This window comes from Marmota monax, unplaced genomic scaffold (genome assembly GCF_021218885.2).
Source record: "Marmota monax isolate L192 unplaced genomic scaffold, Marmota_monax_Labrador192_F-V1.1 WCK01_AAM20220418_F8-fsc00230, whole genome shotgun sequence".
NCBI lineage: Eukaryota > Metazoa > Chordata > Mammalia > Rodentia > Sciuridae > Marmota > Marmota monax.
The window spans coordinates 1,547,482-1,832,345 of NW_026693365.1; the positions used below are offsets into that span (position 1 = coordinate 1,547,482).

Below are 284,864 nucleotides of genomic sequence, written 5' to 3' on the forward strand. Positions count from 1 at the left end.
CTGAGTTACTGGGATTATAGGTAGTGCCACTGCACCTGGCTCCTTTTTATTTAATATTTTTTTTGTAGTTGGACACAATATCTTTATTTATTTTTATGTGGTGCTGAGGATTGAACCCAGGGCCTCTCTCATAAGAGCAAGTGCTCTACCACTGAGCCACAACCCCAGCCCTCTTTTTCTTGCTTGTGAATTTGGTGTCATATTAAGAAACCATGGCCTGATCCAAGGTCATGACAATGTCAACCTATGTTTCCTTCCTGAAGTTTTGTTCAAGCCTCTGGTCCACCGTGCGTGATTTTTCCGGGTGGGGTGAGGTAGAGCCCCAGCTTCGTTCTCCGGCATGTGTAGCCAGTTGTCCAAGCAACATTGGTTGAAAGACTGTTATTTCCCCATGGAATGGTCTTGGCACCTTGGTTGAAATCAGCTGACTGTTGATGTTGGGGTCTATGTCTGGACTCTCAACTCTATTGATCCGTGTGTACCAGGGGCCCACATTATGCTTTGAAGGTAGCCCTTGCTGCTCTGTCACTGAACTGGTTTTTAAAATGGACGTGTTTCTTCCTCCTCTCTCCCCTTTCTTCTCTAATCTCTCTCCCTCCCAGATCTCAGGAGAAGCAGGATTACCCCACCCTAGGCACAGATTTATCTTGTCCTTGAGTACACGCCCCCCCCTCCCCTATAGGAAGGAAGCATTCCAGACTTTGGGGGATGGCACCAAAGATCTCAGAAATGACATCTCCTAAGTTAACTCCAGAATCACAATGGAGAACATCACCTCTGTAAAAGCCCCCTCTTCCTGCTGATACCCAGAATCACAGACTCTGGGGGCAGGAGTCCCGTGTTTCTCCTCTGCCAGCAAAGCAATAAACCTTCTTTTTCCTTTTCCTCAAAACCATGTCCTCGTTATTGGATTGGCCCTGGGGATGAGGACCGAGCTTTCTGGCATTGGTGCACACATACCAGTTCCACACTGCCTTGGTCACTGTAGCTCTCTAGCTACATTTGAAATCAGGAAGTATGAGTCCTCCAGATTTGGTCTTCCTCTTTCAGGATCATTGTGGCTACTTGAGGTCCCTTCCATATACATTTTAGGGTCAATTTGTCCATTTCTTTCATTTTTGGCAGGGTCCTGGAGAGCAAACCCAGGGCCTCACCCATGCAAGGCAGGTTCTCCACTGAGCTCTGTTCCTAACCCTCAGCTTGTCCAGTTCTGGGGGAAAAGGGGGGCATTTGGAATTCTGATACTGATTACTTTGAATCAGAGTTCAATCTGGGAAGTATGGCCATCTTGACAATATTAAGTCTTCCCATCCATGGACATGAGCCGTCTTTCCATTTTTTCAGGTCTTTAATCTCTTTCAATAATTTTGTTTGTTTGTTTTTAGTGTACAAGTGTTAGAAATTTTGGTTACATGTTTCCTAAGTATTTAAAATATTTTTTTAGTTATAGGTGAACACAATATCTTTATTTTATTTTTATGTGGTGCTGAGGATCGAACCCAGTGCCTCACACACTCTAAGTGAGCGATCTACCTCTGAGCCACAACCCCAGCCCCTATTCCTAAGTATTTTATTCTTTGGTAAGCTATTACAAATGGATTTTTAAAAATTTCATTTCTAAATTGTTCATAACTAATGTAGATAAAGTATAACTGATTTTATGTGTTGATCTTTGTCCTTCAACTTTTATGACCTCATTTATCCTAATAGCTTTGTGTCTATGTTCTTTAAAAGTTCCCATGTATCATGTCATCTCCAAATAGAGATGGTTTTACTTCTGCCTTTCCAGTGTGAACCCTTTATTTAATTGTTTTGTGTAACCACCCCAGCCAGGTCTTACAGTCCAACTCGAGTGACAGTGGTGGGGAGAGATTCCACCTTCACCGCGGAGCGGGTGGAAGCCACGGGAGTTCTGCACGTTCCCTTTATCAAGGGGAAGATGTTCCTCCCTCCCTGGCTTCCTTCTTGCAGTAGGGATGGAACCCAGGGCTCTGCACGTGCCAGGCAATGCTCTCTCACCAATCTACACCCACCCCCGACCTTTGTGTTTGTGTTGACACAGGGTCTCACTAAATTGCCAGGCTGACCTCCAACGTATCATCCTCCTGACTCAGCCTTCTGAGTACTTGGGTTTACAGGTGTGGGGCAGGCATGTGCCACCACATCTGGCTTCCTTTCTATTTCTTTAGTGATAATTGATGTATAGATTTTTCTTCTCAAGTTTATTTCAGTAAATCACAATTTACACAAAACGAAATTAAGATGGAATGATTTTCCCTCAGAAAAAAGGTAGAGTATCAAAATAACTGAGGAAACGTAGAAAACTGAATATATCAATAAACATGAAGACTCAAAAAGGAATGCTATTTAAAATAGGTATTCTCCAACATGTTCATGAGTGTGACCCCCCAAGTTCCTAGAATTATGTAATTTTATTCTATTACTTAAATTTTTGATAGAAAGAACACATTTTCACTATGAAGCCTCCATCAGTGAGGCCCCTGGTGCCGGCTGTGGACTGGGCGCTGCCTGTTTCTGCTCTCCGGTTTGACGTTGCTGTTTCTGTGTGTTCTTCTAGGCTGCTCCCATGTGTAAGCATGTCCGCGTGGACAGCCATCCCTGAGTAGCTAGGGGGACTAACATCCACAGAGGCTCAAGATCCTTATATAAAATGGTGTGTTTTGTTAAAACCTATGCCCATTCTTCTGTGTGCTTGAAATCAGCTCCACATTACTTACCTAACAGTGTAAATGCTGTGTAAATGGGTGTTGGACTGAGCTTCTAGGGAATAACAACAAGAAAAATAATCTGAACATGTTCAGTACAGATGCAATTTTTCCCAGATATTTTGAATCGGAGTTGGTTGGATTCACAGGTACAGGGCCCGCAGAAATGCAGGACTGACTACGTCCTTCTGCGTTGTCCTGCGGACACTGCCACTTCACGTGGACATCTTCCTACATGAGGGCGCACAGAAGGCCTCCTTATGTTTTCTTGGCAATATGCTCCCCTTATGCAGCTGTGAAGAACTGTTCTCTGTGAAGGTGGGTTATTTCCAGTTGTTCTCTATTCCGGTCCATGCTGCAATGAACATCACTAGAGTTTTTCCTCACAATGATTTATTTATGTAGGATAGAGTCCCAGAAGGGACAAGGCTGGGTGACAAGGAATGTGGATTGAAAGTCTCCCGGGTTCCACTCATTTGGCCTCCCATAGGCTGCTATTCTTTGCGTTTCCATTAATGTCAGTGGATTTCATCATCCCAAATTTTGCTAACATAATTTACAAGAATCAATATCTCATTATTGTTTTAATGTTCGATTTCCTGATCACCTGAGGCACAGCATCTTTTCAGGTATTGATCAAGAATTTCTATTTTCCTTCTCTGCATTTCTTATGTGCTATGAACCATTCCAGAGCATAAAATAAGACGGAAGCTTTTCAGTCCATTGTCTCAAAGGACACAAGCTTGAGAGCTTGCAAAATCCTTATAAAAAGAGAAATTTTGAAAAAACTACAGGCTCACTTATGACATCCATGGGAAAATACGAAAGAAAGCAGAAGTATTAGAGCGTGAATATGTGTGTGCAGTGGGTATGGCGTCAACTTGCAGGGCAGAACATTACTGTGTCCCTGCTTCTCTGCGGACATCTTCCCAGAGCTGAGAGCCGCATTATGTGATGGGCACAGCACTGAGGACTTCTTTTCCTTATGCAAATGTCAGCATTGTTTTCTCTTTTAAAGAGAAGAAATAACACTCAGTACCGGTTCTGGCAAAGGTGTGAATAAGAAGAAACTCTCCTTGATGCTGCTGGGTGGGGGGATACAAATGTGTCATGGATCCTGGCAACTGATACAAAGCTTAAGGATCCCCTGACCCGGGTATTGTCTCTCTAAGCACTTAAGTAAGAAAAAAGGAACTGTACACCAGAGCCTTATTTATAAATAGAGATAGATAAAACAGACAACACCCTGCCATTAAAAACTTATAAAACCCGTGTAGTCATTAAAAAAAAAAAAAGACTCACTGAGTTGCCCAGGCTGGCCTCAGACTGGCGTACTCTGGCCTCAGCCTCTCCAGTCAACCGGGATCACAAGCATGCACCATAGCACCTGACCTTCGTTTTTTTTTTTTTAAATAATATTTTTAGTGGAAAAATTCTTTAGAAGACAATATGAGGCCGTTTTTGTGTTTTAGGCCATCTCTATGTATGTATATATCTATTGATGTATCATTTATGTAGCTAAGTATAAAGTTTGGGAGATTTAAAAATTGTCTGAGTGGTAGGAAGTAAAACCTTTTGTTTCATGTTCCTGTATTTTCTACAATTTATAGGATACTTCTATGATAAAAGAAATTGTTTTTATGCAGAATTTTGAAGGCAACAAGAAATTAAATGTCTGACAAGGGAGGATTCACTGACCAAGTTGTGGGTCTCTGACTTATTAATTACAATTGATGAATCCAGTAAGTGCTTTTCTGAATCCATACGACGTGCTGAGCGCCGTTTTAAGCATGAGAAGTTCTTTGGCCATTCTGTGTTGTATCTAAATATGCCTTCAGTAAGGAAAAAGAAGAAGATCGAAGGGAAGAGAAAGGAAAGGGAGAAAGGAGGGCGGAGGTAAGCGAGCGCGGAGCGAGGGCGCCCTGGGGCAGCAGAGGGCAGGGCTGCAGCGCAGCTGACCCTCTGCTCCGCACGGTGGCGCCTCCGGCTCGCGTGCGCCCCTAGTGGAAGCCGAGTGCCCTGCGCGGCGTGTCTCCCCTGACCGCACCCACTGTCCTGCAGAGGGGGCTGCACCCCAGTTTTTGTTCTAGGCTCCTCTGAACTCCAGGCCGACGCCCCACTCAGGCCCAGGGAACTGTCTGGGCCAGCCTGGGTCTGATCTGCGTCCTGATCTGGAAAATCATGTCCAGCTGCATGTGACCAGAAAGGACTTGAGAGCTAGAAAGCAGGTCTCCCTAAAACCACGGCCCTTCCAACAGGAAGCCAAGCCCCGCGCCAGGAATTCGTGGTTCCATTTGTATCAGTTTTGAAAGTCTGCTTTAAATAAATAAATTGGAGGGTTGGGGAGATGGAAGGGGATGGAAGGGACCACTGGGTGGGCAGCCTTGGGTTAAGAGAGGGTCTGCAGGAGTGGAAGGCCAGGGGCCTGGGGGCTACTGCAGCCAGCATGGTGTTGGCCTGAGAGGATCCTAGCTGGGGACACCCACAGACCCCGCCCTAAGCTGCCTGTGCTTGTATTCCCCAAGTTCAGTCACCAGTTGTCTTGTTGGCTGCAGGGTCATCAGCCCTCGGGGACTTCCAGCAAGGACAGGCAAGGCTTCTGCACAGGTGTGAGGCTGCACAGTGCTCCCTTCTCAGTGAGCTCTGCTGAGAGTGGGGGGAAAGCAGGAGACTGCCACATTCTTCAGCGCTTCCCCCAGGGATGGGCACCCCTGGACAGGGTGGCCCCTGGGCAGAGTGGGCACAGCTGCTGTACAGGCCAGCCCGCTTGGACTTACAGTTCCCAGAGTTGCAGACACTGAAGGCACACACAGCAGGAGGCGGCCGGCCTCCCTGCCCTTACTCCATGGTCCTATGCCAGGGAGGCAGCCAGGCTTGGAGAGAGAACTGGGACTCAGGGCTTCAGCTCTGTACTCGTGCCCAGGGACACCTGGAATGTGCTGGTGACTCTCTGTGCCTCAGTCTCCCTACCTGCAAAACAGACATGGCCTCCGCACCGAGGACAGCTAGGAGAGCAGCTGTGAAGAATGCCACCCTTGGTGGTGGCTCCCTGGTCCTGCGTAGCCTTCTCTTTGCCTAGCCTCTGCGTGTCTGACCAAGGACAGCTCATGCCCTGGGAACAGGCCAGCTGCCGCCTGCCCTCCCGTTCTGCTGCCTGCAGCAGGCTGACCCCACGGGCCCCTCTCACATGCCTGAACAGTCTTCCTCTCTCCCAGGGCTGCCCGGTTCACTCAAGAAAAATACTTTTCTTCCTCTTCCCTCAGCCCTCATCTCTTTGTTCCTTTCTAGGATGGAGGGGGGCACTATCCTGTCTGGAGCATGGCATCGGAGAGTTCTCCATTTCCTGGGATGAGCTGCAGAGCGCCTCTGGGCCCTCACCCCCACCCTGGCCCATCAGGCCTCCCACTTCCCAGCCAGAGCGCGGCTGGTGCACTTTGGGGAGAAGCAGGTTTTTACCCCACCGTGCGGTGTTTCTGGAGCACCTCTGGCCACAGTGCTGTTCTCCACAGCGAGTTGGGACACTCTAGTCCCACAACAGCTTCAGGTGGCTGCAGTTTCGAGCTGGACACCGCCAAAGTAGCCTTGGTGGGTGGGGGAGGCGGGCTATGTTATGGGCCAAGTCCTCTCTGAATTCATGGGTGAAATCTGAAGCTCTGGTACCGTAGAATTCTTTTTTTTGTTTTTTAAATAATTTTTTTTTTAGTTTTACGTGGACACAATACCTTTATTTTATTTTTTTGAGGTGCTGAGGATTGAACCCAGGGCCTCGAAAGCTTGCAAGGCAAGCTCTCTACCAGTGAGCCCATGTCCCCAGCCCTTTTTAAATTTTTTTCTTAATTTTATTTATTTTTATGTGGTGCTAAGGATCAAATGCAGGTCTTCACATGTGCTAGGCGAGCACTCTACTGCTGAATCACAACCCCAGCCTCCTTTTTAAATTTTTTGAGACAGGGTCTCACTAAGTTGCTAAGGCTGGCCTCAAACTCTCAATCCTCCTGCCTCAGCCTTCCGAGTTGCTGGGATTACAGGTGTGTCCACTGTACCCAGTGGTTCATATTTCTTCTGCTCCTTTATGTTTCTGTCTGAAAGCCTTACCTTCCTATCCACCTCCTTGGGCTGCTATTAGCTGTTTGGGGATCTTCTTGCCACCCTTGTGGCTGGACCTGGTACCTGCCGCTGCTTCCTCAGACCATGTTTCTAATCCAGAAATGGAGTTCCTGGCCCTATCCCCTCCTCCTACCCCTTGAAGCGGCCCACGGATGACTCCTGCCAGTTTGTCTCTCAGGAGGGGCTCAGATGGGTGGGGGACGGGCACCTGCCTGGCCGTCCCCAGGCCCAGCGAGAAGGGTGAGTTGCGAGAAGGATGACTTGCAGGCTGAACAGCAAACAGCTCCTTAGGCTGCTCCTTGCGCATTCCTCTGCCGGGCACATGTGTAACCAGAGCAAAGACCGGCCTCGCGGTGTCCCAGGAAGGAAAACCAAAGTCAGGTCCCAGGTCACCTCCCCGGACAGCCTTGGAAAATGCTGAATTGTACGTTTTCCTTACCTTTGTTCTAAGGGGAACCAAAGGGCAATTATGTCCCCCACACAGAGAACAGCACCTACGGCCTCACCTGCCCGGGCCCCGGGCTCTGCTCCCCCACCCTCTCCCTGCTCCCGCCCAAGCATGTGGCTCCTCTGGCGGTGGCCAGCTCTTGAAGGAGCTTAGACGCCGTCCCTGGGGTAGGGTGGACGACCTGGGTGAGGCCACCTCTCCCCATGCACAGGGAGCCAGAGTGATCAAGAGGTTGCTCAAAGTCACACAGCTGGGAAGGAGTCTTCAGTGTTCAGGGCCTGCTCTGCCACGGGCTTCCCGATGCCTCCAGGAGCCATCTGTCACCAGAAAGTGACGTTCAGCAATCAGGATGGGGACTAGATCCAGACTCCCCCACCCACCAAGGCATGCTGTTACCATCTCTCGGGTCACGTCAGGCCATTCTCCCCCAGGGTGACGTGGCATGGGACTGTGTAACACACAACACGGAGACCATCTCACCTCCCTGTTTGGAAATGTCTTTTCCAGTGACCTCCGGACCACAGGAAAATTCCCCATGTGCTCCACTTCAGGAAACTGGTCATCTGGAGTTCATCTAAGCAGCTGTCCTCAGCGGGGGCCGAGGATGTCTCCCCACAGATCGGCCCCCCACCCCGTGTCCTTTGCACATCTCTGATTATGTCTTTGGGACACATTTCTAGAAGGGAAGTGACTGGGCAGAAGCACCGGGAGACTTTCGGGTCCGTATTTCTCTAACTTGTCCTTCAGGACAACGGTGCGGATTTTCTTTTTTCAAGACAAGAGGCAGATTTCACAGCTGGGCCCAGGGCTGCTCTGAGAGGAGGGAAGTGCTCTGGGTCCCAGCTCCTCTGCAGGCCCAGGCTGTTCCTGGCCCGCCTGGGGACATCTTTTCTTTGAAGATTATCTCAATCCAGAGCTGCTTCTGGCTTCCAGGAAAGCCTGAGCATTCCATCCCCAGAGCTTGTTAATGAGCAGCGCTGGGAGCCACAGCAGACGCCAGCTTCATGTCCCAGGCTGAGTCCCTGCTCCCGGGCTGGTCTGGGATCCTTAGACTTCCAGCCAACTTTCCCCCTAAGATTTCCATAATGAAGCTGGGGAGAAGGGGTCATTTATTCAGCTCAGGACACAGATAAAGCAAGTCAATCTTCTCCTTCAAATTAAAACTCTCATTGCACCGGGCACAGTGGCACACGCCTGTAATCCCAGTGGCTCGGGAGACCGAGGCAGGGGGATCACGTGTTCAAAGCCAGCCTCAGCAACAGTGAGGCACTAAGCAACTCAGTGAGACCCTGTCTCTAAATGAAATGCAAAATAGGGCTGTGGACAGGGCTCGGTGGTCGAGTGCCTCTGAGTTCCTGGGTACCAAAACCAACAAACAGACAAACAAAAAACCTCACAAAAACTCTCTTTGCTTTCCCAGGCCTCCCAGTGTGGCCAGGTGGGTGGGGAGTTCAAGGTGAGGTCAGAAGCTGGGGGGGCACCACTTCGGGGCCCCTCTTGGCCTTCATCTGCCCTGCATGGTGGGGTTTCTCGGGGACTTTTGAGAAAAGGATCCCTTGGGTAAGTCAGGCAACAACTTCAACTCTTCCTCTTCTGTGGAATGGGACGAAGACAAGCCGTCGCCACGGCTGCTCCGAGGAGTTTGTGAACACAGCTCCCTCGCCTGCTCCTGGCTCACGCACACACTATTCTATTCCTGTTGTTGTGTTTATTATTTCCAATGCTAAAAGCAGGGGCTGTGGGGTGGTGTCCACATGGCACCGTCACCGCCACTGGAGCCTCAGACACCGTCTCCGTGACGAGCCCCTGAAGACCCCACCTGTCAGAGGAGACGCCTCTGCCCAGAGTGACTGCCTCATGCTCTCATCCCAGGGACAGGTCACTTCTGTCCAGAAATAAGGACACTCTTTCAGTTCAGAAGATCCTTTTAATCAGAAGCTACACATGTACACAAACACAGCTAAGGGGGGGACCTGGAATGCAGGCGGGGACATTGTGGGTTGCATGCATGCTAGAGACCCAAGCGTGGCACTTCCCAGGGACAAGTCAGTCCTGTCCCTTCTTCCCTCCCGGAGGCTCGAGGTCAATCACCAGCACGATTACTCTCAAGTCCTGTGGGCACCTCTTTTTTTATCTTTATTTTGTTTATTTACTTTTATGAGGTGCTGAGGGTGGAACCCAGGACCTTGCATGTGCTAGGCGAGCGCTGTACCGCTGAGCCGCAGCCCAGCCCTGTGGGCTCCTCTTGTGCAAGGAGGTCACCCCGAGCTCCCCTCCCTCCCCAGCCTCCCACGCTTGGCAGGCAGCCCAGGCCGCCTACACGATGCCCTCGGTGCGCTTGCTCCTCCAGACCACCAGCGCCGTCATAAGCAGGGTCACCAAGATGGGGAGCACGATGAAGGGACAGAGGATGCCCCTGGCTGGGTCCTGCACGGACCTGCCGGAGATGGCGCAGAGCCTGAAGTAGTGGCGGTGGACCGCCACGAAGAACCTGTCCACCTCTGTGTTGGGCCAGAAGCAATCCAGGTTCGCGGCCACGGCCTTGGTGCACTCAGTGAGCTCCCCGTAGCTCCTGTGGAGGCAAAAGGAGGCCATCAGGGCACCCAGCTGGGCTCAGTCCCGAAGCCCAGGCTCTGAGGCAGTGGCCCTGGCTTTAGGAGGTGAGGGTCCTGCACCAGCAGACTGCTGGGCACACCACCAGAGGACACGAGCCGCCCGCCGCACCCGGGGCTGTGGGCTCTGTGCCGTGGTAGGACCCGTTCACACCCTGACGTGGCCGCCTGCCAGGTCCCTGCTGAGTCACTCACCCACCAGTGCAGTGACGGTGGGTAACTGAGCCAGTTTCTTCCTGTCAGGATCTGGGTGCCCACAAGGATTTGAGGCCCATGGTGCAGCGAAGTTAACCGCAGCAACAGAACCCCAAACCCAGCATGGCTCCAGGGGAGATGGACTCCAATCCCACACCACCAGCCCACCAGAAGGGGTGTGCCCATCTCCAGATGCCAGTGACATCTGCCTGTCCCTTCTGTTCCACAGGTGGCGCTCAGCATTCAAGTGGAAATTACTCAGGGTTTTGTTCAGGAGCAAAGAAAAACCAACGTGTTGCCAAGAGAAAAAATGATCAACAGAATCAGACTTGGAGATGACCCGGGGGGCAAGTGTCAGACAATGCTTGGTTTGGATATGATCTGTCCCCAGGGGCCACTGGCCTGGTCCCTAGTGCGGTGGTGTTGGAGACAGGCAGAGCCTGGCAGGAGGTCTTGAGGTCATGATGGGCTGTCCTCGGGAGTGAGTGATGTGGTCCTCGCCAGGTGGTGGCTACAGAAGCCCGCTCCGTTCTGGCCAGCCTCCAGCTTCCTGCCTGGGGATGGGATCTCTTGCATCTGGACATGCCCCTGTGGTTGCCATTTGTCATGAGGGCCTCATCAGAGGCCATGCCACGCTATTTGGACTTTTAGCCTCCAAAATGTGGGCTAAATAAACCTGTTTTATTCATGAGTAGCTTGCTTCAGGTGTTTTGTTATAGTAATGACAACAGATTAATGTAGGCAGGAAATTTAAAATGATTAGTATGCTAAAGAGTCTAGCAGAAAGGTAGACAATTGCGTGAATGGGTGGGGAATTTCAGCAGAGATGGAAACTCTAAGACAAGTAAAAGAAAATCACTAGAAACAGAAAGCAGGATATCAGAGATGCTTCCTTCTTATGGGCTCATCAGCAGAAGGAGTCAGTGAAATTGAAGATAGATTGGTAGAAATTACCCAAACGGAAACACAGAGAAGAAGAAGGGCTGGAAACCAAAGCAGAGCATCCAAGAACCTTGGCAACGTCATACCACCACACATGATGCCGACTCTGCTGCAGATCTGTCCCAGAGGGAGGAGCGATGGAGTACAAGAAATATCTGGTGAGACAACAGCTGAGACTATCCCCCAAATAAGGAAAAACATCACATCATACCCCCAAGAAGTTTAGGGAAGCACAAACAGGCCCGAAAAACAGCACAGCAACACCAGACATTATCAAAGTCACATGGCCTGTACCAGAGAAAGAAGTCTGGGAGTTGTTGGTGGGGGTCCTCCAAACGGGTCAGAGCCGACTTCTTCTCAGAGGCTGGGCAAGCCGGGAGACTTCCTTAAACAGAATCCTATACTCAGCAAAATACCTTCCAAATAGGAGGTTGAAATAAAGACTTTTTCAGAAGAAACTGAGTTTATTGATAGGAATGTTAAAGAAAACGCAGAACTCAGTCAAAAGAATGTACCAGAAAGTTTCAGATTCATTCAAAGAAGTGAAGGGCTCTGGAAGTGGCAAACATGGAAGGTAAGTCAAGTCACTTCTTCTGATTTTTAACCTAGAAATGTTTGTGACTGGAGCAAGGCCGTGCAGCAAATACGGGGAGGCCCCAGGGGCGCTTTAGGGGGCCATCTGAGGAAAGTGGGGGCCTCGCAGCATCCAAGCCCCTCTACCCCGCCCATCACGTGGCCTCTGAGCTGCGGGGCTTCTCTCTCACCCCAGTGGCCTCCTGGTGCAACTCTGGTGCACGGGCCTCCTGCAGCCCCTGAGTGGCCACATGGAGGGAGGGACTAGGCAGACAGTGGGGACTGGTCCCATCCCCTCTGCTCGCTGGCATTGGGGTGCCTGGTCTTTCCCAGAGAGCGAGGACTCATGCTTCAAGTAGAAAACAGAAGTGGAAGAAGCCACAGAAGTTGTGACAGGCTGGGTCTCGTGAGGAAGCAGTGACTCAGTGCGTGCCCAGTGCCTGGACACCACAAGCTCCAGAGTGTAGGTGCTGCTGCTGGAGCCCAGTCCACCCTGGGAGCTGGCTGTCAGACTGACGCACACACTGGTCTGAATGACTGTCCTCTGTCCCCACCTGGGATCCACAAACCCACAGGCAGTTTCTGGTGACATGACCGAGAACACTGAGCCCGTCCTCTGTGGCCTGAGGAGTGGAGCTGGGATACCTCCACAGGAGGGGGCGCCTCTGGGCTGGCCAACCTGAGCAGGAAGGAGCCCCGACTCTGGAAGCCACCTCGCCATGCATGGCTCCACAGCTGAGCCTGTGGCAGGCTATTCCGGGACCAGGCGCTCTCTCCTGGATGGGTTGGTGTAGAGTGAAGCCATCTACCGCTAAAAATATCTCCAGTCTGCGGGTGGCTGCCCACTTCATCCTGTTTATTTATACTAAAGTGACAGCTGAGGCTTTCAATACTGTTGTGAGTTCTGTCAGTAAAGATGAGATGAAAGAATTCCACCCCCCCGCCCCCAGGGCGGAAATTCTGCTCTAAAGCACACAGCCTGGACGAGACCCAAAATAGTCCTGAAAAGTCCTCTGGCTTTGACTCTGCATCTTCAGTTCTCGTGTCACTGAATAATTACCCTTTTTTGGCTAGGATTGTTATTCTGGGCCACAAAGCAAATTCAGCTTGGAATGTTCCTGAATTCTATGGTGGGAGTTTCCCAAGCCTCCAGGTCCCAGCGCAAGGCTCCAGAACCATGGTGCATGGCTGCGGACTTGTTGACAAGATGGTACCCACTCACGTCCACAGGTGCGCCACCTGCTCTGGGGAAACCCAAGGCTGCCGCTGTGCCCACAACCCCCCGCTGGCCCTCATACCGAGTGTGTGGGCCTGGGCCCTGCTGCCCACGGCCTAGGTTCAAGTCCCGCTCCATCTCTCATCCTGAGGGACCCGGGGACCCATCTCACCTGTTCCCACCTTGGTCTGCTTACATTAAGAGGCAGGCCTGGGACCCACTTCCAGGTGACCCACTTGAGGATGGCCGAGGAGCCTGTCAGAATGCCAACTAACGGGGGCATTTGGATGGGGAGGGCATGGAGGGAATTTGGGAAACAGAGTGAGGCCTGTGGGGTGTCTGGCTGGGTCTCTCTCTGGAAATAGAAATGGCTAATGATCATCTGAAAAAATATTTAGCTCCGTTAATAAGAAAAAAATTAAAAAGCAAACATTAGTATGATGCTTCTCTCAAAAACAAGAAGTATGGCTCTTTCTGGGAATTATCCTAAGTGAAACATTTGAAATGTAGACAAAAGTAAAGAAAGAAGGTGCTCTCTGCAGGGGTATGTTATGCAAAACTGCAAACAAGGCAGTGGCCAAGCAGGCTGAGGCTCTCTTGGGTAGCTAGCATAGGAGAAATTCCAGATGTGGGCAAATATTTATGTTATGATGCTGAACAAAGCAGCAACTGATTAGCCCAATTACACAAGCCCAGGTGGCCTTGTGGGAGGAGGGGACATGCCCTTCAGTATATGTCGAACCACCAGAATGACAGTGATATATAGGGCTGAGGTTCTCTTACGTACTTTTTTGGATTTTCCAAGTTCTCTACAGTAAGCGTACATCATTTTTTTTCACATGTTTACTGGTGAATCATAGTTGTACATATTGAGGGGATTTGTGTCACCTACTCATACATGCGTGCAATAAGACAGCATCATTTGGCCAATGTCACTCCCCCCACGTCCCCTCTCCTTCCCTCCTCCGGCCCTACTGATCTCCCTTTGATTCTTAGGAGATCCACCCCCCCTTTCTTTCCTTTTTTTCCTCTCTAGCTTTTGCCTAAGAGAGAAAACATATGACCCTTGACCTTCTGAGTTTGACTTATTTCACTGAACATGATGGTGTCTAGTTTCATCGGTTTTCCTGCAAACGCCATGATTTCATTTTTCTTACGGCTGAATAAAACTCTACGTGTATATATACCACATTTTCTTTATCCACTTATCTGCTGATGGACACTGGGGCTGAGTCCCGAGTTTGGCTCTTGGGAATCGAGCTGCTACAGACACGGTGTGCGTGTGTCGCTGCATTGTGATCACTGTAGTTCTTCAGGGTAAACACTGAGGAGTGATCCAGCTGGGTCCCGGGTGGTTCCTTGCCTATTTTGAGGGATCTCCTTACTGATATCCATGGGGCTGTGTAAAGAGTATTCTTTTCCTCCACGCCCTCTCCAGCGTTTAGCACGATTTGTATCTTGATGGCTGCCATGCTGACTGGTGTGAGATGAAATCTCAGTGCAGTTTTGATTTGCATTTCCTTAATTGCTAATGAGCACACATTATTTTTAATATATAATTCTATAAAAGAGCTTATTTTAGGAAGAATGACTACAGAAAACTGAATGATGAGGTCACTGGTTTTGCAGCCACATGCTTCATTTCTGTGATAGCAGGAAGCAGTGGTGGCACACGGGCAGCCCCTCCCACTGGGAGGTGGCCGCCTCCTTTCCAGAGGTCCTTGAGGTCTCAGTTGCCTCCTGAAAGGAATGGGGTGCCCGCAGTGCCCTGGGCAGGATGCTGTGGGTGAGCTTACAACAGCAAGCCTGGTGCCCCCGCTGTGTCAGGGCCAGGCCACTAGGTGGCGTTACCTCCCTGGGGGCCTCCTCATTCCCCTCCCTGTCCCTCCCTCCTCCTGCTGCCGTAGCTCCCCTTCTCCCTAGGCTCTTGCTCTTGCAGATTCCTTCCCTCTTTGGCCTGGGCTGTGACACCCACCACCAGTGACCCTCACCCTCCGCTGGAGCCTTGGCCCAGCCACTGCAGACCCAGGGAAGCCCCACCCATCCCAACTGTCTCGGCACCCTTGCCCCAGGGCCCCTCCCCTCCTGAGGGCCCCTCCCTGGGCCAGGTTGGGGGCTGTGCTGTGTTGGGGGTTAGTGTAACTCACTGCCACTTCATCTGCTCTGCGCGGGGAGCTGGCATCTCTGTGCCCTCTCCCCACAGCAGCAGCCGGTGGCCGTGGAACATCAGCCTGTTTGCGGCCCACTCTGCTGTGCTCAGCCTGCTCACACTTTTCCACCTGCCTCTCACCGTCAGTGCTCCTGCTGCAGCCCACCTGCGAGGGACTGAAAACCTCCGTCGCAGGGGGCCTCCCTCTCTCTGGCCACATTCCACCACGGGGCCCTGGTCCTGTGCGGGGCCTCCGCACATGCCCTTAACCTTGTCTCCACCAGGCAACCTCTGCTCAAGAAGGCTTTCCTGAAGTTCCGTCGTATCTGGCTTCCTCTGTAAGGTGGGGTTTTCCCTCCTAGCCGTGTCCTGCTCTGGGCCTGCACTTTGCTGGTCTCAGCAACCAGACAGTGTGTTCCTAGCAGCCACCTCAAAGGCATAGTGACACCCACGCCAGAGGGGCCCAGCTGGCCGGCCTGACAGAGCCAGCGGGGGCAGGGACAGCTGTCCACCTTCCTAGTAGTCGCACAAGGCAGTACAGGAAGCAGAACGGACACAGGGACACCACCTGAGAAGGTCTCACGACAGCTCTGACACGCAACAGCTGACAGCTGAGAGTCCCAGGACGGCGTAGAGTCCGGGCTCTGGGGGAGCTTGACATGCCCCCAACGCCAAGAGCAAGCGTCACATAAAATAAACACAGAACATAAAGTGAACAGACCTAGTTAATTCAACGGTGCAGTTCTATTCTGCCGAGAATAAACAATCATATATATATATATATATATATATATATATATATATATATATATATATATAATTTTATTTATCAAATACACCTCCTTTAAAGCTGGGAGAAAGATAAAAAGTCAACGCATATACTTATAGAACACCTAAATCCCTTTTACTTAGAAATAAGTGGAAAAAAAATGGAGGAGAATCAACAATCTTTTTAAAAGCCTCCAGATCCATATTTGGCAACAAAGAGAAAGCCACTATTCCCAAAGCAGAAGTCACAAGGCAATATTCTTTATGATGATGTCAAAAAGTAAAAAATTAGTAAGAAAAGGATAAATTAAAAAAAAAAATAGAGCCGGGTGTGGAGATGCACACCCGTAATCCCAGTGGCTTGGGAGGCTGAGTCAGGAGGATCACAACCTTGTTCACCCGAGGCTCCCTCCTCCTGGCGGTGAGACTCTCTTGCACCTGGTGCAGGTATGCAAGGTGGTTCATAAAGAACAGGCACCCGGACAGACGTCCAGTCGCACCCGGAAAGTCCAAAGAGAGGCGTATTAGAAGCCTTCTGCATCTGTGCCAGCCAGGGGCGCCTGGGCCTTCCCCCCACGTCTCCTTCCTGGGGAGCAGCCACGGTCCCCCCTGCCTGGGCCTCCTGATCTGACAGCAGGATGGTGGGAGAGGCTGGACGGGGCATTCCTTGCTCCTTTTCCTCTAGACCCTCCTGCCTGCTGCCCAGCAGGCTCCAGTGAGCAGAACCAGCCTGGGGCCTGGGGACACACTGCCTCCTTCACCTCAGTTCTTCAGGCCTCACTCTGCTCACTTTTGGGATATATCCACTGGCTCCGTCCTCTGGCCCTCTCAGTGACCCACCCTGTCCCTCTTCACATGAATGCAGCTGCTTTGGGCTGTCCATCTTACTCCGTGGGTGGTGCCCTTTGAGAAGTCAGGGCAGGTCAGGCTTCTGTGGTCCCTGCTAGACCACAGTCACCCCAATTCCTGCAAGCCTACAGTAAGGCTGGTGATGAGATTCACGTGCCTGAGACTCCAGTGCCCACTGAGGGCACCTCTCGGGGCCTTGCTCCCCAAGCCTGGGGAGGGAGGGGTGGTGGTCTTGCACGAAGGAGCCCTGGGAACAGGTGGGGTTTCTGCCCGGACACAGGATGTGCAGTGAGGTAACCCAAGGCCCCCCACACATCTCTCAGAAGTACATCCCACGGCCTGTGCATTCGGGTCCCCCACCAGCCCCATCCAACTCTGTTCCTAGCATCCCAGAAGGAGGCACACTTTTGGGAAGAAGGAGGGGACACCAGAGGCAGAGCCCTCAACTTGGCAATGGGACCCACCGTGGCCAGCTGCCAGCCAGGCAAACTAGCCCCGTGGAGCGAGGAAGGGTACGTCTCCCCCCAGACGGGGTGTGTGGCCTGGCCAGCAGAGCAGAATCGGAATGCCAGCCTCCGCCTCAGCTGGGCCTGTACAGGACACTCCCTTCCTAGCCACTGTGTGTCCTGGGTCACAGCATATCCATCTGGGAAGATGGCAACGGGGCCAAGAGGAGACCAACCAGCCAACTGGCTGAGGTGATGGCTCCATCCACCCCCTTTACAGGAGGCACCCTCCCTAGGTGATTGCTACCAACTGAGGGGACACAAGTTTTTTCTTATCTTCTGGATATTGAAACATTGCTTGGTGGACAGTATAGGGCTCTGATGCCACAAGGGCTGCTCCTGACCCAGCCTGGTTGCCCTAGGCTGAGCACCGGTTGGGCTCAGTGAGGGCCTGGCTCAAACACTGCTCCCCACCTGGGGGTGGTAAGTCCCCGACAGCACCCCAGACTTCCTCAGCTGGGCCAGCCAGCAGAGAAACCCCCTTGGTGTAGGAGATGTGAGAGGGGTTAAAAGAGTAGCCAGGGGCTTCTCAGGGCTTCAAGGTGGCAGAGATGTGGAATGAGGTAGGACCTCGGACCCAGGAGGGAGGCTGAGGCCCAGACCGGCCAGTGAATGTATGCTGGGCTCTGGGGACAGGACAGGACTAGTCTTGGCCTCCTGACAGACTGACGGACACCCGATGATAACTAAGGGCATGTAAAATGGGGAGCTCATTCAGTCTGGGGTGGACGCTCCTCCTGCCCCTTTGCTGGCTTGTCCTCCGAGGACCACATTTGCCTCCCAAAGGGCAGGAGACACCGAGACCTGCTGACACTGGTCGGCCCTGTCCCCTACAGACAAGAGAGCCTGGAGAGGTGACCTGGGAGGACCCAGGGGTCAGTGCACAGCAGGACTGGCCCAGGTTTCAGTCCACCTCTAGGCAGGCCACACTTCCCTTGTTCCAGAGAACCCCCTCCCACTGAGGGCATCCTGGCACCTTGCTCTCCCTTCCCCCGACTCCAGGCCGGGCTTCTGTCACCTCCCTCCACCACTCCTGCTCGGACAGCTCCAAGCTGGGAAGGCGTCTGGGTGCCTCTACCCAGGAGGGCGGAAGCAGGAGGTTTCTAAGTCCATCCCTGGCTCCACATGCAGCTGGCTCTGGCACAGTCAGGCTCCAGAGCTGCCAAGGCAGGCTCCCTGCGGAGAGGCCCCTGGGAGGGCGGGCACGATGCCACCTCTGAGAACAGGCCCAGGCAGAACCTGGCTCCTGGGGCTACAAGATGAAGTGCAGTTTTAAAATTCAGGGGGCATCTGAGCAAAGTCACAGGCTGTCCAGTGCTGGCCCCGCATCCAGGCCCAGGCGGGGGGCTGCTCCGTACCCAGTGATCGTGGTCTGAGAACACAGGACTTGGTGGATGATCACTGAGCTGTCTATTGAAGGCCAGGTACATGTGACCCCTGTGCCCTCTGTAACCCCCAAGAGGTCTCCTGGGGCTCCAGTGGGGATTCCAGGTCTAGGGGTGCAGCCAACCCTGGGCCCAGCTGCAGGGCTGGGTGTGGGGCTGCGACTGTACTCAGGCCTGTCTGGGCCCGGCCTGGGCCCAGGGCTGCTACACTTCTGGGGGCTGACGTGTGCACAAGTCCCAGGATCAGGCCTGACAGCCGGGATGCTATATTTGGACACTATCACCCTGGCGACAATGTCCTTGTGAAGCAACACTGGCGGCTGGAAAGGGCTTTTCCCTCCTGTCTTCCCTCAGGCCCGGCATCCAGCTGGTCGTCCCAGAGCTTGGCTCTCTGCTCCCTGCCTCTCTGAAGCTGAGGGACTCACAGCGACCCTCTGCTGGGCTTCTGGAGGCCTTGAGTGACACACCCTGTTCTCTGCTAGTTGGGTCCTCTGCACTGGGCTGGCCCCACCACAGGTCTCATCAACTCGCTGCCCCATCTAGGTGGCCCCAGTGCCACCCCTGCCCCTCTGCTCCAATCCAACCTTGTTTGGAGCTGGGACAACACTGAGTGCTGGGGGAAGGGAAGGCCTTAGAACATTCTACACCACAGAACACCTGGTATCACGGGACTCTGAATCTCTGTGTTTTCATCTTAAATGGGCAGCTGTCTCTGGCTCACAGCCATGGTGTGAGGAGAACCCCGGGGCTACCTGCCTCCCCTCCTAGCATATCTTTTTTTTTAAATTTTTTTTAGTTGTAGATGAACACACAGTATCTTTATTTATTTCTATGTGGATCCAACCCAGTGCCTCACACATGCAAAGCAGGTGCTTTACCACTGAGCTACAGCCCCGCCCCCTCTCCTAGCATATCTTGCTGTTGCTGGTCTTGCCACCGACTCTGGCGGCCTCTGCCTCTGGACGGAAGCCCACATGGCAGCCAATGCTCGGCCTCCCATTTCCCCCTCAGTGGACAGGCAGAGAGAGGCCATTAACATATGGGACTCAGCACAGGGCCCGGCCCCGAGTGAGCCGTCAAAGAGGCCCAGGATAGAAATGCTAGAAATGAGCAGGACGCCACACAGACGTGAGGGGCACACTAAGTGGCCTACCTGGCCCTGCTCCAAGGACAGAAACCAGTCAGGGAGCTGGACTACCCCCCCAGGGACAGGGTGTGGGGCAGGAGCTGCCAAAGGCCTGAGGGGGCAACTGGGAAACTGAGGCCAGCACCCACGGGTGCCCACTGCCCTGCTTGCTGAGGACCCCCCCTTGGCTGAGGCCAGCTGAGGGATCAAGGGCAGAGGGAGAGCTGGGAGAGGCAGGAAGTGACTCAAGGTTAAAGCCACCAGAGGTGGGGGCAGTGGCTGTGGCTTCTTGGTGCCCTGATGGCTTCCTGTCCTGTCCTCACTCCAGGCAGGAGGCCACCCCAGTAGGCAGGGCAGGCTGACACCAGTCACAGCTGGAGAGGCCGATCTCCACCTGCTGCTGGGGTGGGCCCCGAGGAGGTGAGGGGTTCTGCTACGGTATTCAGGAGAGCAGACAGTCTTGTTCTGCTGGGTCCTGGGGGGCCAGCACCACTGGCCATGTCTGCCAAGTTCCCAACAAGTAACTGCTGAGCTAGATCTTGGTTCTGAAGCCCCAGTGACCTCACTTAACTTGTCAAAGGAGAACCACAGTCATACAGGAGTGGGACAGGCCACCCCTGTTCCCAGGACTGGCAGCACTTTGTCTCACCTCCTGTGAACAAACGTCTATTGGTTCAGACTCTGAATATGCTGACACAGCAAGGACCCCAACACCCTAGCAAGAGAGAAGCTTCTAGCCAACCTAGGGGCTTCTCCACCATTCAAAGGCCTCCTGGACACAGGCCTGGGCCACGGCAGCCCAGTGGACGAGGACACTTGGTCATAAATGTGGTACAGGCACTGGTACTGCCCTCAACTATATTCCCCAGTGGCCCTGGGAGCTGCCTAAGGGCCTTGCACAGGTACTCCCCACCCCACGGGTGCTGGGCTCCATGCCCTGTCCTGCTATTGTCCCTTTTGGGTCCCTGTTTCTGGCCTGGATCTCCTGTGCCCTGGCTGAGGGCCTGCTTCTAGGCGGCAGCTCCCTGTCCTCTCTGGGTGGAGCGGGCTGCAGCGCTCCCTCCTCCCAGGCCTGCCAACCTGGCCCCCAGGCCACTCAGCCATCATACTCATGAAGATCCCTGCCCAAGCCCCCATCCCAACGCTGCCCCTGCCTCTCCCACCTTCTCCTGTGTAACCACCCTGGGTTTCAGGAGACCCGGCCTCTTGGGAAAGAGGTTAATATGTGCATGAGGCTTGGAGTAAAGGAAATGTAATTCACCACAGAATGATTAGTGCCAATGTCCATTGCAACACCCTAACCAGGAAGTGCTTTAGAAAGAGGAGAAGGCCAGGGGCAAAAATCAGATTATCCAGGGAGTTAAAATACAGACAATGTATCCAGGGAGAAGATGCTCCTTCCAGGTAACAGTGTGGGAAATGATAGCACTAAATAAGGTGTAGAGTCACCTCCCACACCTAGGTGGGGAGGGAGGAAGGTATGGAGGGACCAGAAGCAGTGTCCTGGGCTGGAACCACGACGAGAATCTGTGGTCCCACTGAGGACCAAAGCTGGGAACTCCATGCATGCTAAGTCCCCCTGGGTTTACTGAAGCCACAGTGGAATGAGTCATGTGAACATTTTAAACAGAAAACCATACTGGCAAGCATGTCAGAAAGAAAAGGAGGTCACATTTTTAAAAGATTTGTATTTCTATATAAAAACATATGCTCCTGGAATCATTGTGGCATGGTGGAGCACAGCTGTGGCCCCAGCTGTTTGGCCACTGAGGCAGGAAGATCACTTGAGCCCGAGTTTGAGATTAACCTGGGCAACAAAATGAGATATCTCCTCAAAAAGCAAAACCCAGAGACAAGGGAATGCAGGCGCTCCAGAGAACAGGGCTGCTCCCTGGAGGCCCATCACCCACCCAGCTGTCCCTCCGTACCAAGGCAGCAGAGCTCATGAGAAATCTGAGCTCCGTGGAGGCATTAATCATGCGGCTTATTTCTAGGACCTACTTCATATAATGGCCTGAATTTAAAAGATTCATGGAAAAGGGAGTGATGATGTTAAAAAGAAACGCGAACACACGGCTGAGCTCACGACCTATTTGTGAAGACGAGTGAACAAAAGCCCTTTCAGAGCCAGGTGGTCACTGTGAAAGTGTGCAAATAGTGTGACTTGGAGACACACACACAGCGTGAGACCAGACTGAAGCGAGGGCAGAGAGAAGGAGGCAGGCTCTAGAACATTACCCATAATTGTGAGGAGAGGGCAGTGGAGGGAGCCCAGACCCAGAGACTCCTTCTAGAGGGGCCAGTGCTTGTGGTTTGTCACGAGGGAGAGCCAGGCCTGAGAAACACCACTTGTTCCCACTGCAGCTGGAGGGTGGAAACAGCTCGCCAATATTTCAATCTCGCTTAAAAGAAAAACCACCTCATCGTGTTTCAACAATGGGGAGGGAAAAAAATCAGCACAGAAAGAAAAATCAAGACAAAAAATAGAGTGGCTGAAGATAACAGAAAATGGACACGTATACTGGAATTTCACTGTTAAAAGGCTCATCACTCTACAGACGGAAAAAAATCCAGCAAAAACTGCCCGCAAGAGAGATGATGAAAACAAATATCCAGGAACACGAAAAAGAGTCAGCCAACGCCAAGCATTGGAATGCCAGAATCTCAATGTTTGTTGACTCTAAATGCTATAAAAACAGGGCGAAATATGTATGTAAATACCTGCTAGGAAAATAAATGATTAAAAAATGGTTAGAATTGAAGACTATCAAATGCAGCCAAAATCTCAGACACATAAAGGAGTTAATACTGGTTGTTTTGGTGGGAATTAAATAGAACAGAGAATGGATTTCATTTTCAAGTATTCATTGTGTTCACAAAAGATCATACTAGGTTATAAAGGATATGTCCACAAAAATACAAAAGCTGAAATGATCTGTTCTGCATTCTCTCCCTTGGTCAGGGGAATAGAATTCAGGCTGAACCTGTGAGAATAAAATATAGCTGCAAAGGGAGCAGATGATCCCCAGAAGAAAGACAAGAGCATGGAAAGAAGATTGTTCAGAGAAGTGTGAAAAAAGCTGACATATCAGAATCCACAGAAAATGATGAGGTCTTTAGAGAACGCATCACGGCTTTAAATGCTTTTATTACGTGTTCTAAAGAGCGAGGAAAAGCCAGGCGCAGTGGCACAAGCCTGTAATCCCAGTGTCTCGGGAGGCTGAGGCTGGAGGATCCAGAGTTCAAAGCCAGCCTCAGCGTTGGCAAGATGCTGAGCAACTCAGTGAGACCCTGTCTCTAATTAAAATACAAAATAGGGCTGGGGATGTGCTCAGTGGCTGAGTGCCCTGGAGTTTAATCCCTGGTACCAAAAAAAAAAAAGTGAGGAAAAATAAACAAAGCATACCATTAAATCTTAGGAAAGAAGGGATTTTTTTTTAAAGGGAAAAAGAGGGAAGGTCAAATGATAATTTTAAAAATGAAACATTTTAAAAGACATGGCTATGGAAATCCTAGCCTATTCTCTAAAGTCTCTAAAAATGTGCATATTAGGTTAATGAAAGAGTCGGCCTCCTCATTTCCTTTTGATGAATGAGGTGGCATCTAAACAGAGAAAAAAGGGAAAAAAGAAGAAAAACCTGGATAAGACAAAAACCGAAGCATAAACTTGCGTATACAGGATATTGAATATTTAAAGGAATACCATGTACCACTGTTTTAGTAAACTAGAAATCTGAAGGCTACAGACCAAATAAACATAGATGAAGTACAAACATTAAAACAAGAAACAATCAAAACAAACAGCAGAGAAACAAATGGGAGAAGGAATCTTCAAACCACCTGGATCGGATGGTTGTAGTGATTAATCCATTCAAATGTCTAAGGAGTAAGTTCTGCCTACACCCCAAGTTGCTTCCCCTGCTGACTCGAGAGCCAAGGTCAGCTAGCATGCATGCTCCATCAGGCAGAAGTGATGCTCATCCTAGAACCTTGTTAAGGAATCACCCAGGAAGAAAATGCCGTGTACCTTTCCCTGGGAAGGGCAGAGGCCTCGAGAGCATAAGCAGTGACGGAGCCAGCAGGACTCACGCCCGGGGTCCCACGCGGAACTCCAGGCTTGGCCCACAGCAGTTTTCCTCTCAATTGCTAAAGGCAGCATCTTAGGGTAATAATGGGTAACAGAAGAACTGTGAGATGCTTGAACTTGAGATGGGAGGTTCGTCAGCTCTGCCACCTATGGGCTGAGAACAGACTTCACATTCTTGGTTTTCTTTTGGTACCGGGGATTGAACCCAGGGGCATTCAACCACTGACCCATATCCCCAGCCTTTTAAAAATGTATTTATTCAGAGACAGGGCCTTGCCCAGTTGCTTAGGACCTCGTTAAATTGCTGAGGCTGGCTTGGAACCTGTGATCCTCCTGCCTCAGCTTCCCAAGTGGCTGGGATTACAGGCGTGTGCTACTGCACCTGGCAAGACATCACACTCTTGAACCTTAATGCAAAGCCCACTAGCATCATTGGCTCCTCAGGTGGAGGCCACTGCACCCTGCCTGCAAGCCAAAAATCCAGAAGCAGCACTCACTCCTTAGGACCACCTTCCCATGCCCAAACTCTCTGCTTGCTCAACGCTGGCCCTCTTCCCTGCAGCTGACACAGGTTCCATGAGCAGCACTGCCTTCCTTCCCTGAAGGCTCCTTGGAACACGTGCTCGCTCTCAGCTGGTCTCCTGGGTGTCTTCAAGGCCACTCAGCCCTGCTACTGGTAGGTTCGGGAGCTTGTCCCAAGATAGTCTTTCCCTTCTGGTCAGCATCTGCACGGGCTCAATGAACTCCATCATTTAATTTTAATTTTTTTTTTATTTTAGTTGTTGATGGATCTTTATTTTACTCATTTAGTTGTATGTGGTGCTGAGGATCGAACCCAGTGCCTCACACATGGCTAGGCGAGCGCTCTATTTTTCTGAGCCACAGCCCCAGACCAACTCCATCCTTTTAAAGATCTCAATCTCAAAAGTGTTGGGTGCACATAGCTGATCAATCAAACTGGGCCACGGCCAACTCTCAGGATAATTGGGGGCTCCCTCTGCTTGCAGGGAAAGGATTCTCAAAAATGTGGTGCTTCCCAAATCAACTGCCTGATGACTGGCCATCTCAATGACCTTTCGCAGAATTTGACAAAGCGGAGACATTTTTTTTAAAAATCCTATTGTTGAACCAGTAACTTTTTAATTGTGCTGACGGGTCAGAGAAAGAAATGTTTTTAAAAACTTCACTCCAGTCACCCACAGTCAGCTCCGAAGCCTCTGCCATCCCCCCTCTCTGGCAAACTGGTGCTTAATTTCTTTTGGGAAAATAGGCAGAAACTATATCAAGGAAAGCAAAACACAATTCAAATATAATGAAAGTGGAACAGCTCAGAGAGGTCTTCTAATCTGTAGAAAATATTATAAAGTCATGGTGACTTAAGTGGTATGGTATGGTCCCAACCGTAAGTAAAAATTAATTGAAATAGATTCTAATGTGCATAGGAAGGTAAAATGTGTTCAACGGAGCACAGCAGAACAATGGACGTGGGGAACACTGGGCATCAAATTACAAGACAATCAAGGGAGGAACAAAATAATATTGACTTCCTTCTCCAGGAATATGCAACAAGAAAACCAGTCAAAGAAATAAGCAGAGTCAGGATCTGCAGTGGCATCTTCGTAACAGCAGCAGGAGCAGGCTAAGACAGCCAGGGCCATGTCAATTGGTCACCCTGCTGGGCTGCTGTCCAGTTCCCCAGTGCAGGCAAACTCCTTCCCTGACCACCCTAAAGGAGCACAGTCTTAAGAATGTGGATGCTCCATTTTTTGCCAACACAAGAAGCTGGGAGAAGAGGGAGCTCAGAGAAAAGGCTGTCCCTGAGTAAGTCCCACCAGCACCGTACTGGAAAGACACTTGGGGAGAAAGGTGCCCCCAAACATGCACAGGAATCTGGCTGCTGTGTCGTGCTACCGGGTGACCCACTCAGGGTGGCCCTCTCACAGTGGACTTAGAACATCTCTGGCCCTGTGTGTGCCCGGACATGTCTACCAATTGAATGATGAGTGGATGGGTCCTGGGGATTCCCATAACCTGGTCGAGGAGAGCTGGGTGAAGGTCAGCATCAGGAAGGGACCCTGGCCACCCCCTACCCTGCCACACGACACTCACAGCACCCAGCTGATGCACTGAACAGCCTCTTTTCCTCATCTTTCCCACCATGCACCTGCCTCGTCCCCTGCCACGTGGATAGCCCCAGGAGGCTGCTTGGGGCAGGGCTATCTGGACTGGGCTTGGTGAAGCACAGGGCGAACAAGTTTAGCCTGTCTCCAGGGACTGTCAAGTCCTGTCTGCACAGCCTGGATGGCTCTGGAACTTTCTGGGCCAAGAGGAGGGGGAGGGTGGTTGTCACAGCAGCATATCCAAGGGGGACGGAAGATGATCTTAAGCCCCCAGCACTGGACATGCTCCACCTGCTTGCCCTTCCGCTCCTGACCGGAATCTGCTTAGTGTCATCCCATGACTAACCTTTTACATCTGACACAGCCTAGTTTCATTCCCAACCTAAGAAAATTCCCAAACAGGGGATTCATCGCCTGATAGAAAAGACGTCATGGCGTGGGGGGCTCTGTGCCATCACTGGGGCTAAGGGCCGCTGTGGTCCGGAGTGCTTGGGATGAAGGGGAGCCGAGGGCGGTGCAGGGGCCCTGGGCATGGAGTAGAGGCCAGCAGTCCTCCTCCCAGTCTCTCCCACAAGGGCCCTCTGCTGATGGCCTCTACAGGTGCACTTCTCTGAGAGCTTTCTGAGAAAGAAGGTGGGATTCTTCTTCTCCTACCCCCAGAGCCCCCCAGTCCAGCAGTTGGGCATCCACAGAGCCTCTAGGGATCCCCATTAGAACCCATCTTGGAGCAGGCATCCAGTATTCAGTGAGGCAACTGTGACCGAAATGCCACTGTTGCCTGTGAGGGTCTCCCACTGCAAGACGTGCCGCCAGCTGGTGGCACATAGCAGGGGGAGGGGTGCCTGCTGGCAGGTGACAAGGCAGCTGTGGGGGGGGACTGTGAGCCACACCCTGTCCTCCCAGTCTCCTACAGCCCCTCTTCTCCCCCACATGCCCCTGCAGGCTGCACCTGGCAAGTGGTGGGGAAGGTGGGTTCCAGGCCCTCCTCTGCAAGCCGGACCTGGGCACGGGAAGCTCCCACGGTACCTTCCTTCCTCCTCAGCACATCCTGCCCTCCAAACTTGGTCCTGTGGCTCCAAGATCTGGATCTGGACCCTAGGTCAGCTGCAATGGAGCTCGGAGGGGACGGTGTTTGGCAACCAGCTGTGCTGCCCTGGCTGAGGGACTGTCACTGTGGACAGGCTCAAGGCTGGTACAGGAGAGCTGTGGCAGTACTCATGGGCACTTTAGGGACACATTTTTGAGAGGGTGGGGAAAGGATCTTCTGCCCACCTTTCCACTGCCACAGAGTGGGATAAAGCCTGAAAGACAATGTGGCAGTGGGCAGGTGTGGTCTAGACCCAGGCGCTTGCCTTCAGATCCTGTGACACATGACCATGCTGGGCACCCTTCCATGGAAACTATACACGTGGATATCAGCCTCCCAACCCTTGCCATGAGGCTGAGCACAAATGTGACCCAAATGCCCATGGCACCTGGAAAGTTCCAGAGCAGATGCCTCCACGGACGGTCTCATTGGGGAAGTGAAGCAGCCCCAGCCCCTGCTTTGAAGACTCCAGGCAGGTGGAAGGGATGCAGGCCAATAGGCATCCTGTGTGAGACCTTTGGCAGATGGCTGCTTGCTAAGCACCCTGGGATAGGCACCCCGGGACACCTTGGGGAGGTAAGTGAGGCTGGGCAGGAGCACAGGGATTGTGGCATGCCCACCACCCCAGAGCTCTTGGTGATCTGCAAAGAAGCCTCCTCTCAGTTCCTGTTGGATTCAAAACAAAAGCAGCTGTTGCAACTTTGCTGCTGAGTTTTGAAGAATTTCCTGACTTGAATCTTTTAACTGGGACACACAAAGGAGGCTCTGCGTTCCAACATCAGAAAGGGGGATGTGGCAAGCCCAGGAGAAGCCCACAGTAGGTTAATGCACCCTGCCCAGGTTGGCAGTCATCTGGATGCTGGGCCTCCTACCTAAACTGACATCCCGAGAAACAGTCGCAGCAGGAACCTAAACCCTTGCCCTGCATCCTCCAGGGAACCTGCTGTGCAGCCAATTGCCTGCTGGGGCCCCGACACCCTTGCCCATAACTGGGCAGCTCTAGGGCCAGGCCAGAGGGCTCTTCATCACCCAGCGTGGGGTCAGTGCAGAGGGATCCTCCGGAGGCAGCCTCGAGTCCTCCACCTCTCAGACTCTGGCCAGGGCCACAGAGACCTGGGCCCCTGGATGTAATAAGACACAAACAGAGTGGTCAGTGTTCAGCCATGCAGAAGCTTTAGGGCAGAGGGAGCAGGTGCTTGGTCCTGTGAAGGTGAAGTTGGGCTCTCTGGGTCACAGCAGACAGTGGCCTGTCTCCCAGAGCTCCTGCCTTTGGCAGGACACCTTGAGCCCTGAAGTTGTCCAGAAGGGGAGGAGCCGAGAGGCCCTTTCTGTCATGGCCAATCTAGCATTGCTTGCCTAGGTAGGAAACCTCAAGTGGGGTCATTTTAAAACCAACCACTTTTCTAGAAATTTGAAGACAGAAGTACCATATGGCCTAGAAATCCCATCTCTGATTTCACCAGAAATGCAACTGGTATGTCAAAGAGATGCCTGCACTCCAAGTTCACTGCAGCATAGTTCACAACAGCCAAGAACGGAAGCCACCGCAGCCCCCATCGATGCCTGAATGGGCAAAGGAAATGCGGTGCAGACGCATAACGGGGAGCAGTTCACCCCAAAAGGAGGAGGAGATGCTGTCCTCTGCCCCAGCGTGGGTGGAAGAGCAGATCACATTAAGGGAGATGAGCCAGGCAGAGCCGACCACAGAAAGACAAGTAGAGTCTGCTCTCACTCACGTGTGGAATCTAAGGGTTGGTCTCCCAGAGCCTGGGAGAGTGGGAGGGGGAGATGGAGGGTGACTGGTGGGGACCAAGCTACAGAGAGTAGGAGCAAGAGGTGGGGGTGTTGCACCGCAGCGTGGCTATAGATGAGGAGTCTGTTCTCACCGTGAATAAAATAGACGTCAGAGATGGAGGTCTGCCCTGATTGAAACACTGCATAATGTATACACACGTCTCAAAACACCACATTGTACCCCTCTGATATGTACGATTTTTATGTTGTTATGTACCAGTTGAAAATATCTTAAGTTTAAAAACAAAGAAGCCACCCACTTTCTAGTTGAGTCCTGGCATGTTCGAGATTCTTCTACATTGTTTTGCTTTCCCTTCCTTCCAACACTCACACCAAGGTCTCTGGAAATGAGAGTTCCTGATGACACATTTTCCCATGTTCTCCCCAATTAGATTATATTCCCAGCAAATACACTAAATGACATTACATTTCTCCTCGCAGACGAGGGGTGCGGTTTAATGAGAGCCTCCTGCCATTCCTCGTCAAATGACAGCTGGCAAGGTGCACAGAGGGGGGCTTGGCCTGTGAGCTCACCAGCTTTGCAGAGACCTGTTTGGTACTGAACCATCTGTCCACACTGGCATCAGTGGCCACAGGCCAAGCCTTAGTTGTTACATACCTGGAACAGGCAGAAGCAGAGCAGCCCACAGTTCCAGGAGGGCCGCCCGAGAAGGTCTGGTGCTGGAGGTGGCCCGAGTGCTCCTGTCAGTCCTGGGACTGCACTCAGGCGTTTCTCCCTCTGAGCAGTGGTGCACAGGGGGGCTAAGGCACCCTAGAACCCTCCAGTGCCTGTGAGGTGGGCCGATGAGGGTCCTCCTTTCTGTCTGCTTTGACACAGGAGGCGGCTGTTGGACTGGGCCTGGGCAGCTGGCTGGAGAGCTGTCCCCATGCTCCCTGTATATTTGCATATATCCCACAGAAGGCCAGCTGCTCACCCTCGGCCTCTCTGATGTACACCCAGAGTCTTCTCCCATCTCTGAGTCTGAAGTGTCCTTACATTTCCAGAGCCACCTGCAGGCCCAGCTCAGGCCCCCAGGACAACTAGGACCTCAGGCAGGTAGGGGGTGCCTCTGTCCCCAGGGCTTTTGCCTTTAGAGTCCCCTGCCCTCAGTGTCAGCCCGGTCCTAGACACCCGGGCCCACAGCTGCCCTGCTCTGTTTGCCCCAGTGACAAGCCTCAGTTGCACTTGGCCCAGAAAGGCTCCTTTCCCTATGCCTAAGACCCCCACCCAATCACCTGCCTGGCTCAGCCACGGACCCTGCTCAGGACGGGAGAATCTGAGTGTCTGCTGATCGGGCCCTCATCTCAGAGCCACTGCTGCCTGCCGACACCTGCTGACAGCCAGCCCTGGCTTCCTGCCTGCACCGTGTGGCTCCTCTCCTCCTCCTCTCTTCTGCTGCTGGGTCCTTTAGACAAGCTTGTCTACCCTGGACCTCCTCTGCTAAGAAGACCCCAGAAAGGCTGCCTTTAGCCCAAGCACCATGCTTGGTCTCTCTCTCTCTCTCTTTTTAATACCTTTACTTTATTTATTTATTTTACGTGGTGCTGAGGGTCGAGCCCAGGGCCTCACACGTGCTAGGCGAGCGCTCTACTGCTGAGCCCCAGCCCCAGCCGCCAGCTTGGTCTCTTGATGCACATGGACTCCGCCAGGCCCGCTGGACGCTGGCAGGAGCTGAGATGGCTGCTGAAGCCCAGTCTTACTCCTCTGTGGTGGAAGGGCATCCCTGCACCTCCTCTGGGGACCAGGAGAGTGCCTTCTGTCACTGGCTGTGTGGCCCTGGGCATACAAAGTGGGGATACAAGGATCCTGTGTCTCGGCAGACCATTGCTTACTTGAATGAGGCCACATGTCGAGTGGCCAGCACAAAGCCTGACGCACAGAGGCGCTCACTGATGCTGGTTGCCATGGTAAGTTCCTGCTCCCAACCCGCGAACAAAGGGATGATGGGGCACACTCAGCATGAGGCAGAGACGTTGGTTCTGGAGGACAGATTACCAGTATGGACTCAGGCAAATCCACATAAATACAGTTATTTCATACTAGATAAAGGTGCTGAAATCATACATTGGAGAAAAGATAGCCTTTTCAACAAATGGTGCTGGGAAAACTGGAAATTCATATGCAGCAAAATGAAATTAAACCCCTATCTCTCATCATGCACAAAACTCAACTCAAAGCGGATCAAGGACCTAGGAATTAGACCAGAGACCCTGTGCCTAACAGAAGAAAAAGTAGGCCCAAATCTTCATCATGTTGGATTAGGTCTTATGTTCTTAACAAGACTCCTAAGAGATAAAATTGAGAATCAATAAATGGGATGGAGTCAAACTAAAAAGCTTCTTCTCAGCAAAAGGAACAATCAATTATGTGAAGAGAGAGCCTACAGAGTGGGAGAAAAATCTTTTCCACATGCATACCAGATACAGCACTAATCTCCAGGATATATAAAGAACTCACAAATCTTAACACCAAGAAAACAAATTACCCAATCAATAAATGGGCTAAGGAACAGAACAGACACTTCTCAGAAGAAGATATACAATCGACCAATAAATATATGAAAAAATGTTCAACATCTTTAGTAATTAGAGAAATGCAAATCAAAACTGCTCTAAGATTTCATCTCACCCCAATCAGAATGGTAACCATCAAGAATATAAACAATAAATGTTGGTGAGGATGTGGGGGAAAAAGGCACACTCATACATTGCTGGTGGGTATGCAAATTGGTGCATCCACTCTGGAAAACAGTATGAAAATTCCTTAGAAAACTTGGAATGGAACCACCATTTGACCCAGCTATCCCACTCCTCAGTCTATACCCAAAGGACTAGAAATTTTAGCATACTACAGGGACACAGCCACCTCAATGTTTACAGGAGCTCAATTCACAATAGCTAAACTGTGGAACCAACCTAGATGCCCTTCAACAGATGAATGGATAAAGAGACTGTGGTATATATACACAATGGAATATTAGTCAGCTTTAAAAGAGAATAAAATTATGGCATTTGCAGGTAAATGGGCAGAGATGGAGAATATCATGCAAAGCAAAGTTAGCTAATCCTAAAAAACCAAAGGCCAAGTATTTTCTCTGATAGTGGATGCTGATCCAAATTGGGAAGTGAGGGTTATGGGAAGAATGGAGGAATTTTGGGTAGGGCAAAGGGGAGTATGGGGAGAGTAGGGGACAAGGGGGTAGGAAAGATGGTGGAATGAGATGCACATCATTACCCTAGGCACATGTACAATGGCACGAATGGTGTGATTCTACTTCATGTACAACCAGAGAAGAGAAAGCTATATCCATCTGTGTACAATGAATTGAAATTCATTCTACTGTCATGTATAACTAATTAGAACAAATTAAAAAAAAAAAAGAAGAGGGAGATTATTTAAAGGGCTGGGCAAACTGCACTGGATACTCAAGTACATGACCAAAGTGGCATTTCAAGTCACTGGGCAAAGACGGACATTTTTCTTTTTTCTTTTTTTTTAATGTGGTGCCAGGGATCAAACCCAGTGCCTCACACGTGCTAGGCAAGTGCTCTACCACTGAGCCACACCCTGACCCATTTTGTGTGTGTGTGTGTGTGTGTGTGGTGCTGGGGATTGAACCCAGAGCCTTGTGCATGGGAGGCAAACACTTTACCAACTGAGCTATGTCCCCAGCCCTGCAAAGATGGACTTTTTGATAAATGAGACAACTGGGTGGCCCATCCAGAAGACGAAATTTGGTTCATACTTCACACTGCATGCAAGAGTAAACTCCAGACAGACCACGGGTTTGGGAGTAGGCAGAGGAAAGCATGGTGAGCCGGGGAAGGCTCTCTGCCACACCCCCAGACGTGTGAAGCAGACGCCTCTGACTATGGTGAACACCCTTCACAGCAATGAAAGCAAAGGAGAAAGGCCACAACCAGTTGGGAGACTCGGGGCTCTTTAAAAGGCCCAGAGGGCTGCGGTGCAGCTCAGCGATGGAGCTCTTGCCTGGCACGTGTAAGGCCTGAGCTCCACCCCCACATGGCAGAGAAATGAAACGAAATGAAATGAAAAGGACCAGAATATGATAAAAATGGGAAGAGACATGATCAAACCCATCACAAAAGGTACAAGGATGGGCCTTCAACATATGAGTGGTGTTGGACTCACTCATAATTAGAGAAGCGTAAAAGAACACACCTCTGAGACATCATTTCCCCCTTATCAGCCAGTGGCAGTCCTCACATGACAACGTGGCGTTGGCAGGCTGTGGGAAGCAGGCAGACCTGGGGCTGCTGGCGGGATGCAAACTGAGGGCAAACAGTAATCCCTAACAACGCTACAAATGCCCTCCCTTTGGACTCAGCAATTCTACTTCCAGGTGTCTGCCCTGAAGGTGCAGTTCCTACGATATGAAAACACACAGGCAGGGCCATCTGTGAGTCCTGTTTGAAGTTGGAAGACACTGAAACCAATTTCATAAGAAAATGGTAGAGAATCTGCTCTGTGGAGTACTATGCAACCATGAAAATGAATAGTAAGCTCTCTGCCCTGATAAAGAGGAATTTCCAGGATAAAGTGAAAACAAAACAATTGCAAAGCAACCCAAGTACACCAAAGTACAAGGGGAGATGCTTAGTAGACGACCCTTGATGTAAGAAAGAGGATGTAAGAAAAAGTGCACACATTTGCTTAGATGTGCAAAAGAAATACAGGAAGGAAACACCAGGAACGAATGAGCTGCTTGCCCACAGGAAGTGGTAAGGATAGAGAAATGGAAGGGGTAGTAGTGGGGAGGAGGGACAGTTCTCTAAACACTCGCTTCAGTAGAGCTGACCTCAGCCACAATGTGAGGGTCAGTCTTATAAGTCAACTTGGCCAGGCTCTAGGACCCAGGCACTCAAACACTAGCCGAGGCACGGCAGTGGGGTCATTTTGAGATGTGGCGGACATCTGCAATCAGGGGACTCAGCCAAGGTTCATGCTCACCCGCCAGCTGAAGGGTCTAGGGCAGGTTTAGGGATTCTGCCTGGAGATGCGGTGTCGGCCTCCTCAGGAGTTCCCACCTGCGCATCTGCTCCATCTGTGGGCCTGCAGAGCCCGCGAACCGTGAGGGGGTCCGGGAGGCACCTTGTTCTGCCTAGCCACCTGCCACCCCAGGTGGAAGGGGGTCGCCCCGCTGCCTTCTGCACTTGTAAGTTCCACTGGTTCCACCCAAACTGGCCCCTAAATTCCATTCTCCAATAAAATCGCAGGCTCCTGGGAGGAGGGTGTGATTCCAGGGCTGAGGCAGGGAGAGGAAGAGGTCAGCCCAGGACATTTCCTGGTACCAGGAAGAGGAAGTGCTCAAAGGAGGCCTGGCTGAAAGGGCACAAAGTCAACATGAAGGTCCTGAAGTGGCCCAAGCTGGGACCCCTTAAGGGGCCTTTTGATTTCCATGGACCCACCTGGGTAGTCCATGATCTGCCATGTCAGGGTCACCTGACCGACCAGCATTCTGGATTACACCCTGTGGTGTGTGACGCGACAGACTCACAGGTCCCAGCATCCGGAGGTGGACATCTCAGAGGAACATCATGATTTGCCACAGGCCCCGGGACTGACAGGGCAGAGCTGACTTGCTGAGGAGCAACTGTGGAGTGGATTTTTGCTGCTTGGTTCCTAAATTGTCTTTATTTTCTTTGCAAATAAAGTAAATTTTGCAATAGCTGTGCCCTCTTTTGTGCCCAGGTGTGCACCGCCAGGCTCCAGTGTGGGTGTGCTCTGCTGGCCTGAGTGCGGCTTTTCCCTCTGTGTCCAAGCACCGTCCGAGACCACCTGTGGCAGCCTCTGTGTGCAATGACCTAGCACTGCCACTTCTTACAGGATGATGCTGGCGTCCCCTGCCGTCTCCGCGAGGCTCCGGTTTGTAAGCCTGCACAGATCAATGACTGCTGCACAGAGCAGGCAGTGTGTGTCTCTCTGGGGCTCCTCGTGGGTCACCCCGGATAGTGATAAATACCATCTTTAACTTAAATACAAAGTACTTGGCTGAGGCAGAAAGCCAACTGGCCAGGAGACAGGCTGTGCTGTCGTTTTTAACGACCTCTCTCCTCTCAGCTTCCAACTCCTAATTCATTCCTCAGCTTAGAAAATGAAACCCAAAGTCTCCAAGGGGCCTGGAGAATGCAGTTTAAGGTGAGGTGAGGAGCCCGGCTGCTCTGGCCACTCTGCGCTGGCGGCAGCACTCTCTACACCTGAGTTCCAGCAGAGGCCTGGAGCGTGAGTCTGCAGCTCTGAGGCCCACGCTGCTCTCCTGTGTCCACCTCGTGCATCCTGACTGCTTTCTTTCCTGCTTCTGAGGTCCAGACTCACTCCAACAGGTGAGAACTGAGTACAGACTCTGCTGGGCTCAGTGAAGGCCCCCAGGGGTGAAGGAGATGGCTCTGTCCTTGGACAGCTGGGAGAGGGAAAGATGGGGGCCACTCTGCCTGACTTCATAAGAGAAAGAGGCTGACGGGCTCCATGACAGGGAGAGGCCGGAATCTCAGCTCAGAGGAGCAACACAGCCCCCACCTCCTGGCCTCTGCGGACGGAAGACGCGCCCTGGGTGTTCACCCCCTGCTCACTCCAGCCTGTGCCCCCACCCCTGAGGAGTTGTCAGCTCGGGTGAAGGACTTCCAATCTCCTGGACTTGCCCAGTGCCCACCAGGAATCCCAGGGTGTCCTGGGTCCTTAGAAACCAACCACATGTGCTCCTTCTGGATGACACCGGCTCCACCTCCCTTCCACAAAGACTCTCCTAGGCCTCCGCTCTGAGCTTCTGGCCTCAATGGCGGGTCCCCAGCTTCCTGGTTTCTCTCATACCTCAGGGGCTGGCGGAAAGTGTCCATCATCTGAGAGGCCTTGGGAGGCAGCGACGAACAAGAGTCTTTTGGTAGGAGGGCCAGGCCACAAAGAGGAAGACCTCAGCGAGAGCCGCCCTCTAGTGATGGTCTGACCCAGCCTTCAGGAAAGCTCTGAGCCTGAACAGGATGCTGTCCCAGGGGGCGGGCGGGAAGGACAGACTTGGGCTGATGACAGGGACCGAAGGAACCAGTGGAAGTCCCTGCAAGACTCGCTCCTACCACAAGACTCAGTCACTCAGGGCCCAGGCCCTGAACTAGGCTCAGCTGTGCCTGGACCCCTGTACTCAGATGGCCACAAGCATCCCCAGCCTGATCTGAACACTGCATCTCCCACTGCCCCAGCACCCGCAGCCTCCCTAGCACCCACAGCCTCTTCCCACCCTCACTGTTCATGCCCACCCTCCCCCAGGGCCCCCCTTTGTCCTTAATGCCGTCATCCCATATGCTGGGGAGGAACCACTCACTTCTCCCCAGCCCCTGTGGCCTGCAGAGGAACCTCCACCGGGTTCTGCAGCAAGAGGGTAGGTACCTGCCCCAGCCACAACTCCAGCACCCGCAGTGCAGGACTCACCGGACGGTCTTGTCCCAGTCGCACCACAGATCCTTCCCGAGGGCCTCCATGTCCTCCTGGAAGCGGGTCAGGCAGCGCTTCTGGATGAGGGCGCTAAAGTTGGCATCCTGGCAGGCGGAGACCAGGAGGACCTGGTGCACTGTAACACAGGGAGCCAGGATGTCATGGCCAGCCTCCCGCCTGCCCGCAACAGCCCCTCCCACCACATGCTCACCCCAGGCTACCCGAGCCCCGCCCACCAGTGTGCCCTTGGATGTGGAGTGATCATGCAGAGTGCTCCCTGGAGGGGGCTATGGCTTTCATTGGGTTCTCTCCTCAATTCCTTTGTGTCCCTGCAGAGGCCCTGCCTACTAACAGCATGGCCCCATGATGCCCTCAGTGGCACTTACTGCTGCTGGTGACAACTGCCACTTGTCCCAAGAAGGCCACAGTGCTGATGCCAGGCTATGGGTACTGGTGTGTCACACTAGACAATTCCACCCTTAAACCCGTGGAAACTGAGGCAGTGAGAACTCACAGGGACTGGACCCAGGCCTGCTGGCTCATGTGCCACCGCGCGGATCTGCAATGCCACCAGGTAGCTCCCCAGGCAGAAGAGGAAGGAGCCAGTCCTGCTCCCTGGAGAGGCCATAGGAGAGCTGACCCTGTCCAGACTGGTGCCTGGGGTCGTGCTGAACTACCCAGCTGAGGCCCTGGACATCCCGTGTCTGCTGTTTGCTGACCGCAGACCACGGAGGCAAGCTGAGTGAACTGTGCTTTACCCGCACCTTAGAACCTGGCACCCATGCTCACCTGTCAAGAGAGACACTGAATACAATCAAAACTCACCCGCCTCCCAGAGCTCACCATTGGCTCTGGTGAGCAAGGGGTTTTTCTCTGTGGCCCCCATCTGCCCATCCACCAGGCTGGACATCCATTCTCTTGGCCTCTCTAAGGGGCAGCTGGGTGGGATCCCTGCATTCCCTGTCCGGCATCTGGCTGCTGGAAGGCCGCAGCTGCGAGCTAGAAGGGAGTGCTGATGGGATGGAGAAGCCTGGGCACAGCAGGGTTTGGGGGCAGCTCCCGAGGAGCGGGGCCGAGGGTCTGGAGAGGCCATGTGCCCCTGCCTGACAGAAGGGAAGGAGACAAGCTGGGGAGCTCAGGGCATCCATGTGGGCTGGAAGCCCGCTGGGCACAGTGGCCACGACAGGAAACTGGGAGTGCCATCCTGAAGCCACCCTCACATGTGCTTTGCCTGGCTCCTCAGGGTCTCAGGAGAGGGGTCTGGCAGGGACCAGTGAGCCTGGCCAGTAACGTATCACAGTGGCTTTCATAGCAACAAAAAGGAAACCCTGTCTCTAATTAAAAATAAAAACCCAACACAAAATGCAAGCCCCACAAAACAGTATGTGGAGGTGGTGGGAAGCCTGGGGTGACCCCGGGTGTGGTCATGCCAGTCTCTGCTTCGCTGGGACGTCCTCATGGGCATCGATGTCCAACAGGCCTGGGTGGGGGCAGGACACCCTGGTTTCCCTTGGGGGCACTGTTTTAGGGAAGGATACACGGGAATATGCTTGGACAGTGGGCTGGACAGGTGGGGAGACTGGGTGCCTCAAGAGCAGAGGGCACCCTGGTCAGAAGGAGGGTTGGAGTCTGGAGACCAGGTTTCTGAGAGCCGGGAGACTCCAGGGACTTTGGAGAGCAGCTGTGGAGAACTGGGGGGAGGGACGTCCCAAGGAAAGGCTGGCTCGCACATCCGAGAGGCCCCTGGAGGAGCTCCAGGGGAAAGGCTCCAGTGTCCAGTCCTGGACACCAGGGAGACCTGCCTACTCTCAGCACAAGACCCCCCACTAGAAGGTGGGGTTATGGAAGAAGACTGCCGGGGGGCCGCTAGCCCCTCACCCCAGGTGGCACCTGCCCTACGAAAGCTCAGAGGGCAGAGCAGCCTCTCCCCCAGCTTCTCTGAAAGCCTCTCTGCCCACCTAAGCTCATGCCAGCAGGTATGTCCCCAGTGTCCGCACCAACACACTGAGCACACCTGGGGACTAGCTGGGCCAGCTGTGAACACACCTACTATCCTAGGGACTCCTAATTATGCCCAGAGTCAGGGCAGACTTGGGGCAGGGGCTGCTTCCCACACCTGTCCCATCAGGACCCCCTGTGGGCTATAGAGAGGTGAGCACAGGGACATACAGAGGGCTCAAACAGGGCTCATTGAGGAATTCCATGTCTCCCATCCAATCTCATGCAAGGGTTGAGGCTCCTCCCCATTTGTCCCCACCCCTGCCTGTGCTGCCACCTGGAACACCGTTCCCTGGTAAACCTTGTGCCCCAATCTGACCTGTTCCTCCAGGGCTCCTCTAACTGCCCCCAGTTGCAGGAAGCCCCCCTCCCTGTGCCCCAGCCACTTCCTGGGCACTCAGGTGGAACGTGCAGAGCAGTTGTTCCCTCTGAGAACCACTTTCACGGCCCTCGCCTCCCACTCCTTTCTGACTCACGCAGACGTCATCCTCCTGGCACCCAGCAGATTGTCAAATGAACCAACAAGTGCCCGAGACAGCCACACCCGGCTGTCAGCGGGGGTGCTTCGTGGGGCGAAGCCAGGGTGCCAAGTTCAAGGGACAGGCTGGGCATGGGAGGGTCACAGGTTGCTATGGTCTCCTCTCCTGTTCTGGAAGAGTGGCTGTTGGGACCAGGGAAGGTAAACGTGCATGGATGATGTGGCCCAGGCAGGGCTCTGGGTGACATGGCAGAAACCAGCATGGGCTGACACTAGCTGTGGAGGACCTGTTTTAGGAATCCTGGTGGTTGCACAAGTGTCCTGCAAAGCCAGTCCCCAGGGGGAGGCGGTGATGCCTCCTCTGTGGGGGAGGGGGGTCCCCAGCAGGTAAAGGGAAGGCACATGCTGGGGGACGGGACTGACACTGTCCTCTCAGCCTGGTTGGGATGCATTCTCGGGGGCGTGTCCTCCTTCTGCAATTCTCCCTGTCACAGTGTCCCTCTCTGTCATTTTCAGGTCGTCTCCACTGCTGTCCTCTGGGCTGCAGAGCATGGCCATCTGGCCCCACATCACCCTCTCCTGCAGCCTCCAGGGTGGCACAGCCAGCTCCAGCTCCCACCATGTGTGCAAACCCCACCCTGGTCTGGCTGCAAGGTCAACCCTGCTTCTGCCCTGTCTCCAACCGGTTCTTTGCTTCTCAAGGGTGGGATCTGCAGGGCCCAGCTCCATCCATGCCCCTGCTCTTTGGGAATGGAGACCCCACCCCCCCACACACTGCCCTTTCTTTCCTGTCCTGGGGGAGCCCAGAGCCTTCAACTGGAATGAGGCCTGGGCAGCTACGCAGGCAAATCTGGAAGCAGTTTCAGTTTTCAGGTACCAGGCAACAGCGCTTGGGTTTTTCTTAAAAGTTCCTTTCACTGGAGGGAGGGGCAACATTATGGTTTTAAAGGAGAACAATTTTAAATTAGCTGTTGGGGCTGAATGGGTTCTTTCTTCTTTCTGACTACAAATGTAACCTTCATGATTCACATCCAAAGTCCCTGGTGCTGAGGCTTCCCCAAAGGTGGCCTTCCTCCCCCACAGCACAAGACAGGAAAGTCCTTTAGGTGGTGCATGATTTAGGAAGTGGAGTCTGGCTCTGTCTCTCTGTAGCAGGAAAGGCTCCTTCAATGAGCACAAATAGCAGCCACACCAACAGGCTGGGGGGATCCCCAAGCCCAGCCCAGGAGTGGCAGAGCAGCTGCAATCCCCCACAACTGCCTCAGAACACACGGGAGACATGAGGTGGCAGCTTCAGCATCACAGATCCCCACAGTGGCTCTCAGTCTATGGCGATCCATGTCTGTACAGGGCTGAGCCTGCAGGAGATGGGTGAAGCGAGGGTCACTGACACCCGGATACCTGGAAAGTCATCCTCAGGCTGAGTCATCCCAGGCTCAGAGCCACTGGACACCAGGGGAGTGGCCTGAGGGGGTGAGTAGGCGACTCCTGCCAAGGAGCCTTGCTTGAAGAACACAGGGCTGCACCCCCTCCGGCACCAGGCCCTCCAGGGAGCACCTTCTCTCCAGGTTGGTGCAGCCCCAGGTCCACAGCTCCCACTGGAGGCCGCGGTACCCTAAGGAGTCCCTGCCCCTCTCCTAGAGGGCAGGTGTCTCTGCAGTGGGCTGGGCTGCCCGTCTTTTAGAGAAGCTTGTTTGTACACACATTTTATAGGCCACAGTGCAGAGGACCAGGTGTGTAATTAATTTATAATAATCAACCTGCTGCCCCAGGAGGAGCAGGTCCAGAGATTTTGCTGGAGGTTGCAGGACCCACTGAGCCTGGGGATGACTCTTCCAGGATTAAAGTGCCTAGGGCCCAAAGGGGTTGGTGGAGGGCCCTAGAGCTCCCAGCCCATCTGAGCAGGAAAGTGCCCCCCCCCCCCAAGAGGCTCTTTGTGTGTGTGTATGTGTGCACATGCAATGTGGTGGGTGTGTCTGTGGCGTGTGCAGAGGGTTCCTTAGGCCCACGATCTTCCTCGGTGGCCTCAGGGTCTCTGCACCAGCCCACATCTTAATCACATACCCTGCTGTCCCTCCACCATGTGGCTGCTGGAGTACTCCGGGCCGACGAAACCTGGAATACGTGGGAAGTGCTCAGTCACCCTGGTGCTCCTTGCCAGGCTTCTGCTGTCATGCTTCTTCCACTTGGAATTTAACATCCTCTACAGCAACCCCCCCTCAACCTCTGAGCTTCCCTCTCACTGTCTCAGTCTGGTCAAAGCCCTCCCTCTCCAAGAGGTCAGCTGGCCCCTGCCCCCAGGTGTTCTCTTCCGGCAAGAATCTCCTGGGCTGAGACCCTCCACCCACCCTCCAACACACTCTGAGCAGCCTGGGAGGGGCAATGGAGGGAGGAGGGAACAGGCCCTCCTGGGCCCAGGTCCTTTTCTTTCTGATCTAGTAGCTGCTAGTCCTCAGGATGCCAAGCAGATTCATCTCCTGTCACTTTTTTTTTTTTTTTTAAATATTATTTTAGTTGTAGATGGACATAATACCTTTATTTTTAAATTTTTTTATGTGGTGTTGAGGATCAAACCCAGTGCTTCACACATGCGAGTCGAGCGTCTACTACTGAGCCCCAGCCCCAGCCCATCCTGTCACTGGTTTTGACCCTCTGGTTCCAGCCCATTGTCCCACTGCCACCCTTCCCCACTTAAGTGCCTGCTCTGTGCTGGATGTGGGGTTCCTGTGCACATTTGTTGGCTCTGTGTTATGTCCTTGACCCCCACCCGCTCCCGCTGGACTGCATTGGCCCTTCTAAATCCTGTTTGGATTAGTGTGGAGGCCTCTACTACTGGCAACCTGGTGACAGGCACAGCCACACACACAAGCCCCGCCCCCCTCCTGCTGCCAGCCTTGGTCCTGCCCACAACCACCTCTCACTACATTCTACCCACTCAACAGCTGCTGTTCACCTCTGAATTTGACGAGACAAGAAATAGTCATATTTAAGGCATAAAACACAAGTTTAAACAGACTGTCTACACAAGGAACAAGAAAATATAGACCTCAGAAAAAAGATAGGAATCCCCCTGGAAGTATTTGAGAACAGAAAATAGAAAAGATGTCAGAATAAACTCCACCAATATTCCTCAAAGCCAGAAGGCCAGTGATCAACCACCAAGTGCCAGCTGTGTGCCAGACTCAGGAATCCCAGGACTAGGGGATGGCGATCTCAGGCCTCTTCATCCCACAGAGGAGCAGCAGCTGGGAGACAGGGAGTGGCCTGCCCAAGATCACCGGCCCTGAGGGCAGGCACAGGGATGCAGGCAAATGACTTTAAGTGTGCTCTGAATCCTCCAGAAAACCAGAGGTCAGGCTAGGGCAAAGAGCCAGGTACTCAGCACAACATACAAAAGGCAGTCAAGGGAGACGTCAGACAAACAGGAGACCAAGGACCCTAAGGCCCAATATTGTCCCTGACAAAGTTAAATCCCACTACAGAGCAGCTAATGGTACCTCACACTGGTCAGGATGGCTGCTGTGAAAAACAAAAACAAAAAGAAATCCAGAAAATAGCCACTGTTGGACAGGATATGGAGAAACTAGAAGCCTTGTGTGCTGCTGATGGGAATGTCAACAGCTGGCTGTGGTGGAAAACAATATGGTGGTCCCTCAAAAAATTAAACACAGAACTACCACAAGCCCAGCAGTCTCACTTCTGGATAAATACCAGGAAGAACTGAAAGCAGGACACTCCAGTGTTCACTGGCAGACAAACAGTTAAACAAAATGTGGTCTTCCCATACAACAGAATACCATTTGACCTTCAAAAAAGGAAATTCTGACACATGCTACAACATGGATGAATCAAGGACATTTTGCTAGTGTAATAAGCTAATCGCTGAAGGTCAAATGCTATATGATTCTGCTTGATGAGGTACCAAGTAGCTGAAGGCACAGAGAAGAAAAGGAGAATGGTGGTTGCCAGGGATGGTGGGGGACAGGGAACTACTGTTTAATGGGAACAGTTCCACTTCTGCAAGATGAGAAGAGTTCTGGTGAAGGATGGGTGACTGTGCGACATCAGGAATGGATCTGATACCACTTCACTGTATACTCAAAAATGGCAAGTCTTTGGGATGTGTATACTGGTACAAGTAAATACAAAATGACATTTAAAAAACAATGAGTGGGACAGAGACAGCTACTTTGTAAGAAGTCCCATGCAGTTGTGACTGGCAGTGCTTAGTGCATGGGTTCCCCACGTGTCCCCTGCACACAGGGGCACAGCCAAAGGGAAACCAGATTCCAGAGGGAGGAGTCTCAGCATGACTCACAGATCTGGATGAGGAAAGTAAATAGGGTGTAGAGGACTGGAGTCCTCCAATTTAACACAAGGACTGGAACCAACATAGACAAATGCCATCTAGGCCAAAGGAACCCTCAGTACCTGCTGAGCAGTGGTCCTAATCCACGATCTGTTCCCTGACCACAGTACAATAAACCCAGCAATGATTGCTGGGGTGTGGGGGGATCCCAAAAGCCTGAGCCAATGGGATTTCTAAAAACCCAATACCAAAAAGTCCAGAAACCGCAAACACAGAAATTCCAGAAAATATCCACAATTAGCACAAGACAGACAGACAGACTCAGGGGTTCAGCCAAAATACCAAGCAAAGGACTGAGCACACTCCCTCCTAGACCAGAAAGCACAGGATGAGGGGAACAGGGAAAAGCAGAGTAAGTAAACTTAAGAACTTGTTCCTTTGAGGGGAGGGATATTAATGATATTAACCACTGTTCATTCTGATCAAGAAATAACATCAAAATACCAATTTGCAGAATTGGATTGAAAAAACGCAGATAGCCACAAAGTAGAGGGAATTAGAAAATAAGGACGTCATCTTGAGAGGCTCCTCAACTTGCAATGGGGCCACATCCTGACGACCTCATCCAAGCTAAAATGACTCCAGGTGGAAAGACACACAACGCTCCTGCCTGTGGAATGGCCTGGCGAAGCCATAAGGCATACCTGATGGTGACAACTGTTCCCACTATTGATCATGAGCTGCCTGAGAGCTGTGCTTGCTGCTGCCGCCCAGCACTGCAGAAGCCGGGGCTGCTCATCTAGCCTGGGAAAGGCCCAAATGCAAAATTCGAAGTGTTGTCTAGGAAATGCAGATCACTTCTGCATCATTGTAAAATGGAAAAATTTTAAACCATAAGTCAGGAACCGCTAGACAATGATATGTTCAATAAAATGGACAAGTTCATAGGCAAGCAAAACATAAAGCAACCTCAATGCATAAGAACATACAGATATCCTAAGCAGACCTAAGGCCATGAAAGATGGCCATATTCTTTAAATCATCTCTAGATGACTCATTACCTAATGCAGAGTAGACGCTGTGTAAATAATTGTTACACCATACTGATTAGGGAATAATGATGAGAAAAAGCCTGCAAATGTTTGGTACAGATGCAATTAAAAACACCATGAGGTTAGTTGTGGCAGAAGCAGAGCGAGGATGCGGAGGGCTGTTTATGTGGCGCAGGTTTCACTGGGTGGGCACTGTGGACGTCTGATGCCAATCACCTTGTTGCAGAGTGCTGTCCTGTGCTCTGTAGGGCAGCCTCAATAGGTTGCTTAGCAGCACCCAGGGCTTCTAGCCTTCCCTGCCATGACACAGTGTAACTACCTGTGCAGTGTGACAGGTGGAAGGTACCAGAAGTTTGGCTCTTTTCCTGTCACTCCCTCCTCCAGCTGCCTAGCCGGCAGCCATTTTCATTCAGCAATGACTCATCATCTGGTAGCAGTGAGACTCATGCCTCACACACCAACCTGGAGCCTTAGTCACCAAATTGCTGTTTAAGGGACTGTGCGTTCTGGGTCTCTTCCCCCACCACTGGGGGCTTTGCTCTGTGAAAACAAGAGCTGCTTTTAATCCTCACAGTACCATAGGCATGATTATGCAAATATGTATCTGGTTGGGTAAATTGCTGACCTCCCCTTCCCAGAATCTGGCTCAGGATAACCCTCCCAACAGTGTGTGTGTGTGCGTGCGTGCATGCGTGCGTGCGTGTGTAGGGGAGGGGGGGGTCTGGGTCAGCACTGCCCAGGTCAGCTGTACTCCAGTGTCTGAGGGAGGGAGGGAGGGAGGGAAGGAGGCAGGCAGCCCCAGGCCATGGCTAGGCTACTCTGCCTCCCTGCCCCACTGGTTTCACAAACTCTCCACTAACTTGCTGACCTGAGAGTCCAGGTGAAGGGGGTTCAAGCTGGCATACATTGGGGGGCAGTGCCCGTATGGCCTGATGAGGTCTTTGGCAGGTGTGCAGGGGTCAGAGAAGTGGGCTACCCTTTCTAGCAGTGGAGGGTAGGGAAGGGGGAGAGAGGTGCTGTTGGAGCAAAATGAGCAGCCCTGTGATTCCTAATGGGGACTGCACTGACAATGAAGCTCAGGCTTGCAGGGTCCTGTGTGGTCCTTAATGTGTCTCCTTGGCTCCTGCTCTGGCAAAGTGGCTCTGAAGCTGTGACTTACATGATGGTAAAAGTGACATCTTTTGGATGTCTAAGAAACACTGAAATAAAATCACCGTTAAGAAAAAAACCCTAACCTCTGAAAAAGAAGTTCATTGTGTTAATAAGGTCTTGTTAGGGTCAGTAACCTGAATATGGTTGCTGTGTGGACATGACCTTCACCCAGGGGCAACAGTACCAGCCCCAGTGCATCCTGTCCTGGAGTAGGGAGGGCTGTGACCAGGGCGTCCCTCCAGAGGCTCTCTGTGTGTGTATGTGTGCACATGCAATGTGGCGTGTGTGCCTCTGGCGTGTGCAGTGTGTGTTAGGATGCGGGCTGTATGCGTAGTGTGTGGTATATGAGATTGTGAGGTGTGTGATGTGTGCGGTATGTATGTGAGTGAGGTGGTGTGTGTGAGATGCATGTAGATGCGTGTATATGGTGTGGCTGTGTTGTGTGTATGGCATGAGGCATGTGTGTGCTATGTGTGTTTGGAGGAGGTGGTGGAGTGAGCAGCCCAAGAGCTGCTCTGGATTATGTGCTGAAAACTAGGCAGAGCCCTGTCACCTTCATCCTCTTCACTTGCCACTAAGAGATTGAAGGGCAGGGCTGAGGCACAGCTGGAGTCAGTACAGTGGATGGTCTCCGACAGGTCTCCCCTCCCCCTCTTTCCCTTTGCTAGTCATCTTGGTTGGAATCTCCTTTTTTCAGGAGGTCAATCAGAGTCCCTGGTGGGGTAAGAAGCTCTGACAGGGTTCTTCCAGTTCCTCAGGAGTCCCCTGAGCCCTTCCATCCACAGGTGCCATCCCTACAAGGGGCAGACACCCAGCTCAAACATGATGGGTTCATGTGATTGCTAAGTATACCCCATGAGTTCCATTTAGGGGCTCAAAAGGTGTCAGGAGTGTGATGAAGGTGTTCTCCATGACCTGTAGGTTTGTCTCTGGAAGCCAAATATTTCCAGACAAGAGGAAAAGTTTCACTTTTCCTCATGTGCCAGCAGGAAAGTGACTATCCATCCTGGGACAATTCTCGTGGCTAGGTCTAGGCCAGGGTTCACTGAGGGCACGGCTCAGAATGCTACATAGAGCCTCAAGAAGAATTGTGCTCTGGGCTGGGTGTGGTGGCACATACCTGTAATCCCAGTAGCTTGGGAAGCTGAGGCAGGAGGATCTCTAGTTCAAAGCCAGCCTCAGCAACTTAGTAAGGCCTTAAGCAACTCAGTGAGGCCCTGTCTATAAACAAAATATAAAAAGGAGATGTGGTTCAGTGCTTAAAGCACCCCTGAGTTCAATCCCTGGCACCAAAAATAAATACTGTGCTTGGGGCCTCAGGGAGGAGGTGCTGGCAGGCAAGCCCAGGGCTCCACTCCCAGACGCAGCATTTTCATTGAAATTGACACACATGTGGCACCCATGTCACACACTGCCAGATGCCAGTTTTAATTGATCAGAAGTTATGAAATTGGTTCATTATAGGGGGAGAAGGAATCAGAAGAGATTATCCAGTGAGCTCTTTGCCTGCAGTGAGGATTCCACTTGAAACATTTCCCTGTGACGCTGCGTCTTCACCATCCTGGCCTGGACTGACACTATGCATACTGAGTGGCATGCACCCATGGAAGGAAGACAAAACCCCAGGAATTTCTTCCTGCAGCTAACCACACAGTGCTGGTAAACAAACACTGAATTGATCAGCAAGTATGAACCCCGCAGATCTGGATTCTGGGATTAGAACCTTCCAGGTTTAAAGCAGCACCATACCTATTGCTATACATTTCTATGATGTCCCTGTATTTATGTGAAGTTCTATATTTCAACAAATATTCAGCTATTCAAAAGCTCCCCTGGAGTCCTTAGCATGACAGTGAGGAAGGCATGTTTGCTTCCCAGGATTGAGAACTGAGCAGCTTCACTGCGGCAGTGGTGGGCGGCAAACCTAAGTGAATTCTGCAAAAACAGAAGCTTGCAATGCAGTCATCAAAAGAATCATTAAAAAAAAAAAGTCATCAAAATAATGTCCTTTTTTTCTGATCAATGAATAGGTTTTTGGTGGTTATACAAGAAATTTAAAAAATGCATGCAGTGACATATCAGGTTCTTGTATAAAGACAATAGTAGACAGGATTCTCAGAGGAAAAACAACCTATAATGGGACTTCAGTAACTGCAAACAGCAAGTGATCAGGTTGAGTATCTTGCCTGATTGTACAGCTGTCACAGATAAATTCTTAAACCTGTGGACTAGCAGACTTAAAAAAAATTCCATATTGCCATTCTGCATAGCAGACTCAACATCAACATGGAGATCTGGCTGGCACTGAGGCTCAGGAAGAAAACATTGTGTGCTCGTCATTCTGCTCTTCACAGCTGGTCCCCAAGGACATCAATTTACTGATAACCTCATGAATTTGTGTTTGTTCTTCCAAAGATATAACATTAGCTAGACCACTCAGAAAATTGTTAGGATTACAGAACTTGGACTTCCCAGCAGAACATGAATCGTTTTCTTGGTAAACAAGGAAGGTCTTTATATGTGACCATGACATGGAGCTTTATTTACACAAGCTTTAGAGGGTGCAGGCTCTGGGCACCAGTAAAGAACATTTATTTATTTATTTATGTAAAAAATATTACACAACCCAGCTCTCTGCCTTGCTAACAGAAAAATGTTAGTTTCTTAGGAAACTGAAACAGTAAATTCCATGTCAAATCAAATAGATTCTTAAAACAACAGGAGAGGAGATGATTATAAGATTTTGCTTTTCACATAAATTTGGTCAAGGCACGTTAAGTGGTAAGATTTATCTTCAGATTATATTACGTTGAAGCAGACTCAGATTTCTATACAGATCTGATGCTCCTTGGTAAGGTTTACAAATAGAAGCCAGGAATTACATAGCTCCTGGGAAGTCCTGGGTCCCCTCTCCTCACGGTGTCTGAGCAGTCTCCATAGACAGGCCCCATTTCCATAAGATGTTTTCCTGGCTATAAAAATGATGCCAATGATCACTCCTTCACCAGTACCAGAATGGAGTGAACCTCCTTGTAGCAGGCACTTCTGACCAACACCCAGTTTGAGGAGAGACCACAAGAATCAATAATAATAACTGCAGGAGGCTTCCCGGGGCACTTGATTCCTCAAACCAAATAATTTAATTTTCATTAAAAAAGGTGGGTACACCATATACATGAAACAAATCCAATAGCTATAATGGTTCATTTTATGGGAACATCACCAAGGAGGTTGAAATATATAATTTCTTACAGGATTTATTGCAAGTTGCTGTTGCCCCTGGGTTTCAGTTGTAATCTGAAAGACAAAAGCCCAGCAAGGTCTGCCATCACACCAATGGTCCCTGCCTCTCTTTGAATTTCTATTCGAGAGCCAAGATAACAAATGTCCTCAAGAAGGAAGAGAGTTGTCCACATTTCTGCAAAAAAAACATCATTTAGCAAAGAAGCACCAAGTGCTGTATGTGACAAGAATCAGATTTCCAGTTTCAGTTGATATCCGGAAAAATGGGCTGTGGTTCCAATTCCCGAGTTCAGAACCGCAAGGTGCTTGCTTCTGGAGCTGGGCAACATATTTTGGCCTTGGGAAGCCTGCGCTGGCGCCAACCGGAGCTTGAAGCTCCAGATTGGAGGTGGGGGGCAGTGGACCCTGCATCCTAGGTAACCACGATCCCCTAAAGGTATCCCCTTGGCATGTGGGGCAAAATTGCCGCGCCTCCGAATCCCTGGCTCCGCCACACCCAAAAGCCGCTCTTCCCCAGCGGACCTGTTTGCCGCATTGCGTCTGCAGCACTGGTACCCGGTGGGCGAGCCGCGTAGAACCCTGTGGCCACGGAGCCCATGCCGGAAAGACACGGCCCAGGTTGTGGGCCTCATCGTGCCATACTCACCAAGGAACAGCCAGAGACAGCACCAAGGGAGGCCTCGCAAGCTGGGAGCCATGGTGCGCGGCAAACCAGCCGACCTGCGGATCGCGTTTGCTGCAGACTGCGCCAGCCTGAGAGGCGCGCCACCGCGGGCGGAGGCGGGGGGCGGAGGCGGGGGCGGGAGGAGGCTGCGGCAGCGAAGCCCTGCCCACTGCAGCTCCTGGGCTGCTGGGCCAGCACCTGCCGCGCCGGGCCGCCAGGGGACCCTCAGGGTTAGCACGATCAGGCTCTCAGACGGACATCCCTAAATGCTAGCAGGACAAATGCAGTTCTTTCACTAGGGAGGGCCTCATAGACTCAAGCATCTTTCCCTCTTCCTTTGCCTGGCTCCTGGCCACTCCTGCTTCTGGGTCTGCGGTAAAAGGCCCGGATTTCATTTCCGCATCTACCTCTTCCCGAGATGCCCACACTGGGAAGCCCCTGGGAACAAAACCAGCCTGCCTTTGGGAGGACACAAGGATCATATAAAAAACTGAACAAATGCGGCTGTCTGCAGGATGTAAGAACGGCCCCAGGTCCTGGGACTGGACGGAACTGAGCTCTTTAGATGGTCAGGTGGCCGCTCTGGTGGACTGGCTCCTAGGAGGCTAGGAGGGTATCCTGGCAGGAAGCTACAAGAGCCTCCAACAAAATTCTGACCCTGAACTTAGTGGGGAGGAGTTTCTAAACAGGTGATAGATCTGTATTGGGGCTGCTCACTTTGGCAACTGGAGAACTGGTTATGTTGGCACGTGTGTATATAGGGGCATAAAGGGATGAGAGAAGGGCTCCTGGAGCGACAGAGCTGCTGTGAAACCCAGGGGATGAGCAGATTTCAGAAGGCACAGGCCTGTGCTGCAGGTAGAAGCTGGAGTTATCAGCTCAGGGCAGCTGAGTTAGCCTGAGCTTGCAAGGTTTTCCTGGTGTCTGGATTTTACCTTGCAGTAACAGCCTGTTCCAAGAAGCCCTAGTAGTGGAGTAGATTTATGTTCATTTTGAGGAATGAACCACTGCCCTTGGAGGGGTACAAACCACTGGCCTGGTACAGTGCCACATCTGTTGTAGCAGAAGCTTCACTCATTGCCGTGCTCAGCATGAAATATCTCTGGATGGTTAATATTCCTCATATGAAGAGGGGATATAGGGGCTGGGGTTGTGGCTCAGCAGTACAGCACTTGCCTAGCATGTGCAAGGGGCTGGGTTCAGTCCTCACAGCAAAAAATAAATAAAATGAAGGCATTGTGTCCAACTACAACATATATATATATATGAAAATAAAAGGGAACACAGCCAGTGGCAAAGACACTGCTGCCACCTGCTGGCTATGAGCTCAGAAGTGTCAGTTGCCAGGAAGCTGTGGTCATCCATCTTTCTGAACACAGGCTGGTAGGACATGCAGAGCTTGCATGCCTTCAACATGGTAGCCTCAAGTGTTCTGTGAGGTGTATGGGTTAGATGATGGGGGAGGGCATTCATTCTCTTGACCTAGCACTTCTTTTTCAACCCCAGGAGGACACACCTTCAAGGGTGGCTTGGTTCCCCATTGATTCATTGAGTCTCCAATATGTGCAAGACAGTGTTAGGTAAACAGGTCCTGCCCTTCAGTTGGTGACTATAGTGGATGACTTAAAAAACCCTCAATGGTAATAGGAATTCTATGATGCAGGAACTACAAAAACAAAGGACAAATGCATCAGCTGCAGACTAAGTGCAAAGGAAGATCTTAGACAGCAGTGGGGTATACACATACGGGGGTGAGAGGAAGACACAGGCCTATCAACAATCCCCAAACAAAAGAATCATGAAGAAAAGCAAAGGAATATTACAAATTGCTTTTAAATCCAGTAATAAAGAGAAACCCTTAAAAGCAGCCAGAGGGGGAAATAAGACATTATATACTATATGAACACAGATCAGGGTGACAAGCATTCTCATGAAAAATGCAAACCAGAAAACAAGGGAACATCTTTAAGCGCAGAAAGGAACAAAGCTTCAACTGTTCGACAGTTTTCCATTAGTTGCTGATGCAGAGGAGAAGGCTGACCTGGTGTCCTCACTCTCCATGGGCAACTAAGAGGCCAAACTCCAGCCACCATCAGTTTGAATTAGTGATTCTCAAGATATCACGTTTCTAAGCAGTAACACCTTATAGCCCTATAAGTTTACAATATAATATAGTTGTTAGAAAAGCATTAACAAACCAAGCATTATCTTGGAAACACTTAGCTTCATCAAGCATCAGATATTCAAATCTCCCAAGGGATTCTTCCTGTTAAAACCAGAATATTGGAGACTTGAAAGTAGCTGAGAAGATGTTATATGTCTTCCTATTTCCCCAAAAGATCTCCCCAAATGAGAAACAATTTTCTAAGGAGTGAAAATAAGAAAATTGTGTGCTCAGCATCACATGGAGAATTTTGGCACTGCAAAATAGCTGAGTAAAAGAGGTTTAGTCACTACCACCAGAGTATAGTTGCACACTCATGCTCTACCCTCAGCCAGCCACACCTTAGTAGAGGGCAAGGGTGGACTGAGACAAAGTTTGGGAGACAGACAGGGACAAGGGCAGAGAGATTACATTATAACACACTAGAAATGAAAATAGTATTCTAGCACCATCAAGGTGAACAAGAGAAAGTCAACTTTATCTAAAATTACTGCTGAAAACGAGATGAAATTTTACACATATAAACCAGAAGACCCCTGCCCCCAGAGATGCTATCATAAATGTGTAACATAACCACACCAATGGGGACCAGGGATAAGAGACCCAACCTAAGTCAAGGTCAAAAATAACATTTGACTGTGTAATATAGGCTAAAACCAAAAAAGAACTGTTTACAAACGCTGTACTCCAGTTAGTAAATCAGTCTCTCATAGGGTTACGATTTAAAAGCTGTAATGTCCATATGTGTATACCAGGAATGGACAAATAAGTATATTGAGAATAACAGGATCCAGTTTAGTTTTGGTACTAGGGATTCAACCCAGGTCACTTTACCACTGAGCTACATACCCAGTCCTTTTTATTGTATTTTTTTTTTTTTTTTTTTTGAGATGGGGGGTCTCACTAAATTGTTGCTGAGGCTGGACTTGAATCCTTCTGTCTCAGCCTCCCAAGTCACTTGGATTATAGGCATGTGCCACTGTACCTGGCAGTTTTCTCACTATTGGTGAAAGAAGGTAGAAATAAGGAAGGGAATAGAAATTTAAAGCATCAGTATGAACAAGTATATATAGCCAATGGACCAAATATAGAAACAAATATAGGTGTGTCTGTGCAAGGCTTAATTTTCTCTCTCTCTCTCTCTCTCTCTCACACACACACACACACACACACTTCTTACCTGTATCAATTGAGCCTGAGACCAACTCCGACAGCAATGAGCATACCTTACTGACAAGATCTTGGTTTCTAAATACCACTCTCCATACAAGGACAGCTTGTTTAAGTCATTCATTCCCGTGCTGGAGCAGGGAATGTTCAAGATGGGACTAAAATAGTCTGCAGTGCCAGAAAATAAGTACTTGGAAAAGGACAGCATTTTCAAAAGAACACAGAACCCAACCTAAAAATAGCCCCTGTTAGAGCTGCAATGATCTGAGGAGCAAAGTAAGTAATGACAGTATTGTAATGTAACTCACAGTATTGTAATGTAACTCACAGAACAAAATAAACATCTATGAGTCCCAACTGCTATAAATAAATAAACAAACAAACAAATAAACAAACAAGGAGGAGGAGGAACAGCTTTTCCTTATAGGAACATTCCACATAATACATGTAGAATTAACAAGAAACCTGTGAAACCCCTTAACAAACATCACAAGGTAACTATTTCAGGCTAGATCTGTTGATGGATGCTGAAACCAGTGGGCAAAATTTTTTAGGAAATATATTTGTAAACCTTCAAAGAACTCCCTTAATTACAAAGGAAAGATGATAACTTTAAACACTGGAGAAACTGGCAGAAGCCTCTCTAACTTGTTGATCAAGGATAGTATATCCTGCAGAGGATATCCTTGAGTACTCCTATCAAAAATGCATAATCTCAATCTAATCAGGAGAAAACATCAGAAAGGCTCAAGCTAAAGAAGCATTCTGCAAAATAACCAATCAATACTCATCAAATGTCAAGGCCATGAAACTCAAGAAAATGCTGTGGAACTGTCATTTGCTGGAGGGGATTAAAAAAAAACCACAATAATCAAATGAAATGTGGGCTACCGGATTGATCCTGGAATAGAAAGAGAAATTCAGAGAGAAAACAAGAAACTGAATATTGTCTGTATTTAATAGTATTGTGTCAATGTTAATTTCCTGGTTTTTGATTATCTTATACTATATAAAATTGTGTTGTTAAGTAAAAACATTAAAGTAAGCTGGGTGAAAGGCATACATAACCTATCTGCAGCATTTTGGCAACTGTTCTGTAAGCCTAAAATTATTGTCAAATTAAAAAACAGTTGTATACTCAACACTGAATTAACACTGCTCATGAGCCTATTTCTTAGCAGTTCTTTTAACCACTCCTAATTACTCAGGATGTTGCATGTGCATGTGTGTGAGGAAGAATCCTTTAACTCTGAAACTAATGATAGTTTGTTGAAAGCATTTTAGAGTCAAGCTAGTGACCTTACTGTGAATGTATTTCTAAGTTTTGGATATACATCATATGTTTATGAATACTAATGCAGTTACAGTCTGCAAAGTCTTTGTATTATCAAATGAGGGGAAAATGTCCCCTAGTTATTTGTTTTTTTCCTAGGAAAATCACCTATCCTGTTTCCGGGCATCCTTTCATTTCAGACATTCACAGAGCATGTAATCTAAGTCTGCTTCATCATGTCTTTCCTGGGGCTTAAATAGTGAGAAAAGGACACTTTTCCCCTCAGGATTGTCATTTATTTAATTTTGGGCATTGAGGATTGTACTCAGGGGCACTTGACCACTGACCCACATCCCAGCCCTATTTTGTATTTTTTATTTAGAGACAGGGTCTCACTGAGTTGCTTAACACCTTGTTTTTGCTGAGGTTGGCTTTGAGCTTGTAATCCTTCTGATCTTCTCAATCTCCCAAACCTCTGAGATTACAGGCGTGTGCCACCGCGCCTGGCTTCAGGATTGTTATTTTTAAGAACAGAATGATTATACATATCTAGCTAGAACTACTGCTGGTAATCTTTGCCCTCATGTATAGAGACTCTGATACCAATCCAGAAAAAAATCAAAATCCTCTAGACCCAGCTATACCTGAATTCATTTCTCAAGTTTTCAATTATGTAAATTCATTTTCATTTTTTGTGCTTTGGCTAATGAGTTATGTTTCTACCATTTGTAATCAAGTTATCTCCTGACTTACACACTGATCTATGACCTTCCTTAATACTGAAGCAGGTTACAAACATTCCATAGAACAAAAGTAAAAATAAATTAAATAAAATGAAGTAATTTAAATCAAAGTGAAGGTATGACCCTAAAAGATGCATTACACACTGGCAGATGATAGCATTCGCAGCTACAGCACACCTTGACTGAATGCTTTTATGTTATAACAAACACTGTGGCTAATGCATTACTCTATCTCCCTAGGAAGACAGATACTTCTCTTATCTCTGTTTTACAGAGCAGGCAACTGAAGTACAGAGAGATTATGAACAAGGCAGGAGCAGAAATCTGAACTTAGAAAATGCTTCAGAGGCTGCATTCTTAAATAGTACACTATTAAAGATGAACCAGTTTGGCTCCCAGTTTTCTAGCAGTAAAAGCAAAAATAATTTATAACAGTCAATGTTCCTAATACATACGATAAAGATATTCTCTGATCTGTCAATCCCATCTGTCGTGTTATTAGGGCAGAAGTTCTACATCCATACTACTAGCTGGGAATTCATACAATATTCATAGATCAGGTATATCCCCCACCCTCAGACTAAAAATTCAGGCAAAGATACATAGAACCTGTAATATTCCTGATAGTTTTCTAGGAACAATTAAAACTATTAGCTTTATAAAGCTTATCTCACATATTACCATAAACTTGGTGGCATAGACAATGCAGATTTATTTTACTTCTGGAGGTCAGAAGTCTGACACTGGCCTCACTGGGCTAAACTCAAAGGCTACAATTCTTCTGGTGGCTGTAGGGGAACATCTGTTTCCTTGATTTTTTCCTGCTCCTGGCGGCCAACCACATTCCTTGGCTCCTGGACCCTTCAGTCTTCAAAGTCGGCAGGAATGGGTGAAGTTCTTGCAAATGCCATTTTCTCCAAGTCTCTTTTCTGCCTCTTCTACCACTTTTAAGGACTCATGTAATTAGATTAAGACTACCCAGATAATCTAGGGTAAGCTTCCCAACTCAAGGTGAACTACTGATTAGCAATATTAATTTTTGTCACATAAGACACATTCACAGGTTCTGGGAATGACAACAGGACACTTCAGAACGCCATTCTTCTGCCCAAGTTAGTACTTAAAAGTCAATATAGATAGAATGCTGGCAAAAAAACTATTTCTTTAATAAGAAATTACTTGTATACTAAGCTTTTTAATCACACATTATTTCCCTTGACCAGAATTCAGACTGGCATCAGACAGAGCCATTGTAGAATTTTTAGTCCCACTTTTTTGTATGATACTTATAACATTTCAGAGTTCTAGTTACCTCAAAACAATTATCTACCTATTCTAGTTGACACAGGTAAATGCTCTTTATTATTCTAATATTATAGTATATGTAAGAAACAATGAACAACAATATAAGTATACTAAAATTTGAAATTCTGCTTGTGAAGATACATGGAAACTTGGGACAATCTGACTGCCTTTTAAAATTCTAAATGAATTTATAAAATTATCTAATATCAAATTAGACTGTAGACCAAAAGATAAACACTGAGGCTCCAAAAGATTCATGAAGAATAATTTTGAGTTTCTGATTTAACTTGGGAAGTGTAGTAATAGTTATCAATTTACTGGTCATGCTGAAAGGCTACAGTTCTTCTGGTGGCTGTAGGGCAACATCTGTTTCCTTGATAATATAAATAACACTTAACAAAAGCTGTTTGATTCTTAACTTTGTTCTCAGAATTATAAATTTAAAAAACCTCAGATTAAAAATGACCTTTTCTATATCTTCCCCAAATCAAACATAGTAATTTTGTTTCTCTGTATTCTAAGAGAGAATTCCACTTCATCATTCCTTTCAGAAATAACTAACTAGAGGTATTTGTCTTATTCCTACTATGTTAAAAATAATGTCTATTCCATGTTGCAGAGTGGTCCTGTGCTAACTCTGAATGTAGCATTTTAATATAAACAACTATATCATTATTTAACATTTAGGAAAAAAATCCCTTAATTTTAGTGTTCTACTAATTTGATAAATGGAAAAAGCCTATTATCCTCAAGTTTCATTTAAGAGGGTCCTTTCAAAATCTTTTTTTTTTTTTTAAAACATTTTGAAATTCAGTTCTTGGTAGACATATGGGGTAGATACAGTAATATCTGGAGATACAATGTAATTTATGAAATAAAACCTTATTCTTAAAACTCTCATAAAGGGCTGGGATTGTGGCTCAGTGGCACAACACTTGCCTTGCACGTGCGAGGCCCTGGGTTCGAGTCTCAGCACCACATAAAAATAAATAAATAAAATGAAGGTATTGTGTTCAACTACAACTGAAAAATAAATATTTAAAAAAATCTCATAAAAGAGGAAAAATATGAAATCTAGCAGTTTAATATTTGGTCTTACCGCCCTATGTAGTCCACATAACACTGGGAGGTTAATTCACACTTGGACAATCCCATTGCACTTCCAGAAAGTATTAGATTTACAGTGGAATTATAGATTAGCTGCCTTTATTAAATTTAAGTACATCAAATATAAATGTTAAGTGGGAAATTTGTAATCAAGTAACACCAACTATACACTGGATGCTCTAAACATTTAAACACTTATTATTATTAAACATGTAACTTTAAGAAGTACATATTTGGTACTTTAAAAAAGCAAGCAATTAAAGAAGTTTATATCCTATATTCCTATCAGATAGGGAACCAAATTAGCCTTTGAAAAGTGTTCCACTTTATACACTAATACAAAAGAACTTATCACAGAACAGGTGCAAGCAATATGATAACCATTTAAATTTCAGTACTAGACCAAAGCACACATGGGTCACCCTTCTCTGTGAAAACAGGAAAACTACAATTGAATGTTTCATACTGAAGTTGGAAATATGCATTAAGTATATCACAGCAGTGACTTACTTGTCTTTGAGCTTAAAAATAAATGTGACAATATTTTCTATTTCTATAAATTCAAACTATCTATTATCTTATGGTCCAATTTAAGGGTCTTTTAGACATTTAAAAACTGCAGCTAATATATGAACTTAAGGTAAATTACAGTTTTATGTATGGATATCAGTTAATGAACTATGAAACGATATCAATAAACCTTTTCTAGGTCAGTTTTTTTTTTTAAATTGACTTATCAAAGGTTTTTTAAAAATGGACATGACCTTTTTTCTGATCCAAAATATGCAGTTTTAAGTCTCTAAGTAACAAGTTTGAAATAAAGTTTAAAAAGATAAAATTATGGAGGGATATGAAGTAAAATATTTTAACAGCTAAGGCTAGTTACTGAGGTTATTTAATTGTATCTTGCTATTACCATAACTTTTTTCTAAGTGCTGCAGAACATTCTCTGAAGAAGGGCACTCTGATTTCCATGGAAATCCTATAGGGTTAAGAACAGAAGGGAAAAATCAACAATGAAATATATTGATTTTGCTAAACCTAATATTCTAGGAAAGCATATATTTAGTTATTAGTATACACTACTACTAAACTTATCAAGACTCACTTATACATGAATATCGTATGTGTTAATTCACAATTAAATTCTATTACTTGATTTATTATATCAATAAGCTCTATTATTAGATTGAAGGATGCCAGATATTATACACAGAAAACTTTTCAGACATTGTTTACAGAAAAAAACCAATTATTAACAGTGTTTTAACAGAAAATCCAATTCGGTCAGGTGTCATCTTCTATCATTGTAAAGCACCTAAGCTACCTTAGTAGACATACATCCTGTCCCTCATTATTTTGTAGCCCATGATTCTACTTTGTAGAATGTATCATTATTTGAAAATATATTTTTATTTCCTTTTCCTTTCTAGAATTCAGGTTCCTGGAAGGCAGGAAATTTTATTTCAGCTGACTTCTCAGCATCCAAAAGTCAAAAAAAGGTTAATAGTGGTATACAGGGTAATAATTGAGAAGGGGCACATAGAAGCCTTCTGGGGTGCGGGAAACCTTATATATCGTGACCTGGTATATAGACTTTTGCACACATATGTGAAAATATGTACATTTTTGATTGCTTTAAATTTTACAATGATTTTAAGAGTGGAATGGGTCATAAAGAGTAACAAATGTAACAAAATGATTATCTGGGAATTTGTAAATGATCAAGACTAGACTTAACAGATTACTGGAGATAAAAGCAAGATGATAGTTAAGATAGAAAGTAAATATAAAGCACTATTTAAATGTGTGGCTGGAAAGATCAAAGACAAAAGTAGTAGGAAATGGTATTCAGAGAAACAATCTAGATGTTAGTTGTGCTCAATGTCGCTGGGTTCTCATTGGCTTTGGAGTGTTTTCAATAGATAAAACTACAATCAGGTAATTCTGAAATTCAGAATCATGACTTAATATTATTTTCAATTCAAGTTTAATAATACAGAAATTTAAATTTAGCTTTTGATTTTTATACCTTTCTTCTTGTATACCAAAGATATCAGTTTCTAACATAATTATGTTTTCTATATAAAGTTCCAAAGTGTTGGGGCTGGGGTTGTGGCTCAGTGGTAGAGTACTTGCCTAGCACACGCGAGGCCCTGGGTTCGATCCTCAGCACCACATAAAGATAAATAAATAAAGGTATTGTGTCCAACTACAACTAAAAAATAAATATATTTTTAAAAAGTTCCAAAGTGTTGTTACTATTATGATTTATGATTCTTTACAGCTCTAGTTGTACTTAGAATATGTGATATATCTAGAAGAATAGTTAAAATGTAATAAACATGTAAATGCAATAATTAGGGGCTGGGATTGTGGCTCAGCAGTAGAGCGCTCTCCTAACACGGGCGGGACCCGGGTTCGATCCTCAGCACCACATAAAAATAAAGGCATTGTGTTGTGTCCATCTACACCTAAAAAATAAATGCAATAATTATTTTCTTTTATATGGTTATACAAGTAGTTTCATTCATTTTAGTTTTGTTTTCATTTAAAATTATTTTCTCTTTCCTTTTATATTAGCAAATGGAAAACATTTAGGTTTCCAAAACCAAGAATGTATATGAGACCTTTTGTTTCTATCACTATATCATCCTCTCCCTGCAATCATTTTATCAGGTTTTCCTTCCAGTTTCTTCTTACAAACAAAAGTAAATATGTGTACCTATACTCATATTTCTCCCTTTTAAAATGTAGATTGCATATATTTCTCTTGATTTAGTTACATAAACAAAATTGACAGAAGTTTACTCCATTAGTGTTCAGACCTTTTCTTATTTTTGTCTAACAGTCAATATGTAGATGTTTCTAATCTTCTGCCAAAGAACCTTGTGCATGAGACATTATATCTGCCAATTTATTTCTGACAGAATGGTGAAGTGAGATTTTTAGGTCAAAAAGTAAATACATGTATGACTTTTAAAGGCACTGATGATTTTCCTTTCATTTGCACTGACTGTCCCAACAGCAGAATGTCTACCAATCTGATTGGTGAAAATTTCTTGTCAGATGGAGAAAATCATTTATTAAAAAGACTGTTCTATTCCCTATTATTCTGTGATGCCACCTTCATGCTAATCAAGTGATTACATATTTATGTCATTGTTTTAAAGTTCTCTTTTCTGTTCAGTTGATCTATTTGTCTTTCCTTGCACAAAAATAATATTATCATTTCATAACATCAACATATGATAAAACCAGTCCACTTTATTTTTCTCAAAAACCATTTGGCTATACTTGACCTTTTGTATTTTCATAATTTTGAGAATCTGCTTGCTATTTAGTTCCACAAAAATACATGATTAGGATTTTATCAGGATAGCACTAAATGCATTGGACAGGATGAAGAGAACAGGTATCTTTACACTATTGAGTCTTCTAATCCAGACAGAAGATACAACCCTCAATTTGTTTAGAATTTCTTTAATTTCTCTGTTTATAGTTTTCAAATAGAGGTCTTGAGTCTTTTGTTAAATACATTCCTGGTAGTTGATAGTTTTAATGGTACTATGATTATCTTTTTTAAAAATCCATTTTTCCGACATTATATGGTATGTGGAATTGCAACTGACTTTTTTGTGTACTGTCTTTGCATCCAGCAATCCTTTTTAATTCTGATAGTCTATGTGTAGAATTCATGGGATTTCCTATGTATAGAATTAGCTGTACATACAGATGATGAGTTTAATTTCTTCCTTTCTTATACTTTTTCTTTTTTCTCCAAATTTTTGAATTGCACACTTTACTCATTAATTTTCAGTTATTTATTTTATGACATAGGCATTTAAAGCTATCCATTTCAGTTATAGCACAGCTCTGTGTCCCACAAACTTTGATATGGAGCATTTTCATCATCATTCACTAAAACATATAGTCCAGTTTTAATTATGAATTCCTTCATTTATTGGTTAGACATGTATTTCAAAACATGGGGTTTTCCTATTTTTATTCTCATTAATGATTTCTAGGTTATTTGTATTATGGTCAGAAATATACTTTTTTCATTCTTTTAGCATTTTTTGAGACTTATTTTATGGTCTAGTATATAGTCAAATTTTGTAAACATTTCAGGTGACTCGAAGACACTTTATTTATTTTTTCATTTTAGGGAATACTGTGTTCTAAATATGACCAGTTAAGTCCAGTGATTATTTTTTAGTAGTTCAGATGTTCTGTATCATTACTGATATATTTTTTGCTTGCTTTTTAAAAAATATTTCTTAGTTTTAGGTGGACACAATATCTTTTTTATTTTTATGTGGTGCTGAGGATTGAACCCAGTGCTTCATGCATGCTAGACGAGCACTCCACCACTAAGCCACAATCCAGCCCATTTTGCTTGCTTCTATAAGAGAAATATGTTAAAAACTTCCTATTATTATCACAGACTTACAATCATTTTTCCTGGCAATTTTGGAAATATCTGTCTTATATATTTTGAAGGTATTTTAGATGTACACAAACTTAGAATTATTATTTATTCCTGGTAAATGGAACATCTCTCTTGATAATTTTATTGCTTTGTTTTTGTGTTAATATAGTTATTTCTTTTTCCAGACTCTTACCTTTTCATATCCTAATACTTCTAGGTGGTATCTAGAAATACTATGTATTTGTAGTTGACATTTTAAAATCTAACCTGTTGATCTATCAAGTCTTTTAGTTCATCTACAATTGTATTTACTGAAATAAATGCATTTTCATCATCTAAGTTCCTCCTATTTATCCTGACTGCTCTGTGTCTTTTTATTCTATTTTTTTAAAAAACTACTTTTGTACTATTTTTAATACTTCAAATTCCTCACCCGTATCATCATGGGAGTTATATATTTTTTCTTTTTGTAGTAAAATACACATAAAATTTACTACTTTCAAATGTACAGTTCAGCAGGTTCACACTCATGAAGTATGTTAACACTGCTGTATGGCCATTATCACCATCAATCTCCAGAGCTCTTTCCTCTTCCCGATCTGAAACTCTGTACTCATTTCTTCTATGAACAGTTTTAGTTTTTGATCCACTCTGAGTTAATATTTGGATATGGTATAGGTAAAAGACCCAACTCTATATTTGCATGCTTTTAAGATTTGTTCTTTTAAGTGTTACTCCAAAGATTACTGTTGCAGGGCCTAACCCTGGACCTACACGGAGGAATGCTTATCTTGCTCATTATACAGCAGGGAAGTCCTAACATAGAACGCTGTGTTTTGGGGCAAAGTGCTGTCAAAACACTGGCAAGTGCCATTTCCTTGCTCCCCTGACAAGAAGTTATTCCCGTGCTGTTGCAAGGCTGGCCTACATGGCCGTTTCTGGACTCTTGGTGTCTTGATTCCCTTAAGAGGTGTGTCACCTCTGGCCTATCATGACTGTTATATGTAAATTGAGACATACCCTCTGTAAAAGCTATTTCTGCTGTGCAATAAAGCAGACACTGTTCTCTGAAACTATCTCCAGAGGGGTTTCTCCACACCCTCAAGTTCCCCAGTCAATACTGGAAGGGCAGGCCCCTCAGCAGAATACAACATGCATTCGCTAGTTTATCAAAGTCTCATATCAAACAGCATGTGTAGAAAAGAGAGTTAACACAGCAAGAGAGACCCAAGAGTGCCGTCTTTAGAAAATTCTACTTACAAGGTAGGCCCTTGGCTAGTGTCTGGAAATCTGGATTTCAAGAGGTTCCTCCCCTTTCCAGAAGTTATGACTGCCTCACTGTGTTGAAACTGTTTATATAAACATCTGTTTATGCTAAACAGCTGCTTTCTTTCTGAGTGTAGACTATGGTATGTAGGCAGAGTACCTACATGACCAATCCCCAATAAAATCCTTGGGCCCTGAGTCATTAATGAGTTTCCCTAGTAGATGGAGAAATCAAACACACCCTGTGTGGCTCCCTAGAAGTTTGCATCTGGTTTCCTCCAGACTCACCACAGGTGTCTTTTCCCTTTGTTGATTTTGCTCTGTATCATGTTATAATAAGTTACAGCTATGTGTACACCTATACACTGTTTCATGCTGAGTCCTTCTAGCCTGGGGGAATGGTTGGGAACCTAACATAGACATTTTATCCTCTCTTCCCCAACTGCAAGGTGCTTAAAACAGTAAGAATACTTATTTCCCTCTCAACTTATATATACTAGTATTGTCATATATTTTAATCATATAGACTCTATAAAATACCACTATTCTTGTTTTATACAGTCAGTATGGACATAATTGTTCTTTTTTGACATTCATTTCTCCTGCACTTCTGAACCTTCATTTAAAATCACTTTCCTTCTTTCTTGAACACTCTTTAGTATTTTTATTTTTTAAGAGTGTCTCTCCTTCTAAAGCAACAAGTTATTTCAGATTTTTTTTTTTTGCAGTACTGAGGATTAAACCCAGGATCTTGCACATGCTAGGCAAGTGCTCTGCCATTGAGCTACATCCCTACCCCTTTTTTATTTTTCTTTGAGACAGGGTCTCTATAAGTTCCCCAATCTGGCCTCCAACTTCTGCCTCAGCTTCCTGAGGAGCTGGGATTATAGGCATATGCCAACATGCCCACTATAGTTTTATTTTCATGAAAATATTTTACTGTTATTCTTGATGGTTCTTTTCCTGTATGTACAATCTTATGTTTGTAAAATTTTTTGATGGTGTCTCAGGAGAATGAGCTATTATTTATTTATTTATTTTGAGACAGGATGTTGCTAAGTTGCTGAGGCTGGCCTTGAGCATGAACCATCACTCTCAGCAAGCACGTGTTTTTGTTTTTGCAGTGCTGGGGATTGATCTCAGGGCCTCACACATGCTAGGCAAGTGATCTATCATACTAAGCTACATCCCTAGTCCCAGGCATTTTTTTTTTAAAGTGGTTCTGACAAATATCTAGAATCTCTCTGGTTAGTTTCTATTATCTAGTACTTAAGGTAACTTTAAAAAAAATTATTTATTCTTTTTATAGTTATAAATGACGGCAGAAGGTATTGTGACAAACTATGCATACATGGAGTATGACTTCCCATTCTTGTGATTGTACATGATGTAGAGTGTTTCACTGGTCATGTATTCATATATGAACATAGGAAAGGTATCCATTCATTCTACTGTCTTTCCTATTCCCATCCCTTCTTCCTTCCCTTCATTCCCCTTTGTCTAATCCAATGAACTTTTATTCTTCCCTTCTCCCCCACCTTTATTGGGTGTTAGCATCCGCATATCAGAGAGAACATTTGGCCTTTGGTGTTTTGGGATTGGCTTATTTTACTTAGCATGATAGTCTCCAGATCCTTTCATTTACTGCAAATGCCATAATTTCATTCTTTTTTATGGCTGAATAATATTCTACTATGTATATATACCACATTTTAAAGTTATTTTTCATTCACATGAGCTTATTTCTTTATGATTATTTTTTATAGTACACTCTTATTCACAAAATAAACTATTACGTATCAAATTCTGGCATAAATAATTTGAGAACTAAAATGGTATTACTTTATTACAAAGAATTCTTATTTTAATTTCTCTTAGTTATCTGGCAAAAGCAATAACTGTAGATCATTTCAATCCTACCTAGGGAATAAATTCTAAATCTGAGTTACAGCCCCTCTGAGAAACAAATTAGTTCTAGTTCAAATTTACTCCTAGAGCACAGCCTTTTGGAATCCCAACCCCCTACAAAGTCTACCAAGTTTCCATTCCTCTAGCTGTAACGTTACAAAAAGGGTCCCTTTAGCTGCTCCTTAGCAAATACCAGGGAGAAACTGGTTCCAAACATTGAGCATATTTCTCTGAGAATATTTTTTCTGTACATTAGCCACGTAATTGATCATTATATTGATAGCTCTTCAATGTCTTCAAACAAAAATTGTTTTAAAAAATATATATATTGAGCTTCTAGCTGTTCTCAGTAGAAAGTTGGCTTGAATTACCTGGATACCTTATGCTGGAAACAAAAGACCTGATCCACTAGTTTGCAAAAGAAATTCTACGTTAATCTGTAGAAATTCAGAAAATATACACAAACTCTTTGTTGCCTTTGTTCAAGAGGTGGAGCTTAATTCTCCTCCCCTTGAGTGTGGATTAGATTTAGTGATCCCCATTTAATAGTGTGGCAAAATGACAGACTGCAACTCCTAAGGGCAGTCCACAAAAGACAATGCTGCTTCCATTGTGCTCTCACTTTCCCAAGGGAAGCCAGCTGCCACATGTAAGGACATCCAACGAGTCTAATGGAAAGGCAGGTCCATGTGATGAGCAACTGAAGCCTCCCATGTGAATGGACCCTCTTAGAAGCTGAGCTTTCAATCTCAGCCAGCCTCTGGATTACCACAGTCAGATCAACATCTTGAATGCAACATGGTGAGACTCTGAGCTAAAACCACCCAGCTAAGAATCCCAATCTGCAAATTGTGAGATGATAAATGTTTAAGTTAATTAATTTTAAGGCTTTGAATTAATAGTTATTTAATGCAATACTGGTTTTTAAATTTAGTATTTTATGTTACTATTTTAATTTAAAATTATTCTTTTTATTTCTAAAGAAAATGAAATCAATAACTTAAAATGCTTTAGTAATACTTAAATATCAAAGAAAATGGTTACTTTACCTCTTTATTGCTTTGTTTATTCCTAACTGGAAGCAGAGTTTTTCAGAACAGATGAAGTCATTTCCACAATAGTACTAATAGATAAGCCATTCAGGAAACCATTACGATTTACTCTTACTTCCTGAAGAGCATCTATAATATGGTCTCTATGCAAAAAGAAAACATTCATGGGCATTTTTTTCCCAAAGTAATGCATTCTGAATATGACTAAGTTATAGAACTTAACTATTTTTTACTTATATTGTCTGTTAAAATATAATTTTAGTTACTACCTGCTGACATCTGGATGCAGTTCAGCCAGTCTCTTCATGATCTTGGTAAAACTACGAAGGTTCAATGTATTTGGAGGTATAAATTGAATAGGTGTCTCAGGTAATAAATGAGCAGATTCAATCTGTTTACAATTCTTCTTAACACCCTAAATTAATGAATAGAATGAATAAATGTTGAAAATATGATAAAAAGCAAAAAGGGCCAAGAAACTGCTTAGAAAGATAAAGAAGAAAAAAAACTTATTATAGTCTAACAAAGATGGTAAAAGGAACTTCACTATACACATACTCCTACCCACAGCCAACCCCATGGCCTAGCTCACTGGACCAAGACTGTAGTCTCTCCTGAACTAATGAACACCAAAATCACAGGCTGGGTCAGTGGAATTATCTGTCTAAAAAACATAAAACTGGAACATGAAACAAACAAATTAGTCAAATAATCACAGGTGCCTGAATGAAAATACTGCAGTTAAAATTAAGCAAAACAAAGCCAAGTGGGAAAAAAAAAAGCAGTCATGAGCAGAGAAAACATCATGCACAGAGAAGGAGAAGGAGCCCAGATTCCCTGGAAAGATATGGACCAAAGGAGAGAGGAGGGCAAGAGTCACAGTCCCAATATAACCCAGGTTTACTTTCCTTCCTGCTATGGATTGAAACTATGTACCCCCAAATCCATCCTAACCAGGAGGTGTGAGATGAAAGGAAAGGTGTTTTAAAAAGTGATGACCAGAGGCCAAGTGCTCAAGAAGGCATATTAGGAAAGATCAGTAAAAAGGTTGTTGGTGACAATGGAAAGAACAGTTCAAGTAAAATTTCTGAGATTGAATTTAGAGTATTAGGATAAAGGAGATAGGCAATCAAATAAATGGAGGCAAAAAACTACTTCATTGAGAAGTCTAGCAATGAAAACTGCACAAATAAGGATGGTAAATTCAAAGAAATGCAGTCAAGTGAAAATCCTATCAGGATTAGGAATGGTTTTAGGTGACTACAAGTGGAAAGAAAAGGTTTCAGTGAAAATGAGAATCACTAATGGTATAGAGAAGGAATGGGAGAATTTTAAGAATCAGGAAAGGACAGAATAAAGGACACAGCTGAGCAAAGCAAACAAATCAGAAAATGAAAGAATTGTTTTTGAATGATGGGAATGTTTGTTATTTTGATTATGGTGGTGGATATTTATTGATATGCATTTGTCTAAAGTCATGGACAAGAAAAAGTAAATTTTACTGTAATTAGGGCACCAGGAATTTTGCTGGGCAGTGGAGAGATGAAAGCGAACAAGCAAACTTTGTCACTTTCCATGTGGTGTTTGAGACCTTGATGAAGTAAAAGTGAGGGCATATGATTATAAAATGACTACATTTTATGGTTTTAAGAATTGTGAGATAAGTCTAGCTGTGGAAAAAAAAGGATGATAAAAGTGTAATTAGTTACTTGTAAATTAGTACTATTTAGAAATAGGGAGATAAGATCTGCAAAGGACTGTCCAAGAGCCTAGTTAAAAAGAATGAGTTTTTTCTTTGGTTAGATCTATAAACCACTCCACTCCTGCTCCACCCCCACAGAGCAACTGGAGCTGTATAAAAACAGGTTAGGTGGAGTCAAGATTTAAAACAATTTAGTTTGATGATGCTCTCCTTCCAACAATTCCAGATTGTCAATACTGTAATTGTTTATTGTACAAAGGTATTTACAGCAATAAGGCATGTATGAGACCATTTGTGGGCCAATTAATAACTAACCTTCTGGTCCGAAGGGGAAAACTCACTGTCTTGCTCAGATCCCAGCTGCCGTGGCCTAGTTCTGGGCAATTTAGAAATGCAGGAGGCATTCATTTCTTTGTTGGTGTTTTTCTCCAAATTATTCAAACCAACTTTATTCCCATTTTTGGAGGCAAGTGGTGATGTATATTCTCCAGGAGTTTTAACAAGCCTCACATTTACTGATTTTCCATTTATTTCCATTCCATTCATTTCTTTCACAGCCATCTTTGCATCACTGTTTTTTTTAAAAGCAAGAGACGCATATCTAAAATATAAAAGTAGAAGATGAAAAAGTTCTTTGTTAATGAATTTACCTCAAACTCAATTCTGTAACTACTGACTAAAATATCTGCTCTTAAAAGTAAAAAGGTCATATACTATACCTGGTACAAGAATATTTATTCAGAATAATTAAATATAAAACAAATTAAAAAGAAAAAATAAAAGTAAGGTTTTTATGACTTACCTATTTATTTTATATTAAAATATAATGTTCTAAATATGCAAAGTTGACGTATAAAAGAATTACAGATTCCTGGTTTAAAGGCAACTGAATAGCCACACTAAAAAAATTAAAATTAATTCTTATATATAGGCACAAACTCCAGACGGTTCAAAAGGTGCAAAGCACAATTTAAGGGGAGGAACTAGTGAATACAACTGATCAAATTATATTGTTGGATTTTGTGCACATACAAATAGACAACAATAAATCCCACTATTATGTATATTTATAATACACAGCAATGCTATGAAGGTACCATTATTCTCCCTTTACAAAGAGGCTAAAGTACAGCAAAGATAAGTAACTTGCCCAAATTCAAGCATGGAATTACTGATGGAGCTGGGAGATGAATCACAGTCATCTATTTCTAGAGCTCATTCTCTTCAATAATGCACTGTTTCCCCTGGTAAATAGTATGTTCAAGATAAACTACACAAAAATCAAGAACTATTCTGTATACCACAAATGACAAGTTGAAGAGTACACAGAAAGAGCTGATAAAGAACAGCACCATTTAATGACTGCAGCTATTTGTCTATGTATCTCCTTCCACTTCTCTGGGAATCTCCTGCGGGAGTAGCCCTTGATATTCTCAACAATGTGGTTCACATCTAGTTCAGAATCTCTGGTGCATAGTAGACAAATGGTAATGAAAACTCAGTGAATTTGGGAAACACACCTGTAATTAGTAGAAGAATCATAAATTGAAATTTCAAAAACTCGGTACTTCTGGAAATGAGACCTTAAATCAGCCTAAAATAAGAAAAATAAAAGTTGTTGAAAGGTAGAGAAACAAAATAATCATAATATGAGTAACCGATAAACTTAAAAATGAAGCCTCAAAGAGAAATCCTGGCATACCTCAGACACCGAAGGGCAGAGACCACCAACATGTATCAGAAAACATTTATCTCTTCGTAAGGGTTCAACATTCTTCATTTCTGCTTATATAAAGACATAATATGCAACAGAAATGACACTGACATTTTAAAATATTTCATGTTCCCCTCCCCAATCACAAAGCTTATTTTAAATTTAGGAGCAAATATCAGCACTCGCTTGAAGACAAGAGCCTTATGAAGTATAACTTTTAAGATTTCTGGGCCTTAATCACATCATCTTAGAGATTGGATTAACTGATTACGTCCTCTGGAACTCAAAAATGTATCAGTTATATCACAACTAAGAAAAATATCATTTATCTCTTGATTCACAAGTTACTTCTAGAATAGTCCTTTGCTGGAGGGACAGCACACCAAAAATACTTTTATATATCAGGTAAGTATCAACAGCAGATACTTGTGATAATGGCAAGGGCCCACAAGAAAAGAAAGAAAGAAATAACTTGAGCTACATAGCACGATTGTGGAAATAACAAAACTAGGGTTAAATTTCAGATGTTTTCTTGTTTGATAAAAATACTCCAAATTCTTAGACTATGGTCTCTTGTTAAGAGAATCTGGTTTGAAATAAAAAAGGCCTCCATGAATTCAGATTCAAGTGACTATCAACTCCCAAACCTGGCACACATCATTTCACGTAATTCTCACAATTACCTTGTGAGGTAGTTATTGCTATGTTAATTTTACAGATGAGGATACTGAGGTCTCAAGAGTACTGATCACAAATCTAATAAGTTGTGGTGTTGAATTCAGGCATAGTTCCTCATCTCTGGGTAATAACCTTTTCTTTAACTTACTTCTTTTATTAATCTGAGTGTATAACAATGTATTCTAAAGAAAAACAGTGATAACATTTATTTTTATAATTTAGATTTTTGCAGTGGAGTGAGAAAAGTAAAAAGCTATGGCATAATAAAGAAAGTCTGAGCATGAGACTCAGAAGATGTACATTCTACCTACCACCTCACTTTCCACTAGTCCAATAAAAATATTTACTGAAGTTCCTGTGGGTTGAACACTGAATTTTACACTGGAGATAGGCAGTAAGCTAAACAAAAATTCCTGGTATTAGAGAGCTAATATATGAATACAGAAAGGCAGTTAATATGCCAAAGAACCAAAACACGCAGTATATGATAAATGATAATGGAGAAAAATAATGCAAAGACAAAAAATGGTTACAATAAAACTGAATAATATGATGCCCTTTATTTTAAGTTGTAGGTGTGTTAAATACATGTACAATAAGCACATTAAAAAATGGTCACTAAAATATTCAGAGTGGTTATTACAGATTTGAGAAACTCAAGTGAAAGTAATTATTTTGGTACTGGGGATTGAATCCAGAGGCATTCTACCACCAAGACTCTTTTTGAGATAGGTTCTCCCTAAGTTGTCAAAGCCAGCCTTGAACTTGAGATCCTATTGCCTTAGCCTCTCAATTGCTGGGATAAGAAGTGTGTGTACCACCATACCTGGTGAATTTTCTTACACTTTCATATTTTATTAAAAATCTTAGAGCTGGACTGTAGCTCAGTGGTGGAGCGCTTGCCTCCCAGGTGAGAGGCCCTGGGTTCGATACTCAGCACCACATAAAAATAAAGATTTTGTGTCCATCTACAACTAAAAAAAGAATATTAAAAAAATCTTAATAAGCATTATTTCTAAAAGTAGGGAAAAAAACCAATAAAACCATACTGTTATGGAAAAAAAAAACACCAAAGAAGTAGATAGGAAAAATAAAGGAAGGTAGCATAAACATCATCAGAATGACAGAAGGCAATAATCATGGATACTAAAGAAAAGCCAATTATAAGCAATTAAGGACTATATAAAGATGAAAACATCCCTTAAGTAGTTATTATTAAAGTAAGGAAAAGCAATGGTGTTCATCTCTAATTTGATAGACTGGTACTGGTTGACTGATGGAAACTGGGAAGCTGGTTTGATTCACCAGGTATCCTCCCCTGGAAGACACCTGCCAAAGGTTCAGAAGAAAAGGATGCCCTGAAGGAGTACTGATGGGTGGCCTTCAGTAGGAGGGGGCAAATGGCATACTTCTACCTGCTAACTAAATTCTTGATTTAAACTTTAAGTAGTTCTCTGAAAAAGGAGTGCCCTTTTTTGTTTGGTACTGCAACTGAACCCTTGGGGGCTTCACCACTGAGCCACATTCCAAGCCCTTTCAAAAAAATAGTTTTAGTTGTAGACAAACACAATACCTGTATTTTATTTATTTTTATGTGGTGCTGAGGATTAAACGCAGTGCCTCACACATGCTGGGCAAGCGCTCTACCACTGACCTACAGCCCCAGCTCTCCTAGCTCTTTTTATTTTGAGATAGAGTCTTGTGAAGTTGCTTAGGGCTTTTCTAAGTTGCTGAGTCTGGCCTTGAAACAGATAACTCCTGCCTTACCTCCAGAATTGCAGGGATATAGGTGTAAACCATCATGCCTGGCAGAAAGGAACATTTAATACTGATTTAATCTTTTGAAAAAATGATCTCCAACTGGCTACTTTTCTTTTATATAAGAAAAGCCACCAAATGAAACAAAATATTATTTCAGTCTCCCAATAAAACAAAATAGGTAAGCACTATTTTCAAACAAACTAGTTTAGAATTTCTCAGTCAACTATTAAGAACAAACCTTGTGTAAACTTTGGATTCCATTTGTCGTGTTCAATTTGGTTTTCTTGTATTCCTGAGAAGTCAGCTCCTGTCAGATTCTCTTTAGCATCAAACCAGTCTTCACTGATTTCACGGTAATTTCTGTACTCTTAAGATATTAAATATAATGAACTATGAATTATGAATAATGTTTAACCCTATGAAAAGTTATCTAAAAATATAAATCAGAATGTTGATGACTAACAGTTTTATGTATAAATCCAATGGTTAAAATTAGTAAAATAAGAGAACCAAGCACAAATATTTTGAGAAAGGCTTTCAGCAGTCCTGAATAACATTCTTCTTAATCTGATTTGCTTCCTAAATTTTCTTTAACACTGATTCATAGCTTATTAAAAGCCTTACTTTTTTGAGTTGTCCTTTACTGAAGAAAAGATGATCTTATATAATAGAATGAAAGTAACATCAGGCTGGGGTTGTGGGTCAGTGTAGAGAGCTCACCTAGCACGTGTGAGGCCCTGGGTTCGATCCTCAGCACCACATACAATAAATAAAATAAAAGTATTGTGTCCAACTACAACTAAAAACTAAATATTTAAAAAAACATTTCTAAAGGAAGTAAGAATGCTGCAACTCTTTATTTCATTAAAATTAATGATCTTTTTGGAAGATCAAAATCTTTTAGAGGAAAAAAGTAATGAATAGTAAGAATATTTTAAACATTATTGTTTTCTGGCAACAAGACAATACATTATTATACTGACCTTTATCATCAAGTTTCAGTTGACTAAAGTCTACATTTATATCACCATTTTTAAAACTGTCTTTCTCAGGTGTTGGATCTTGTGCAGGATGACTACTTTCAGATAATAAAGACATCTGAGGATTAAGATAATAAAAATAATATGGATTAACAATTATTATTCTCTTAGTATACGATAGGCACTCTGCATAAGCATTATTTATCCCTCCCAATAATGAAGGTTACAAGAGAAAAAAATCATTATCAATCTGACTTACAGAAGAGAAAACTGAATCTAAGTTGTTGGTTTATGTCAGACATTTAACAAGAATTAGTATTTGAAGCCAGTCTATATACAGTGACTATGTGCCAATATGACTATTATTGGGCAATGATGGCATAGACACACAAGAAGCATTTGACATGATTTTTGAAAAAAATATATATAAATATTTATTATGTTAACTTTATATATTTAATTTAGAGTATGTGCTTATGTATACCTTCCATTTATGAGAAGTAAAATTTCTTTCCCATTATGTAATAGTGAAATTGTTTTTATACTTACTTAAAGAGAGAGTAATCAAAGTAACTAACATAGGTAAAATATGGCTATGGTAAATTGTGAAAATAGTACATTAACAGTTAAAATTTGGAAACAATACACTACACCGGCTTTCACAAATAACCAGTTAAAATGGAATTCCAACTTAAAAGACATATTGCTTTAAAATCAAAACCACGATTATAAAAATAATGTTACATTTTTTTTTTGCATATTGTACTTTTTTTGTGTGTGTGCCGTGCTAGGGACTGCTGAATCCTAAAGGGATCATGTTTTTCCTGAGATAGTCTAGGTTTGTATCTATCATCACACTCAGTTATTAACATTATTTTCTTTTAACCCCAAAGGTTCCAGGTTTGAAGCCAGGTATAGTGGCAGATGCCTGAAATTCAAGCTACTCAGGACGCAGTTAGATCAAAGTTCAAGACCAGCCCAGGCAATTATACTGTCTCAAAATAAAACAGAAAGGGCTAGGGATGTAGCTCAATGGTAGAGCATTTGTCTAGCAATTGCGAGGCCCTGGGTTCAATCCCCAGTATTGCCTTAAAAAATAAAACCCCAGGTTTGGTAATCACATGGTCACTCTACTCATCATGCTGACATCTTGATCAGGACTGGACCTAAATACAACATTATTTTCCTTCCAATTGGTTATATGACTCAAATGGTAATACACAAAGTAAGCCAGTTGAATAAAAAGTAGAATGTGAGGGTTTCTGAAAGTTACAATTTACTTAGGACATAAAATTAAAATATTTATCTTGATGAACTTTAAATAATCTCACTTGAGAGAGTGTCTTTTTTAGGGCTGGAGAAACATCAACATCAGGTGCACTTTGATTATCTAGTTCCGAATCTGCTCCTGAAAAGCTAAACAGATAGGCATCATTAAAGGATTTATCCATGTTCCAAAAGGGGACCAAAACAGAGAAGCCCAAGTTAACTGAATTAAGCAGTTGTAAGATCAAAGAAATTCTAAATTAGATGAATTATAACTTACTCATGTGATTCTTCTTTTACCAACTGGAAACAGGAAAAAGGAGAGAAAAAAACTTTGTTTAAATGTATTCCGTCTAAATAAAGTATAATTTTTATTCTTAAAACATATATACATACCCTGGAAGCAAAAGTAGAGAAGGCAGACAATAATTTTGATTCTACTGACAGTGGGGGCAGCTCTTCCAGTAGTATGCCCTTGTGTATTTTTTCTTTCAAATTCATATATCTAACTTTTAAGTCTTCCAAAACAGATAGTAGTGCTGACCCTAATTCTTTCTTAGCAGAATTACTTGGCAAATTCCTGTTGAAAGGTAAGTTCACAAAAATAAATTGTTTAGGCCCAAATCATCCATTTAACACTAATATTATTCACTTAGTTCTAACTCTACTAGATTTTAAAATTTTAACTGTTGATTAAAAAAAAAATGAACCACAATAGATGTGTTTTTTCTTTTTTCTACTAGGGATTAAACCCAGGGGCACTTAACCATGGAGCCACATCCCTAACCCTTTTTATTTTTTGAAAACAGGATGTTGTTAAGTTTCTTAGAGCCTTGCTAAGTTGCAGAGGCTGGCTCTGAACTTGTGATCCTCCTGCCTCAGCCTCCTGAGCTGCTGGGATTACAGGAGTGTACTACCATGCCTGGCTAGACCAGATGTGTTTTTTTCTCCCTAGGATCAGTACAAGCAACCCTTCCCTTAATAATCTAGAGAATGTGGTAGAATGTCACACAAAACCCTCTCAATGACTGCATCCTTACTTGGAGTTCATAAAGAAAAACTGAACCTATCTTTTCCCTGGATTCAGCATTCCAACAGTGCACTTGTTACCCATCCATAAAACTCATAAGTATTATTTTTAAATTCTTATTACCCCAAGACAGCTAATAAACCCAGTTACAATCTACCTCTTATTTTGCCCTTCAAAAATGAAAAATAAATTTTCTAAAATAAATTTAAAGCTAGTGATAAATTTCTAAGAAAATACAGACTTAAAATTAATAAACACCTATTTAATCCTTCTCTGTTTTCCATTATAAATTTGTAAATATCACAACAATGGTGATGACACATCTGATAGTGAACATTTAAAAGGTGCATCTCTGCTTTTATGGCTCTCTGCATTATATTCTGACAGCACTTTGATGGCAAATTCTTCTCCATCTCTTTAGAAAGTTGAAATTCCCTTTAAAATAAAAGACAGAATCAGATAAGATTCCATTTCTCTACAGTAATTATATGCCTCTAAAAAAAGATTTAAAATTTCTTACATTTCCTTGTCAAGTTTTAGATAATTCCTACTAAAGACAGAGAGGCTACAGGGACAAAAACAAGAACATCAAGAGTCAAAGCTAATCATATTCTAAGAGTCAAGGAAGTAAACAATTTGCAAATTTTTACTTTCTTTTACTAAAAAAAGATTCCAACCTAAGACCAGGACTTCACTTATCCAGAATCAATGGATTGCCTCCCCCCCCCCCCCCAGCTTAAATCAAATTTTGGCCAAGATTTTTTAAAAGCTAATGAGCATTCTGGATTGAAATTGTTCTTAAATATATTACTTTAATAGAAAATAAACACAATGTATATTTTTCTTAGCAATTAAGGATCCTTAATATAAGCAAATTGTCTACTGTGATATCAAACCAAAAAGTTCCAAGTAACTAAACTACACTTTTTTTCAATGCTGACAGTTTTCAGACATTTTGTTACTAGTTGCCACTTCCAGCTGTCCTCGAAGCCAATTCTTGTATTTACTTTAGTTGAGATACCAAATTCAACTCATTAGAAGAATGAAAAATTAAATGACTTCAGAGCATAGTAATTAACTTGGCCTTTCTCTCTTTCCCATCCCACTTCCTGGTTCTCCACTGTGTTAAGTAGTAAGTGCAAAGTAATTATATGATGAATTAAGATTAAAATACTTTAGTGAGTGTAGCTATTAACTCCTTTAAATTTATGACATTTGATTCAAAAGGTGCTATTTTGTTTTGGTTTATAGGGGAATAATAAGAAAAACCAGAAAATTAAATCACTGTGGATTTAGTCTGAATAAGGAAACATAAATATGAGTTTTGGAAGGAACTATCAAGACTAAATTCTCATTAAGTAAAGAGTTTTAATATCTCATACTGTTTCAATATTATTCATTAGCAGACAAATGGCTAAGATAGGTAATTTATTAAAAGTTCCTATTAGATATAATTCTATATGGCTAAGTATGATACACAGAAAGCAAATACTACTTTAGACTTTTTTCACGTTTAAGACTACAAGTTATACATCTGACCTACCTCTCAGGATGTTTCTTTAAGTCTATGATATCCAATGTTTTTCTTACTTCCATGGAATCCTAAAAACATAATTTAAAATTAAATTATAAAGATATGACAAACAAATCATGTTATATCTGGAGTTTCAAACTGATAAAATGTAAAACTAAACTTCAAAAGGTCTTTGTGGCAATAGCTACCCCCAAATAACAGGGCTGGAGGCAATTTACCTACTCATTCCCTTCACATTTTTTCACAAAGGCCTCAATATGACATAATGAACCACCAACATTTATATTAGCATGTGCTTTATAAGGTAAAATTTATACAGTAAAATAAAATTTTATTATCATACTGATTTTACCTTATTTAGGAAATTTCCGTCTGGCTTTAAACCATCAACTGAGAGAGATCTTCCTGATCCTTTTGTCAAAACCACCTGTGTGTCTGCACAATCTTGACTGCATGACCAGTCTGTATTACAAGCCACACTTGTTTGTTTTCCACTCTGCCATCCGCCAGGCCGTTGTTTATTCATCATTGTTATCTCTGTGTTGCTTGATGTAGATACTACAGGAGATCTTGCACTTGTTGCCCTGCTGGTTGTGAAACAAGCCCTAAAATCAGTGCTAACATCCACTGTCTGATTAACTGTGACTGTACAACTTGCTGCATCTGACACTGATTTAGGACATGTTCCTTTCCTATCAGGAGAGCATATTTTATTTGTAGTACTGTTGCTAACAACTTTTAGGGAACTATCCTTTTCCACTGCCTGATTATCTTTGACTGCAATTCTTGGTAGTGTAACAGAGAAACCCAAGGCTGGGTCAAGGTTGCTTTGTAGGCTTTTATAACATGAATACCCACAGGCAGAAATGACTGAGTCATCAAAAACAGAGGCCCAGGGAGTCTGGCAACCTTTACAGGATTGGAGTAAAGACTCCAAAGCTTTGTTCTGAGGTAACTTGGTAGGATTTTCAAGATGCTGTGATACTTTGTTTTCAACAATTGTATTTCCACAAAGATCTTTACTTTCAGGTATTTGAGATTTCGTTTTCTCAGTATAAATCTTAGTTTTGAGTGTTTTTTGAGGATTCAAGAAACCACTCTTAGGTTGAGATTCTTGGTTTCCAAGAGAATTGTTTCTTTGTAAAAGATGATCAAATACCGTGTGGTACATTAAACTAGTCTCTTGTTCCTTCCACTTTTCATGCTTTGATTCATGATTTTCTTTTATCATGACAGAATTCTGAAATTGAGAGACATGAGGCGAATATTCTTGTGCAAAAACATTAAGTGAATCCAAAGAAATAATAGAACTACTTTCCAACTTAACATGATTATCTTCTATATTGCTAACACATTTAACTTCATAACCTGAATTTCTTAATTCAACAACTTCCAGATTAGATATACTTAATGTTTTGGCTCCATCAAAAGATAAATGGTTACTTATATATTCTTGTTCTTCTGCACTGTGATATTCCTGCTGTGAGTCTTCATCTATATCATACTTTTGCATATCTTCAGCGGTTTCTTTATAGTCATCATCTGAAATCTTGGAGATTTTTTCCAAGCCAACAGTCTTCTTACCTTGACGCTCCAAAATATCAAAAAATATCTCTTCTCTTTTTTGCTTTTCAGGATCTAATTCTGAATTTAAAAGAGCAAGATTTTCATTTAGCTTTGACTCTGAATAATGTATAGAGTATGTCTCATTCAAAAAAGCATAGTCAATACTGTCTTCAAACTCACTTGACTGGGAGTGAGTACTCCCTACATTGGTATCTTGACTTGCTGAAAAATATGACTCCAATAAATCTGTTTTTTCAATACTGTTGATTTCTTTGTTGGCTCCTTGCTTTAGCGTATTCCACTCATCAACAGGAAGAATAGATTTGACTTTATTACAACCGTTGGAATAAAATAATAAATTTTCTTTCTTAGAAGATATACCTGTCAAATAAAGAACAAAATGTAAACATTTTGAATTCAACATTACTGAATCTAAACACTAGAAAAAACCTTAGACATGATTTGGTCCAAGCTCTTCCCAAAGTAGGAATGTTTTATATTATCCATGACAAATAACCCTGTGGTAGTTGATACAAACTGAACTCCAATCCCCAATGTGGTGGTATTTTGAAGATGAGACCTTTGGAGGTAACGAGATTTAATCAGTACCCTCATGATAGGATTAATGCCCCTTTAAGAGACAGAGAGTTTACTTCCTCTTTCTTTCATGTGAGAACACACATCATGTGAGGACACCATAGAATACTGTCTTCAAGCCAGGAAGAGATGCCTCATCAGACCCTGACCATGGTGACACCTTCATTTCAGATTTCTAGCACTCAGAACTATGAGAAAATACATTTCTGTCACACTTCTCAGATTAAAAATTTTTATGATGTTAGGACAATTCAAGCCAACAGAGAAACCACAATTCTCCTTGAATTCTTTAAGGGGCAAGGAGTTTTCTATTTATAGGGCAGCCACTGTTTGTTAAAAACTTTTTTCTCATAAATTTATTTAATACATTTTTGGGTACCTCCTGGTGCCAGTCCCGAGCACCTTATTGCTGCAGTCTGGCTGGGCGCAAATCACGAGCCATTCAAGCAGGAACAAACTTTATTTCCGAACTCCTGTGAATGCCATGCATGCAACCTTCTCCTGGGACACACCACACACCAACCGGAAAATCCCTCCTCCGGCACTTCCCCAACCAACACGAACTCCCCAGGAATCCCTGAGAGAACTCCAAAGTAGAGCGAGTCCAAAGTAGCCGGCACCTGAGGTGGACAGTAGGGGTCTAATATACAATTGAATACACAGCTTAACATAACCATCATCATCTCAATGGCTTGCTGGCGTCACCTCTCAACCACTCCATTCGGCTATGGCTCTCAGCATCTCCCCCCTTCTGTTTAATTAAACACCAAGCATGTAGTTAAGGGACCTTGCCTGTTTTAGGTTGTCCAATTCTACATATGGTCCTTACCCGTCATCGGATGAGCTGACCTCAAGGCGTCAGCCTCCTGTCTTAGGTTGGTACCATTGCAATTGGATCATACCCGTCATTGACTATTGGTTCAGCATACAGCCATACTTGTGGATAGGCCTTTGCACCAGTGTGTGGGGGGGTGAGGTTCTTTGCCTCACCTCTGTTGGCCCCCAAATTTGGCCTTGGTGCCAGTGCGGGGGTGAGGTTCTTTGCCTCACCTCTGTTGGTCCCCAAATTTGGCCTTGGTGCCAGTGTGGGGGGGGTGAAGTTCTTTGTCTCGCCTCTGTTGGCCCCCAAATTTTAGCTGAAACGACCATCACAAGCAGAAGGGAGGAGGATACAGAAATGCCACAACACCAAGCCAATTGACGGCTCCTCTGGAAAAATTGTACCACCGGTGACACCATCAGCAAAGATACTCCAGCACTACCACAATTTGCTGCACCAACAGATAGTTCACAATGCATACAAGTGATAGTCCAGGCAAGTTCTGCAAGCAGTTCAAAGCAGAGGAATCTATTAATATGTTCATTTCCTCCCAAAGTAAATCGACTCCTTGATTGAGCATCACTTGTTGAGTTACATTATTCATTGATGCATCAGTTTATACTGTTTGTTGTGATAGCTATTAGTTTGGTTTTATCTTTGTCTTCACCGGCACTGGGATGAAGATAGGAATTCTGGCAATGATGGCTAAAAAAAAAAATTATATAACATTCCAGAAGGCACTAAAAGAAAGCAATTTTTTAAACAATTTAGTATCCTGAATAGAATTAGATATAATGAAAAGGAAAGGTGAAAGTAAACAAACAGATCTGTTAACCTCCTTATTTGTTCACATATTAAAACAATCCTCAACAGCTGTTTACCCAATTTAAATTAAACCATTTAAATCACGTGAATAAAAAAAATATTTGGATCCATTTTTTCATGAGCGCTCCTCATATATGATATATGGACATACGCACATACAGACATACAACACAAAACACAAGTGTGCACACATAACATAAGCACATAAGGCAATAGTAAAGGCCTTGTAGCTTTTCACAGGTGAAATCTCCATTGCAATGTTTAAAAACTCCACATTCAAAAAATAAAACTGATCAGAAGAACATTAACCTAGGTCTGTATGAGCTCAAAAAATAAAATAGAACTTTATGATGTGGGAAAGGGCAATAATAAAATAGATATTGAAAAAGACATCCTGGTTACCACCTGGGTTTGACTTTTTTTTGGATATCCCAAAACTTGCATAATGGGTCTGAAGGTATTCCCACAAGCAAGCCCCAAGGTTTTTTACATTTGAAATAGGCTTTAATGGTGTTCATTATCCATTAGCCTCCAGGTGTGGGAGAACCACTGTTGCAGATGTAAGAATAGACAAGCTGGAGCTCTGGATATCAGCTGTTATGGATTTGAGTCAAATTATCTTCTTTTTGGTCTGTAGAAATCACTTTGGTTAGTCTCTCTGGAATCCAAGTTGGCTGCTGTTCTCCCTGTGGAAACAACACACAAACAGAACCCCAACTCCAGACAATCACTGGGTCAGGACCTTTCCATTGTCCTGTTAAAATATCCTTCCAAAGTACCTTAGGCTTATGTACATTTTTTGGATACATATGCCTTTCTGCAGCACTAAGCCCTGATGAATCCAAATTTTAAAAGTTTAGAGTAAAAAGGGTTATTTTAAGTTTATCTTTGGGGGATATATACCCCTTTCCAATTCCCTCTTTTTGCTTTAATAAGTACATGTTAAAAGTTTGATGAGGTCTTTCAACTATGCCTTGTCCTTGTGGATTGTATGGGATTACTGTTATATGAGTAATGCCAAATGATGAGCAAAATTGTTTAAAAGAGGTAGAAGTATAACCAGGACCATTATCTGTTTTTAACTGTTTTGGAACGCCCACAGTGGCAAAATTTTGTAAGCAATGAGCTATAATATCTTTGGTTTTTTTATTTATTAGATATTTTTATAATATCTTTTAGTTTTTTCTCCGGCATGAAGAGAGCCCATCAAAAATCCGGAAGAAATATCAACTGTAACATGCAAATATTTTAATTTTCCAAATTCTGGCAAGTGTGTGACATCCATCTGCCAAATATGGTTAGGTATCAGTCCTCTAGGATTGACTCCAAGATTAACTTGTGGTAAAAAGGTCACACAATTTTGACATTGTTTTTGTCTAGCTTGTTCCTTAGTTATTTTAAAATGCTTTTGTAAATTATTAGCATTGACATGGAACCTTTTAGGAAAATTTGTAGCTTCTTCTAGAGTAGAGAAAATATGTATGTCATGTGTAGTTTTATCTGCTAAATCATTGTCCAAACTAAGGGCTCCAGGCAATCCTGTATGTGCCCTGATATGTCCTATAAAGAATGGATCTTTTCTGTCCCAGATTAGACTTTGTATAGTGGAAAACAAAGAGAAAACAGTAGAGGAAGGAGAAATCCTACCAGCATCTTCAAGGGATACTATAGCATTAACTATATACTGACTATCAGAAAATAAATACAGAATCTTTAAACATCACAAAGCTTGTAATACTGCATTAAGCTCTACCTTTTGAGCTGATTGTTTGGGTACTAAAAATGTAAAAGTTTGATCAGGGGTAACTACTGCTGCTGTACCATTATTTGACCCATCAGTGAATATATTTGGAGCATTCATGATAGGTGTTTTTCTTGTCATTTTTGGAAAAACTACAGGATGCGAAGACCAAAAAGACAACAAAGGGTTAGATGGTAAGTGGTTATCAAAGGAAACATTAGATTTACACATGATTATTGCCCAAGTATTTAACTCATTAGCTAACTCATCAATTTGATCCATAGTATATGGAGTAATAATTTTATTGGGAGAAATTCCAAACACTCCCTTGGCTGCTTTTATTCCTTTGAATATTAATTGTCCTACAGCCTCAGGATACCTAGTAAGAGTAGTGTTAGGAGAATAAGATAAATGTATCCACAATAATGGACCTTCTTGCCAAAATACTCCTGTAGGAATATTTTTTGTTGGTAGTACAATAAATAATAAAGGCAAACTTATATCAATTCTATCCAAATGCATATTTTCCATATATGTTTCAATGATTTTTAATGCCTTTCTTGCTTCAGGCGTTAACATTCGGGGTGAATTTGGATCTGATGGACCTTTTAGGATATCAAATACAGGTCCCAACTCTCCTGTTGGTATGCCTAGATAAAGCCTTATCCAATTTATGTCTCCTAATAACTTTTGAAAGTCGTTAAGTGATTTGAGTTGATCTACTCGTATTTGAATTTTGGGTGGACGGACCATGGTTGAAGATAATAGAACTCATAAATAATTAATTGGAAAATTTAATTGTACTTTATCTATTGCTATCTCTAGATTATAATTTTTTAATAAATTTGTAAGTGTGGCATAACATTCTAGCAATGTGTTTTTATCTTTATGTGCTAATAATACATCATCCATATAGTGAAATATTTGTATTTCAGGATTTTGATTTCTAAGTGGCTGGATTGCTTTGTTAACATAAATTTGACACATAGTTGGGATGTTAGCCATCCCTTGAGGGAGTACTTTCCATTCATAGCTCTGATCAGGAGCTTCATGATTCAGTGCAGGGATAGTAAATGCAAAACGTGGACTATCCTCAGGATGAATTGGAATTGAAAAAAAAAAACAATCTTTAATATCTATAGCTAAAACATACCCGGTTTTTGGCAAAGCAGACAATTGGGGAATCCCCGATTGAGCAGGTTCCATAATAACCATCTCATTATTAATGGCTCTTAAATCTTGCAATAATCTCCATTTACCAGATTTCTTTTTGATGACAAAAATGGGAGTATTATGGGGAGATATGGAAGGTTGTATATGTCCCTCCGCTAATTGTTGTTTGACCAGGTCATGGGCTACTTGTATCTTTTCTTTAGTCAGGGGCCACTGAGGAACCCATACTGGTCTTTCTGATTTCCAAGTTATTTTTTATTGTCTCAGTGACCCCTTCTGAAAACCCAAATCCCTGTCTATTTATTCCTTGATCTATTTGAATTGGTGCTGCTATACCTTGTTCTTGTTCTCCTAATCTTTGTTCTTTCCTAAAACCTTGTCTAGCCCTAATAGTGGGTGCATTTGGATTGATGTTATTTGTTAATGTCAAACCTAATTGATCTAGGACATCTCATCCCCATAAATTTATAGGAAGATCATCCAATACATATGGCTGTATAGTTCCTTCACATCCTTCAGGATCCTTCCAATCTAATACCATTGCACTTCTATGGGGATTAGTCGCCACTCCTAGGCCTCGAAGCATTTGAGTGGCCTGTTGTTATGGCCAATGTTTCGCACATTCTTGACGAGAGATGATGCTAAGGTCTGCACCTGTGTCCAGTAGCCCATTAAATTCATGTCCTTGAATATTTAATTTTAGCATTGGGTTAGAATCTAAATTTAAAGACAGCATAGCCCAATCTACACCTGTGGAGCCTAATCCCCTGGAACCTCTTTCTACAGTATGACTGGAAAATTTATCATGCAGGCTGGGTATTATTAATAACTGTGCTATTCTATCTCCTGGTGAAATTACTGATATATCTCTTGGAGAACTAGTGATAATTTTTATTTCACCTTCATAATCAGGATCAATTACCCCAGGACTTATCATAAGTACTTTTAGTGTAGAAGAACTGTGTCCCAACAATAAGCCTACTGTTCCTTGGGGAAGAGATCCTTTTACTCCTGTGGGAATGATTTGAACTCCCATCTCTGGAGTTAGTACTGCTCTGGCAGAGGCACAGATGTCCAACCTTGCGCTCCCTCTGGTTTGTCTGATGAGGGATCTAATGGATAATGTGTCCTGGGCACTACCCTGATGGTGTTGCTGGGTTCCTCCATTGCTCCGTATATTTGTGGTTGTGGGCCCTGGAGCATTGGGCCCCCCTGTCCGTTTTTTGGCAATAGAGCCCGATACTTTTCTCCATGATATCATGGGTAAACACCTGGTCCTTGTCCGTTTTTTGATAATGGAGTACCCTCTATGGTGGTTTGAGAATGGCATTCATTAGCCCAATGTCTACCTCTACGGCATCGTGGGCAAATACCCGGTATTCTACTCCTTTGAGGCCTAGCTTTGTTAAACCCTCCTCCTAAGGGGCAACTCCTTTTAAAATATCCTGTTTGTTCACAATTGTAGCATGTTTTCGGCCTGGCATCTAAAGCCTGTTGTACTGCAGCTGCCAAGACTTGCCCTTGTTCATTAATGTCTCTACATAATTTAATATATGTGTTTAAATCTCCATGTTTCCATGGTCTAATGGCCTCCTTGCAACATCTGTTTGCTTGCTCAAAGGCTAGCTGTTTAATTAATGGCATTGCTTCCTCTGTATCCCCCCAAAACTCTGGTAGCTGTTTGAATAAGCCTATCTACAAATTCAGCGTAAGTTTCATTAGCTCCTTGTATTACTTTAAATAATTGACCTTGTAAATCTTCATGTCCTTGTAAAGTCTTCCATGCCCTAACTGCTTCTGCAGCAATTTGTGAGTATATAGCAGGATCATATGCAATTTTTTGCAGCGGACCCTCATAAGGTCCTTTTCCTAACACATATCTAGATTTCTCTGAGGATAACCAGCTGCTACATTTCGCCTAGCCATCTCCATGCAAAATTCCTCATTGGCAACCTTCCATAACAGGTATTGTCCTCCATTTAGCACAGCCTTACACATACTAGTCCAATCTGCTGGCGTCATGTTCAAGTTGGTAATGGATTCGACCAAGCTTATAGTGAAGGGTGCTTGAGGACCATAGGTTGTTACAGCCTCTTTTAGCTGCTTCACTGTTTTGAAATCTAAAACATGGTGAATTCGCTGCCCTCCTGCCCGTTCAAATACAGGGCATGCTAATCTTTGAGGTCCTGTCTCAGGATCCCATCTATCAACTACGGGGGTTGAGGGCCCCATAGGCGGAACTGTTGGTTGGACACTTACACCCTCTGGTGATAGAAAGGTTTTAGTAGCAGCCTCCTGTTGTAACTTTTCCCCTGATGGCTTTTTCTTTTTTTTTTTTTTTTTAAATTTTTTATTGTTGGCTGTTCAAAACATTACATAGTTCTTTTTTTTTTTTAATTTTTTATTGTGGGTTGTTCAAAACATTACAAATTTCTTGACATATCATATTCCACACTTTGATTCAAGTGGGTTATGAACTCCCACCTTCACCCCATACACAGATTGCAGATTCACATCAGTTACACATCCATTGATTTACAAATTGCCATACTAGTGTCTGTTGTGCTCCACTGCCTTTCCCATCATCCACCCTCCCCCCTCCCCACCTCTCCCCTCCCCTCCCCTCCTCTCTCTCTACCCCCTCCACTGTATAACCCTGAGGGTCTCCTTCCATTACCGTGCAATTTCCCTTCTCTCTCCCTTTACCTCCCACCTCTCATCCCTGTTAAATGTTAATCTTCTTCTCCTGCTCTTCGTCCCTACTCTGTTCTTAGTTACTTTCCTTATATCAAAGAAGACATTGGCATTTGTTTTTTAGGGATTGGCTAGCTTCACTTAGCATAATCTGCTCTAATGCCATCCATTCCCCTGTAAATTCTATGATTTTGTCATTTTTTAATGCAGAGTAATACTCCATTGTGTATAAATGCCACATTTTTTTTATCCATTCGTCTATTGAAGGGCATCTAGGTTGGTTCCACAGTCTTGCTATTGTGAACTGTGCTGCTATGAACATCGATGTAGCAGTGTCCCTGTAGCATGCTCTTTTTAGGTCTTTAGGGAATAGACCAAGAAGGGGAATAGCTGGGTCAAATGGTGGCTCCATTCCCAGCTTTCCAAGAAATCTCCATACTGCTTTCCAAATTGGCTGCACCAATCTGCAGTCCCACCAGCAATGTACAAGTGTACCCTTTTCCCCACATCCTCGCCAGCACTTGTTGTTGTTTGACTTCCTAATGGCTGCCAATCTTACTGGAGTGAGATGGTATCTTAGGGTGGTTTTGATTTGCATTGCTCTGACTGCTAGAGATGTTGAGCATTTTTTCATGTACTTGTTGATTGACTGTATGTCCTCCTCTGAGAAGTGTCTGTTCAGGTCCTTGGCCCATTTGTTGATTGGGTTGTTTGTTCTCTTATTGTCTAATTTTTTGAGTTCTTTGTATACTCTGGATATTAGGGCTCTATCTTAAGTGTGAGGAGTAAAGATTTGTTCCCAGGGTGTAGGCTCCCTATTTACCTCTCTTATTGTTTCTTTTGCTGAGAAAAAACTTTTTAGTTTGAGTAAGTCCCATTTGTTGATTCTAGTTATTAACTTTTGTGCTATGGGTGTCCTATTGAGGAATCTGGAGCCCGACCCCACAGTATGTAGATCGTAGCCAACTTTTTCTTCTATCAGACGGCGCGTCTCTGATTTGATATCAAGCTCCTTGATCCATTTTGAATTCACTTTTGTGCATGGCGAGAGAAAGGGATTCAGTTTCATTTTGTTGCATATGGATTTCCAGTTTTCCCAGCACCATTTGTTGAAGATGCTATCCTTCCTCCATTGCATGCTTTTAGCCCCTTTATCAAATATAAGATAGTTGTAGTTTTGTGGATTGGTTTCTGTGTCCTCTATTCTGTACCATTGGTCCACCCGCCTGTTTTGGTACCAGTACCATGCTGTTTTTGTTACTATTGCTCTGTAGTATAGTTTGAAGTCTGGTATCGCAATACAGCCTGATTCACACTTCCTGCTTAGCATTGTTTTTGCTATTCTGGGTCTTTTGTTTTTCCATATGAATTTCATGATTGCTTTCTCTATTTCTACAAGAAATGCCGTTGGGATTTTGATTGGCATTGCATTAAACCTATAGAGAACTTTTGGTAATATCGCCATTTTGATGATGTTAGTTCTGCCTATCCATGAACAGGGTATATTTTTCCATCTTCTAAGATCTTCTTTTATTTCTCTCTTTAGGGTTCTGTAGTTTTCATTGTATAAGTCTTTCACTCTTTTGTTAGGTTGATTCCCAAGTATTTTATTTTTTTTGAAGATATTGTGAATGGAGTGGTTGTCCTCATTTCCATTTCAGAGGATTTGTCGCTGATATACAGGAATGCCTTTGATTTATGCGTGTTGATTTTATATCCTGCCACTTTGCTGAATTCATTTATTAGCTCTAATAGTTTCATTGTAGACCCTTTTGGGTCTGGTAGGTATAGAATCATGTCATCTGCAAATAGTGATAATTTAAGTTCTTCTTTTCCTATTTTTATGCCTTTAATTTCTTTCGTCTGTCTAATTGCTCTGGCCAGTGTTTCGAGAACTATGTTGAACAGAAGTGGTGAGAGAGGGCATCCCTGTCTTGTTCCAGATTTTAGAGGGAATGCCTTCAATTTTTCTCCATTCAGAATGATGCTAGCCTGAGGCTTAGCATAGATTGCTTTTACAATATTGAGGTATGTTCCCGTTATCCCTAGTTTTTCTAGAGTTTTGAACATAAAGGGATGCTGTACTTTGTCGAATGCTTTTTCCGCATCTATCGAGATGATCATATGATTCTTATTTTAAGTCTATTGATGTGGTGAATAACATTTATTGATTTCCGTATATTGAACCATCCTTGCATCCCAGGGATGAATCCTACTTGATCATGGTGCACAATTTTTTTGATAAGTTTTTGTATCCGAGTGGCCAGAATTTTATTGAGGATTTTTGCATCTAGGTTCATTAGAGATATTGGTCTGTAGTTTTCTTTCTTTGAAGTGTCTTTGTCTGGTTTAGGTATCAGGGTGATGTTGGCCTCGTAAAATGAATTTGGAAGTTCTCCCTCTTTTTCTATTTCCCGAAGTAGCTTGAAAAGTATTGGTATTAGTTCCTCTTTAAAGGTTTTGTAAAACTCTGCTGTATACCCATCCGGTCCTGGGCTTTTCTTAGTTGGTAGTCTTTTGATGGTTTCTTCTATTTCCTCAATTGATATTGGTCTGTTTAGGTTGTCTATATCCTCCTGACTCAATCTGGGCAGATCATATGACTTAAGAAATTTATCTATGCCTTCACTATCTTCTAATTTATTGGAGTATAAGGATTCAAAATAATTTTTGATTATCTTCTGTATTTCTGAAGTGTCTGTTGTGATATTGCCTCTTTCATCCCATATGTTAGTAATTTGAGTTCTCTCTCTTCTTCTCTTCGCTAGCATGGCTAAGGGTCTGTCGATTTTGTTTATTTTTTCAAAGAACCAACTTTTAGTTTTGTCAATTTTTTCAATTGTTTCTTTTGTTTTGATTTCATTAATTTCAGCTCTGATTTTAATTATTTCTTGCCTTCTACTTCTTTTGCTGTTGTTTTGCTCTTCTTTTTCTAGGATTTTGAGATGAAGTATGAGATCATTTATTTGTTGGTTTTTTCTTTTTTTAAGCAATGAACTCCAAGCAATGAATTTTCCTCTTAGAACTGCTTTCAATGTGTCCCATAGATTCCGATATGTTGTGTCTGTGTTTTCATTAATCTCTAAGAATTTTTTAATTTCTTCCTTGATGTCTTCTATAACCCATTGATCATTCAGTAACCTATTGTTCATTCTCCAAGTGATGTATTCTTTTCCCTTCCTTCTTTTATCGTTGATTTTCAGTTGCATTCCATTATGATCAGATAGGATGCATGGTATTATCTCTACTCCTTTATATTGTCTAAGAGTTTCCCTGTGACATAATATATGATCTATTTTTGAGAAGGATCCATGTGCTGCTGAGAAAAAAGTGTAACTGCTTGATGTTGGGTGGTATATTCTATATATGTCAATTAAGTCTAGGTTATTAATTGTGTTATTGAGTTCTATAGTTTCCTTATTCAACTTTTGTTTGGAAGATCTGTCCAGTGGTGATAGAGGTGTGTTGAAGTCTCCCATGATTATTGTATGGTGGTCTATTAGACTCTTGAACTTGAGAAGAGTTTGTTTGATGAACATAGCTGCACCATTGTTTGGGGCATATATATTTATGATTGTTATGTCTTGTTGGTGTATGGTTCCCTTGAGCAGTATGTAGTGTCCCTCTTTATCCCTTTTGATTAACTTTGGCTTGAAATCTATTTTATTTGATATGAGTATGGATAATCCTGCTTGTTTCCGAAGTCCATATGAGTGATATGATTTTTCCCAACCTTTCACCTTCAGCCTATGTATGTCTTTTCCTATCAAATGCGTCTCCTGTAGGCAGCATATTGTTGGGTCTTGTTTTGTGATCCATTCTACTAGCCTGTGTCTCTTGATTGGTGAGTTTAAGCCATTAACATTTAGGGTTATTATTGAGATATGGGTTGTTCTTCCAGCCATATTTGTTTATTTCTGTTACTAAACATGGTTTGTTTTCCTCTTTGATTATTTTCCCCCCTTTAGTGTCCTACCTCCCACTGTTGGTTTTCATTGTTATTTTCCATTTCCTCTTCCTGTAATGTTTTGCCAAGGATGTTTTGAAGAGATGGTTTTCTAGCTGCAAATTCTTTTAACTTTTGTTTATCGTGGAAGGTTGTAATTTCATCTTCCATCCTGAAGCTTAATTTCGCTGGAAACAAAATTCTTGGTTGGAACCCATTTTCTTTCAGTGTTTGAAATATGTTATTCCAGGATCTTCTAGCTTTCAGAGTCTGTGTTGAAAGATCAGCTGTTATCCTGATTGGCTTACCCCTAAATGTGATCTGCTTCCTTTCTCTTGTAGCTTTTAAAATTCTCTCCTTATTCTGTATGTTGGGCATCTTCATTATAATGTGTCTAGGTGTGGGTCTCTTATGATTTTGCACATTCGGCGTCCTGTAGGCTTCTAGGATTTGGGGTTCTGTCTCATTCTTCAAGTCTGGGAAGTTTTCTCGTATTATTTCATTGAATAGATTGCTCATTCCTTTGGTTTGAAACTCTGTCCCTTCCTGTATCCCAATGACTCTTAAATTTGGTCTCTTGATGTTATCCCATATTTCTTGGATGTTCTGCTCATGGTTTCTTAACAGTCTTGCTGAGCTGTCTATGTTCTTTTCAAGTTGAAATACTTTATCTTCATTGTCTGATGTTCTGTCTTCTAAGTGTTCTACTCTGCTGGTAGTATTCTCAATTGAGTTTTTAAGTTGGCTTATTGCTTCCTGCATTTCTAGGATTTCTGTTTGTTTGGTTTTTATAACCTCTATTTCCCTGTATAGTTGATCTTTTGCTTCTTGGATTTGTTTATGTAATTCATTGTTGAAGTGATCTTTCATTGTCTGATTTTGCTGTCTGATGTCTTCCTTGAGACTCCAGATCATCTGAAGCATGTATATCCTGAATTCTTTATCTGACATTCCATCTGCTGCAGCTATTACCTCTTCTAACGTTGAGTTGACCTGCAATGCTTGTGGTCCTTTCTTTCCTTGTCTCTTCATACTGTTCGCGTTCCTTTCTACTTGGCGAAACTGTTGTGCTATTGAATTTTCCCCCTATATATTTATATTGGTCTTGTATAGTTGCAAAGTCTCCCTCGCAGGCGCGGGCGGCGGCTCTGTCCCTCTGCGGGCCGCTAGGCTTGTTCTGTCAGTGGTCACAGTTCTGTCTACTTTGCAGGCGCAGGCAGCGGCACTGCCCCTCTGCAGGCCTCTGGGGCTGTACTGCCAGTGGGTCACAGGTCCGCCTACCTTGCAGGCGCGGGGGGGGGCGGCTCTACCCTTCCTCAGGCCACTGGGCCTGTTCTGTCTCTCGGTTGCAGGTCTGGCCTGTTCTGATGGTGGTCACAGTTCCGACCACCTTGCAGGCGCGGGGGGGAGGGGGCGGCTCTGCCTCTTAGCAGGTCGCTGCTCCTCTTCTGCCGGTGGGTCGCAGGCCCGCCTACCTTGCAGGAGTGATTGGAAGCTCTGTCCCGCCGCAGGCCACTGGGCCTTTTCTGTCCGTGGTCACAGTTCCCCTACCTGGCAGGCGCGGGGGGTGGGGGGCGGCTCTGCCCCTCAGCAGGCCGCTGGGCCTGCTCTGTGCGTGGTCACAGTTCCCTCTACCTTGCCGGCGCAGGGGGAGGGGCGGCTCTGCCTCTCAGCAGGCCGCTGCTCCTCTTCTGCCGGTGGGTCGCAGGCCCGCCTACCTTGCAGGAGTGATTGGAAGCTCTGTCCTGCCGCGGGTCACTGGGCCTTTTCTGTCCGTGGTCACAGTTCCACCTACCTGGCAGGCGCGGGGTTGGGGGGCGGCTCTGCCCCTCAGCAGGCCGCTGGGCCTGCTCTGTGCGTGGTCACAGTTCCCTCTACCTTGCCGGTGCAGGGGGAGGGGGCGGCTCTGCCTCTCAGCAGGCCGCTGCTCCTCTTCTGCCGGTGGGTCGCAGGCCCGCCTACCTTGCAGGAGTGATTGGAAGCTCTGTCCCGCCGCGGGCCACTGGGCCTTTTCTGTCCGTGGTCACCGTTCCACCTACCAGGCAGGCGCGGGGGGTGGGGGGGCCGCTCTGCCCCTCAGCAGGCCGCTGGGCCTGCTCTGTGCGTGGTCACAGTTCCCTCTACTTTGCCGGCGCAGGGGGAGGGGGCGGCTCAGCCTCTCAGCAGGCCGCTGCTCCTCTTCTGCCGGTGGGTCGCAGGCCCGCCTACCTTGCAGGAGTGATTGGAAGCTCTGTCCCGCTGCGGGCCACTGGGCCTTTTCTGTCGGTGGTCACCGTTCCACCTACCTGGCAGGCACGGGGGGTGGGGGGGGGGCGGCTCTGCCCCTCAGCAGGCCGCTGGGCCTGCTCTATGCGTGGTCACAGTTCCCCCTGATGTTTAGGTTTGCCCTGATGGCTTTTTCTGCTCTAAACTTTCTTCCCCTTTCTGACTATCTTGAGAGGCCTTCTCTTTTTCCTGATCTAATATGTCTTCTACCATAATCTGAACTGAAAGCTTTGGACTAGGCATACAAAATCGTATCACCACCCACAATGGCAATGTGCCAACTGGTAGAGTTCCTGGGTTTTTCTTTTCCCTGTCCCTTAAATCTTCACCATGATGGTCCCATTGTGATATATTCAACAACTCCTCCTTAAAAAGCCATGGGCTACATTTGTATTGTATCAACGTATGCCCTGACTGTTTTTGGTTTTACTGGGGTGCCTCCTTCCTCTAACAATTTACTTAACATTCTTTTGGTTTGTTTTTTGCTAATTTCTGACCCCATATTTCTGCTACAAGGATAACACAACTCAAACAGATAACTCAAAACAAAACCGAAGCAAGGGCTGGGGATGTGGCTCAAGCGGTAGCGCGCTCGTCTGGCATGCGTGCGACCCGGGTTCGATCCTCAGCACCACATACAAAACAAAGATGTTGTGTCCGCCAATAACTAAGAAAATAAATATTAAAAAAAAAAACCGAAGCAAAATGAAACAAAAACGGAACAAAAAAATCATATCAATTTTCCTATTTTTTTGAAATGTATATTCGTGGTCTATCTCTATCTCTTCCTCAGGGCGAACAACTTCAACCCTTGAGCCAACCATTTTTCCCAGTTTGCCTGAGAAAGTTCTAGGGATAGGCAGCTTGAAACAAAAACAAAACAAATCAAAACAAGAACACATTTTTTTTTGAAATGGTCACCCATTCTCTTGCCTTCCCTCAGGGGCGAGCAATTTCACTTACCTCTGAGCTTCAGGCGTTCCCCGCACGGGCTACCAAAAGCCGCAGTCTGGTTGGGCACAAATCATGAGCCACTCAAGCAGGAACAAACTTTATTTCCAATCTCCCGGGAATGCCATGCACGAGGCCTTCTCCCAGGACACACCACACACCAACCGGAAAATCCCTCCTCCGGCACTTCCCCAACCAACGCAAACTCCCCAGGAACCCCCACGAGAACTCCAAAGTAGAGTGAGAACTCCAAAGTAGCTGGCACTTGAGGTGGACAGCAGGGGTCTAATATATAATTGAATACACAGCTTAACATAACCATCATCATCTTAATGGCTTACTGGCGTCACCTCTCAACCACTCCATTCTGGCAAAAATGCCATGCTTCATTCCGACTAGGCTATGGCTCCCAGCACCTTATAAAAGGAAAAGCAGATAGAGGTGCTGCCCCCATATTAATGGCTTTCATAAGGGTCACAGATAAGCATATAAAAATACAAAAGTTAAAAGTACTGATAAGAGTTAACAGAGCAGGTACATTTGAGAAGAAAGGATTAGACTTAGGAGGAATCTTTACATTATAAAATTGTTTTGTGTAGGCTGTGGTGGGACATGGCTGTAATCCCAGTGACTCAGGAAGTTGAGAAAAGAAGATCCCAAGTTCAATACCAGCCTCAGCAATTTGGCAAGGCCTTAAATAACTTAATGAAACCCTGTCTCAAAATAAAAAATAAAAAGGCCAGGGATGTGGCTTGGTTCAATCCCTTGTACCAAAACCAAACAAACAAAAAGTTTTAAAATGATATAGACAAAATAATTTTAGGCATATCCAACAGTGAGTACAGTTTGCTGTGTAAAACAACACTGAATTTTCAAGAAATTGTAAGCCAACTGGCCTGGATAAAGGAACTCCATGAGAGTTATAGGAACTGTGAACTGAGAATCCTTTTATGCTGTGCTAAATGAATTTTTGGCTTTCGTTCTAAGGCAAAGGAAGACCACTGAAAGTATCTTAAAAGGGTAGTTATGTGACCAGAACAGAGTTGAAGACATCTGCAGCAACAGTCGGAATGAAGCTTAAGGGAGAAGAGGAAAGGCAGGTAGACCAAGGTGTAAAAGTCACTGGTGTAAAAGTCTCACAAGCAATTTGACTTGGTAGCTGATTAGAAGTGGTGGCAAGATGAAGAGAAAGATTAGTGATTTTCTATTTCTTTCTTTTTCACTAAGACAACTGGAAGCACATTTTATATCATGACCTAACACATACACACACGCGCGTGCGCGCTCGAGTCACACAACAACAATTTTACAAAAAAATAATTACTCTGTGTTTAATGCATTCTGGTATTTTCTATTTCCTTTCATTGAAAGGCTAATCACAATCAGATAAACTGATTTCATGATCACCAATCAATCCACAATGTGCTTCAATATTACTCTAAGATTTACTGCTATTTTTTTGGTACAACAGTTACAAACTGTTCTAACTGTCTATTAAGAGTATCATAGATATATTTTTATATCTGTTAGATTGGATTTTCTTAACTTTTATTTTACAACAGTATCATACGATTTTAATTATTCTAGAATCTAGTAGGTTAAGTTTCTTGCTTTATTTATAATATTTCTTTTACATTCTCTTCTCAGATTAAAAATTTTTATGTTCATATTTTTGAAGAATATTTTAAACTGCATGAAATATCCTATTGTATTTATAAGGAAAGAAAGAGAACTGTTATCACATCTAATGACTAGCAGCCTTTCCCTAAGTTTCCAGCATTTAACATATAAATATAAAGGGTATGGTTTGTTCCACTAGTATTCTTGACAAATACTTTCATTTTATAATGTAACTATCACTTTAAAATGATTCCTTATTTGTTTCTTGTTCTTTTGTGTTTTAAATCTTTCTTTTCTAAGTGTGTATTATAAACAACGTAGGATGAGATTTTTGTTTTAATTTAGAGTATCACTTCTTGATTTATGTTATATATATTCACAATCACATAAAATTTGGTTATTTCATTTTTTATGCTCTTTCTATTTCTTATTTTCTTTTCTACCATTATATCAGAAAAAGAAATTGCAGGTTTGGTGGGAAGACAAAACATACACAACTTTTTGGGGAGCAGAAGTCAACTTACCCACTTTCTTTATATTACTCTCAACCACTTGCAATTTTGAAAGTCTGGATGGACAAAAACCTCTTCCCAGTCACTTTCTCTTCCATAAACCCTTCCATAAAAGGTGCTGCCTAGACTACCCATACCCACCAAAAATCGCATGAGAGAATTTTCCAAGTTAGAGACAGCTTATTGGAGGAAGGCTTAGAAAGCAGCCACACTGGAGGGGGCTATCTGGTACAATCACACTTAACACCCTTCCCACCCAAAAGACAACTGGCTTAGACCCTCACCTTTTTGAAGGCTTCCTCCACTAGTATGGTAGACTTTGCCAGAAGCTGTCTCCATCAGTGCAGTGGCCTGCATCATTCAATGATGTATATTCTAGAAGAAGTATAAATATTAAATTATTATAATACTCATTATAATTTAAAAAACTATTAGATATACAGGAAAAATTTAACAAAGTAGCAGATATAATCAAAGATTCTAATTCAGAGGGTTAACAATGAAACAGATTGACTAACTTCTTTTAAATGTGAATTAATAGCCACATAAAAAATAGACAAGACAGTCTCATAAAATTTCCAAGAAACATAAAAAATAAAGTTATCCAAAAATCCTAATCAAAAAGTCTTAAAGACTATAATAACCATAATTTATGTTGAACCTAGATTAAAAATGCTTCCAAAATAAATTGTAAAAAGTTAATGACATGGTTTAGATATTAGGTAACCCCCCCCCCCCAAACTCACATGTACAATGCAAGAAAGCTTAGAGGTGAAATGATTGGGTTATTAGTTTTAACCTAATCAGTGTCATTAATCCCGGGACAGGGATAAACTGGGTGTTAACTACAGGCAGGTAGGGTGTGGCTAGAGGAACTGGGTTGATGGGAACATGCTTTGGGGGTTTATATTTTGTCCCTGGTAAGCGAGGTTCTCTCTGCTTCCTGGTCCCTTGTCCCCAGCTACTTTCTTCTGCCACATACTTCTGCTATGATGTTCTGCCTCACCTCAGGACCCAAGAAATGGAGTCGGACATACATGGACTGAGACATCTAAAACTGTGAGCTACCAGATAAACTTTCCTTCTCCAAAATTGTTCTTGTCAGGTCTTTTGGTCACAGCAGCAGAAAAGCTAACTAAAACAGTGGTACCTTCACACAACATAACATCTTCCGTCAATAAAAATGATCAAACTACCAATACACGCTACTTCATGTATTAATCTAAAAAATTAAGCTAAATGAGAGAAGCAGGGCACAAGAGACCACATATTATATGATTTCATTTAAATAAATGTCCAGAAAAAGCAAATTTAGAGAGACAAAGATTAGTGGCTTCCTTGAGTTGGAGGTGAGGTGGGGACTAACTATAAAAAGGCATAAATGATCTTACTGAAGCAATGAAAATATTCTAAAACTGATTTATGTTATGATTATACTACTCTGTTAAAGATACTAAAAATCACTGAAATGAGTGAGATATACCTCAATAAAGTTGTTTTTAAAAAAAGTTAATGACAATGACTCTATGAAGTCAGCTACAAATGAGGAAGCACAAACTGGTCTCTAGTAGAAAAACCAAGATACCCAAATGCACACAAATGATCCCCGAGGAGACCAGCAGAATAAATGGCTAGCCAAACCACAAAATCATTTTGAGCTCTGGCTCCCACTTACCTTCACTGTCCATACCCTGTGAAGTTTTTCAACAGAATCCAATAGATCTGGCAGGAAGAACTGATTTTGTTCTAATCAGGAACTATTTTTATGAACTATTTCAATCAATGATCCTGAAAAAAATCATCTAAGTTCACTCTCTGTGTTCTGCAATAAGAATATAAAGCAGAAGATCTCATTCCATAGACAGCTGTCTAACTATGAACCTGACTATGGCAGTTAATAAGCAGTATAGACTTTTATAGTTGAAGAAAACTGACAATAAGAGTATAGACACCAAAACCCAGAGGACATAATCAAGGTTATAAGCAAAAAAAGTCACAGCTTTAGATATTTATCATTAAATAAAACTGGAAATAAATGAATTAAGAAAAGAGGGGCTGGGGTTGTGGCTCAGTGGTAGGGTACAAACCTAGCACATGTGAGGCACTGGGTTTGATCTTCAGCACCACATTAAAATAAATAAATAAATAAATAAATAAGGTATTGTGTTCATCTACAACTAAAAAATGTATTTTAAAAAAGAATTCAGAAAAGAACTAAAGATAAACCAAAAAAGTTGATAATAAAATTATTTAGGAGAAAAACAGAAGCAATCAATTAAACAATAGTCAAAATAAATCAAGCCCTATTCTCTGAAAAGATGAACAAAAATAGATAAATATCAGAAATCTAAGAACTGAAACAAAAATTATCAACTAAAAAAGGAGCACCTTGCCAGGAATGGTGGCACACACCTGTACTCCCAGTAATTAGGGAATCTGAGGCAGGAGGATCACTTGAGCCCAGGAAGTTGGGTCCACCCTGGCAAACACAGTGACAATCCATTTATTTCTTTAAAAACAAAAAAAATTTAAACCAAGAAAATTTAAATTTTAAGAAAAGGAGTACCTTAACAAGAGATAAAGAGGTACTTTTTTAAAAAAATTGAGATTGCTGTATACACCTTTGATGGATCATTTTACAACAATAAAAACAGACACATTACTAAGAAAAGATTTTAAAAAGACTCATAGGTGAACAGAGACCCAACCACAGGAAAATTTTCAAAGGCTGAAGATATAGCCTGTATCAATTTTTTTCCAAACCATCTTGGACCACAGAGAAATGGTGACAGGCAAACTTCAAACCTAATAGAAGAAATAACAGCAGGGCATGGTGGTGCACACTGGTAATCCCAGAGGCCAGACAGGCTGAGACAGGAGGATTTTGAGTTGAAAGCCAGCCTCAGCAAGGGTGAGGTGCTAAGTAACTCAGTGAGACCCCATCTCTAAATAAAATACAAAATAGGGTTGGGGATGTGGCTCAGTGGTTGAGAGCCCCTGAGTTCAATCCCCAGTACCCACCCCCACCCCCACTCCCAAGAAGAAAAAAAAGGAAAGAACATCATCACAGCAGGAACAACAATTTCTCTCAGCATCTCTGAATGCCTACCATGTACCAGGCTGAACTAGTAAATAGTGAAATAAAGGCTGCCCTATGGCACTCATTCTTCAGGCAGGACACAAGAAATAAAGTAGTAAGTAAAACACACAGTAGGTTAGATGATGAAAATGCAAGGAATGAGGGAATACTGATTTACCTGGGTATACATTTCAAGTGAATGGGGGAGGGGTATGACTTGAAGTACGGTAGCCAAGGAACATTTTTCTGATAAGGTGAGACTTGCAAAAAAAAAACAACTAAAGAAACAGAAGGAAGGAGCCATGCAGACACCTAGCAAGTCAGGAGGCTTTTCTAATAATCTAGGCAAGAGATGATGATGTCTGGGAGCACACTGACTGCAGCAGAGAAGGTTGATTAGATCCTGGATCTATTAGTTAAGACTGAGAAGATTTGTCTTACTGGAATGGATAGGAATGTGAGAAAACAGAATCAAGAATACCTCCCAAGAGTTTTACACATGCTAATTCTGAGATATTTATTAGACATTCAAATAGAGATAGAGGTCTGGAGATCAGTGAGATCATCTAGAGCTGTACTGACCAGTAGCCTTATATGGTTAATGAGTACTTGAAATGGGCAAATCTAAATTGAAATGTGCTATAAGTATAAAACATATACTAGATTTTGAAGACTTAATATGAAAAGAACAAAATCTCATTAACATATTTTACCTAAATACACGTTAAAACAATAATAATTTCATATACTTGGTTAAATGAAACACTAAAACTAATTCTACCTATATATTTTTCGTTTGTTAATGTGTACTAAAAAATTAAAAATCACACACATTGTTTGCATTATGTTTCTTCTGGATTAACACTGATTTAGTGATCAAAATAAATCTATGAGCCTGAATGTAATCATTATCTAATTGAAAAAGAAACAAAGAAGAGACCCAAGAATTAGGTGCTAAGGCATTCCAAAGTTAAAAAACGCTGAAAAGAAGAACAAAGGACACTGAGAAAGACCAGTAAGTATAGTTATGGTATACTGGAAGACAAGTGAAAAGGCTATTTGAAGAAGGTGGAGATAATTAAAACAATGAGTTGAGGGCTCACTCTGAACTGAACCTGGCAACCTAGAAGTCATTTACAACCTACAAAACTGATTCGGTTAAATGATGGTGATGAATGCCTGTTTGGAGTAAGTAGATTCACAAGAAAAGAACTGGAGAAAATGATTATACATAATTGATCCAATTTTTTTTTTCTGTGAAGGAAAAGAAATAATTAAGAAGATGGGGGAGATAAGTAAAGAATTTAAAAATAATTAAAACCATGAACAAAATGAACTGATAAACCAAGGAAAGATAATTTTAAATATACTGCATAAAGTACTCATGCAAATTAAAATATATCCAGAGAAAAACATTCACAAACGGGGACTGAGCAATTATATGACTGTAAGAATCATAGTCATGTGCTGTAAAACAATATCTTGGTCAACAACAGACAACATAACATCATGGTAATTCCATAAGATATCACCTACTTATGTGCAGATAGTACATACACACACATACACACTCAATGATGTTCGAATGATGAAGTTGCCTAATGACACATTTCTTAGGACATAGTCCTGTCACCAAGAAATGCCTGATGCAGTGGCACAGGCCTGTAATCTGAGATGCTCTAGAAACTGAGGCAGGAGGATTACAAGTCTGAGGTCACCCCAAGGAATTCAGTGAAATGTTGTCTCAAAAAATGTAAAGGGCTGGGGATGTAACTTGGTAGAATAGCGCTTATCTAGCATGTGCATGGGCCTGAGTTCAATCTCCAGTATAAAAATAAACTGAGGGGCTGGGGTTGTGGCTCAGCAGTAGAGTGCTCATCTAGCATGTGTGAGGGGCTGGGTGCAATCCTCAGCACCACATAAGAATTAATTAATTAATGGCATTGTGTCCAACTACAATTTAAAAAATATTTTAAAAAAACTGAAATGAATTTTAAAAAAATGGCTGGGGATGATGCTTAGCCATAGAGTACTTGTCCAGCATGCTCCTGGTCTTGGCTTGATCCCCATTACAGCACAAAACAAAAACAAAAAATGCACAACTACATATTAAAAGATGGATAAGCCGGGCGTGCCAGTGCACGCCTGTAATCCCAGCAGCTCAGGAGGCTTAGGCAAGAGGACTGCAAGTTCAAAGCCAGCCTCAGCAACTCTGCAAGACCCTATGTCTAAAAGGCTGGGGAGGTGGCTCAATGGTCCCGAGTTCAGTCTGGGGTACCAAGAAACAAACAAACAAAAACAACCACCTTAGCATTAACAGAATGCAAATTGGAATGGGTGCATTTTTGTCTATCAGACTTGCAAAGGCTGATCAAGACCATTGAAATGGGCATTCTCACGCCGGGAGAATTCAGACTGCCCTGCCCTTCGGAAGGGTGCCTTTGCAGTGTCAAGATTTAAGCGCGCGTGTCCTCTGGCCTGGACGAAGCACATTCTAGCCATGTTCTGATGGGAGAAGAGCGGGGCAGCCCAGCCAGAAATTCCGCTCCCGGGCGCGCCCACCTCCGCGCCCCTGGGCCAACTCGCCCGGGAACCCCTGTGGCACCACCGGCCCGGGCTCCTCCGGTTCTGCCCGCGGGCGCCCAAGTCCTCCCACCCGGCGCCCTTTCCACCTGGCGGTTTCCCCCCCCCGGGCGGGCCGGCGTCCGCCTCTATCCTCTAAGGCGCCACCGGCTGAGCCCGGCCCGCCGCCCCGCACGGCGTGCACTCCCGAGGTTCCCCGGCTCGTCCCGCGCCCAGGCCTGTCGCACCTCCGGCGCGGCCGTCGCCGCCACCACGCGTGCGGACCCAGCTCTCGGCTGCTGCCTCAAAGCGATTGACTTCTGGGCGCCGCGGTGCCTGTTGGGTAACGGCCGCCGGCGGCCCGCCCACCGCTTGGCAAAGCGCCCTGCTATTGGTCGGCGCGAACAGGGCAGCGCCGTGATTGGCCCGGCATGCGGGCGCGAAAGAGCGGGAAGGAAACTGCCGACTTGGCTTCCAGCCTCGTGGGGGTTCAGGAAGGTCTGGGCCTCTAGCTTTCCTGCCTCCCCGCTCAACACCCTCGTGGGACTGCACGCTCTGTGGGCAGAAGTCAAACTGCCCGGCGACCTCTCTCGCGGTGGCTACACGGCCACGCCTCCCGACCTGGGAGTCCCAGAGCTGGCTTCTAGAAGCCCCATGGGCAGGGTGCAGTCGAGGGCCAGGTGCGGGCCCTTGCCCTGGGTGCATAATTGAAGGGGGACACCCCAAACTCAGCCGTCAAAACAGATGACACTTCCCTGCAATCGTTTTAAAAAGTCAGAGGCAACGAAACTAAATCCGAGATGAGTAAAACCTCCAAATTGGTGATCACAATTCTTTCCTGGTCTCTACAATAGCTCCACAGAGCAGTTGCTGATGTTGTCTCTAAACTGGGGTGTTTTGTTCATTGTGGGGGAATATATTTTATTTTTTTGGTACAGGGTATTAAACCCAAGGGCACCCAACCACTGAATCACATCCCCAGCCCTATTTTGCATTTTATTTAGAGACAGGGTCTCACTGAGTTGCTTAGCACCTCCTGGTTGCTGAGGCTGGCTTTGAACTCACAACCTCCTGCCTCAGCCTCCCAGGCCGCTGGGGTTAGAGGCGGGCACCACTGTGCTTTGGCCCGTGGGTGGATTTCTTTGTGCATTACTTTGTTCATTGTGGATTCTCTTTTGCATCCCCGTATGCCTGATTTGGCTTTAGCATTTTTAATTTTTTAAAAATAAACAGTTGTATTAAACTATTCTTTGATAGTGAGTTAGAATTTTTAGAAATTTCTTTCCTGTGCTGGCAGAAATATGTCACATGCTCATTCCATTGTTGGTCTACCCTAAGAATATAGGGGAAAGAGGCATGTCCTCCTTTCATAGGCCAACGTTTCAGACTACCGGAGGACGACTAGAATTGGTGGTGTGCGGGGACAGGATGTCCTGGTCACCTGGGACAGGACCCTGGACAGCTGGGCACAGCCCTCATGTTGTATCCTGGGCTGTGGGCAGGCGAGCTGAACTGGGGCAGGCGAGCTGAACTGGCGCAGGCGGGAGAGGGGCTGCGGGATCACAGGCAGGAAGACTGAGGCAGGTGGGTGCATGTGAGGTTCCCTGTTGCTGCAGGCAGAAGAAACATTCGTACCAGCGACTTCAGCAGCCTTTGTGCAGCCCTGGGTTCCAGCACCTTCCTCACCCGTAGAGCTGTTCCTTGGTCTCCTCCCACCCAGGGCTCACTTAAGTCGGGCTGAGTCCTGGTGTCTGCGTGTGCCGCCTGCCATCCACCTTTCCTGCTGGGCTGCTCTGCCCTATTGGACTTTTCTCATTGATATGGGGGTTTGTGTTTTTTGTTTTGTTTTGTTTTTTTCAGTCCTGGGGATTGAACCCAAGGGTGCTCTACCATTTAGCTAAATCCCCAGCCCTTTTAATTAATTAGTTAATTTTGGTTTTGAGGAGAGTCTAGCTAAATTGTCCAGGCTGGCCCTGAATTTTCGATCCTCCTGCCCCAGCCTATTGAGTTGCTGAGATTACAGGTGTGTGCCACCTTACCCAGCAGAGTTCATTTTATCTTGATGTGAAGCTTTACACTTTGATGAAGTGTATTTATCTGTGGCCTTTTTTTCCAATGACTTTACTCCATCCTGAGTTCAGAATAATTATTAGCAGTCATTTTAACTTGCCTTTGCAATTTGATTTTTTACACATTTATTTATTTGGGGGGTGCAGCTTGGTGATAGGGTGCATGCTTTACACACACATTCTGGTTCAATCCCTAGCATTTCCTCACAATTTTTCTTTTTTTCTTATAACTTTTCAACATTTTAACATTATTGTTTCATGTAGAAATGCAGAAAAATTCGGAAGCCACATCCTGGGAGTCCTCAGGGAACGCAGCAGGAAAATATGGTGAAGCAATACCTCTCAGTGAGTAAGGATGGGCATCCCATTGTCTGTCACTTTGCACCTTTGTAACATGCAGAATAGATGGCGAAGGCTGCTCACTGCCACCACACCAACTTTAATCAGAATTATCTAAGTTAGTTACCATGTTAACTTCCAGATGACAATTAGAATAATTTTGTGTGATTACTCCCAACAATATCTCAAAGTTATTTTCATAAGTGCATTAAATCTATAAACTTGGGAGAAAGCTACATCTTCATAGTACTTATTTTTTTAAAACATCAAATTGTATACTGCTGTGCCCCTCCCCTGACTCAGGCAATGGCAAGGCCCTACTGAGGTGGATGGCGCAAGGCGTCCATCCTCTGGAGGAGCGCAGTATGTTTCTGGGAATGGGCTGGTTTGTTTCTAGAATTGGTGGTGTGCGTGGACAGGATGTCCTGGTCACCTGGGACATCCTGTATAGTTGTAGTTGTGACTTCTCATATGACCATTAAGTTTGAAGGAAAAAACATGACTTTCCCAATTAATGCAACTACTTCTAAAGAATGGATCTGTTTGCTTTAAATGCAATGATTCAGCTGTGGAACGTAAATTGTTAATGTTTAATGAAAAACCCCCTGTAGGAAAAACAGTCAAGGAAGTTTTTGAGAAATTAAATTAAAATCTAGAGAAGAAGAATTCATGTTAAGAAGACAGATTGGTGCTTGGTACTGGCAACTTGTTCTTGTTCCTGTGCACAATGGTTTGTGCTCTTACTCTTGTTTGATTAAAATTAATAGCCTCTCTTTTCAAGTTAACCTCTTGCCATAAGCGTGGCGCCAGTTCTAGTCAGTAAGTCAAGAAAGAATAGTCAAGGTGTAGGCCAATAGTCTGGGACATTTCTAACTATTTTTAAAAGTTAACTAAGCAGAAACAGCTCAAAGCAAAACGTGAACTAAAAGTAAAAATGCTTGCTTATGCATAAGCCAAGATACATTCTTCTATTCTAATTGTAGCTATGTAATATTTTGTTTCTTTGAATAATGATTCCTGTTTTGTAACCACAAAGTACTGTGAGCCTGCCAAAATGAAAAGTATATATGATTAACTTCACAAGTAAAGATTGGGATTCAGCACCTTCACTTTGGTGTCTGTGTTGTTTCTCCACCCCCTTTCAGCGACTCCTCACCATCCGTTTGTCTCCTGAGACCCCCTGTTGGAGCTGGTCTCCAACAGTATACTTTATTTGTTGATTTTTAGGTGGTGCAGAAAATTGAATCCAGTGCCTCACATGTGCCAGGCAAGCGCTCTGCCACTGAGCCCCAGCCCCAACCCATTGTACTCATTTTTACCATATACATTTCAGTAGTCTTTCATGTAATCTCTCTCAGCCAAACGAAAAATTCTGAAGACTGAAGTCAGTAACTTGCCAAGTATAATCTTCTCATTTTATGAATGACTGAGGATTAGTCTTTCTGCTACTGTCTTCATTTACCTGGATAATTGGCTCCTGAAAGAGGAGCATGTCCGGCTCTGAAGGAGAGGACGATGGTGGAACATGGAAATCTTGGTGAAGAAGAGGGTGAGGCATTTGTGGTTTAGTGAATTAAGCCAAGGTGGCCACACTTGAAGACCCTCCTGGGCCAGTCCCTCTTAAGCAGAGATGAATCTCATAGTCCAAATCTGCCACCCCAGGCCCTCTGCAGTGGGATAAGCATGGAATCTTACTCTCTGGACTGTGAGGGGTGGTGATATAGAGGGGCTGGGTGCACTTGGAGGCTGTTTGGGAAGCTCTTACCTCCTGAGTGCCATGTACCAGTACCGCCATCTATCCTCGCTGGTGACCCAATGCTGGGCTCATAAAATCTGACTTTTCCTATAACTCAAAGCATGTACCCACATAGAAGTAGCTTTTCAGTGATCCAGGGATGGCTCTTCGACCTTAAGGATCTGTAGAAACAGAGTGAGCCACTGGAATTCTTTATTCTTAAATAGGGGACACAAAGGGGAGGTTCCATGGAACATTCCACCCCCAAAAGGGCAAAGGGGTAGGATTACAAAGGAAGAGGTGAGTGTAACTCGTCCCCTGTGGGTAACACCTGCACCTGGAGCCACCCCTTGCTATCTGAGCTGGGCCAATGCCCAAGTCACTACAAAAAGTAGTAATTGGCCAGAGCCTCCTGCGTCAGGACTTAAAGGTGTGTTCATGCAGGGCAGCTCCTGCCATGCCAGAACTCTTCTAAGTGCTGGGCCCCTGGTGGCCTCTCAGTGGAGTGGAATGGTTACCAGCAGTAGCCAGAATTGTAATACTCTAGGACCCTCCATTTAGCAGTATGTTTTCTGTTCTTCTGGGTTTTGTTTTTTTTATTTGTTTGTTTATTTTTTTGAGACAGTGTCCCACAGTGTTTCCAGGCTGGCCTTGAACTCTTGTCCTCAAGCATTCTTCACCTCAGTCACAAGTGGTGTACACCTCAGTTTCCTTTTTCAATGGAGGCAGTAAGAGGACCCACAATGTAGAGGAGGCAGTGACATAATCAGACTTGTAGAGAGGTTCAGTAAAGTGGGTTGGGAGTGGGAAGAAGATGCGAGGCCTGGTCCAGAGGAGGGGGTGGTATGGAAGGAGAAACGGTTGGCTTGCGAGGTCTGTCCAAAATGGAACTGGTAGTGCTAAGGGGCAGGAAGGGCAGGAAAGGGTCCAAGTAACACCAAGGCTCCGATGAGGGGGTGGCGTGGCTGATGGTGTTTGTATTAAGGGGGGTTTGGGAAGAAGGAGTTGGTGGGGGCCCTGGTGGGAGGGAAGCAAGGAGTTCTTGGCTTTGTAAGTTGATGGGTTTCCTATGCTTATATTCTGTTGCCTTTTTCTTAGTGAGAAATTTTGCTGATCCTCCTTGACACCCTTTGCTGGCCCCTTGTCCTCTCCATAACCCTGCTGAAATATTCTAGTCTCCTCCTGTGCCTCTAGTCAGTTACCACCCGCCTCAGGCAAGACCAGGTTCAAGATTTGAAAATGGCATCTCTGTTGGGGGCAGTGGCACAGGCCTGTAATACCAGCAACTCAAGAGACTGAGGCAGGAGGATCAGTTCAAGGCCAGCCCCTGTAATTTAAAAGACTCTGTCTCAAAATCAAAAAATAAAAAGGGCTGGGGTGTAGCTCAGTGTTAAAACACCCTGGGTTCAATCTTCAGTACCAATAAAAAAAAAAAAATCCCCAATTCTTTGATACTCTTCCTTCCAAGAAACAGAGATAATTTCCTTCCTTTCCACCTTGAAACATTGCTTCCAGCTTGTCTCTGTCTCTTCCAGATCCCTCCCCTGGAGGGACCACTCTGCCAGGTCCTGAGCAACACTGGAGAGGTCCGTGTGCTGATTAACCAAGGCTTCCAGTCAGTGGTCAACAGGGAAGTGAGGCTCAGTAACCACCACATGAATGAGCTCGGAACAGAGTCTTCAGACCCAGGTGGACCTCCTGATGAATCTGCCTGGTTGACTGTTTTGCTGAGAGACCCTGAGCTAGACTACTCAACTACATCACTCCCAGATTTCTGACCCACAGAAATCTCCTGAGATAATAAATACATGTTGTTTTAAGCTGCAAAGTTTGAGGTTGGTTTGTCACAGAGCAAATAAATAAATAAATAACACACAGTGAATCCATGAGAAGATCGCTCGTGTGAATTTGCAGGGACACCAAATAAAATACAGACACACTTTACCTTTACACAAGCTTCAGGATGACTTCTCCGCTCTCGGCCTCAGGCTCCCCAAAAGGGAGAGCAAGAGAAAGTTACGAGAGGCTGGCGAGAGAGAGAGAGAGAGAGAGAGAGAGAGAGAGAGAGAGAGAGAGAGAGAGACGGGGGGGGGGGGAGATAGATAGATAGATAGATACAAGGGACAAGTGAGTGAAACTCAACTCCAGGGTGACACCTACACCTGAAGACCTGCCTTACTGTCTGAGCTGGACAACGCCCAAGTCACCATGAAATGTAGCGATTGGTCAGAGACCCCAGCTTCACGACTGGAAGGCGTGGTCATTCAGAGCAGCTCTCCACAGCTGAGGCTGGCTTTGAACTCAAGATCCTCCTGCCTCAGCCTTCCAGACCACTGGGATTACAGGTGTGGGCCACTGTGTGCAATCATTCTTAGTAAAATCATGGAACTACACACCCATACAACTAGATGATGTTTGGTGTAAAATGATCACACACACACACACACACACACACACACACATAAATACATGTAACTATGCTGGCAATTGCATTTTCCTGACTCAATGGTCCTGTCCTTGCTGCTGGGAGTCTCTCTTTGAGATAAGACTAGCTGATCTGAATCAGATACTCCCACCTCTCTTTTTTCAAACATGCCCTTACTGCTGCAATATCAGTGAATTCACTGTTTATTCTCCCATGTTTTACTTTCCTAAATCTCAGCTGTGCTAGCTCTTGGTATTCAGGGCAATTTTTCTGCCTTATTATTTTTAATATTTGGTATAATAAAAACCAGAGAGCTTCTCTTTTATATTACTTCAAGGTTGCCCAAATTGTTCATGAGAAGAGGGAGTAATATTTTTTTAAATGGTATCTGAAAAAAATTAGATCTAGATTTTTAAGAGAGTGCACTTGATATTCTTGATATGGAAACATTAAATCACATCACCTAAAAGCTACACTTGGCAAAATGATGGTGGAAAAGAACTTCCACTCTTAGTCCCTGTAAAACTCCATCCTGGCTGAGACTGGCTAAGACTGGCTAGTGTGGCAAAGTAGAGCTGGGCTTTCCCTGGGGCCACCAAGCTGGTGGCTGGGGAGAGGAGAGGAGCTCATGTGGGGAGAACTCAGTCCCCGGGCCCAGGGATGTGATTTATTCAGAGCCTGTTAGACAGGGTGCTGTCTTCAGAAGGTAGAGCTTGGTGGGTGCCCACAGGCCCCTGGTGGTGGTGGTGGTGCCCAGAAGCCTTGGTGGCATGAACACAGACCTAAAGAAACTCCCCACTGCTGTTGCCTCCCACCCCATGTGCAGGGTAGGAACCTCTGGGATGTGGTCACCATGGCTGCAAGGCTTCACATGCTTCTAGCTACACCCTCTCTCCAGGTCTGTGGTGCTCTTGTTGCTATGCCACCTGGGGCGGGCGTGCAGTTTTGAAAGGAGCCAGACCCAGCCACCTTTGTGTAACTTCACTCAGGACCATGGCTCCTGCTGAGCACTCACATAGGAGCCATCCAGAAAGGGTGGTCAGGACTGCTCTGGCTGAGCAAGAAGCCAGTAAGGGGAAGGCAGGGAGCTGGACGTACACAGTCATGCCCCAGGGAGTGGACAGGCAGTGGCATCAGGGAAGTGTGGCTGCAAGTACAGGGCTGGGACAGCTGTGTAGCTCATGAGTGATTAGGAGCTGGCGTCCAGTGAAATGCAGCCTGTGTATCCTCATCCATCAGTCCTGGAGGACAGGCCCAGGTGAGGTCCGGCACTGCCCTGGCTGTGTCCCTCACACCCCCCCAACTCACACCCTCACTCCAGCTTCCTTCAAGTGTTGATGCTAGGCGTGGTTTGGAACGATACTGCCTTGGTTTGCACTTGCTAATATCGTAAAAAGCTGGCCTCTTTAACCAGTCACATGGGAAATACAACGTGTACAAAGAGTAATTAAAAATCAGCAAGCAGCCGAGTCTGCTCTGCTTTTGCCCTTGACGATACTGCAGCTGTCTTTACTCTGGCTTCCGACTGCTCCCATTTCATTTTTATCCCAGGTGCACTGTTTTTTTTTTGTATGAATATATCTATTTTTTTTAAATAAGAAAAAGAGTTGATTTGCTATGCTTATAAAGATTAAAAAAATGACCATAAATACACAGAATAACAAATATCAGTTAAGGAACTTCTTTCCCAGTGGGAAAAATAAAAACCACATAGTTCAAGTATTTTAACATTTAAATTTTTATTTTTCCAACAGCACATTCTTAAAAAGAAGTTAACAACTTCAATTTCAAATATAAGGATTAAATAATGCAAATGAAAAGCTGTCATTTTCAGTGAAGCTATTGCCTAATTACCCTGGAAAAAAGTATTCTCATGACTGAACTGAAGCAAAAATCCATTAGCAAAGCTTCACCTGACGCCGTGAAGAGTCTTCTTAAGGTCACTTATGTCTAGACCATGCCCTTGTCTCCAGCCAGAGTTATGCTTGGTAATGGCTTGTGGTTCCACAGTGTTTTGTGTATGAAAAGCGTAGACTAAGAGACACTACTGAAGTCGCTCTAATTGTAGGTTCTGCTGCGGAAGGAAGTCCCGACACCGTAACGTTCCCTTAACCTTCATTCAGAAAGACACATGAAAAGAAAACTCAAGTCCCACCTCCAGCCTGACTTGATCACCACTGGAGTGGCACTGAGGCTGCTGTGCATCAGAACCGGAGCTCCCGAGAGGCCCAGTGTGCTTAGAAGAGACCTGAAGGTTCCACCTGGTGGCCCAGCTTGGGGCAGGTGCCTGTAGACCGAGGCATCTGGTGGCCACTGGGGCTCCTTCTGTCAGAGGCAGGGGAAGAAGCAGCACTTCCAGGCGGCACAGAGAAAAGCCCACGTCGCCACGCTCTTGGTTGCCAGCCAGCGGCTGGCACTCAGAGCTGGTGCTCACTGCTGGGACAAGAGTGCGCTCCTGTTTGCTTTCATCTTTTCCAGGCGCTTCACCAAGTGGCCGTTGCTCACCTCAAGCTCTTCCGTTTTATCTAAGGCAGAGCGAAGCTGAAAGTAGGGGAGAGGCGGTGAGCTCCGAGGAACTGTTTCCTCCCAACAAGGCGGGTCCCCTGTGGCCAGAATTCCAGTCCCATGGAGAACTACAAGTACTGACTGAAATCCTAAAACGCCCACGTGTCTGTGTGCTTCTTAATTTAGAAGGTGGTTCCAGGCCATGGTTCTGGCGTCACGAGTAACCAGGAAACCTCCTCCTCTGAGACTAGACCCCAGACAGGGCACCACTGGGGGCCCTGACACTCTCACACCGGGAAGCAAGGCAAAAAAATACGAACCAGAGCGAGCCCGGGCCTCAGGGGAGGAGGCCCCCGTGGCTTGGGGCAGTCAGGAGCAAGGTCTCCGTGGCCAGAGACCAAAGCAGGAAGGCAAGAGGCTGTTGTGGCTCAGAACCTCGGCTGAGCAGAAAGACCAGCAGATGCCCCAGGGAGGGAGCTGCACGGTCACCGAGGCATGGAGATGTGGGAGCATCTGCGGCTCTGCTTCTACCCAGAACCCATAAGCAGGGTGGTGGGGCCCTGGGACAGACAAACCTCCCCCCACCCATGTCACCAGCAGGGGCAGAAGGGAACGCTGCTGGCGGGAAGTTTCCCCTAGTCAGGCCTGGGGCCTTCCTGCCAATTAAAATCAAGCATAGCTTCATGAACCACCACACGGGAAGGGCAAGGCCACCTGAGGTGAGTGTAGAAGCAACGAATGGCAGCAGAGATGCCCAGACACTGAGCAGTGTCAGATCAAAGTGGAAAACAGCAAGTTGTGCTTGGGACGTTTAAAGGGATGAGATACAACTTACAGCAGTGCTGTGCCCCAATGTACAGACCCACGCTCACCAGGTGCTGTGAACACGGGCTGGGTGAACAGCTTTGCAAAGTGTCTTCAGGAAGGTAAGATACGAGTAGTTCTTTTTTAATATTTATTTTTTAGCTTTAGGTGGACACAGTATTTTATTTTATTTCTATGTGGTGCTGAGGATCGAACCCAGTGCTTCACGCGTGCCGGGCGAGTGCTCCACCACTGAGCCCTAGCCCCAGCCTAAATACACGTAGTTTTTAAAGAAAGCCTGGCAGCACAGCAGATGGCCTGTGCACAATTCAGCCTCTCGGGGCACTTCAGATAGTGCTGGCCGCTGCCCACGTCCAGGCTTGCTCCATGTGACTAAGTATGTAGGCATAAGTGGCCTGGCTGCTCCTTGATCTCACTAACCAACTCGACATTTATGGATGGTCCTGTGGTAGATGCTCATTGGCTGGCTGGACAGTCAGGGCCAGCCAGGGTCCTGGTCCTAGGCTCCTGACTGGCTGCCCTGCCATCGCCTTTGTTAGGACGATAGCACTTGGTATGGCTGGGGACAGCTGGCCATGCACAGCCTCATGGCAGATTTAACCCAAGTAAATCCTCCCTTGATGGCCCAACCAGAGGGACGGCCACACCACTCTTTCCCTAAGACAGTCTAGAAAATTTACCTCTCTTTGGAGTTTCCGTTTTTCTGCCTTAAGTTCATCTTCTATTTTTTCTGCGTTTTCAGCAGCTGATTTATAACGTGACACTTGGCTCTCTAACCTTATTACCTGAAAGGCAGGGAAAAGCCATCTGTATAAGTCAACAGGTCCGTTTTCTTCTTCTAATTGCTTTATTCTTCTCAAGAACCTAGGGACGGACTGACTTAACGAAACAGAGAATACACCCTGCGAGTCACAGTGACACAGCCCGTGGGAGAGGACTCAGCGTCTGGCCAAGCAAGGCGTCTGTGCCAACAGTGGCACAGTTCTGAGCCGGCAAGGGCTCCTCTGCCTCGGCGGTCACAGGCAATCCTCAGGCCTGGTGCCGCTGCCCTGGCGTCTGTCCTGCTGGAGAGCCGTAGGCTGAGGAAGAGCAAAGGTCCTGCCAGCACCTGGCTCCAGGCTGACCTCTCCCAGGGGTGGCAGGTGGGAGGTGGGAAAGGACAGAGCAGGAGTGCAGACGCCTTTGGGTGGCAAAGGCGGTGAATGCCTGCCAGCATGCTTCATTAAGTGGCACACAAAAAACAAAAACCCACCCTGGGGTGTGCTCACGACCGAGGGGGAAAGTGCCTGTTTTGACCTCTTCCTTGGATAGGACACAGATTGTCCTTGGGATCAGCATCTGGAGGTGGGAATACCCCAAGTTAGATACCAGGGAGAACTGCCCTGGCTAGCAGAGAAAGGCAGAGTGACAGCATGAAGTGTGTTCAATTAGCTAAATTACTTTTAAAGAAGCAAAGTTTTAAAAAATTCCCAAGCCACATTGGCTATCTTCTACAACTGACCAGTATTTCTAAAGGATTGATAGAACAGCCTAACCCTAATAGTCATCTCTCCTTGCACTTGCTCTTTCTCCAAGAAACACCTTGAGAGACTTGCTGCCTTCATTTGCCCATATCAGGACCATTTTTGGTTCTAAAAATCTCTGCTATTTTGTCCCCAGCCCTTCAGGTGCTATTTTTAGCCAACAAAACTTCAGTTAATCATCCGTTCGACTTCCCATGACTGCTTAAGAGGTGCTCACATACATTTTGTTCTAATGCAGTTATCTCTTGCTCAGATTTTGCAAGTTTAAATTTGAGGTCGCTGATCTGTCTGTTGGCATCCCCTAAAGGTTGAAAGAAAAGGAAAAATTGTTAAGCTCTTGGGCTTTGAAGATGTTAAAACAGGAGTTCCTGGGAACCAAGTCTTTATAATCATCTTGCAGATTTCTAAGTGCTGGTCTGTGGCTCCACAATGTATTGGAGCCAAGGATCGGAGAAGGCGTGGTGTGAACCCAGGCTGGGAAAGTGCCTCTGTGCCCCCTGCTTGGGAAGGGCAGGAGAGCCCAGGCGAGCGCCACCCCTGAGCCAAGACGACAGACCAAGGATGGAGTTGGGACGGGGAGGAGGGATGGGCGTGTTTGGTCTCCTTTAAACCTGTTTCTAGTTATTGACGTAAAAAGTGCCTCCCGGTCTTTCCTGCAATCAGCAGATTAAGACTGCAGTGCCCAGCAGAGCACCCGTGGCTCCCCTCAGTGCACACTTGCACCTCTGGGGACACCTGCTCTACGCCACAGGCCTGGAAAGCAATGTCCTTGCTCTGCCCACAAAGAAGTGCCTTTGTGCCTCTGTATCCAGGGCCACTGGGTGGGGGATGTGAGGGCTCCTGGGCTTTCTGTGCCGTGATGGCTTAAGGACAGCGCGTGTTAGAGTGTATTCTGCACAAGAATTGACATTTACTCTGTAGATCCACGACGTGCATGTCTGTCCCGTTTTCCAGGGCAGCATCTTCAGGGCGCAGACTGTCTAGCTTGCCATTCTTCTGTCTCCCCTCCAGCTGCCCTTTGAGTTTCTTAATCTGAAACACCCACCAGTAAAATATGTTAATTTCTCTGTTCCAAAGGAAACCGAAAAGCTGAGTTTGTGCCCTATGGGAAGGGAAGCAAACATAAAGTGAAAACCAGCCCCCAGAAGCACAGCAGGCCACAGGCCACGGCCTGAAGCTGAGTGCCCTGTGCCCAGGAGACAGGGATGACATGACTGAGCAGGAGAGGACAAGGGCAAAAGCTGACAATCCACCCTGCCAGAGGGACTCTCCCTTTAATCAAGACCAGCTCCAGTAAGTAAATAAAAACCTTTTCCAATAGGTGCTCTTCTCAGAAAATACTAGACATACAACGGATGGCAAAGGAGCTTTCTTTACAATACCAGGCACGAATTGTTTTGTAATTTGGATGAAAAGTCGTTCTGAAGGTGAAATTCTTTGGGAACTCAGGAGGAGGCTGTACATAAAGCCACCCAAAGAACCAGCCAACGGATGGCGAGTTAGTGTGCCATTGACCTTTGTTTTATTCACAAGAAGCCAGACAGGGCCACTTGGTGTCTCCAGGCCTAGCAGTGCAGGAACTAAATCCCCCCAAGCTGTGCCAAGGACCCAGTCACGCTGCAGGTTGTGCAGAGGTGTTTGCCAGTCTTCAGGGAGTGGGTGTCTGCACAGCCCTGCTCTCCTGGGCAGGGAGAAACAGGAGGTGGGATCGGCAGCTGGAGAGGAGTGCCGGACGCGCAGGTGCCCAGTGGCGAGCCTTGCCCTGCTTTCTGGCTCGCTTCTGACCTCTGAGGCATCCTCTGGGTAGCCATCTCCCTGCACCTCTGACCAAACACAGACCACGGTGCCTGCTGGTTCAAGGACACGGTGCAGAATGACAGTGGATACGTGTTAAAAGTTCACATTGTTTTATTTTTTTGTGGTGCTAGGGATGGATCCCAGGACCTCGAACATGACAGGCCATGGCCTGCCACTGAGCCACACCCCAGACCAGATGGTGTTTCTAAAAGAACATAGGATCCCCGAGACTCCTGCCACCACAGATGCTTTATCCAGTCTTGAAAGAGTATTCAACAGAATTGTAAAAAGTAAGGCAAATGCATTTGGTTAGTAGCTTCTGAAGGAAAATTAGAGGAACTGAGTTTCCTTAGAAGGTGTTGTGGAATAATTTAGTAACCGTCCTGAACACGGCAAGGACAGTATCCAGGATTTCTTGAGGTCAGAGAGAGAATGAAGATGAATCACAGTTAACAATGCTGATCAACCATTCAAAGAAACGCCTGCCGGAAGGGACTGATCACTGGGCACAAGGCTGATGGGTGGTGACAAGCACCAGTGAGAGGAGAGGTGCTGGCAGCGACCAAGGCCTGGTCTCAGCACTTAGCCTGGGCCTTCCACACTAATGTGCAATTCAAGCAGCAATCCACTAGAACGTACCCAGCTCAGTACAGTGGCCTCAGGTCTCTGAGACCTCCTCCCTAACACTCGCGTGACGTATGATGTTCTGTTTGGACAAAATCAAGCTAAGGTTTGGCTTATGGTTCTTTTCAGGCATGATGTGTTGGGGGTTTTCTGAGTGCACTAGATGTCAGGACGGGAAGGCTTGTGGTTTCACGTGCCCTGCTAAAGTAATCAAAAGATCGTTACCTGTTCCAGCAGGCATTCCCGTTCATCAATGAGCTTTTTCAACCTAATATCTGAAGAGAGGAGAGAGACACAGGTTCGGGTGAATGGCACGCGGCGCCCTCCAGCGGTGGCTCGCCAGGGGATGCTGGTTGGGGTTAGTGAGATGAATGATGAAGGCAGAGTTACACACGTACCATGGTGGATGAGGCCAGGCAGGACAGGGAGGTACTCAGCCAGGGGAGGCGCCACCTCCCGACTCACTTCTGGGAGCAGCATCCGGCTCATGCAAACAGGCTAGTCTTCTACTTAGGTTAGCATGCAAGAACGCCAGGCAAACCACACTGCAACACAAGAGCTCACAGGCTTCACGCTTCAGGTTGCCGGGGGCAACACGCATCCCGAATCAGGACACAGGAGCACCACTGCAGCCTTCCTCCCTGAGCTGACAGCTCGGGTGTACCTATCTTGTTTCTCTTGTAGACTCACCAGTGACAGTTTTGACTCTGTTTACAAATCCAAGCACGCTGACAACATGCCCTAACCCAGTTACTCTTTGAAGGCAAGCGTAGGGATGGCTGGTGTTTTTACACACCCCCGCCAGGCACATAAGGATGTGTACAAAATGTGTCTGTAGCCTCAACACCTCTGTGCAGGAGGGTACTACAGCGTTCAGGTTCAGCGGGACCAAGAACTGGGAGTGTTCACATCTGCTTAAAGGCAAAATCTGGAGAACTGATGCTGACAGGGATGCACCCGCACACACTCTGCAACATAGGCAGGCCCTGTTCTAGCAGTTTCCGGGCGTCGGCCTGTATCAGCCCAAGAGCCCGGTGGGTGGGCCATCACTCCCCTCTTTAGAGAAGGGGGAGGCCCAGGGCGGTGGTCCCTGTCCAGGGCCTAGCAGCCCAGCCTCGGGGTGCTCCAGCACTTCCAGGCTAGTCCCGCATCTCTGGGAGGGATGCGGACCCCTGCCTGAGCTCGGATTCCAAGGGGACCCTGCCCCACATTGCTTAGCTCTAAATTCTCCATCGAGTAAGACACTGATTTTCATTTGCCGTGTGAGAAGAAAATAACCCACATAAAATGTGTCTTTGTTTTCATTTAAAAAACTATCTGGCCACATTCTAATCCAATTTACAGGTTTTCTCTAATTTGTTTTCCAAAAACCCTATTTTGAAAGGCACTAAGTAACAAAAGAGGAGAAATTTTTAAGCAGAAGATAAATTCAGGATCCTTTCTGGAAATGCATTTTAAAGGCTAATGGTGTCTTACAGTTACTTCATTTCTTCCCTTTCATAAATGCATCCAACACAGAAATTAATTTTTTTGTGGTCATAAACTTGGTTCTTTTACCCAATATCACTTTTCATCTTATCCTACATATTTTTTTACTCCTATATACAAAACACTGAATACATCTGAAAATGATCCTGAAGCTCATATATCCATTGTATAATTTTACTATCTTTTATTATTTGAGTCTAAGAAGTCTCCAAGAAGACTTTAAAATTTTAGAAAGGTAGTAGGAAATAAATTTTAAAATGTAATCTTAGTGAAAGAAAAAAATACAGGTGATCTGACTTTTAGTCTTATAGTGAGACTATTAAAAAATAGGCAGAACTTTAGGAAGAGAAATTTTAAAGCAGAATAGGAGAACAAAATGAAAACTAAACAGCTTTCAGAAAATGGAAAAAAGCAAAATAACTTGATATAGAGAAAATAAAAGTACCACTTTTCAAAGCTTTAAAAATCAACAAGTGTAACTTGCTTGGTGAAATGACACATCAGTGGTAAACTTACCGTTAACACCTAACCAGAATGCTAAAAACCCAGGATTATCCTGTATTTATGCAGCAAGTAGCCTTGCTGGTCAGAAATACTCCTGCACAGGCAGGTGGAGACTACTCAGCCAGCCCCTGCAGTGTTTAGAAATGAAGCACAGAAAAAGGTCAAGTCCTGATTTTAGGGCTTCCTTCTATACTGGGAAGCTAAAATCAGAAGACTAGTAAAGGTATTTTAATGATATTGCTAAAGAATTGCATTTTTAAGAAATCTGTTTTTAAAAAAGAAATGTTTTTTACACATTAATAATATATTAATGACTCCAGCAAACTTTATGGTAGACATTTTAGAGATCCATGAATGGGGAACAAAGAGGGAAAGACTTCTAGAAACTTCCTGGGTAGGCAAACAAGTACTGGGGGATCCTCAGTCATTCCTTTGGCCTGTGTGTTGTTAGTTCTCCATCCAGGGGCAGCACGATTCAACTAACAGCACGTGACAGCCGGCACAGATCTGATCATGGCAGGACAAGCACGTATTCTGAACCTGACACACACGTGTGCTTCCCTCCCCTTCGTTTAGGGGTCTGGGCATTTGGAAGGAATCTTCCTATTGGTTCCCTTGGCTCAGCGGCCATGGTGGCATGCTGCACCATGGGGTCTCCTTGGAAGGGACCAGACCAGAGGGACCCCAAGCTCTCTGAACCCCAGGAGTAGCCTTCCAGGGTTCTGGTGATAGTGGAATTTTAGTTTTATTTGGTGTTCATTGAATCAGAAGTACTAAACATCATAGAAAGTAGTCAGTGCAGTACAGTTCATTCTTAAAAATGATTTAAAAAAATGCTACTGCTTTCTAAACTTTGCATAACAAAATTAAAGCCCCAAATCTGTTCTTTCTTATTTTCTATACAGACTCACAACTATAATTTTGAAGGAACACTTACATTTTAATATAATAGGTATTTTCTGATTTGGGGCTGACACACAACCAAGGTTTTTAAGATCTTGTTGAATGAACACTTTTCTCTCTTCTGTTCCAGCCTAAATTCCTCTGGCTGAGAGACAACTTTGCAATTCTCTTGAGTTTGAACCTTTTATTGCTGGAATCTTTCTAAATTGCCTTGACACTGAATATGCCTAAGTTAATCACTTCTTGGGGGCTGAAGGTCCCTCCCTAGGACAAGCAGGGGCTGGGCTGGGCTGTGGTGCTGTCACATGCACAGGGCACAGAAGCTGATGTCTGCCATAAAGGCACTGGAAGGACCAAGACATGACTCTGCTGCGGCACGCTCCTCCCTTGATTGTCTGCTGCTGATTCTCAGCTTCGGCACCCCACTAGACAGCTGAGCCTGTGCCTGTCCACTGGCCAGTGCCTTCAGCTATTCAGTGACCAGTGTGCTTGTCAATGAACAAATGAGCAGGTGAATGACAGAGGCTGGACAGTGAGCTCAAGGACCTGTGGTGTGCCTGATGTAACGTGCTGCTGGAGAACTTGGGAGAAAAGGACAGAGCTCAAGAAGACCAGAGGGTGTTACTCTAGTGTCTGGTTGTGGGGGGCCTCTGAAAGTCAAAACGAGAGCTGCCTTCCCACACACCCTCCAGCTCCAGCACACAAGCGGCTTGGCTGCAGTGACATGGACCAGGGCCCCTTGCATCCTGCAGAGCCCCTGGCTGGAGCCTCCAGCGAGTCCCCCACTTTCCTGCGTTCATGGCACAAGAGGAGAGGATTCATCATACCCTCTGTCCTCTTCCTCCGGGCACTTGAGCGGCACCGATCAAGGTTTACTGGCCACTTTGATCATTCTCCCCAACTACTCTATGTTGGCATGCTCAAACGGAGACCCTCCAGCTGGGGCCCACCTGGGGGGTCCAGAGAGCACAGGAAACAACACGAGGGACCATCTTCTCACTTCTCCAAGCATGGCCCTCTACCAGTGCCAGGATGGCCCCAGGGAAGGCACATACCTACTACTGCCAGGCGGTGAGGAATAGAGGCTCAGAGCCCTGCGGGGTCAGCAGCCAGGAGCAGGGCCACTGTGTGAAACAGCAGCCAGGGTCAGAGGTCAAGGAGCCCACAGACTAAACCACAGCCTTGTTAAATTATAAAATGCTTTTATTTTAGTTATGTAACACTTAGGTTCGCCTCCAAATTTACTGAGGTTTTGGTCTTTCTGTACTCAATTATATCTTGTAACAGTTAATACAAATTCCAATAATCTTATAAAGTGTCAATAGCATTCATAATATACATTCCCTTGTGATTTTATACTTTACCATTACTTTTTACTTAATTTATGATTATTTAAAATTTTTTTATATAGAAAAAATATAATTTTCCAGGCAGATCAAAACAAAAAATTCCAGTAAAAATATACTGAGAATAACAAATAAAAATATTTATACCAAAATACCAAAAGTGATTCAACTTTTTAAAATATCCTAGTTTAATCTAATGAGTAGTTTGCACTAGAACAAGTAATGTTTTGTGTTGCTCTTTTGAATAATGACTAAGACATTCAAACAGAAAGAGAAGTAATTTTAAGTTAAAAAATTTTAAAAGACTGCCCTTGTCTAAATACCACAGTAGGAAATGCAATTTCAACATATTTCTTGATAAAGATATTTAAAAAATAATCTTCATATACAATGAATCTGATGCTTCATAAGCATGAAGTGAAGTCAAAATCTACAAAATAAACTTGGTCATCTGGACAATGAGATCCAAGGGTATTGGCATGAAATTAAATACATGAGGTAAAGAACAAAAAGACCTCCCTAGTGCTTTCAGATATTTACTTGTTATCCCTAAAATGATCAATTATTGGCCTAAGGTGCATATCTTATCACTCAGTGACCTACATGCCATTTGGACATTTATTTCAGTTAAATAAAATACTATGCAGGTTATAATGTACATGTTAAAATCAAATATGGAAGTACACATATTAGTTTAAATATGCACAATATTCATGATGCAGAAATCTAAGAGTGCTATTTGGTCATTTCATTGGATGTTGACATATTTGGTCAACATCTACATGCATAATGGCCCGGGGTCTAGCGAAGTAGTTTTACTTCAGGCTAGAATATAAAAAGAGTACAGGTATACCTTACTGTTTGCTGCTACTGGAAAGCTCTCCGTCAGAACTTACTCTGAAAACAAATGTCTTTCTTCCTAATATGGGTGACAACCTCAATGATTAAACACGAACCTGTAGGTAACAATGTAGCTAATGTAGTAAGTGAGTCACTGTCATACAGTACATCTAGATCAAGTAGGACGTTCTGCACTGTTGCCAGTGAGATCGAGGAAAGCGTCTCTGACGCCTGGACTTGCTGTGCGGAGTGGGTCGGGCCTTCTCTGCAACCTTGTCTGGCGCCCGCCGTCTGCCCGTCTGCGGCCTGCCTGCCTGCCCTAGGACATGGTGCAGTCTTCTTTGCTCTTGCCCCTCTCGCTTCCTTCTCCTGCTTCTCTTCCACCCGCTGAACTGGAGTCCCCCGTCTCCCCTGCTGCTGCTGACAACTCACTGCTTTCTTGACCCAGGCTGTCCTGGGCTTTGTCAGCCACCTGACCTGGGTGTTGGGACGGATCCTGCCTCTTGGCACTTTCTGCCCGAGAGGCATCATCAGTGTCCATTGAGGGGCTGTTTTCCAGCAGGGAGCTGCTGTCCCCTTCTTCCTTCTCTGGTTCTCGAGGACTGCTCTGGGCGCTGCTGGCTGCTTTGTCATCACCATCTTCATCTAATGCTTTATCACTAGCACTAGCACCTGACGACTCAACTGTCCCACCTTCGGGATTCAGCGTGCCTCCGTGAGACATTCCCCCTGCCCTGGTCTTCACATCACCGCCCTCTTGCTGAAGCTTTCCATTCAACTCCGTTTCACGATTCCCTGGACAATCCACAGGCTCCCTGCTTCCTGCCACAATTTTCTGCTCTGGATTTTGGGTCACCTCATTTTGTGATTCCACTACTCGTTTCTTGTCAGAAAACTGCACCTGCTCTTCTTCCTTAATCTCACCTACCTCTGCGTCCTGATAGCTCAGTTCTTTCTTAACACCCTCAAGGGATTCTGCAGCTGCTGGTGATCTTTTCTTCTTGTTTTTCTTCTTCTTGTTCTTATTCTTCTTCTGGGGTGACTCTGATGCCTCTGCCTGCTGGTCACTCTTCTCTTCCTCTGGTTCCTTTGCATCAAGCAGCTCACCTTCAGCATCGGCCCTACCTGAGCCTGTTGCTTCCTGATGGCTGCCCTTGGCTGCTGGAGCACCAGGGACGGGCTGGGGTTCTGCGTGGCCTGGCTCCTCATCCCTCACCTCCGTAGCTCCACCCTTTTCTGCACTGTTCTTCCCACGGGCTTCTGTGCTGTGAACTGGGGCCTCTCTCAGCTCAGTTGCCTCCTGTTTGGTGAGCTCCTTCTCTAAGCTCTGCCCTGCACTGGTGCTAAACACACACTGTCCACCTTGAGACACTGGGTCATCACCATGCTTCAGAGGACTTGCAGGCACTGTGCCCACTTGCTCCCCAGCTGGTACTCCCCCTGCCTCTACTATACTCCCCAGGGGACCCCCACTTGGCCCTCCAGCATCTGTCCTGCTCATTCTTTCAACTTCGGGTATTGGCACAGGAGCAGATTCCTGGCATGTTTGTGGGCTAACCTCTTCCAAGTCGCTTTTCCAATCCTCCTGCTTTTCTTTTTCCTGCCTTCCTACAGATGGCTCACTTTGGCTTTTGATATCCAAGGCAGTGCAACTGTCCTGCCCACTCGTGGGTACTGGGGCTTCCTTGTCTAAATCCCTCCAATAACCAGGCTGCTCCAGGGAAGCCCCAGTTTCACCATCTGGCACGTCCATGACCCCTCTTGACTCAACCTGCCCTGGACTTTCAAGGAAAGCAGTATTCTCTAGAACTTGGTTGTGAACCTGCTCCTCACAGTTAGCATTTGCTCTGGGTCCTGGGGACGGGGCACTGTCTCCAGAGGTTTTCTGCTCCTCCACATTTTCACCAGGATGTGATACATAATCCTTTACTGTGTCCTCTTTGTGCTGTCCTTGCTCAGTATTCTGCAAGATTGCTCTTTTCCCCATATTCTCCACAATTTCATTTTTCACCTTCACTTCTGTGGCTCTTCCTAAAAGACCATTGAGAGAATTGAAGGGACCCCATGATGCGGTGACCACTCAACATATATTAAAAAGTAAACACAGGCTCTAATTCCCACCCAGCCCTGTTCCTAGAGAGAGTGAGTCATCAAAGAATCACATGAAATGGAGGCTTCTGCCATTTAAGTGTGGCAAAGCAGCAACTGCATTAGCAAGAATCTGATCAGTGAGGCCTGGCCACCATCTCCAAGGCAACAGTGTGCTGGTGCCGCCGTGCATGAGCTTCTCAAGGTGAATTCACGTTTTAACACAAAGAAACAGCTCTGGATCAGACAGCCAAACAACCCAAAATGATGGGTTTAAGAATGGACTGCAAGTCCGTTCCCATTTCCAAATGTACATCCTGACACCTCGTGCTTTTCCGGTTATCAAGTGGCTTTGCTGATCAGAGCCCCTAAGTGGCTCTCAAATTGTTGTTTTTAAAGAATGTTCAGTTCAGTTTCAGAAGCTTAGACTCAAGATCCATCTTAATGAGGATACCTTTAAAATAGCTCCTATAAGGCAAAGAGAAAGCTATGCTCCACTGCCCAGCATTCTCTTCCTGAAAGAGTGTCCACATCTGTCCTGAGTCCTCAGCTCAGCCCAGGAGCCTAGGCACCCCAGCAGGAGGCAAGGCTGGATGCCAGGGGACCACTTAATTAAGACACTGTTTACAAGTAGGAAGCTTGACACTGCTTTGGAACAAACAGTTATACTTGAGATTCTCTAAACCAAGCCTGAGCCTATTAGATACCATGTTACTGGAAGCCAAAGCCTGACAATCTTGTAGCCAGTGGTCTCCACCACTGGGACCATGACCCCAGGAAAATAGGGGAGATACTAGCACTACGATTTAGTTTTATTTTACCTTTTAAAAATTTCTATTATTCTATGTCTTATGAGGTACTTTCTATATCAATGAAATAGTACACATAAGTACATTAAAAGATAACATGTGTATTGATAAATTCCCACAATCCTTTACTGACGGGATATGTGAGCTAAAACATTAAAGACCATCACAAAGCTGGTATTTAAGCAGCTCATGGTGGTTATAAAAGGTATGCAAAACAGCTATTGGACAAGAGTAGCATGGTCAATCCCTACCTGCTCAGCACCCCTTCTAAAGGCATGATGGCAATTCATTAATTCACCTTTCCTTCCCAACAACTTTTACACAGTTCCAAGTGCTGTGTCTTTAGGAGTGGTAAAGATAAAAAGGGACTTCCCTGGGAGGTGAGTCCTGAGAAGCTAAAGCCTACAGGTTTCCACATTTGCATAAAGAAAACTAAATAAGTTGAAAACTTCTAATTTGCAATTAAAAATCATGGGCTCTCTCTTATTCCAGCCTCACTGATAAAAACTTGAAGGCAACTGGTACCAGGGACAGACCAGGCCTTTTTTAGGGGGTGCAGCTTCAGGCTGAGGGGTTATTCCAAAGCCAGACTGTATGATGAATATTAGTGAGTTGCTGCAGGTCGCGGAAAAATCACATAAAATATCCCATGATCCACTGGACTCCACCACCTGATCCTCGTGCGGAAGCAAGGGCATGGCATTTGAAGGAGCATGCTCGACCAAGGCCTCCTACACCCTGGCCACACCCACCACCCAGGACTGCCTGCCCCCCACCCAGCTGGGTGGAGACCCACAACCCGTGTGTGCTCCGTGTGCCCCTCGTGCCTGCGGGATGCTGAGCGGGGCACAGGCTGTGACAGCGTGGCAGGCCCCTGCGGCCACCTAACCTGCTTCGCAGCCTCCGCTGCTCTGATCTGATAGCTCCATAACGAAGCAGGTTGAAGCCACACTTGGCACAGATTTGAGGAGAGCACGGTCACCCAGTGCTGGTCCCTCCTTACACTCACAGCTTTGAGACGCAGAGGTACGTGGATTGAGCCACTGTGGTAAGCTGGAGGAGGTGCATGCCAGACAACGCGTGTGGGCCCTCACACTGATTGGCAGGAAATTACCACGACGTGACAGAACAAATGGCATGCTGTGTGACTGTTAATTGATCAGTTACGATTGCTTCAATTCTAAAAATGCATGGAATGTGAGCCAATGCTGATTGAAAGATGAAGGGATCAGGAACGCATACTTACCCAGTGTCCCATCCCCGGCCGACTTGAGGGCATTTAACTCCTCTTTAGTGATCTTGGTGGAGCCTTGGTACCCAACATTGTTTAGTGTATCTGAAGTCTCTCCATTGTTGGCTATTTCTGAATTTAGGATTATTCCATGTTTCTGGGAACAAAAACAGGCTCACTGTAATACTCAGAAATATCAAGTTAAAACTTTTTTTTATTAATGATCTTAAACAAGGAAAGTATTTTTCCTGGAGAGGGAAACTCCAGAGGGACGCAGAGGTGCCTGGGCACCACGCTTGTAAGTGCTCCACCAACACACAAGTCTGTGGCGGCTTCCTCCACATGCTGCCTCCTTTGGGCTCCTATCTGGGACCTAATTTTCTGGTGACAAGATACTTTCAACAGGGATCCTTTAAACCAGGCATAAGAGGCCCTGAGCTGCCATAAGTGGCACACCACACCGTCCCTGGGAAGTGCCCCTCAGCCACACAGCCCTGAGAGAAAGGCCTGCTCAGGTGTTCTGGAAGGAATGAGACTCATGCTGGGGGGATTAAAAGGGGTCCAGAATGCTGCATGCATTCAAAAGAATGAGCATGTCCACGACACGGAGAGACGCTTGGCAGCCCTGGGGTCCTGACTTGCCGGCCCCCCTGCCTCACAGCTCTTCCCCGATGCTGCGCGCACAGCCTCTGAGGAGCATCATTGGCCACCTGACTCAGGCCTCTGCCCTGCGGGTTCATCGCTCTGGCTTTGACCAGGGAATTTAAGAGCAGACACTGACATGTCCCCAACACTGAAGGTGTCACCAGGGCCATGCCTTGTTCAACACTCCCTCCTGCAGCACTCCAGAGCCCCCCCAGATGCTGCCAACTGGGCTTCTACTCTGTCTCAAGCCAGCAGCTGCAGGTCCCTTGACATGGTGTCCAGGATGTGGGCTATCCTTCTCCCAGGACCAGGAGGGTCTCAGGGTCTCAAGCATGGGCCTAACCCCACCACTTAGCCCAGACACTGCTCATCAGGAGAAGTCTATGAGGGGAGGCTTTATTCCAAGGACACAAATACATTTTCCAACCTGGAGGAATATTCTAGAAGGCTTACTAATGAGTATGAGGAAAACTCAGGTAACAAAAACAACAAAAAAACCACCCAGAGCTGAAAACCTGAGCTCCTCCCAAGATCACTTGTGCTTGTGAGCACCAAATGACCCCGATCTGCACATGTGAATCCTCAGGGCAGTGAAACTACGCCTTGCGTGCACCAATGTCACAGTATAGACACAGCTGACACAGTCACAGAAGCCCAGAATTGGCTGTTGCCACCGGGGTATTTTTAAACAGACTTTGACTTCATACCTTCAATTCCTCTTTCAGCTTGACTATTTCTTCTCTAAGATCATCTCGTTCGCTTCTTATGGAATCAAAGAACTCTTTCTGCCTCTCTAAGGCCTGAGTGTGCAGCGGAGCAGAGAGAAAGAAGACAGGCAAGAAGAGCAGTTAACTTCAGGAGCAGCAGCGAGAAGGCGGCTCTACCGTCCACACACTAACCAGCCCAGACATGGAAAGATGCTTAAGGAGCAGACAGAACAGGCAGCAAGCATCTGTGCGATGGCCGGGCGCAGGGTGCTAGCTTCTGGAACCTCACGAGCATGCTCGTGGAAACCAGAGGCGGCTTCATGGCCTCGAGTGCTAGCTCGGCCTGCACTCGCACGGTGTTGAAGTCCCCACGAGCAATGTGTTCACTTAACTGAGGGACAAACAAAGAACCAAGAGGAGTGCTGAAGAGCCCCCAAATGGGAACTCTTCCGTCATTTTTACGCATAGATTATGGGTGTTTGTTGTCCCTGATAAAAGTAAAGCAGTCTGAACACATGCATCTGTGCACAGGCACTCCTAGCCTAGCTAAGTGCTGTTGGGTGCGTAAAGTGCAGCCAGGGTGCAGTTCACACAGTGGACCTGCAGACACATGGTCACACACCGCTAGGCCTTTATCAGGGCTGGGTCATGTGAGTTGCTATGTTTTAGAAGCCCTTTGCGACTATGGCTCTGTGGGGTCCCTGTCTTCCTATCTGTCACTGCTGAACGTGGGTGGGCTGCCTCTTTGCAGAGGGAGTGGGTCTCAGGAGGCCACCCTGGGGAGACTTTGATGTAGAACTATGTGGGGTGCAGCTCCTGCTACCCATAGTTTCCTTAAACCCTTCTGAGAAAAAACCCAGGCAAGGCCAAGCAGGGACCTCTGAGAGGTGTGACCTCCAGGCAGTGCCCAGAGGCCTCCCTCACCGTGTCCTGGGCCCCTCACCATGCAGCCAGGGAAAGCAGTCAACTCCAAATCTTAGTTACTATCAATTTGCTAAGTTAGTGCATGAACTCTGTTCCTAATTTTGTGTCACACGGGGGTTGCATGCACCCACACAAAAGCTTTTGCAAACCAAACATTCTGCAATAACTGTTTGCTAAGCCGCTTGCCCAATTCAACTTGAGAATCCTACCCCTATCTTTTTGTCTTTCCACTCTATCGTTTCCTGAAGGTCAGAAATCTCCCTGATATAACTCTCCTGCTTCTGCTGTAGCTGTCGGATTTCCTGAGGAAAGGAACAGATGGAAAGAAAGCAGGTAAAGCGTCAAGCAGGAAGAAGGGCCTGGTGCTGGACACCCGGAGAGCCCGGACAGCTGAGTCCACAAGGGGCGTTTCCACCTCATCAGCCCTGAGCTCACCAGTGTCCGAGGGCTTTCCCTTGCTTTACTCTCAGCTCTAAGAAGTACAGGGAGAAAACCTGCCATGGTGAACCCTCACCCCAAAGTCACCAGTTAAAGTACCGATTAACTTAAAAATTAAAACCCAACCCCATATAGTTGTGCTTTGCCAGACATCGTGGGTTCAGTGTGAGAAAGGTATTGTGAGATGACATCTTCACTGTGCAAATACCACAGAGTGGGCTGACACAGAGCAAGATGGCTACAGTGACACTAGCTCAGACACTGTGGGACCAGGGTTGTACCTGTGGTGCACTGCTGACTGAAATGTCATGTGGTACATGACTGTATTAGTTTCCTCTTGTTGCTGTAACAGATCACCACAAACTAAATGGCTTAAAACAATATCAATTTATTCTCTTACAGTTCTGGAGACTGGAAGTTCAAAGTGAGTCTTATGGGCTAAAATCAAGGTAGGGGCAGGCCTGTGTTCCTTCCTGGGGGCTCCAGGGGAGATGGTCTTTCTTTTTTCCCCTTCTAGAACCCTTCTAGACATTCCTTAGCCTTGGCTATTCCTCCCATCACTCCACTCCCTGCTTGGGTCTGACGTCCCCTACTTTGGCCTCTCCTTGCAAGGACCCTTGTGATCGTATCAGACCCAGCAGTGGCCCTGGTTAACACCCCAAGGCCTTTACCTTAGTCATTTCTGCTGTGTCAGGCAACACACCTACAACCTCCAGGGATCAGGATGTGGGCGTCTTTGACGGGGGGTGGGGGGCGCCGGGGGGGCACTGTTCTGTCTACCACCTGTCCCCAAACAAGCACACCACCACCAAGAGAATAAGAATCTTCACCCATGAGAGGCACTTCCCTTTAGCATCACCCTGGTACTCAATGAGGTCAGGCAGGTGAGACCCTGATCTGACAGGATGAGTGTCCCCTGCCATGTGAGAACACAGCAAGAAGGCCGCAGTGGGAGGCCTCCAGAACTGTGAGAGACTGAGGCGCAGCTCTGGCCTGAGGGAAGCCCGTCTGAGCCAGTCTGAGTCAGTCTGAACCAGTCTGAGCTAAAACCAACAAATGCTCCAACTCCAAAAGGAAAGGAAACTGCCACCTACCTCCAGCATTTCTTCCCTCTGCCTCAGCGCCTCCTTGACCTCAGCAAACTGGAACTGCAGTACGCTGTGGGCATGCTTTTCCCGCTCAAACTCCTGCAGGGAGGAAAGGCCTGTTCTGTCACCCTAGCACGTCCCACGCATTTCCCTCAGAAGACTGTAAAGTCAACCTGAGGAGTTTCGCAGCTTCCTGGTTCCTCTCTGGGTCCCCAGGGCCATGTGGAGCTGGGATGAGGAGCCCTGCACAGGGCCAGGAGAAAATGATGCCCGATTTGAAAAGCAAATCACCGTGGAAATAGGGGATCCGAGCAGCCTCCTTGCCGACTCCACACCAGAGCTGCCACTCCTAAGACAAGGCAGGAGAGGGCGGTGGGGGCAAGCACAGCGCCTGCAGGGCACCCTGCCCCGCGTCCAGCCCCTGCACGAGGCCCAGTCCAGGGACCGGGTCACATGGCTTTTCTGTTCTGCAGCCCACAACAGTAGTGGCACAACCACTACTAACGTCCCTGGATCTGCGTAGGCAGGCTGTTTGGGAAGGGTCAACCTTGGCTTCTGCTAGCCCTGCCAGCATCTGCTTACCCTCTTTCTTTAGCCTGGGGTGGCTGGTTCCTTGCTACGTGACAAGGGCCTTCCTGTAAACCCTGTCCCCATCTTGGGAGCACATTTTAGCACCACCCAGCTTCTCTGGAGTTAGGCTTGAGGGTTTGTGTTCCGTTTCATGGGGCCTGAAGGATGGTGGTCTAGGGTTTGAATGCTCTACCGTGCCTGCCAGCACTGGGGCCCACAGCACGCCTCTGTTCACCCCCACCATGTCCTCGGGCCTCATGAGACACTCTCAGAGCTCGGCTGTCAGGAACTGTGTGCAAAATTCCTTTTAGCTTCTAACATGATCCTGTGGCAAAGAAGTTGGCCTTTGAGTTGGTGATGGGACCTTGGTTTTAATACTTGGGATTCTGACCATACAATCAGTTTAAAAGATGACGATGACATTCACATATTAAATTCTCTGTTCATCTCAGAATACTCTCCAAAGAACTGGATGACATTCTAGGGTTTGATAAACCACCTAATTCCTACAAATAGGAAAACCAAGTATTCCTAGCTGGGTGTGGTATTGCACACTTATAATCCCAGCTACTCAGGAGGATTCCAAGTTCAAGGTCAGCCTGGGCAACTTAGCTAGACCCTGTCTCAAAAATTAAAAATAAAAATGTCTGGGGATGTAGCTCAGTGATAGAGCATCACTGGGTTCAACCCTGGTACCACTGAAACAACCAGAACCCAAGTATTCCTTCTTCCTGAAGAACAGCTGGGCTCCGCTACCCCAGTAGGTCAACTGTCATTAACTTTAACAGGCTGATGCCAATAACATAAGTTAACAGCAAACCAATCCCAGTGGTTCTTAGTGCAAGTGCAAATAAGACTCTTCTCTGAGCTTAAATAAAGGTATTTAATTCTTAAATGGAGAAACCATGTCTCCCCATCAGCCAAAAATAAATACGATTTTCTTAACACCTTTGATACCTTTAACTATTTCTCTATGGTATTGAGAAGCAACAGAAAATGTGTGCCAATAGGAAAATGGAATCATCTAACTGTGCCTTTTCCAAGCATGTTGGTTCTTTTGCAAGCACGCTTATCCATGGTTAGGATAGCACCTTCCATGCAAAACAACGACCTTCCCTAGTAAAACTGCCTCTGCTTTACGTGTTGAAATGACAGCCAACCTTTCAAGGCACTTGGCAAAGAGCACGGGATGTCTTCAGCTGTTGGAGTTTCTAGGGCCCCTGGCAGCCCGTTCACAGCCCCCGAGCCCCGGCCAGCGCTGCGCCCTGTACACACCACAGCTTACTTTGCTTTTCTCTTCGTACTGCCGCCGAGACTCAGCCAGCTGCTCCTCGAGCTCCAGCAGCGTGTCCTTCAGGTTGTCAACCTGATACATGAAGTTGGTCTTCTCGTTGTCTAGCTGGGCATTGGAAACCATAGCCTTCTTGTATTTCTCTTCCACTTCTGCTAGTGAGTCCTGCAGAAACCAGAGCATAGTTTTGAAATTGTGATAAGAAAGTCAAAACAAAGATTAATTTGGTATTCTTAAAAAAAAAAAAAATAAAGCAACACCCAAACTCAGCCTTTAGTGTAGACGTCATTTCTTAGGGAAAATGTGTCACAGTGAGAAGCGCATGGCAATTCCACACACGGAAATCCCCCTTTTCAAGGTGACCAAGTTCTCATTGTGCAGACGATTTCTTTTTGACTCTCTTCTCATTTGGGCAGGAGGAACACAGGGTGCAAGCCAGGGGCCGCTCAGGGGAGCAGCCAGTCTTCCCACCAAGGTGTCAGGGCTGCTCAACAGGTTCCTAAAGTCATCCCTGGAGACATGTGGCTGGAATTTGGGAAAGAGCCAGTGGCTGGGGGAGACTAAACCCCACCACAAGCAATGCAGTCACCCCAGTTCTGCCTCACGCACCAGGAAACGATTAACAGTAACTCAGATTTTGACCCATCAGGAAACGAAACAAGGCAGACAAGTCTCACTGGGAAAGTCCTGGAAGGACACAGTTCATCCCAGCCCAGGGAAAGAGGCCAGCAAGAGGAGCTCCCCACCGCACCTGCAGGTCCCAACACATGACTGTGGGAAGGTGCTGCCAGAGAGAGGGTGGAGTCTCCAGGTGCAAACTGCGCAGGGCTAAAGACAGAGGTGGGGGACACGTGGCCCGGAGCAGAGGGTGCCGGGCGGAGCTGCGTGAGGGCCGCGCTGGTGGAGCCCTGCAGGTCAAACAGGGCAACGCTGTGGGCAGAACAGTGGTTCCCCTCGCTCCCGTTTTACTTGAGTCAAAAGCCAGAGTCTTGATTTCCTCCCTCTGGAGGAAATAGAGGTGGCAATAAAGAGAATGAGGAATGGTCATGTGACGTGTGTTGCTTCCTTTGTTTGGTGTCCTTTGACACTGGATTTAGACAATTTTCTGAGAGCCAAAAAGGAAGTAACAGATTTACCAGCCCTGGCTTCATCCTGACTGCCCTGAGCTGCCCGGAGGGTCTGCCTGTCACACTCCTGGATGACGCCTCTATGGAACCTCTCACCTACTGTCAAGGGACAGGGCAACCAAGTCTCCTGGGGCACAGTGAAGTAACTCCCCGTTCTGAAAGGAGCGTGCACACACTCAGACACAGATTTGGCTGCTGCTTCACTTGTGACCACACGGCATGCAAACAGTCCGGATGCTTCAAAGGCATGCGTGTTAGGATGGCCCTGCTGGTGGACACCAGATGTTCTGAGAAGCAAATCAAGGGAAGCACATTTGTGTGTAAGGACTTCAGAAAGCAAAGGGAACCAAGGACATTCCCCACACTCTGCTGTTCCAGAGGGAAATGAGAGACGGGGTGCAAGTCTGGGGTAGGGTGGTGAGCGCAAGGCCATTGGGCTGTGTGGGTGGCCTTCCCACTGGGGCGCTGCACCTTTGACACTGGGTTCAGACGCTGCATTTGGGAGAAGGGGACACATCACGCGGGCACGCCCGCCACTCCAAGCTCATCCACAGCCTGGGCCTCTTCAGACTGGGCGTGCACCTGGAACTTCTGTGGGATTTTCTGAAGTTAGGGTGGGTTAGTACCGTGAGCCCACCCTTCTGTAAACTGGTACCTTCATCTCTTTCAGTCCTTGCATGTATTTGCCTTCTACATCCTGAATCTGGTCCTTTAACTCATTGAGTTCCTGGGGGAAATGGCACAGTAGGCAAATGACGTCAAAGAGAAAAATCAGCAGAGATCACACACACCTCAAGCTCAGGCGCCTGAGCAGCGTCTGCTATTCGGGTGGCCTGAGTGTACATTTTCTCTTTGAAATGTTAAGGGAAAATAAGATAAACATCAATCTTATAAAGATTAAGATTTAGGTATGTCTCATATTTTTACACTATTTTATAAAATTTGGGTGTACCTTTTCTGATGTTATAGTTTTAAAAACTGGAACTTCTGGAAATAGCACCAGCACTCTGCCGCCTACTCAGCAATCCATCCACGCACTGAGAGACCTGGTTCTGTGCAGGACACAGCAAGGTGCTAGGCGCAGGAGTCGGCAACACTTGCTCTTATGGAGCTCCATGCCTGCCTGCCTGTCTCGTTCACCCCCCAAATCCTGGGGCTTGGGATAGCGTCCGGCATGAGCCAGACTCTCAGCAAGTCTAGTTTGCTGGACGGATGAACGGTGCTCACAAACTAAGAGCTGAGACAAAACAGGACTGCGCAGAGCTTTACCTCCAGGAGAGAGAGACGGGCACCATGTGCTGAGAGGCTACAGTCACCTGTGATCCCAGAGACTTGGGAGGCTGAGGCAGAAGGATTACAAGTTCAAGGCTAGCCTCAGCAACTTGGCAAGAAACTGTCTCAAAAAAAAAAAGGGGGGGGGGGGGGGTTGGAGATATACCTTAATGGTAAAGTGCCCCTGGGTTCAATCCCAGGACCCCTACCCTCCAGAGAAAATCTGTTCTGGTTTCAGATACTCATAATACATAGACTTTGGAAGGTAATTTCAAGGTAACCCAGTCCAGCCTCCAGTGGATGCTTAAATCCTTCTCTGTCCTCTTGGGCAAACGACATCCAGCTGCTCAGACATCACCAGGGGAGCAGGCCTCCTTTTAACCAGTTCTTCCACAGGAGAAGCCAAGCCCAGCTGCCTCAGCTCCGGTGTCTTGGTTCTGTCCTCTGAAGGACACCAAGCTTGCTCACCTGGCCTGCCCCCCTGCAGCCACAATGGCCCTAGGCACTTGAACAAATATCACTAGGTTGTTTCTCTTTTGCTCACAGAGAATGCTACCAAGTGCCTGGCACCGTCCTCGATGCCAGGGATATGTCATATCCACCTTCTAGTGGAAAAAAGTCGCTAAGATACACTGAGGCCTGCGAGGGCACATTATAAATAGAACGTAAGGGCGCGCTCCAGAGAGAGGGAGGGGACATTCAGAGGCAAGGCTGTGTGCCAGGCTTGGTGTGGTCTGTGAGCAGCAAGCAAGTGTCCAAATACTCCAAAAAACGTAGCAGAACCCAGAGATGAACAACAGCACGTGGCTGGTAACGAGGGCGTGAGGGTGGGCACACAGTCTGCCCTGGTGGGTGAGATGGGGTCAGGAGACGCCTTCTGCACCGCCTTTTGCCGTTGTGAGATACTGTTTAGGGGAGGCAGTGGAGACAGGACCTCGAAGAAAGATCCAGAGCTTTACAAACACATCTTTTAGTTGAAGACGGATTTTCACAAAGGCCCCTTCCTGTCATGGCAGAGCGCCCCTTACCTTGATCTCCCTGATGGATGCCTCGGTGTCAATGGAGATGGAGGTGTCTCCGCTTCCCCTCCGGGAAGATGTTCCACCCAGGGAGGCCAGCGTGGCTGCAGACAAGCCCGGCATGTTGCGAGACCCCTGCAAAGTGTGAGGTAAATGTGATGCAGACACAACCCACCTTCCCGATGAGCCCAAGGGCGCACAGCCCCACTCTAACTCCACTTCCCGATGGGGGGTCATCTGCGGGCATGTGGGGAGCAACAGTGAATGGCCGGTTTGCTCTGAGTGCTCACGGGCACCACGGGCTCTGTCTGGCCTAGCTGTGTTGGGCCTCCATTGTCCAACACACACGGCGTGTGAACAGGGACCCCATGGGGATGTGACGCCATGGGGGTGGCCCTCTCTCCTGGCCTTGTCATGCACTGTCCAACGTCTTTACTATACACCAAGCAACACGCTTTCTTCTCAGTTCCAAAGGGGAGCTCTGGGACCCTCCAGGTTGATGAACAGCGTATGGCAGAGGCTGACTGAGAAATTCCATACCTTCTCAGCAAAATCTTTCTCTGGTCTCTCTTCAACCTATAAAAGAAAATGGACAAATATTAAATACTTCAAAGCATTAAATGGATATGAACTTAGGGGATAAGATGATAAAACAAAACATTAACTTCCTCTGTAAACTAACAGCAGCCAAGAATTTGGCTTTTGCCCTCTTTCCTGTTCGGAGGTGGTCTCCTTGAGGCCCCTCTCCTATTTCCCCATGGGAATCTGGGCGGCAGTGGGGCAGGGAGCATCCTCTGGTGCTACCAGAAGGTGTGCATGGTGTCAAGCCCAGGGCGATGCACGTCTGCCAGGGCCTTTTGAACAGAGGCTGAGGATGGCATTGGGGCTGCTGCTTTCTTCGCTCTCATCCAACAAGAGACCAAGTCCTCTCTGGCCTGGTGAAGCTCCCCTCCCCACCTGCTGGGCCCGCACAGGCTGCACTTATCTTCAGGTGTCCACATTCTTGCTTTTCCCTCTGAGGTCCCTGGTGCTACCTCTGGTAGCCAGAGCATCAGCCAAAGATGCAAACAGCAAACGCAGGTCACACCCCTGACTCGGCCCATCTGGATGGTGGCTAGAGACACTGCAGTCACCTCTGCATTTTACACCATGGACAGTTTGGACTGCAGTTCCAGGAATCTTAACTGAACTCTCTCCAAGGCTGGGCTTACAAACACAGACAGCTCAGAATGATGCTGGTGCAGGGACACCAATGTCCCTCTCTGCACAGGTTCTCACAAATGGCACAAGATGGCCTCCTCCAAACGACCACTTCCTATCTGCCCACCATGCATCCTCGCTGGGCCAGAAGACCAGGCCTTCATCATCAGTGCCCAAGAAGAAGGCCCAATGACTGCCACCTTTGTGGCAACTCCTCTCCAAGGGTGAGACACCTGAGACTAAAATAATATGGCAAAGAGTTTTGGTGCATCAGCCAACCTGGGGATCAAGTGGAATCACCTGGAACCCTCCTTTAATGCAAGGGAGAGAAGCTCCGAGGTTGGCTGAGTGCAGGTTGGTGATGCCCAGGGTCTGCTGCTCCACAGACCCAGGCTCACCCGGGGCTGTCCTGAGGCCTCCTGTGGTCTCACCTGCCTTTCCACACTCCTGGATTCAGCGTGAGCTTTGTGCTCATCTGTCTCCTTAGCACCCTAAGAGCAGAGAGGCCACCGAGTCTCACTCCCCAGCTTGTTGAATAAGCCCCTGGGCTGGGGCAGGGGCTTTGTTCCTGGTGGTCCCTCTGCCCAGAGCATCTCTTCCCACTTAGCCATGGCCGCTGTCCTCCAGGGACCAGGCAGAGGCCCGTGTCTCCTGATGCTTCCTATGCAGCTCTCCTCTGATGTCCTTTCAACCCAAGGCTGCGCCCTCAGGCCTGGTAAAGACGGTGGCTCTGTGATGACAGGCACCACATGCCCCGTGTGTCCGAAAGCACACTGGAGTCATTACTTTTCAGATGTGCATGCCACATTGGCCTGACCACTTTTGGGGGTGCTGAGGCAGACCCCACCAGATGGTTGTACCTCATCATCTCTGGAAGAGCCCAGAGCCTTGAGCTTTGAGGACGATTTCAAGTGTGGTTTTCTCTCCACGTGGGAATGAGAATACTCCTGAAACTTCATCCAAACTAGAACGTCAGCAAACTGTCTAGCACCTACTCTGCGGGGACCTATTTCCTGAGTCTGTGGAACAGAGGACCAAGACAAGGGTGGCCTAGCTCTGGACGGGGCACAAAGGACCATCTCCATGGGCAGCCGTTGCTCTCTGCGCCACACCCATTCCTTTTCTACTGCTCCTGGCAATAGAGGGGGACTGTGCACCAAGAACTGCCTCCCGACCTGCGGGTTCCCCTACAGAGGCACCCGTGCCTACAAGGCCCACCCCAGGTGGCTGCTTTTTGCCCCTTTTTTTTTAAAAGAATTTCTTGCAAAAAAAGATGAAGAGGAATGGGTGGCAGACCAATGAAGCTGGCTTTTTTTTGGGGGGGGGCGAGGGGAGGGCCCTTTGTTCTGCATTTTCTCTCTCTGGTATTTGCAAAAATACCAAACAAGGAATTAAAAAGCCCTAAAACCATAGTGGCTCATTCTATAAACAAACAAAAAAGTCTTTGCTCTGAGGTGTGCAATGGACTCAGAATGTGAAAGTGGGGGGTATTTTTTAAGTGGAGACCACGTAGGAAAAATATTTTAAATTAAGCTCTCAATGAAAGATAGAAAACGCATACTTAACTAATCTTTGTTCAGCATATCACAGCAAATTCCACTTTGTTTTCCAAATTAGAAGGGACACACGGATGTCCCAGTGTTCCTCAACACCAGAAATTAACATAGAGCCCAGGGGGACCCAGTTCAGGCCCAGGGAGCCGTCACACCATCAGCTCCCACTAGGTGGCAGCCTGGACCAGGTCTGGGGTCAGGTCAGAGAGAAGCTGTCATGTGGCTGTGCCCTTCCCATAAAGCCCCTGGCACAAAACGGTGAGTCAAACAGATGGAGCTCTTTTTGCATAAAACACAACTTTTAGCTCTGAAAATCAGAGAATTTTAAAAGCATTCATGGTTGCTGCAGGACCTGGGCTGAGGATGGACCCAGGACCCCTGCAGAACCTTTGCTCTCCCATGGTGTCCGACACTGGAGGTCAGTGTGGGAAGGCACACCACTCAACAGGGGTGTGTGCACCTTCCATGTCACCACTGACAGGCAGGGTTGAGAACTACTGGACAGAGCCCCTCCTAAAGAGATTTCAGTGGAAGTTCAGTTCACAGCTGAACTTCCTTTCAAAAACAAGTGCCCTAGAGCAGCACACGGAGTGATCTAGGAATCCCCTCTGCTCAGCGACCAGATGAGGCCCCTTCACAGGCTTGCCTGGGCACGGCGAGGGCCACAGCGCACCGGCTCGCCCACTCACCAGAGTCAGAACGGTTGTGGGCGCCTGTCCTCACACACAGAGACCCCAGCAGAAGGACCAGGCATAGAGGGGACCTTTTCTCACGGTGTCCCACTCTCAGCCAGGCCACACCGACCCCAGGAGGGAAACAGGATCACTGAAGCAACGTCCCTCAGAACAAAGTGACAGCAGCAGACACCACTCAAGAAACATTCATTTCAGGGCAATTTGAATGGTGAGGTCTCCCATGGGGCGGGGAGAGTCTGGGTTTTATATCCAGCAGAGTTCACAATATCCTGGGCACTCACCCTGGAACTTCAGGTCCAGTGCCACCTGTCCCCGCCTGAGTCTTCACACAATGACCTTTGTTTTTCTAGTTCAAATGGGCAGAGACCCGAGTCCACCACACGTTTTCTCTGAATAAATGAGGTGACACATGGGTCCAGGCTCCACTGGGGACATTCCTGATGGATGTTTCAGAAGCGAGGAGCTTTGTGGTGCGGATGTGCTGGCCTCACCAGAGTCCCTCGGCTCGGTGTGGTCCAACCTGGGTCCTGAACACCCAGAGTCCCGCCTCTCCATGCTCCTGCCTCTCCCCTGGCAGCCTGTGCTTTTCATTTGATAGTGTCTGTCTGCCCCAGTCTGTGTGTCCCATGAGGGCAGGGGCGGGTCTTCACTGGCTGACACTCTGGCCCTATGCCCGGAACATTCCAGGTGCTCAATCAATACCCAAATCACAGCTTCCTCAAGGGCATGCTGGAGAGGCAGAAAACCTGGCACCTGTGCAGAGTGGGAAATCGTGGGAGTGAGGAGCGGCAGTCCCTCTGGGATGGGGTGGCACCTCCCTGCTTCCTCAGGGACCGCAGCCCCGGGGCACCAGCTTCAGGTCTTGACCCTGGTGGTAGACTCTGGGCACCGAGGCACTTTCATTTCCTTGAGGTGGGACAAGTGTCATTTGCTTCATTCTGTACCTTCTCTTGTGCTCTGCACTGCCCCCTGGACTCCCACCCTGCCTTCCCGTCTGATGGCTGAGGCAAGCTCACTGGTGCATGTGCATCTTCCAAACCTGAGTGGGGTCCCTGCAGAGCTTCAGGGCTGCCCTGCCCCGACTTCCCAAGAAGCACCCTGGACCCACCCCGAGGAGACCAGGCCAGGGATCATTTCCACAGCATGATGGTGTTGCCTGGACACCTCCAGCCAGCAGAAGCAAAGCAACCAGGCCTTTCTGGGGTGGCTATTCCTAAGGGTGTCACTATTCTTTCCATGTGCAGCTCAAGAAAGTTGATGTGAGGGCTGGGGATGTGGCTCAGTGGTTAAGTGCCCTGGGTTCAATCCCCAGCACCAAAACAAAACAGAAAAGAAAGAGAGAGAGAGAGAGAGAGAGAAGGAAGAAAAGGAAGGAAGGAAGGAAGGGAGGAAGAAAGAAAGAAAGAAAGAGCAGAAAAAGAAAGCTTATGTGCCTGGCCAGAGTTCCAAGTCAGAAACGAGACTGTGACATCTGAACTGCCCCAGTGCACTTCCGGCTCAGCGTCCCTCCTACAGACCAGGCTGGAGGGCCACTGGCCTTTGCCATGCAGCCTCCCAGGCACCACCCCTGACCTAGAAGGGCCAGGGAGCCTGGGTACAGCCTTCCCGTCTTCTTCTCACTAACAAGGCTGAACACACCCACCAACACTTTCTGTTGGTCTAGCAGCCCCAAATATACACCTGCCCCCTTACAATGGTGTAGCCTCCTCAGGACACAGAAAACAGAAATGGTGCCATTCAATGTGAGGGGAGCGGTCTTGGAAACGATGCAAGAGTGGCTAGCTTAGTTCTGTCTTCAGATACCAAGGAGATGCTAGTCTCTTGGCCCCACGTCCTTAAGATAGACACAGGATACTGTAACTGTGTCCCCTGGGAACTGTCTTCACCATACAGAGGCACCTGTAAGGCTCTGAAAACCACTCACAGGCAGTCCCCTACCAGTAGAGGTGCCAGGATGAGGCCAAGGACAGCCCCTCCCATGCATGCCTTGGGATTCTAATCTTTGCTCACTAAATGTACCAACAGGAGGACTACTGGTCAACCTTTGTGCAATGAGCAATTGACTCACTAAGAAAGAATTGCCCTATCTCTGTAATGACCTGAAAACCCAGCACTGGAGAGGCTGGAGCACCCACACCATGTTTTTTTTCCAACAACAGCACAGCCCCAGCCCCAAGAGAAGGCTGGGGCTCCAGGTCCGGACTCAACTGGGCCCAGTCCTTCTCTGCCCAAGTCACAGAGACTACCCCACCCCACCCTCTGTTCAGGGCCATCTACTACACCCATTTTTTTAAATTTTTTTTTTAGTTGCTGATGGACCTTTATTTTTATTCATCTGTTGGTGCTGAGAATTGAACCCAGTGCCTCACACATGCTAGGCAAGTGCTCTGCCACTGAGCCCCAGCCCCAGCCCAACTATTACACCCATTTTATGGAGTTAATTTTCCACAAATTTAGAAAGCATGCAACAAAGAAATTTGCGTCTGGTTTGTCTTTCTAGTAAAGTGACTATACGGTGCCATCATTTTGAAACTTCATCATGATGCTGGAATAAATCCAAACAAAATTTCTAATGATGTCAAATAATCAGGACTTATGATTCCACGTGTCACCTGATTACACCAGGTAGGGGGCACGGAAGGTGTTTGGGATTCTTTGAAAGTGAAGCTACTTCCCCCATCAATTGAAAATCTCCTATTTTTTTTCCTCCCAAAACTGAGTGTTTAAGAGAGTACTCTACATAAGGAGAGTGATGCTACATGAAATTTATCATGGAAAACCTTTGCTCTCTCTGAGATAAGTTCAGGTATGTTTTGCTGCCACAGAGCACGAGACACCCAGTGCGACAACCCAAGCTCGCAGGTGGACACCTGCAGGCCGTGGAGAGCAGGGCCCCCCCAGCCCCCCAGCAGGCCCTGGTGAGCAGGGCCCCCCAGCATGGCAGCGACCTGCCTGCAGTGTAACAAGAGGCTGTCAGGTTTTAACAAGGAAGTTGCGCGAGGCTGAAGAGGGGACATCTTGTTGATGGCTCTGGGAGAGACTCAGCCAGGAGCGGGGCCTCGAGTTTCTGTGGCACCTGCAGCCACGTGCTCAGTGCACAGGTCTGACTCCTTCGAGCACGTGGCTTCTACGCCGGCAGTGGGTCAGACTCCCCTATGATACCAGGTGGCAGGGTATGTGTGTGTGCGACTCACACGGGGCAGTCCCCGTGTCCACCAGGCACGGGCCTCCACTCTAACACCTGCTCCTTCTGAGCTCTCGTCCTCTCTAGGCCACAAGATGTGGCTGCCTACCAGTGATGAAGGGCATTCGGCCTTGCACCATGGGAACTGGGCTGTGCAGGGAATTGGGGCTGCTCGACTAGGCCGTGGGGCTCAGAGCTGCCAGGGACCCCACAGGCTCCTCTGACCGAGGGAGCCATCCTGGTGTGAACCCCACAGCTGTGAAGGTCTGGGCTGCTTCAAAACAAGCCACCCGGCAGCACCACACTGGGAAACATGGACCACAGCGAGGGACACTATGCCCTCGGGGCCTCAGCTCCACAGCTACTTTACTACCAGGAGCACGGCCTGGGTTTCAGACACCAACACAGGGCAGTACGGTGCTAAGTGACTAAGTTGAGGGCCACATTAAGCTTCTCTGAGACTGGTGGTCTGAATACAAGTGAGAGGAAGAGAGCGGCCTGGCCGTCTGCCCTTCTCCACAGGGCTCGCCAGCCACCGAGGGCCCCTGGCCCTGGGAAGAGGATGATCAAGTAGCCTCAAATGAAGCCTCAGATCTGGTGAGACCGAGTCTGCAGCTGTGAAGACCCCGGGCAACCCACACTAAGGACACTTAACAAGGAGAAGGCCAGCCACAGGCCCTTGCTTCCTGAAGCCAGGCCAGCTGTGCTGAGCCACAGACAGTGTGCCGTGGAGGACCGACAGGCGAACACCAGGCAGGGGCACCGCAGGTCTGCACTGGCTTCTGAAAACCACTGGTTCCAACAACTGGTAACATTTCAAAGGAAACATGAAGGCAGTCCTTCAAAATTTTAAAGGAAAAAACCAGCACACCCCGCACATGGCTGTGTTCTGCCTTCTACCGTCCAGGGTTCCCCTCCGGGACTCCCACGTCTAGGCACGGTCAGCAGTTTCTTACATTTATGGTCCATGAGAAATTCAGCAACACAACCTGATGCCCCTAACAGTAGCCAAATGTGGACCGGTTTCCCTCAATCCTGTTTTTATTTAAGCCTGAAATGAAACGTGGAGAGGTCTTCGGCCTTCCTCCCATGCTGGCTCTCAAGACAGGGGTCACTTGTAAAGGATAGAGAAGTGCAGGACGAGGGCAGGAGGAGACAGGAGGCAAGGGCAGCAGGGGCAACTTACCACAGGGCTGGCCCGCGCCGAGCTGGCCCTGGAGGAGGCACGGGAGCCGGAGTTGAGGTGGCCACTGTACTCTGAGGGCTAGCCGTCGCCGCAGGACACACAGATAGAGACAAGGAACAGGGTCAGCCATGAAGCAATGAGCATGGGGGCCGCTGGAAGCACACTTGTTAGTCGCAGAGCTGGCCCACGCAAGGCAGAGGAAGAGAGGCTGGTTAGGGAGCAACCGCACTGGGAAGGGAACCGGGCCTGGCACGGCCAACAGCACCCACTATAGATGGCAACATCCCGAGATCACAGAGCCCTCAGGAAGGAGCAGTGGCACCGAGTGTCCGCCACGCCTCGCCTGTGCACAGAGCACGGGTGGTGGGAGGGACTGAGGGCCTAAGCTGCCTCCCGCAGGAGCTGAGGACGAGGACAGGGCGCTCAGCGCCGACCTAGGGAGGAGTCTGCTTCTCTATTTTCCACATGGAAACAAAGTAAGACTCAGGTTAGTTCAGAGCTGTCCGTGGCGTTCTCAGAGTGCCAGGTTGCCGCCCAGGGCCTGCGTGGGTCTCTGCCTGCCTACCCCTCATCTCCAACCCTCTCCCACTCCCGGGAAGGACCGTGCCAGCGACAGCGCAGTCTGTAGCTGTGGCCTCTCAGCTCTGCCTTGGAGCCAGTCTTAGACACATTCCATGTTTTTCAAAAAAGTGCTTCCCCTCTCTGCAGAAGGCAGGGCTGGGGAAGGCCGGGCATGGACACCACTTAGGGCTTCAAGCACCGAGCAGAGCCTGACGTGTCATGAAGTAGACCTTCAGGACAGCCCACGGCCCCTCCACTACAGCACTGGCCACCTCCCCTGCGCCAGGTACTTGACCCTCCTCTCTGCTGGGAGGTCCGCAGGGATCGTGCTCATCACAGGCCCAAGGAACCCTAGATCTTCAGTCTCATCTCAAACAGCACCTCTCAGTTTGCCTGTCTCCCCAGCAGGACACACCGGCCCTCCACCCCCGCAGAGTCCGTGTCCAGTCTGTTCACAAATGAACCTCCAGGGAGCAGGTGAGCACTGTCACGACCAGTACTTGGTGAATGAATGATTCTAACTGTTGACCATCAAACATTAATCGGAAGAATCAAATCTCTCCCAGGGCTGGGGCCAGCAGGGCCAGGTTCCCCAGACCCGTTTACCCATGCTGACTTCTTTATGGGAAAAGCGAGCAACACTGGGCAACACTGCTGTGTGGGCACCGTGTGGGACACACCCTGCACAGCTGGCACAGGGGAGGTTCCCCATGGTGAGGACAGGAGGCTCACTGGCACGGCCGGCTGAGAGCTCAACATAACGGAAACCCTGAAGTCAGCCCATTAAGGCAGAATTATTTTGCCTCCCAGTTTATAGACACAGACAAACCCTACTACGTTCCATGCTCTCTGCACCTGGCTTATGGCGCCACAGGTCAGGCGACTGCTCCAGGGCTTACTGCAGGCCCAGTTCCCCAGGCAGAAGGGTTCCTGGGGCAGATGGCCCAACCTGAGCAAGCTACCAGCCTGTCTCCAGGACCTGTGCCCCCTCATGTGTGGGAGTCGTGTGACCGGGGGTGGGGCACTAATGTAAGTCAGAAAGCCCAGTGTGAATCATGCCTCTGCCTCTTGTTGCCCATGTGGCTCTCATCTGTGACAGGACCAGACAGAGGGCCAAGGATGAAAAAGAGGTTGTGTCTCAGCTTGTCTCTGCAGGCTTCCCAGCTCCAGGATCAGACAAGGCCACTGATGGTGACGTCCCAGGGCTCAAAATGCCTGAGGGAACCCCTCCACACAGAGCCCTCAGCCCAGCTCAGGGGCTGCGAGGGGCAATTCCTGAGCTATCAGGGGAGGTGGCAAGTCCTCCAAGGTGGGCCCAGGACTGCCCTGGGCAGGCCTAGGATCCCTGAAGTCATAGCCACTCGGCTGGGGCTGGGTCCTTGCTGGACTCTCCTTGGCTGAAAGACGAGAAGCCTGAGTACCACACTCCCAAGGCTCATCTGCAGCCATGGGCCAGAGATCTCTGTCAAGAATCCCTTCCCCAGGCCCAGCCTGTGGAACCTGGTTAACAAAGCGTGCTGAGCTCCCTCCGTGTGAGTGCAGCACCTGGCTGGCACCAGGGTCCTGGGCACCAGTGCAGGGGTCTGCGTTGCTGAAACAAGATGGACTTTTAACTCAGGCTCCTCCACCTCACTGCCACGCAACCTGCACAGGAGGCTGAAATCCCTGCCATGAAAAAGCACTCCGGGGCCATGCTCCATGGGTCGCTACCCCACAGTGTCCCCAAGGCGCTGCTTAATGAGCCTCTGGGGGCCTCCAGCTGTGGGGCTTCACAAGCTCTGCCGTGGCCGCCAGAAGACAGCCAGGGCTTGGAAAGGCTTGTCCTCCTGAGAATCAGTCCATGCCCTCTTTTCTGATCAAGACAAGCACTTAGCAGCTCTTCATCCTCACAGGACAGGACAGGGCTCTCCTGCCTTAAGCATGGCCTGTCGGCTCTCTAGTGGCCTGCCAAAGGGTTTAAGAACTAGAAAAAAACATTTAATGTGTAGGGAGTTACATTAAATGATTTATGCCACACAGAACTCCATCCCTGTTTACATATCAACCAGGACTGGTGCTGTGCCAACTAACAGTTGAACCTGATAGTCATAAAAATTAAACTATAAGGAAAACTGTAGGTCACACTGACTTGCTTCAAAAGAATTGACGACCATCTACGATGGTTGGAGAAACAGCTTGATTAATCATAAAACTGGATTCAGCCGATTAAGTAGCTGATTACTTTCAAAAGCAAAACTATAAAGGTGGTTCAGGTATTTCTTAGCAGGCCATTACCCTCCACGGAGGGTCTGAGGAGGAGTGGCCAGTGTAGTGCGTCCTCGCGGGCAGCACAGGTCAGAACAGAGTGTGTGGCCCCGGCGGGGGGCAGCCCTTCCAGTTGGGTCACCCGCTTCCACAGCTCCTGCTCATTCCCGTTTTGTCACTATTTCCACTCATTCACCAGCAAATATTCACTCTACAGCTACTACCCCCTTACTGTGACCGCAATTGTCATTTCAGATCCTTTGAAGAGAAGGCAGAAGGACCATGGGTAGAGAAAGGAGGTGACACTCATGCCTGTTCGAGTCCTCAGACTCGCTCGCCTTCCTCGGCCACTGAGAGGGGAAATAATCTGTGACTCTCCAATCCCCTTGCCTTCTCCTGCGTTTGTGAGGTCACTTTGCTTCTTGTCAGGGTTAGCAAGGGAAGAGAGCGGATGAAACTCAACTCAGGCTGGTCTCCCTGTGACCTCAGTATGGACCTACTGGGGACACTGGGCCAACAGCCAGAGATTCCACAATTCAATTACCCCTGACCCTCATTACAGTGGGAAAATGAGAGGAGACAGCGCTTCCTCCCTGTGAGGGTCCGTGCCTCCCATGACTGGAACTGCTCCCGGCAAGTGCTCCCAAGGGACATGCAGCAGGCAGGACAGGGTGGCAAACAGACAGCGCCTTACAGCACGGGAACCGCAGGCGCCGCCCCGCCGAGCCCCACTGAGGCTGCTCTCATCGAACAGAGACACCTGCAAGCAGAACAGACTGTCAGCACGGTGCCTTCCCGTCCCCAGGTACCCAGAAAACACGGAAAACGTGAGCCAAGGAGGAGTGACACGTGCCAGGGCTCTCCTGGGAAGCCCTGTGCGGGGCAGGCTCGACGCCACCTCGCCAGCCCAGAGCCAGGGAGCAGGGTGAAGAACATGCAGGAATCAGGAGGGACGAGTTCCACTGCCGTCAATGAGCATGCAGCTAAACGCCACAGGTCACTTAGATCGGCTAGCTGAAGAGCATTCCATGCTGAGGAGAAACACGTGACTTCAGAGTTAAAACATCAGATAATTCAGACATCCGGAATTTGGTCAAACATCCTGGATTGTCAATTTTTTTTTTTAATTAAAAAAAAGTATTCTATGTGAGGTGACTTTGGAATAAAAAATTAAATTATGTTAATTATAGGTTTAATGTTGAATAGTTTGTAACTCTTTAAATGTTGCTAAGTAGAAAACAGAGTATTTGATTACCTTGAAAATCCTACGTATTAGTCACAAAAACAGGAGCTTACGATACCACAAGTGGCGACGTCAAAGTGGCCCAGTTTAAAGGAGCCCTGACCTTCCCTCTTCCCTTAGAACACACTGGCTTGGTATTATATTTTTAAATGATATGTGTGCAATCTGATGGGAATTCAGGAAGTTACTAACATAGTTACTTTGAATACTGTTTTCCTGCATAGCATAAGTACCTGTATTTAAAACTGGAAAATTTCACAGTAATAGAGGAACAAAGATCAGCATCAGTTAAGGTTGCCAAGGCACTAAAGACCCATTTTCCTCTCTGCCAGCAGGAAACCTACATGTTGCCATTGCTCTATTCCTGACCAACGATCCTACCCAACACCAGTCTGACGGCCACTGTCAGCAGTCGGGGAGAGAAAACTCTGATCTGGCCACGGAGCACTGATGGACACCATGGGGGACTGACGGACACCACGGCACACGTAAGCTCCTGTAAAGGCACAATCCCCCGTGGGGCGGAAAACACCCCATGCACGTGTGTGGGTGGAGGGGCACATGCATTGGGGGGCGAGCAGGTGGGGCGAGGAGGTGCCGCCCAGGGAGCACACGCACCCGGTACCTCCCCGCAGGCCGGGCAGCGCTGGACAGATAGCAGGGCTGGAGGACGAAAGCAAATGGCAGGTGTTTAAAGCCTTGAAAAAGACAGCAAGAGAGGAGTGACAAGGCCACCTAAGGGTTCAGTTATCGTGACAGAAAGCAATGGTCAGAGGGAAGAAGGCCAGGCCGGCATCGGTCTCAGCAGGTTCAGAGCTCAGATCTGGGATTCACAGGGAGGGAAAACCCGGGATGCCTCTCAGGCCTTGGCCCCCGGAGTCTGCAGCAGGCATTTCCTACTCACTTCTCTTCGGGGAGTTCTGGAAAAAAGGACGGGAATGAGAAGGAACCTGCGGCAGGGCGGACAGCCCCACCAGGGCGCCACACCACCCTGGGGTCCTGCTGCGGTCGGCCCTGGCACTGAGGGTCACACCTGCCACAGTTCAACCTGCCGAGGACTGAAAACACCTGGAAAAACAACTGTACCCGTCTTGGACACGTACAGAGAGTTTCCTGTCCCTGTTCCCTAAACAGCACAGTGTGACAACATTCACACGGTATTGGGCACCCTAAGGAACCACAGGCACTGTGCACAGGTCCTATGCAAGTCACACGGCAGTTTACACCAGGGGCCTGGGCATCTGTGAGGGTTGCTATTGGGGGTTCTGGGACCCCCCCCCCCCCCCGGGGTACTGAGGGATGCCTCTAAGTGAGTGCAGGGAGGACAGCAGCAGAACAGCATGGGTGCTTCTATCCGAGGACAGCAGTGACAGGCCTCGGCCCACTAAAGGGAGCTCTAGGCCAGCTTCGATGGTCAGGGCTGACATGTCCTGTCAAAGGTGACTCCACACCTGGAACACACATGAGGGGACACTCTGGAGCACAAAGGCAGCTCACCAGGGCACAAAGACTTAGCTTCAGGGAGTCAGGACTCATTCAGAGGCTCACAGCAGCGGGCATGCTGGACCAGCAGGGGGAAGCCAGTCGTGACCGGCCACAGGTCACTGAGCAGCTCATGTCTGCAGACCCGAGGACAATTCAACCTCTGAAACACGATGCGCACTTGGACTTCCGACACTGACCTCTGCTTTGGAACAGGACTTGTAAACCTACAGCCAGGAAGGCCAGGGCCCTCCGCTGGCCCTGCCCATGGCCGTGTGAAAACAGGAAACAGGGAGAGAAAGCCAAACAAATGACTCTGCTCTGCCCACCTCTCCAAGAAGGAGCCAAATGGTGCACAGAAATCTTCCAAATTGCTTCCTGGACACATTTACAAAAGAAAAATATTTTTTAAAAAACAAATTGAAACTCCAAATGGGGGAACAATTGCTGGAAATGGAGGGACCCGAGAGACTAACTTTCTGGACTTGAGTTTTTAAAAATATACATTTCATAGAACTCTGCTTTTCCTGAAGTCCACTTTTCCGTATTAGGTCCTAAATTATTTTAGATGTTTTTTTGTTTAAGACTGAGAAAAGTCTTAGCAAAATATTGGAGCCAATCAAAACACCCACTGAGATCTGCTCCACAGACCTCGTCTATCAGAGGTTGAAGTATCCACTGAAACAACACTTCCGCAATTTAAGTGCCACACAGAGGAGAGGAGGGAGAAAGGGATGGGAAAGGAGAACAGACCCGGTTTCCATTCTGGGCAGACAGGGGCTTGTGAGCAAGGCCACCAACAGGAAGCCCAAGGTCGGAGCAGGAGGGTCCCTGTAATCAGAGAAAGTGGTGGGTACAGGGGGACAGCCTGCACCTTCGCTGCATCTCAAAGGTGCTTCGGTGCCAGCGACTCAGACAAAATCACCCCCACAGCCAACCCGTGCAGGGCAGGTGCCAATGAGGCAGAGCAGGAAGACGGTCAGGAGGAAGTGGGCGGCTGGGCCAGTGAAAGGAGCCGGCCGCTATGGAGACCAACCTTGGAGTCTACACGCAGGAGGAAAAAAAGATGTGATTTTAATTGCTAACAAGACCCAAGAGGTTTTAGTCTTTGTAACTTGACTTCTAATTTTTAGAGTTTGGTAGGAAAAATTCCAAGCCAGGAATCTGCAGGACTGGTCTCCCAGCCGACTCCTTTGGTTGGCACTTACCTGATGGCATGCACCCAGGACTCACAGAAGAGGTGATAAACCAAGTGGCACAATTCAGAGACCACAGGACAGGGGGATGCTACTTGCATGAACTAACAGACTCCCCCGCAAAATGATTCACCCAAATCAAAGGGTCGGGGCAGGGGGACTTAAAAAGTTAGTCCGGGAGTTGTAAATCCTTTGTCCCATGTTGAGACCTATCCATAGTTGAGACATGTCCATTTAAGTAAGATTAACCAAGCTGATGTGTTGGGCAGGAATCGATAGGCTTGCTTCAGAACAGAATAGCTACCAGGCAGATGGTGGGAGGGTAAAAGCCAGGCGCATCAGGATGGGGACACATGGCCTCCGGAGAGTCCTGATGCACTCTGCATCTGAATGGGTCAGCTCTCATTTTGACCGTTAACCTTCTGGACTTGGATTGCTTGTGTTAAATGAATGTGAATTGGACACAGGCTGGACTTGGGTGGGTAATTTCACATCTAACTGTTAACTGATGAGTACTATCTTCCATTTTATTTTATTTTTGCTTTTAGTTGGAAAAAAAATCTTAATAATTGGTTCTTCCTAGTTATACATGATCATCTTCTATTTTAGAACAAGTACCCCGGCTCATCAAAAAGAAGAAGGAAATAAAGTTTTCTGAATGAATGTAATACTACTTCGGTGTTTACATCTCATCTACTATTCAGTAAAAAAAAAAAAAAATCATAGGAGGCTCAGCAGCTCAGCTCATAGGCTGATCAGCAACCAGGAGCTGTGTCTGTCAGGATCAGGGTCAACTTGAGCTCTCGGTGTGCAGCAGGAACTGTTGTGATGATGCCTGGATTGGACCGGATTTTCATTCCAAGTCTAGTCCAGCCCTGAGAAACTGCCACGGAGTGTGTAGGACCCTATAAAATAACATTGCTCAGGAACTGTCAAGGAAAGAAGGCCAAGATATTCCTCTCAAGGAGTTCTAATTAAAAAGTCTACAAAAAAAAAAAAAACAAAAAAAAAAAACGCACGTTCTTTCATGGTAGTCCATGGAGAACCACAATTCACACTCCAAGGCAAGACAGTTGAGGTGGTCTGAATGAAGTATCTCAGGATAATCCCTCCGCAAAAGTTTAACAAAACATCAATCCAAATGAGAATCCATGGCATGTTAGAGAGGAGAGCCGAGTGCACACACACACACACACAGCGCATGCTATGAAACCTGCAGTCTCTGAAGAAAGGGTGTGAAAGATTTGAATGGAAACCAACCAACTTCTCCTCCCTGCACGATGACAACGTGGAGAATCTGCCGTCACCGCCAGAGCTGGAATTCTGAGCACCAAAGAAGGAGACATTTTTAAGTGATGAGTACCTGCTTCAAGTCCCGAAGCACAGCCTGGCCCATCCGCCAGGCAGAGATAAAACAGAGCTGGCCCCAGCAGCCCAGGAAGGCTGGCGTGGCTGGTGCAGCAGCGGGAGAGTTCATGTTTCAGGAACCTCTCGCGGAGCCCGGTAGCTGACCTATTACTATGTCGTCACCTGCTAAATCTCATGCCAGACTGCCTACAACCTCCCAGTCTGAACTTTCCTCATCACATCTTCTAAGGTAGCTGGAATCCTGCTTATCATAGAATTTTTACTTTCTTCAGCCCAGCACACCCGAGGACAGGTGGAACCTCAGGGGGTGGCTCGTCCCCCTCCAGCTGAGACCTCTGTCCACAGAAGGAAACTGCCCTTATGATGTCTTGAGTGTACACTTAATTATTATAAATTTTTGCAGTGCTGGGAGGGAACTCAGGGCCTCACACATGCTAGGCAAGTGTTCTACCACTGAGTCACACTCCAGCCCTTGAGCACGTTTAAAAAATATCAGATCCCTCCAGAATGCAGAGGGAGGTGACGTGTGTGCAGTTTTGAATGTGGCTAGGAAGGTGTCAAGGTCAAGCAGTTCTGCTAGGGAGACTGCGGTCCCCTGCGGGAGGAAGCGGGTATCATTCCCTCCTGCAGGCGGGAGTGGACGTCGCATTCCTGTCCACTCTTCTCCAAGCTCATGCTTGCGCAGCTCTGCTCTGGGAGCTTCCTAAAGAGGGGCTCAGGGAGGTTATTTTGTTCTTCAAACACTCTACTTTCAGATTATTTTTAAAATCAGTTTTACATCCAATTTCGTCCTGTGAGCAGTTTTGTAAACAGATCCTTTTGTATTTGATTTCTACAGGCTTCATCTAAATCTTAATCATGATGCATATTTTTACTTTCTCAAAGGTTAAACTAAGTCATTATCTGCATAATGTGGAGCTTGATGTCACCCTGTATTGTCATGGGCATGCTGGCTACATTAGGGATGACCCACAGGTCCACCTAACATTGGGAAAAGCTACACTAAAGAACTTCGGAAGTAACTTCTAAGCCCACACTGTGCCGCTCGGTGACCACTTACAGTAAAACAACCTATCAGGAGGCAAAGCTACAAACTAGTCTATAAAACTCCACCGAGTAGTGGTCTGGTGGCCACCAGGAAGTACAGTCTGCAAGTCTGCGACACTGCAGCCAGTCAGCAAGCTGTCAACGTGGCCGCTGTGCAGAGCAGGCAGCTCCTGTCCCGAGCTCTGCGCTCCTTTAGAGAAGCGCAAGGCAAGGCCACAAGAGGAGCTGTAGGCTGGGAGGGATGCAAAGTCTGCAAGGAGCAGAGCTTAGAGGAAATACAATAAAGACACTTGTAATCCTAAGCAGGCAGGAGAAGGCTTAAGCAACCTGTTCAGCCAGTTTTGGAAAGCTGAGACTGTGTTGGTTTAGTAGGGCGGGGTGGGGGTGGGGGTGGGGGTGCTCTGTGTTACCCACTTGAAGTCTAGAAATATAATTTAAGTGTTTGTAATATCTCGACATAATTTAAAAAATTGACAATAAGAACAGAACATTTTAGATCACTTAACACAAAAAGAGACCTGTGGCAGCTCACGAGGCTTCGTTAGCTGTACCCAGCTTACCTTCCGAAATCCCCAGGGACTAAATGTCCCCCACGCCCCTGCGGCAGCCTGTACTTCTCTCCCCTGAGCAGCCCTCTGCTTCTGCCTCCCACCCTCACCCCTGAGCAAACACTGCAATTTAGTTCTCTTCCTTTTCCTTTCCAGGGAAACACAGGCCCTCGCAAAAGAAAAACATTAAAACTACAAACAAGAAATGCGAACTGGGAAGACGTTGGACTTAAGTGTTGGTGAAAGCCAAATACACCACCACACACACTATACACACGAACCGAGGGCCTCAAGATAATGAAAGAGGGAGACTTTAATTCTAGGTAGTGTTAAACTTAAGAGAGTCCTATCAATATCAGCTTCTTACCTACCTCCTACCACATCAGTCATCCTGAGAATGTTGAATAATAACATTCAGGGAATGTTTACTAGTTGGAAAACATTATCTTTCTTTCTATCATGTGTTAGAAAAAGAAGAGTCCTGCTATAATATAAAATGAGGAAAAAAGCTGAATTTAGCAATAAGTCTTAGAAGCTTTGAAGCAACCTGCTTGAATTTCATGCCATGCAAGTTGACTGTACTGACCCTGCCAGATCTTCTACTCAGGGACTGCGATCCATATAATTCTCCATCATAACCATTGGTCTGTGTCAATGAAGAAAAGAGAAAAATTAACATCAGTATATAAATGAGGATGTGGCTACTGACAGCAAGGAAAAATCAGCCAGGTTTAGATGGAGTTTCCTTAGTGCAGGGGATGGTTGGCAAGCTTGGGGCAGCACAAATCCTGGTGGCCCCCAAATGGCCTCCTTGCAACCCCAGAGGAAACAGAGCTCTGAGCTGATCAAGTCATGGGCTTCGTGTCACATGTCACTCTGGGTCCTACAGTGTGCAGTGGAGGGAAGCACACATGCTGGGGTCCAGTTCTATGCGGGAGCTGTGCAAATCCTAGCTATTGAGAGGGCTGTCTGCCAAGCGGGGGTCGGGGGGGGGGCACAGACTCAGTCAGAGATTTCAGGTCTTGGTTCAGGGTAAGTTCGGGAACATTACAGCTTAGTATGAAATACCCCTTCATGCGATCCAGAAATTGTTTCTAATCAATCTGCAATTAAATGCAAAAGTTCACCAAAGAAAAACTGTTGCTGGTGGACGACATTTTCTCTACTACTTCTCCATTCCCAGTCCTCCCACTTCATGTCTCATCTTGAGACCTGAGCACATCCCTAATGATCTCACAATCCGTGCTCCAGGAGTAAAAGAGGACGAGCATGTTAAACGCCTGCCTTCTCCCCCTCCTTCTTGTCTCCCTGCCCAAGTCCGGAGCAAAAGCAGGAAAGGAAAGGCTCTAATCAGTCTAGAAGGAAACTTCTGCTGATTCAAGGTAACAGCTCAAGCGTCAGAGACTTAACCAGCTCCAGAGGGAGAAAGAGGGGGAGCCATCCACACACCTGATGAAGATGAAGGAGGTGCCACTGGGTCATGGACCCGAGTCCCAAACTCCAAACGGAAACCCTTAAGCAAATGACTTAATCCGCTGTACCTCCACATCCCCAAATCTACAGGGTCTCGCTGACCCTGTAGTGAGAAGCAGTCTGACCTTCTTACAGACTGCCACCACCCTCTCCTCTTGAATGGTGCATTTGGGTGGGTGGGGCTACTTCATAGGGCATGATGGTAAGAGAGGTCGACCAGAAGACCATAAAGTGCCCACAGGCAGCATATCAATGCCACCTGACATCAGGTCTCTAGTTCTGCTCGACAAAGTCTCTCTCTCCTTCCTGTGTGGTGTCCCCTTCTGCATGCTATTCACTGGTCAAGGCTACGAGAGGGCAGTCTGAAGGCGCCCTGTGTCACGGCCACTGGCATACTTCTCAGGGACACAGGCCCTGACCTAGGAAACTGGATGCTGCCAGGATCCAGGAGCAAGGTTTTATAGGGAGCTTCCAGGTGCAGCAACACAGAGGAACACTGCTGGAGGGAATACGAGAGGACGTTCACAGACCAGCACTGTCCAGCAGAGGATGGACAAGGTTAAAAAGAGAGGCACTAGGAAGTGAAAGCCAAAGCACGCTCCTGACCCAGCTCACCTACACACCCCCCCATCAAGGACTGGCTGGAAGCAAAATGCACTGTGAGTTTAAAACACAAAGGGTGGCCAGGAGCCACCTAAAAACAAGTTGCCAAGGGGCTGGGGACGTGGCTCAGTGGTAGAGCACTCGACTAGCATGCGCGAGGCCCTGGGTTTGATCCTTAGCACCACATAAAAATAAATAAATAAAGGTATTGTGTCCACCTACAACTAAAAAAATATTAAAAAAAAAAAAAAAAAGAAAAAGAAAGACAGGGTTGCCAGTACTTTCAATTCCTTAGAGAACAGAAGGACTGCCACACAGGGGCACTACGGAAGGGCTCTGTAGGTAAGTGACAGATGCTCTGTGAGGGATGCTTCCTGAATCTCATCGTGCCTTGTGCTTCCTGCAGGAGTTAGCTGGCCTCAACCTCACCAGGCCAGGACGGCTGCAGTGGCCACAGGAGATGGCCCTCCTCAGCCATCCCTTCTACCCAGAACTGGGGACCCCCGGAGGACCAAACACGCAGGGCAGGTGCACAGCTCTTGTTCCTAACCATTACCTTAAATACAAAAATACGTTCTAAAACAGGCATGTGTCAAATAATTTTTAAATGAAGTAGTAATAGATAAGCACAAAGGGCTTTGAAATGATGTCTTTAATGCGATTTCCTGTCTAATATGCTGACTTCAGTACCAAATCACCTTTGGCTGAGCTGTGCTTTCTAGTCAGACTGAATTTTTCTTCTTCTAAGAATACAGTTTACAGGTTTTCAGAAAGCATAAGGCACAGAAACTCTCGGATTTATAAAAACAGCAATTCCAAGTTTAAATCAAAAGCCTCCGTTTTTGTGACTGGAACTGGGGTCTTTCTCAAGGAGTATTTTTTTGCAGAAGAGCCAAATGGTTGCCAATTAATTTGAATGGCTGTAGATTAGAAACAAATGCTTTTTAAAAATCAGGCAAAATGACGTTACATTCAATCTTTTAAAGGAAATTTGAGGCCTTGGGAATCTCTGATCTGATGTGAGTTTCCCGAAGGCCCCCACTGACCCCCTTGTCTGGCATGCACAGAGCTGCTCACAGGGCCTGCGCCAGACAGTGGCACTCGAAGACACCTGGTGAGTGAGTGTCTGCGCACGGACATCCAGGTTCCTGGGCCACGTGCGAGGATCAGGAGGCCCCGGGAGATGGATCACAGACCCTGGAGGGGGACCCACCTTCCTAACCTCATCCTCTGAATTGTTAGATGCACAAGACACACACACAGTGTTTCGCAAAGTCACCCCATGAGATTCCAGGAACATGGCGGGTTATTGCCTGTCACAGCACACGGTTAGGATCACACGGCAAAGTCCACACGAGTGTCTTACCCAGGCGTAGGGACCCCCGTACTCCACGTCAGGCTGCGACTGTCCGAACAAGCAAGGAAGAAAAGCAACGGCAAGGAGAGGGGAGGGGAGTCAAAAGAGGAGAGAAACATGAAGACTGCATCGCTGAGACCTAGACTAGGTTGGCTCACGGCCTCTAGGGCCTCTCCACACCTCTGAAAGAGTTCTGTGAGGAATAGGACCTAAAGCCCTGGAGGAGGGAATGAAGGCAGCCACCCACAATTCACAGACAGCCTGAGCAGCCCTTTCCCCTCGGGCACCGCACACCCGAGGTGAGCGGGGGAGAGAGGCAAAGCTCATGATACCCAAAGTCTCGCTGTTCCGTGAGGCCATCCACACAGACCCAGGACAGCAAGGCCCCCGGTCCCTCTCAGGGTCAACAGCATTATTGGCTGAATGTGGAAAGCCTGTGTTGGGGGCGTTGAGAAACAAAAGATATAATCTTACACAAGAAATTACCAAGAAAAGATTTCAGAGTATTAAAATGCATGAAGCCAGCCTAAGTAGGTCTCTTGTAGACAAGCGGGAGGTGCGATTCCTCCCAGTCGGGCTGCCCTGCTCAGGGGCACCAACCAGCACCTCCCACCAGGCCCCAGGGGAGGGGAGCTGGGGCTATCACTGAGGGCTGAGACCCTGAGCAGGCCTCTCACACGCATTGTGACCATCGGGGGGGCGGGGGGTGGTGGGCTCTCATCTCCAGGTCCACAGCCTCAGGTTCTGTGGGACTGAAGTTCTGAGGCACTCAGGCGGAGTCCATGAGGGGAAGAGTAGTGCAGCCACCTGGCTGGGATGACAACCTTCCACTCCCCCTCTCCCCCAGACAGCCCTCTAACTGTGGACTCCTCGTGAGCCTTCCTACCCAGAGACAAGTACACCCCATACCTTGGCCAGGAACAGCGTCCGCAAAGAGACTTAGTTCATTCCTGGCAAAGGTGGCTGGAAGCAAAATGAAGGCCGAGTGACGCCGCAATGCTCACCAGCACTGCCATCGGTCAGACCCTCTGGGGTCAGAGAACCCTCTGAGAGTCTCGGGAAAGTGGAAATTCTTTTCCCCGAAAAACTAAGTGCGCACAGTGCTCATGCACTCTCTCAGGATCACGGATCTGACGACACTGCACTCCAACAGAGGTCTGGATCCGCTACCACCCCCCCCCCAATCTCTCTTATCCCTGTCAGTTCAGCTTTGCTCTCACCACTCCTTTCTCAAGGGTTCTCTTGGCAGAATCAGGATGCTACACCCAACGTCTCTGCTCCGCCCTCAGCAAGCCGCTCCCCTGGCCCTGCAGCTGTGCCTCCCCACCTGGTGTCCGGCCCTGGCCTGCTGGGTCTGCTCAGCAGCTGCCACGTCTGTGTCCTGGCCACAGGCTCGGCTCACAAGCTTTGCATCTACGGCATTTTGGTCACACAGATCTTCCTTGTCTACAGTGGACTGTGTCAGAGGGACTTACAACTGTTAGCTAGTTCCAAATAGCAAAGGGGCACTTGCTTCAGAGGGATGCTGTCCAGCAAGATCATAGGGGACCCGCGTTTGCCACTGAAGAGTCAGTGACAGCAATGGTGGTTCAACAGCACAACGCACTGCCTCAAGAGGCTGCTCGGCAAGCACAGACCTGGCTAAGGGGTGGCTTGGTGACATCACTGTCACAGCTTTGAAAAGCAAGGTTCCCACTCAGGCAGCTCATCGGCAAAACGGACCTGCTGTCCTGGGACCAGCCCTCCTCACTAGCAGGAGACGCGCCTTCAACCCTGCAGTCCTCCTTGCTAGTGGGAGACGCGCCTTCAACCCACGTGAACGGGAGCAAGATGCTCAGGCTGATGTACTAAGCAGGACCGTGGCCCTGCGTGTGTCCCACAGCGTGCACCGTGTCAGGTGCACCCATGAGGCCTTTGGAAAGTCAAGGAGAAACCACTGTTTTCAGCATCCTAGCTGATGAGAGGAGGGGTCCCGAGGGCAAACCTGGGTCTAGCCCTTCCGCCAGGCACCCCCTGCTGCCACGGGAACAGCACAGAATCAGACGAACTCACACCACTGTGACCAAGGCGGCCACTTCCAGGGGTGTGTGAGTGGGCTCACAGACCTGTCCAAGGACTGCAGGTGCCTTCACACTCCTGCTGGTCACCCTGGCAGTGCCCAGACAACGCTGAGCGAGGGAAACAACTGAAACCTGGCAGCTGCGCTCCGGGAGCAGCCACCACACCAGCACTCCCCCAGGACAAGCGCGAGACACCCAGCGGAGACACCCCCACAGCCACCAGACTTGAGCCAGCATCCCCACCCCCCCGTCAGACACAGACTGGCGGGCCACCGTGCGGGAGCAGGAGGCGAGGCAGGATGTCAAAGCCCAGGCTTCAGCCACACACACTGCATGCGGACCCCATTGCTCGGGTTACTGACCCTCAGGCTGCCGCGGCTACCCACGGACATGCGCTCATCTTCATCAGAAGCCTGTTGGAAGAAAGGATGGAAAACCACCGTGAAGTGATAAGACAACACCCAAAGACAGACGCCCCAGGCTCCGAGGGACAAGGCTGAGCCGAGGCCACAGCGGTGGGGTGGGCTGGCCGCCTCCGAAGGGGCCGGGGACTTGAGTCAGGGCTTTGGTGACATGGGCTGTGTGCACCTCTGCTTGTCTAGGATTGTTATGGATAATATGAATTTAAGTAAATTCCATGAATGTGGTGCTATTTACACCACAGGTCACTAACAGGTAAGTTATAAATACACCTCAGGGTATTATTACTATGAAAATTATTCATGGATATTTGATAGCAGAAAAAGCACTTCAGATGCCGAGCACACGAACACTCAGAGCTCTCCTCCTCACTGTGGTATGTCAACATGCTGCAGGCAGAGTTCCCAGTCTGTGCTCGGGAACCCTTCCAGCATTATGTCAGGACTAGTAAAGTCTTTTCATAAGCAGCGTGGGTACTTCAGTCACTTAAAAGAGCAAAGCAGACTGATCAAAACGCACAGGTAGAGAACAAACTGGTACTAACCGACGTGCTTCTCCGGGATCTGCGAGAGTGGCGCTCACTGTCCTCCTACCGCAGCAACGGGGACAGCAGGGAAAGGTTAGAGACAGGCCCGGGGAAGCAGAAAGCTCAGACAGTCCCTCTGCAACACGGTACAGACTTTCTGATCTAACTGGCAAATAAACATTTTGTTGCTTTCACTGAAGGGCTTCAGCTAAGCCCTGGGAAGGCTTCCTCCTAGGAGCCGGGCTCTCAAGCCACAAAGGGCACACTTCACTCTGGCTTCAAAGGCAGTGAGCACGGGGCAGAGGTCAAGGCTGAGTTTCTCTAACCTCATGCTCGGGTCCTAGGTTTTCCCTTACTTCAGAACCTCACTCTTCCGCAGGAATCATTTCCTCAAGAAACCAACCAGTCAACCCAAAACCCCAAGGAGGACGTCACCTCGTCTCTTCTACTCTGAGGAATCTCAGACACGCAGTTTCCATCTTGGACATCTCTGAAGCTGGGGTATGTCTAATAATCAAAGCTGCTCACAGGTACCACGAGCACCTTTTCTTTCTCAGTGGTATACAAAACACTAACACATCTTTTAGCTGTCTTAAGATTTGATGAAAATACATCCACCTGTGTGAAATTAGATAACGTGATGGGTGACACAGGGGGAAGTCAGTCACTTTTTAAAAACAGGAAGGTGTGCTCTTTGCTCAGTTCTCTTTCCTGCCATATGCAGGTGACTAAGGGAGAATGTTGTGCTTCCCTCCGACTGTCTTCATCCACGAGGAACACAGAAGAGGACATTTCCACCCTGGCCAGGTTCTCCAGGTTCTCCGGAGCATGTGGAGCATGAGGCCGCCAGCCCAGCAGGCAGGACAGGAGCTAATGATAGGGGCAGAGCCTGGCTCTGGGGACCACTGAAAGCACCGGGGTGCGGGGTCCCCTCTCCTGCAGAGAGGGCCAGAGGACAGAGCTCACTTTCAACTGACCCAGGAAGGCAGAGGGGCTGTCCTAGGAAATAGACAGAAAAGGTAAAGGACCTCTCTCACCAATGTGAGTGGTGTGGGTGGCCACCTGACCCTGAAGGGCAGCAGCTGGCCACAGTCAAAAAGTCTTAAGCCTCTTCTGGTTCCAACAAGAACATGGCAAAACTTGATGATAACAGGAAGTTCTCGTGTCAAGGACACGTGCCCATCCTGAGTCTCTGGCCCTAGGACATGTGGGGACTGTGGTGAAGGACCCTGCACATGGGTAGCCTGAAGACGGTAGCAGTCAGCTGTACAGACGGATGGGCCCGGCTGGGTGGCCAGGGTGGTGCCTGAGCAAGATGTACATGGAGGTAAACAATCCTAGACCAGATGCAGAAATGCCTGAATGGAAATCTCTCAGTATCAGATTATGGTGCAGCAGGAATCTATCTGCATAACTTAACTGCATGAGGATTAAATTATAAACCATTTAAGTCTTGAAATTGTATTTGAGGCCTACCATCCACCGCTCGATGTCACCCCATTTTGTATCCAGTCCATAATATTTCTACAGACAGAAGAGAAGGAAAATTAGGCCAGAAGTGAAACAAACTGCCCAGGAGACCGCCCAGACATGCAGGGTGGAGGGAGCATGCCAAGGTGAGGAGGTCAGAGAGGAAGCCGTGGCCACCTGGTGCAGGTGGAGCGTGAAGAGACCCCACCCACTCCATCCCTCAGGCCAGGGAGCAAGGACAAAGCACTGCTGGGCGAGGGGCGGCCTTGAGACCGGGAAGCACTGCCAGCGCCCCCTGGAAAGCTGTGCATGCCTCCAGAGCAAACACGCAGGAGGAAGAAACACCGTGGAGGAGAAGCGCAGCTGAGAGCCATTCCGTGTTGTGCAGGAGGAAGGAGGTCCCAGAGGAAAGGGGGAGGCCCTGTGCTGGCCCCGGGGCCTAGCCCCTGTGTGCCAGCTGACATTTGTGCTGACGGCAGGCCCAGAGGATCACACACTTTATAGCCTGCTCATGGGAAGGCGCCCAGTGCCTCAGAGGAAGTCCTGGTGCAGGAAGAGAAACACTCAGACCTCCAGGTGTGTCTGGGGCTTGCTGGAGCTGATGGCGCATGTCTCTACCTTGCTGTCTGAACAACATGGTCCATGTCAGACTTAGAAGAGAAGGTTCAGAAGGGGTGTCAATGTCACTAAATACAGTGACCCCAAAGTCAGGTGGGAACTCAGGTGTTCAAATTTCCACCTCAGATTATGGGATTTTGCTTTTTTCTATACTTTCCCCTCAATTTTCAGTAAGGAAATCAAGGAATAATCTACTGAACCTCTAAGACATATAACAAAAGTGATTTTTCTTTTTACATTATTAAAATCTTATAATCTGAAAAAAAGAATTGGATGGTAGAGGTACAAGGTAACTTGTAATGGTTTTCCAATTGCCCAACACACTGCTGCCGTGTCTGGCGCAGCTGCATCTTGAAGGGTGGCCAGATTGACCTGTGGCTCTCCGACAGTCTTGCTCCTTTCTTAGAGAAGGCACCATGGAGAAAACTGGAAGAGGAGGAACTAGGAGTGGGCACTGAACCATGCCTTTAAAAAGCCACCAGACCGAGCTCTATGCCATCAGCCACACGGCTGCCTCTCTCCGTAAACTCTCTCCTTAGGCATAAATTCGGAAAAGGAAAAAAGCAAACACTTTCCAAAGTCACGTTTCAACTTCAATTTCAGTGAACGCACCATCTTAAAGCTGCTTTGCAGCCAGTTCATGTGCGCTCTGCCCTTGCTGTGGACCTGCAGGATGAACAGGTGCCTCCACACCTCTTTTACCTTAATCTCCTCTTCCAATTGTGAAGACAGCAGGAAAATGCATGTTTTTAAAACAGAGGGAAGTTCACATTAAACTTCACAGGAAGTCTATACTGCCAATTTTTCTATTTCCTTATCTTTCTTTTGTCCCACTCTACACTTACATCAAACATTACACTACATCTAATTCCTTTTTAACGATAAGAGTGAGAACCAGAATTCAAAGTCTTTCACCTAGCCCACAGGTGGCCTTATCGACAGCTGCCTCACTGAAGGTCAGCCTAGACACCCCAGAGCACCCAGTGCCACTGGACGGTAGCCCTGGTGAGGGCAGCAAGCGGCTCACAGCACACCCCAGGGAGTGCAGAGTACTTCAAATGCAAACCTCACCATCAGCCAGTGAGCCATGCAGAGGGAGGCAAGAGACCTTCAGAAAGGGCTCCGGGTCAGGAAGCCATCATGCCCATCAGCCACTGGGCCAGGAGAGACTGTTGACTGTCTCCTTTTCCTCTTCATAACTCTGAGTGACAAGGAATGCCTTCCCTTCCCTTCCTGGGGACACACTCACTACAGAACTGTGCATGCTCCTCCACGGGGCCTGCGGGCTCTTAGCTCCTGCCGCACACAGTGTCACCTCTGACAGCGTCCTCACCAGCAGTCCTGGTGCCCCAGTGATGCAGAGCAGGGAAGGGACAGACTCAGTGGAGCGACCAGCCAAGCCTCTGGCTGGGTTTGGGGCAGCAATGTCCTGCTCCTACAGTGACAGTGAGGGCTCCCAGCTTCCCTCGAACCAGTGAATTCTGATTCAAATGCTGACTTGGAACCCGGGCTTCAATGTCCACTTCAATACTTGGACACTAGAGAACCTAACAGTGCAAGCAGATTCTGGTGTTTACAAAGCAGACAGGCAGAGCGAGGGCCCGGAAGGCACCCAGAACCTGGGCGAGCAGAGGAATCCTGCACGGCAGGCCAGGAAATCACGGCAGTGCCTTTATATCAGGCCTGATGCTCTAACCTCTGAAACTCAGCGACCTTATTCTGATTTTTTAAAAAATGTTTTAGGTGTAGATGAACACAATGGCTTTATTTTATTTATTTGTAGCTGCAGATGGACACAGTACCTTTATTTATTTATCTTTATGTGGTGCTGAGGATCGAACCCAGGGCCTCACATGGGCTAAGCGAGTGCTCTACCACTGAGCCACAACCCCAGCCCTTCATTGTGATTTTCTTATCTGCTCTAAGAGAAAGATACAGTTATTCTTCTTTAACTAGAGTCAGAAACTATTGTAGATGATGTTCTAAGTAACAGACTCGACTCTTTTATGGGAAGGACTTGCTGTACGCGGATTCCCTGAGCAGGTCGCTCCTCATTCCACTACTTCTGAACCCTAAATCACTGACAGGGCCTGTCCTGTCTTTATTTCCTGTCTGGTACCTACTTTAAGACTCAGCTGCTTCCACACAACACCAGGAACAGGGAGGCGAGTCCTCTGGGACCCTGACCCCGGGACGTGGAGGACAGGTCTCTGTTAAGCTGGGCGAGGTGGTGTCCTCTTCACTTTCTTTTTTACTCAGATTTTAAAGTCAGTATCTAGTAATCCCTCCACGTGTGGTAATTTGTATGGATATTTAAAGGTTTTCTAATAAAGTTGTCTGGAAAGATAATCTAGGTGATTCCAGAGGTTTCCTCAGATTTTGAGTTAGGATTCAGTTTTTTTCTCTAAGATACAGTTTTCTGATTTCTTGAAGAAAAATGGAGAAGAGAGAAGGGCTCAGTACCCAGAAAAGTGCAAGCACAGCTGTCCACGGTGGACGGGGACCCAAAGCACTCTCACTCCAACGCCAACACACAGCGAGAGCCACGCGGAGCTTCAGTGCAAAGCGTGACCGCTGGCAGGGGAGCAGGCGGGCGGGACACAGCGCATGCCATCAGCCAGGGGACGGCCTACCTTTTGAACCTGATAGATCTACAGAGAGGGACAAAAGAGAGGGAAAGAGACGTAAGTCCCATTAAAGCAGCAGGAGCGTCAGAAAGGTGCTGTAAGGAACCAGAAATGTGAATAAAAGCCATCCTGGGAAGAAGGAAGGCTGGTAAAATATGAATCAAAAAAGGTTGAAATCTCATTGAAGGAATTAGTCACTTTATCACTCACTCTACATTGTTTTAGACACACTGGTGAAACCCAGGCTTACCCACGCCGGTCTACTAGACTCCCACTGTTGTTCTTACACGGAAGTGTGTGCAATCTGTTACCATTAATGGGAAAAGTACTTTTTTACCTGTATTGAAATTCTCTTTTGTAGTCATGAAAGTTTAACCAGAAATTGTAAACACTTAATAATAAAATCAACTGGTAAAATTCACAAATAATGAAGAAAGAGGCTTCAATGATTCATGCTAACACAGAGAGAACACCAGAAAAATTCCAGCAAAACACAGTGACCTTTAGAATGGAATTAGAATATTTAAAAAGAGGTCGCGATCGCCCTCTGGGCTGTCAGTTTGCTCCGGGGCTCCTGATCTTCAGTGACACCAGTGCAGTGTCCTCCACACTCACTCCACAAGGCACCCGGCGTCTGCCATGGTTCCAGGCATGGCCCAAATTCTGAGGGCACACAGGAGAGCACAGGCAAGCACACCCATCGCTGCCCCGAAACAGTCCTCCAACCCAGGTGTGAAGGCAGGACCGCGAAGGACACGCCCTGGGCCACCCTTCCACCAGTGCAGGCTCTCCCGTGAAGTTCAAGGTTCACTGCCATCTCCAAGACGATGTCTTCCTGCTATTCTCCTCTTACACGCCCATTAAAAAAGGAGTTCCTACCTCTGTAAACAGCCCCAAAGCCCTGCTCAGGTAGTGGCACTGTGAGGAGAGCCGGCGGGCATCCAGAGGAGGGCGCATGCCACCCTGTGCTTTGCTCCTTGCTGCACACTCTGCAAGTCCTCCTGGGTCAGGGCAAGGGCCCCGCCCTCCTAGTCTTCCTGCTCCTCCTCTGGGCCTCCTGTGTCCAGCCCCCTTCTCAGAGAGAGCTAACAGCTCAGCAGCAGCAGGGGGCACAAGCAGACAAGGATCATGTTTCTCAAATTTTACACCAAATATCAACCCTCCTGGTTAAACACTGGTCTTCCAAAGCATATTCATTTCCCCTTAATCAACAACTTAAAATGCCAGTGCCCCGGGCTATCAGATGGTATAAGCTCAAATTGTGTTGCTAGTTCTAATAATAGCCAGGCCCCTGGACAGGCCAGGCACAGCAGTCTGCGGAGGTGTCTTCAGTGTCCAGGCCACATGTTCAGGCCTGTTAGCTGCTCCCGTTGTCCTCTCCAGATGTGTACACAGCTGGGCACATAAAGACATGTGCACCCTAGAGAGGGGTCAATGAGAAGCAGGTGGATGGACAGTGCTGCTTCTCTCTCTGGGCCACTCTAGCTGACACAGGTGTCCACCACATTGTTGGACTGTGCTTGAACCTGGCACCAAGGAGACACCTTTCACTCAGAGCACAAGAGGAGGATGTGGCTCGCTCTGCCCTGCTTTGCAGCGGACACGGGCATGCTGACAGGCAACTTGTACCAAGAACTTTGTAATGTCATCATGCATATATTCAAAACAATTCTGTCCAGCATTAAAGACAGAATATATCCTATCTAGATGTGTGCTTAATTTGGAAGATAGACATGTATACACCACTCTGCAGTTCACTTTCACCTTGACTCTGATAGTTTGCATATGAGCTGTCCCCCAAAAGCTCCTGTGTGAGACAAGGCAAGAGGGCTTAGAGGTGGAATGGCTGGGTTATGAGAGCCTTAACCCAATCAGTGAATTAATCCAGAGTGGGACTACCTGAGTGGCAAGTGCAGGCAGGTGGGGTGTGGCTGCAGGAGGGTTTCTGGGGGCATGCCTTTGGGGTTTATATTTTGTATCTGACCAGCGGGGTCTGCTTCTTGATTATCATGTCCTGAGCCTCCTCCTTCCACCCCAATCTTCTGCCCTGATGGAGTTGGCCATCTATGAACTAAGACTTTTGAACCCATAGTCCCCAAATAAACTTTTCCTCCTCTAAAACGGCTCTTGTCAAGTGTTTTGGTCATAGCAACAAAAAAATAAAAAACATTGGCTTTGTAGAGTTTCATATTTACACTCTTGGTGGGAGTCACTCATGAGGACATGATCACAAACACTGTGGGGAGCCCACGGGGTCCCACCTGCAGCACTGGCTTCTACTTGTGCAGAATCCTTGGTTTGGCTCTAACAATGCAGCTCAGATGACGGCCACAGGCTACAAGCAGTGACAGGTAGGGGACGTAAGTATGGTCAACTGTCAGAGCAACAGAACATTTTTGGAAATTCTTCTTATAGCTCTTAGATGACCTTAATAAAAAAACAGACCAGGGGACTGTGGGAGACCAGGGGAAGTGGTCTAAAACTGGGTGAGCCTTGGAGCGGGGGGGGGGTGCTGGCCACAGTGACAGGGGCTGGCTTCCACAGGGCTCCTGGAGAAGGAAGCTGAAAACTGACTCGGCCCAAGAAAGGGAGGCTCCGCTGGGTACGGTGGCCCCGCTGGGTACGGTGGCCCCGCTGGGTACGGTGGCACAGGCACCTGTGATCCCAGGAACTGGGGAGGCTGAGGAGGAGCACCGTGAGATCCAGGCCAGCCTCAGCAAGACCCCATCTCAAAAGAAAAATAAGCAGGCCTGGAGATCCAGCTCCCTGGTGGAGCACCCTGGTCCAATTCCCAGCACCCACCCCCCACACAGAAAAGCAGAGCAAGGGAACCTGTAGCCCACTGAGACGCCTGCCTCACAGCCAGCTGCCATGAGCTTCCTAACACCACGGGAGGGACTAGCGGTGTCCCCCCCCCACACACGGTGGGCTTGCGACCATCTACTGAGCAAGCAAAAATGTTCTGTAGAGACACCAACATGAGGCAGTTTAAAAAACACATTTTTAAAAAACCAGTTCAGAACACGAGAACTACTTTGGAATGGGCCCAGGGCCTGGGGATCCCGTCTCAGAAGCCTTGTGACAGTGGCTCACAGAGCGGCACGGCCTCTCCCTCTCCTCCCCTTCCCTCTCCGAGTGCTTCTTCTCTACAGTTTCGTGAGGGCCCTTGGGGAATCCCTCTTGGTCAGGCCCCACCCAGGAGTGCAGGCACCAATCCCCAGGAGACCCAGCGTGGACCTAAGCCTGGCGGGGCTGTCTGTAAGGTCCTAGTTCAATTGTGAAGTTCAAATGATTGAAAACTGAGGAGTACCCGTTTTTGATTGTAAAGTGATGACTGATCTGAGGGGAGAGAGACGCTGCGGCGAGTACTCTGCCCTGTGCTGCTGGGAGTGAACCAGGGCAAGAGCCCGAGGAGCGGCGGTGCTGAACTCTGACCCCAGCTCAGGACCACAGTTCTCACGGCCACGCAGGAAGACTCGGGCTACCCTTGGCCACTGGTCACTCAGGGCCATGTCAACATAGGGCCAGCACCCCTGGAATGTGGGTGAGGCGTGGCTACTGCCCCTGTCCCTGCACAGGACTCGTGGCCTATCTCTGAGGAGCCCCATTCTCGGTGTCCCGGCCGTGCCGGACTCCCCTGGGGCCTGCCCTCCCTTCCCGTCTGGGAAGAAACCCCTTGGGCTTGGGCTTCCAGTACTCTGCAACCATTCTCACACTTCCTGGAAGAATTTTCTTCCCCAAATGTGCATCTGGCCACATCCCGCCTCTGCTCACACATGTCCACGGGGAGCGGCAAACTCCGCGGGTGATGCGGGGGGGTGGGGGGGCGGTGGGCATCCCTCCTCAGGCTGGAGGCCAGGCCACGAGGAATGTGACCAGCTTGGCCCCTGCTGGGAGGGGCCAAATCTGCAACAGTCTAAAGAGAACCAGAAATCCAGGCTTTCACTGGAAGTCTCGGAGGCCTTGAACACTGGCTCAACCGCTAGTGCGGCCACGTGAGCCAAACCAGAACCTGGGCACGGAAACCAGCCCAGGGCAGGCAGTGGTCACCTGTGTCCAGCACCACACATTTGGATCTCAAAAGGAATAGCCCTTTGGGGTGGGGCCAGAGTGCCTCATCCCCTAGCGTGAGTGATGACCCCACATACGTCAGGAATGACTTCTGGCCCTGGCTTGGGAGAGTGCAAACCAGCAGCAAGCGGCAAGACCTGGTGTGTAAACACACCACCGTCCCTGTTCCCAGAGGGCAGTTCTTGCATGGCCACTTGGTCCACGATGCTCGCTCTGTGCTCTGGACCACTAGGTAACACTGAGAGACCCCAGGGGAAAGGGCTGCATGGGAACCAAGCTGCCCAGTTAAGCAAAACTGACCTTTGTCATTCTCCATTTTAACTCAGAGGATCTAGAGCCTAGTTCAATAGTTAGACCTTAAGGTTCAGAGCCATCTCCTTTTGGCTCCTCTCAGCCAGAAATCAGGGCTGGGAAGACTCTGCAGGCAAGTGACTGGTAAGCTGGTCTCAGGATGCACCAGGCCCTGTGCTGGCAGCAGGCATGCCAGGCATCCGCGCTATGCACACTCCTTCCTGGACTTGCATAACTGCCTTCTAACCAAGAGCAATGGGAAGGGACAGGTGGTCAGCAGCGACAGGTGCCCTGCATGTACACACTGTGCCTGCATTAAAACTACTGTGAAGGACTCAACCAAGAACCCCCACTTCACCTCCTTCTGCTGCCGCTCCAGCTCCTTCATCCGGATCTCTCGAGCCTCAGCGCGGGCCGCACGCTTTGCTGCAAGCCTGGCCTCCGCCTGAAAGAAACCCAGAAACCTTATTAGAGAATAAATCAGTTGCACCTTCCAAGTACCTGGTTAACGATGAGAGTCTTGTTCATACAGCAATGAACCACCAACTTACAGGAGGTAAAGAGTCACTGAGAGTGGTAACAACGGTAGTTACAGTAGAGTGTACCCCTTTCCTACAGATTCATATTCTGTGTTTTTAGTTTCCTGTGGTTCAAAGAGGTCCCAAAATTCCAGATATAAATAGTTTATAAGTTTTAAAGTGAGCCCCATTCAGAGCAGTGTGTGATGAAACCTCACACTGTCCTGTTTCATCCTCTCAGTATGTGAGTCATCCCTTTGCCCAGAGTATCCACACTTTATATACTACCTGCCAGTTAGTCACTTGGTAGCCATCAGGTTGGGTAATATCACAACGATTGTGTTCAAGTAACCCTTATTTTACTTAGTAAGAGCCCCAAGTCACCAGAGTAGTGATGCTGGCAATTTAAACATGTCAAAGAGCAGCTGTAAAGTGCTCACTCTACAAAAAGGTAAAAATTCCTGACTTAAAAAAGAAAAAGAATCATAGGCTGAGGTTGCTGAGATCTATAGTGAGTTTCTGTTTTTACAAACTTACTAGTTTAGAAATTAAGTTTTATCGTAGATACAGAGGAAAAAACCATCCATAGGAGTTGGCACCACCTGTAGTTCCAGGCATCCACTAGGGGGCTTGGCACATACTTCCCCAGAACAAGTAGGGGGTGACTATGATGAACCCAGCCTCCCTCCACTGACCCTGACTGAGTGCCAGCAGGCACCACTCGGAGCTCCTGCAGGTCCCCTGGCAACTCCCCCTTTACAGAGCAGGAATGGGATCTGGAGAGGCTGCCAGACCCCCAGCTGGGGTCCCCCACCTCCAGTGCTGAGAAGTGACCCCACTCGTCACCCGCCTCAGCAGTGTGATGGGCTCATCTTCCCTCACTGCGGCCACGGAGCAGGGTGGAAGGGCTCCAGCTGTTAGTCAGCCCTTCCCCCTAAAAAAAATCCACCCTGTGTCACAATCTTTCAAGCTGTGGTGGTTCTGCCATGTTCCACCTGAGAGCATAAAACGTGCCTGACCAGCCAGCTGTGGGAGTGGCCGTGAACGTGGCCTCCTGTTGCACAAATCTCGTGCTTATGCCTACTTCCTGCAACAGAGCCACCAGGGAGGGAAGGACAGAGTTTCTGGGCTCAAACAAACCCACCTTCCTTCCTCTTGTCCTCTTTCTTTTCTAACGCACCTGGATTTCTTCCACTGACATTCTATGGAAGTGTTCAATTGTCCCTTGTTCCCTAGATGACCCTGTCTCTAGACAATCCCAACTGTTCCTAGACAATCTAAAAATCATTCCCTAATGACTCTAAAACTGTTCCCTAGATAATCCTAAATGGCCTTCAGAGACAGCTAGAAGCCCAGCAGTGTGGCCCCCTACAGCCACCAAAACAGCCTAGCATCCACACTGGCACAAACCTGTGCTTTAAGGAACATGACCTTGTGTTGATAAGATGAATAAGGCACGTTGCAGAATAAACTCCTACGATGACACGAGCCAGCCAAGCTCCACAGCAGGTCAATTACGCCGACTGCCCCCTGACTTCAGAATTTAGGAAGACGATCGATTTGTAACTCAATACGATTTCAGGTCGCTGCAGACCCCACCGTAAGCATCTCTCCCCACCCCACGACGCCCGCGGAGCCGAGGCACTTGAAGCACAGGGACGGGGGATCTGCCTGACTACAGCCACCACACAGCCTAGCATCCACACTGGCACAAACCTGTGCGAGACCCAGGCTTGCCTTCAGGAGCACAAAGCTCAAGCTTGAGAGGCCAGAAAGAAAAACCACCCAGAGCTCCAGCCACACGTCCATCCTGCTCAGACCCTGTCGACAGCAACGAGACAGGAGGCAGAGCATGAGGGACACTGGTGCGATCACTCTGAATGACCAGGGAGGCGTCTGATGAGGCCAAGTCATCCTGTGAACAATGAATCACATCAGGCCCACTGAGGCGACACCCGCGGAGTTTGGGGGAAGATTGGGCCTCCTGGGTACAGACTGTCAGGTAGGCATTCTCAGGGCTCGTGTGCCCCCTGGACAAAGCCCTCCTGGACTGACTCTTGTATTAAAAAAAAAAAAAATGCCCGCTTGAGGTCCCAGTCGTGTCCCATTGCCCCGTCAGCTCATGTGTGAGCAATGCAGGGAAGATTGGAGCTGAAGTGATTGGGTTATGAGAGCCTTAATCTAATCAGTGCATTAATCCCCTGTTATGGATTAACTGGGGGGACTGCAGGCAGGTGGGGTGTGGCTGGAGGAGGGGGGTTGCTGGGGTTGAGTCTTTGGGGTAGATGTTTTCTTCCTAGGTGAGTCCAGATTAGTCTCCGTAGGTCTCTCCTCTGCCACACCCTCTGCCTTTGATGCTCTGCCTCACCTCTGGGCACAGAGCAATGGAGTCTGCCGTCTATGGACTGAGACCTCGGAAACTGTGAGCCCCAGATAAACTCTTCCTCCTAAAATTGTTCGTCAGGCCTTTTGACTGCAGCAATGCAAAAGCTGGCTACAGCAGCGCCCAGCACGCCTTCCCACCGTCTGTGCTTAGCTTGTAGGGCCCAGGACAGCTTCCTGACCATCACCAGGAGCACAGCCGGGCTGCCACGGAAGGACTCTCGAGGTGTGACTTGGGTGCCCGTCTCAGACACAGGCAGAGTGATGGCAGCCACTGCATAACTGACAGGCATCATGACAGTGTGGCGGGGACTGCTCTGGGGCACAACCTGATGCCCTCCTGGGGCTGAGCAAGGTGTCCCACTGGATAGGAGCCTAAGCAAAGCCCAGAGAGAAAAGGGCCAGAGCCAGGGCTGGGACTAGGGTGACAAGCAGCAAGTGGCAAGGCCCAGAACGCTAGAGGGCCCAGGCGTCATGTCCTGGCCCTCGGCTTCTGCATCTGGATCCTGTCCTAAAGTCTCCTGGCAAAATCGCAGCAGATCCCACCATGTTTTAGAAACACTGCCCGTGTGAACCCGGGAGCTGGCACCGGGACAAGAGGGTCGCACAACACCCCCGGGTCAGAGAGCACCTGCTTCTGTGTCAGCTGGAGTCGCACACAAAGGATCCGGCTGGAGTCAGCCTAAGGCTGTGAGGTGCAGCAGTGAGGAAAGAGGACCTTGGAGGTACAAGGAGACCCAGGGGACCCCGTGTGGTGCCAGAAGTCAGAGGAGAGTGGGGAAGACCCTCCCGGCCACCCACCCAGAGGCTGTGGCACCTGGGATCACACCCAGCCTGAATGCTCCCTGTTCCTCTCATGGGTGTCTGCAGACCTCCCCTGCCCTGGAGGGTCTCAGATGCCCCCAGGCCGCCACTCCAGGGAGGAGGACAAAGGCATCAAAGCCGGAAGGCCTGAAGGGATGGAGAGAAGGGGGAGAAGTGGGTGGGATTCTGAACTGTTACAGGATTCTGGGATTACAATATGAAGCGTAGCCCACACTGGGCTTTAAAAAAGTAAATAAAACATAGGTTGGGAGACAAGACTAGTGCACCCTGCCGGTCAGTGGGCTTTCAGCTCCCAGCTGAGAGGGCTGGTGGACCCTCCAGCGCTGAGGTCGAACGGCTTCACTCTCTGCGGACTTGGGGCCCTGGGTGAGCAACAGCTCAGCCAGCACCTTCCCACGGGGCAGACCCTTCCTCATGGGGCAGCACCTTCTTCATGGGGCAGACCCTGGCCCATCGACTCCCTTCCCCAGGAGAGGTGGTCCAGTTAGCCCTTTGCTCTTCCCAAGGCCAGTGGCCCCATTCGAGGGGTCCTGGCACCCCCAACTCACACAGTACTGGTACCGTCTCTGCTGAGATACTATCCTGAAATACTGAAGGGGGAAATGGAGGGGGGGGCAAGGCTGGGGTGATGGGTGCTGAGGCCAGGTGGTGGGGACAGGGTGCTCCCTAAACCACGGGCTCTCAAATGTGACCCCAGCAGAGACCAGTCTCCCCGGGGGATCTGTCGGAAGGCAGACTCAGCCGGCCGCAGTCCTGCCTGCCGAGCTGAGCCTCAGGGGTCCAGGTCTCTGGCGCCCTAGCCTGGGGGTGCCAGTGCTCGTCCACGGGCGGGGACCTCTGCAGTGTATTTAGTCACCACCTCTCGGGTGTTTGGCATCTTTCATAAAAAACAGCAGAACATTCAAAAGAAAGGAAGGAAGGAAACGAAGGCGCCCAAACCAAAACCAAGCTGGAGTGCAGCTGCCCCAGAAGCTGGCTCTGCTGGGCTGCCCCACCCGGCTCCCGGCTCCTGTCATGGGGGGAGGCAGGAACCCCACCCACCGGCAGCCCAGGAACACCCCCAACCGCGGTCCAGATGTGAGCTCACCTCCCCGACAGGGGTGCAGCCTGGTCCTTCCCCAGCCTCCTGCAGCCCCCGCCTGGGATCCCAGAAGCAGTTTCACAGACTCAGGGTCAAGTGCGGTGCCCTTGGAGGACAAGAGTCCCCGGCTGGGCGGCTCTCCTGTGGGAGCTCCACTCCACGTCCTACTTCACCACACCCCCAACAGCACGCCGACCCTGAGGTGAGGGGACGGCAACCACAGGTCAAGTCTGGCCCCCAGGGCCGCAGGGTCCCCTAGCCACCGGATCCCCGAGCCACCATCCTCAGTGCCAGCCCTTCAGTCAGGGGGGTCTGAGGCTGTGAGGCACCTCTCAGGGGTCTGGCTGATGGGCAGCTCACAGGCCAGGTGAAACGCCTGCTCTGGGCTGCAGAGCCCCCGTGTGACGTCCCCAGGCCGGGCTGGAGAAGACTTCAGAGCGGGGCGAACAAGTCCCAGCCTAGCCACCCTTGCCACGGGGCAGAAGTGGCAGCGAGACAAATGGCCCGACCCTTGCCTGCCCCCAGTGTCCATGATGCTGTGGAAAAGGTGTCCCAAGGTAAGAGCTGCACCTCAGCTGGGAAGGGGACGGAGCCAGGGAGACCCAGAGGTGAAGCCGCAGGACGCGAGGAAGCCCTGGGGGGGGGGGGGACGCAGGCCACAGCCTTCCCGCAGCCTGCCCTGCCTGCCCCCCACTCAGCTTCCTCCCTCCTGGTCCTCACCTGGCCCTGTGACAGGGGTTTTGTGAGTGGCAGGCGATCCAGGAGAGGGTGGGAGCCCCAATTGCAGTGACATCTGGGACCTTAACGGCTGAAGTGGTATCTGCACCCTTCTGGGGACGCCTGGGTACTACAGGAGGCCTGCTCTGCAGCTTGCTCAAATACCCCAGGCTGCCTCCGGCTCTGCTCATGCATGTGCTGGGCTCTGAAGCTTTCCAGGGTAGGAGTCCATCTCCCGGGCCCTCTCGCCCTGTGAGCACGCTCTAGTGACGCTGGGCCCAGCACTCTACAGAGAAGCTGGAGGCCCCCGGTGCTCAGGCAGGTCTTGAGAAACAGGAGGGAGACCTCCTCACATCACTTCCTTCATGCTAGCAGAGGAAGCCCCGGGCCTGGAAAGCCAGCCGCCTGCGCCTCCAGTGGGGACTTCCTGCAGGCGCCTGACTGCAAACCAGCTGCTGCAGTGACCCCTGGGCTGGAGGCTACTGCTCTGGAACAGCTGCCTTGGGAAGCTGTCACCACACGACCAGGGGCACTTCAGGGGCCTGTGGAGGGAGACAGGAGCGTGGACACACAGAGAGGGGCCCCTGGGATTCTGCCATCTCCCTGGTCTCTTTGCTTAGATGCCAGGTGAAAATGATGCTCTATGGAGCTGCTCAAGGAGAGAAGCAATTTATCCGATGAAAAGCATTCCACAAACAGAAGGAAGTCTGCATATTAATTATGCATTCATTTGAGCTTCCAAAGAAACTGGCACCATGGATGGTAGCTGGGCTCCACGCTGAACCTGGAGTGGTCATTTAACTCCAGGGTATTAGAACCAAGCAAGATTGGAAAACGGCTGCTTTCTTCCCCAGGCCCCAGGGCACATCAGGTCCATGATTCATACGCCTGAGGAGAAGCCTGAAGGGCCTGTTTAAAGTTCACTCCTGCGAATGTAGTGGGAACATTGTGCAGCTGGAGCCTGAAGTGGTGAAAGAACCAGTTTTGTTTAGAGTCAGGCAGGGGCCTTGGCCCTGCAGGATTCACTCCAGAATAAAAAAGGAGTGGAGCTCCTGAAGCCCGTCACAGGACGGCCACGCAGCAGTCGGGCCTGGGGAGGAGGCTGCAGAGGCACACAGGATCCCCTTCCAGACCTGCCTCTGCTGCAGGAAGTGGCAACTTTTGTTTCTGCGGAAAACCCCACCCTCACAAGCAGCAGACTCTAAAAACAGCTCGCCATTCAATACAGCCATGTGGGATGGGTGACAGGCAGGAGAGCACAGGCACAGGCTGGCACCTCCATTAGGGTGGCCGGCTGCAGCCCACTGCTCCACAGACCCACCACCTGTGTGTCCCTCGGCTGCCACCGGCATTTCATTTTTCAGTATCAAAAAGAAAAGCTGGTCTTCCCAAAACCCTCCAGTGAGTTCCCCAGTAACAAGGGGCCTAGTCTTTATGGCCATGGCTGTGAGTAGGGGACACACTGGCGTGCCCACTCGCAGGGCACTGGAAATGTTGGGGGAGTCACGCACTGGGGTGGGGGCAGGATCACCAATTATCTGCTTTCAGACAGACCTGCGCTGGGAAGAGCTCTCTGGCTGGCTACTCAGGCAGACAGAAAAAACACTGGGTAATTTTTGGATCTACACACTGATTCCATAAAAACTCAAAATAGTCATACAGTTTGAATGTACATGACTACTCTGCAGATGCAAGCAGCTTGGAAAGTGAGAGAAGACGCCATCTGGCTTTCTCAGAGCTCTCCCGGGAGGCGCTGGCCAGTTCAGGATGCCAGAGCACCAGCAGCCACGGGAAGTATGGTGCTCCACACCAGCCAGCCACCAGGATGTAAGGCACGGTTGGTGTGAGCCTCTGACTACTGCGTTCATGTGTCTGGGTACCTGCATTTTTATGTCAGATTCATATGGCAGCAAACTAGTTTCCTTAATTTCTTTTTGATATTATAACTAAGATCTCCTATTGACTTGAAATTGCATGTGTTGGTTGATTTGATCATTTCAATTCAGATCAGAAATGAGGATATCAAGATACTCATCATGAAAAATGGGTGCTGGGTGGACAGGCCTGAGAACTGCAGCTTTAACACGTGGGCCTCCCTCACACTGCCGGCTGACCTGGGGCCACACCTGTTGGATCACCTCCAGGACTCAGAGCTCAGGTCTGGTGTGGGAGCTACAGGATAAACAAGATCAAGAGCACTTGAACATAAAATTAAAGGCTAAAGTTTAACTTCATTATTTATGGAACTTATTTTAAAAAAAACTGTTCCTATCAACACTAGCTTTTATGTATTAAAACTATCAAGACATTTTGTAATAAATCAGTGGTCTTCAGTGAAGCTACTGCCTTGTCAGGATGCTCAGGGCTGAGCCCACAGGACTGGGGGGCTGCACGCTATCTTCTGTGCTTGGGGGACCCAGAAGAGGAGTCCAAGAAGCGCCTGGGGCCAAGTGCCTCCCTGGGCAGGGGCTGCACATTCTCAGGAGCCTCCACAAATGGAGTCTTTCCAGAGGGAGGCTGGAGACTCAGCTGACAGCTTGGGGTCTACACAGGCCAGTTATGGGAACTTGGGTGAGTTATTTTCTGAACATTGGCCCCCATTACAGAAGGGGCAGGGGGAATCAGCTCTGCAATCTCCAAGGGCTCCCTTCCCTGACACTGCACCTTTAGACTAGAGGTGAACTGTGGGTACACTGAGATTGTCACAGACTTCTCCCTGTTCTGCTACTGGAAATTCTATGATTTTGCTTTTCAAAACAATAAACTTTGAAGCTCTTCACATATTAAAATAACAAACACATGAATCAGGACAAAATGATGATGTCACTTTATTGGGTGTGAATGTACTAATTCAAACTGCCCAACACAAACGGACTTAACAGCCCGCCCCCTGCTGAGGAATGCAGGCTGTTCCAGTACCTTCCACGCAAAGAGTCCCGGCTCCTCTAGGGTCAACATCCTCATCTCCTTCAACAGCCTCCACGTGATGGAAACACAAACAAGGGCGGCCTCCCCAGGTACTTCCTCTCCAGGATGCAGGTTCCCTCCAGCCAGCACGCCCTCACCTGTCTGCTTCAGGGTCACAAACCCCAGCCTATAACTGGGCTGAAGACTCCAGCAGCCCCAGGGGTTCTTCCCTTGGGCACTGAACAACTAACTACTGACCACCTTTCCTGTCACAATCCTGGGAAAGCTCTGAAAGAAACAGAAGCCATCGTCTCGTCTCTGCCCTCTAAGAACCTGTCTCCTGGGGCAGGGTGGGAGCGAGCTACCCAATCCACAGAAGAGGCTGAGACGGCAGCGGTTCCTGGGGGCGTGCTGACGTACCATTATGACGTCAGTATAACGCGGAAAAGAAAATAGAAGTTACGGCCGCCCTTACATTTCTACTGTTCTTTTCCTTATTTAGAAAAACAAAAGTTCACTGAACGTTCCGTTGTCTGCAAACCACCAGGTACAGCAGAGTCTGGCTCAATGGAGATTTCTTAAATGCATTCAGGAGCAGGACTTGCGTTCAAGACACCGCCTTGGCAAAAGGAAATCCTACTGCCTAATACTGGGGTGATGAGACCCCAGAGCCAACAAGAGAAGCTGCACATTTGCCCCTGCAGATGTGGCCGGAAGCATGTACACAGCGGTGGCAGCCGTCAGCACTGTCCCAAGCCAGCAGCCTGGGTCTGAACTAGCTCCACCGCCTACCAGCTGTGGGGACTTGGAAAGTCCCCTGACCTTCCTGAGCCTCAGTTTCCTCTTTCTCTGTAAAAGGGAGATAACAAAACCATCAATTCCCAGGAGGTCTGGGCTCCTAGCTTCTTCCTAAGCCCCATGGTCTGACTCAGCAGGGGCTCCTGAGGGAGTGGGGAGTGGGTAAGTGCCCAGGGGCAGGCATGGGCAGCTGGGGGAAGCCGTGGGGAACTGGAGGAGGAAGGTGGGTCTTCCCGCTCCACACGCGGCACCCACCCCTGATTCTCCCCTCCTGGGAAAACTACCCCTGCACTGGCCGCGGACAGCAGAGATGAGGTGCTTAAGTAATCTTCACCATACAAACATGCACGAAAAGTGGGCAACGCTAAAAGCAGCTCCTCATTCAGGATAAATTACTTCTCTACTAGGAAGTAGTTAGATTTAGGTACCAGGGAAAACCAACCTGGTTGTCAAGTCGTCGAGTTATAGTGTCAAGGAGAAACCACATGAAACCCCCACCTCTCCACAGGGGCCTCAAAGACCTGTGTGTGTGTGTGTGTGTGTGTGTGTCTGGGGGGGCTGGGGGGGCTGTGCTGGGGGGGTTTGTTTTTGGTTTGGGTTTATTGTTTTGGAATTTGGCTTAGGGTGGGGAACTGAAATAGTGGTATGCAATCATATAGTAATTCTGAATTATTAAATCTTAAATACATTAAAAATAATGCTTTGTTTAACTTGGGAGAAAGAAGCTAATTTATTTCATTTTCTCTAAATATTCTGAATAATGAAAGTTCTAGGTAGTAAACCCATTCCATGAAAATGAGCTTATTTAAAAAATAAGCTGAAATTTGGGTGGCCTCCAATAAAAACGGTAAGGTAGTGAAAACCCTTCTTCTCTGACCCCACGTCTAGCATGCAGTGAGCCGAAGCAGGCCTCTGGACTGGATGCAGCTCCGTGATCTGAACGTGATGGCCCCCGGGGCCAGCTCCACGATTAATCTTTTAAATTTGAACAGATAGAAACATTGGCATATGAGTAACCAGGCATAAACAATTCCTTTGCTGAGTCACAGAGCCTGATTTTTCAGGGATAAGAAATTCCTCTTGACCGTGGCCTTTGGAGGAGCACACATGTCACACTGATGTCTCACAACTCTGATGGGAATCAGCAGGAACCTTGCTCTCGTCAGGTAACACTCCAATCAGCTTCTCTGAAGAAGTTTCGCAACTATAAATAACCCAATTTCCTGTGCTCAGCCTAAGTGGCGGTTGAGACTGCAGGGTTTTTAAAATTTTGCTAAGGCTTCCGCTATGTGATATTACTTCAGGCTGAACAGAAACTAGCTCTTAAAGAAAAAGGGAAATTTAGTCTCCATCTTTGCCCCAGGAAGACACTCCTACTACTACTAGAAAATATCCACCTCGCTGTTTATGTAGTTTAACTGCTTGGGGAAATAACAGTTAAAACAAACTGTGGGGTCTCCGTGCTGAGTGACAGCAGGCCAGTAGCCTTTAAGGGTGCCACACCCTATATCCATCAGTCCCCCCCCACACACACACACATACAGACTGTCCAAGACCTGGGGGTCTGGCCCAGGTCCTGTAGTGAGAGGGACTGGGTAGACTAGGTGTCTACACTCTATCCAGATGGTCCCTCCTCAGTACTGGACTGTCCTGGCAAATGCCAAGAGCTCACAACATGTGGAAAGAGACCAGAGGTGACACAACCTTACAAACAAGCAGAAGTTACGAAAATGAAGCCAGTTTCCACACAGTCTCAGCGGGTCCTCTCCTGCAGCCCCAGGGCAGCAAGGACTTCTGTGGAAGCCCAGACTGCCTGCCTCTGCCGGTGAGGTGGGGCGTGCTACACCTACCCAGCGGTCCCTGTCACACCTATGTGGCCCTAGCTCCTCCTTCCACTGGAGAACTGTTTCCAGTTCCCAGGAGCCAGAGACATAGAATGCAAAAAACAAATGGCACAAGGCAGTCTGACAGGCTCACTGCTAGTCTCCAACTGCACACCCGACCTGTGGCCTAGGGCAGCCCTGGGTGACGCCCCTTATGCCATCTCCTTTGGCCACTTCCTTCCTAACCAGACTACTGACCTCATAAACAGGGACCATGTTTTATTTTGTCCTCTGTGTCCCTTTTTAATAGTATTTTTTTTGCCATTATTTACTTAACAAACAAAACCAAAAGAAAAACAAAACAAAACAAAAAACACCTTCCATAGGAAGTTCACAGTTTCTTACTGGAAATCACCAGGGCCACTACGTCCCAGAATCTGGCAGTCTGGGTTTTTAAAGGATACAGGGACACATACAGCATACATTCTGTAACAGTCCAGACAAGCAGCCCTTAATCAATACACGAACAAGGCTGCAGAGAAATGTATGGACATTCACACTAGAGAGATTTAAAAACAAAAAAGACTAAAAATAGCTTCCCCTGGGTCAGGGCAGGCCTCACTGCCAAATGAATTCTACCATAGACTTTCTCTCTCTCTCTTTCTCTCTCTCTCTCACACACACACACACACACTTCTTTCCATTTTCTGAGGTTACTCAATTCCGGGTTGGGGCTGAGGGATGGTGGGCCTGGTACCAATGGGCACCCACTGAATGGGACCCAGCTCCAGGCTTCCCTGCAGGTCCAGCAGCGTCTAACCCAGGCCCCCTGGGGCTCCCTGTGTTCAGCAGACTCACACCCAGTGTCTAGGAGTGCGGCAGGTGGGTTCACTGGACACTTCCTCCAGCAGTCCCTGCTTTCCTCACACCCTGTTCCCAACGTTCACTCTTCCTTCTCCAAGACTGGAACAGTTGGCTCTTGGTGCAAGGATCGTGCCCAGGGTTAACGTCCACCCAGTCTTGCCTTCTATGGTCTGCCTGGGTTGTTTCTCTGAACACCAGCAGCTCAGGGCATTGCTGTCCCTCCTTCTTTCAAGTCTCTTCCCTGATGGGGATTCCAGGGTCTCCCTGCAGGTTCCCAGGGCCCTAGAAACTCATTAGGAACCTGGTTCCTGGGTTGAAGTGGAAGAACCAGATCCAATAGTCTGGCCTACTGCCTAAACTTTAAATGAGCTCATAGAAGCACTTTAAATGGACACTTAAAAATCCAAAACACAAAAACCATAAGCACACGTAACAGTCCTCAGCAAGAACTTAATTTTTGAGTGTGCCTTCATTAGAATTTGTGCCTATACCTCTCCAGCACTTCCTAGTAAGTAGTGGTCTTCCAAGGAGAGCAGCAGTCTACTTCATCCTGAATCTCCATGAACACCTACTGGATGATTAATTCCTACCTGGGAAAGAGCGGCTGTGGTGGGCTCACATTTTTATCAAGGTTCCACAAAAACCCAATAAAGTGGAAATCTAGGGTCTCTCTGTAGTAATAACTCCATGGAGTATTTCTTTTCCAAAGTATTTTTCCACTCCTTTACTTTTAAAAATTTCTATTCACAATTAACCACCATAAGCTGCACAAAAATGGGTAATCACAAACTTTCCCCACCTTGCCCCTTGCCCAATTTTAAGGCCCAATTACCCTGACATCCTCTAGGGAGTGTGGTGTTGGGTAACGGATTGCCACGTGGAGGATCCTGCCCAGACCTGGAAGACCCCAGGAGACCAGCTTAGATGGGCTTGGAACCTCTAAGGAGGTGTCCTAGGTCAGGAGCCCGGGAAATGCTCCACACCATTCCAATCACTAGTGGTGTCCGCCCATGGTTGAGCGCGGCAGCCTGGAACACCAGCTCCCAGGTGCGGCATTTTGTAAAATACCAAGCTAGCAGCTTCGGTGGAACTTTGACCCCGCGCGGTCCTCAGACCTCGGCTGGGTCCTAGCCAGAGCCAACCCGAGCGGGAAGAACCTGTCAACAGACATCACCACCCGCAGAGACCACGTTTCTTTTCGTCCTTGGAAGGGGCGCCAGGCAGTCAGTGGTGCTTTCCAGCGCGTAACAAGCGGCACGGGACACTCGGCCAACTTACTGGTGGTCAGGGAGCAAAGCCTGCTCTTTCCGGGCATCCGTGCAGGGACATGCGAGGAGGGTCCCGGCCTGGCCGAGCCCACTCCGCCCCTCCTTGGGCACCGACGGCTGCGGCGGAGGGCGCGGGCTGCCCTTGACCTTCGAGCAGTCAAGCGCCAACCCGACGGGACCGCTCGCAGTCCGGAAACAAAGCCTGGGAAACGCGCCTTCCTCTTACCAGTCTTTGAGCTTCTGGACTCAGACAGTCTATTTCCTTGTTCTGCGACCCCGCAGGGCTGGCCATGATGCCGGAGTGCGGAGCGGACCCAACTTCCCACCCCAGGAGGACTCTCCGCGACCGGCTCCGGTGTCCGCTGGAGGCGAGCTCTCAACGCTGCCGCATCCCCAGAGCTGCGGTCCGCCCGGGCCGGGAACTCGCCGCAGAAACGCGGGCGCCTGGCCAGCCGGACGAGCCCCGGAGCCCACACGCGCGGCTCAGCGGATCCCCGGCTCGGGCGCGGCCCGCGGGGCGGGGCGCAGGTGGCCGCAGGCCCCCGGGGGCGGGGAGAGCGCGTAGAGAGGGGCCCCGGGCCGCCTGCACCCCGCCCCCGGGGTCCCGCCCGGCCCCTCGCCCCGCCCCCGGGACCCGTCCCGCCCCGCGCGCCCCGCCCGCCCTGCCCGAGGGCCTTGCTCTCGCCGGCCTCCCGCCCAGTGCGCGCCCCGCCCGCGCTCCAGCTGCGCCGCCATCAATCACCACCCAGTCCCTCCGGCTCACACCGGAAAGGCGGTGGGGAGAGAGGCCCAGCGGGCCTCGCCCGACGCCCCGCCCTGGCCGCCCGCAAGTCCTGGCTGAGTCAGCGGGGCCAGCCCAGGGAAGCGGGTGTCTAGGGGAAGACGGGCGCGGGGCGGGGCGGCTCGGTGAGGGGCCGGCCGGGGGCGGGGCCGCAGGGGGCGGGGCGAAGCTGAACTCCCGGACGCGCGAGCTCTGCCCGAGTTCCGCCGCACCTGCCGGCGCGGTACCCTGCTAGAGCGTCGCCGCCGGGAGGGGTTGGTTTCAGGGGTCGGCCCAGGGGCGAGAACGAGCAACGGGAGTGTGAGACGTCCGGCGGATTCGGTGGCCCAGGGTCCGGGCTTTGCGCGGTCCAGGCTTCGGTGGGGAAGACCGTGCCAGGCTCCGCCCGGCGTCGTGCGTAGAAGGGCTGCCCCTGGTACCGTGCGACCCGACTTCCAGAATGCGCCCCCCTGAGCCGGCGGCCCTCCTACTATAAAAAGGTTCTGCAGGCAAAGCGAGGTGATGGTCCCGAAGTGGACAGAAACCGCGACGGGAAGGAAGAGGTGCGGATTTCAATTAGGAAGTCAGCCGTCCCGGCCACGCTCGAGGCCTGCTGCGCCTGAAATGTCCCCGCGCCCTCTCCGCCTGTTCTGCGAGGCCCTCTCCAGATCAAGTCCTGGGGACACGTTTTCTCAGACCCTTCTCAGGAAGGTCGCGTCGCGGCTCGGAGCGGGAGACGCAGCAGAATCACCTGGCCTGCTTCTCTGCCCAGGCGGCTCCAGAAAGAGGGAGGAGAGACCAGATTCACTTTTAAGCTTTTAAAAGCCCCAGTTTTCTCCCCCAGACCCAACTCTTGTTAACAAGTTAGCGCACACCTGTGTGCACTCGCCTTCCGATGTGGACCCGCGAACCTGCTTGAGGGAAGGGGCTCAGAAGGAGTGGGCAGCAGGGCCGGTGGGTTTTCTGGGGTACAGCAGAAGGAAACGGAAGCCTGAGTAAAGGCTAGAAGTCGCTGTGGGAGAAACTCCACAGGTTTAAAGTCAAAGGTGAACAGAATGCCAAGCTTGGTGGATAACATCTCAGGCTCATAGAAACGACTCTCTAAGGGGATGAAATGCCTGGCTTTTAGTAGCTGGCTTCTCAGTGTAACATTGTTTTGAAAAGCTGACATGGTCAGGTGCAGTGGCACATGCCTGAAATCCAAGCTACTCAGGAGGCTTAGGCAGGAGGATGGCAAACCTGGCAACTTAGTAAGGGCTGGGGATGTATCTCCATGGTAGACTGCTCCTGTGTTTAATGCCCAGTTCCCCAACAAAATTCTGGATTCCCCAACAATTCTGGATTCTACAACCCTCACTGAATTGGAGAAGATAATTTTAAGCTACATAAGCAACAGTGGGATTTATGGAATTTATCATAGGGAATGATTATAATTTTCCTAGTAACAACTTCACAGATGAGAATGGCAGCCAATTAGTAGTGTTCCGAGACTAAAGTTTGAATATTTTAATATAGACGGATTTTACATGCCACCTGGAACCCTGTGACCTATCTCCCAGAACAGGACATTGGGACAGTCTTCGTTTGCTCTGTTTCCCCAAAGGAATGCCTGAAGACGCCTGTATCTGGCCCGGGGAGCATTCTCCCAATCTCAAGGCAGACAGTCACTTGCTAGCCATCAGCTTCTGAAAACCACAGGACTGGGTGGGCAGAGGGGCTTTAAAGCTGAACCACCTGGCCTGTGTCTCAGCTCTGCTGGTCACTGTGGGATCTTGAACAGGTTACTTAGCTAGGCTCTCAAGGAGTCGCAGTAAAATACACCATCGATAATGACGTGCCCCATAAAGCAGAGGACCCGAGGGTGAGCCCGGTGTCCAGGAAGTCCCATAAAAATCACACCAACACCCACCTTACTGCTTTATCAGTCCCCTAGCAGGCACCCCCACTCAAGACACCCAGCCTCCTCCACAGCAAGAAGAAGGCGGGTTAAAAGGCTGAGAACTGGGGTGAGCCAGCCAGAGAGACTGGGGACAACTGAAGGAAGAGAATAAAGTATCCTCCACAAAAACTGGAGAGGGTCAAGGAGGTGGACGATGCTGGGACACTGCCAGGAAATAAGAAGCACATCACTACAGCAGAACAGGGACAAGTGCACAGAGATGCCAGAGCCACTGGGCAGCAGCACAGTAACACACTTCTGGATGGAGGATGCCCTTTTGTGCTGGGGGTCAGCCCAGGCTACGGCACGGTGGCTGACCTCTGTGCCATGCCTAGTTCTAGGGGAAATGTGAGAGTCTCTGCCGAGGCTTGCTACATCCCCTGGTGATGGTATTTAGGTCCCAGGGGCCCAGGAATAAAGTGTAGTGGATCCACACTTGCCTCCACTAATCTTGATACAAATTAATGACCTCTCCTTCAACCCCGCTCTTAGGCAAATTGGATGGGGGTGGTTGGGTCACTGGAACCTGCAAACCTGGAGCGGGGAAAGCCTGCTAGGAAGCCAGGGTGGGGGTATGGACTGGAAATGTGGAGGTCTACAGAGTTTTCACCCCAATACTCACAGCTCGAAAGGTGGCTTGGCAGAGTAATGTAACATTCTTCACCCTGGGGAAGACACAACTAAACCCACCTAAGGGTATGAAAAAGTCAGACAAGAAGCCCAGGTTTCTACCCTCCGGCCGGTTGGCAGAAGAAACCCCAGGGCACCTTTGACAATCTGAGAGGCACAAGGGGCCCCTGTCCATCTGGACTATGGCTCCAGAAAAAGTGTTTATATAAAGAGTTGTGAGGTCCATGGTGCAGAGGCTGGCTTTCTCCTTCCTGGGTAAGGGCAGTCAGTGGACAGCCACTTCTAACAAGCCGACTGGATTTCTGGCCCCTTCCTAACCGCCAGCTACTCACTGACCTGTAAAAAAAACACAGATTTGACCTACTGCACTAATTAAGTCCGGGGTCTCTGTCGAGAAGGCACATTAGGTTTGGGAGAGTCTAACTGTCTACCGTGCTTGTGACTCTTCCTTGCCATATGCTCTCAGTGGACGTTATGCATCTGAATTTTCAAAAGCGGTTCTCAGATGCACAAGATCATATGCAGGAACTTCATTGTACAGGGAGGATTCCTGAGAAAAGGACCAAAGGTAATAGCATGGTCTGAATTTGGGGAACATCAGAATCACAGCTCACTGGCGGAAACCAGAGGACGGAGCCAACTTGGGGCCATGCATGAACTTGGTTTACTTGGTCTCCTTGGTAACCGCCTGTCGCTAGGAGCAATAGCTTTTCCTTCCGCTGTGGTTTGGTGCTAGGCGCAGGGCTGGAGACAGATCTTTACAGGAAGACAGCACAAAGTAGAAGGCGGACAGCCAGGGAGAGTGGCTCTCAGCCTCCCCACTAGGTCAGGAAGCCAACCAAGATCACTTTTCTAGATCACAGCCCTAACATCTGCTTTCCACAAACATGAATCACCGGCCACATTGATGACTACAGAATAAACATCTCTAAGTGACTTGTACACACAATGGATTGACATTTATGTTACTTTGTTTGGATTCTTTTCATGACAATTATCTAAAAATGCTTCACATTATAAATGTGGTTCACGAAATAGTTGCTCAGGATTTGCACAACACCTGTCAGCCTACCAAGTACTGTGTACCCATGCGGAGGCTCACAAGAGTATCAACTTGTCCATGGGCCTTTTGGAAGAGTGAAACCAGGTTTTTGACCCAGGTTGCACTGAAAGCCCTTGAGCAGGCAGTCATGGAAGGCACCTGCATGCTGCCTGACACAGGTGCTCCCAGACACCCAGGGTCCTCAGGGGGAGCAGGCATCATCAGGTGGGCTCAGGAAATGCCCTTGGCTCTCCCTGGGTCTAGCCCAGCAATCCCACCTCCTACCCAGGGCCATTGGCAAGACAGTGCACACACCCAGGTCGGGGCCAGGAGCCAGATCTCCCAGGGATACTGGTGGGAGGGGGTAGTGGCATTGGTAGGGGAATCAAATGGGGGAGCCAGCCCCTACATGCTACCTGTAAAGAAAGTGGCATCCCACAGTCAGCTCAGGCCCAGAGCGAGCCTGACATGCAGGCCAGGATCCTGAGTGCCTGATCCTGTGGATAGGAACACAGGAAGCCAGAGAGCTGGAGGCAATGGTGAGCGGCCCTCCAGCAGCCACTGGGTTGGGCTTTACACAGTGGTGTCTCCTCACAGCTGCCCTGACCCAGGGGCTAACAACCTCCTTCCCTATCCCCACTGGCCTCCAGCCTGTGATGGGCTCTTCTGGAATGGGGACTCTTCAGGAATGTTTGGAACACAAATGGGTGGCCACTGCATAAATGCTGGGTAGTAGGTAGGAAGACAGAGGGGAGTTCTGTTAGTAAAACACAGGACTTTGATAGGTTACCATGAACTCTCATTGATTTGTAGCAATTAGGAATAGACCCACTCTTTTAATAATACGTCTTTAGGGTTTTTTCCCATAACTACCTAACACCCAGAATTTGCTCCTTTTTTTTTTTTTTTTTCAAATTCTTTTTGACTTTCTGAGTTGGATTTTTGGCTGAACTGAATTTGAAGCTCAGTGGAGGTGTCTACTAGGCATCTTGGCACAAAAGCACTAACCACTTGAAGGAGATGATAAAAACTGCCCGCAGGCATAAAGAGGAAAAGAGGCTGGAGTGAGGAGTCCGGGGACTCCCACATTCAATGGATGATTCAATGGGTAAGGAACAAGCCACGGCAGAGAAGGGTAGTTAGAGAGACAGAAATAGAGGCGTCTCTTGGAAGCCACGGAGCAACGAGAACAAGGTTGAGAAGGCCTTTAATTGGCAAGTAGCAGAGCAGTGATTACTGCTTTCTTTCTGTTGCTGAGATTCTGGGAGAAAGGCTGGACCACCGGGAGGTCTGAGAGGGAGAGATCGTCATTTGACTCTTCGGGGGCTATTAAGGAGGGAAGGCACTTAAGCCTGTCTGGGGGCTGAAAGGAGAGTGAGAAAAGATGGGGTGGGGGTGCCAGGATGTGGCCCCAGAGCAGCCAGTTCAGGGATGGAAGGGGCCAGGGGGGCCACCAGGCACTGCACCAAGTACTGACTCAGGGACGGGCCTGCCTCGATGGGCGTGAGAGGACCCGAGTGGCCAGGAGTGGCAGGCCAGAAGCAGGATCAGGGACGGTGCAGGGTGGGGTTGGGGGCGGAGGAGAAGCAGGGCCACAGTCAGCAGGGTCCATCACAGAGCTGGACCTGGCCAGCCAGGATCATGCTCTCGTCGGTACCTGGACACAGAGGCCTTCCAGGAGTTCCTCCAAGCCCGACTGTGTTACCTCAGGTGAAATCATCTCCCAAAGTGTCCAGGAGCAAGTCCATAGCAATCCCCAATGTGTCTGCTTTCCCGATCCACCTTCAGAATTGGTGGTCTTTAGGACCAGGCCAGAGTGGTCGCAGAAACATCCCCTGTACACAGCAACTGAGGAAGAGGCCGCCAGCCCCTCCAACAAGCATCCCCCAGGAGATCAATGCTGCTTGTCATGAACAAGGTGCTTTGTAAACACCTTCTGATTGTTTTCTAAAAATGTTGAAAACAAGACCAACAAAGTCCATCAGGTATGGCTCTGTCAAATAGGAGCAAACTGAAAAGCCTGCCAAAATCACCTCAGATGTAAAAAAAAACAAAAAAACGTCTATCTATGTACACGCACAGAGTAATCCACTTAAGGTGCTTTTGATCAGAATAGATAGCAGTATGGGAAAGCAGGCTTTACTCCCAACCATGATATTCACTAGTGAGCAGAAGACCCCCACGACAAACAATAGATCAAATACTTCAATATACACTAGAATGGAAATGGGAATTTCAAAATAAATGAGAGGAATATAGATAGATAGATAGATAGATAGATAGATAGATAGATAGATACCCATCTATTTGGCATTGTCTCAGTAATCCTGCTTATGAGTTTAACATTCTAGAAAAGACAGGATGTTCCTAACAATCACAGCCATGGAATAAATGTTCTAATAGCTGAAAAATCCAAAAGCTGACTAGGCTTCAAATGTGATTGACAAACGTCATCCTCAGAAAGGAAGTTTGGGGGTCATAAACAACACCCCATCGCAAGCAGGGAGGTTCGAGGGTGCTTAGGATGGATTCAAAGGTTCACAGTCCAGGTACTGCTGCCTAAGACCGTGGCTTGCAGATTACCTAAATTAGGAACTGTCCAAACTGACAGGAATAGTGAGAACCTTACAGGCTAAGGCATAGAAACTCCCTAAGCAGCATCCCTCAAATAAACTTGCCAAGAAAAGGAATTTCCCTAAAGAAAAACAAAGACTGAACACACTTCAGCAGGCTGCTAAAGTCCATGCCCAGGCTTGAACTCCTGTGGCTCCCCTCTGCACTCCAGCCCCTGATGATGGTGCAAACTCAAGTCTCAACCGCTAGACTATAGAAAAGTGCCAGCCCAGGAGCAGCTCCGATCTTGCCTATTCACCTGCACCATCGTCTTTAGAGAAGATCGTACGGATAGCACAAGAGCCTCACCTCTGGGAAAGGAGGATTGTAGATGAACTTCACGGGGAGTCTAAGGACCAGCAGCTCACAGCAGTCTGGAGAGATATGTTTGGCACAAGAGTGGAAATTCTGGAATAACTGGAGATCAAATAGCTACTCTTGGCGCGTCACCTTTACACCCCGTTCCTCGTGGGGCAGCGCCTGTGCGTAATGGAAGGGTGTGGCCTGAACGGCCACAGGATTTCCAAATGGAGGTTTTCTTCTGACCATTGGTTTAATTTTAGTTACTCGGATTATACGGAAGTCCCCCCACCCCCACCTCCAGGGGCAGCGCCCTGTTGAACGTGGTATTAGGCTTCGGGGGAGCTCCAGTAAAGAGAGAGCAGGGTCCCTCACCCTGGCCCTGCTGGCATTGGGGGTCAGATGTTTCTTGGCTGTGGGAGGCTGCGGGGCGTGTCATGGGCTGTCCAGCAGTGTTCTGGCCTCCACCCACTAAGCAGCAGCCTGTGTTCCACCCCAGCAACAGCCCAGACATTGCCCAATGGCTTCCTGATGTAGGGGACATGGCCCGCACCCAGATGAGCCATGCCCCAGTAGACTGCCGAAAACATGTACGATAATGGTTGGGATGGAGATGTGTAAAGGCATCCCCTGGTAGGGCTGGAGGTCAGGAACAAGAAGGTTGGCTTCAGGAACACTGAGAGTGGGAGGGGCAGTGGTCAGAGATGTCATCCAGTCCTCCTTGTGGGCCGGAAGAACAGAGGGGTGAGGAGATCAGAGGATTTGGTATTGCTTTGCAGCACCTCTGAGAAGGCCTGATGGGAGAGCAGAGGTTGCCGGGGAGCATGCACCCCTGCACCCCATGACCCTTGCTCCCCACGACCCCCGCACAGAACACCAGGGATTTGTGGGGAAGATGTCAAACTCCAACGCAGACAGTCAGGTTTGAATTCCTGCTCTGCCACTTACTAGTTTACAGTTTCTAGCGAATCCCACCACCCTTCCAGCTTCCTGCCTAAATCTGGGAGAGGTACTGCCACCAGGCTTGACTGGCCCGAGGACAGCACAGTAGTGGGAGTGGGGCCCGGTCCACACCAGGGCCACAAGGGAGAAGTGGCAGCTCATTTCATCTGGGACTTTACAGTGCATAGATGATTTCCTACAAGGCAAGGGATGCCAGATTATAATGTACATATAGGTCCCAGGCGTCGTGGGTGGAGGCCGGGGTCCCTTGGTCAGCGTGGGTGGAGGCTGGGGTCCCCTGGTCAGCGTGGACTAGGTTTAAGGCCTCCATCTGCATGGCCGAGCACTTAGGGAGCTTCTGCCCTTCCAGGCAGCTGCCACCCTGGAGCCCACAGTGTCGCAGTTGCTGGTCCTTGTTCCCAAAGCCAAGCTCTGGTGCTCTGGGTTTTGAACAAGTCCTTAGGAATGCGACCATGTAAAACATGTTTACATAGAGACCAGGGAAGGAAGTCAGAGTAACAAAGGGCTGCTCTCGTCCTCTGGAACCCGGATTGTGCAGCCTTATGGAATTCCTTTAGATATTATTAGCATGTGTGCTTTCTTCTTAATCCTCGGTTTAAGGAGTTTGAACTTTGTCTGGGAAGCAGTCAGTAAAGGACCTACCAAAGGTGTCTGTATAGGGAAGAGAAGAACCTGGAACCCGCGGCTGCAAAACAGTTGGAAATCACCCTCATTATTCTTTTTCAAAAAGTTCTTGGCTGGGTTCACAACTTACTCTTCTTCTTTTCTTTTTTTTGATGGTGCTGGGGATCGAACCCAAGGCCTTGCCCACACGGGCACGCACTCTGCCACTGAGCTACACACACCCCGGCCCTCACCATTTATTCTTCTGCATTAACTTCTGAATCTATTTGTTAACCTTTAAAATCAACCCAAACCATCCCCCTAAACTGGATTTTATTTCATGACATTATCTTTACAAATCATCTGGGGACAGATTAACATCTTTTCAACACTGAGTCTTCTCACTCGGGAACAAGGTGTTTCTTGTGCACTTCTCAGTTCCGTGTGTCCCATGGCAAACTACAGTGGTTTTTCTCATTGCTCCTGCATATTCCTTTATTTCTGTATGCTACTTTGGATGGGATCTTATCTTCTCCCCGTTATTAAAAAAAGTTATGGTAGGACATTGGAGTGTTCGGGAGCTTGTTTATTTTATGACAAACTCTCTTACTGAACTCTCAGTTCTAGGCTGACATTTGTGATTCTGTGCGTCCATGATCTGTGAACAGTTACAAATGCCATTTGCCCCCTTGGTCAGACCTGCTTTCTTTACTGGGTCTGAACATCGGAACTCCCACCATCATTACAGCTTTACAGTCACCCTGATCACAGCCTTTCTTCTTAAAGTGGATACTCTGCAATTAGGGAAATAATGAGGACACGGCTGCTTTGTGAACTAGTGCTCACACCATAACAATACAGGACAGGGGTGGAGTCTTGTTAGAATTTAAATAGCATTTAAAATGGCCTACCAGGTAAACAGAATAGTGCAGTGAGGCACTGAAAAGAAACAAATTACAAGTCTCCCAACAACACACCTCGCCTGAAGGCTAGAATCTAATTTTGACCAGTAAAAGATAACCAGGCAACCATGGGGAGAAGACTATACTTAGGTCAGTGGAAAGTTTTTATTGTTGTCAATGTTAGAATTCAGCTGTGGAGCACAGACCCGCTGCCCTCGGGGGAGCTCTCACCTTTGGGCAAGTTGTGTGGCCTGCCTCTCTCCCTCGGTTTCCTCACCTGCAAGATGGGAGTGATAATGGCACCTGGTTCACAGGGCTTGTAAGGACTAAACGAGGTGTTGATCATAATCATGATTTTGATAAACATAATGCTAACTGGAAGTGAGGTGAGTGCCTGGTCTATACAGGACAAGCTACGAATCAGTTCAAGCAGCAGTCGTCTGAAGGGGATGTGGGAGTTGACACTTGTCACAAACCTGCCTCTCTCTTCCTGCCACACCCCAGCGCGCTGCCATCTAGGCCTTCCCTCTGGGGCTCCGAACCCCTAGCCTGCCACGTGCCCCGGTGTCGGGAATTCCACAAGCTGGTGAAACATACGGATCCTCTTAACTGGAATTCCAACTCTTGAGGTTCCAGTGGGGACAATCATATTACTTTTCTAGAATAAGAGGCCTGAACTTTGTTATGGTTATTTTCAATAAGACCCGGAGTACTTCCTTGTTGAGACTTGTACTTTAGGTCACTGGTCTTGAACTTCACAACCCAGATAAGGAGGGATGACTGTGTCTCCAAAGAATGGGGTTAGGCAAGAGGAGCTCGTGAACTTCTCCCTGAGGGCCCAGAGACCTTCCTACTGTATAGGTTTTAGGAAAGGGAGGACTCATAGGCTCAAGATGACACAACCATCTGAGTCAAGATGTTGCAGGATTCTGCTCTTCTGAGGTCCCTGTGCTGGGGCTGGAACCCAGGGCCTCGCGTGCTAAGCACAGGCTGCACCACTGCTGCCATGCCCCACCCAGGTCTCTGGAGCAGACCGAGTCACCAAGACAGAAGTCAGAATGGTGGCTGCCAGGGCCTGGAGAGGAGCGGTGGGAGCCAGTATTTGTGGGGACAGAGTTTCAGTTGTGCAAGATGAAGATATTGTGGAGGTGGGTGGTGGTGATGTGTGCTCAGTCAGGAGGCTAAATATCTTGTTATTATGGGAGTTCCAGCAGGCTCCAGATGAGCCCGGACCCAGACCAGGTTAGGAAATCTGTGTGGAGAGAAACCTCTGAGCGTGCAAAAGATTTTAAAACCAGCTTCCTGCCACAAGCCATGGCCATATGAAATTCACAGAAAGCCATCACGACCCTGTAGTGTTTTCAGGCATCACCAGGAAAATAATAATTAGGTCTGGCAAGATGGCAGCTTGTTGACAGTTGCTCATTTAATTTAAAAAGGAGGAAAGGCGGGCAGGCACCATAGTAGGCATATACACTTAAAACATTTACCATGGTCTTTTATTGGAAAAGCAAAGCATGGCTGGAAAAATTTATGACAATCAAGTTTATACAGACAGAAATAGAACTGGCTGCCAGGGGCCAGGGGCAGGGGAGGGTGGGAAGTTAGTGTTCATGAGGACAGAGTTTCTGTTTGGGAAGATAGAAGTTCTGGAGATGGAGGTGGTATGGTAGCATAGCAATGTACTTAATGCCACTGAGTAAAAATATCAGGACGGTCAATTTTATGTTAAGTATATTTTACCACAATAAAAACCTCCGGTAGGAAGCCTCACATTATAGGAACGCGGCCAACTCAGCTTGCTACTTTGTGACATCCTATGCCACTACACCAACGGTGCTCACCAGGAGCAAGAGACTGCAAAAGGGTGACGGGGAGTCGCAGTGACATCTGTGCAGAATAAACACCATCATAAAACTGAGGCGGTGGTCTACGTCGTTATGAGGATTGGACATTCTTTCCCTTCCATCTTCTGATGTTTCCACGAGTGTGTACTACTTTTAATTTTAAAAGAGAGAGACCACAAAGTTCATTTCCCTCTTTATATGAAGAGAAAGGAGGGAAGAGTGGAAAGCAAGGTGTCCTGGGGGCTTTGGACACTGCAGCGGCCAGGCTGGACGCCACGCTCGGTTCTCCCCTGGTGGGTGGGTGCGTGCGGGACCCCGCGGGCCGGCTGGGGAGCCCACGCCTGTGATCCCAGCAGCTGGGAGGCTGAGGCTGGAGGATCGCGAGTTCAGAGCCAGCCTCAGCAATGGTGAGGCCCTGAACGACTCGGCGAGACCCTGTCTCTACATAAAATGCAAGACCGGGCTGGGGTGTGGCTCAGTGGTCGGGTCCCCCTGAGCTCAATCCCTGGTACCCCCCCTCCAAAAAAAAAAAAAAAAACAAAAACAAAAAAACTCTCCCAACAAGAAACAAACCCCCGGGCTACAAAGGAGCCGCTGCCCCGCACACGCCATCGGAGGACACGCGCGAAGGCGCAGGGCGCGTCCTCCCCGCCCGCCGGGAGCCCAGCTGAGCCTCCACGGCGCGGGCGCTGCAGGGGCAGCGGGACTGGGCGCCGAGGCCTGGACGGAGGGCCGCGGGGCGAGGACCGGCCACGACGCCGGGAGGACGGAGGCGGAACCCGCCGCAGCAGCCGGGCGAGACCGTCGTCGGGGCGACGCGCGCAGAAACAGGAAGCCGGCGCCGGAGCCCTCGTCCCGCCTCGCACGCGCCCTCTGCCGGGCGCCCCTGGCAGCGCACGGCGGCCGCGCGGAGCTCCGCGCTGGGTAACCTGCGCCTCCTTAGTAAGGCACCAAGCAGCGGCAGCAGTGACGAGGCCGTCACGCAAACGTTCCCAGCCACCTGCAACAGCTGGCGGGACGCGGGAACGTCGTGGCTCCTGGTGCGGACAGGCCGCGCACACTCCTGTTCCTGCCGCAGCTTCCAGCCCGCGTTCCTAACGCACCGAGATGCTACGCTCCAGTTTCAGCATCTCGGGAATCTACCCCAGGCCCTTGGGTGATTCTGGGACGCCACCTCAAGTACAGTTCTGGGTCTGTCAAGGTATCAAATGCAGTTCTTTGGTCTTCCTTAACTTTTTTAAAAAATCACATATTGGTTATTAATATGATTTTTTTTACATTTTTATTTTTTATTTATTGGTTGCTCAGAACATTACAATGATCTTGACATATCATATTTCATACATTTGATTCAAGTGGGGTGTGATTTTTTTTTACATTTTGAAAGCCAAAATAATGATGCAAATTAATGTCTTTGTGCACAGGTCCTATTTTACTCACACTGATCACCAAACCTGCAGACAGTAAGCAGTGACTTTTGCATTTTATCCATCATAGTGTACCTACTTCTGAATGCCACAAAGGAGGCCAGAACTGAACTGCACTATGTCCTTGCCCACCCATCTAAGGGCACTTCAGGGTCCCTGGGGTCTGCAGAGCCCTTTCCTGAAATGTCTTGCTCCCTGGGGCTCTAGCGGCCCTATCGCTTTGCCATGACTTAGATGTTACGGAGCCCCAATCTGTATTCCTAATCCTGACTTCTCTCCGCTTTAGCCCCTGCCCTGAAAGTCTCAAAGGCATCTCACGCGCTACATCTCACCCTGCTGCCCCGGGGCCTTCCTCCTGCGCTTCGTTTCCTGTGGCGGTGCTACCGACTGGCATGGCCCCAGAAGGCTTTACTGAAGTCTGTGTCTCCCTCCTGGCTATCAAGGGAGGGACAGGAAGAGTAGCAGCTTACAGGACTGGTTGTGGGGAGAGGCGACACTTGCAGGTGATGTCTGTGAACAGATCATCAACAGAGCCCAGACACCCACAGGTGCCAGCTGTTGGGCTTCTCCCCAGACAACCTCCTCCTCCTCCTCACTTCCCACTCTGCTTATCATCCAATCAGCTTCCTCCCTTAATATCACTGCAACACATTCCCGAGGCTACTGTCACACATCAGGCCTCTGCTTGTCTTCGTGGAATGAGTAAAACTGTCCCGAACACCACCCACTACTGCTGCTAATGTAAACTCGTTCATTCATTCAATCAACAAATACGGATGAGGGCCAAGCACGAGTCACCCTGTCTGCCAAGTGTGGTTAAAAGCATAAAAACTTCAGAGGGAAACCTGATGGCGAACAGTCCCACACGTAAGCCACTGATGATAACTGAGGTAAGCCGTGACGGGGACTGGGTATATCCCAGTGCAGGCAGGAAGCATGGTGCAAGCCTTCTGGGGAGGGTGAAGCCTGGGCCCCGCGCCCCCTTCCTAAAGCCTCTGAAGGGCATCACCTGCAGAACGGGCACAGCCCATGTGCACCTAGGCACTGCAGCGCTCCCCTGGCTGTGCCAGGCCCTGCCCACCGCCCCCCACTGCTGTCCTGAGTCTACAGACCAGGGACAGAAAGGTCTGCTAAGCCTCCCGGTGACTTCTTGCCTTAGGGAGTGAATCCTCACGTTTACTTTTTTACTAAAACAATTTATGAAATCCAGTTGTATTTGTAATATAAGAAGGCCCAACTCTTAGCTGAAGAACTTAGTTAACAAGCCCGACGACCACGTCTGAGATTTACTTACTAGAGAGGTGGGATAGCTCCTTCACTGTTTCATGTGGCAAACGAACAGCAGAATGTGCTAAGTACCTGTGGACAAGTCTACCCTTAGTCCAAAAGGTGTGAGTGCATCCCCTGTATTGTGCAAGAATTGCATCGTGTTCTGGAGAGAACTGGAAAACTGCCACTTCTTAAAGACAGTATTTTGTGGCTTACCTATAGCAATACTCAAAAAATCCAAGATGGCTCAAATGGAGACATTATGTTTGGAGCTCAGTCTACAAGGGAATATTTTAAAATAGGCTGGGTGTGGTGACACGTGCCTGTCATCTCCAGTACTCAGGAGCTGAGTCAGGAGGACTGCAACTTCAAGGCCAGCCTCCACAACTGAGTGAGACCCTGCCTGCTGGAGAAAGCCAGGAACACACACACACACACACACACACACACACGGTATACCATCTACTTTTAGATATCCCTAAGGTCTGATTTCAGAATATGATAAATAGCGTCTCTTCGAACAATCAGAAGAAAACCAAATTTAAAACACTGATCAATATTTTGGGGGGACAAGACAAATTTTGTATTACAGGAGTATAGAAAATTCCCTACTATCCATTTTGAATGAATGGTCTAATCAAAATGGAAGCCTAATATTTTTCTTTTATTTATAGTCATTTTTAAAATTTTTCAAATATTAAATTCTCATTGAACACAAAGCTCTTAACTCTCCTGCACATGAACTACACCCTCACCCCTACTTTAAGAGCCCTCTATTGCTACTGCAGAGCTGTGTGATGCTACTGAGTGGGTTACGGAGGAGCCACCCTGAACATGCCAGATGCTGTGCCAACCAGCTCCCTGAAATCATCTGAGGACAGTGCCTTCAGAAGGGAGGTGGCTGGCCTTGCCCTGTGTGCAGCAAGCCAGAGAGGTTCTGGGAGGGGCATCTTCCATACCCCTGGCTGGGAAGCCTCCTAGACCACCAGGACTGGTCATGGGCTGCAGTGAGCCTGAACAAGCAACCTGAAGTCACCTGCCCTCCAGGAGCTCCTACAGCCCCACACGCCCCTGAGTAACAGTCAGAATTCACTACCCAGGTTGGGAGCCATTTGTCCCATCACCCCTCTACAGATTCACTGTTCTTTGTCTACAAAGTATGAAAGCAGCAAGATTCGGTCATTTCTTGGACTTCACTCTCTTGTGAATACTGCTTTTCTCTGGTCAGGCAGCTCATGTGTTAAAAGAGCCCACGTAAGAACTAAAGGGAAGAGGGACTCTCTTTCCACCATGCATCTGCTCGTTTCCACTAGCAGAGCAAGAAATCGGTCCAGAGGCTGAGCAGCTTCCTGTTCAGAGCATTCTGGAAACCATGAGAAGAGCTGGGGCGGCGGAGGGGCAGGCAGCAGAAAGGCTCTGCGTGGTACACACGTCAAGAGGAAGGGCCCGGCGAGGGCAGGGCAGAGAGGAGAGCACGGGAAGGCTCCTCCCAGGCGGAGCACAGAAGTGTGGACGTGCACAGAGTGGAGGGGCCAGCCCAGAGTAAACCAGGACTGGATAGACGGGGGCTAGTGGTGGGCCCCCGTCCAAGGCCAGCTCCTTCTGGAGGGACACAGCCACCCTGAGCCTCGCCACAGCCCTGGCACCGCCTGCCCTGCACCCTTCCCCTTCCCAAGGGACCCATCCTCCTCATTCTGGGCCTCGACTCTGCCCGGCACTGTTTGCTTTTGCTGTTGCTTCAATGCGAAAGGCTCAGACGACATGACCCGGGTCATTCTCATGGGTCTGCCTCTGACTCACAAGTGGCCGAGACCTGGGAGCCAGCATGAGGGCATCTGGCTGGGCTTCTGGGCTTCCCACATGTGACGGGCGGACAAGCTGTGCCTGATCTCCGCACAAACGCACGAAGTGTCTCAGAGCCTCGACGAACAGAGGCCTCCGGCTCTCCGATCTGCTCTTAAGGGGCAGCTCAGAACCATCTGCGACCACCTGTGGGATATGTGTATATGTCACACGGTCCCTCAGTCCACCTTTGAATGAGGCCATCAGCAGTAACCGCCACGTGCACCTGGAGGGTTGCTACGGGGTCAACAGACTAGCTCTCCCAGGAGGGCTGGCTCTCCTCAGAGATCGCGAGAGTGGAACAGACCCTGCAGAGGTGAGGCCGGGGCTGCTCCACCCAGCTGTTGGCACCATCCTGCCCTTCCAAGCTGGCTGGACTCAGCGGAGACACTCCTTGGGAGGAGGAGGGGGACAAGCCTCTGCTGAGGCAGGCGCCAGCATCGTGAACACACCTGACAGCCTGCGTGTGCGTGTTCCCCACAACAGCCCTATGGACCGGACAACCCTGCTCTCCAACCCACCCAAGGAAGCCAAGGCCCAAGAGCTCTGTGGGAGGTCCTCCCAGAGGCCCAGCGGGGCCTCCACACACGGACCACGTGGCTGCAGGAGTCCGTCAGACCTTCTCTGGGCACACGCCACACAGCACTCTGGTGGGCACTCCCCGCCCCATAGTTCACGCCAGCCCCGACAGCACTGGAAAGCCAGGTCTCGTCTCCCTGGTGCCACAATGGAAACAGGCTCTGGTCGAGAAGGACAGCACAGCCGCTCAGCTCTGTCGCAATCTGTGCCGCCCTGGCCGTTTTCTACACCATCCCTGGTTTCCACAGGACAAACACTGTCCCCTCTTTCTTAAGAACACAGATGCAAAGGGCCTCTAAACATGACCTGCTGGGGCCACTCCTCCCTGGAGGCCAATGTCATTATCCCAGTCTTGACAGGTGACTCATGGCCAGCAGACACACTGAGGCTTCCTGATGCAGAACGACCTCTGTTTCAACAGCACTGCCTTATGCCCCGCCCATGGCGTTACAGAGACAGAAATAGCCTCACTTTGTACATTCAGACGTTTTCCTCCCTGACAAATCCAACTGACAAACCATCCTAAGAGTATGCATTACTTTTTCCTTTTTAAAATTATAACCATCTGCCACCATCTGTCAATTGTCCAAGGACTCAGGAAACCTCCTCCTCCCAGCTGGTTTTCATTATAGGACTCGGTATCTAATATCAGAGTTTGTCCAGAGACTGTCCCGATCTTCTGGGCCTCTGCGAGGTGAGGAACACATCTCCACACGCGTGGAACCTGCGAGGCCCTGCCCGCCAGCAGCTGTCTCCTAGGGAACGGCGTAACGGATCGGAGGGGCAGGATGTGTCTCACAACCCTGAGCTGTTTGTGTGGGGAGGGGTGACTGAGCAAGGCCGGGGCTGCCACTGCTCTGACGTCAGCTTCCAGCTCCTGTTCACTGGCCCAACACACTGCGACATCTCACAAGATAAAGCCTGGCAGAAAAATCTATTTTAGGCTATCTAGCACATGGGTAGCCATATTTCTCCAAGGGAACGAGGAAGATAATCAACTCCTAAACTGAGAAATAATATTTGCAACAGCTCTGAAAAGGGTTAATCAGTAATCTATAAATCAACAAGAAAATAGATACTAACACTCCAAGACATGTTTTGACAATTTGGAAAAGAACTTCAGATGACCATAATGAAGTAGCTACCAATTTTTAGCTATCAAATTTGCAAAGGCTTAGAATGACCACAGTACATAATTCTGACCATGTTGCTGCAAGGTAAGTGAATGGACACCTCCCTTCTACACCGAGGTAGAGACGCATCTGCCATGAGGCCAGTCCGGGAAACAGACAGACTTGAGGCTCCTGAGGAAACGTGAGGCCAGGGCTGTGCCCAGATGCGTCCAGGCATCGGCAGGGGTCTGGGTGCAGATGCTCAGAGCCTGGGGAGAAGAGGTGTGGTGTTGTCGCTGGGAGTTTCACGGGGGCCAGGGCAGGACACGGAGGACCCCAAGTGGCAGTGGAGGCCACAGGTGTGGCTGACAGTGCACAAAGTACGTGCTGCACCGTGACCAGGGCAAAGCAGTCAGAGCAAAGCTGCAGCACCAGCCTAAGGCGCCCGGAAAGCCGACTGGGGAAACCGCTCAGGCCCTGGGTCAGGCGGGCTGGGTGTCCTGAGGGAGCCATGGCAACCGTAGTGCGCCAGGTGCAGCAAGCCCACGTTCCTGGGATGACAGCCCCACACCCGCATGGCCGCAGGTGGCCAGGGTGTGCCTCGTGCTCTCCTCTGCCCCTATGCCGCTCAAGGCCTCCCCTGCCTCCAGGGAGGGACGGAAACACCTGTGCCTAAGAAGAGGGGCTCCAGGAATAAGACGCCTGTCCGCAGGGGCGGCTGTCAGTGTAAAGCAGACCTGAGCGCGACCAGCTGCGTAGCCTGCGGGCCTCCTGAGGACTGTCAATGTGTTCATTTCCAAAGGACGGATGTGCCCACTCGGGGAAAGGGGCCATTCCAGAGCTTTCCATGTGCCAGGCACACAGCCGAGGGCTGCACGCAGATCTGCTATTTTCATTCTTCACAATCCACAAATCAGAGCCGTCTTCCCAGTCAGCACACTGCGGCACGGCAGGAGGAATACCTGCTCGAGGCCAGTGGCTGTTGGGTGGTGGGCAGCGTGGGGCAGTCCCCCAGCACCCCTGCCCTGGGATGCCTCCTGGGTGGTTTGAACATCCCCTCCAACTCAGGCAGAGGGATCACTGGAGCAGAACCGAGTTGTCATGGAAACTCCCAAGCATTACTATTGTGAGACTCCCAGGCTTCCTGAGAAGCCCGGTGTCAAGGTCGCACCTGCAGGACCCCAGCACTGACAGCGTGAGGCTCTTCAGAACAGGAGCAGCTGTGCTGGTGGAGGGGCCTCTGTGTTCTGCACAGCGACTCAGCGCCCAAGAACCAGACACCCGCCCACAGCCCAGGCCACTTGGCCCCCACGCGGGTATGCATATTGATAGAGTTTATAAGGGCATACATTGGTTTTGTTTTTGTAGTACTTTTTGGCAGTTCCATAGCATGAGGTAAGATACTCAGAATAGAACCCCAAATTTAAATATTGTGCTGATAATAAATAAGCCACCAAATTAAGAAATTTTGACTTATTCTTACCTCTGAGAACCAACTCATTCTTAGGTAGAGTGGACTCCAACCTGGCTGTCTAATTAAAACCTGGGATCCCTATGTTTGTAAATTATGTTGATCATATATGTTTTGTCTAAAATCACAGGCTCATAAATTAAAATTATTTTGATATATGATATAGAAACATCAGAACAATTCATTCCAGTAAGAAAATTAGCATTTCTTTATTTTTTGGAACTAAATTACCACTGTATTTTGTCTTAACATTTGTATGAAATTCTTAGACTTTAATTAACTTTAAAAAGCAAAAATGAATGGTACATTCCACAATAAGAAATGTTGCTTACTTCACAGTAAAGAGCTTATTTAAATGTTTCATGAATAAATAGACTTGTAAGTATTTTTTAAGAGATGTGAAAAACTCAAAAATTCTTTTGTGTCAGCACAGTGCAGTGGTCTAATGACAAACCTGAAGTCATTTATTAGCTTCCAAAGAAAATTCTGCACTAGAGTTTTTTTTTTTTTTTAAACTAAGGCATAATATGGATGGAAATTCTTGGCTGCCATTAAATTCTGCAAAGTAATGGAAAATTAAATTAAGGTGGCACGGAAGTCACTGTGCTTCAGGGTCTAACAAGCAGTCACCTCCTTTGAACCCAGCGACTCCACTTCTAGCAACGGGGATGCACACAGAGAAGACTGCGAGTGGATGCTTCTCCCAACATATTTAAAAATTTTTTTTTAGTTGTAGATGGACACAATATCTTAGGTTTATGTGGTGCTGAGGCTCAAACCCAGTCCTCACATGTGCTGCGCAAGTGCTGCACCACTGAGCCCCAGCCCCAGCCCCAGCCCTCCTCCCAACATTATTACAGGAGAAGCCCAGGGCTCACGGAAAGCCATGGCTCATATTGATAGAACACCAAGCAGCCACTGGGTAGAAAGAGTTCATTTAGAATAATAATAAATAGAGATTTGCTCAATATTTAAAATTTAAACAGAAAAGTTCAAAGAAGGCAGCAAAAATGTGCTTCTAGACCAGACCCTTGCTCCTTCAGAAGGAAGTGCCCTCCCTCTCTGGGCAGCATTCCTTTCTGGAAAGTTCCCTGCCTCCCTGGAGCGATCCCCTCGATCCCCTCGTACACAGCACCACTGGTTTCTTCCCAAAGCGACATTCCAGCATTCGAACACCGGGCCCCACATGCAGCGCCCCCCCGCCCCCCGCCATGGACGCTGACAGTCCAACAGTCCAATCAGTGGTGGACACAAGAATGGAGAGCAGCAGCCAGCAAAGGCTGCAGGGAGCCCCGCGCAAGGAGCCCTGTGAACAGACCACACGACGGGGAAAGTGACCAGCCATGGACCCAACCCCTGTGACAGGGACCCTGCTCCATTCCCAGCCCAGCTGGGACTCTTCCGCAGCCGCTCTGGCCAAGGCAGAGACCCTCCCCTCCATACCCACCTGGCCTCTGTGGACTGCCCCTGCCTCCCTACCCCTGTGACTGCTCCCCCCCCCCCCAGCCCTTCTGCTCCTCCCCTGCTATCCCTCTGCCCACCCCTTCTTTGTCTGAGGTCCTAAGACTCCAATCTCAGCACTCTGCTCTCCTGGTCTCCTTAGGAGATCCCATGGAACTATGTGGCTCTGACCACTCCTGACCCCCTGGCTCCCCTGGACCTATTAGTCCAGGCCAACGGGTCTGACCATTTATGGACCTTCCACTGGGGCAGTCCTCTGCTACTTCAACCATGACATTTCTAGAGCTTAAATTCCCCTGTTCCCCACCCACCACCCAATATGTCCCCCAGTCTCTGCAAGCCACATGCTGCACTATCCTCCCCCAGGCACCCCCCCCCCCCGCAGCCTGAAGTCGCTCTCTATACCCCTCGGTCTGTTCAGGCTGCTGTAACACAGCACCCCAGAACCCCAGCTTACAAATAGTCCCGGAGGCTGGAAGTCCAAGGTCATGGTGTGGCAGATTCACTGTCCGGTGAGGCCCCTTCTGGTTCACGCCTCTTACTGTGTCCGCACGTGGTGCAGGGAGGCGAGGGACTTCCCTGAGCCTATTTCACAGGGCACTAATCCACTCTGAGGGCCCTGCCCACACACCTAAGGAGAAGGGTCCACCTCCTCTTGCTGCCATCTTTTGGGTGAGGGTTCCAACATTTGACTCTGGGAGGACATAGCATTCAGACTGGAGTGATTCCCTCCTCACCCCACAGGACGTTCACACTCCTTATCAATCATTTTAAAACCAAAAATTCTAATCATTTTAGTTAAACCAGTTCCAGTTTTTAACGTTAACCAATGCACTGTGATTCAGAGAAAATAGGTTTCATTATAAATAGCCAGGTCAAGAATGGGAGCAGAAAACCGCCCCAGTTCTAGGTATTTTTAACGGGTTCCACGGCAGAACCAACAAGATTTTCAGGTCAGTTTATGACACATTGTTATACGTCTTCAAAGCCCAAGAGAAAGGGAAAAAATACTTTTGAATAGATGGAGTCCCAAATGTCTTCCTGATCTCGTCAAAGGGGTTGAGAGCAGAGACGCATTGCATGCCACCCCCGAAGGGCAATGCCACACGTGTCACGCAAGTCAAGTCCTCCAGAAACCCATGCCCACCTAGAACCGTGAATGTGTCCCTGGTGTGTGCCCGCTGGAAGCTGGCCCCAGGGTGGTGGGACCCACAGGGGTAGGACCCATGAAAGGTGTCCAGTCATGGGGGTGCCACTCTTGGAAGGGACAAACGTAGTTCTCTTGGGACCCAGTTAGTTTCCAGGAGATAGAGTTGTTATGAAAAGAGCTGACTGGCCCCTGAATCTCTGGCTTCTCGTCTACCATGCCATCCTTCTCTCTCACAAGCTCCCACCGTGATGATGCACACCATGTCGTGATGTAGCCCAAGACCCTCACCAGAGCTGAGCAGAAGTCAGCACCATGCTTTTGGACCTCCAGAACCGTGATAAACAAACCTTTTTTTCTTTACAAATGACTCAGCTTTGGGTATTTTGTTACAGCAGCATGAAACCAACAGATACAATGACCTAAATTGGACATAGTCTCCTTACAGATGAGATCAAGTTCAGATGAGGCCATACTGGATTAGGGTGGGCCCTCGTTCAACGACTTCCTCATAGAAAAAGAGGGATGTGGGCACAGAGATGCAGACACATAGGAGAAGGCCAGGTAAAGATGGAAGCAGAGATTGTAGTGCTGCGCCTACAAGCTAAGGACACCAAGGGGTGATGGCAGCCACCAGAATCTGGAGAGAAGCCAGAACAGAGTCTCCTAGAGGCTCAGTAGGAACCAACCCTGATGACACGTGCCTTAGGTCTGGTGGCCTCCAGAACTGTGAGGGGATAAATTTCTTAAGTTTCCAAGTTTTTTGCAATCTGTTATGGTATCCCTATAAAATACCTGTTATGGCTGCTGTGAGGTGTCCTCCAGAACTCCCCTGTTATCAGGAATGTTTGGAAGTGGAATCATTCAATTGTGAGAGCTGCGACCTAACCAGCCCATCCTAGTTGGAAGGACTGACTGGGTGGTAACTGTGGGCGGTGGATGTGGCTAGAGGAGGGTCAGTGGGGCTGCCCTGGAAGGGGGCATCTTCCCTGCAGGCCCGTCCCACTTCCTCTCCCTGTCTTGGCTTCCTGACCCCGCCGTGAGCTGAGCGGCTTCCCCACTGGGCCCTGCTGCCACCAGGTGCTGCCTCACTTGGGCCCAGAGCGGTGGAGTCGCTGTCTGTGGGCTGAGACCTCTGAACCTGTGAGCCTCATGTAAACTGTCCTCGGCTCAGCTGCTTGTGTGGGGTGTTTGAGTCACAGTGACACCAAGCTAACTCACAGCCTGCGGACTGTCAGGTCACCCTAGGCACACGCGGCTCCTGGGTCAGGAGGGCCTCTGTTGTGGCAGGCCCCCAGAATGGAAATGGAAGAGCGCTGCCACCCTTCTGAGGCTGTTCTGGGCACCGTGACGTGGGCGTGGCCTGGGCCCGCTGCACCTGTGGCGCAGGCTTCATCCTGGAACACACTTTCTCAGTTTGCCCGGCTCCATAGCAGATGCTCTCATTTTAAGATTCCACCCACAGGGCTGGGGCTGGGGTTCAGTGGGAGAGCGCTTGCCCCACACGTGTGAAGCACTGGGTTCGATCCCCAGCACCACATAATAAAATAAAATAAAAGTATTTGTATCCATCTACAACTAAAAAAAAACAAAAAAACAAAAATCCACCCACAGTGAGGATGAGGATGGTCCCAGGGTAAGGGCAGAGCTGTTTGCCCTAGGTAGGGGCAGCGGGCGGGCCAGCGGATGGGAGCGAGGTGTGTGTGGGGTGAGGTAAGAGCTGCAGTTGAGTCCTGGACTGGCTCGGGTGGGCAGGGAGGAGGAACTCTGGGGGAAGGCAGTGCTGTCTCCCGGAGGGCCTGGGGAGCCCCAGAGAGCTGTGCTCTTCGGGGGAGGAGCTGGGGAGGCCTGGTGACATCTGGCAGGCTGGACACACACAGTCCAGGTGCCACTGTGTAGCCTGGCCTATCCAGTTCCCCAGAATTAGTGACAGCTGGGGAGAGCTGGGCTCCTGAGGCAGACGGGAGAATCACTGCTGTCCCCTTCAGGGACTTCTGACCAGTGTCCTGTGAGGCCCCTCAGTTGGCCCAGACATCTTTTCTTTTGGTTTGCCGCCCCGCAAGGCACTGGCTACGCAAGGCCTCTCCTGGGAGCCCACGCCCAGGGAGCCCATGGGAGAGAGGTCAGCCAGGTTCTCGGGCACAGGGGCTGCCGCCTCTGGAGCGAGGCTGGGGTCCAATTTCACATTTGTCACAAGAGACAATTGAGGGGGTGAGGGCCCCCCTCCTTTCAGACTGCTCTTCCCTACAGAATCAGGATGGCCAGGGCCTCTTCTTGGGAAACGTTTGCACCAATGAGGCCAGACTCCCCAGGAGGCTTGTACAAATGTCACCATGAGCAGCATCCAATGCAAGGGGCTCATCACTTGTGGAGAGGCCATAAGCCACAGCTCCACCATGGTAGAGTGCCACACCAGGGACACATGGAGCAGCCCCCGGACCTCAGAAGGGACCATGGTGGGGGGCTCTGGAGCCCAGATCCAGCCCCTCTCCTTGGATCCCACCCCATTTCCACCTTCTGCTTGTCAGCAGAGGAAGCCCGGCACCCACTCCACAGTGTCCTTCAACAGGAAGGTCCTGAGCACCCTGTGCTGCCCTGGCACTGCCCTTGGGCCCTACAGGCAGAGGCTGGCCTGGCCTGGCAGGGTCCCCTTCCAGGTACGATCTGCCCACCACAGCGGCATGCCTCCCCCTCCCCACCAAGCTCCCCCTCCCCCTCAGCAGTTGCCGCCTGTGCTGCAGAGCTGGGAGCCTCACTGCCCAACACCCACAACTCCGCAGAGTATCTCCCTCCCTGCCTGTCCCGTCCAGCCTCCCAGCCGGAGTCCCTACTCTAGTCAGTGCCAGTGTCCTGTGCGTCCTTACTGCCTCCAGGTCTGCTTTGTTCTGCTGGTTGATCTGGAGGACATCTGTGGTTTGCTAGTAAGGTACCGAGTCTGCCCAGAGCTGCTCCTCAGGGCTCCCAGATCCCACAGGGACCCTGCCCTGGAGGCACTTCTGGACCTGTGTTCATAAGAGGCAGACTCTCCTTACATCAGGGCCTGGGCAATGCCTGGGGTGCACCAAGGGCTTGTAGAAAAGGGCCAATCTGACAGTCAGAAGTGGGAGCCCGGCTCTGAGGAACGCTGCAGATGGGCTTCTCCCCTCGGAGGGGCTTCACTTGGTTCTCCCTAGTATTGAACATCAGAACCAATGACCCAAGGGTTAAGAATGGCCCAAATTAGGGCTCATGAACAATCCACTGAGCAAGGCTATCTACTAATGGGCCCTTAGTTCAACTCCTGATCAACTGTCATTGAATTGGACCCAGGGCCGATTCCTGCATTCATGACATTTGAACAACGTTTGACATTTACCTCAGAGGTCAATGGATCGGCTGTCCTCATGTAAAGCTAGTGGTCTTCTGCTGTTATCGATCAGCATGAAAGGCTGCAACCTGCTCTGACAACCCCTCTCTATGGATACAGCATAGGACACGGGCTGCTCCTGGGTCCCCAGCAGCCAAGAGTAGAGTGGGTGCACAAGTAAGCAGGGAATACCAATGACACCAACGATGTCCTTGCTAGACACCACCCTTCTCCATGACGCTTGTGCAAACCACGAGTGAGCAAAATAAACCCATGGGGAGTGCTTCCGGGGGAGGGAAGAGCCGCAGCTGCTCCAGGATCCAGCTGGGAGGGCGCTGCCCGGAGGGGTGATGCGCAAGCCCCCGCAGCCTGAGTGCTCTTCCCAATAAAGGACAATCACCAGGAACGGAAATAGGAACTAGTGGTGGGCACGTGTCAGTCCTCATTCCTGGAAGATGCCTTAAAGTGCACTTGAGCCACTTAACCCCACTGGACCAAGAGTTCTGTCTGCACAGGAGCAGGTAAGGAGGTGGTGGCCAGAGCCTGAGGAGGTCTGCCAGGCAAGAGGCCGGCATGGCCCGAGGGATGGCTCCTGAGCTCCCTCCTCACTCTCCCAGGGTGGCAGTGCGTCCTGGAGGTGGACAGGTAGGTGTCCTGACACTGCCCCGGGGAAGGCTGTGCCATGAAACGCCACTCTCTCCCTCTCTTTCCTTCACAGACAGGCTCTGCCTCGCTTTCCCACTGATCTTCCAGGTGGAGCTTTTCTTATTAAACCATCCAGCTCAGCGATCATCTTGCTCCATCCATAGGAGCTCCTGGCACCCAGTGCACGCACAGGGCACTTGACAGTATGGCTGTCCATGAGTTGCTTGACTAGCCTCCTGGACGGGCAAGCTGGTCATTTCCAAACCTGTGCTGTGACAAGCAGAACCTGGAGCTTCGTGCCATGGAGAGCAGGCGCAGGGTTCCCGGGGTGGGACCTCTGTGCTGCAGGGCAGATGCTTTTTAATGGGACAGACGCCGGCCAGCTGCACTCCACAGTGGTGCTGCGGTGCAGTCTCACGCCTGCATGGTGGGGATTCCTGAGCCACACACCTTGGCTAAGCAATAAGTTGCGAAATCATCTCCCAAACTGCTGGTCTACTGGGGGTAAGGGTGGAGACAAAATACCTGAGAAAACCAGCTTAAAGCAGAAAAGATTTATTTTGGCTCAGTTTCAGAGGCCCATTGTTCTGGCCTGCCGTGAGGCAGAACATCATGGCAAAGGGTGTGGGAAAGGAAAGCCTCTCACCTCATGGCATCCAGGAAGCAGGTAAGACAATGAAAGGAACTGGGGACAGATACAGTCCCCAAGACAAGACCCCAAGGGCTCATTTTTTTCAAGTGGGTCCCTTCTCATATAGTTCCCACCATCTGAGCTATGAATCCAACAATGGATCAGTCCATCAATGAGATAAGTGACCTCATGATCCAGTCACTTCCCCAAAGCTTCTCTTGAACATTCTGCATTGGAGACCAAGCTTTCTACATGTCTTTGGGGGACATTTCATATCCAAACCATAACATTACATGCCTGGCCCCCACAGGCTCATGTCCACCTCATAATGCAAAATGCACTCAGTCCATCTCCAATAGGCCCCAAAGTTCCAACAGTTCCAGCAATGCTCAAAAGTCCAAGTCCAAAGTCCCCTCTGAGACTCAAGACAACTCTCAGCTGTGAATTCCTGTTAAAACAAAAGAGCAAGCTATATACTCCCAATATACAATTGTGGGGCAGACACAGCATCAACATTCCTATTCCAAAAGGGAGGAATGGGGTCACAGAAAGGAGGGATGGGACCCAGGAAAGACTGAAGCCCAGCGGATATAGCTCAGTAAGGCCCTGGGTTCAATCCCCAGCACCACCACCACCAAAAAAAAAAAAAGAAAAAGAAAGAAAAATAAAAGAAGAAGAATCTGGTTGGAAGCCTCGGTGATCACATAACTCTTGCATTCTGTATGCTTGCAAAATCTCATCATGTGAGTGATGCTCAGATGTGCCATCAGCAGTAGCTGGGTCCCCAAGGGCCTCTAAGTGCCTAGACGTCTGAACCTAGTGATTTGAATCCTGGATAAACAACTTCTTAGGCCCTGTGAGAGCAGGATGTCCAGGTGTTGTCTTCTCAAAGCACTGCCTTTCAGATTAGTTCATATCTCTACACCTGTGAGCCTGTGATGGGTGGAGTCTAACCAATTCCAGAGATGCCCTCTCCTTTGGATCAGGTATAGAGCACTCGGCTTCTTTTCAGTGGTGTCAATCTCTTTAGCAACCACACCTTTCTTGACTCTGATTTTACATGCTTTTTTCTGGCCAAATTGAAAGTTTAAAAAAATCTTTTTGCTGTGCTTCCTGCTCCCAATTCTCACTGTAAATTTGACTAAAAGCATCTAGCTATGCCCATGCCATTGCCTGAATGCTATGCTCTCTTGAAATTTCCTCCACCAGATTAATTAATCTGTCACCTTTAAATTCAGCCTCACATCAAGTTTCAGAGCATGGGGAAAATGTAGATGAACTCTGTGCCAGAATGTAACAGGGATGGCCTCTGTTTCTTTTCCCAACAGAATCCTCATTTTCATCTGAAACCTCATGAGCCCTGTCTTTACTGTCTGCATTCTCATCAGCACTGGGGTGTTCTGCACGCCCACTAAAACTGCCCATTAAGCTCTGATTACAACATCCTAGGGCTTCTCTAGCTCGCATCTCCAAACCTTTCCAAGCTCTTCCCACAAATCAGTTCCAAAATCCTCTGAATCACATAATCAGGTATAGTCACAGCAACAATCCCCCATTTTAGTACCAATTTTTCTGTGTTAGTCAGTTTTACTTCACTGAGACAAAATACCTGAGAAAAATAACTTAAAGAAGGAAAGATGTATTTTGGTTCATGGTTTTGAAGGTTTCAGTCGAAGGTCAGCTGGTTCCATTGCTATGGACCTGTGCGAGGCAGAGCAGAGCTCTGCCCTCCTTTCTTGTAAGTAATTTAGTATAAAACATTAACTAACTTTGTCTTCTTACATATAATTTGCCACCTGTCCCCAAATATTATTTATTAACTAATTTTTTCTCACTGACTTGCTGGTCCCTTTTGTCATACATAAAATTTTGTTACTTATTTGGATCTACTTTTGTATTTTGTTTTATGTCACTGACTGGCTGGTTTATGAGATGCCTGGCACCATACAGTTATTAATCATAGATTTATAATATGTCTTAACACCTTCAGGGTAATCCCCCCTCTAGTCTTTTTTTTTTCAATTCCTGGTCATTATTGCTTGTCAATTTTTCTATATATATTTTACAATCAGGTTGTCTGATACCAAAACGAATCCCATCGCTGCGTTTACAGGGACTTGTGTTTGTAGATTGACCTGGTGGGGTCTTATACTTTTAGTGTTAAGTCACCCATCCAAGAACACGGCAGGCTGCTCTGCTGTTGAGACCTCTGGCATTGCTCCGCAGCACTTTAGAGACCCCTCTGCGTATGTTGTACTCATGTTAGCCTTACTCATTGGAATCTCATGCCTCTCATAGTTACCCATCTCATAGTTACTTCTGGGTTTTTCTGAGCACACGGAGGCCACTGGTCTTGTGCAGTAGCTCATGCTGGAACCCTTGTATTGGGACATTTCCCAGGCTGTCCTCTTGGGTTTCAGCACCTGCCATAGTTGTCCCCGTCTTCATTTTACAGTTAAATAAATGCACTGCTCATGATCATTTCTTTGGTGTAGTTCTTTCACTCATCTCTTGGTTACCTTGGTTCTCAAACTGGAGACTTCAAGAAACAGGGAGGACTTCATGTCACCACTGGAGCTTTTGATCTAGTCGGTGTGGCTGTGGGCAGGGCCTGGGGTGACTCCACTCAGCAAGGTTAGATGGAAAACACTGTCTTCAGGGCTCATGGCGGGGCAGGGGCTGGGGCTCAGTGGTACAGTGCTTGCCTAGCATGTGTGAGGCACTGGGTTCGAATCTCAGCATGGCTTATAAGTAAATGAAAATAAAGGTCCATTGACAACCAAGAATTTTTTTTAAAGAAGTGCTTATGGGAATGATAGTCTGGAATTCTTGCATTTTGATAAGATAAATGGAATTAATTTCTTATGTATCCTTCCAGAGAGGTTCTCTGCATGTATAAACAAATACATTTCTTCCTTTTGCAGGTCTGAACTGCAGTTGGAAAGGCATACAATTCTCATCCCACTCCTTCTCCTTGAGGCTCTGCAGCTTTGCCCCAGCCATCTTCCAGTGGGCACAGCACGAAGTCCCAGGCCAGTGTGGACACTGCCCCTCGATCTTGGCCTCCTCTGCCCACCTCCCCAAGGAACGGATCCCCGTGGCCACGTGGAAACTGCACTAGGCTGTGTTCACCAGTGCACTGTCTCCGGTTTCGGGGACACAGAGACTTGGCTTCTTCATGAATTCTATTTTTTTCATGTGCATTTGAAATCTTCACCCTGCCCCATTCATTTTGGCTCCTTCTTTGAGACTCCACTTTTGCCCGTGCAGGACCCCCTTTGCCCGCCTTCCTGACCTTCTGCTCTTGCCTCCCCTCTTTCTCTCTTTCCTGTGTCCTCTCTCCTGCTCGGTCGGTGGTCGCTGCCTCCCCACAGCTGCCTGGCCTCTGGGATTCTTCCCTCAGCCCGGCTCCACTGTAACTGGAACCATGTAAGGAGGGGACTTCCTAGGGGGACCCCGGCCACTCTTTCTTAAAAGCGCTGGAATAGCGTTTTACTTACAAATGTTCAAAGAGTAAAAGGATGACCTAGTGTGCGCATGTTTAACTTATTCTATAGGTCTAGGTCTCAGGGTAAAATGCGTGATCTTCTAGCTATATTTTAGCTTTCTCTTTTAAAATTTCTGATCTTCTTTTTTTGATCTTTATCTTTATCTTTATTTTTATGTGGTGCTGAGGATCGAATCCAGTGTCTCACACAGGCTAGGCAAGTGCTCTACCCAGCCTCAATTTCTGTTCTTTTCTTTTTTCTTTTGGTACTGGGGATTGAACTCAGGGGCATTTGACCACTGGGCCCCATCACCAGCCCTATTTTGTATTTATTTACAGACAGGGTCTCACTGAGTTGCTCAGTGCCTCACCATTGCTGAGGCTGGCTTTGAACTCGCGATCCTCCTGCCCCAGCCTCCCTCGCCACTGTGCCTGGCAAAATTTCTGTTCTTATTTGTATTGTGCAGTGAACTTTTGTTGTGGTAGTTAGTACATGTACACATTATAAACAGGTAGTCAGAGTGAGTCGATGGCTGTCCACCAAACCCTCTGCTCTGACCTAGATAAGCTTGGTGCTTGGTGTGGACACAGGAATCTCAGGCACCATGTCCTTGAGAGATATCAGGCCCATAGCCCGGATCACTGCTTTAGGACCTGAGTCAATATCTTGTCTAAATAGATGCCTGGAAAATGGCAGTCAATTTATGAACCTCGGGAGGTATTTTAACAGATAAATACACAATACATTACACAATTTGGCAGAAACAAAGGCATACATATGATCTGAGTAAATCTAAAACAAATATCTTAAAATCTATGCCCAACCCCTGCCCAGTATAATTGCTCTTGACTTTCAAATTTTTAATTTTCACTCTGATTCAAATACCAATTCTTTAAAAACAAACATTTCAGGCAACATATGTAATGCCTACTGGCTGTCCCTACCTCCCATTCCCAAATCTTTCATGTACAAATTAGAGGCTCAGGGTGTTAAGGCCAAAATCTACACAACACAGAACAACACCTAAACAACCAAACTGACCACCTACTGCACAAGTGAATTTCACATGGTATTTCCATTTCAGAATAGAAGAGACCAAAAAGACAGGTCCACCCAATTTTCCTTTTGTGGAATCAGGAGTCTTGTCCATTAGTAACCCAAGAAGAAGAAAAACAGCGGTATTTCTTTTGCTTCGCCTTTTATTATTTCAACAGAGGGTTAATACCACTGGATGTTTTTCCTTTTGTTTGTAGGACTGGGCTTCAAACAACACTGACCTGTTGCATTGTTTTCTACAGCAAATACGTAGAACTGGTTTTGGTTATATGATATATATGAGACCGGGCTGGTCTCCAGCCGGTCTCAATCCTCCTGCCTCAGCCTCACAGGAGGCTGGGACTACAGACACACACCACCACACCTGGCAGGGTTATCATTTCAGAGATTCAAAGGACGTCCTACATGCATCCAGTCACAAAGCAAGGAAGAAAATCAGCTTCAGCGGATTTACAAGACTGCCAGTCTGTGCGGTGTGCTTCCTCACTCATTTCAAAATGTCATATTTCAGCTAACTTGGGATTCAACAGGAATATCATTCAACATCCAATGGTGTGATATTTTAGTCAATCTGTGTTGCCATCATGAACTCAGTTTCTTAGAAAAACTGCAGATGCCAATCATTCATTTAAATACAAACCCTCCCAGTTGGGAGTCTGAGGCAAGAGGATCATAAGTTCAAGGCCAGCCTCAGCAAGTTGGCCAGACAGTCTCAAAATAAAAACAGGCTGGGGTCCAGCTCAGTGGTGGTGCACCCTGGGCTAAATGTCCAGTGTTGCAAACCAACAGACAAACATAAGCCCTCTCCCTTGGGTGGTGGGTGTCTGCGGAGGGGCAAGGCTTACCTTGAGTCTGTTAAGGGAAAAGCACACTGAAATGGCTGTCCGTTCTTGCTGCACAGGGATTGTGACACACTCTTTTTGATTGCCGTGCCCTGGGGTAGTCATCATTAAGGTCTGCACAGAACACACTGTTCAGGGACCAGGCCCAAGCCCCACTCAGAGCAGGAAGTCCAACGGGGAGTGGAGGCCCTGGGCGTCCCTGCTGAGTCCTCCAGAGGGTGGGCCTCACAGACAGGGCTTTCTAAATCAGTGACTCACATCTTAGAACAGTGACTAACACTTAAAATGCGCTTCATGTGTCAGACACCCTGAACAGTTTTTGAAAAGTTCCTTATAAACAATGAAAACCAACGGAATGCCTTGGATGTGAGACCTGTAGGGGGGACACACCAGCCCACTATCGAGGCCAGTACAGCCCAATCCCAGCCCGTGGCATTCCAGATGGCGCTGAGTCAAAGTCACCCTAAAATGGTCGGGTTGCTTCTCCTCGGAACGCGCGCTCTCCCCTCAACAGCAGAGCCTTGCTGAAGGTCAAAAGCAGCACAACTGCAAGACCCCTGCGGGCGCTGCCCGGTGGAGCAGAGTGGCCGCCCTCAGGGCAGGCCGGGAGGCTGGGCAAGCCCTGGCACCTGCGAATCGCCTTTTTCAAGTAAAGGAGACCCGGAGAGCGGCCATGGCCGAGATGCCATCCTGCGGTGGGGTCCTGCGGGTGACAGCTGCCCTGCATCCAGCCCGGGGCCCGGGCCCTGCAGTCCGCACCGCGGGACGGCCACTGCCACGTCTGCCCTGGCCAGGGACCACCCCGCCCGCCCCGCCCGCGGCCCCCAGGCCCAGGGACAAAGTCCAGAGCCTGGCCTGGGCCAGGCCCCTCTGCTGCCACACGCCATGGCCACCTCCCGGCCCAGGCCCAGTGCAGGGTGGGAGCAGGGAGGACAGGGGAGAGGGCGGCAGGAGCCGAGGTGCGGGTGGGCCGGCGCCTGAGGACAGCGGCCGAGGGACAGTTCCTACACCAGAAAGTTCATCCACTTCAAGCGTGTGATTCAAGACTTGTAGTGAATTCACAGAGACGCCACACCAGCCCATGCGGGGCACTTTCATCACCCCACAGACTGTTTTCATCAGGGTTACTCGGGTTACTCGGAGTGCATGTAGGAGCGTGTGACACCAGGTGCCCCCACTGCGGACGGCTCTACCTACCAAGAAAAACGTGGAGAAGGAGGCTGTGTGCCCTCATCTGTTCCGCATGGCCTGCCGCACGGCCCCCGGGAAGTCTTCAGCCCTGCCTGGAAGCTGTGTGGCGCCCCCTGGCTCCTCTTACTGGTACTGAGGGTCTGTGCAATACTGATGCTGCTTCTTCTTGGTGTTGGGGATGGAACCCCAGGACTTGGGCGTGCTAAGTACATCCCTACCATGGAGCCAGACCCCAGCCTCCAGTCCATAACATTTGAGAAGTCACCGGTGAGGTCATTCGGGCATGGTGATTTCTTTGTGCTTTTAAATAAAACACCATTTCCTTAATAGAAAACAACAAACAAAATCCCCAGAGGCCACTGGCCGGCTGGAGGTGCAGCTCAGTGGTGGGGCACCTGCCCAGTGATGGCCAGCGCCTGGACTCTACCCCCAGCGCTGAAAAGAAGATCAAGTCTAGGTGGAAAAGTAGCCCAGACAGGTGTTTTCCTTCCTTAACTTCATGACTTTCAGGGAGCAAGGATGGCCCTTGCTCTCCTGTGCAGCTGCACGCCACGCTGGGTGTCTCTGATCACTTAAGGGTTAGCCCGGGACCCATGTTCTCACGTCCATGCCCAGGGGCACTCATGCTCCCTCTCTGCACACTGTCCCTACAGGACAGCCCCACCTCAGCTCCCCACTCCTCTCGCACCTTTTAACGAAAATTGTGGCAAAGTACACATGATGTGTAATATTAACCACTTTATGTTCTTCCTTTCTTTCCTTTTTCCTTTCTTCAGTGTTGGGAATTGAATCCGGGGCCTTGCATATGTAATGCCAGCACTCTGCCACTGAGTCCCTCTTTAATTTTATTTGAAGACAAGGTCTTGCTAACTTGTGCAGGCTAGGCTTGGACTTGCCACTCTCCTTCCTCAGCATATTCCAGGTGTGCGCTGTGGTGCCTGGCTCATCCACTCTGGTGGCCTCCTCTGCTGTAAGAAGCTCTCTTGTTTGATCTAATCCCCCCTGTCCATTTCTGCCTTTGTTGCCTGTGCTTTTTAGGCCACCTCCAAGAAAGCACAGTCCAGACCACTGCTGTAGCACCGTCCCCAACTTCTTCTAGTGGCTTCACAGTCCAGGTCTTAAGTGGAAACCTCCAGTCCACTTAAAGCAGATGCTGGCGTGGGCCCTGGGGTCTCGTTTCATTCTCCCGCCTGAGTGTACCCAGCTTTCCTTCTCCCCATACTGTCTTCTTGGCATCTGTGTCAAAGCCAATTGACTGTAAATGAGTGGATCTGTTTCTGGACTCTCCCTTCCATTCCACTAGCCTGTGTGCCTGAATTTAGGCCAGTATCATGCTGTTTTGATGAACATGTAGCCAATTTTGAAATAAGGTGATGAATGTCTCCAGCTTTTTTCTTTTTATTCGAGATTGCTTTGGCTATTCAGGGTCTTCTGTGGTTTGGTGCAAATTCAAGGATTTTTTTTCCTATTTCTGTGAAGAATGTCATAGGAATTTTGATAGGGATTGCACTAAGTCTGTTGGGTGCTTTGTGCAGCGTGGACATTTCAACACCATTAGTTCTTTTAACCTGTGAACATGGGATATCTTTCCATTTCTTTATGTCTTCCTCAAATTCTTGTATTTTTTTTTTTTTTTGGTGGGGGGTGGCGGGTACTGGGAATTGAACTCAGAGGCACTCCACCACTGAACCACATCTTCAGCCCTATTATTTTGTATTTTACTTAAAGACGGAGTCTCACTGAGTTGAGTTCATCATATGTACCTTGGACACTGACCCTTGTCAGGTGTGTGCTTCTCAGGTGTCTCTCCTCTGCTCTCGCTCCACTCTGCTGCTGGTTTCCTCTGCTGTACAGAAGCTTTCTAGTTTGATTTAATCCCACCTGTCTATTTCTGCTTTTGCTGCCTGTGATTTTTAGGCCACATCCAAGTGCCTTGCTTTTGCTGAGGCTGGCTTTGAACTTGGGATCCTCCTGCCTCAGCCTCCTGAACCACTGGGATTACAGGCGTGCACCACCGTGCCTGGCTCTCCCTCAAATTCTTTCACCCACCTTTTATAGTTTCAGCACATAGATCTTCTGGTCATGGTCAACTTATTCCTAAGTATTTTATGATTTTCTGTAGCTCCTGTAAGTGGATTGTTTGTTGATTTCTTTCTCAGTAGTTTGTTGGTGTCTGTGCTGCTGTGAACACTGGGGTTCACACAGCCCTCTGAGTCCCTGCTTTCCATCTTTTGGATAAAAACCCGGACATGGAGTTGCTGGGTCACAAGGTGACTCCATTTTCAGCCTTTGAGGAGCCCATTCTCTCAAACCTGCTCCACACGGGTGCTCTCCCTTGTCACCCCACAGAGCCAGCCCTTGCCTAGGTGCTCCACATCCCACGGGCACTTGTCACCCTGACCTTCCCTGACCCCTGGGTGTTAGATGACACAGCTGATCCCTCCCTGCTTCAAACACATTCCTCACCTGGCCTCGGGGACAGCGCTCAGTGCCTCTGCTGGCTCTTTAGGTCACTGTCGGCCCTGTTCTCTCAGTGACCTTATCCAGCCCCTAGCATCAGTACGTTGGTGACTCCCCAAATTCTCTCTCTGGCCCAATCTCACTCCTGAGATCCAGGCGCAGATCCTGCTGCCCGTCGACTCTCCCCTCGGATGTCAAGAAGGATTTCAAGCCCCACTTGTGCCGAGTGGAACCCCAGGTCCCTCATCTTCTGCTTTCCCACCTCAGAAAGTAGGGGCTCCGCGGCTCCCCTGGAGGGGTCTGCTGTCCCCATGTGCACAGAAATGATTCCACTAGAGGTGGGCTACTGAGCCTCCCAGGGGACATGACAGGATGCAGCCTGTGCCCCTACCAGGGAGAGGCGCACCAGAGCCTGGCAGGGTGGCTCAGCGGCACTGCCCCTGCAGCTGAGGCTCCCGAGCATGGGGGCAGCCACAGAGACAGGCAGCACGGAGCAGCCACAGTGACACGCGCCTGTGTACAAACTCCCAATTCCTAGAGCTTAGTACCAGGGAAACAATGTAAAATGTCTCATTAATAGTTCTCATGTTGTTTACATGTAAAACGATGCTGTTTTGATACGTTGTGCTACATAAAATTTGACCTATTTTTACCTTTTAAAAATGTGGCTAATACATAATAATATAATAAAAAATTGCATCTGGGGCTCACATTCCATTTCCGATGGACAGCACAGTTTAAGAGCTAACTTGCACTTTCAGGAAATGCAGTGAGGAGGAGGACAGTGAAATGGCCCCAAGAGAGAGCTGACGGCTACCTCTAGGCAGCGGCAGATGTAGAGGCAGAATCCCCGCTGGGACGTGTGGACTGCGTGCAGACCCCGATTCAAGAAGACTAACGGAGAAGCATTTTTGAGGTAATCAGGAACTTTTTAGTGTGTTTTAGGTATCAGATGATACCAAGGAATTCAACCCGTTTTGTTAGGGGTGAAAGCACTGTGCTTATGTAAGAAAATGCTCTGTTTTTGACAAGCAGATGGAAGGGTAAAGCGACGTGACCCCTGGAATTTGCTCTAGAATATTATGGGCAAAGATAAAAGGAAATGTGAGCTAGATGAAGAAATATGGCAAGCCCCTGCAGAGTCTGGGCGAGGGCTCTGTGGGCACTCTTGGCACCGCCTCCTTACTGGACAAGTTTCACAGGAAAAGGCCTTCCAACCTAGAGCGTGAAATGTGTCAGATGATCTTTTCATTTTGTTTTAGCTGTAGTTGGACACAGTACCTTTGTTTTATTTTTATGTGATGCTGAGGATGGAACCCAGCGCCGTGCTCGTGCCAGGCGAGCGCTCTGCGGCTGAGCCCCAGCCCCGTCATATAATCATCTTAGGAACAGGAAGCTAGTCTCTGGAGCTCACCAATCACAAGCCCATGCCTGGGAGCAGATCCAGGTGAGCACTTCAAGGGGGACGTGGGGACAGAGAGCAGATCTGTAGGCGGGGCAGCGGGGCTCCCCAAACGCAGCTTTACTCCGCCACCCAGACTGGCGAGGCCAAACCTCAACATCTCTTCCTTGGTCCTTCAGGCAAAGCCCTGGCTCATCTGGGACGTCTCTCTGCGTCCCACCTCCGGTCCGTCGGCAAGCCCTGTGGCTCTGCCAGCAGAAGACGTGTTAGGAGTGACTTCCCAGCCGCCCTACCCTGGTGTGTGGGGTGCTCCTTCCCAGGGGCACTGGCCTCCTGTTGTCGACCTGCTCTGGCAGGTGACAGCCATTCACACAGAGGTCAGTTTGGAAGGTAGACCTGGGCTCCTGTGGTGCACCACCTTGCTGGTGGCCCGTGGTGGCCCCTGGTGGCCGAGTGGTTCCACAGCCTCCCAAGGCGATGGAGGAGGACATGCTCAGGCCTTAGAGCTGCCTAGAGCGCCCCAGGGGCTCTGGACCCACAACCTCTCCACCCTCATTTCTCCCTCTCCCCGGGGTCACTCCCCTCAGTCACAGGGCCTCCATGCTGGGACTCGGGGAGAGTGTCCCCCTGTGGCCTTTGCACCTGCTGTTTCCCTGTCCAGGGGCCACCTTCTCTGGGAGTCCTCCCCAGCACCTGACAGACAGCAGCAACCTCCCTGGCGCCCTCCGACCCCACCCGCCCTCGCAGCCCTGGACGTCTGTGTGGTGGCTTGTCTCTAGGGTTACAGAGGTTGGTCTGCTTGTGCACTGCAGAGCCCCCATGCCTGGGGAAGTCCCAGAGCGGGGCAGCTCAGTGGGGGTGTGCATGGTGGATGGACGGACACGGGCAGCGAGGTGCTGGGGCGAGGGCCTCTCACCTCCAGCACCATCGATCTGGGCCGGGCAGGGGAGGACCAGTGAATGCGGGAACCACCTAAACACTGCTGGGCCCGAGTGGTGCACGGAGGGCTAGGGCGGCCAGGGCAGCATCACCTGTGATGTCCCAACCGTGGCAGGGAGAGAGGACAACACAAAACGCAAAAGAGGCCCGACTTGCATGGCCTCCCGAGGCGGCAGCCTGAAGAAAGTCGCCTTCTTTTTGGAAAAACAAAACCAAAATGGAAACCTATGCGTGTGACCCAGGGTCGACCTCTACTCGCCCACGGGCAGGGCTTGCCGCTGGGTGTTGCCACCCACCCCACTCACTCTGGGCGAGGGGAGAGGCCTGGCCTGGCTGGGCCCTAGCCGGGCCAGCTCTGAGCTAAGCAGGGTCTGATGCTGGGACCAGGTGCTTCCAAACCATGCCCCAGCCTTCCTCCTGCTCCAGAGGCCCACAGAGACCCGGGCAGCTGCTGCGCTGACCACAGATGTGAGGCAACCCGCAGTCAGGCCAGCCCCAACATCTGCCCTCTCACGGCAGAACAACTGAACTGACCAGTCCTGCTGCTCACACCAGAAAGAAGAAGGGCAAATCCTGAACAGGTGAGGGACTTTCAGGGACCCCAGGAGCTGTGAGAGGTCGCGGACCACAGCGTGCTTCTCCTGCCTCCCTGCACGTCCTGCTTCCAGGGGACCTTCTGCCCAAGGACACAGGCTCCACTTTCCTCCCAGGTAGGAAGGCTCCTGCTGGGATGGAGGTGGGGAGGATTCCCAGGAATGACCCAGTGGCTGGTCACACGAAGGGAAGAGAGACAAAGAAAAGTCGAGGCTGCCCGACCTGCCCAGCGCAGGGGGCGGATATCCCGACGGGCAGCGTCCATCACACCGGGGGACGGCAGACACTTGTAAAACAACGTGCCTTTGATGTGTTGCCACATGATTCTTAAAAATCCCTAGAATCAAGAGAGAGCAGCCTTAGGGTGTAGAGAAAGAACGTGGCCGTTGCCAGGAAAACACGGGCAGCCGGCGGGCGGCTATTTCCAGTCCCCAGCGTTCCTGAACCACGTGGGCGCAGTGGGCATCCAGGACGGGTGGGGCTCCGGCTGGCCTCCATCTGCTGCCAGCGGAGAAGACTTAGGTCACTCAAATACAGCTTGAACATGGGAATAAAACAAATGTCGCATTAGGACCCAAATAAAGAAAGCCAAACACAGAGACCAGAGCTCTTACAGCCTGACATGGGTTCAGGGTCAGAGGCGGCCACAGTTAGAAGCTGTCCTTGGCACTTCTGATTTCAGAACGGTAAAGAAAAGGCGGCTCTTCCCAGAGACCTGGAGAGATCAGCAGGCAGTTTTGGCTCCCCCTGCAGGAGCTCAGTCCCACCAGCCCCAGCTGCACAAAGACACATGTGAAGGCACCGGGAAGGGACAGCCGGCACCTCTGTCCCCTGCCAGACCTGGGAGAACACCAGGCTAAGGCAGAGCCACTGCGGGGACCTCGGGACCATGAGACCGCTGTGGCTTCCCCTGTGGCTGGCCCTGGTGCTGCTAGGTGAACTGGAGTGTGCTCAGAACCAGGGCCGCCATGGTGGGTGTGCAGCATCCTGCATGGGTCATGGACAGAACCAGCGCCGCTCCCAGCCCAGCCATGCGCCCACCAGAGGGAGGGCAGCCTCTCCTTCCCAGGCCTGTGATGGCGGGCGGGTCCCGCTTTCTGCTTTGCAAAAGCTCACATGGGCTAGAGGAGCCCCCTCTCTCCCTGCCCTCTGCACTGGGACAGGACGTGCCAGGTCTGGGCAGAAGTGCCAGGTCTGGGCAGAAGTGCCAAGGGCCAGGCATGGGCAGCAGGGGCTGTGGGAGTGAATCCCAGGGGGCGGGACCCAGGGAGTGTGGAGAGCACAGCCCCATGGCGGACAGCTGGTGTGGGCAGCGCTAGGCTTCTGAGGCTTGGGAGTCTGTTACTGCGCTGTAACCTAAAAGACTGTGGAAGATGGACACCGGAGAAAGGAAATTCAGAGGAGAAATAGCAGCGAGGGAAAGGAGGCCAGGAGAGACCAGCACGGGGTAGGTTCACAATGAAATCACCACTGTCAGGGAGCTGCGCGGACTCCATACATCAGACGGGTGGCCAAAGCTCGAGCAGCAAAGGGAAATCAGCATGGCCGGCCACTGCCTTTCTACGACTGTTTCCTCACTTACGTGGGGATGATAGTAGCCACCCGTCTTAGCTCAAGCTGCTACAATAAAATGCCGCAGACTGGCAGCTCATACAGAGACATTTATTTTCTTCAGTTTGGGGAAGTTCACGATCAAGGGGCCAGCAGACCCGTCCTGCAGACGGCTGCCTTCTTCCTGTGTGTCCGTGAGCTCTTCTTCACACACAAGCAGAGCCCGGGAGAGCTCGCAGGTGTCTCCCCACACAGGACAACGATCTCCCTCATCACTGCCACCCTTATGACCTCATTTAACCCTAATGTCTTTCTTAGGGCCCCATTTTCCACTGCAGAAGGGTTGGGACTTCCACGTGGAGATCTAGGGCAGGAGGGGCCTTCTCCCGGCACCACCTCCTCCCGGTACCATGTGAAGATCTAGCTGTGGGTCCAAGGGCAGAGCGCAGGGCACACACTCAGCCAGGGCACACGTGAGCGGCTGCCGCTGCCAGTCTTACTGCAGGTTCCTACAGCGAGTGACAGAGTGAAGTTAGAGCAGAGGGGGCAATGGTTCCCTCAGGAGGGAGGACGAGGGCAGGGCGAGGGGGCGAGACCCCCAGGGCTCCCGGGACCCAGAGGACATGCCTGGCTGCGATTCTCCTCGACGGGGGCTGTACCTGAGCAGTCACTACAGCTGCTTTCCCTTCCTCACACCTTTGGCTCAAGGTCCCTTAGGATGTCACTAAAAGATGCTGTATTTCCCTTCCTTCCACCAAACACCCTGTCTTTGCTCATCTTGGTAGCAGAAATCAGAAAAGACCTAGCAAACAATGGGTCCCCCCACCCAAGAAGTGGTTTTCTGGGGGTAATGGGCCAAACGTGCTCTGGCAAAGGCGCCTGCTGGATGCTGTTGGATTTCTTATCAATGCCGCCCTCCAAAAGCACCCCAGGCCTGGGGAACAGGCTCAGGGGAGCACACAGCGCATCGGCAGGAGGCCCTGGCCTTGATTCCGGGCGTGGCGGTACATAATAAATAAAATAATGGAAAGTGAAGCTTCATCTCAGGTTGAGGGAATGCATGAGCTAAGGTGAAGAGGCCATCGTCCTTGGCCCGTCGTGTAAGTGCTTGATTGAAATAATAACATCTCCAGCGTTCAGCCATCACCACCCTCACCCCAAACAAAGATGACATGAGCAGGGTGCCCTCCCAAGTCCTTCTGGTTTCCACGGCAGCAGGAGCCAGAGCGCCCCTCTCCAGGCTGCAGAAAGGGGAGCCTGAGCTCGGAGCCGCTGGGGACAGCACCATCCCTCTCGTCACTGACCTGGTGTGGAGGGGACAAGTGGGGACAGTGTGGGGCGGGAAGGGGAGGGGAGCAGAGCACTTAAAGCACTTAGCAAAAGGGGCTGGGGCTGGGGCTCAGGGGCAGAGCACTTGCCTTGCAGGTGTGAGGCCCTGGGTTCCATCCTCAGCACCACGTAAAAATAAATAAATAAAGATATTGTGTCCATCTACAATTAAAAAAAAAAACGTGTCAGTGAGGCCCAGAGAACCAGTGGGTCCCAGCAGAGAGGAGAAACAGCCCAGGCCAGCGGTCGGGGCCAGGAAGTGGCCATATCAGGGGCCACAGTGGCACGAGGGCCTCCCAAGGCCTGCTCCCACGGTCAGAGGTTACTCTGAACACCCTGCTGTTGACACTCACACTAGAAGGGAGTACAGTCCCACCCAAAGGCTTTAGGTGGTGCAGGGTGTGGGCACAGGTCCCAGCAGCTCTCCCCAAGTTCACTGAGCCCATAGATGGCTTAGCCCTGGGACAGAATTCTGTGATGCTCCTTCCTCCAGGTCATGGCTGCCCGGAAACTAGCCTGACAGTGGGGAGACCCGCAGCCATGTCCTCAGCCACGTGGCCAAGGTCAGCATCCCTAAGAAGTCACGCTATCAGGTGCCCCGGGTACTTCACTCAGTTCAGTCGGAAAAATCTCAATCGAGGAACATTCCACAAAATACCCGACCGCTATTCTTCAAAAGTTCCAGGTCGAGAAAGGCAAGAAAGGCCCATTCTCTTGGATTGAGGAGCCGAAGGCCACGTGAAAATGAAACGCAGGGTGGGCTCCTGAGATGGACCCTGGCGCAGAAGTGAGGCTTCTGTGGAGCAAGGGCAGTGTGTGCGAAGCCCACAGGCAGAACAGTGGTGTGGGTCTTCAGTCAGTCGAGGGCTGGGTGTGGCTCAGGGGGAGAGTCCTGCCCGGTACGCAGAGGCTCTGGGCTCCATCTCCAGCGCTGAGGGGAGAAAGGCCAGCGTGGCCGAGCTTTCTGGTTTCCCAGAACATCTCTGACCTTTCCTGGTTGTTACTAGAGACCCGTTTCTGGCCCCTGAGCACCAGCACCCTCCTCCAATGGTTCCAGTTGCTCCGGGGGCGCGCAGGGCTCTTTAGAAGCCGGGCATCGTGTGAGGTTAAGGTCAGGCAAAGGCAGCTATTTATTGCACCTGGCAGGGTCTATTAATACACCTGAATTCCTCCAGTTCAAACGCTTTGCCCCAACAGGGAAGCCACACCGGAGAATGTTCTGCAAACTGTCCAAGTGACTTCAGCCCCTTGGGTGAGTGCCACCAACACTAGCAGAGCTTTCCTGGACACAGCGAATGCCTTTTTAGGGAGTGCCAGCTCACAGCACTGGTGATGTGCATGGCAACCAATCGCATTGCCACAGGACGCCCAGTGAGGTCACGTCCCACCACGAGGATCACTGCAAAGTTTGTCCCCATACATTACTAAGAAGCCCCTGGAGGGAGGCCTGGAGCAGCAGGAGGCACAGTGCTGGGCGGGGAGGAGCAGGAAGAGGGCTGAGTTTCTGGCTTCAACTCTCCTCTGTATCCAGTTACAGGGATGAGGCCACACACCATCCTCCCAAAGTGAGGCGGCATCAAACGGCCTGCTCCAGAGAATCAGCACCTTCCCACTGGAGCCCGCCAGCCACGGGGGCTTCTAGTCAGTCTTCATCTGCACCAGTGACCGGGAACAACCCTTGACAGCTCTCTCTAGTTCTAGAGAATCAGAACTTTCAGATGTTACTGTGCAGGGGGCTGAGCCCACGCACCCACTCACCCGTGACTCTGGAGCCCAGTGACCTCCAACTCACCCACAGGGCTGGGCCCTGGCCAGGCTGGACCCCGGGGGTCGGGGGCCTGCAGCCCTGGTAACAGTGAAGGCCTGGTGAGACGCAGGAAGCAGCTGTGCTCTTCACAGTGAGGTCACCAGTCTCTGTGACCTGGCTCCGCCTCTGCCAGCAGACCCTGTGGAGCAGCAGGGCTTCCCAAGGCGGCTTGGCCCTGGAGGGTCTCAGCGCACGTTGGACTGGAACTGAGGAGCCTGGAATCCATTCTGCTCAGTGTTCGCAAAGTGTAGCCTTCAGGTAGCAGATGGGCACATCTGGAACCTGTTGGACACTCTGGCATCATGGTGATGGTGACTCTAGTCCACTTCTCCAGCCCCCACGGGGACCTGAATGGAACTGGGCAAAGGCTCCCTTGCCCTCCACTCCCACCCACCTGAGGGCCACAGGAGCCTGCACCTGGCTCCTCCTCCTGCTGCAGAAGAAAGCAACAGTACCACCCAAAGGGACCGGCATGTGCCTGAGCACTGGGCCCACAAGCACACCACTCCCCGTTCAGAAGCAGCCACAGAGGAGCCCTAAACATCTGGGCCTCCAGCACTGATCTCAGACTCTTCCGACGGAACATTGCCACCATCTTACATTGCCGTGCCCCCGAGGGATGGTGCGCACCACTCAAGAGCACCCAGGAGGGAGCCCGGCAGTGTTGTCCACCTTGCAGATCAAACGGTGACTGATGTCCAGGAGGACTTGCCCCACCACCTCCAGGACTGTATCTGAGGTCATTCAAAATTTTAAAATGCAGCATAAAAACCACACGCACATAACATAACCATATTTTACCCTGCTATAATTTTTAACCTACTATGCTATTAAAAGATCATATTTTAAATGAGGTACCGTGGCACACAGCTGAATCCCAGCTATTCAGAAGTCTGAGGCAGGAGGCTCACAAGTTTCAGACCAGCCCGTGTAACATACTAAGACCCTATCTCAAAAAAGAAAAAAAATAAATAAAAGGGCTGGGGATACAGCTCAGTATCCCCAGTGGTAGAGCACCCCTGGGTTCAATCCCCAGTACTGCAAAACAAAAGAAAAAACAAAACAAATAAACACCTAAACCAAACCAAAAGGTTCCTGTTTTGAAAGCAAGCGCCTGACAGGATGGAGCTGACGGCAGCCCTCCCACGCGCACTCTAGCAGTGTAACTGATGGACTATGGCATCCTAAGTAAGGAAAGTTGGAAATGACAGTCAAGAAGTAAAAATAGATTAAACCAGCAGCAATATTCACAAAAACAAATATCCGAGTAAAAAAGAGTGATTAAACCTTAAACCAGGGACTGGGTTGTGGCTCAGCAGCAGAGCGCCCGCCTAGTGCATGTGAGGCACTGGGTTCCATCCTCAGCACCACATATGAATAGATAAAAAATAAAGGTATTGTGTCCATCTGCAACTAAAAAAAATTTTTAAAAAAAAGCCTTGAACCAAAAGGAACATTAATGCCCAATTTTCATTTAGAGAGAAGAATATCACGTGTGCATTCTCCCTGGTAAACCACACAGAAAACCAGAAGCAAGTAGAAGCCGCAGAGGTAGGGTCCCTGAGCCTTACGTGGCCATCCTCCTTCCTGCCCCACAGAGGGCGGGGAGCCAGGATGAGGCTCTGGACTCCTGGGCTGGCTGGGTCACTCTGGGTGGGCGAGACATGTGCCCCAGGCAACTGCACGCAGTGATCTGGCCTCTGATTAAGGAGCTCAGCGACTGCCTTTAGTAGGAGATGTGGGGACAGTTTTAACCTGTGGAAACAGGCTATCCGTGCCCTTCTCATCTGGGGGGACCCCGGGGTTGATCTACAGCCCACCCTCACAGGTGGGACTGAAGTGGGGCGTGTTTCCTGCAGCCACACCTGGACCTCCAGTGAGCAGATGATGCAGACCAAGGGTGCACCCTGAATCCTCCCTGACCCCGGACTTCAGCCCTGGAACTGAGCAGGAAGAGTCTGTTGCAACCACCCAGTCTGTAGCATCTTGTTATGGCAGCCCCACCCTGCCGGCACCCAGCACCCTTCTCAAATGCAGCCAAGCGTAGTCAGGCTTGCACTTATTGCCACTGGTTTCCACAACTGCTCCGCCAGCGATGTGCAGTGAGGGTCCCTGTGTGCCCATTTCCAGGAGGGGTGAGTGGGGAAGCCCACTGACTGGCTGGTCAGTGCTTCCTGCCCCTCCTGGAAGAGTCGCAGCCACCCCAAGAGTGGAAGCAGAGCGTCTGGGCTCCTGTGGCTGAGGCCAGAGGTTCAGAGCTCCAGGTACAAACCTGGCAGGGTGGGAGGAAAACCCAGGGGCAGTGGACGATGTCTAGAAACATCTGATATTGTCACAGTGGGGGTGGGGAGTTACTGGCATCACCAGGGCAGAAACAAGGAGGATGAGAATTTCCCACAAAGCACAGGGCAGGCCCCCCCACCCCAACAGAAAACTATCTGGCCACAAATATCAATAGTGCCCAGGCTGGGAAACCTGACCTACAGCCAAAGTAAGAGAAAAAACCCTCAGAAACCAAAGAGTTGGAAGACCACGGCTCATCACCCCATCTCGACTCCTGCAGCAAGCACTCTGGCTGGCTCTGGGCACAGGTTAAAAATAGGCAGGTGATTGAGTAGCTTCTAAGAGGTCAGATAAGCCCAAAGATAAACCGTGCAGGACAAGCTGGGACCGCAGTGGCCCATTCTCTCCAGGAGGCCGACCTAACAGTGGGCACCCACGGGCACCTGGAAACCAAGCACCTGGAAGCAGAAATCATGCTGAACACAGAGGGTCCTTCCTGTCTCGTTGTCAAGAATGACCCCTATTCTAAACTCCGCCAAGACAACCGGGATGCCAAGCTCATTCAGCCAGCCCCAGGCCCTCTGCACGTTCCTCTCACAGAGGGGGGAGCCTTCCTGGTATCCCCCACTCTTTTCCCCTCACGTCTCTCACCCCTGCCCCAGCCCTTCCCTTAAAAAGGAAGAGTTTCACCCTGGCCCTGGCCCTGGCACCTGGGGTACACCCTGACCAGCCACAAAGCACTGTCACCTGCTGCTAGCATGAGCACCTGAGCCACATGCAGTGCCACATGGCGTGTCCTACCTCATGGCCTTACCACCCTGGAAACCATTCCTCCTTCACAGGCAAGGAGGAGACTTGCAGGGTACCCGCCCCTGGCCACAGGGCTGAGATAGAAGGGCTGACCATGCTCCTTCCACCTGATGAACATGTTTCCCATACTGGTCTCAGGCCACAGCTCCAGCCTGGGTCCAGCCTGCACAGGTCAGCCCTGACCACAGTGTCACCACGTCACTCTTCTACACTCAGTCATGAGAGAGATGGCCCCATGGGACTCAATGAAGATTCCAAATTATAGAACATACCTCTGTTACAACACATTTCCACAGAGAAAAGCCATTGCTCCAGAGCTTCACCATGCAACCTGGTGGCCTCTGGCATAAGCAGCGACTCAAGTTTAAATTGGTTCAAAGGAGAGATCATTGAAAATGCCGTCCTGCCACTGGACTTAACCACTTTTGAGTACCCCTGGTGATGCAGGGATGGTGGCCCCTACAGTTCCCTGCAGAGAGCAGAGGTGAGCCCCGTGGAGTTCCCTAGACTGCACTGCTCTGGGTGGGCGAGACAGGGCCCCAGGCAACTGAGGGCAGGATCTTGGGGCACCCAGAGTGGGGTCATGCTAGCTCTTCAGTCTGCGGAGTGCCACCTCGGAGAGCCGGCCTGAGACCCCAGGCTTTCCCAGACGCCTGAGAGATGCCATTAAAGAAGGTGAATCATGAAAATGAAAGATGTCAAGGAGAAAGGAGCGAGCGGGCAGCAGCGGAGGTTAGAGCACGAGGAGCGGCCACGTCTGCAGGAGCTGTCAAACAGGATCACGGCTGCCAAGGAGTGGGTGGGGACAGTGTGAGGTAATACACCAGAGGGACAACGGACACCGCTGGCTCCCACACTCCTGCTGATCCCAGAGTGCACTCGGCCAGGCCCTATCACATTCTGCCTACCCAACCCGCCAGGCATTTGTTCTAGGAAGAGTCTGTCTCAGGTCTCGGAGCCCTGGCCAAGCAAAAAAGTGGACTGATTCCTCTCAATGCCTGAAGCTCTGAAAACCTTGTATTCCACAGCTTTCTCTGCGGCTCAACTGACGTGGCACTTTATTCACCCTCCATAAAGGACCCAGTCAGTGGCCCCTGACTTGCGCCCTGTGGGCACCAGCGGCTAGCAGGTGCTTCCCCAGCATGCACCTCGGAACTTCCAACTTTCTCCCCACTCCCCGGCACCCCTTAGTAGGAACAGAGCTCTGTCTACAGGCATCAGGCTGGGGAAAGTGTGATAAGCGGAAGCAACGTTTCCTCCGATGCTGCCGTGGTGTGGTCAAGGCACTGGCCTTGAAGGCAGGAGGCTTGGGCTCAGAGCCAGCTGTGTGCTGCCCTGAGGAACCACCCAGGGTCAGGTGCCGCTGTGCCCTGTGTGGTGTCCTCTCTCACAGCGACATCCCCTCCTGGCCTTTGCTTACATCGCTGTGTCTTACTGGTAGCTGTGAGGGGACAGGCAAGGGTCACCATGCAGTGGGCCAGGCTCCAGGATGAAAGACAGAGTCCAAAACAGAAAGGAAAAGAAGAAATGGGAAGCAGCAGACCAAATGTAGAAACAGAAGAAAACCCAGAACACCAAGTGAATGTCCCCCCAGTGATGAGGAGGGTCCTGAGAGGGAATAGAGAAAGATTAAGAAAGGGTGCTATAGAAAAGGGACAAAAATGACTGCCACTGAGCAAGGGAGGGGGAGGGGGAGGGGAGGAGAGGAGGGGGAGGGGAGGAGGAGGGGAGGGGGAAGGGGAGAGGGAGGGGGAGGAGAGAGGGAGGGGAGGGGGAGAGGGAGGGGAGGGGGAGGGGGAGGGGAGAGGGAGAGGGAGGGGAGGGGGAGAGGGAGAGGGAGAGGAAGGGGAAGGGGAGAGGGAGGGGAGGGGAGAGGAAGGGGGAGGGGGAGAGGGAGAGGGAGAGGAAGGGGAAGGGGAGAGGGAGGGGAGGGGAGAGGAAGGGGGAGGGGGAGAGGGAGGGGAGAGGGAGGGGAGGGGAGAGGAAGGGGGAGGGAGTGGCAGGGGAGGGGGAAGGTAAGGAGATGGGGGAGGGGAGTGGGAGAGGGAGTGGAAGGGGAGGGGGAAGGTAAGGAGATGGGGGAGGGGAGTGGGAGGGGAGGCAGGGAGGATATTCTGGAAAGTAAATGTACACCAGGTAAACTTAGTAGAAGGGGTGAAAAAATAGTTGAATGATCTCCCATAAAGTCTGATTAGAAAATAAGAGTTAGAAGGCACTTCAACTCCACAGGAGCTCCTGTAAGACAGAACAGAGAAAATGGTGGGACGGGAAAAATCAACAAAATCCCCCAGAGTCTGAGGACACAAGTTTCCGGATTGAATGAACTCAGGAAATGGGGCAGGGGAAAATCCAGAACATGAGAAAAGGGATCCTAACAGCTTCTGGAGACCCAAAGTAGACCCTGTCTCAAAATAAAATAAAAATGTTAAACAAGACTAAACCCTCACTAGACTTGGGCTGGATGGTGCCACCCAGTGTCTCCATTAACTATGGCCCCTGGGGAGCGAGGTGGAAAGTCTCAAGGGGCACTGAGTGTCCAGCATGAAGGGCTGTCCTGCCCTCAGGTTCTCACAGCTGCCACAGGGTAATGAGGACCCTTGCTTGGCAGATCCTTATGACAGGCACCTTGAATCACCTGTGAGTCACTGGGATGTGACCAGACACTGTCCCTGTGCCTGTGACCTTGGGCTGTTTATGTGATTTCTGGAAGATGCTTCCAATTGGAGACAGTCAGAATCTCAGCTGTAGACAGCCTGCTGGGCTCTGGAGCCGTGGGCCCCACCCCACAGCTATTTCTATCACTCCAGCTGTCTCCCCCTCCCACTCTGGCTCAGTGCTTAGGCCTGGGATTCGAATATGGAGGACTGAGGGGTCTGTGTGGTGTGATGGAAATCGGGAGACCTGGATTCTAGGTTCCTGTGAACCATGTCAAGGTGTGGGGCAAGAAAGGAGAGAATCAGGGGCAGAGGCTGCTCCTAAGGTCCACAGGGTGCTGGGTGCTCTCAGAATTGCCTTCCCTTAGACATACTGAGTCCTGTCGGAAGAGTCTGGACTCTGTTAACAAAGGGGAAGAGGCTTGGAGACACCAAGGGCTTGCCCTGTCATCCAGTCACTGAGAAGTGCTGGTGAATCACCCAGGTTTCCTGTATCAGTTCCCTGGCTCTGCCGAGACCTAGCTCCAGGTGAGGTTCTACAGTCAGGCCGACTTGTCCCCATCCCCAGGACTGTTGTCCCCAGCTGACCCATGAGCCATCGGGCATATCATTTCATGAGAGTCTCATATTCTTCGCCTTACTATGTCTCTCATCTTCCTTTCCCTTCTTTCTTCTTTAAAAATCTAATTTTGTTTCATCAAAATAATGTTTTTACCTTTGCCCCATGTTCTCAGGTCACTCTCCGGACCACACCCGGGTGGTCCTTTTCAAATGTGTGCAATCGCGTCAGCTCATGTCACTTCTCTGCTTAAATTCTCCAGCGGCTTCTCATTTCACCTAGTGAAAGCCAAATCCCTCAGGAGCCACAGACCCTGAAGGACCTGCTCATCTTCTGCACTTGTATAAATAACATGCATGTGTGGCACCTGCAGGTGTATCCGTTTTGGATGCTGTGTGTTGGCTTCCCGCTGGAGGAAGGACGAGCCCGTTTGCACAGGCCTGGGCCAGCCCTCTCCCGCTTTCCTTTGCCTTCACCGCCACATTACAGCCTCACGGTCATTTAGGGTAAGATAACATGTCCCCTGGCAGCACGGCAGGCTGGTTGAGCAGTTCCAGTCCTAAGTCTGTCCCTTATTTCATGACCTAAGAGACTGTCTAACCACTTGTGCCTCGGTTTCCCCATAAGGATGGTGGGGAGATTTGTGAGTACACTCCTTACAAATGAGATGTTTCCTGAAAAGACCTCAAAACAATGACGGGCACACGGCAGGTTGGGGAGGTGCCAGCGGCGAGATGTTGCAGACCAGGTAAAGGTGCTGTCTGCAGAGCTGGGGGGTCCTCCCTCCCTCACACAACCTGCTTTTCCTAGAGTTTCTTCTTCCTTGTTTTTCAATCGCTGTCACGTCTAATTCTTTGTGCGCTTTTCAGCAGAACCCTTCACAGTACTATTTCTACAAGAGCAAACAAATCAGGTCATGTGTTGAGTCCACCTAGTTTCTTCTAGAAGTCTCCTCACAGACCTCAGTCCTGCAGACCAAGGCTGGGGCTCGGGGTTACTAGCCCTGCCGTCTTGTTGCCACCATTCTGAGAATTCCCCGTGCCCCCTATTTTGGTTGGAGTCCTATTTTGTGAACTGGATATGGTCTTCTTTCTTGGATTGCTAGCTTATCTTGCCAGAATCTGTCCTTCGCAGCTTTCTGAGGGAGAATGCCTTTTCTAAGTATTTGCATGTCTACAAATGTTTTATTCTACCCTCCTGCTTGATTGACAGCATGGCTGTGTATGGAGTTATAGATTAAAAGTAATTTGCCAAAGAACGACAGATTTCTATGTATTCTTTCAACTGGTTTCCAGTATGTGCTGTTAATTGAAAAGAGCAATGTGCGAAAAATAAAAATAGCCAGCTGTCCTTTGTGTGAGGAAGGTTGTAATTTGTTGGCATTTGCTTAAAGAACAGCAGAACCCACAGTGAAAGTGGTGTGGGTAGTAGGTGGCGGCAGGCTTGCCAAGTGTGACTTTCACACTCTTTGATATTTGACCCACACGAATTACCTATTTAGGAAGTAAGCTAATAAATATCAAATTGTAAATTTCATTTTTCTTGGTACTGGACACTGACTCCAGGGCTCTCACTAAGTTTCTCAGGCTGGCCTTGAACTCGCGATCCTCCTGCCTCAGCACACACCCTGACCCCCAGTTTCCGGGATATAGGTGTGCACCACCATGTTGGCACCAGTTGGTTGTTCTCAGCTGCCCAGGCCCACAACAAACTCAGCCAGGTTTCTCCCCACGGGTGCTCAGGCTGCTCTAGGGGCGCCGGGGGCTGCTTCCTCCACAAAGCAGCGTCCATGTGGTCACAGCACTTCTCCACCAAAGGGAGGGTGGGCCATAGCCCTGATCATCCCAAACTCCCAGGCCAGGGAGTCCAGAGAGGCCAGTACAGTACAGGGGACCCAAGCAGGGCACCAGTGCACCCACCAAGGCAACCTGTGCCGGAAGGACACAGTTATAGACAAGAGGCTCCAAGCACAGTTATGGGCCAGAGGCCCACCTGCTAAGCACGAAAGGGGCTGCTCACGCGGGCCACAGAGGGAATCATGGACTACACACGTGGGTGAGGTGTCCACAGCCAGTCACCAGTGCAGCCTGCACAAGGCACTGCTTTGGTGTAGAGGAGGGCATGCTTCATCTGAGAGGACACTCTGAGTTGCCTTGGTGTCATAGGGCAAAGTCATTTTATTCAGTGGCAGAATGTTAAAAGAGAAATTGGGGGGGCTGGGGATGTGGCTCAAGCGGTAGCGCGCTCGCCTGGCATGCGTGCGGCCCGGGTTCGATCCTCAGCACCACATACAAAGATGTTGTGTCCACTGAGAACTAAAAAATAAATATTAAAAAATTCTCTCTTTAAAAAAAAAAAAAAAAAAAAAAAAGAGAAATTGGGGCTACTTCCCAAGTCCCTAGCAGAACATCAGCTGTGGCAGGAGAGGCCATTCTGCGTGCTGTGGAAGCATCTCTCCCCAGGCCTTAGAAGCAGCACTTGGTCTCTCCAAGAGCTGACCCGCCCCTCCCCACCCCCATCTTGTTAGAATCCGCCCTGACCAGAGGCTGGAGACTCTCAGAGGCTAGTGCATCCTCAGCTTTCAAAAATAACTCAGTTTGCTGAAAAATCACTGAGCGTTTGAACCACACCTAACTGTGGAGGCTCTGTTCCACCCTGAGACGTGTGGACCCCTAGATGAGCTCCCTAGCCCCAATCCCACTGGGGCTGGGGAGCTCACCTAGGAGTCCCTGACCTCTGTCATGCAACCCCCAAGAACAGGTCCTTCCAGGGTCCTCCCTGACCTCCTGGCTCCCCAGGACAGGGATCTGGACACCAAGACACATGTCTATTGAATCAATGTGTGAATCAGAGAGTAAGTACTGAACTTCAGGCAATTGTGTTAACTTCCATAAGAACTCTTTAAGAACTCAGTGCCCTGTGAATGGGGATTTTAATTTTCACAGTTGAAACAGAATTCAGTTGTAGGAAAGTAGGAAAACACACAATGTTGCACCTGCTCCCTCCAATCTCAGTGAGTGCCACTCAGTCTGGCAACGGCGGGTCTGCGTCTGCTATTATAGAGAGGAGTGCCGGTGGGGGTTGCTCAGCCTTCCCCTGAGGACACTTTGCCTGCAACCACTGCTGTAGCCCTGAAGTGGGAGGGAGTTCTTTGGGAGATGAGAACAGGCTTGGAGGCGGCTGGGGAAGTCCGTTCCCGGGCACCGCAGCAGCGTGGCCTGGAAGCCCAGTCTGACTCCCAAGTCTATCTTTGTACTGCCAGCCGCATCTGTCTGGATGGAAGGCAGGACCTCAGGGCTGTCAACCAGGAGCATTCTTCTGCCTTGCCTTTCAATCTATTTTTATAAAAACCAGTAGATAAGCAGCAGACGTTGGGGACTCTCATTCTTCTCATTCCTTTGTCCCATTACCACTGTAGCCACCAGTAGCAAGACAAGGCCCACGATTCACGGGTCACCTCTGTCATGGCCAAATACACACAACATCTTCACAGGGGAATCGTATTCAAGTTACATTTAGCAAATGTCTAAAGTTAGCCCAAGGTCCTGCAAGTGCCTGGTTCTTCCTTTGTTTATTAATTAATGCATCAGACACAGATGGGCACTGACCACATGCCTGGCTCTGTGTTGAGCTCTTGGGATAAAAAGCAAGACCTTGACTGCCCGGGTGTCACCTTCTACAGGTGAGCAAATAATGAGGCAGCCTACCAGGTGTGAGAGTGAGGGGCGCCAAGTGGAGGCAGGGAGACAGTCCTGGGAAGCTAGGTGGGAGGTCTTCCAGAGGACAGACATCCACACCAGGCTGCAAGCAATGGAGAGGAGTTTTCTGGAAAGCCTTTTTCCATCAGGAACAGAGAACACGTCTTTATTCATTCAAAGTTTAACAAACATTGATTGACATGCATGTCCCTAAATGTAAAATAAGGTATTTATAACTGTAAACACCTTAAGAAACTGTTATAATCCCCATTAAGTATCTGGCTGGTGCAACTGGACACCACAGTCTAAATCGCCAAAAGCTCCTCCCTGTGGGAATGATGCTAAGTAGGATAACTCTCCACACCACACCAGAGGAAAGGGAACCTGTGAGGAAGGCTGTGTATGTGTAGACGACGCATCTGCATCTGCAAAGACTTGTTTAGTCAACACACAGTGAAAAATTAAGCCTCAACCAACGGACCCCCCCTTCTCTAAAGCCAGCGCTACCATCCGATGTCAGGTACATGTATTATCCCGCCTCAAGGCTGAATCCTGGGTGAGAAAACAAGGCAACTCCCACTTTTCCTGATAGGATGCCAGGCACTTGGTAGGTGCCCATCGGTCGGTATCTGTTACATTAATTAATAAACAAAAGAAGTACAAGGCACTTATAGGACGTCTGTGCCTTTGCCTCGCTGAGGTGCATTCCCAAACGCCACCTGGGTTGTAATAAACTGCCCAGGAAACTTTGATGAGACCTTTCAGCGCGCCTAGACCCACTCAGGCTCCGTCCACAAACAGGACTCATCATCACCCTCAAGTTCATCCGCAAGCTGCACCTTGTGCGGCAACTAATGACACACGGCCACTGACCGTTTCAGCAGGGCCACGTGGCCTCTGGAACCCGCCACTGGCCTCCAGGGTGGCCTAACCCCCTCCTCCCCAAGGTGGCACAGCACAGCGGGGTGCTCGCCCCCCACCGCGGCACTCGGGCCACCCCAGCCTCTGGCGGCGCCGGCGCTGTGCTCTGTGGTCCGCCAGGTCAGCGGCCGACGAGGGCCAGGCGCTGGGGCGGGCCTGCCACCCGCCGGTCGCGGGCCGGGGACGGGCGCTGAGTCCCAGCAGCGCAGCCCGCAGCCCCGTCCTGCCGCCGCGCTGCGCGTCCCGGGCGGCTGGCCATCGCGGGAGCCCACAGCCCGCGGCCCCGCGGCCGCCCGCCTAACGGGCCTCGGCGCTCACCTCGCGCGCGATCTGGTTCAGCGCGTCGTCCTCCGCCGTCAGCCGCTCCCGGGTGGGGAGCCGCCTGCGCCCCGAGCCCTGCGTGCCCATGGCCATCGGCCGCGTCGCCAGCTGCTGCCGACCGGTCGCTCGCGCCCCTCGCCGGCTGCGGCCGCTCGCCCCTCCTTCCGCCGCGGCGTCATGGCGTCAGCGGGCGCGGGCCGGCACGCGGGGACGCGGGGCCGGGGTCGGGGACAGCGGGGACGCCGGGAGGCCTGGGGCCGCGACCGCGGGGAGGCCCGGGGACGGGACGGTGGAGACCAGGGGCGCTGGGAGGACGGGGCCGAGGACCGCGGGAGGCTAGGACCCGCGAAGAACTCCCGGGTAGGGGACGGGCTGAGGATGCCAGGGTCGTGCACATGCGGAGCCCTAGACACCCGGGGCGCAGGACCTCGCAGGGCAGAACTGGGGAGCAGGGATCCAGGCCAGAGCAGAGGAGCACAGTCCCCTTGGGAATTGTTTGGCTGCAGGTGCTGGTGGAATGACCCCCGGGGTCGCCAGGTACAGATGAGCGGGCACCTCAGGGGACGCAGTGGCAGGCTTGGCGGGCTCTGGGGGGCTGAGAGGGTTTTGCACAGACGGATGGGCTTAGGACGTGGTTCAGACTGAGTCTCACCACCATGATGAGGCGAGATTTGAGTCCACGCCAGAGAGGGCAAGAGCGAGGCTCTGGGGTCAGTATGTCAGATGGCCAGCCCTCCTGGGCGCGTTCCTCGCACTGCTCTGGGAATCAGTGTAGACGGCTGTGTTTCTGCACCCTCGCCGACCGACCTGTGTGCTCGCATCTACCGTGTCCGCCCGCTGTGAGCCGGGACTTGACTCTTCACCTGAGTGTTCCCAGCTGGCAGGATGGGAAGCATCTTCTGCTCTCAGTGCAGTTGATGGAAACTTGAGTGAATTGAGCTCTTGAAACTCACGGTCCACACCCTCCACAGAAGTGGATTTAAGAATATACTGCAGGATTAGGTGAGGTTTACAGAGCCCTCACTTTCTTACCCAGTGTGTTAGCTGTCTTCTTGGGTTGATGAGTAACCACCCGCAGAGGCTTGAGGTGGAAAGCCACTGGGGTGTTTGAGGTTTGGGAGAACTTCAAGGTGGCTGGGCCTGGTTGCTCCCCTCAGTTCCCTTCTTCACCCACACCTGGTACATGCTAGGTGCTGGGCTGGAGGCTGAGGCATGACCTTAAAGGAGATAAACCTGGCAGCTGTCCCCTTGGGGATAACTGGAGGTGCCAGAGACTCCTATCCAAAGCCATGTCCAAGATCCAACTGTTCCCTTGGGAAGGAGCCTCCCTGACTCCCCAAGACCTACCCCTTCTTTCCCTGGTAGTCAGCTTTTCGTGGCTGTGGCCAAAATGCCCAAGAAGAACAATTTAGAGGGTGAAAAGTTTCTTTTGGGCTCACAGTTTCCGAGTGTCAGTGGCTGGTGGCTGACTCCCTGGCTCTGTCCGGGAGGTGAGGCAGCACATCATAGCTGAGGCATATGGTGGAGGAAGGCTGCCCAGCTCAGTGTATAGCAGCCAGGAAGGTGCGAGAGAAGGAGAATCTGATGAAAGAAGCTGCCTGGGACAAGGTATATAACCCCGCAAGAGCATGCCCCCGTAGCCTACTTCATACGTCCACACCCCTCCTGCCTACAGTACCACCCAGGAGTCCATTCAAGTTATGAATCCATCAAATGGACTGATCCACTGAGGTTACAACGACCACAATCCAGTCTTTTCACCTCTGAACATTCAGGAAATACCCCATATCCAAACTGTCACGTGCCTCCCCCCCCCCCCCCCCCCGTCTCCTCATCTGAGCTTCGTGTCACTTTTTATTCTAACTTTAATTCTCTCATCACTTTTGGAGAGCGTGCCTGGGTCATACTCATTCTCCATCCTCACTGGGCATCTGCTGCCTGGTGAGAATGTTAGTGCTGAACAAGGGCAGGGAGTCCAGTCCCTCCCCTTCTCACTCTCCCCAGAGTGCTGTTGTCCAGAGACAGGGGCCTGAGCACCTCAGCCTTTGGAGGTGTGTCTGGCAGTCCCGACTCCACAGAGTTCTCAGACCCCAACCCTTGCCCAGCCAGAGAGCCCTTCTGGGGATCCACACACAATGCTGCAGACCCTCAGGGGTCCTAGGGCATCACGACCTCTCCTCTGGCCACCCTTTCCCAGTCCAGATGGCTCTCAAGTTAGAATTGGTTCTCAGCTCCATTTATTTACGTTATGGTGCTGGGGATGGAACCCAGGGCCTCTCAGATGCTAGGCAAGTGCTCCACCACTTAGCTACAGCCCCAGCCCCCTCAATTCTCACCTTTAAAAAAATTATTTATTTATCCTTATTATGTATATATGACAGAAGAATGCATTTTGATTCATTTTACAAAAATTCAGCATGAGTTTTCATTTCTCTGGTTGTACACGATGTAGCATCGCACCATATGTACAATCATACATGTGCCTAAGTAGTGATGTCCATCTCATTCTACCATCTTTCCTGCCCCCATGTCCCCTCCCCTCCCCTCCCTTCCCTTTGCCCAAAGTTCCTTCATTCTTCCAATGCCTGCCCCCTATTATGGATCAGCATCCACTAATCAGAGAGAACATTTGGTCTTTGGTTTTTTTGGGATTAGCTTACTTTGATTAGCATGATATTCTCTAACTCCATCCATTTACCTGCAAATGCCATGATTTTATTCTCTTTTATTGCTGAGTAATATTCCATTGTGTATATGTACCACAGTTTCTTTATCCATTCATCTATTGAAGGGCATCTAGGTTGGTTCCACAGTTTAGCTATTGTGAATTGAGCTGCTATAAACATTGATGTGGCTGTGTCACTATCGTATGCTGATTTTAAGTCCTTTGGGTATAGACCAAAGAGTGGGATAGCTGGGTCAAATGGTAGTTCCATTCCAAGTATTCTAAGGAATCTCCATACTGCTTTCCAGATTGGTTGCACCAATTTGCAGTCCCACCAGCAATGTATGAGTGTGCCTTTTCACCACATCCTCGTCAACACTTATTATTGCTTGTATTCTTGATAATTGCCATTCTGACTGGAAGGAGATGAAATCTTAGAGTAGTTTTGATTTGCATTTACTTGTCAGCAAAGGAAACAATCAATGACGTGAAGAGAGAGCCCACAGAGTGGGAGAACATCTTTACTACATGCACATCAGATAGAGTACTACTTTCCAGGATATATAAAGAACTCAAAAAATGTATCATTTCTCACCTCTAAATGGCACTATTAATACATACTATTAGTCATATTGGGATGCTGCAACAAAATATCTTAGGTTGAGTAATTTGTAAACAATGGAAATTGCCAGGCATAGGGGTGCATGCCTATAATCCTTACTCAGAAGGCTGAAGCAGGAGAATCATTAATTCAAGGCCAGCCCAGGCAACATCAAGAGATCCTGTCTCACAATTAAAATTAAAGGGCTAAGTTTAATCCCTAGTGCTACAAAGACTACCCAATCCCACACACTCCACTAAAACTCCAGAAACTTATTTTTCATAGTTCTGGGTCTGGGAGGTTCGAGATCAAGGTGCTAGCAGACTCTGTGGTGGAGGCTCATTCCCCATCAATAGGATCTTCTCTGGGTTCTCACATGGAGAAGGGACACAACATGACAAAGACACGAGAAATGTGTTTCCCTCTCCAGGTAGCAGTGCAAATGCTCCTCACTGGTCCCAGCAGAAGGTTGTCAAATGTGATGTGAGTTGATTAGTCATTAACAAACTATTGGAAACATAAATTTGTACTTCCTAATATTTATTAACCCATCTCCAAGTGGATATTGTACCTTGATACATTAATTAATGATGATAGATTATGAGCACAATTTGCACATGAATAAAGAGGCAAATACTTGTGGGGTTTTTAAACACATATTCACTCCTTGTGTCCACGATCAAAAATGCTTTTGTTCTAAACCAGGGATTCTCAGATTTGGGGGGACTGTGCATTCCTTTAAGACTCTTATAAGAGAGGGCAAAGGGCATCTGATTGTGAAATTTGAGTCCTATTTTAGAGGGACACACTTTGAAGTCCAACGTCCATGGCCATCTGAACTCCCATCTGGGTGTCTGCACTGGATCCACTCTGAAGCCAGAAGAATCTCCTAAAATGCCCTTCCACGTGGGGTCCACTCAGAACCCCCGAACGCCCCTCTGTGGCTGAGGCAGCAGTTCTGGAGGGTCCTGACAGGTGTGAACTTGTCACTACTAATGTTGAGTGGGGATCATTACGTGCTGAAGTCTGTGACGTTATTTGCTTTGAATTTCCCTCTCACTGAGTGCTACCTAGTGGCAGGAATTCTGCACAAACAAGGTGCCTGGGTAGGAGGATATCGTCCCTGAGTGATTATGTCCAGGAGAATAGCTGAGGGTGGCTGGTGTCCCTCACATAGAACCAGTTCCCCGGCAGCCCCTTAGGATACCATGGTTTCCTTTTGGGAGCTGGGGATTGAACCCATGCGCTCCCCACCCTTCAAACACCCTGGAGCTGCTTTCTATGGCCTTCTTGATACTGAGACCAAGATTGCCCTTTTGTCCCCCAGAGAGCCTTGTCCAGGGTTATGGACCCATGAATGCTTAGGAAACTTTATTTGTTTTTGGAATGTGGGATTTATCCCAGGGTACTGTACTGTGGAACTACACTCCCAACATCCCCCCCTTTTTTTTTATTCTGAGTCGGGGTCTCACTAGTTGCCCAGGCTGGCCTTGAACTTGCTGTCTTCCTGCCTTGGCCTCCCCAGGCACTGTGCTTAGAAGTGTGCGCCACCACTCCTGGCTAGGACATGTTTATGGTTGGATTGAATAAAGATCTCTTTTATAAGGTGCTCTCTAAAATAGATTGTGAAAACCAATTTTCTTTGTACTTGTGGAAGAGAAATGCTACAAATAGTTATTGACTAGCAATAGAATCAATTTTCTCCAGCTTGGGACTTATTCACTATTAAATCAACTGGTTTTAAAGAAGCAGTTGCCAGAGGACTTTCAGCTCCTAACAAGGGAGGTGAGACTATTTCAAAATAATCTTTGCCAACGACAATGCTAAGCCTCCAAGTGTAGAAAACAGACATGGGGAGGCCCAGGGTCATCCAGTATGGATGGAGGCTGACATGGCACAACCTTTGAAGTTGTTTCCTTCCCCATCTTCCAGGCGTCCTGGGACTGGGGCTCAGGCTCCCTGGGCCAAGGAGTTAGATGTCAGGGTCTGGAACAACAAATGCAGCTGCCAGTTCAGCAGGGAATCCTGGAACAGGTGGGCCCACGGAGGACTGAGGTCCAAGCCACCAACTTGTCCAGATCCATGGCTGAGCACTGAACTCTGCACGTGTGGGCCGAGGCTGCTAGAAAGCCACAGCTGGAGGCCTCACAGAGCTCACAGAGCTGACCAGAGAATAAAATCATGGCATTTGCAGGAAATGGATAGAGTTGGGGAATATTATGCTAAGTGAAGTTAGCCAATCGTAAAACACAAAATGCCAAATGTTTTCTCTGATATAATGAGGCTGATTCATAGTGGGGTAGGGACGGGGAGCATGGGAGGATTAGATGAACTCTAGATAGGGCAGAGGGGTTGGAGGGGAAGGGAGGGGGCAGGGGGGTAGGAAAGGTGGTGGAATGAGATGGACACCATCACCCTAAGTACATGTTTGAAGACACAAATAGTGTGAATATACTTTGTGTACAACCAGAGATATGAAGAAGTGTGCTCTATATGTGTAATGTGAATTGTAATGCATTTTACTGTCATATATAACAAATTAGAATTAAAAAAAAAAGAAAGAAAGCGCTCTGTACCTATTAGAATGTCTACAATTTAAAAGACCAATGAGTATGGTGAGGATGTTAAGCGACCAAAGTCCCACACATTGCTGGCAGGAGTGTGAAATTGTACAGCCACCTCGGATGCCATTTAGGAGTTTCTTGGAAATATAACCCACTGTATGATCCAGTTGTTCTAGTCCTGGGTATTTACCCTACAGAAACAAAAACATCCACAAAAAGACCTGTACATAATGGTCACGGGTATTGGATTGGTAAGCATCAGAAGGTGAAAACAACCCAGTGACTATTAATAGGTGAATTGTTAACATATTTTATTAGAGAAGAAATGCTTCTCAGTAATGAAGGAGACCCTGACACAGGTGACAATGTGAATGAATCCAAGCACATGGTCAGAGAAAGAAGCCAGACCCCCCAAATGTGCATACTGCACGATCCCACCTGCAGGGAATTCCACAGGAAAAACTAACCTCTGATTGTAGAAACCAGAGGTTGCTTGTCTTTGAAGGCTGAGGGGTCGCCTGCAAGGAATGTGAGGTGATGCAAGTGGTTTCATATCTGCATGAGGAGGTGGCTCTCGGGTGACCACCCACTGCCAAGTGGACCTGGGAACAAGGGGCTTCTCCAGCTGTGGGCTTTCCGTTTTAGAAGTGGGATGAGTTGTTTGCCTTGTGTTATGGGCATGTGTACGTTTGCCAAAGCTTGTAGAATGTTTTTATTTATTTATTAGTTCTAATCAGTTACACATGACAGTGACAGTGGAAAGCTCTGCATTCATTATACACAAAGAGAACACAACTTTTTTGCATCTCTGGTTGTACACGAAGTAGGGTCACTCCATTTGTGCAATCCTACATGTACCTAGGGTAGTGATGTCCATCTCATCCCACCATCTTTCCCATCCCCATTCCCCCTCCCCGCCCTCCCTTTTGCCCAATCAAAGCTCCTCCACTCATCCCATGCGCCCCTCCCCCATTATGGATTAGCATTCACTTATCAGAGAAAATATTCTGCCTTTGTGTTTTAGGGATTGGCTTACTTTGCTTAGCATGATATTCTGCCATAATTTTATTCTCTTTTAATCCTGAGTAATATTCCATTGTGTGTATATATACCACAGTTTCTTTATCCATTCATCTACTGAAGGGCATCTAGGTTGGTTCCACAGTTTAGCTATTGTGAACTGTGCTGCTATAAACATGGACGTGACTGTGTCACTATAGCATGTTGATTTTAAGTCCTTTGGGTGTAGACCAGGGAGTGGGATAGCTGGGTCAAATGTGGTTTCATTCCAAGCTTTCTGAAGAATCTCCATACTGCTTTCCAGATTGGTTGCACCAATTTGCAGTGCCACCAGCAGTGTATGAGTGTGCCTTTTCCCCTTGTCCTGGCCAGCACTTACTGTTGTTTGCATTTTGGATAACTGCCATTCTGACTGGAGTGAGATGAAATCTTAGAGAAGTTTTGATTTGCATTTCTCTAATTACTAAAGATGTTGAACATTTTTTTATATATTTATTGGTCAATTGTATATCTTCTTCTGAGAAGTGTCTGTTGAGTTCCTTAGCCCATTCATTGATTGGGTTGTTTGTTTTTTTGGGGTGTTAAGTTTTTTGAGTTATTTATATATCCTGGAGATCAGTGCTCTACCTGACATGTGTGTGGCAAAAATTTGCTCCCAAAATGTAGGCTTTCTCTTTACCTCATTGATTGTTTCTTTTGCTGAGAAGAAGCTTTTTAATTTGAATCCATCCCATTTATTATTGATTCTGGCTTTTATTTCTTGTGCTTTAGAGTCTTGCTAAGGAAATGTGAGTTTAATCCAGCGTGATGGAGACTAGGGCCTACTTTTTCTTCTATCAGGGCTCAGGGTCTGTGGTCTAATTCCTAGGTCCTTGATCCACTTTGAGTTGAGTTTTGAGCATGGTGAGAGACAGGGATTTAGTTTCATTTTGCTGCATATGGATTTCCAGTTTTCCCAGCACCATTTATTGAAGAGGCTATCTTTTCTCCAACAGGTGTTTTGGTGCCTTTGTCTGGTATGAGATAACTGTATTTATGTGGGTTTGTCTCTGTGTCCTCTTTTCTGTACCATTGGACTACATGTCTATTTTGGTCTGATACCGTGATGCTTTTGTTACTATAAGCTTGTAGAACTTTTACACATATGTGTACTTACATGTGTAAGTTCATGAGCACTTAAAATCTGTGCAACTTATTATATGTAAACCTACTTCAATTTTTTTTAAAAGAGTATTTTTTAAAATGATGATGTGAAGGCAAATTAATGAGAACAATCAGTTGGGGGAACATTTGCCTTTCAAGTGTGGATTTAAACCTGTGATTTTATTGCAACAGGTTTTGGAAGGACTGTGACCCAGGAGCTGCATAACACCATTTACTCCAGATGTGGGGACACCAGGTGAGCAGACACTGGATTGGTTGATGCTGGGAAGGGGCGTTTGGTGTTCTGGGTATTGACGCCCACTTTTCTGGGAGAGCCTAGGAGGTAGCTGCCTCTCCTTGGCCCCTTCCCTTGCTGTGGCACTCTGTACCATTAGGATGTCTACAATTAAAAAGACGGACAAGCTGGGGTGGTGGCTCAGTGGTAGAGCGCTTGGCCAGCACGTGTGAGGCCCTGGGTTCGATTCTCAGCACCACATAATAAATAAATAAAGTCATTAAAAAAATCTGATGGAGAATTAGATTAAAAAAAAAAAAAGACGGACAGACCCCGTGTTGGAGAGGATGCTGAGTTCAGGCTGGAAGCCTCCTGCTTGCTGGCGGGAGTGAGAAACTGTACAGCCACTCTGGAATATGGCTCAAGGGCACCAAGTTTTTTATTTTGCTGAATAATTCTCAGATGCCCAGAGCACATGGTTTTCCTCCAGAAGAACCACAGGTAACATTGGCACCTGAAGGTTGGATGCCTCACCCTGACCCCTGGCTGGCTTGTTGTTCATTTGTAAAAGGAACCTTGAAGCTCACTGCCCACCCCCTCCCCACCATTAACTGTGATCAGTAAATCCAGTGTCTTTGCTCCCTGAGGTTTTGATGCCCTTGATGGTTGGTGGAGGGTCTGCACCTTCAGGACAGAGCCTGGTGTTGCAGACTGCTCACATTTTGCTGCTGTTTCCCATGAGATATTGCACAGGGGATTCTGGTTGAGGGCTGGTTCCTCTGCAGCCTTTGAGAGTTCACGCACAGCTGCTCTTCTGAGAATGAAATGACTTGTTCTCTCTGATTTCCAGGTACTGGTTAGCTGACCAAGTTTTCCTCGGAGGAATCACTGTAATTATGGGCAAAGCTCAATCCTTATCAATCCCCCAACCACCTCCTCCAAAGTGGAAATTGAACACAGATGTTTCAGATCCCTTTCCTAGTTCTGGAAGATGCTTGGCTTTTAAATGCATGGTGTGTCCTTGATTTAGCTATTTTAAAATAGCACAAACATTTCATCAAATTTTTTGTTCTGCTGAATAATGCTCTGCGGACTTTTTCGTGAGAAAAATCACCAGAAATTTCTCCGCATTAAGATAATGCTGAACCACCACAAACATCCTCAGGGGCCCTGGCTTTGCCTGGTTTTGGTCTTAGGGTAGCCCTGCTCCAGAGGAGGGGCCAGGGAGGCATTGTCTGCCAGCAGCCAATCTATTTTAGGAACATAATAGAAACATAGTTGGCCCTTCTCATTTGCATGGTGTGTTGAGCTGAGTTCTGTATATCAGCAAAGTGAGCTCTTCATATCCAGACAAAGCACAGTTTATGAAATTTGCTACGGTTTATAGAATTCAAATTGGCCTCAGGCAGAACCAAGAGTGCGTTGAGCTTTCCTGCCGCCGAGTCTCCTTGCTTTAAAGTAGGACAGGACACCATGCAAGATGGGGTCACTGGAGGGTCAGAGGAGAACACCCCCTGCAAAGTCCACCACACAGAGTCCACTGCACTGAAATGCACGGTAGAGCACCTACTGTGTGCAGGTGTGGAAGGGAGAGTCCGGGAAGAGCTGGACACCATCCTGCTTTCAGTGGGTCTCCAGGCGGGGAAGGAGTGGAGTGAGAGTGGGAGACCAGCCCGCCCTCCTGGCCCATCTTGGTGGGAAAGGCAGGAAGGAGCATGCCGCAGTAGGGTGGTGCAGCTGCTTCCCCTGGGGGTGCAGGGGAGGAAGAGCTCAGGAAGAGCCCGGGAGCTGGGGCTGCAGGCTCCTGCCTCTGGGTGCCCTTCTAGCCCCTGTGTTCTCTGGGGGGACTCCCTCTGGTCACTCTAAGGGACTCCGAAGCCTTGCTCAGAATAAGACCTCAGCCATTGTCTGCCCTGACAGCCCAGAGATCAGACGCCCCTTCCGGGAAGGAGAGCGGCTGGCCTGGGGGTGTTGGGAGGAGGACAGCCCTCCAGAACAGGCCCGTCCACGCCTGGCTCCACGGGGAGGACAGAGGCGGTTGGGCTGCGGGAGAGCGAGCGCTTGTGTGAGGGAGGGGCGTGGGCGGCACCACCGTGCACCCCGAGCTGTGTGTCCACCTCTCGGCAAGAGCAAGTCCATTCATTCACTCACGCTGCGGTCAGTGCCGGGCCGGCCACAGCCGGGATCTTCATGTGCCCGTCGGTTCTCGCATTCACCCAGCAAGTCAGCAGCATTTACTGAGTGTCCCTGGGAACAGACCAGCGGCTCCGCTTCCCTTGGCCGAGGTCAGGGTGAAGCAAGGCCTTCCCCACATTCTGGAGGGATCCCCCTCTTCTCCCCTGCTCTGTTTCTCGGGGGTGACCCCAGCTTCTGCTCCCAGTTCCGCCTCCTGGGAGGCAGCATCCGCTGACCTGCTGTGTCTGGAGGTTAACCTGGGGGAGAAGGAGCCTTCCACACACCTGGCGGGAAGCAAGGTCAGTGGAGCAGGCCAGGGCTGTCCTTCCCGGCCGCCTGCGCTCGGTGAGGGTGGGGTGCCCGTGCTTCTGAGGCTCTGACTGCCCCTCACCCTTGGGCCCCCCTACGCTTCATCACATTTATCCTTTTACTGAGGAATAGTTTGAGTTTTTGTATTATAACTTGACTTGTGAGGTTTTGTAAGCCCCCGAGGGCAGGGACTTGAGCTTCCGTTTCTTTAGTTTTAATCTCCCCTTTCTGTGTGGCCCCTGGTCTCTGCTCAGTCCTAGGGTTTGGGAAGGGTTTGGTGAATCAGGCAGGTGAGCTTTGAGATCTACCAGCCAGAGGCTCGCGGGCGCCTGTTCTGTATGCGTCAGACTCCTCGTGAGTGTTGGTTTTGTTTGAATAAATTTAAGGGGCACAGACACGGAGAGGGTGCATCAAGAGGAACTGGGGGAAGCGGGAGCTTGCCGGGGCTGGTCAGAGCCGCTGTCCTCTAAGAAGCTGCCTCTGCACGAAGCCCGGCAGGGGGTGGACCTTGCTGAGAGCAGCAGGGTGATGGTGGAGACAGGAAATGCTGCGGTCAGGGTCAGGGCTGTCTCAGGCCCTTCAGAGACAGCCTTTCCCTGTGGTTTTGTACCTGACCTAAGATCCTCGGGACTGTCCGTCCATGAGGCTTAGCAGACCTCTGGCCTTCACCGGCCCGAGGCTGAGAATGCGGGGCCACCTGGTGCCTGTGGGAAGATCACCTTCCCGCCTGGCTGCGGCCCCTCTAGCCACTGCCCCCACCAAGGTATGGTTGAATTATTGATTTATAATGTCCTTTGTTCTTTGCTCTAGAAGTTCTCATCGCCTCTTTCATGGCAGAATGCCTCATTCAGGGAACCCGGTGTTCACCCCACGCTCGGCCACCTGTGTTTGGCTCGCAGTAACCAATTTCATTACTCCATCCCCCTCCTCCTCCTCCCCTCTTATCCTTATGTGGCCCTGGGGATTGGACCAGGGGAGCTTCACCACTGAACACCTCCAGCCCTTTTTATTTGTTATGTTGAGACAGGGTCTCACGGAAGCGCCCAGGCAGGCCTCAAGCTTGCGGTCCTGCCTAGCCCCCAGCAGCTGGGATTCCAGGTTGCACCCCTGTCCCTGGCTAGGAGGAAGCAGGTTGTCATTGTACGTCAGCACCCACTAGGACTGGAGCAGAGCAGGAGGCAGGTGCCAGCCCGCTGTGCAAAGCACACTGCTCTCAGACTGGCCCCCAGGGGGCACGGGGTGGCCGGGGTGGCCTGGGCTGCTCTGGCAGGCATGGGCCTCTCAGGACACGCTGGCCGTGGTGCCTGTCTGGGCTTGATAACAGGCAGGAGCCTATGAAATACACTCCTCAGGCCCCAGTAAACTCAGGAAATGCTGCCTTTAACAGGGGCAAACAGGTGTCCCCCAGCGAGTCGGCTGAAGGCCTTCTGTGCACAGACGTTCAAGAGGGCAGTGCAGGGACTGGAAGCACATCACACACTCTGTTCCCTCCACAGAGGCCACCTTGGAGGGAACCGAGGAAAAGGTCTGTGTGACAGGTGACAGGACATCAGCCAGGGCTCTTCCTGTTGGGAGACTGCAGCAGGGGGACTGAGCCGGGTGCCCTCCTGGAGCCGTCTGACCTGGCACCTTTTCACCCTGGCAACGCCTTCTGGACATATTCAACCCAGTGACTTCAACAACACAAGCCCAGGTTGGTGGTCACTCGTGGGATCTGTAGGCAGCACGTGGCAGTTAGGACTAAAGCAGTGACCATGACTGTGCCGTCTCTGCCTGGTTCCTGAGGAGCTCTCTGCTCAGAGCTTCCTGCTTCCACCGGGTCTGTTCACACACCTTCCTGCCCTGGCCACCCACCTTCTCTGTGCTTCACCAACAGGTGATGGATGGGCCCTGGTGGCCGAATGTGAATTTGGGATGGGGCCGGGGTGACCAACAGCAAGGTAGGGCAGGTCCTTTGTGGACATCTGAGCCATTGGCTGCTGTGAGCACAGAGAAGCAGAGAAGCCGGACCGGAGACAAAGTAGTGCCAGGAGAGCCCCCAGGGGGACAGCTCTCCACGACCTGGTTCCAGGCCTGGCTGCCTTCCACGTCTACCTCCAGGGGTGTCCAGTGAAATCTCCTTACTCCAGTTGGCTCGAGTTGCCTTGGTCGAAACTCATTGGCTCGGGCCACCGTGGGGCTCCGGCTGGATTTCCTGCAAGTCTCCGCACTTATTCTCCTACAGCTTTACAGACAGAGGAGCTGAGACTCAGAGGGATGGAGTGACCTTCCCCGGGTCACAGAACCAGGGCTAGAGCTGAAGCCGGTCAGATGTCAAGACCAAGCTCTGAGCCTCTGTGCTCCTCGGGGTGGGCAGGGCCAGGCGGAGGCCAGCTGGGCCCTGAACTGGGGTTCCCGCTGCAGGTTAGCAGTGAGGCTGGGTGTTGCTCTGAGGGCTTCCCCGACCCTGTCCTTCAGCACAGCTGGGAGGCCAGATGGTGGGCAGCTGATCTCTAGGTGGGGCCTCTGGCTGGAGCCAGGTGCTGGTTGTCCAGAGTTTGCAGAGCCATCTCCTTCTGCCCCACTGCAGCCCTGCCCGTCTCTGCCCAGCCTGCAGGGGCCAGGTGGCCAGTTGTGGCTGTTTCAGCTGTGAGAAGTGGGGGGTTTGTGCCGGGGCATTCTGTCCATGCAGTAGGTCTCCTGGGCTGGGCTGAGGTGATTCAGTTCTAGCTGCCACATTATGACATTCCACTCTTCCAGATGTCACCCCACCGCCACACTGCCTGGTTCCTTCAGAGCCTGAGTGGTTGTTGTTCTTGGGGCCAAGGGCTTAGTCAGAGAACACGTTGGTCCCGTTAGTCACAGGGAGTGAGCATGCGCCGTGACTATTCTCTGTTGGGTAAAGTTGGAGGCCAGCACACATATCCTGGGTTCTAACGCAGGGCAGAGTCCGAGCATGTCACCTGTGCAGTAACAGGTGCTCAGAAGGACCCTGGGCTTCGTCTCATGTTCGGTGTTGGGGGGTGACCTCCCAAAAGTCACAGTGTAAGTTAAGTTCTGTATAAACCTGGGGCTGCCACAAGAATTTAACACAGAGTGGCTTAAAATATCAGAAACGTGTTGTCTCACAGTCCTAGAGGCCAGGTGTCTGAAATCAAGGTGTCATGGGTTACTTCCTCCTGGAGGCTCGAGGGACCACCCGTCCATCCCTCTCTCCAGCTTCCGCAGCCCCAGCAAGCCTCGGGGCAAAGCCACAGGCTCCCGTCTCTGCCTCTGCCTCCCCCAGCCTCTCCACCCTCTGTGTGCTTCTCTGTCTCACAAGGAAAGGTGCCCTTGGACGTAGAGCTCACTCTGACCAGTACGCCCTCTTCTGAACTCTGCAAAAATCCTATTTCCAAGAATAAGGGCATGTTTTGAGGTTCCAAGTGGACACATTTTTCAACCCAGTACAAATTCCTAGAGTCTAACAGCCTCCTCTGTGACACAGCAATCCCCAAAAGACAGGACGTGGGGCAAATGTACACAAAAGCCTCACCTTTCTTGAGTATGTATGACACCTGCCATGAACACTGACTGTCCCCACAGACGTCACATGTTGAATCCTAAGCCCTGTGCCTCAGGGTGGGGCCTTGCCTGGAGATGGGGGCTTCTTAAGAGGTAATCAAGTTGAGAGGTCACTGAGGTGGGCCCTAATCCAACAGGACTTATGTCATTATAAAGTGAAATTCAGAGACAGACAGGGAGAAGCCCCGTGAAGATGAAGTCGGAGACCGGGGGGAGTCTCCCGCAAGCCCAGGAACGCCCAGGACCCTTGACAGGGCACCAGAAGCTGAAGGGAGCCCGGAGCGATGCTCCTTGGAGCTCCTGGGAACCCACCTGCTGACACCTTGATCTGGGCTCCTGGCCTCCTGGATTGGGAGATGGTACATTTCCCTGTTGGAGGCCCTGGGGTGGCACTGTGCCCCAGCGGCCCTGGAGAGCTCACTCACAGTGCTTGGGTAGACACAGCATTACTGCTCTGCTTTTCTGGGCGATGGCGTCTGTTGGTGCAGAGCTCCCCAGCCCTGCCTGGCTCCCCGCAAGCATTTGGCTTGAGAACCACCTCAGAGTCACGTCCATCCTAACACTGGGCCTCCATAAGTGCGAGTGCAGCAGCCGTGGCCTCTGCTGTTGGCCACGCCATGCTGGGCTACTCAGGAGTGGACGGGCTGCCTCCACTGAGCCTCTTCTCTCCAGGGTCTGCTTCTTAGGTCACCCAGGAGATCTCAGGGAAAGGTGGTGGCCGTGAAAAAGCGGGAGGAAGGAAACCCGACCACTGGGGCTCAGGGAGCCCTCGGGTCTGCACACCTGGGGCCGCAGGTGTTCATCTAAACCGGGCTGGACACCAGCGGCTCCCAGCCTCCTGCTGCTCCCAGCTTTGCCTGGGGAGGGGTTCTCATTGTGTGTGGTTTGGCTGGGCAGGAGGGTGAGGAATGCCACGGTCAGCATGAAGCGTAGCTAAAAGCGACAGATGAACCAAAGGACTGAGTCATTTCCTGTACTCTGCCCTCTGGGTCCCAGATGCCATGGGCATGTGACCACCGTTCTGAGTTTCCTCTCTCCATGTGGATGTGGGATTGCTGTGGAGCCCACTGGGGGCTTCCCATCACCTGCTCGGAAAACCGCAGCCCTCTCAGCGTTAGTAGGGGAGCCCCAGCTCTGGCTCTCCTGCCAGCCCCTGCCCTGCCCATGATGGACCCAGCCACAAAGTCACGAAAAGTTCATTTCTGTTTAACTGTGAAATACTAAGATTTCTATTTGGCCTGACCGTACTTGGATGTTTAAAAAAACTTGCTTGGGATTCTTGCCCGTGCTTTGAGCTGTGCCCGGCTCTCCTTGACCAGATAACAACCCTCCCTGAAATCCCAGCTGCTCCTCATTAACTTTGATGTTGGGATCTGTTTGCTCCCTACCTGGAGGTGTTAAACAATGTAGCAAAAACCTGCTATCTGCCTCGTATTACGCTTGCCAGAACCCTGTGTTAGCTCCCTGTTAGTTCCCAAGACATCGGCCTTTGTAACTTTTTGTGCTATAAAAACCTTTGTCCCCAGAGAGCTGTGGCTGTCCTCTGGCCCTGATTTTCCGGGTGAGGCAGCCACTGGCCAGCTCTCTTTTGTGTGTACAATATAAGCTTTAATCTAACTTAAGTCAGAGTCGTGTTTCAACACACAGCCTGCCAGGCACCTCTTCCTGGAGTTGCGGAGAGGGTGGACGGTTTTGCTCGGGCTTTCTGCACGCCTGTGATTAAGTTAAAGGAATCGTCTGGTTGTGCCTTTGTCTGGCTTTCACTGGTTTACAAATGAGAGGTTTTTAGATGATGTACATGTTGCTGTTATTGCCTGAGTTTGGGGCATGTATGTGTATTCCTGTGCTTACTCTTGATTGGCATATGTCATTATTTCCCCTTAGGGTTTTTTTGTTTTTTGTTTTTTTTGTTGTTGTTTTTGTACCAAGGATCGAACCCAGGGGTGCTTAACCACTGACCCACATCCCCAGCCTTTTAAAAATATTTTATTTAGAGACAGGGTCTCACTGAGTTGCTCAGGGTCTCACTAGGTTGCTGAGGCTGGCTTTGAACTCACGATCCCCTGCCTCATCCTCCAGAGCTGCTGGGATTACAGGTATCTGCCACCATGCCCAGCGCCCCTTAGATTTCAGCCCTTGACTTTGTTAACCACTAGTGGTTAACAAAGTTGTGGGTTCAAATCCCGGTTCAACGTCTGCGTCGCAGGAGGGAGGCTCTGGGGGGATGACAGTGGCTGCCTCCCCGGGTGGTTATGAGGCTCACCTCATGATTGCATAGTACTGAGCTGGGCGCCTGAGTCAGCTGGTTGATGCCTTTTCCTGATGACGCTAAGTCAGCAAACACAACTGCCACTCGTCAGGCACTATTTAGGTATCCTGAGAAACTCAAGATTTCAAAGCACAGGTCCTGCTCGTGAAGGAAATTTAAGAAGAAAGTTAACTTGTCTGGGGAGCTCCAATGACACCAAGTGACCAGCAACATTGGACAGAAGCTTTACTGTGGAACTGGGGGGAACTGTGGCCCATGACCAAGAAAAAGCAAAAGCAAACAAACTAACTGAAACCGAAACAAAACAACCCAATCAAAGAAATAGTCCCACAAACTACCCAGAGGCTGGAATGAATAGATGAGAAGCTGGAAGTGCGATGAGTAATAGGACCAAGGGTCTGTGAGAGAAATGCAGAGAAAGGCAAGGAGGTAGTGAATTGCAGGAGAAATTGAGAAACTTTTAAACAGAACCAAATAATAGAATTGAGATATGTAACATTGTATACCAAATGTAACCGCAAGCTGGGTGGGATGGCGAATGCCTGTAATCCCAGCTGCTCAGGAGTTTGAGGCAGGAGGATTCCAAGTTCAGGTCCAGTCTGGGCAACTTAGTGAGATGCTGTCTTAAAACAAAATTTAAAAAAGTGTTGGGGTAGAGTGCTCAGTGGTAAAGTGCTTGCCTGCTTGTGTGGGGCCCAGGTCAATCCCCAGCACTGAAGAAAGGACAAAAATGTCAGTTAAGGAGACAGAATGGATAATGAGAATATTTAATTAAGTTGAAAGGGGAAGGAGGGGAGGAACAAAGAACAGGGGGAACACAGAGTAGACAGGGAGGAAGACAGACTTAAGCAGAGTCACATCAACAATTACATTAAAGGCAAATAAAATGGATTCTCCAAATCAAAAGGCTAATGAAATAAAAATTAATATTAACTGTAATTATTTACAAACAGTGCACACTTAGTGTGAATATAAGCAGAAGCAATGAGGTGTGGACAATGGCCCAAGCTGGTAATAACATAGAGTGGCTGAAGGTGGTGATGACAAAATGGGAAAATACATCAACACTGAACTCTGACAACTCAAAATCGGCCCAAGGTATAAACAATGAAGAATGGACCATGACTGGTAGCACCAGAAAAGGAGAGAGCAGACTAAGTTGGTGATAAAGGAGAAGAGAGACTGAGCCACGGTGGTGACAGCGTGTAATGGAGAATGGACCAGTGGAGAGCAATGGAAAATCTGAGAAGGGACCATGTGGTAGCAATGAGAAAGGAAATGGGCCAGGTGGTGACATGAGAGGGACAGTGCTCAAGGTGACGAAGAGGGAAGAATGGACAAATGAGTAGCAATGAGAGGTGGAGGGCAGCATGACAGGGTAACAATGGAAAGTAGGTGACAAGCCACAGTGGTAACAGTGAGAAGGGAAAAGTGGCCCAGGTGGCAGCCACGACACAAATAGACCAAGGTCGTAAGAGCAAAGTGGAGAATGGCACAAGGTAGTGCCAAGTCTCACTGTGGAGAGAGGCTCCTGTGATAACAAGTGGAGAATGGCCCTCAGTGGTAAAAGAAGAGGAGAACGAACCAAGAAAGTAACAATGAGATGCGGAGTGGCCTGAGTTTACTGATGAGCAGGGCAGAGGACCAGGTGGTAATACATGAGAGGTGATTGGTGGACTCAGGTGGAGACAGTGAGGTGTGGGGAACAGACAAAGGTGGTATCAGTGAAGAAATGGAGAGTGGCCAAAGTGGTAATAATAAGAAAGGGAAAAAGAATAATATGGCACAATGAGAACTGGAGAGTGATCCGGGGAGTAATGACGAGAGTGGGAACGAGGCCCACGGCGATAATAATGAGAAGGGGAGAGTGGATCAGCTATGGTAACATGAGAAGTGGCCAGTGGCCAGGGTGGTGACAGTGTGAAATATAGAACAATCCAGGGAGGAAACCATGAGAAGGGAAAAGTGGCAAAGGTGGGAACCATGAAACGTGGAGAGTGACCAGAGTGGACACCATGAGACGTGGAGAGTGGCCAGGGTAGAAACCAGGAGACATGGAGAGTGGCCAAGGTGGAAACCAGGAGACATGGAGAGTGACCAAGGTGGAAATCATGAAATGTGGAGAGTGGCCATGGTGGAAACAATGAGATGTGAAAGTGGCCAAGGTGGAAACCATGAGACATGGAGAGTGGTCAGGGTGGAAACCATGAGATGTGGAGAGTGGACAGGGTAGAAACAATGAGACAGGGACAGTGGACAGGGTGGAAACATTGAGACGTGGAGAGTGTCTGGGGTGGAAACAATGAGATGGGGAGAGTGGCCAGAGTAGAAACCATGAGATGTGGAGAGTGGCCAGGGTGGAAACAGTGAGACATGGAGAGTGGACAGGGTACAAACAATGAGACGTGGAGAGTGGCCAGGGTGGGAACCATGATGTGAAAGTGGCCAGGGTAGAAACAATGAGATGGGAAAAGTGGCCAAGGTGGTAACCATGAGACATGGAGAGTGGCCAGGGTGGGAACCATGAGAAATGGAGGGTGGCCAGGGTGGGAACCATGAGACATGGAGAGTGTCCAGGGTGGGAACCATGAGAAGTGGAGAGTGGTCAGGGTGGAAACCATGAGAAGTGTAGAGTGACCAGGGTGGAAACCATGAGACATGGAGGGTGGCCAAGGTGGGAACCATAAGTGGAGAGTGACCAAGGTGGAAACCATGAGAAGTGGAGACTGGCCAAGATGGAAACCATAAGAAGTATAGAATGTACTCAGGTGGCAACAATGAGACGTGAAAGTGGCCAATGTGGAAATCATGAGACATGGAGAGTGGCCAGGGTGGAAACCATGAGACACAAAAGTGGCCAAGGTGGAAACCATGAGACGTGGAGAGTGGCCAGGGTATAAACCATGAGAAGTGCAGAGTGGCCAGGGTGTGAACCATGAGAAGTGGAGAGTGGTGTGAACTATGAGAAGTGGAGAGTGGCCAAGGTATAAACCATGAGAAGTGCAGAGTGGCCAGGGTGTGAACCATGAGAAGTGGAGAGTGGCTAAGGTGGAAACCATGAGTCGTGGAGATTGGTCAAGGTTTACATGGGATTGAGATGAAAACCTGAGATGTGGAGAATGGACCAAGATAATAACAATTAGAAGTGGAGAACAGCCCAAAGTGGACTTGGTGGGGATGTAGGCAGGTTCAAGGTGGTGGTAATGAGAAGAAGGAATGGACTATGGAGGTAATAATGATACATGGAGCATGGCCAAGGTAGTAGGATGAGAACCGAAAATGGAGCAAGGCAGCTCAGTGTTAAGAATGCAGACTGGATCCAGCTGGGAACAAGGACAAGTGAGGAGTGACTCAGGTGGGCACAAGGAGCAGTGGAGAGTAGGTCAAGGTGGTTTAGTGAGACGTGGATAATGGGCCAAGGTAGCAATAACAGTGAAGTTGACCAACATGGTAGCAGTGACAAATGGTTAGGTTTGGGCTGTGTTTGGAAGGTATTGCTGAAGAATTCACTGAAGGACTAGATGTGGGATGTAAGAGAAAGAGGAGGCACTGACGACTCTGGTATATTTGGCCTGAGCAAGTGGAAAGATTGAGTTGCCATCAACCCAAGTTGGAACAGCAGTGGGTGGAGCAGGTTTGGAAGAACTTAGGAGTTCCTGTTTGGACTCGTTAGGCTGAGGTGCTACTAGGCATCCAAAGATGGAGTGGGCAGGACGTGTGAGCCAGGATCTGGAGTTGGAGGGGTCCCAAGCTGGGGAAACACCTCTGAGAACATCTGCATTCACATGGTACTGTGAGTCATGTCTAGGAAGGTGGACACGGAGACGGGAAGGGACTGGCCTGAGACTATAGTCCTCCAGTGTTTGGGGTTCTTGGGATGAGAAGAACTGCAAAGGAGTCAAGGAGAAGGAGGAGGAGGAATGGAAGAAGGAGGAGAGGAGGAGGGGGAGGAGAGGAGGAGGGAGGAGGAGAGGAGGAGGGAGGAGGAGGAGGAGGAAGAGGAGGAGGAGGAGGATGAGGAGGAGGATGAGGAGGAGGAACAGGAGGAGGAGGAGGAAGAGGAGGAATGGAAGAAGGAGGGGAGGAGGAGAGGAGGAGGGGAGGAGGAGGAAGAGGAGGAGGAAGAGGAGGATGAGGAGGAGGATGAGGAGGAGGAACAGGAGGAGGAGGAGGAAGAGGAGGAGGAGGATGAGGAGGAGGAAGAGGAGGAGGAGGAGGAGGAGGAGGAATGGAAGAAGGAGGAGGAGGGGAAGAGGAGGGGGGGAGGAGGAGGAGGAGGAGGAAGACGAGGAGGACAATGAAGAGGAGGAAGAGGAGAAGGAGGAGGAAGAGGAGGAAGAGGAGGAAGAGGAGGAGGATGAGGAGGAGGAACAGGAGGAGGAGGAATGGAAGGAGGAGGAGAGGAGCCAGTAGGTGAAAGAAAAACAGAAAATGGTGTCCTGGAAGCCCTGGGGGGCTGGGTTTCGAGAATGGTGGCCAGCTCGGCCACATGGTGCTCACGGTCCATGTACGACTAGGGTTGAGGGTTTTGCCAACACAGAGGCCACAGGTGACCTGCTCGGAGCATCTTCAGTGAAGGGAAGGTGGCACAGGCCAGGTGGGTAGGTCCAGAGAGCATGGGAAGAGAGGCACTGAGGGCTGAGGGCAGGGACGGCTTGAGGGGACTCTGCTGGGAAGGTGGGGCCGTGAGCTGAGCTCTCTGGTCTAGGTGTGGGGAGGCCCATGCTGATGCCACAGGAGAGCGGGGAGTAGAACCAGGATCTCCCCTGGGGCTGGGATGGCGTGGCCCGTGCACATGTGCAGGGGTCCCGTGCTTCCTCTCTGAGGACAGCCTGCCCTTCGTCAGAAAAGCCAAGTGTTCCCCCGGAAGGCACAGCACCAGGACGGCAGCCACTCACACTGAGCCCTCCCCTGGCTATGGCGCAGGCTGCTCAGCTCCTGGCTCTCATCCCCCCCCCAGGACTCTACACCCGCCTGCCCTCCTGTGATCTGGGGTCAGTCTGGGCTTCATTTTCCTCATTGTACAATGGAACAAAAGGATCAGCCCATCCTCTGATGTTTGCAGGGTCTTGGGTACAATGGTGCATACAGCGTCCATCTGTCTAAACAAATGCGTGTTGTGGAATAAAGGGTGTCCTGCCCTACCCTTTTCCATCCACATGTCTTCCTAACAACCTGGGAGCCCAGGTTTGGGTTTGCCTCCTAGACTTCCTTGGAAATCCGGCCAGGGTGCCACAGCCCAGCCCCATCACCTCCTTTCCTTCCCAGTGGGGTCCATCTCACACCAGGAGAGCTCCAGATGACATGGGGATTCCCTGCCGTGCTCCCTCCCAGTAGCTGCCCCGGCCACATGGGGCTGGGAGCACATGCACGGTCTGTGGTCTGCTGGTGGAAGGGTGTCCTGGGGCAGAAGGCCACAGGGATTCTTTGGTGCCAAAGCCTTGGAGCATGATCTAGTGTGATGTAGCATGATTTAGTAGTGTTCCTTGGTCCTAAGGATTCTGTACTCATGAGCTGGGGACGAGGGTGGAAGGCCCTCTAGGTGTGGTTCACAGGTCGCTGTGAGGAGTAAATCGATACTCTAAGCCAAGTGCCCCGCACATTGCAGGTGCTCAATAAAAGGTAGCTGCTTTATTATTGTCATGTTTCTAGTCTAGTCATGGAATTAGATGAGGCTCCCACAGCCCAGCTCTGCCTGCTTGTCACCCTCACCTCTTGGAGCCACCAGACTCTGCCTGCTGGTAGCGTCCGCTGACCTGACCCACTGTCCTTCGGCTTTGCGCTGTGCTCCTTCTGCTTCTGGGCTCAGCGTGTCCTGCCCTCTCTTGGTCATCCCGCAGCTTCTTTGCCTGTTCCAGCATTTCCTGCTGGTGTAGCAGGGGCTCACGGGCTGCCTGGACTCTATCTCCTGTGGCATGGAAACTCCCACTTTTTTTCTTTTTCCTAATCTTCTTTTCCCTAAAGTTCTTCTCCCCATCTTCTTTTCCCCGATCATCTCCTTCCTGATCTCTCCTCCCTAATCTCATTTTCTCTGAATCACCTCGATAAACCCCCCCGTTCCTGAGGATGGGCGGAATCACAGCCTTTGGGACGGGAGTCCCCTGTTTTTCTCCCTTGCTAGCAAGGCAATACACCTTCCTTTTTCCTTTCTCGTTACTGGATTGACATTGGGGAAAAGGACCGAGCTTTCTTTAACACTGGGAGAGGTTTTCTGGCATCCTTCCCCTTTCCTTCTGGCCAGGAGTGTCCCTTGCTCTTGCTGTACCCTCTGCACTTCGTGGGAACCCTTTGGCAGCTGCCCCTTACTCTGGGAGCAGTTCCCTGGCCCGCCGGACTCTGGGCACCTGGGGTCGGTTGCCCTATCTGCTCTGCTCCCTCTGGTCCGCCCTTGCTGGCCAGCAGCCACGCGAGCTGAGGAATTTGACGTGGCATTCAGGAATCCCAGCTGGAATTCTCCATGAGATAAGCCAGGGTGAAGTTTTCAGGAAAAGGCAGCCTCCTTATGAAGGCTTACCTCATAGGCCTTCAGTGATAAGGACATTCTGGAGAGCTGGACATCAGATAACTATCACGCTGAGTTTTAGCCTTAGCCGTAGCTCTGCCAGGAAACCCAAGGAGGACAGGGAGGCAGCCCTTCCCCACAGACCCCTGCCCCAGAGGACCTCTGGCTCTCTTCACTGGCCAGAGTCTGGTCATCCTGCTATTTCTACCTGAAAGATGACGCGAGCCATCGTCACAAGAACAAGGGGGCAGGGGCCCGGGGTGCGCCGTGAGCTGTGCCTGCTGCAAGCCCTGAGGACTGATCCAGACACGGAGCAGGGGTCTGGCTCTCTGTGACCCAGGACAGCAAAGGGTGGGAAGTTAAAGAAAGCAGATCTGGATGGGAAGGAGGTTAAAGAAATAATCCCATAAACTGGCCCACCGTGCAGACCCCAACACGCTTTCTTTTCCAAGAAGCAATTCACCTGCAGCCCTGCCTGGCCTTAGTGGACAGGACATGTCAAATTCCTCAGCAAATTACCTGTTATCTGCAGGAGACGTGCAGGCCCCAAATCATGTTGATAAGAGGAATCCAAGTTACCCTGAAGGGGGAGAATTTTGAAACCAGATCTGGAAACTGTGGAGATAAGGGTAGTTCCTAATAACCATAAAATCTGAAAGAATGTACAGTTAAGAATCCAGTTAGAACAAGTTAGCAGGGGCCAAGGTGACCTAGAGTTGCCAAGGCAGTGTGGACTTGAAAGCATGATGTCATCTACTGTCAGTCAAAAGTCAAGAGGTGACCTGGGTGGGACTCTCTGGAAACTTCTCTGGGACCCCAGTAAAACTGGAGAGCAGGAGAGGCACGTGGTCCCTCTCCTCTCTGAGAGCACCTACTCTCTCCCTCTAGAGTGTCCCCTTTCCCTTTTCCTATCTCTTCAATAAACTCATTCTGTCACTGTGAGCCATGTCTGAAGTCTTTCTGACTGGATTGCAAGAATCAGGGTTTGAAGAGGGGGTCTTTGTGCTGCTTCAGTTTCTCTGCAGGCCCCAGCCCTGTGACACTGTCCCCGGGGACAGAAGTTCCCCACTCACTGAAGATACTTGAGTAGAGACTGAAGACTCAGCCAGCAGGATTTGTCAACTGCTGTGTGGACACTCAGGCCAGATAGTCCCCAGCAGCCCCACTGACTCCGGGGTTCTGCTCAATTCGGTGATTTTGAATTTCTTTCCAGGGAACAAGGTGTGCACCAAGGATGGGGTCTGCTTAAATGGCATAGGAAAAATTGTGACAGCAGAATTGGTGACATGCTTACAGAGAAAATTAAAAATTGGCATAACCATATAAAAATAGTATTAATTATGGCCATGCATATAAACTGTTTCTGTGCTATTTTTACTTAACTTCTAGCACAAGCCATGATGGTCATGGTGTGCACAATGCAAGTCTATGTTCTGCTGTGGGTCTTGCTCAGCCTGGCCATGGGGTTGGTAGTGTCTGAGCCTGACCCCGGGCCTGTGGAAGCACCTTCTGAATCATAGGAGAGCTGCAGGCTTCTCATAGTGGGTGCCTCCAAGCAAGGTTAGAATGAAGCAATCACAGGACCAAGGTTGGGGTTTGCACAGCTGCCACATCAGGTGGTCTTGAGTGGCTGCCTTCCATCTATCACAGCTCAGGATGGCTCAGACCAGGCTTATCAGACTGTTGCTATTGCCTTGGGGGCAGGGGTAGCTCCAACTCACCACGAGATGCTTATCCTTTAGACCTGATGTTCCTAGAATCCACTCCACTTTGGCCTGCAAGTGTCGGATGGGTGGCTTAACCTCCATTTTGCATCCATCTCCTTTGATCTGTGTCACCTTGGATTCTAGGAACATCAGGTCTAAAAGATAAGCATCTCGTGGTGAGTTGGAGCTACTGCTGCCCCCAAGGCAATAGCAACAGTCTGATAAGCCCAGTCTGAGCCATCCTGAGCTGTGGTGGACGGAACTAGCCACTCAAAACCACCTGATGTGGCAGCTGTGCAAACCCCAACCCTGCTCCTCATTACATTTTCTTTTCTTTTTTTTCCAGTGGGGCGGGTGCTGGGGATTGAACTCAGGGGTTCTAGACCACTGAGCCACATCCCAGCACTATTTTTTATTTTATTTACAGACAGGGTCTCACTGAGTTGCTTTGGTGCCTCACCGTTGCTGAGGCTGACTTTGAACTTGCCATCCTCCTGCCTCAGGCTCCCGAGCCCTAAAATTACAGGCATGGCCACCGCACCTGGCCCCTCATTCCCTTTTCTTTTCTTTTTTATTGTTTGAAAATTTATTGATATTTCCAAAAGTAAAGTGAGATTGTCGATTTTAAAAAAGGACAGATACTATAAAAACAAGAATTCAATTTAAAAGGAACATTAAAAATGAGAAAATGTGACCACATTTTCTTTTGCAAAATTCTTTGTCTCAACCTCATTCCCTTTTCTATAGGACCTTGAAGTCATTGTCAGCGCCTCAAAGACAGGGCTGAGGATGCAGGTCCCATTATCTTCTGGGGTAGCCAACGCTGTTCCTTTCCAACTCTTCCCCATGACCTTTCCTGTCTGTTTTTTGGGGCAAGTGGCAGGACCTGATTTTGGGATCCCCAGGGTCACTAGGGCCCTGGTGACAGCTCAGGGATGGCCCAAGGGGGCCTTCCAGGGACTTCCAGCTACTCACTGGCATGTCTTGGGGATCCGTACCAACCTCAGTGCTCCTCAGATCTTCCTGAAATCCTTGGAGCCCCCTCCCCTGCCCCTCCCCAGAGCCATGGCATGAAGTGCCTGGTAGCTCTGGGAACGCAGCCTCCTGCCCTTGTTCCTCATCCCAGCTGAAGCCTGGCAGCCCCTCCCTGCGGCCCACCACCTCCTTGGTCTGGACTTTCCTTACCAAGGTGGGTGGACTGCTTCATAGCCAAGACCGAGCATGGCAGGTTCCAAAGCTGTGCTCTTGGCAAGGCCTGGCTTTCAACCCTTGTCTGGCTGCAGGCACACAGCTCCCATTTGGGGTCTGAGAAGCTGGCTGTCAGCAACTTTGTCTCTTTGCATTTCTGTACAAAACTAGTGCTCAGGTCTTCCTCTCAGCCTGTGCCCAAACTGCCTCAAGACGATGGGAGAAGACCATCCATGTTGCTAAATAAAAATTCCAAGAAGGCCATGTGCTGGACTAAGACCCTGCACAGGCCAGGCTAAAAGTCCAAATGGATCATTCATGCCCAAGTCCTATAAGCAGTCTGAAGACCTTGCTGACCTTCCAGAATCAGGGTCAAAGAGGCAAGTCACATCTCCCAAAAGGCCAGTTTCAATTGGCATAATAACCATGTTACCCTGCCTTGAGGCAGACACGTGAGCTCAGTGGGAAGCCCCAGCTCAACCTCAACGCCCCCAAATAATATAAATAAATGGTCAAGATCTTTAACTCATCCTGCTGATAACGCTCCCGCAAACATAATGAACGTTCCTAAGATGTGCCGGGTGTTCTGTAAGAAGTGTGGTAAACACCAACCCCCAAAGTGACCCAGAACAAGAAGAGCAAGGGTTCGCTGTGTGCACGGGAAGGCGGCGTCATGACAGGCAACAGTGGCTGTGGTGGGCAGACTAAGCCCGACTAAGAAAAATTCTAAATCTACAAAGAAGATGGTGCTGAGGCTTGAGCTGAGCCTCGCTGCAGATGGAAGAGAACCCTGGCTACTTTAAGAGATGCAAGCGTTTCCAACTGGGAGGAGATAGAAGAGAAAGGGCCAAGTGATCCTGTTCTAAGCTTCATTGTTTTGTTACGAAGATAATAAAATGTTGAGGTTATCTTAAAAAAAAAAAAGAAAAAAGATCTTTAACTCCTAAGTTTGTCCTCAAAGTTAAAAAAGAAAAGTGCATCCTTACGTTCCAGCTCTATCCTGAGTGACACAAGAGAATCCTGGCTCCCAGACCTTGAGTTACCAGTCTGGGGCTGGAGATCAGGATGGATGACAAGAGGCAGGGGCTTCTCAATGTCCAAGGCAGCCAGGCCAGCTGGGGAGGTGGCCACACCGCAAGGGGCATTGTGTCCTGGAGAAGAACCACCCCGCAGGGCCCAGAAGAGAAACCGGTCCTGCCAGGATGCTGCAGAGGGCCACCAGAGGTGCCTCCAGCTGCAGCTCCACCCGCAGGGCCTGGGACCCTGGAGCCACTGTGCCTGCTTCCCGGTGCCCGGTGTCGGGGAACCCCAGTGAGGTTCAGGTGAGTGCATCAAGAAAGGGAGCTTCTCAGGCTGATTTTATGGCTCGCCGTTCTCAGCTGACCAATGTTTATCTCCCTTGGCCTCTGGCCAAGCTCACCAGCCCAGCCACACCTGGAGGCTGAAAATCTCTGGAAGAGACTGTTCTGTTACCCCAGAGTCTCTCCAGTGCCCTGCCCTCTGCCTCCTTGGAGGCCACCTCCTGGGGGCCTCAAGCCCAGATCTGAACCTTTGAACCGCCTACCTGGGCCTCCTCCAACTGGCTGCCAGCGGTTTGTAGGAGGAAAAAGTTCATTTGGCCAAAAAGCTCTCTTTTCTCCTGGGCTGTTGGTGTTCAAGGCAACAGGATCAGGAGAGCTCTGAGGAGGGGTCAGGAAAGACCTTCAAACCAGGGAGAACAGAGCTCAGACACTGGAAAGGCAGGCCTGGAGCCTGCCCCTGCCCCAGGTGACCACATGACTGTGAGTGGACTTTGCCCTGGAGCCTTGGGAAGGGAAGGGAAGGGAAGGGACCTGACCTACAGCAGAGCCTCCTGTCCTGCCACAGCCACTGCCCAGCCCACCCGGAAAGGGAAGCAGAGCTCTCCCCAGGCCAGGAGGAAGAAGGAAGGGAGACAGGTGGGGCCCTCCGGACCTGCTGGGGACGACCTCGGGCTTTCGGGAGTGAACAACCGTGGGAAACAGGTGAGCCCGTGTGAGGGCTGCTGCGTGCTTTGCAGAGTGTCTGTATGTCTGTGTGTGCACGCGTCCTGGTGTGCATCACCAAAGGGACCAGCAGAGGCCTTGGTTCCTCGGGACCCGAGCTGTCCTTGTTTGGATGCTGGCTGGCTCTCTGGAATGGATGCCCTGAAGGTGTCCAGTGAAAGACCTTGAGTGTGAACTGCTGTAAGAGGCTGTCCCCTCCAAGGGATCCGTTTTGGTAACGTCAAGATGCTCAGCAGTACAGACAGTCATGTCTCGTGAGCTCGCCAGATTTTCTCATTAGGACTCTCTTTTTAACGGTGTCTTGCTTTTACTTTTCTGTATTAAGTGGCCACATTGTTCTGATCATGAGGGAATCGAGGCGTAGACAGCTATGCAGGGTTCTTCTCCAGCCTGGGGAGGAGGACACAGGAGGAGCAGCCCCTGCAGCCTTAAACCAGACCCGCCCCCAGTGAAGACCAGTTTGGGGTTGGCCTCCTGCTTTCTCCTTTGGTGGAAGGCAGGTGTGCTCGTGAGAAGCAGCATCCCAGTCAGGACTAGAAGAGGAACCCCGACTCATGGCCTTAGAGAGACTTTGGACAGCCTCCGGTAAATTCCAGAGCCAGGTCAGAGGTCAGACTCCCAGTTTACTCTTTGAATTGAGAGCTCCACCCTCCCATTGTTGAAAGCTTACCACACACCATCAACTTGAAAACGCTTACTGCAGTCTTACTTAGTACAGAGAAAAGAGATTAAGTCAAGTGAAAATCCAGTAAGAGGCTGTAGGGAGCTGTGTAGACATCACACATACGGCCTTGAAGCACAGGTAGCTCGTGGACCACTGCCTTTGATGTTATGTTAAGGTTCTGGGCTTTTTTTTTTTTTTTTAAGGCAAGATGTATGCTTTATGTTAAAACTGTGGGATTCAGTTTGCTTTGAAGGTGCATGGGAAATCGAATGGGCAAAATTTCCTTGGTGGTTGTACTGAGGGTGTGGGACTATAGGTAGTTTCCTTTTTTACATATTGACAATATGTTTATATTTAAACACACACGTACACCCACACTGGGTTCAATCCCCAGCACCAAATATATATAGAGAGAAGGGGGTGCTCTACCACTGAGCCATAATACCAACTGTTTTATTTTATTTCTTATTTTGTTTTTGAGAGAGGGTCTTGTTAATTTTCCCAGGATGGGCTTGAACTTGTGATCCTCCTGCCGCAGCCTCCTGAGTCACTGGGATTATAGGTGTGTGCCACTGTGCCTGGTGAAGAGTATTTTTTTTAAGCACAGAGATGGATTTTATCCAAGAAATACAAACCTGGTGTCCCAGTAGTGGGGCATTCATTCATATTCCACCTATCCAGGATAATCCACACATGTTTGGGCCAAAGATTTTCTTGAATTTTAAGATGAATTTTATTACTCTGTGGGAATAATAGCAAAGAAACCTGGAGGAGCACCTTTGGGAACTTGGGAATGTGCTCCCGTGGATGTTAGGACTCCCGATATAGATCCCAGTGCAGATCAATGAGGTGTTTTCTCCTCAGAGAGTGGCTTATGTACTTCTGTCAAGAAACAAGCATTAAACCAGGTGCAGTGGTACACACCTGTAATCTCGGTGGCTCAAGATGCTGAGGCAGGAGGATCACAAGTTCAAAGTCAGCCTCAGCAACTTACAGAGACCGTGTCTCACAATAAAAAATAAAAAGATCAGGGATGTGGCTCAGTGGTTAAGTGCCTCTGGGTTCAATCCCTGGTATAAAAAAAAACAAAAGAAATAAGTATTGGTGGGGTGAGGGTGCTCCCATGATCCCAGTTATCTAGGAGACTGAGGCAGGAGCTCAAGTTCAAGGCCAGCCTGGGCAACTTAGTGAGACCTTGCCTCAAAATTTAAAAAAAAAAAAAAATGAGGATGTAGCTCAGTGGTAGAGAGCCCCTGAGTTCATCCCAGTTAATACACACAGAAGAAAAAACAAACAAACAAGGGTGAGCTGGAAAGTTAAAAGATTTCATTCTTCAAAGTGGTATCTCACTCAATCCCCAGTACAGGAAGAAAGAAGAAGCAGTTTCTCAGTAGGACTGGCTGCTGAACCTCTCTTGGCCGGGAGTCTGGCGGTCCCCCTGGGAGGCTGACCACTACTGCACTTACTGCTGCTCTCTGCCAGTGGCTGGAGGACGCTGGTGCCCAGCGAGGGGGCAGAGCTGGAACAGTGTGCCGGGCTTTGCTGTCTGCGTCCTTGTCCTGGGAGAGCTGCTGGGCTCTAGGATGGGGTCACGTGGGTCCCACAGGTTTCTTGCTCAGCCTTGTGGGCTCTGTGCAGATGGCCAGGTGGGGCTAGAGGGCATGGCTGCCCTGCTCCTCTTGGTGGAGGGTCTGTCGGCTGCACCCTGCAGCCCTATCTGAGCTCTGTGGGCAGGGTGGCCTGCGTGTGGCCCCTGGGACGCTCCTGCAGTGCCTGCTGGTGGCCTTTGGTGTCCCTCTGCAGTTGCCCCAGCCACTCCTTGACAAGTGCCAGGTGTGACTGTCATAAAAGCCACAGGGCAGAAACAGCTCCTCTGTCCAGTTACGGCTCCTTGCCAGTCCCTCATTTATGAGCTACATGCTGAACACCTGCTGTATGTTCAATGGGCACAGTCCTTGCCCTTATTAGCAGTTATAGCCAGTGAGAGAGGAGTCACGTATAATTACACAAATCAACGCAGATCAAACCAGGTCTTTTCAACCAAGAACAGAACGGGGAAGTGCAGGCTCCACCTGGCAGGCACTTTTGTCTGTTCCGGTGACCAGTATGTGTGGGGGCTGGACACAGTGGATAGCAGCTGTGAGACCAGAGGAGACTGTTGCAGAGAGAGGTTTGCACCTGCTTGAGGGAAGGCAAGGAGACCCAGAGCAAACTCCCAGGTTTGTTTGACAGTGGACTTGATGAGCTTTGAGGCCTTCTTATCTTTCCTGGGGCTTGCTCAGGACCCTGGACTCTGGTCTGCACTTTGGCTGGCCGGGTTGACTTGTATTCCTGAGGCCAGCTGATTTCTGAGAGGCTTTCCACTTGCTCATCGTGTGTGTTTGACTTTGACCTTGGAGTTGAATCTAGAGTGGGTCAGACATATGCAGAAGGAGCTGCTTAGAGCCTCATTGGTGGGCGCTGGTGAGCAGAGTGGGCCTTTCCAGGACCCTCACTGGGCTGTTGTGGGTCTGAAAAATGAGGAAATTCCAGGGTGGCCAGGCAGGTCTGGGCCGCTGTCTCAATCAGGTGGCTCCCACAGCTGTCTTCCTCAGGCAGAGCTGGTCCTGCCCTCCCTCAGCCACTCTGACCTCCTGTAGGCCCTGAGCAATGGCCTCAGTTCAGGCAAACATTTCAAAACACAGGTGCTGGGTAACACATTCTTCCTCTGCGCTCCACCTTGTCTCTCCCTCCACCCAGCCCTTAGGTATTTATTGAGCACCTATTATGCTATTACCAGACCTGAAGAAAACAAAGTTCTGTGTTTCTCAGCCATGGCTGCATGCTGGGATGTCTACGTAGCTTTTTTTTTTTTTTTTTTTTAAAGAATGAATGAAAAATCTAAACAATTAGTTTGTATTTCTGATTTTTCTCTGAAACTTTGAAATATCGCAGTTCATGGTGAATCCCACGAGGATCCCCCTGAGATGGGCCTCGGGACTTCTCCCCGGGCCCTTTCCCTGTCCAGGCATTTTCTGCCTGGGACAGGCCTGTGGGCATGGGGATTCGGGCCTGTCTGGGTTGAGCCTTTGCTCCCCAGCCTGTCACACCCAGCCCTTCCCTCCCGGTCATGGAGGGAGAGGAGGTCACAGACTGGCCCAGCTGCCCCATGATGGTGTGGACATTAATTAGGGGGTGTCTCTCTTTCTAGAAGTGGCCCAGATCAGAAACAGACATTAGAATGTCACCATGTAGCCACCCCCTGGAGACACCGCAGTGGTCTTCAATGACTGAACAGTGCAGAAATGAACAGACACAGTGCGTCTTTCAGGGGTGTGCTGGCCACACTCACCAGGCATTTTTACTATTGGACAGTGTGTGCCTGACCCTGTCTCACTGTGCAGGGTCCAGGGAAGGTGTTCAGTGGCCACACGGTGCGTCAGGAAACCTGGGGGGAAGGCTGCCAGACACCTGGTTCCCCTTGCAAGGAAGGCAAAGGGCAAGAGAACTCCCATCCTACGGAGACTGCTTCAGCCTGACGGGGAGGGTGGCGGTGTGGGTGGCCCACCATGGGCCAGACCTGGTCACTGCAGGAGTGGGTGTGGGTACACGCTGGGACCCTTCTCTGCTGGGGTGTGTGGGCAGAAGTTTCTACAGATGACAAATGTGCAGGTTCACATGCATCTATTTGGACTGTGGAGCTGGCTTTCTGCAGGGCCTGGCGCTGGGTTCCGAGGTCCTAGAGAACCAGAAAGACTGAAATGTGCGAGGCCTGGGGACAGCACTTTTTAGGGAGAGGTTTTGGTAACTAGGAAGTGCGCCAGCAAATAGCTGCGCAGGGTCCTTGCTGGTCAGGTCAGGTCTGTGCCCTTCGTCTGCAGGGGCACTCTCCAGGCAGGGCTCCTTTTGCTCCTCACCATGGATACAAAGTAGATCCTGCTGGCCCAGCTTACGTGGGGGAGGTGGGTCTGGGTGCAGAGTGGGCAGGTGCCTGCCCAGGGCGCTGCTGACCGGCTCTGTTCAAGGCGTCTGTGCTCCCCAGGAGCAGCCGGGCGAGCCTGCTGACAGGATCTGGCCTCAGACACCCAGCCTGCCTCGGTCTGTGGCTCTTTGCAGGGGATGGCGCAGGCAGATGGACTCACCCCGCCCAGGGATGCCCCTGGCCAGCCCCGAGTGTCCAAGCTGGTCCTCCTGGGAAGTGGCTCCGTGGGCAAGTCCAGCCTGGTGCTCCGGTACGTGAAGGATGACTTCAAGAGTGTCCTGCCGACTGTGGGATGTGAGTGCAGGGCAGAGCGGGAAGCCCACAGGGGCAGGCTGGGTGGGCACCCTGGAGCCTCCGCGGTTCTGGGTCCCAGCTGAGTGTGCTCAGCATGCGCACCAGGCGTGGGGTGGGGACAGCTGAGGTGCCATCAAGGTCAGGCATGCGGAACAGAATCCAGCAGGGCAGGTACACGCCCTGCCTCTGAGACAGGCGCCAGCCCAGCTGGGGTCTGCATGGGGTGGGGGGTTCAGGGTCAGCTCTGGGGAAATATGGTCTGGTGAAGGGCGACCCAGAGGAAGGACTTGCCTGGATCTGCCCACTGAGCCACCCGACTGGCCTGCAAACCCCACTCCCTAGTTAATTTATTCCCAAAGAGGCTCCCTTTCTGCCTGGATTTGGTTTCCTAGCCGGGCCTGGACTGGGGAGGGACTGTGGGCCACGAGGGTGGGGGCCTGGAGGGAAGACCTTCTCCTGGGCGTCTTAAGGAGGCTGGCACCTCACGGTCTCAGAGGTGAGTGTCTCAGGGCATCTGCAGGCTGCTGGCCCCTTTACCTCCTCTGGGTGCATCCTGTCTGGCTGCCATGCCCAGTTCCCAACTGAAATAGGGAATCCAGTGTGCTCTTTATGCCTGTCCTCTCCAAAGGCGGCTTAGGGGGGGACAGTGTGTTCAGCAGCAGGGCTTCGGTTCAGATGGGCACTCGGCCACAGGGAAGCACTGGCTTCTCTCACTCGTGTGTTCAGTCACTTGATGAGTGTCTGAGCGTGGACGCCATCCCTGGCCTGCATTAGGCACGGAGAGTTCCACAGCAGGATGAAGACGTAGCAAACACGAATGGCTACGAAACGCAGCACAGGGCACTGCAGAGTGGGCGCCCTTCCCTGTCCCTAGGGCATGGCTCCTGAAGGCCGCAGGGCCATGAGTGGGGTGAAGGGTGGGAAGTGACCAGCAAGGGACTGCTCCAGAGGGAGCTGAGGAGAGCCTCAGGGGTCCACTCAGGCCAGCTGTGCAGGCTGCACCCCTCTCTGTTAGCAAGAACATCCACGCCCCCACGCCATTCGCCCAAGATATTGGACTCGGGCTTCCTTTCAGAATACAGCAGCGTGGCCTGAGTTGAGATGGGAGACCACAGGACTAAACCCAGGCGGTGAGGGCCATGTCCCTGGGTGGTCAGGGACATGATGTGGGAGGGAGGAAGTAGGTGCTAGCCCCTGCCAGCTTGATTGGTTCTGGGGCTGGAGCTCGCTCTGATTTCGAGGTCTGCAGTGATGGCTCATGGCCAGATGGGCCCAGCCTGCCCGTGGGAACCTGTGGAAACAGCTGTGCCTGCTGGTTACTGTGCTCTGTGAACGACGGGCTTCCTTCTTTGTTCATCCTAACGTAGCAGCAGCACTAAGTAGTTGCAGCAGTGACCTTGTGGCCCACAAAGCCTGAAATACCTGCTTCAGCACCGTTGACAGGCTTGTGACCTGGCCTAGCTGTCTGCAGGGCCAGCACCCTGGAGGCAGCAGGCCCCATGGAGGATGCACGCAGACAGGGCAGCGACGTGCAGGGAGTGGAGGGTGGGGCTCCATGCATGGGGCCATCTCCCTGCGTCGGGAGGGTCCTGCACGTACTGCTCACTGAGCCTCAGGGTGACCGAGAGGGAGCAGAGCCTCCAACAGTGGGGTGAGGCCTTGCTGTCAGGGAAACAGAAGGTCGAGAAGCAGCAAGCAGCACTCTGAGAGAACAACAAACTTTATTTTACCCCCTCGGGCCCGGAGAAACAAAACTCCAGACTGAGCTCTGACCCACAGCTTCTCACAAGTGTCCTCACAAGTGACCCACAGCTTCTCATTTGGTGTCTTCTTGGGGACTTTTTCCTCTTTTAAGGAAAAACTCCTAATCTGAAGGCCTTGTGTGTGGGGGTCACACCCAGGCCTGGTTCAGCCATCACCTTACCGCCCTGCTCCCGGGCAGCCCGGGGCCAGGAGTCTGCCTCTGCTGGCCCTCCCTGTCCCTGGTTCACCTTCTCTTTAGGGGGACACCCAGTGTCAGCAGGGTGGACACGGGCTGGGCCCTTTGAGAGGTCCTGGCTCACCGTCCAGGCCTGTGCTGCAGGGGCAGGCCTGGATGGCCCCTATTTCTAGTACCCTCCCCAGCCCTTGGGGGCCATCCTCTAGTGGGCTGTCCCCTCCCCCAGGCCTGGGTTTGTCTCTGTGGAGGGGAGAACCTCTTATCTGGGCAGGACTGTGCCTGTGGTGCTGTGGCCTTTGTCACACTGTTGTCCCTGTGGGATATCGTCTAGAAGGGAGGCAGAGGACATCCAGATTAGGTCAACCTGCGACCACCCAGCTCGCTGGGCAGGGCGGTTCCCTGTTCACCTTTATACACCAGGTGGAGCCCTGTCTCTAGGACGCAAGAACGGTGTTCCTGTGGGGACAGTGGCCTGGACTCTGTCCTAGTGTCTGAGTCATGCGAGTCTCCCCAGGCTTCAGACTCGGGATAGATATGGCACATGCTCCGGCTGTCCTTGGAAATTGCTACATTATTATAATCGTCACATTATAATGTAAACAAATATTGTATCCTTTGTATGTTATGTTTGTCTTATTCTGTGAAGTTTGATATTGTTCCTGTTGTTTTATTATTGCTAAGTGTTTTCCCACTTCTCAGGTGAGGAGATGGAGGGACGTGACCCCCTGTAGCCTCTGGTTTGGGGAGGGGTCCTGTGCTGGGCAGAGCCTTCTGCACTGATCCGTTCTTTGTTCACGTGTGGCTTTTATCAGTGAGGGTGAGGACTGCAGAGCCAGGCGGTGTGTCTCTATGGTGACCGTGGGTGCTGTCCTCGTCCCCAGAGCAAGCATGGGGCCAGGGCCTATGGTGTCCCAGGTGGGGCCACTTCAGGGCAGGGCCAGCTCCAGGGTCCTTTGGGAGATTGACACGTCCCTGGGTCCCTCACTGAGTGGTTCTGCAGAGCTTCAGGACGGGGCTCCCTGGCCATCCCTGGGAAAGACGTGGCCCACCCCAAGGAAAAGGAGGAGAGGTGACAGACAAACTGAGTCCCCAAAGCTGAGAAGCCAAAGGGCTGTCCAGAGGAGCAGCGCCAGAGCGGGGTCTCCCAGGGGCCACCAGCCCATCTTCCCTTTATCTCCTGCTACCCCAGCCACAGAGGATCAGTCCCGCCATAGGAGAGGGCGTGATGGAGGGGGAAGGCTGCCCTGGGCAGGAGTAGCCACTGGTCAGGATGGGCTGGGACCACCCAGCGCTCCCCGACGATCACCCCATCCCGAGTTCCATTGGCCCAGATGGGGGGCATTCTGGCCTACTTCCCTGGGCTGCAGGGGCGGTCCTGGAGGTGCCTCAAGCTTCCCCCAGGCCCACTGGGTTTTATACACCAAGGGGGCGGTGACAAATGGGTGCAGAACACATCTGATGTGACCAGCTCACTTCCCTGTGGAACTCAGCACTCTGCTCATGTGCTTGGACCCTGAAGAGATGTGCATTTCACGCTTCACCTTCTACGCAGGTTATAATTTTTACTAACTGGCGAGCAATACAGAGAGCATTCAAATGAGCAGATTCTGTAACAAAGCCAAAACACTTTAATGATATTAAAATTGAGTTCAGGCACAGTCTGGTTTGGGGCTATGGAACACAAGTTAGAGCGCATCCCCTCTCTGCACTCTGAATTCCTGTCCTGTTGTTCAGTGTCCACGGGGGCTTATAGAAGCAGGCAGAGGAGGAGAAAACTGGCTTGTGCCTCTATGGGCCATGGTGAGACATGGCCCCAGGTGGCCCCAGGTCACGTTACAGCTCATCAATACCATGCCACTGTGTTATTTGGACGAGCAGATTCTAGAGACTCTTAAAAAAAAAAAAAAAGATTCCCGGCTCTTGGCTCCTTCTGGCCCCACATGACCTGCCTTACACCTAATATCATTTCAGGTAAAACCTCCAAGTATATCTGGGTTTCCTAGAAATTTACTCATTTATTTTTGTGGTGCTGGGGATTGAACCCAGGGCCCCTCACAGGCTAGGCCAGTGTTCTGCCACTGAGCCACACCCACAGTCCTTTTTATTTTATTTTGAAACAGCATCTGGCTAAGTTGCCCAGGCTGGCCTTGAACTTGTGATCCTCCTGCCTCAGCCTCCCCAGTGGCTGGGATTACAGGTGTGTGCCACCATACCTGTGCAGGAATGTATTTTTCAATCACGTTTGGCTTTAGCTGTGCAGATATAGAAAACGGAGTCAATGGCAATTTGAAAGCAGAAGGTGATACCTCTGTGCTCTCTCCTGGGCTGCAGCAAGCCCCCAAGGCCCAGGTGGCCTCAGAAACCTGCACTGGGACCTGCCTGAAGGGAGGGAGAACCTAACTAAGCCCTATAGCTTCACCTGCTTTGGGTGGCTTCCCTTCTTCAGTTGACTTTAAAAATCACAGATTTTGGAGGCCACACAACATCTTGAGTCTCCCACTAGCTTTGCTGTGGAGCACCCTTAGGGCCTGGGGGTCGTGACAGTAATGGCTGCCTAGGTTACTTTTCAGGGAGTCCAAGGTGACTTTTGTCAAAAACACCAACTCTTCACTTGGGCCAGCACCGGTGTCTGACAGGGACTTCTTGATGTCAGGAGGCCCCAAGCTCTACCTTCAGGTCATGCGAACACTGCCATGTTTAGAAAACACGTTCTCCAAGAGCCATGGAGCTGGCTCACACACGGGAGACCACTGCTTCCCCCCATCGCCTTCCCCACACCTTCATCACCCCTCAGTCCCAGGGACGTGCCCGAACACTAGGCTCAGGAGGCAGGTTTGAGATCGGTGTCCCCTCCACACTCGGCCACCTTGCACGTGCCTTGGCTGGTGCCTGGCCTGGGGTGTGAGGGCAAAGCCGGGCTGGAGTGACAGCGCTTTCCTCCCATCTCCAGGGAAGACGTCATTCTGGGCTCAGTGAGCATCCAAACACTCACCTGGTGCCATCACTGCTTAGACTGCACTCCTTGGAAATTTGTCCGGGTTTTGCACCCATCTAAACACAACTCTTGGGCACCATTTTTAAAGTGGAGAAGAAGAAGCTCAGCAGCTAAGGCTGGTCAATGGAAGACGTGAACCTGAGCTTCATGCCCACCTGTGCCTGGCTGTGACAGCTTCTAAATACAGCAAGTTCAAAATCAGATATGTGGTCTGAGAAGGTGGTGCACAGACAGGGTGTGGGTGAAAGGTGAGGATGCTGGGTGATGACTCCAGGGAGAGCCAAGAAGACAGGAAGAGGAAGTAGAAATCCATGCACCGGAACCGGTGCCCCCTGTCTTCTCATGCAGTTCTATAGCCACCTGGGTAGCGGGCACCATTTGCTTGCCTTTGAGAAGAGCAAACTGAGACGTGGGGAGTTGGAGCAAGTTGCCTAGGTCCTCACAGCTGTGGACCACACCCAGGGCCCACGAATGGGAGCCTGCTGTGCTGGTGGTTCATGTTCAGGCATGACAGTGGCCTGTGTGAGCTGCAGCTGTCCAGACAAGGGCCGCGGCTTGACTGAACTCGTTAGTCTAATCTCAAGTCCATGGCCCTGCAGGAAAATGTGGACGAGTGGGCGGAAGAGCTTAGAGCTGCTTCTCTGGAGGACCTACCCCAACTCCATTCTCCAGGAGAGAATCAGGATCTTCCTGCTCCACGCTGGAAGTCTGTTCAGCCCTGGGCTCTGTCTGTGGTGGAACTGCGTCCCCTAGAGATATCACCAAGTCCTAACCCCACAGCCTGGGAGTGTGACCTTACTGGAGTTAGGGTCTTTGAGACGTTATGAGTTGAGATGAGCTCTTCCTGGACTTAGGATGGTCCCTGAGTCCAGTGCCTGGTGTCCTTGTAGAAAGAGGAGAGAACCCAGGGACACAGAGGGAAGGCCATGTGTACTGGAGACAGGTTGGGGTGATGTGTCCAGAAGTCAGGGAGCACCGAGGAAGGCTGGCCAGCCCCACAGCTGAAGTCAGGCAGGGAATGGCTTCAGCCTCAATTCCCCAGAAGAAGCAGACCCTGCCCCCCCAGAACTGGAAGAATAAATCTGCTTTGTTTAAAGCCACGCAGTTTGTGGCCATTTGTTACTGCAGCCCCAGGACACTCACATGCTATCCTTGGAGTGGAAGTTTTAATTTTGAACATGTGGCTGCCAGAATCTCTCCAATGGGCTCCACTCCCACCCTGGATCTGGGTGGGTGGCCAGGGTGCTGGCAGGAGCCTGTTGGTCTCGGCTGACCCCTTCATGCCCTGACATCTCCCCCTCCTCACTCTTTCCCTCTAGATCCCCCCACAAGCCACACACCATGGCACAAAACATTTTGCTGCTATTAAATGACTATTTTAAAATCACATCACCTTGGAGAGCTTGGGAAAAAAGTCTTCAACTGAAACACGGAGTGCCCAGTATGCGCAAGTAGATCTTCATGCCATGATTAAGTGGGTGCGGGAATAAGATAGTCCTGCCTCCACGGCCTCCCTGTTCCCTTGGGAGCAGAGAACACCAGGCTCCGTGGGCCTCTGGGTGTGTGCAGGGTTCCCAGAGGCTGCAGCAGGACATCCCTAGCTCCCCTGAGGACTGGCGACCTCTGCAGACTTGGAGAGTGTTCTAGGTGGAGTGGAGGGACACCAAGTAGGGGCAGCAGAGGGGGCGGCTGGTACCCAGTGGTGATGGGAAGGCTGGTGAGGCCAGCTGATGGTGGGATCTGAGGGCCTCCCCGCAGGACAGGCAGGGGAGCAGGGTGGCCCTAGGTGCAGGGGCTCCAGGGTCCCCAGAGCTCCGCTGAAATGCTGGGAGCAGAGCTGTGTGGGGTTCTTGGTCATGGGACACCTCTTTCAAGTTGCGCCATTCAGAGCTTTGAGTTGGGTCCCTGAGTGGCACCCTCGACCCAGAGCTTCTGGGACTCTACCAAGCACCGGGTGCACTGACAGATGACTCTGGGCTTGGTCAGGAGCTCCTGCACAGCACGTGGCCAGCCTTGCTGACTGGTCACTGACAGAGCTGTCTGGATCCCACTGAGAGCCTCCTCCTCTCAGGGAACGCCCGCCTGCCCTGTTCCAGGTGCGTTCTTCACAAAGGTGGTGGATTTGGGAGCCTCGTCTCTGAAGCTTGAGATCTGGGACACGGCTGGCCAGGAGAAGTACCACAGCGTCTGCCACCTCTACTTCAGGGGCGCCAATGCCGCGCTGCTGGTGTACGACATCACCAGGAAGGTAGGGCTGCCCGAGGCATGCCCCGGGCTCTCCGGGTCCACCCTGGTCCACCCTGGTTTCCCAGGCAGTGCAGCGCCTTCTGAAGGACTCGTGCTGGGCTGGCCCCACAGTCTATGGTACAATCATGACTACAGAGACCACGTCCACGCGCCCTCGCCACCTGACTCCCCTGACCCTGCACTTGCCTCTACTCTTCCATGATTGGCCCAGCAGGCCCCGCGCAGGGCCGTGTCTTCCACACTCACTAGTGCACTGAGATGGGGGGGCTGTTACGGACACAGCCCCCCACAGAGACCGTGGAGATGGGAGGGAGGGGCTGGCTTCATGGGGGCTGCAGGCCCAGCCTGGGAGGTAGGAACTAGCCATCCTGGGGGGGGCAGTGGGCCTGGGGGAAGGTGAGAGGGGCCTGGGTGAGAGAGCAGGGTGGGATCCAGAGAGGGTGGGCAATGCAGTGGCCGCACAGTGAGGAGAGCAGGGCCTCCTTCCTCCTTGCTGGGGGGCAGGAGGGGCTACAGGGGCCAGGTGGAGACTCCTTACCTGGTCTTTGGTCTAATGCAGTTAGGAGCAGGGTTTGGAGTGCTGGACGCCCCCTACTTTCCTGCACTAAATGTTCCAGGGGTGGAGGCCCCTGGCCTAGACACCCTGTGTTCCTGTCCCTGGGCCCCTGCAGCTGGCTGCCTGGCTGCAGACACCAGCCAGGGTGGGAGCAGGCCGGCCACCCACCTTGGAGGAACTGAGAAGCCCTGCAGGGCTGGGACTGCCCACGGCATCCTGGGACATCCGCAGCCTGTGCCAGGCCTGCTCTGCCGCCCTGGACCGGAGGCCACCACAGGCCCACCGACAGCCCTCTCTCCTCCAGGACTCTTTCCACAAGGCCCGGCAGTGGCTGGCAGACCTGGAGAAGGAGCTGCTCCCAGGGGAGGGCGTGGTGATGCTGGTCGGCAACAAGACGGACCTCGGCGAGCAGCGGGAGGTGACTTTCCAGGTGCCACTCGGGCCAGCGGGAGGAAGCCCCCACCCCGCAGCCCTGGGTTGTCACATAGGCTCACACACACACACGCCCACACCACACCCTGAGGCACACTAATGCACACACCCATATGCCCGCACCTCGCACACATAGGTACACACACCTGCAGGGACATTGCCCACTCACACCCCCACACTCACACACACCCACACCTATGCATGCTTGTGCCCCCCCACATACTTTCCACCTTAGTTTCCCTTTTGGCCAAAGAAGTCTGGAATCTCTGGAGGGTGCAGGGGACCCACCCATGCCCCTCTGGGGAGCTGGCTGCAGGGTCCCTGCCTGCTGGGAGTGGGGCCTCCCCGCCAGCCTCAAGGCCTGTCCTGGTCACCTGGCGCCCTTCCCACCCCTCCGCCCCTCCTTGAGACTTGTGGGTTCTCACATATTTTCTTTGTATTCAATATATTGTTGAAGAAGGGTCAAGAGAATAAATCCAAACTTCTTTGGTAGGAACTGCACAAGGGACAGAATATTTAAAAAGCCGTAGTTTTTCTATGAAATGATTCACAGCAGAATAAACGCTGCAGAGACGTGTGTGAGGCACTGTGGGGCTAAGAGGAGGGCCAGGCTGCCCGTGGCCTCGAGCCCACCTGCGGGGTGGACGGCCTGGGAGCATCTGTGTGCGTGTGTAGGACGTGTGCACCCCTGTGTGTGTGGGTGTGTGCATCTGGGTGGTCTGTGGTGTGCAGCTGTTGTGTGTATAGGTATGTGTGGGCACCCACATGTGTGTTGTGGGAGCTGTGTGTGTATACAGTTGGCCCTCTGCATCTCTGAGTTCTGCATCCACAGCTTCAACTTACCATGGATAAAAAAAAAATAATTGTGTGTGCATTAAATGTGTACAGACGGTTCTCTCCTCATTAGTCCCTAAATAACACAACATGATAACTATTTAGACAGCACGTGCGCTGAGTCAGGCGTCACCGTGATCTAGGGACGGACCACAGTGTGGAGCCGGCGTGCAGGGTTTATGCACTAATGCACCATTTTGCAGAAGGGCCTGGAGCACCAGGGCTTTTGTGTCTTCAGGGGTCTTGGAGCCCGTCTGCCTGGACACTGGGCACCATTGCGCAGGTGTGTGTGGGAGGACACGTGTGGATACGGGTGGTGCATGGGTTCTCCTGTGCATACAGAAGTGCGTGTGTGAAGGTGTGTGTGCAGCTGGGTTCCAGGACAGGCTTTCTGCGTGGCAGGCAGAGGAGGAGCAGATGTGTGAGAGGCAGGGGTGGGGGCACGGGCTGCAGGAGAGGGGCAGGGTCCTGCCGAGAAGGCCCTCTGGGCTCGGGAAGCAGAGCCCCTGGCATGGGAGCTTTGGTCTGGAGGCAGCAGTAAGTCCCTAGAGGGTGTGAGAAGGCTCAGGACCTGGTGGTGACTGGGAGAGCAGTCAGGGAGGGAGACCGGAGGCTCTCAGCTCTGCCGGGCCCGGCTGGTGGCACCACTGACTCTGCTTTCCCAGCCTCTCTGCTGTGGGCAGTGCCGAACGCCTGTGGCCCAGACATGCTGCGGCATGGAGCCCACGGGAGCGTCCACCAGGGATGGGCCATACACCATCTCTGGGGGTCCCCTGTGCCACAGGCCTAGAGACCCAGGCCACTGCTTTCCTCCTCCCCCTGCTCCGAGGGAGGAAGGGAGGTAGGACAGAGCTGAAGATGCTCTGGCAGCCATAGAGGGCCAGGCAGGACAGGCAGAGCCCAGGGAGGTGCACCCCAGGCCAGAGCTGCATTGTTAAAATGAGTTTTTTAAAATCTATCGTTTTCTTTTTAAAATTTTTAATCACTGTTGTGATCAAACCCAAGACCTCCCACACTCTAGGCAAGCTCTCTACCACTGAGCTGCACCCCAGCCCTGAACTGTCATTTCCAAATAACTCTCTCATTGCAAAGAGAGCACAGCAATCCCAGTGCTGTCCTCCAGCCTCTGCAGTGTCACCGTCTTACGTGACCTTGGAGGACCATCGCCTGGCTGACCTTGCACAGCTCTGGCTCAGACCCCCCGTTTTCCCGCTGATGTCCTTTTGTGGCAGGAACAGCGGCTCCCAGTTCTGGCCAATGGGGGTCCTTAGAGTTCCCCTTGTCCCTTCCACCTGCTCTGTCACTGTGAGCACTTCCGAATTTTTGGACTCATGGTGTTCTTTCCAGCCCTGGAATCGGCCGTTTTAAGAGAAGCCTGGTTCTTAGTTTGGGGGAATTCATTTAGAAACAACATCCAGGTGTGGGGTGTGCTCTTTGCCAGGGGTGGGGAGTGAGGGGGAGAAGACTGCCGCAGTCTGGCTGGGCACACAATCACGAGCCACCACACAGCTTGTAGATTCAAACAGCAACTCTTTATTCCCGAACTCACACCAGCCGTCTACAATCACGTTCTGGGGAAATCCGCGTTCTCTGCCCAAATCCACCTCCACTGGGCTTCTGTCTCCCAAAAAATACTGTCTGAATCCCGTGAGAACTCAAGGGGAACTCAGGCAGCAGGATACGCCCTATTCCCAGCAGGAATAACCTTAAACCTTAAACCTGGAACCTAAAGCGGGAACGCCCTAAACCCGGATTATAAACCGGGAACACCCTAAACCGGATCCGCCCTGGTCCTTGAGCAAGGTCACCTACATGCAATGTCACTGCAAAATGTCCTATTTCCACGAGTCCTTCCACTAAGCAACATGGGGTACGCTGGCAAGGAAATTGTCATACCTACTTGGCTAATGGCTCCCAGCAGAAGACCATGGGCTTCACCTGGAGACCTCAGGAGATGAACTGGCAGGGGTGGGCTGACTCAGGGCACAGGTGGGGCGTACCTCTCATGAGAGGGACCTGGCTCCTTGGAGGTGACAGGGGAAAGGGAAGCAGGTTGGAGATTTCAGGGAGTCCAGGAGAAGACAGAGAGCAAGAGCAGGTGGCATCCGTTGGAGCCTTGGAGGGGCACCCAAGCTGGATGGGCTGTGGAGCAGGTGGGCCTGGCAGGCAGCTGGCCTGCAGGGCTGCCCCTCTCGGAGTGGCTGCCAGGGGGGCTGGAGAGCGCGGGCGGCCATGAGAACCAGCAGCAGAAGCTGCAGAACGGGCAGTGAGGAGAGGGAAGTTTTGGAGACTCTGAGGACCCGGCTGAGAAGCCAAGGGGAGGGCAACGCCGAACTGACCCACAGGCTGTGGGCGGGTCAAGCCCAGAGGGCAGAGACCTGGCTACCAGCTCCGTGTGAGGTGGCATGGGGAGGGGTCCCCAGGTGAGTGGTCTGGGACCGCCAGGAGCTCCTCCTTGTTGGGAGAGGCCGGGGGCTTGGGGAGAGTGGGCGTGGGGGAGCCCATCCTGGGCAACCCTGACTCCTAGGCCTGGCCCTGGCCTCTCCTTCCTGGGCACGGTTTTCCTGCTGTCTCTGCTCTGGTTTCCTACACTTAGCCTGACCCTGTGGGGAGCAGGGCCCCTGCCATGCCTCCCCCTCTTCCTCTGTCCCCTCGGTTTGGGCATCTTGTCTCTGTCTGCTGGACAGTCACAGCAGGAGGGCCCTTCCCTGTCCAGCTCCAGGAGCCTCTTCCAGTGTGACCCGTCCCCTGCCTGCGTCCCTCCCTCTTGGTCCTGGGCCTGCTGCTCCAGGTGACCAAGGGCTGGGGCTTGGGACTAGAAGAACGTGGGGTGGGGTTTTCTAAGAGCCTGCGGCTGCCCTTGGGCGTGGGTTGGAGGTCGTTAGTGTCCTCGGGGAACTCATAAACCCATCGTTTTCCCTCAGGAAGGGAAGGAGTTTGCCGAGAGCAACAAGTTGCTGTTCATGGAAACCTCCGCCAAGCTGAACCTCCAGGTGCCCGAGGTCTTCAGCACCGTGGGTGAGTGAGGGCAGCCCACCCGCCGGACGAGGGCTGGGGCTCCCACGGGACCTGCTCCACTGGGTCTTCTTTTCTGGTGTCTTGGGACCAAGAGTCTGTCTGTTGGGGACAGGGGGTGAGCAGGAGGGACATGGAGTCCTCGGTTCCGGGCTCTGAGAGGCTGTCAGGAGGGTGGGTCTGGGCTGTTCTGCCCGCAGGCTGTGCGGTCCCGGGGGACTCTCCCCAGTCAACTCTCCCTTCTGTCCTTCACAGCGCAAGAGCTACTGCAGAGGGCGGCCAGGCAGAGCCACAACGCACAGGGGGACGCAGCCGTGGTTCTGAATGCGGGTCCTGCCCCGCAGGCCAAATGCTGTGCCCGTTAGAAGTGCCACTCCAGGGGGCCATGGAAGGACGTCCAAGGCCAGGCCTGGGGGTCTCCAGGGTGAGCCACTCTCGGCTTGGCTCTTCATCAGTTGTACTTCATGGCTGGTGCTGGACTGTGCCTGAGGGCTGGCGGCTTCCAGAAGTTGGCGTCCTTTGTAATAAATACCCAGTTCCCAAAGCTGGGGGTGATTGTCAGGGGAGGATATGGTGTCAGATAGCTCCCAGAAGACTGTTGCCCACCATGGCAGATCCTGTCTGGTTCCTGGACACCCCAGTCTCCTAATTGATTGCTTTGTCACCAAACGTGGAGGGTTTGTATGAGCAGAGAGGAAGCAGAGATCAGGACTCTGATGATAGCAATGTGGACAGACACCTCCATCTGGCTTGGTGGGAATGCTGGGCTAGGGCTGGGCCCACCTGGTTCTGGGAGGTGGGAGAGAAGGAAGAAGCCCCCCGGGAGGTGGAGTAATGGACCTGGGTGGCTAATCTCCTGAGGTGGACGTAGGCAGCCACGGTCCTCCTGGGAGCACAGAGGCTCCGACTTGTACCCTGACGTGGAAGTTGTGCTGTCGAAGCATCTTTTTCTCTGAAGATTAAACTGCTTTGAACCATCTGGCTCTGGGCGAGTTTGGAAGGGTGAGCTGGCACAGCCTGGTGGACTGCAGTGTGGGGGGCATTCCAGGGGCTCCTGAGCCACGCGGGAGGAGGCTGGGATGTGCAGGTGTGACTGGGGCGGGCGCGGATCCTCATTCTGACGTGACACATGGCCCCCACTGAGGCTGCCTGGCTGAATGGAGGAGCCTGGTCCCCGTTCGAGGAAGTTAGCTTGGTGACTTTTCTGTTGGGTCTCTCCTGACACCTGATGCAGCAAGGGGAAGGTATTCCAAAGGGGGACGCGTTGGGGAGATTTTGTCCTCATCTCTGGCTCCTTGGTAAGCAGATACGAAGTCTAAGTAGGACCACGTTGCTGCCAACTGAGGAAGACGCCTTGCTGTGCGGCTCTAAGGCTCTGAGGAGGGGCGACGCACAGTGCCCTCCCACGTGACCCTGGACTTCTCATCCCTGTTGGGCTTCACCTGTTGAGGGTGCTCTCTGCTCTGCCCACTTTGCATGGACAGCACCTCCCAGTCCAGGGACTTGGCCTTGGGGTGGGGCAGCCCAGATGGAAACCAGCGGTGGGGGTGATGGGAGACTGGGGAGGGACACAGGCACCAGGTATTGGCTAGGACCCGCCTAGGGAGGTCACTCAGAAGGGCTGTGTCCTGGTAGGAGACCCGCCCAGCCTGGGCCTCTCAGCGCTCCAGCCACACTTGGTACCACTAGTCCCAGGGAGGGCCCTGCGGGCGTGGTTGCCCTGATGGGAGGGAGACACGTGAGTCCACAGGACCCTGGGGGATCCCACTTCTGTTCTGGGGAGGTGGGAAAGGTCAGAGGTCCTGGTGCTGATGTGATCCCGATGGGCCCCAAAGAAACTTCTTGAGGAAGGGCTCTTACTGGACAAGGGCAGACCAGAGTGCACGAGGCTCTTTCCTCTCATGATCATGAGAAAAGGGTAAAGAAAGAGAACCAAGGGGGCCTTAATTTTTTACCAATACTCTTAGACAACTTCATAGGGGGAACCTAAAGACAGTGCTGTGTAATTGCTGTCATCTGACTGCTAATGACATTGGGCGATGTGTCCTTGCGTCCCTGCCATCACAGGGGGCCTGTACAGCACTGGGGACCACCCTGGAGGTGGCAGGAGGCCGAGGTTGCCCATGGCCACCAGGGGGCGTTCCAGCACCACTGAAGGAGTTCCCTGCTGTTGGCTGTCCTGCAGACTGAACGGTCAGGGCTCTGCTAAAGAGCAGACCAAGCCCACTGATAGAAGAGACCCTGGGAAATAAGTGGGAAGATTCTAGGGTGCCCTCTATCTGCTTGCCTGCTTCCCTGTGGTTGGCCTCCCAGTGCTAGGATTTATTCAGTGCATCTTTGACTCATTCCCATCCAGAATCCTTCCATGGTCTCTCCAGGCCGGGATGGATCTGGTGCAATCCAGCCCCCTTTTCTCCTCCCCCACTGGGCAGGTGAGGCTCAGCGGTGCCCTAAAATCACCTGGGGAGCAACAGGAGGAACACTTGCACCTGCATCTCGTCTAATCTTCTAAAGAGATGAGTCTGTGCTGGGATTTTAAACCGTCCCAGGTGAGCTTAGAATTTAGCAAAGGTTGAGAAGCCATGTGAGGACAGGGGCTGCCTCTGTAGGGTCCCCGGTGCTGGTACAATGCCTGGCACAGGCATGTGCCAACCAAGGGACAGAAGCTGTTGTTTTGCCCACAGTCCTAAAGGAACTTGTTATGGTTTGGATGTGATGTGTCCCCAAAAGCTCACATGTGAGACAATGCAAGAGGTCTGCAGGAGGAATCACTGGGGTATAGCCTTAATCTAATCAGTGGATCAGTCCCTGGTGGGGGACTGAGTGGTAACTGGAGGCAGGTGGGTGTGGCTGGAGGGAGTGGTTCATTGGGGACGTGGCTTTGGGTATATATTTTCTATCTGGAGAGTGCAGTCTCTCTCTCTGCTTTCTGATCACCATGTGAGCTACTTCCCTGTGCCACCCTCTTCCTCTGTGTTCACCCTCACCTTGAGCCCCGAGGAATGGAGCTGGCCTCTGTGGACTGAGACCTCTGAAACATGAGCCCTAAAATAAACCTTTCCTCCTCCACAGTTGCTCTGGTTGGGTCTTTCAGTCGCAGCAGCAGGGAAAAGCCTGACTCAAACAGAACAGCTGGCTTTCCTGAGAACAGCCCCCTAGAGCCGGCAGGCGCCATGGCAGCCTTGCCCAGGACCCTGCCAGCGCCCCACCCTCCTGCCCCGCCCACCCAGAATCTGGGGTGCTGGGGATGAACCCAGAGGGGTGGGGGATGTTCCCGGCAGAGGTGCATGCTCTAGGGAGGCCAGCTCTAGGGTCCCTGCAGTCCTGGCCACAGCCTAGGCAGGTGCCATGGTTGTCCTAGGCTGGACTTGGACCTCGGACTTTCCCCAGCGGCTGTGTGTCGAGGTATGGAGGCAGGAGGCAGAGAGGGCTGCAAGTGGCCCTCCACAGCTCCTCGCCATCCTGCCCAGTCCCGGGGCCGGTTCCTCTGTTCTCGTCCCCTCCCATCTTACCTGCCATTCTTATCTAACTGCTGGACGGACCCTGCTATGGTTCAGGCATGAGGTGTCCGCCCAAAGCTCCTGCTGATGCAGAAGTGTTGGATGTGAGATGATTAGATTCTGAGACCTGGAACCTGATCAGTTCGTCCTCATTTGAGCCGACTGACTGGGTGGTGACTGTGGGCAGGTGGGGCGTGGCGGCCCTGGAAGGGGCATCTTCCCCTTCTGTTTCCTGGTCCGGCCATGCCCTTCTGCCTCACCTGGGCCCAGGGCAGCGGAGTGGCCCGCCCTGGACTAACCTGAACCTGTGAGCCAAAGTGAACTTTCCTCCTCTATGTTGTTGTTGTTGGGTATTTTGGTCACAGCCACGAAAAGTTGACTAAGGCAGACCATTGCCCCCAAAGTCGATGACTCACACACCTGTTCCTTGTCTTTTAACATTGGTTCCCTTCTTGGGGCTCCCAAGGGTCCAATGTAAGATGATTCAAGTGTCCATCAAAAACTATTTGTAAGATACTAAACAACAGAAAGAGAAGTGTCTTCTGGGGAAGCATCCAGCGTGTCTAGGTGGGTGGTGGTAAGAGAGTCCCCCACGGACCCAGGACGTCACAGCTGGCCTGGGAAGGATATCAGGGTGCTTCCTCTTGGGCTAACTGGGACGCACGACACTGCCATGGGGCCAGGACAGCCACGCGTGGCTCGTGGACCACACGGGGAAGAATTCTCTGTGACACACAGGTTGTCCTTAACCACCCAGTCAAGTTCAGTGGGGGGTGGGTGGGCACTACCAGCCGACACAAGAGGAAGGGCCAGGGCACCTGGGCCCCCTGAGTAACCTGCATCCGTTAAGGCCTGAAGCCTCCTCTCTGATGACAGGAATACAGGGACAGAAGGATGGGAGCCACACCAGGGAGGAGAGGGAGAGGCAACTGTCACCAGACCACACATGTGCATTGTTCCACAAGACGACCCACTGGGTGCTTCCAGACATCAATGCCCCTCTGGGCGCAGTGGCTCCCGCCTGTAATCCCGGAGGCTTGGGAGGCTGAGGCAGGAGGATCATGAATTCAAAGCCAGCCTTAGAAAAAAGCAAGGTGCTAAGCAACTCAGTGAGACCCTCTCTAAATAAAATACAAAATAGGGCTGGAAATAGGGCTGGGATGTGGCTCAGTGGTCATGTGCTCCTGAGTTCAATCCCTGGTACCAAAAAAAAAAAAAAAAAAATCAATGTCCCGACAAAACACAAAAACAAGGAGCCAAGGGTAAGAGAAATAACTGTGACATTAGATTGGAACCTGATAAGAAAAAAAAGTTCTAAGACTTTTGTGATATATACTTAGGGATTTTTGCATATGGAGTAGATAAAAATACTATGATCTATCACATTTTTTTTCAGGTATGGTTTTGTGATTATGAAGGGAATTGTTTTATTTTGGGGAGAAGCATGCTGGGATACTTAGGGGCAACGTCCTGGTGTCGACAGCTACTTACAAATGGTAGAGACAGAGGAGGGCAGGAGGAAGCCAGAGACGAGAGCGATGATAGCTGAGTCCAGGTCAGGAGATTCTGGGGGCCTCACAATAATTTCTGAACTTCCCTGTGCGTTTGAAGCTGTCGTCACACGAGTTGTAGGGAGCATAAACCCTGCCCTCTTCGTGTCTGGGCAGAGAAGGTGGATCTGTGTCCTGGGATGCCCTGGCTGGGTGGCATGAGCAGCAGGCAGGGCGTTGCCGCCCACTCTGGAGGCTGCGAGTCTGGGCTGGGGTGGCGTCTGGTCCTGCCTGCCCCAGGGCTCTCCTGCTACGAGGCTGGTGCTCCCTGGCGGAGCTGCATCTCCTGATCGCTACTTTGGGTTCCCGTGGCTTCTCCCTTTGGTCCTGCTGTCCTGATTCCCCCTTTCTCTCAGGACACTGGTGGTGTTGGATTGGCATCACCCTGCTCCTGCCTGAGCTCAGCAATGTCCAGATAAGGCCACATCTAAGGTAGGGGCATTAGGCTTCGGCTTATGAGTTGGGGATGGGTGACGCAGCCCTGAGGAGCAGGTGAGTGCCCGGCACCTTGGAGATGTCAGAGGACGAGGTGGGCTTGGCCTTCTCCTGACCATATGGGGCAAGGGTTCCCTCCTAAGTCCTCATCTGGGTGGCAGGTCCCTGAATCCCTGATGTGCAAGGGAAGCGTTAGGTCTTTGCCCCACCTGACAAGGTGTTGCCTGTGAATGGTGGTCACTAACCCTCTGTCCCTTGGTTTGCCAATCCCACGGCCCAGGCCTGGTGTCCCCCTGCCTGGGGTATTGCCAGAGGCTCCCAGTCAGTCCCAGCTGTCTACAGATGAGCTGGCCTCCCTTGAGCCAAATAGGACCAGGTGATTTTCTCCTAGTGACCTTCGCAGCCACAGGTCGTCCTGTTGTTATAGTTAAAGCTTCGTCCCAGGGGTTTCATAAACTGACTTCCAGACCACTCACGTATAATGGAATCAAGCCTTCACTGAAGCACACCGGTGGCGGCTGACCAGAACATAAAGCTGTTCCTCTGATCAGCCCTGAACAATTGCAAGGGCGCTCCTTGTAAGCCTGAAAACCGCAAAGGGGATGTTCGGGGGTCTAGCCAATGCAAGAAGCGGGACAGTGCAGTCAAGCGGAGGGAAGCCTCACCAATCCCAGTTAGCCCAGTCACCCCAGTTACAGAAACAGAGCCCCGTCACCCTAGTTACCCTAGTTTCAGAAACAATGCCCCATTTGGGTACTTTTGTGTTCTTAAAGGTTTCTATAGCAAGAGGAAAAGAACCTCTTGCCCCAGTCATGACTCTTCTACTTGGCCTGGTTGTTATGATGAAGTCATAAAACGAAATGGAGTCACGTTTGCTCCTACTATCACACTGTCCTCCCCACTCCTGGGCACAGCTCCATGGGCCCAGGCGGCCCTCCTAAGCAGAGCCCCTGTTCTCTTTGCCTCAGAGGCCCCGGCTCCTGTGGAATCCAGAGCCCTGTCACCAGGGGGTCATTTGCGCTGAGTTCTGGGTCTGTGCCCACCCTGGGCTGTGGCCTCCTTGTGGGAGTCCAGCGCAGGGTCTTCAGTGCGCTGGTCCTTTTGTTCCACCCCCATCCAGCTCCAAGTCCTTTCATCACCTGGCAAGGAGCCCCCCTGGCCACCAGGAACCTGCTTCTCCTCTCTGTGAATCTGCCCCTTCTGGGACTTCACTCTGGGAAGCGTGCGGTGGCTGTGGGCAGTGCTGGCTTCTTTCCCGCA

General features: G+C 49.5%; 4 protein-coding genes across 48 annotated transcripts; 1 reads left to right on the forward strand and 3 right to left on the reverse strand.

The window, feature by feature from the left end:
- Positions 1–9,188: 9,188 nt before the first annotated feature.
- Positions 9,189–52,519, reverse strand: Ramp1 (receptor activity modifying protein 1). 3 transcript variants are annotated; one of them, XM_046456964.2, is made up of 4 exons: positions 52,375–52,519; positions 40,675–40,725; positions 36,132–36,270; positions 9,189–9,853 (listed from the first exon to the last, which is right to left on the reverse strand). In XM_046456964.2, exons 2-4 carry the CDS (start codon positions 40,691–40,693, stop codon positions 9,598–9,600), a joined length of 414 nt encoding a protein of 137 aa, XP_046312920.1. In that variant the 5' UTR covers positions 40,694–40,725; positions 52,375–52,519; the 3' UTR covers positions 9,189–9,597. The 3 variants fall into 3 exon arrangements, with proteins under 3 accessions (XP_046312920.1, XP_046312918.1, XP_046312919.1); XM_046456962.2 differs by lacking the exon at positions 52,375–52,519 and adding an exon at positions 49,013–49,157; XM_046456963.2 differs by lacking the exons at positions 40,675–40,725; positions 52,375–52,519 and adding an exon at positions 49,013–49,151.
- A 4,355-nt stretch (positions 52,520–56,874) lies between these two features.
- Rbm44 (RNA binding motif protein 44) lies at positions 56,875–100,780 on the reverse strand. 3 transcript variants are annotated; one of them, XM_058583310.1, is made up of 17 exons: positions 100,715–100,780; positions 95,110–95,200; positions 77,862–78,062; positions 76,468–77,759; positions 76,125–76,183; positions 74,840–75,016; positions 73,948–74,131; positions 73,832–73,854; positions 73,617–73,701; positions 72,289–72,403; positions 71,544–71,672; positions 68,855–68,934; positions 68,673–68,746; positions 67,468–67,753; positions 65,720–65,865; positions 65,448–65,593; positions 56,875–57,774 (listed from the first exon to the last, which is right to left on the reverse strand). In XM_058583310.1, the coding sequence occupies exons 2-16, from the start codon at positions 95,183–95,185 to the stop codon at positions 65,470–65,472; spliced, it is 3,051 nt and encodes a 1,016-aa protein (XP_058439293.1). In that variant the 5' UTR covers positions 95,186–95,200; positions 100,715–100,780; the 3' UTR covers positions 56,875–57,774; positions 65,448–65,469. The 3 variants fall into 3 exon arrangements, with proteins under 3 accessions (XP_058439293.1, XP_046312902.1, XP_058439295.1); XM_046456946.2 differs by having other exon boundaries at positions 76,468–78,062; XM_058583312.1 differs by lacking the exon at positions 74,840–75,016 and having other exon boundaries at positions 76,468–78,062.
- A 7,968-nt stretch (positions 100,781–108,748) lies between these two features.
- On the reverse strand, positions 108,749–233,365 carry Lrrfip1 (LRR binding FLII interacting protein 1). Of its 37 annotated transcripts, none has more exons than XM_058583333.1 (26): positions 233,236–233,365; positions 165,980–166,066; positions 161,266–161,283; positions 158,021–158,068; positions 156,563–156,607; positions 155,961–156,011; positions 153,548–153,586; positions 150,692–150,751; positions 148,403–148,465; positions 146,700–146,777; positions 145,083–145,127; positions 143,916–143,981; positions 140,417–140,494; positions 133,139–133,174; positions 132,608–132,733; positions 130,963–131,034; positions 129,175–129,345; positions 127,326–127,418; positions 126,003–126,095; positions 124,870–124,962; positions 123,533–123,674; positions 114,534–114,583; positions 112,802–112,919; positions 112,109–112,188; positions 111,045–111,149; positions 108,749–109,575 (listed from the first exon to the last, which is right to left on the reverse strand). In XM_058583333.1, exons 1-26 carry the CDS (start codon positions 233,329–233,331, stop codon positions 109,465–109,467), a joined length of 2,064 nt encoding a protein of 687 aa, XP_058439316.1. In that variant the 5' UTR covers positions 233,332–233,365; the 3' UTR covers positions 108,749–109,464. The 37 variants fall into 37 exon arrangements, with proteins under 37 accessions (XP_058439316.1, XP_058439317.1, XP_058439318.1 ...); XM_058583336.1 differs by lacking the exon at positions 108,749–109,575 and adding an exon at positions 111,617–111,702; XM_058583334.1 differs by lacking the exon at positions 145,083–145,127.
- A 27,543-nt stretch (positions 233,366–260,908) lies between these two features.
- On the forward strand, positions 260,909–279,098 carry Rab17 (RAB17, member RAS oncogene family). 5 transcript variants are annotated; one of them, XM_046456950.1, is made up of 7 exons: positions 260,909–260,939; positions 261,025–261,161; positions 265,868–266,057; positions 273,132–273,283; positions 274,143–274,268; positions 278,029–278,122; positions 278,375–279,098. In XM_046456950.1, the coding sequence occupies exons 3-7, from the start codon at positions 265,958–265,960 to the stop codon at positions 278,482–278,484; spliced, it is 582 nt and encodes a 193-aa protein (XP_046312906.1). In that variant the 5' UTR covers positions 260,909–260,939; positions 261,025–261,161; positions 265,868–265,957; the 3' UTR covers positions 278,485–279,098. The 5 variants fall into 5 exon arrangements, with proteins under 5 accessions (XP_046312906.1, XP_046312904.1, XP_046312903.1 ...); XM_046456948.2 differs by having other exon boundaries at positions 260,916–260,939; positions 265,868–266,101; XM_046456947.2 differs by having other exon boundaries at positions 260,916–260,939; positions 265,942–266,101.
- Positions 279,099–284,864: the final 5,766 nt, after the last annotated feature.

Bases quoted from the DNA above. Each gene is read 5' to 3' on its own strand.
- Rab17 (XM_046456948.2), top strand. From the start codon at position 265,945: ATGGCGCAGGCAGATGGACTCACCCCGCCCAGGGATGCCCCTGGCCAG. The intron at 274,269-278,028 runs GTGCCACTCGGG...GTTTTCCCTCAG, and splicing joins AGCGGGAGGTGACTTTCCAG to GAAGGGAAGGAGTTTGCCGA. The intron at 278,123-278,374 runs GTGAGTGAGGGC...TGTCCTTCACAG, and splicing joins CGAGGTCTTCAGCACCGTGG to CGCAAGAGCTACTGCAGAGG.
- Lrrfip1 (XM_058583313.1), bottom strand. From the start codon at position 233,331: ATGGCCATGGGCACGCAGGGCTCGGGGCGCAGGCGGCTCCCCACCCGG. The intron at 131,035-132,607 runs GTAAGGGGCGCT...CATTTCCCCCAG, and splicing joins CATCCATCAGGGAGATCAAG to GAACTCAATGAGTTAAAGGA. The intron at 127,419-129,174 runs GTAAGCTGTGGT...TCCTCCCTGCAG, and splicing joins AGTACGAAGAGAAAAGCAAA to GAGTTTGAGCGGGAAAAGCA.
- Rbm44 (XM_046456946.2), bottom strand. From the start codon at position 95,185: ATGATGCAGGCCACTGCACTGATGGAGACAGCTTCTGGCAAAGTCTAC. The intron at 72,404-73,616 runs GTGAGATTATTT...CTTAATCCTCAG, and splicing joins TAAAAAAGACACTCTCTCAA to ATGTCTTTATTATCTGAAAG. The intron at 65,866-67,467 runs GTTAGTTATTAA...TCATTAATTTAG, and splicing joins TTTCCCCTTCGGACCAGAAG to GGTGTTAAGAAGAATTGTAA.
- Ramp1 (XM_046456962.2), bottom strand. From the start codon at position 49,064: ATGGCTCCCAGCTTGCGAGGCCTCCCTTGGTGCTGTCTCTGGCTGTTC. The intron at 40,726-49,012 runs GTGAGTATGGCA...CACGTATTCCAG, and splicing joins CTGTCTCTGGCTGTTCCTTG to GTTTCGTCGGCCCGGAGTAC. The intron at 9,854-36,131 runs GTGAGTCCTGCA...TTGCCTCCACAG, and splicing joins GACTGGGACAAGACCGTCCG to GAGCTACGGGGAGCTCACTG.